Source organism: Leucoraja erinacea, chromosome 2 (assembly GCF_028641065.1).
Source record: "Leucoraja erinacea ecotype New England chromosome 2, Leri_hhj_1, whole genome shotgun sequence".
NCBI lineage: Eukaryota > Metazoa > Chordata > Chondrichthyes > Rajiformes > Rajidae > Leucoraja > Leucoraja erinaceus.
The window spans coordinates 133,345,842-133,634,199 of NC_073378.1; the positions used below are offsets into that span (position 1 = coordinate 133,345,842).

The 288,358-nt window shown below is 44.8% G+C and overlaps 4 protein-coding genes across 16 annotated transcripts in view; 2 read left to right on the plus strand and 2 right to left on the minus strand.

The window, feature by feature from the left end:
* The first annotated feature begins 10,009 nt into the window (after window positions 1-10,009).
* Window positions 10,010-35,129, plus strand: LOC129706104 (uncharacterized). The gene is made up of 7 exons (XM_055650093.1): window positions 10,010-10,127; window positions 13,024-13,356; window positions 25,820-25,876; window positions 25,974-26,048; window positions 28,524-28,559; window positions 31,636-31,665; window positions 35,071-35,129. Exons 1-7 carry the CDS (start codon window positions 10,037-10,039, stop codon window positions 35,127-35,129), a joined length of 681 nt encoding a protein of 226 aa, XP_055506068.1. The 5' UTR covers window positions 10,010-10,036.
* Window positions 35,130-38,021: 2,892 nt separating this feature from the next.
* LOC129715905 (uncharacterized) lies at window positions 38,022-139,650 on the plus strand. 2 transcript variants are annotated; one of them, XR_008726567.1, is made up of 21 exons: window positions 38,022-38,074; window positions 41,646-41,693; window positions 50,565-50,588; window positions 50,685-50,756; window positions 51,919-51,996; window positions 61,924-61,983; window positions 65,438-65,458; window positions 66,700-66,726; window positions 76,729-77,064; window positions 79,585-79,662; window positions 88,874-88,972; window positions 91,202-91,243; window positions 97,129-97,179; window positions 106,251-106,307; window positions 114,399-114,431; window positions 116,237-116,575; window positions 119,805-119,903; window positions 128,535-128,588; window positions 130,848-130,877; window positions 133,762-133,809; window positions 139,349-139,650. XR_008726567.1 is itself a non-coding variant. In XM_055665798.1 (20 exons), exons 1-19 carry the CDS (start codon window positions 38,071-38,073, stop codon window positions 130,865-130,867), a joined length of 1,542 nt encoding a protein of 513 aa, XP_055521773.1. In that variant the 5' UTR covers window positions 38,022-38,070; the 3' UTR covers window positions 130,868-130,877; window positions 139,349-139,650. The 2 variants fall into 2 exon arrangements, 1 of the variants encoding a protein (XP_055521773.1); XM_055665798.1 differs by lacking the exon at window positions 133,762-133,809.
* A 114-nt stretch (window positions 139,651-139,764) lies between these two features.
* Window positions 139,765-233,629, minus strand: LOC129715847 (uncharacterized). 9 transcript variants are annotated; one of them, XM_055665767.1, is made up of 32 exons: window positions 233,266-233,628; window positions 225,224-225,277; window positions 220,512-220,634; window positions 208,536-208,616; window positions 206,506-206,556; window positions 204,142-204,222; window positions 202,143-202,271; window positions 199,955-199,999; window positions 199,632-199,724; window positions 198,342-198,437; window positions 196,517-196,588; window positions 195,369-195,464; window positions 193,972-194,121; window positions 193,387-193,482; window positions 185,427-185,576; window positions 182,672-182,767; window positions 181,125-181,274; window positions 180,091-180,240; window positions 178,560-178,586; window positions 177,576-177,635; window positions 173,878-173,937; window positions 173,438-173,497; window positions 172,292-172,384; window positions 168,766-168,828; window positions 164,719-164,778; window positions 161,337-161,399; window positions 156,651-156,713; window positions 153,397-153,459; window positions 150,119-150,211; window positions 146,978-147,130; window positions 144,483-144,613; window positions 139,765-142,593 (listed from the first exon to the last, which is right to left on the minus strand). In XM_055665767.1, the coding sequence occupies exons 1-32, from the start codon at window positions 233,441-233,443 to the stop codon at window positions 142,285-142,287; spliced, it is 3,189 nt and encodes a 1,062-aa protein (XP_055521742.1). In that variant the 5' UTR covers window positions 233,444-233,628; the 3' UTR covers window positions 139,765-142,284. The 9 variants fall into 9 exon arrangements, with proteins under 9 accessions (XP_055521742.1, XP_055521736.1, XP_055521723.1 ...); XM_055665761.1 differs by having other exon boundaries at window positions 168,766-168,825; window positions 173,438-173,500; XM_055665748.1 differs by having other exon boundaries at window positions 161,337-161,396; window positions 173,438-173,500.
* Window positions 233,630-254,765: 21,136 nt separating this feature from the next.
* The window catches only part of LOC129715916 (uncharacterized), a 114,055-nt gene continuing 80,462 nt past the window's right edge, over window positions 254,766-288,358 (minus strand). For 2 of the 4 annotated variants that reach the window (XM_055665822.1, XM_055665809.1), the window contains exons 26-35: window positions 287,166-287,201; window positions 283,832-283,903; window positions 282,655-282,750; window positions 280,890-280,958; window positions 278,583-278,678; window positions 266,449-266,532; window positions 264,767-264,841; window positions 262,176-262,253; window positions 257,592-257,805; window positions 254,766-256,227 (exon numbers count right to left, since the gene is read on the minus strand). In XM_055665822.1, the coding sequence (XP_055521797.1) occupies window positions 257,735-257,805; window positions 262,176-262,253; window positions 264,767-264,841; window positions 266,449-266,532; window positions 278,583-278,678; window positions 280,890-280,958; window positions 282,655-282,750; window positions 283,832-283,903; window positions 287,166-287,201 (677 nt within the window). In that variant the 3' untranslated portion in view covers window positions 254,766-256,227; window positions 257,592-257,734. The remainder of the gene's footprint in view (window positions 256,228-257,591; window positions 257,806-262,175; window positions 262,254-264,766; window positions 264,842-266,448; window positions 266,533-278,582; window positions 278,679-280,889; window positions 280,959-282,654; window positions 282,751-283,831; window positions 283,904-287,165; window positions 287,202-288,358) is intronic. The other 2 variants (XM_055665814.1, XM_055665830.1) reach the window with 2 other exon arrangements.

The window sequence follows — 288,358 nt, forward strand, 5'->3', positions numbered from 1 at the left end:
GACTGGATAGACTTGGTTTATACTCTCTAGAATTTAGAAGATTGAGGGGGGATCTTATAGAAACTTACAAAATTCTTAAGGGGTTGGACAGGCTAGATGCAGGAAGATTGTTCCCGATGTTGGGGAAGTCCAGGACAAGGGGTCACAGCTTATGGATAAGGGGGAAATCCTTTAAAACCGAGATGAGGAGAACATTTTTCTCACAGAGAGTGGTGAATCTCTGGAACTCTCTGCCACAGAGGGTAGTTGAGGCCAGTTCATTAACTATATTTAAGAGGGAGTTAGATGTGGCCCTTGTGGCCAAGGGGATCAGAGGGTATGGAGAGAAGGCAGGTACGGGATACTGAGTTGGATGATCAGCCATGATCATATTGAATGGCGGTGCAGGCTCGAAGGGCCGAATGGCCTACTCCTGCACCTAATTTCTATGTTTCTATGTTGTGTATGCTACTTGGTATCACCTCGTTCCAGCTCTAGAAATCTTGTGACCTCGACCATTGCCTGTTTTTCGACCACTGTTTTTTGCCTGCTCCTAGATTGTACTGTTGCCTCTGTTTTGCTTACCTGTGTACCGACTTGGACCGATTAAACTCTGAAGACTGATCTGCCCTGTGTCTGAGCCTGCATTTGTGTACTCCTCCTCCCTATCAATTTGCCTTCCGCAAGAACAGGAGTATGGAGGATGCCATCTCAACGGCACTTCACTCCGCCCTCTCCCACCTCGACAACAGAGACACTTACGTAAGAATGCTGTTCCTCGATTACAGCTCAGCATTCAACACCATTATACCATCAAAACTGATCACCAAACTCGGTAACCTGGGCATCGACCCCTCCCTCTTCAACTGGATACTGGACTTTCTAACCAACAGACCCCAGTCTGTGATGTTAGACAAGCACACCTCTTCAACCCTCACCCTGAACACCGGCGTTCCACAGGGCTGTGCTGAGCCCCCTCCTCTACTCCCTCTTCACCTATGACTGCACACCTGTACATGGTACTAACACCATCATCAAGTATGCAGATGATACAACGGTGATTGGCCTCATCAGCAACAACGTTGAGCTGGCCTACAGGGAGGAGGTCCAGCACTTAGCAGCATGGTGCGCTGACAACAACCTGGCCCTTAACTCCAAGAAGACCAAGGAGCTCATTGTAGACTTCAGGAAGTCCAGAGCCTCTAGCTTCAGGTTCCTGGGAGTCAACATCTCCGATGACCTCTCTTGGACCCACAATACCTCTACTCTGATCAAGAAGGCTCATCAGCGTCTCTTCTTCCTGAGGAGACTGAAGAAGGTCCATCTGTCTCCTCAGATCCTGGTGAACTTCTACTGCTGCACCATCGAGAGCATCCTTACCAACTGCATCACAAAATGGTATGGCAACTGCTCCGCCTCCCAGACCGGAAGGCATTGCAGAGGGTGGTGAAAATTGCCCAACGCATCACCGGTTCCTCGCTCCCCTCCATTGAGTCTGTCCAAAGCAAGCGCTGTCTGCGGAGGGAGCTCAGCATCGCCAAGGACTGCTCTCACCCCAACCATGGACTGTTTACCCTCCTACCATCCGGGAGGCGCTACAGGTCTCTCCGTTGCCGAACCAGCAGGTCGAGGAACAGCTTCTTTCCGGTGGCTGTCACTCTACTCAACAACGTACCTCGGTGACTGCCAATCACCCCCCCCTCCGGACACTTATTATTATTTATTCAAATCGTTTGCTATGTTGCTCTTCCAGGGAGATGCTAAATGCATTTCGTTGTCTCTGTACTGTACACTGACAATGACAATTAAAATTGAATCTGAATCTGTTCAGTTCTGATATTACGAACTGGCCAACAATGGACTCGGCGGGCTCTGATCCTTTTTGTGCAGTGCTCCAGACGCAAGAGGAGCGCATCTCGCATTATGAGGGTCAACTCACTTCGATCGTCGCCGGGTTCCGGGACCTCGGCGAGCGTCAGCAGGGGTTCCAGGGGGACATCGGTTCACAGAGCGGAGAGAAAACACACCAGGGTCTGGCCAGAGGGAGCAGCCTCAGCACTGCAGGATTGCTTCCTGCACACTGACTGGGATGTGTTCAGGACAGCAGCATCCTATGATGACCTCATCAACATCGAGGAGTACGCAGAGACTGTAACCAGCTACATTGCCAAGTGCACTGAGGATGTCACCATCATGAAAACCTTCACTGCACGTGGAAATGAAAAGCCATGGATGACAGCAGAGGTGCGCTCGCTGCTGAGGGCTCGTGATGCAGCCTACAGAGCCGGTAACACAGCCGCTCTCCGATCCACCAGGACTGCACTGGGAAAAGGAATCGGGGCAACGAAACGTGCCTATGCAGGGAAAATCCAGGGACACCTCTGTGACACAGGAGACACCAGGATGTGGAAGGGAATCGAAACATTGACGGGGTACAAGGCAAGGCAGCAGGTAACTGACACCGACACTTCTCTCCCAGATAAACAGAACAACTTCTTTGCACGTTTTGATGCAGCAAACACCACACCCAAGAGGAGAGCCAGCCCCTGCCTACAAACCGATCAGCCAGTCCTGACCATAGACACAATGGACACACGGAGAATCCTGTCTAAGGTCAACCCCGTGGACCCGACAACATCCCAGGACGTGTGCTAAAGGAATGTGCTGAGGAGTTAGCAGATGTGCTAACAGACATCTTTAACATCTCCCTTAGTCAGGCCATTGTCCCCACATGCCTCAAAACTTCCACGATAATCCCCATAGCGAAGAAACCAGTGGTTGCCTGCCTAAATGACTACCGCCCTGTCGCCCTGACCCCAATAATAATGAAGTGTTTTGAACGCCTGGTGAAACCCCACATTACTGCCAGCCTCCCCTCATCGTTAGACCCCCTCCAGTTTGCCTATCGCCCCAACCGCTCTACAGAGGATGCCATCTCTACCACGCTGCACACAGTCATCGCGCATCTGGAACACAAGAACACATACGCCAGAATCCTGTACATTGACTTCAGCTCAGCGTTTAATACCATCATCCCACAGAGACTTGTGGAGAAACTAACCCTGCTGGGCCTCAACACCACCCTGTGTCACTGGATCTTGGACTTTCTGACAGAGAGACCGCAGTCAGTCCGTGTGGGCAAGAACACTTCGGGCTCGATCACGCTGAGCACCGCCTCCCCTCAAGGCTGTGTGCTCAGCCCGCTGTTGTTCACTCTGCTCACACATGACTGTGCTGCCAGATTCAGGGAAAATAAAATCATAAAATTCGCGGACGACACTACAGTGGTGGGACTCATCAGTGGAGATGACGAAACAATGTACAGGGAGGAAGTAGAACAACTGGTGGACTGGTGCGGCAAAAACAACCTAGAATTGAATGTCGACAAAACTAAGGAGATGGTTGTCGACTTCAGGAGGGCGCAGCCAAAGCATACACCGCTCAACATTAGTGGCACTGCAGTGGAGAGAGTGGAGAGCATAAAGTTCCTCGGTGTGCAAATAACGGACAGCCTCACCTGGTCCAGGAACACCACTGGGACCGTCAAACGGGCCCATCAGCGACTGCACTTCCTGAGGAAACTAAAACAGGCCTCACTCCCCACCAACATCCTCAGGACTTTCTACAGGGGCACGGTGGAGTCTGCACTCACGTACTGCATAAATACGTGGTACTCCACCTGCAACTGTTCGGACAGGAAGGCTCTGCAGAGGGTAGTGAGGGGAGCAGAAAGGATCATTGGCGTCTCCCTACCCTCGGTACAAGAACTGTTCCAGAGCCACTGTCTGAAGAAAGCACAGAGAATTGCCAAGGACAAACTGCACCCCCTCCACGCACACCTGGATCTCCTGCCATCAGGCAAGAGATATCGTAGCATCAAAGCCCGGACTACGAGGCTGCTAAACAGCTTCCTACCACAGGCTGTGAGGCTGCTAAACAGTCACTCTGCACCCACAGTCACTTGACTTGACTCTGCGGCTGGCACGGACACTTTAATACTGGCACTGGCCACTCGAATCAGCGGCCCCGGACATTTTTTATGATTGGTTTATTGAATTTTAACATTGTGGTTTTTTTTTACCTGCTTTTAACTATTTATACTGTTCCATCAGGGAATGGATTGTTTTTAGTGTTATTATGTGTGAAGTGTTTAAATTTTATGTGCGATGCTCCGCTATTCACTGGGAAACGTCTTTTCATTTTGCACTGTAACAACTGTTGCTTGCAAGATGACAATAAAGGTTGGTTGATTGATTGATTGATTGAGGTGAACACTTTTAAGTTCTCGGTTTGAACACCTGGTTACTCGGCTGAATTTTTTGTTTCCTGCTGCGGCTCCCGTGCCTGCCGAGTCTGTTTCCTTGTCTGTGTCTCCAGGAGCTCCGAGGGCCACGGCTGCTGCAGCATCTCCATTCGTCCACCTGGCAAGACCGGAACACTTTTTAGGGGAATTGAAGAAGTGTAGACCTTTTTTGATTCAGTGTGGACTGCATTTCAAACTTCAAGCGGCTTCCTTTCCATCAGAACGCTCAAGGGTAGCCTTTATCATCACGCACCTGTCGGGTAGGGCGGAGGCTTGGGCCACGGCGGAGTGGTCTCGGAATTCTCCTGTTTGCCAGACGTTGGTCCTGTTCATGGAAGCTCTGTCCCGCACGTTTGATCACTCCAATCCTGGCCGAGAGGCTTCACAGAACCTGGTCTCCATGAAACAAGGTAATCGCTCAGTTATGGATTTTGCTATTGACTTTCGAACTGTTGCTGCTAAGAGTGGATGGAATGAGGCTGCTTTGTTGGATGCTTTTCACAATGGATTGTCTGAAGCTATCAAAGATCAATTGGCTCCACTAACCCTGCCTTCCGACTTCGAGTCTATGATTTCCCTGGCTGTCCAGATTGACGCTAGGCTCAGAGAAAGAGAGCGAGAGAGGAGATCGGCAGCAGTTCGTTCCTCCTCCCAGCCGTGGCGGCAGCGTCGCCCTTCGCCTTCCGGTCGGGACTTGTTCCCTCTCGGCCGGTCCAGTCAGCCTACAATGCCACCTGTCTCTTCAGAGGAGCCCATGCAGGTGGGACGAGCCAAGCTCAGCCCGGAGGAACGGCAGCGCCGCCTAAGGGAGGGGTGGTGTTTTTACTGTGGTGAACTGGGACATTTGTTGAACAGCTGTTCAGTAAAAGACAAGGCTCACCAATGAAAGAGCCAATTGGTGAGTTGTACCACTCCTATGAGCCGTTCCTTTCGTCAATTGTCGACGGTACAATTGTTGGTGCATTCCCAGTGGCACTCCCTGTAGGTTTTGGTTGATTCTGGGGCAGATGCGAACTTCATGGACATTCGCTTGGCTGATGAATTGAAGCTGGAATGTAAACAGCTTCAAGATCCTCTGGAGGCTAGTGCACTGGATGGGCGCCTTCTGTACAGGGTAACTCACCGAACTCAACCTGTTCAACTCATCGTGGCAGGTAATCACCTTGAGACCATCAGTTTTCATCTCCTCGACTGTCCTCTTCATCCTCTGGTTTTGGGGCTCCCTTGGCTGTCTTACCATAATCCTCACATGAACTGGGGCACTGGGGAAGTAATTTCTTGGGGGAATAACTGTAAACTCATCTATCTGCATGATTCTTCTCCTGAGTCTATGAAGGATCCATCAAGGAGCAGTTTGCTGGGATCTTCCAGGACCACCCTCCAGCAGCCTCCCCGTTCAAGGGAGGAGGATTTTCCAGATATCACGAAGGTTCCCTCATGTTATCTAGACCTAAAGGAGGTGTTCAACAAGGCCAAGGCCACATCTCTTCCGCCGCATAGACCGTACGACTGCTGCATCGACCTTCTGCCAGGTACAGCGCCTCCTAAGGGTCGTCTCTACTCCTTGTCTTCACCTGAGCGGCTCGCCATGGAAAAATACATTGACGACGCCCTTGCTGCTGGGATCATCAGACCTTCCTCTTCACCTGCAGGAGCTGGATTCTTCTTTGTGGATAAGAAGGATGGTACACTTCGGCCCTGCATTGACTACAGAGGACTCAATGACATTACTGTTAAAAACAGATACCCTCTTCCTCTTATCTCCTCTGCATTTGAACTGTTAAAAGACGCTAAGGTATTCACGAAGTTAGATCTTAGAAATGCTTATCATCTGGTGAGGATAAGGGAGGGGGATGAATGGAAAACTGCGTTTAACACACCCAGTGGTCATTATGAATATCTGGTCATGCCGTTTGGTCTTACTAATGCTCCAGCAGTTTTTCAAGGAATGGTTAATGATGTATTATGGGACATGCTGAACAGATTTGTGTTTGTGTACCTTGATGACATTTTGATTTTTTTCTCCAGATGAGACTTCCCATGTGCAGCATGTACACCAGGTTCTGGAACGTTTGCTCCTGAATGATCTGTTTGTGAAAGCTGAGAAATGTGAATTTCATGTTAACACTGTTCAATTCCTTGGTTATGTTGTATCACCTGCTGGTATACAGATGGACCCGTGCAAGGTCAGTGCTGTGGCCACCTGGCCTACACCCTCCAGTCGTAAGCGACTTCAGGGGTTCCTTGGGTTTGCTAATTTTTATAGGAAGTTTATCCGGAACTTTAGTGTCACTGCTGCACCACTTCATGCTCTCACCTCACCCCACGTGCCTTTCTCTTGGTCCTCTCAAGCAGAAACTGCATTTAGGAGACTCAAGAGGTGCTTCTCCTCAGCCCCCATCCTGGTTCACCCTGACCCGTCACTCCAGTTTGTGGTTGAGGTGGACGCCTCTGGTGTGGGCATCGGGGCCATACTCTCCCAGAAATCCTCCACAGATGGTCGATTACATCCCTGCGCTTTCCTCTCAAAGAAACTTTCTCCTGCTGAGAGAAATTACGATATGGGTAACCGTGAACTGTTAGCGGTTAAAACAGCCTTGGAGGAATGGAGACACTGGTTGGAGGGCACAGAGCAGCCGTTTCTAGTTTGAACAGACCACAAGAACCTGGAATACATGAAGTCAGCCAAATGCCTTAACTCGCGCCAAGCTAGGTGGGCTCTCTTCTTTAATCAATTTGATTTTGTACTGTCTTACCGCCCTGGTGCCAAGAATGGCAAACCTGATGCTCTCTCCAGACAGTTTGATCCTGACCCGTCCCCTAAGGTTTTAACTCCCATTCTGCCTGCTTCCTGTTTTGTTGGGGCAGTTACTTGGGAGATTGAGAAGAAAGTTTCCGAGGCAACTGCTGGTGTTCAGTCTCCGCTAGGGTGTCCTTCTAATCGTCTGTTTGTTCCCGAGTCTCTTCGTTCACAGGTGATTCACTGGGCTCATACGTCTCGGATCTCCTGTCATCCTGGTGTCCGCCGAACCCTGTTTGTGGCTAAACAAAGGTTTTGGTGGCCTTCCATGGAGAGGGGGATTAAGGAGTACGTCGCCGCCTGCAGTATTTGTGCTCGGAACAAGACCTCACGTCGGGCCGCCTTTGGCCTCCTGAATCCGCTGCCTTTCCCCTCACGCCCCTGGTCAGACATCTCCATGGACTTTGTTACGGGCTTGCCCTCTTCTGAAGGTAACACCTCAGTCATGACTGTGGTGGACAGATTTTCTAAGATGGTCCATTTCATTCCGTTGCACAAGCTTCCCTCCGCCACGTAAACGGCAGAGGTCATGCCGTCTCATGTTTTTCGAATTCATGGATTTCCCAGAGACATTGTGTCTGACCGGGGGCCTCAGTTCGTGTCCAGGTTTTGGAAGGAGTTTTGTTCTCTGTTGGATGCCACGGTCAGCCTTACATCTGGTTATCACCCGGAATCCAATGGACAGACTGAACGCCTTAACCAGGAATTGGAGACGGGACTACGGTGCTTGGTGGCACAGAACCCTTCAACTTGGAGCAAACACCTTATTTGGGTGGAGTATGCACACAACACACTTCCTTGCTCCTCCTCTGGTCTCTCTCCATTCCAGTGTGCCTATGGTTATCAACCGCCATTGTTCCCTGCTGTGGAGAAGGAGTCCAGTGTGCCCTCCGCTCAGGCTCTCATCCGTCGCTGTCGCAAGGTTTGGAATGGGGCTCGTCAGATGCTGTTGCGCAGTTCTGCGCGTTACAAGAGGATGGCTGATCGTGGAAGAACGCCGGCTCTGGTATACTCGCCTGGCCAAAAGGTGTGGCTCTCCACTCGAGACTTACCTCTGAGGGTGGAATCCCGGAAGCTGGCTCCTCGTTTGGTTGGTCCTTTCCCCATATCGAAGGTCATCAATCCTGTGGCGGTTCGTCTCAAACTCCCCCGTGCCATGAGGGTCCACCCCACTTTCCATGTCTCCCGACTAAAGCCATTTAAGGAAAGTCCTCTGGTTTCCTGCGTCCATACCCCCTCCGCGCCCCCCCCCCCCGGTTCCTTGATGGGGGTCCGGTGTTTACGGTCAGCCGGTTGCTGGGGATGCGCCGTCGTGGTTGTCAGTATCTCGTGGATTGGGAGGGTTATGGACCTGAGGAGTGGTCTTGGGTGCCGGCTTGCAACATATGCGACCCGGAACTTATGGAATATTGGCCCCAACATCCTGAAGATCCTGGGCCGTCGGGAGCCGGCCGTGGAGGGGGGGGGTACTGTCAGGTCTCGTGTTTGATCTAGTTTCTGTTTCTTTTTGGTTTTTAGTATTAGAGTGTGCATTCTTGTTTTATTTTGGTGTCTCACATCTCCTCTTGTTTCAGGTCCCATTTCCTGTCAGGTCGTTTACCCTCATGTGATTGTTGGCCCTGCCCTGATGTGTTTCACCTGTGTCTCGTTATCCCCTGCTAGTCTGTATTTAAGCCCTTTGTGTTTTAGTTCTCATTGCCAGTTCGTCGTGTATGCTACTTGGTATCACCTCGTTCCAGCTCTAGAAATCTTGTGACCTCGACCATTGCCTGTTTTTCGACCTCTGTTTTTTGCCTGCTCCTAGATTGTACTGTTGCCTCTGTTTTGCTTACCTGTGTACCGACTTGGACCGATTAAACTCTGAAGACTGATCTGCCCTGTGTCTGAGCCTGCATTTGTGTCCTCCTCCTCGTTCAGTTCTGATAACCATGGGCCCACAAAACCAATTCAGTTTCCACATTGTTGCACTCCTTAATATTGCTATGAAAATAATGTAGTGCATGCAGAAGGTTAGGAGGATGAGAGGTTGAATATGATGACATTTTGAGTGGGAATTGTGGGCTTAGACACCACCCTCCCTGTAGCTCGATGCTGGTGGGCAGGAAAGCAGAAGGTCGATGAGAATAGTTAGAGAAAGGAGACCACAATTTATAGCCCTGTGCTTTCTACTAAATATTGTCAGCACATCAATCTGTTATCAATCACATGTTCTTGCATATGCCTTCACAGAATCACAATTGGTAGCCATGGAAAGTGGGATTTGTTCAAATAGCATATAGGACTGGGTCTTGAACCAGCATGAACCAGTTGGCCAGAAGGGTCTTTTTCCATGCTATATAATACTATGACTCCATTCAACTAATTTTCTCTGGCTGGTAGAGAAATCCTTTGTCTTCATCCCGTGCTCTTTCCCATACCAAGTGATTAACCATCTTCCTTAGAAAGCCCTGACCACTTCTATTTTTACTACCGCTATAATTCTATGAATCTGTGATTATTACAGGAGGTAGTGAGCTCCAAATCATAAATCCAATGTCCTTTGGAAAATCATCCCACATATTCTGGCCAGAATCTTAAATTCGTGTTTCCTTGTTCTTGAACTGTAGGATCATTTATCCTATTTTAGTCAAATACTGTAAATTCTTGGACATCTCAATCAAATCTGGTCTCAAACTTCTTTCTTCCAATGGAAGAAAATAGTAAACTTATCCAGTTTTTTACAGCTGAAATTCCTTATCCCTGGAATTATATCAGTGAAACTTTTCAGCATCAGTTTCTTCAAATTTAGGACCTTCAACTGAGTTAATTTAAATTTGATGAGATCATAAACAATGTGATGATGTCACTGATTTTCTTCCCATGTCATAAAGCTTTGAAGTTAACATGATGTTATCAGAGTTGGTTAGGACTTGTGATTAAGATTTGCAACGTGGACGCCAGAGGAGGAGGAAATTATGGACGAATATGGACCCAGGTTACGGAAACTTGAGGGCAAGAAAGCCCTACGTGCCATTGAAGGCCAACAGACCTGTGCATATGATCAACGTCAGTAGTTCATTTCTGTGTGGTGTTTATTGGCACAGATTTGGTTGGCTGAAGGGCCTATTCTTGTGCTGTACTATTCTGTGTGTTCTATGTTCAGTCATTCATAGATTTCTTCAATAGCATTTACCAGACCTTGTCCTTCATTGTATAGAAGTACGAAGGATTGGAACACTGCAACCTCCAAGTTATCTACTAGTATTTTTCCAGTCCATTATGGACATATTGCTGCACTTTGATTGTCACTATGCCAAGATTGTAGAACTCTCTAATATTATTATAGAAATACTATCACCAAAAAGAAATAGAGGTCAAGGATTGCTCAATGACCTCTCCAAAGTCAAGTTTGGATTTCCTAAATACTGGCATTGTCAGTGATGTCCGCATGCGATCAAAGAATTAAAAAAAAATTGTGGACTTGGACTGTTTTCTCAGGAGTGTTTGAGGCTGTCAGACGACTTGTTATAAGTATATATAATTATGAGAGGCACAGATGGACTAGAATCTTTTATCTAGGGTGGAAATGTCAAATATTGGAGGGCATAGGTTCAAACTGAGAATTTATTTAACAAGTGGCCCATCAAACAATCATGTCCATGAGAACATTAGCTATTTTTGGTGTCATTTTAGTTGAGCGATGAATTAGAACATCAGGGAGAACTCTTCTTTGAATGCCAAGATTGCTTAAAGATCATATCTGCTTTCACTACCTTCACTGGCAGCATCTTCCAGGCACTTCCCATTCTAGGTAGAAAACTTGCCTCACAGATCATTGTTAAACTTTCCCCCTCTCACTTTAAACCTCTGACCTCCAGTATTTGATATTTCCATCCTGGAAAATAAACTCAAGTCTATCTGTGCTTCGCATAATTTTGTATAGTTCTATCAAGTGGTCTTTCAGCCTCTAACACTCCTGAGAAAACAGTGCAAGTTTATCCAACCTCTGCTTACAGTTAATACTCAAATCCAAACACCTGTTGAACTTCTTCAGAACTCTCTCCAAAGCTTCCTTCCTAAAGTATGGCAACCAGCGCAGCATATACCACTCCAAATGTGGCCAAACTAAAGTTTTATAAGCTGCAACAATGTTCACATTGAACATAATGCCAGGTTAATCTAATCACCTCTGCCTGTGTGTAATCCGTATCTCTCCATTCCCTGTATAGCCATATGTCTATCTAAAAGGCTCTTAAATGCCACTATAGTATTTGCCTCCACCACCACCCCAGGCAGCACATTCCAGGCACCCACCACTTTCAGTGCAAAAAGCCTCCCCCATTTATGATCTTTAAAAGTTCTCCCTCTGGCCTTAAAGCTATGCCCTCTAGTCTTTGAAATTGTTACCCTGGGAAATGTAACTATTCACGAGAGATTGCGTTAGATATTTAAAAACTAAATAACAGAAAATACTCGATATATATGGAGCAGGTCAGTTAACATTTAGGGAAAGAAAAATTGAATTAAAAGGGTGGATTCTCTGGTATGCCGCCACCACGTGAACCAAGACATATCCCATGGAAATCCCTTTTCCAATGTTATGAGCCTAAGCAATGTGTGTTAAAGACTGCCTGTGCACTGTGAATTCCAACAGGGAAGAATGATCTTCAGCAGAATTTCCAATTCTCACTTTGCACAAAAAAAAATTCTGATCAATGGTCTTCCACTTGAGGCATTAACGGTTTTACCTTCCACAGATGCTGCCTGACTTTCTAAGTTTTTCCATAACTTTTATCATTTTTTCTCCAGCATGTGCAGATGTTTTATTGTCAGCGTGGAGTTCTTGCATTAAAGCCAATGGAGCCTGTCAGCCCTCCCATACTCCATAATTTGCCTTAATCATTGCTGCCCACTAAAGTTGCTTGATTTTTCATCAACTACTATATTTCAATGGCATGACTCTTCACGTTTTAGCCCTGTTCCATTCTTCATACTATATATTTTTTCTGTGTTTTGTTTCTTTCTGTTTCAGACTGTAAAGGTCCTTGGGCATCAGTTGCCAGATAAATGTGGATTTTCTTGTTGTTGTCCACTTCCTGAATTATTTTCCTAAGGCTCACATTTTTGAAACTGCTTTTTTGTTCAGCCTTTCCTGTACTTAAATATCTTGTATGGGTCTTGCATGAGTCCTTTTCAACAGAGGACCATAATCCAATTTTGTCCATACGTTGCAAAACACAGTGTCACTCGATATGGGACCCATACCTCCATGGTAACATAATGAATGGTGTTGATAAGGGTCAATTAACATGAAAATGTATTTCATGTCTTCCTTTGTTTATTTACGATAGAAAATCAGGATCCCTACAATCAATGGGTAGCTTTGACAAGCTTGAAGTATTAGTGACTGCAACATTCTTCAATGGAGTGTTATTCCACAAGTATCAATGGAAGCGAGGACGGACACACAATGCTGGAGTAACTTAGCGGGTCAGACAACATCCCTGGAGGATATGGATTGGTGACGTTTCAGGTCGGGACCCATCTAGTCCCAAGAAGGGTCCTGACCCTAAACGTCACTTATCCTTGTACTCCAGGGATATGCTGCCTGAGGGTCCAGATCCGAAACGTCACCCATCCATGTTCTATACTGCTGCTGCCTGACCTGCTGAACTACTCCAGAATTTTGTGTTTTTCCTTGGTAAACTGCATCTGCAGTTCCTTGTTTCTATTAATAGAAGCCTTGCTTGACAATTTCCAAAGCAACTCTTCTAAGTGTGAAACAGGCAGCCTAGGTTCTAAAGAGACAATGTTGTCGGATTCTTGTGAGGAGTTTACATGTAAATAGTTTTTATTTGTTCAATGGTTCCTGTTTCAATTGAATAACATTTATGAGAACTTGTTTATCTGGATAAGGTGTACATAAGTAGGATTTGTAACCAAGAGATCATTTTGTTCCTAGTGAAAAAAGATTTCAATATCCAAAGTGATGAAGAAGATGAGCCGCCATATTTACCATCGGCTAAAATATTCGCAGAAATGCTAGAAATGAGGAAAGTACAACGTCAGTATGCGGAAACAATTAAAGAGTTGGATAAGAAAGTTGCGGATCTTAGAAAGGACTTGGCATGTCGATTTATCTCGGGTGAAAGGCGGAAGGAACTGGGAGATGCATTGGAAGCACAGATTGCGCACCGCAAGGAAGCAAGGACCACATTGTTCGAGATAATGGCAAAACAGGTGGAAATGGCAGAGAGAAAAAAACAATTGGAAGCACAAGAAGCTGTAGAACTAGGTGAGTTATGAATGGACACATGCATGAATGAATTATACTTTTTTGTCACGTACTTATGATACCTGGGTACAGTGAAATGCTTTGTTTTGTGTACAACCTAGGCAGTATACAAGTGTTGGCCCTGAAAAGGTTACATAAGTACCAAACTCACACAGGATGAATGTTAAAACATGATTTAGAGACGTTTTTGCCAACCATAAACCATTCATTGGCATTAATCCTACATAAATCCAATTTTATTCCCATAAACTCACTCCAGATTCACCCACTCGCCTCTACATGGAGGGCTGTTTATAACAGCCAATTCACCCACCAAAATTAGCATTTTTGCCAATGTCAGTATTCAATTGGAGTTGCCAGTTTCCACAAATCCAAGAGGTCCAAGTTAATTGACATTGTTCTCTCTTCCACCATGATGAATCCTATTAATTGTCCTGTGCCACTCTGAACTTCAACACATATGCTTCAATGCTCCAGTGCAATCCAAGCACCCTTTCCATAGGCAGATTTTTTTTGTCCAAGTCCAACTCCCTGGTCTCCTTGGCTCTGGTTTCTTGTGGAATGGATGCCAATACAGCATGGTTGTTGCTGATCCACTTTGACAGCATGAATCCTCCCATTTGGCAGAGGGTAGTCAGGTGTGTTACCATTCGAGCTGCTTCCTGTTCCGAAGGCATGGACTTTAAACAATCATCTACAGAGAAGTTGTTCTTTACTGTGTTTGTCACGTCTGCTGATAAATGAACTTTGCTGTTTCCTCTCAGGGGACCATAGATGATCCACCCCAGTAAGGTCCTCATGGCATATGATCCATCCCCTTAGCTGTTAACCAGCTCCTAAAGTTCCAATACCTTTGGAGAATTTGTTCCATGAATAGGTCAATGCCAGAGTCTATTTTAGGAATTGTGATATCGTTCAAATAAGGCCATTGTATCAGGTCTTCCTGTCTGGGAATGTTTAACTGAGAAACAGGCAAGGTCTTATGTGTGAACACAGCAGATAGTTGTATAAAATCGTCTTTGACCAAACATTTCCAAACCTGAGATATGATGACTGATCACAGGCATCTCTTGATTCATGATGCGCAAGAGAATCTTAGTCTTTTATCCTGTAATGTTCAGCCTTCTCAACAAGCTTTCTGTGCAAAAGGTAGTTGAACTTCCATGATCCAAAAATGCATATGTTTGTAACACTGTGTCTCCCTTGTGGCTCTTTACCTATACTGGTATGATGGAGAGGATGCAGGTTTCATCACCGGCCCCAATATGCCCACACATCTGAGATGAGGAAACAGCATCACTCAGTTGGCTTCTCATTTTGTTCTGTACGCTCCAGCTTCTTCTCTGTGTTCTTTTGTTCAACATGAAGTATTTCAGGATGATCTTGGTTGCACACATCACAAGTCATGCAGACTGCTCATGTGTCCTTTCTTCAAACATCCAAAGCAGACTCCCTTCTCCTTTAATTGTAATTGTAATTGTAAATCTTTATTGTCATTTCCTGAGTATTGGCATACCCAGAGGAAACAAAAAAACATTGCTCAATCAGTTTGCATTAAAAAATAAATAGGAATTAAAATTAAAAAATACATGTCATGAACAAATTTAACACTCTACTAAACATTCAACAGCCGTTCCGACCGGCAGCGGCACAACAGTGGCTCTGCTGCAGTGTGGGGGTTTGTGCGCGATACTTGGCAGGGGGCAAAGTCCATTTAACAGTCTTATAGCCTTAAGTTACAGTCTTACAGTCTTAAGAAGTCTATCCTTTCACTGTGCCCCTTGGCACTGCCCCAATGTGTGCCCACTTCTTCTTGATCTCTTGGCCTCGAGTATACTGATCCATGCATTAACTGCTGCCAGCTCCGTCTCTAGTTCCAGCCATTCCATCTCTCTTTTCAACTGCTGCTGTTTTGCCTCAGTCTCTCTTCAAGCCGCAGGCGCAGCTTCAAGCCACAGTCAGCTTCAAGCCGCAGGCACGGTGCGGACTTGAACATCGCTATCCCTGTATATGCTTACAAGCTGGATAGAATTCAAAACAACTGAGCGGGAATTCAAAACAACAAATATCGTAGTGATTCTCAATGTCACTTCTCAAATCTCCACAGTAACAGCCATTTTCCAATACACCTTATCTTTAAGCAGCTGCTTTCCAACACAGCTTAAGGCAGTACATTCAGCTGAACGTTAGCCTTCCCAATAAAGCATAATGCAGTACGTACTCACTATTCCCTGCGTGTTGGCTTTGAAGTCTTCAATCTTCATTAGTTCGAATAGCGCAGGTGGCGAATAGCGCAGGTGTATTGTTTCAGAGCGGCGACGTCAGGCTTATAACCATATAACCATATAACAATTTACAGCACGGAAACAGGCCATCTCGACCCTTCTAGTCCGTGCCGAACACGTATTCTCCCCTAGTCCCATACACCTGCGTTCAGACCATAACCCTCCATTCCTTTCCCGTCCATATAACTATCCAATTTATTTTTAAATGATAGAAACAAACCTGCCTCCACCACCTTCACTGGAAGCTCATTCCACACAGCCACCACTCTCTGAGTAAAGAAGTTCCCCCTCATGTTACCCCTAAACTTCTGTCCCTTAATTCTCAAGTCATGTTCCCTTGTTTGAATCTTCCCTACTGTCAGTGGGAAAAGCTTATCCACGTCAACTCTGTCTATCTCTCTCATAATTTTAAAGACCTCTATCAAGTCCCCCCTTAACCTTCTGCGCTCCAAAGAATAAAGCCCTAACTTGTACAACCTTTCAAAAGGCTTGTGAAATAAAATAATCCTTTGTTCCCCGGGTTCACAAGCCCAGTTTTACTCATAAAGAAAAGTTCTTACTTTAATGTAATGGCAATTTCCAACTTTTCCAAAGTCCATCTTTCCATTGCCATTACTACACAGGCAGGCAGACAGGCAGGCAGGAGTGAACTTACACAGATTACGTAAAAAACTAATCTTCCAGTCATTATTTTCAGTTTAATTGATTCTTTATTGAAGTAGTTGTACAAACAAAGAAATGATTCCTACCAGGTACTCTTTCTTCTCATACAAGCTGTAACTTTCCATTCTTTCTCCTCTGATTTCACTCATCTGTTTTCTATCATCTGAAAAGAACTGTGTACTCTCTCCCCCTTGCCTGGTCTGATCTAGTCACTTCCTGTGGCTATGCTAAAGTCCTACCTAGCATCAAGAGCCCATCCCCAAGTGTTCAAACTAACACTGCTAGAAATATCTAGACAAAATAATATAATATGCCAACAGTAGTGAGCCTAAACCTAAATGGCTCCGAGGGACAGGCCACAGCCCCTAAAACTAAAAGAGAAGGCAGATAACATTGCAAAGATTAGTGGGAAGCCAGAGGATTTAGAGTATTTTGAAGAACAACAGAGGGTAACTAAAAGGGTAATACAGGGAGCAAAGATGAAATACGAAGTTTAACCTGCTAATAATATAAAAGAGGATAGCAAGAATTTCTTCAGTTATATAAAGAGTAAGGAAGAGGCAACAGTGGACGTTGGAGCGCTGGAAAATAATGCAGGAGAAATGATAATGGGGAATAAGGAAATGGCGGAGGAGTTGAATAAAGTTTGCATCAGTCTTCACTATGGAAGATACCAGCAATGTGCCTAAAATTCAAGAGAGTCGGGGGTGGAAGTTAGTGGAGTGGCTATTACTAAGGAAGCTGAAAGAAGGTGGATAAGTCACCTGCACCAGAAGGACTGCACCCTAGGGTCCTGAATTAGGTGGCTTTAGAGATTGTGGAGGCATTAATATTGCTGTTTCAAGAATCACTAGAGTCAGGAGTGGTTCCAGATGATTGGAAAATTGTCAATATTACCCCACTGCACAAGAAGGGGAGCAAAGCAAAATAGCGGGAACAATAGGCCGGTTAGCCTGACTTTGGTAGTTGGTAAGATTTTAGAATCCAGTATAATGCATTGACGTTACGGAGTACTTAGAAGTTCACGCTAAAATAGGCCAGTCAGCCTGGATTTATGAAGGATTGCCTGAGGAATCTGCTGGAATTCTTTGAAGAAGTAAATAGCAGGATAGACAAAGGTGAGTCGGAAGATGTTGTATACCTAGATTTACAAAAAACCTTTGACAATGTGCCACATGGGAGGCTGCTAAGGATTATGAAAGTCCATAGTATCAAAGGGCAGATACGAGCATGGACATCGGGTTGGTTGAATGGCAGAAGACAAAGAGTGGCAATAAAGGGGGCTATTTCTGGCTGGCTGCCAGTGACCAGCAGAGTTTTGCAGGGCTCGGTGCTGGGGCTGCTGATCTTCACATTGTATATTAATGATTTGGATGAAGGAACTGAAGGCTTTGTGGCCAAGTTTGCGGATGATACGAAAATAGGTTGAGGGGCAGGTAGTGCAGAGAAAGCAGGAACTCTGCAGAAGGAGTTGGTTAGGTTGGAAGAATGGGCAAAGAAGTGGCAGATGGACTATAGTGTAGCAAAGTGTGGAGTCATGCATGATGCAAAGGGACTTGGGAGTGCTGGTGCAGGATTCCCCAAAAGTTAATCTGCAAGTTGAATCGGTAGTGAAGAAAGAAAACTCAATGCTAGCAATTATTTCGGAGGGCTTGTATACAAAAACAGGGATGTAATGCTGAGGCTCTCTATAAGGCGCTGGTCAGGCCACATTTGGAATATTGTGAGCAATGTTGGGCACCATATCTGAGGAAGGATGTACTGGTACTGTAGAGGGTCCAGAGGAGGTTTACAATATGAGTAGGTTAACCTATGATGAGCGCTTGACGGCACTGGGCCTGCACTCGCTGGAATTTAGAAGAATGAGGGGGGTACGTCTTTGAAATGCACAGCACAGTGAAAGGCTTGGATAGAGTGGATATGGAGAGGATGTTTCCACTTGTTGGAGAATCTAGGACTAGAGGTCACATTCAGAATTAAAGGATGTTCTTTTAGGAAGGTGATGAGGAGGAATTTCTTTAATCAGCGGGTGGTGAATCTGTGGAATTCTTTGCCACATAAGGCTGTGGAGGTAAAGTCAATGGATATATTTAAGGCAGAGATAGATAGTGTAAAAGTTCGTTAGAAGACAATGAAACCATGATTCAATGGTGGAGTAGACTTGATGTGCCAAATGGCCTAATTCTGCTCCTACCACCAGAATTAGGCCATCTAGCACATCAAGTCTACTCCACCATTGAATCATGGCTGATCTATCTCTCCCTTCTGCCTTCTCCTGCCTTCTTCCCTTAACCCCTGACATCCATACAAATCAAGAATCTATTGTGAAGGAGAAATTTAAAACGCTTATCTTATAATTTTATGAAATCCAGGGCACAGGGAGAACATTCATACTCCATACAGGCAGCAGGCAAAATCAGAATTGAACCTAGGTCTCTAACTCTACCAGCTGCACCACTGTGCCACTCCACTTGTTTCAGATCTTTTCTATTGCATATGCTAAAAAAATATCCTTGAAACACATTGATAATCCTGTAATTTGAACAGATATATGGTTGGCTTGAGAGTTGAGGGGCTGTCCCACTTCGGCGACCTAATTGGCGAGTTTAGAAGAGTTTAGGAAAAAATGTTATGTTGAAGACCAGCTTCGATTAGTTACGGCTATCCACGACTAACTTCGGAAAAATTGGGCACCGAATAATGGAGAGTGAAGACGACCTCCTTCGACATCCCTTCGACTATGATGAAGACTATCTACGACTAGCTTTGACTACTCTCGATTACCTATGACTAACATGCCGACCTACTACGACCTAGTATGACTAAACCTACAAGTAAAAAAAAGTCTCGATTTTTTTCCATGGCGACTTTTTCTTACTCGCGGGCATTTTTTAACATATTGAAAAAAACGGCATGACCTAGCTGAGGTCTTGAGTACGCGGAGACCACTCTCGAGCATGAAGGAGAGTTACGAAGACCTCCTACGACCTCGTGTCGACCATGCTACGAGAATGAGTCAAGAGCAAACCCGCCAGAACTCGCGGATTAGGTCGCCTAAGTATGACAGGCCCTTTATGCACTTCAGTAAAGTTCCAAAGATCAGTGCTGTGATACTTGCATTTGCAATATATATCAATGATATATCAGATGGTGAAGATAAAAGTGAATTTCCCTGCAGTTGACCACTTCCTAAATTATTTCCATAAATTTATTCATCTCATTTATTATTGACACGTCATCTCTGTCCAGCCCCTTGCTTGTACTCACTTTTCTTTGTATGTAATTTTGCTGAAGTTGCTGTCTAGAAATACCATTCCTCGTAAACTGGCCACATTTTCATACTGCCAAATTGTGACATCTGTGCATCAAGAGATGATGCAAGTTGAAAAAGAAGTACATGTAAATTTGGGGTTTATTTATTTTACTATTTTTCACGTAAATTTCATACGGGTCAGGTTTCATTCTTCATAGGGTCATAGAGTCATACAGTGGAAACAGGCCCTTTGTGTAAAAATGTTCTCCCAGGTTGGTATCAAATCTTTCCCCCCTTACCTTAAACCTCTGTCCACTGTTATCAATTCCTTCTCTGGGGAAAAGACTTTGTGCATTTACTCGAACTATTCCACTCATGATTTTGTACAGCTCTATAAAATCACCTGTCATCTAACTGCAAACCAAGGAATAAATCCTTAGCCTGCTCAACCTCTCCTTATAGCTCAGGCCCTTGAGTCCTGGCGAAATCTTCGTAAATCTTCTCTGCATCCTTTTCAGCTTCACAATATTTTTCCTATAACATGGTAACCAAAGCTAAACACTATAGTCTAAATGTGCCCTCGCCAATCTTTTATATAACTGTAACATGCCCTCCTAACTTCTATACTCAATACTCAGATTAATGTAGGTGAATGCCAAAAACATTTTTGACCACCCTATCGACCTGCTACTCCATCTTCATGGAGCTATGTACCTGTACTCCTGGATCTCTGCCCTACAACACCCCCCCAGAGCCCGACCATTCACTGTGTAGGTCCAGTCCTTGTTAGACTTCCCAAAATGCAACACCTCATTTCTCTGTAAATTAATTCCATCAACCATTCCTCAGCCCACCTGCCCAACCGATCAAGATCCTGCTGCAATTTTTGACAAGCATCTTCACTGTCTACACTACCCCCATTTTAGTAACCTGCAAATTTGCTAATCATGTCTTGTACGTTTACTTCCAAATCATTGATACACAGTGCATTCAGAAAGTATTCAAACCCCTTCACTTTTTCCACATTTTGTTACATTAAAGCCTTATTCTAAAATAGATTACATTATTTTTTTTTAATCATCAATCTACACACAATACCCCATAATAAAAAAGCAAAATCAGATGTTTAGAAATTTTTGAAAAAGTAATTAAAAATAAATAACTAAAATATCACTTTTACTTAAGTATTCAGACCCTTTTCTATGACACTCAAAATTGAGCTTAGGTACATCCAGTTTCCATTGATTATCCTTGAGATGTTGCGCCCACCTACCCCCATCTACATATTAATCTGAAGATGGGTCTCGACCCGAAACATCACCTATTCCTTCGCTCCATAGATGCTGCCTGAGTTTCATCCAGAGCGAGTACATCTTGAAGTAGTTGAGCCATAAAATCTCGAACATTTTGACCATGTTCTTTGCCTGTGTTTGCCTAGATGCTGAGTTTCTCCAGCATTTTTGTCTACCTTTACTGAACATGATGTAAAGGTAAACTAATCTCTTCTACCTGCATGTGATCCATGTCCCTTAATTCCCCGCATATACTTGTGTCTACCTATAGACAGCTTAAAGACTATTCATTTCTGTTTCCATCTGCACACCTAGGGGCATATTCTAGGCACCTGTAATTTTCTGGCAATTCTCTACATGCTCTGCACACCTCTTGTAAACTTTCACACTCTGATGTACAGTGATGCAGCGGTAGAGATGCTGCCTTACAGCGCCTGCAGCGGCAGAGATTCCGGTTCGATCCCGATGGGTGCTGTCTGTACAGAGTTTGTACGTTCCCCTCGTGACCACGTGGGGTTTTTCTGAGATCCACGGTTTCCTCCCACACAGCAAAGACATCCAGGTATGTAGGTAAATTGGATTGGTAAATGTAAAAATCACCCTAGTGTGTGTAGGATAGTGTTAATATATGAGGGATCATTGGTCAGCGTGGACCCGGTGGGCCGAAGGGCCTGTATCCTTGCTGTATCTCTAAATTAAACTATACTAAACTACACTATGTCCTATAGACTGACATATCTGACCTTGGTGTAAGGTTCTGACCCTATCCATATTTCTCATAATTGTATGTACTTCCATCAAGGAAAACAATTCAAGTTAGTCCAATCTCGCCTCTAATTGTGGCAGCATTTTTGTAATTTTTCTTAATCCTCTCCAAAGCTCTACACCCTTTTCCTAAAGAGGTGACCAGAACTACACACAATACTTCAACTATGACCTGACCAAAGTTCGCTAAAGCTGTAGCATGTCTTCCTAACTCATATACTCAATGCACTGACTGATGAAGCCAGGCATCCCATATACTCCTTCAACACTATCTACTTGTGTTGTCTCTTTCAGGGTGTTAAGGACTTGGATTATAATATGTATATTAATGCTGTTAAGGGTTTTGCCTTTAATTGTATACTTTCCTCTTACATTCAACCTCCCAAAGTGCAACACCTCACACTTGTTCAGAGTAAATTCCATCTGCTGTTAGTCCACCCTTATAAAGTCATAGCACCAAACAGCACAGAAACAAGCCCTTCGGCCCAACTTGCCACCCAAGATGCCCCCTTCTACTCTCGGCCCCAGCATCTACGTTTGGTCTCTACCTTCTGAACCCTTCCTATCCATGTATACATCCTTCCGCTATTTGATTTTCCAAAATATATTACCTCACACTTAGTGGGATTAAATCAGTCTGCCATGAGTTTGACTTCCGGTGGCGCTGTGGAGGCTTAGGGCACGTGCTCATCACCTCCGTACCATCTAAATCCAAAACCTATAAATTTAAATCGGACAGATGTAAAAATACTTACCGGCAGACGCAGACACTCAGCAGACTGGTAAGCGACGTCATCAGTACGCGACTCCCGTACGTTTACAATGCCGGTTAAACGCTCGCCAAAACAGCGGAAGAAAACTCAATTCGAAGATATTGAAGGCCACGAAGAAGCCTCGACCTCGCCTAAGGCACAGCCCCGAGAGGAAGCAGCAAGGCAACCTCCGGGTTTAGAGGACATTCGTTCATTACTGTGTCAGGAACTTCTGGCTGTGAAGGCAGAAATCTATGACAAGATTGACGCTCGTATAGAAGAGGTAAATTCCGACCTGAAAGGGGAATTCCAAAGGCTTGAAACCGACATCAGCCACAAGTTGGAACCTATTCTTGTTACCTTGCAAAAACAAAGCGAGGCTATCCAGGAACTGGAAATTGCAGCGGCTTTAAATGCCGAGACAACACACAGGCTGACAGTTGAGTTTGAACGCATCTCCGGGTTATTAACGAAAGTAACAGAACAATGCCTAGATCTGGAAGGGCACTCGAAACATCAGAATCTAAGGATTGTTGGAGTGAAAGAAGGCAAAGAACATGGTCAAAATCTTTGAGATTTTGCGGCTCAACTACTTCAAGATATACTCGCTCTGGATGAAAAACCTAGATTTGACCGGGCTCACAGGGCTCTGAGAGCCCGGCCAGACGGCAGTGCCCCACCAAGACATCTGATCCTGAGGGTGCACCACTGCCATGTTCTGGAGGATATTCTGCAGAAAGTTGCCAGCAACAGAAATTTAACATTTCAAGGTGAAAACATGCAAATCTAGTCTTATTTTGAGAAACATGTTTCTCCTTCTTCCTATTGCAAATAATCCCTCGTTTAAACCGCCTACTTTAGATATGGTTTCTTCAATGGAAGAACCTAGGATTTAATACTGTGGGAGACCTCTATGAGAAGGGGACTGTCTTCTTTTCAAGAACTACAGGAGAAATATCACTTGAATGTCAACAATTTTTTTAGATACAGATACCTTCAAATCTGAGATTATGTGAAAACATATACACAAGACCATCCTCTTATGGGTCCAGATATATTAGACAATTGTTTGAATAGACATGATAATACAAGTAGGTTACACAAAAAAGCTGGAGAAACTCAGCGGGTGCAGCAGCATCTATGGAGCGAAGGAAATAGGCAACGTTTCGGCCCGAAACGTTGCCTATTTCCTTCGCTCCATAGATGCTGCTGCACCCGCTGAGTTTCTCCAGCTTTTTTGTGTAACCTTCGATTCTCCAGCATCTGCAGTTCCCTCTTAAACACTGATAATACAAGTAACTTGATATCTTACATTTATAACACTCTTCTAAATATTGACTCCACCTTCTCAGATTTATAGGTGTGCATGGGAGGACGAGCTGGGTTTATCCATTTCGAAAGATATATGGGATGAAAGCCTACAATACATACACTACTGTTCTTTAAATGCCAGCCACTGCCTGATACAATTTAAAGCATTGCATAGGTTATAGTACTCAAAAACCAAATTGAACAAGATCTTCCCAACTGTTTCTCCTCTTTGTGATAAATGCCACTTTCAAGAAGCCACCCTAACATATTTTTGTATCCTGTATAAAAATACAAAACGTATGGACGGAAATATTCAATATTATTTCTAAAACACTTCAAACTCAATTGGAGCCAGATCCACAAAACTAATACTATTAGGATTGTCAGAGAGCTGCCCTAACCTAACAATATTTCAAAGATGCTTCCTTGACAACGGTATAATAACTGCAAAAAAAACTTATACTTAAATTCTGGAAAAAGATAACAGTCCCCACAGTCAAGATGTGGATCACAGAAATGACTGAGACACTACATCTGGAAAAAATAAGGTTTGACTTGACTGACAAACCAGATCAATTTTCAAAAATATGGCCTCCTTTTATTGAATTTCTTCAACAACATAATGGTTGAATACAAACTCAAAACCGATGGTAGGGTCGGGTGAGCGGACGTATGGAAGGGTAGTTGGATATATCTCCGCTTCTTTTACACCTTTGCTAGTTTGGGGGGTTTTTTTCTTTACTTTTTTTCTTTTTCTTTTCTTCTTTCTTTCCACTTTTTTCCTTTTTCTTTTTTTCTATCTAGTTATTAGATTATAAAATGTTAAAACTGAAGCTGCATGAAAATTGTATAACTGTTATGTCGATTTTTTTTTGTACAATTGCTTCTAACAAAAAAATGTTTTAATTAAAAATTAAAAATTAAAGAAATCACTGTCATATCTAATCCACCTTGTTCCAGCCTTTGCACATTTTTTACGCGCAGATTCTCTGTAGTTGTAGCACTATATTCTACAATTTAGTTTAGTTTATGAAACAGGCCCTTCGACCCACCTAGTGAATGCAGTGAAATTATTTTCTTATAGTTCAGTAGAGTATTCCTTTACCATTCCTGATTAGCAAATACACAGAAATAGTCTACTGAGCCCATACAAGGGGCGCCATGTTTTGGTGCCGTTTGCCAAGTCCAGTCTACACTCCAGTTGTTATGAGCGTTGCCTGATTCAGGCAAGTCCCAGGCAAGTCCCAGGCTGCTTCGAGCCTCCATCCATTGCCTTCCTTGGTCGACCAGCAACCCAAGTCCTCTCCTCACCTGTGCTCCTCTGTGCCCCAGAGGCACCTCCCGCAGCCGATGAAGAAGGCATGGTAGGTCAGACCCTGGTTCCCTCTTCTCTCTTGCCAACCTTGATCATCGCTAGTCACATTCATCATCGCCGGCTCCATCCTCCCAGTCTTTGGTCTTTAGGGTACAAGCAGGGGTCTGCTTGGTGGGCTCCACCTTCTAAGCCGTGGTCCACCATGTCCTCCAAGCATAGGCCGGCTCGACGGCTAGTCCCTGCAGGTCACGGTCCATCAGCTCTTATGATCCCAATTATAATATTGTTGGGACCAATAATAATATTAAATCAGTAAACTCCACCTGCAACTGCTCATCCAGTCATTCCAACTCATCTGTATCCAGCTTCAGCTTTAGACACCTTCCATGCAATCCACAACAGCATTGATTTTTATGTGGTTGACAAACTTGCTAATGATTACTCCCACACTTACATCCACCCCTCTTTTGGGGTTAGAAATTCCTCTTCAGTTTCTTGTGTTTGAGGCTGCATCTGCACATGATCCTCCACCCTGACATTCAGTTCCATTGACTTCAGTAGAACCAAATTTCAGAAACAACCTATACCACACATCCACAATGTGTGCAGGGAAAACAGCTGAGGATGAATTTTGAACGCAACACAATGTTAATAACTAGCGATGAGGGCAGCTGCTAGCTAGCAAATTTCATTTGAATTCTTTCCTCCAGAGAGAACATCATGAATATTACCAAAAAAAAGCCATGTGTTTCAACCAAGCTTAGGTTTTGTTTCTGTTAAGTAATTGGTTTATTCAGATATCTAAATAACTTTGATTACTTATTTAGTGGAAAAACAAGAAAACTGGGGCGCACCGTTCATTGGACCATTAAACAGACCAGAACGTGAGTACTGAAATATTAGCCGCCTGTTTTGGTTGAACATAGTCTGTTAGATGATTGGTATATTCAGATATCTAAATAACTTTGATTATTTGTTTAGCGAATATCCTAGGACCGACGCGCCCTATGCTTCGTAAACGACCCGTACCACCAGTTGTACCCCCACCACAACCAGGTTAGTACTGAAATGTTTGTCCACCTGTTTTGGTTGATGGTGTGTGTACATACGCTGACTACAGAAGGTTGTGTGATACATATTTTGGCTCAGAACCTGAAATACAAATTTAGCAAATTATTCAATTTCCTCAGGCACCGTCCTCTCTAATAGTTATTAACCTGAGTTAATGATTAGCTGGTTCAGCTGGATTAAATTTCTACTGGCACTTCACAAAATACAAGGCAAAGAATCTAAATGAATTGATAAGACTCAGTATCACCTTCCAACAAGGCCATTTAGAACCAACAAGATTTTGTAGTGATTTTTGAATACCAATGTTGTTCTGGGCTTTAATGATCACATGTGTCCAGCTGTGGATGGTGTGTCACTTTGAGAGGGATATGGAAAAGATGATGTTCACTGCTGGTTGGCTTGTACAGGCAAAGGTTGGGGTACAATTCATGACAATTTCATGTCCCACCCCACAACGCCCCACACAGATGCTGCTAGACCCACTGAGTTCTGTTACTTCACTGTTCTGTCACACTACATTTGGAACAAATCTCCACACACCTTAGTTTTAAATAACTACCCCTATAGCTTGTAATTATGTGCTCTCATTTGAGACTCCACTGTCAATGGACATTTTCAATATCTAACCTGCAATGTCTCTTTGGATCATGTATGTTTCACATACGCATGACTTTACACACTCACGGCTTACACTGAAAACAAATCCTTGTGAGAAATTGACAGGGTGAATACACACAGGCCATATTTCCCAGGGTTGGGGGATCAAGAACAAGAGAACATGAGTTTAAGATGGGAGGGGACAGATTTAATCGTCACCTGAAAAGCTACTTTTTCACATTGAGGGTTTAGTTGTAGCATGGGGAATGAGTCATAGAATTTGAGCAACATAGTGAGGTACAGCTACTGCTAATACACCAAGACAAAGGAGATAGTGTTTGACTTCAGTAAGCAAAGTGGTACACATACACCAGTTTGTTCAAGCGCTTTTGATTGCAACATGCGCCTTAATTTAGTTCAACAAAGAAACTGACAAATGCTGAAGAAGAGATGGTTAAAAACTTCATACCTGAGATCCTTCATTATGAAAATTGAATAAAGAAGAGAAAAAAAGCTAAATTACCTCACAGCACTGAGTACTTTCACCACAGCAACTGCTGCAAATCAGGAGGATAATTCATCATAGTATTTTCTTTTTTTTTTAATCAAAATCTTTTTTATTTAGTTTTCAGGACATAACAAAGTGCAAAGTTGTCCATTTGTTACAGAGTGTGTATGAAAAGAATAAATAAAAAACAACTTATGCCAACATATAACAAGACAACAACAATAAAAGAAAAATGAGATACCAAAATAATCTCTCCCCAGTCACTGCCAGTGAGCATCAGCCTGTCTAAACAATAATCCACGATAAATGAACGGGTACACTATTAAGCTGTTAAGCTGTGCTTGATGACCAAGCATTTACAAAATCTGGAATGCATTTAAAAAAGGTCCCCATGCTTTCCGAAACCTTCCATTTGAATGTTGAAGTGAGTACCTGATTTAGTCAAGCTTTAGGCAGGACATAATATCTGTCAGCCATTGAGTATGACTGGGCGGGGTGGGATCCGTTCAACTGAGCAGGATTGTTCGCCGAGCCAGAAGGGAAGCAAATGATATAGTGCGCCGTTTATCTGCAGTTAATCTAACCTCCTCATCAGTGACACCAAAAAGAGCGATTAGAGGCTTTGGTTCCAATTTGATGTTTAACACCTGGGATAATGTATGAAATACCTTTAGCCAGAACTTGTTACGGCTGGGGTGTGACCAATATATATGGATAAGAGAGGCTTCAGAAATTGTACATTTAACACAGAATGGACTAACCTCAGGGTAAAAAGTAGATTATTTGGCTTTTGAGATATGAGCCCTATGTACCACTTTGAATTGAATCAGACAGTGACGAGCACATTGAGAGGTGGAATTAACCAGTTTAAGAATGGAACTGCATGTATCTTCAGAGAGAGAGGAGCCCAAGTCTTCCTCCCATGCTGCCTTGAGCTTGTCCATGGGGGGGGGGGGGTCGCCTTAGATCCAACATCCTGCCATATAAAGCTGAGACGAATCTATTCTGAGATGGGTTTAAAGAAAGAACTGTATCAACAAAGGTTGTGTCTGTTGGTATAGAAGACCTGTGCAGTTTATAGAACACATAATGTCTTGTTTGCAGGTATCGGAAAAAATCTGACTTTGGAAGATTGAATTTGTTGCTTAGTTGTTCAAATGATGGCACAGTGTTACCCATAAGCAGGTCCTTGAAGCGCACAATACCCTTCCTATGCCATTCTTTAAAGACAGGGTCCTGAATTTAAAAGGTGGTTTGATGCAATAGGGCGCAGTAGAGAAAAGTTATGCAACCCAAAACATTTCCTGAATTGAACCCATATCCTCAAAGAGTGTTTAACCACTGTTTTTTTACAGCTGGTGCGACTGGAGGTGTGGAACCAACTCCTCCAGGTATGGACATATTATCATCTGTGTGTAATTCCATAGCTACCCAGTCAGGGCAATCTGGCTGGCTGTGAAAGAAAGACAAAATGCAAGGCAGCGCAGGTTAGCAGCCCAATAATAAAAGCAACAATTTGGGAGAGCCAGGACACCAGCAGCCTTGTTTTTTTGAAGGTGGGCCTTATTAAGACCAGGCCTCTTAGCTCTCCATATATAGGAGGAAATAACTGAGTCAAGATGGTCACAGAAGGACGTGTGGATAAAAACCCGGTAAAGCCTGAAAAAGGTACAAACATTTGGGTAAAATGCTCATGTTGATTGAATTTAACCGGCCGACAAGTGACATTGACAAGGTCTGTTTGATCTGGTTAAACAGAATGATGAAATTCTCTTTGAAAAGATCCTTGTACTTCCTCGTAACTGAAATGCCCAAGTATGAGAGCTTGTTTTTTTCAATTTTGCATGGCAAGTTGGTAAGATCCGAGGGTTGTAAATGGGAAACTGTTTGCTTTTTCCAAGATTTATCTTATAACCTGAAAATTGTCCAAAATGATTGAGCAGTGACATAGCAGAATGCAGAGAGGTGCCTGGGTTTGAGACAAAAAGCAAAAGGTCGTCAGCATACAGTGAGACCTTATGCTGTGTACTGCCCCTCCAAATACCAGCTATGTCCTCACAGCTGTGAAAGGCCATGGCAAGTGGTTCAATGGCCAAGTCAAAAAACATGGGGCTCAGTGGACACCCCTGGCGGGTTCCACGATGCAGGTCGAACGACTTGGACAACTGGGAATTAGTCCGAACTGAGGCTCTGGGATGAGAGTATAGTAACCTGATCCATGAAATAAAGTTCGTTCCAAAACCAAATTTGTCCAGAACAGCCCATAGATAGACCCACTCAATGCGATCAAATCCTTTTTCTGCATCAATAGATACGACACACTAAGGGACATCCTCAGAAGCAGAGTAGACAATATCTAATAATCGATGTATGTTAAAGAAGGAATGTCTGCTTATAACAAAGCCGGTTTGGTCCTCAGATATAACAGTAGGGAGGGCATTCTCTCGTCTACGTGCTAGAACCTTAGCTAAAATGTTAGCACCGTGTTTAGAAGGGAGACGAGTCTGTAGGAGGTGCATTCAGTTGGATCTTTACCCTTTTTGGTGATAACATTAATACAGGCTTCGGCAAAGGATGGAGGAAGAGAACCTTGTCTGTAGGATTCAAATAGAACGGAACACAACTGTCGGGAAAGGAGTAGAGAGAACATTTTTTAAAACTCTGCCGGGAAGCCGTCAGTGCCCGGACATTTGCCTGATTGCATTCAGGAAATGGCTGAAGCTATTTCTGCCTGTGATATAGGTTCATCCAATCTTTCCCTAAAATCTAATGAGAGTTTGGGAATATTTAGACTACTCAGGAAGTCATGCATTACCTTATGATCCGGTTGAGATTCTGAAGTGTAAAGCTGGGAATAAAAGTCTCTGAAAGCGTCATTAATTTGCAAGTGATCTGAAGTGCACGGGCCATTAAGCATGCAAATTTTAGATATATTCTGTCTCGCTTTAGCAACTTTAAGTTGATTTGCAAGTAATTTGTCAGTTTTATCTCCATATGTATAAAACATGGCTTTTTTTTTTAAGTATGTGTTCAATTGAGTGAGTAGTGAGTAGGTTAAATTTGGTTTTGAGTTCTTATTGTCTTTTATAAAGAGTTAGATTTTGAGTTTGCGCATATTGCTTGTCAATTTCTCCAATTTGATGAGCAAGATCTAAACGCTCTTTATTGGATTTCCGCTTCATTTGAGCAGTGTAAGATATGATCTGCCCCCTAAAGGTAAGCCTTAAGGGCAAACCATACGATCAGGCTAGAGATTTCAGGGGATATATTAGTGGGAAAAAAAAAGTTATCTCTCTTTCCATAAACTCTCCAAACTTATCATCCGAGAGCCAGGTTGAATTGAATCGCCACTGCCTACTCTTTTGAGGGAGATCTGGAAGGGATAAGGCCAGAGCAATAGGGGCATGGTCAGAAATTACAATACTCTCATAGTCACAGGAATGAACCAGGGGTACAAGTTGGTTATCAAGAAAGAAATAGTCAATTCTAGAATTCACTCACACCCACACACACACACGCACACACACACACGCACACATACACACATACACAAACACATACACTCACACACACACTCACACTCACACACAATCCTTCCAAACACAGTCGGACCTAATAAAGCATTTATTCCTTCAAACATACACTCACACACACTCGTATTCACTTACACACTCTCTCACACACACACACACACACACACACACACACACACACACACACACACAACACACACAAACACACAAACACACAAAAACACTCACACACAGTCTCACACATATACTCACAAACACATACACTCCCACACACACACATACACTCACACTCACGAAATGAACAGGACTTTTGGACTATGCACAGTCGGACCTAACAAAGCATTTATTCCTTCAAAACACAGTTGGACCGAATAAAGCATTTATTCCTTCCAAACACAGTCGGACCTAATAAAGCATTGCAGTTTCAAGCACAGACAGAGCAGCAAGCCAAACAACTCATGCATTGTCATTTCATTTCAATTTATTTCCACGCACAGGCAGGGCAGCAGGCTAAACAACTAATGGCATTGTCATTAAGGGGTAACAAATCATTTATTGCAGGTACATTGCAGATTCACAGTTCAGTTGATTCACAGCTCAGAATGACAGTCGCGGCCTCTCCCTCGCGATCTTGCAGAGTGACTGAATCGCGTCCAGGCATCCAGGGTTTTATAGTCCTGCCCCCCCCCCCCCCCCCCATCAGATCGTGGTGATTGACAGGCGATACAGGGTAGCGTTTTTTCTAAAATCAATATACAGCGCAGACAGGAAGTGGTCAAGATAAGACTTTTAATTATATAGATGTGAGGGGCAATGTTTTCATACCGAGGGTGGGGTATATTGATCTACATAATGAGAAACAACTACTGCTGATACTCTAAATCAGCAGGACCTTTCATAATGTGGACATTGATACATTATGTTTTCATTTCAGTAAGTCCAAAACTTCATCCGTTCAGGATGCGTAAGTATAATTAATGTTAAATTTCAGATACAGAAATTTAGTTTTGATTTGATAAAAAAGCTGGAAAGACTTAACTGGGGAACCAATATTGAGAGACTAAAAGCATTGGTTTCTGCTGTCAGTTCAGCACATAATAAACCATACACCAGTTGCTGGAGCACAAAACAATAAACAAACTGCTGAAGGGACTCAATTGGCTGAGCTGCATCTGTGGGAGCATGACTGAAGAATAAAGGCTGCAGGGGAAATGCTGGGAACTATAGGGCCAGTAAGCTTAACATCTGTCGTTGGAAAGTTACTACAGTATTCTGAGGGATAGGATAAACAGGCATTTGGATGGACAAGGGCAGATTAGGGAAAGTCAGCATGGTTTTGTGTGTGGGAGGTTGTTTTTTGAAGATGCGACCAAAGAGTTCGATGAGGGCAGAACTGTAGATATTGTAAATACGGACCAACAAAGCATTCGACACGGTTCCACAGGGTAGGCTGCTCTGGATGGTTAGGTTGAATGAGATACAAGCTTAATTGAGAGGTAATTGAATGGATAGAAAATTAGCTTCATGAAAGGGAGCAGAGGGTGATAGAAACATAGAAATTAGGTGCAGGAGTAGGCCATTCGGCCCTTCGAGCCTGCACCGCCATTCAATATGATCATGGCTGATCATCCAACTCAGTATCCCGTACCTGCCTTCTCTCCATACCCTCTGATCCCCTTAGCCACAAGGGCCACATCTAACTTCCTCTTAAATATAGCCAATGAACTGGCCTCGACTACCCTCTGTGGCAGAGAATTCCAGAGATTCACCACTCTCTGTGTGAAAAAAGTTCTTCTCATCTCGGTTTTAAAGGATTTCCCCTTTATCCTTAAGCTGTGACCCCTTGTCCTGGACTTCCCCAACATCTGGAGCAATCTTCCTGCATCTAGCCTGTCCAACCCCTTAAGAATTTTGTAAGTTTCTATAAGATCGTGGAAGGTTGCTTCTTGGATTGGAGGTGTGTGACTAGTGGTGTGCCTCAGTATTCGGTGCTGGGCCCGTTACTGTTTGTCACCTATATCAATGATTTGAATGAGAACATACAGGGCAAGATTAGTAAGTTTGCAGATGATACAGAAGTGGGTGGTATTGCAGATAGTGAAGATGGTTGTGAAAAATTGCAGCAGGATCTTGATCGATTGGCCAGGTGGGCTGAGGAATGGTTCATGGAATTTAATACAGAGAAATGTGAGGTGTTGCATTTTGGGAAGTCTAACATGGGCAGAACCTATACAGTTCATGGTAAGGCTCTGGGTAGTGTTGTAGGGAGCATTGATCAGAGAAGCAACCAAGAGGCACATGGTAACTCTGGAGGAGCTGCAGAGATCCACAGCTCAGGTGGGAGAATCTGACCACAGGACAACTATTAGTCTCTGTGGAGAGCAGAAAGGGGTGGAGACTGGAAGATATTCTTAGTGGTGGGATCCCATTGGAGGCAACGAATATGTCAGAGGATGAAATGTATGTGACGATTGATTTGGTGAAAGTTGAGGACTCGGGTCTTCATAAGTTCATAAGTGATAGCAGCAGAATTAGGCCATTCGGCCCATCAAGTCTACACCATTCAATCGTGGCTGATCTATCTCTCCCTCCTAACCCCATTATCTTGTCTTCTCCCCATAACCCCTAACACCCGTACTAATCAAGAATCTGCCTTAAATATATCCACTACCTCTGCCTTAAATATATCCACTGACTTTGCCTCCACAACCTTCTGTGGCAAAGAATTCCACAGATTCACCACCCGCCGACTAAAGAAATTCCTCATCTCCTTCCTAAAGGAGCGTCCTTTAATTCTGAGGCTTTGACCTCTGGTCCTTGACTCTCCCACTAGTGGATACATCTTCTCCACAACCACTCTATCCAAGCCTTGCACTATTTGGTAAGTTTGAATGAGGGTCCCCCTCATCCTTCTAAACTCTGGCAAGTACAGGTCCAGTGCCATCAAATGCTCATCATATGTTAACCCACCCATCCTGGGATTGCTCACAATACTCCAAATGCGGCCTGGCCAGCATCTATTCGAGTCTTAGCATTACATCCCTGTTTTTGTATTCTAGCCCTCTTGAAATATATGCTAGCATTGTGTTTGCCTTTCTTACTGCCAATTCGATTTGCAAATTAAATTTTGGGGAATCCGGCACCACCATAAGTCTCTTTGCACCTTCAATTACTCTGAACTCTCTCCCCATTTAAAAAATAGTCTACACCTTTATTCCTACTACCAACATCCATGCTACACTATCTTCCATCTGCCACTCCCAACCTGTCCAAGTCCTTCAGCAGAGTCCCTGCTTTCTCTACACTACCTGCCCCTCCACCTATTTTCGTATAACCTGCAAACTTGGCCATAAACATTTCCATCCCCTCATCCAAATTATTAATATATAACGTGAACAGTACTGCGGAACTCCGCTAGTCACTGGCAGCCAACCAGAAAAAGCCCCCTTTATTGCCACTCTTTGCCTTCTGCTGTCCAGTCAACCCGCTATCCGTTAGTATATGCCCTTTGATACCATGGGCTCTCATCTTCCACAGCAGCCTCACGTGTGGCAACATCACTGACTCTCCTTTATCTGTCATACTATTTACGTCTGCAAAGAATTCCATCAGATTTACCAGGCAAGAATTCCCCCTTGCTGACTTCAGCCTATTTTATCATAAACTTCTAAGTTCTCCGTAACCTCATCCTTTATAATGAACTAAAATCTTACCAACCTCTGAAGTCAGACTAACCGGCCTATAGTTTCCACTTCTATCTTTGTTGCGACTGGGGGGAGGGAGAGAGCAAGAGTGGAACCACAAGATAGAGAGGGCCTCACTGTGAGGGTCTCACCTATGATAGAAGGGAGGAATCCATGTTCCCTAAAGCAAGGAACTGTAGTCCAGTTTGGAACACCGCGTCTTGGGAGCAGATACGTCAGAGACAAAGGAATTGGAAGTGGGAGATAGTCTTTACAAGAGGCAGAGTGGGAAGAACTGTAGTCCCTACAACTGTGGTAGTAGGTTTGTAGTAGATGGTGTAATAAAATGATGGGACCCTCTGCAGGAACTTTATTTTGATGTGTGGAATTTATGCTGACGACTTCACAAATGGAGACACAATAGACAGCAGTTGCTGGGATCTGGAGCAAAAAACAAACTGCTGCAGGAACTTGGAGAATGAACAATTTAAGAACATAGGCAACTTTTTACACAATGTATGATAGGTATATAGAAGAAGTTGCCAGATGAAGGTATTATAATTATGGAATGGAGAACGTCAGAGATATTCATCCACAGAATGAGACACAACTATTGCTAATGCACTGAATACACAGTACTCTTTCTTGCACCATGTGGATATTGACATAATCATCTTTTTTTACAGCAAGCTTAAAACGTTTAATGGAGCAAGGATATCTTCCAAAAGAACGTAAGTACAATTAACAATAAATTTCAAATTCAGAAATGTGTAACTAATGCACAATATTGAAAGACCAAAACACTGGTTTATGCTTGAATTTTAGCATTTGCTAAACTTTACACTTTAATTTCTGCATTAAAACCAGACAACCTGTTAGTAGAGAGAGGGACAGTATTGGTGTGTCGGGGGGGGGGGGGGGGGGGGGGGGGGGGGGGGGGGGTAGGGGGGTTAGGGTTTGGTTAGGCATAGATTATCAGCGGTTTTGAGGAGAATGCTTTTAGGGTGAAATTTCATTATTGGGGGAGGGGGCGAGCTCTAAAAGGATTTTCAGAGAAAAATTATTTCTGAGGAATGTCACCCCCATTCCACTGAGCAGCTGGGTAAAAGTGGCAACACATTTAAATTCAGTTCCATTGAAGACATATACGATGGACACAAAATGCTAGCCTAACTTAGGTGTAAACCAGCATCTACAGTTAATTCCTACATATCTATTAGATGGAGTTGTTCTGGGGGGAATGGGAGATTAAGACAAGAAAATAACCATAATGTGTGTCAGAGTGGTTGAATTTAGAACTTACATTCAGAAATTAGGGAAATGTATACCTGTGGTAGGGTTAGGATTGAGAATATTTCTGTTTGGGGACTGAAGACAGTGGTAGTAACCTAGATAGTTGCACCAACCTCCAGACAGCATGCTATCCACAGGAAATGTAATCCCTAACTTCCTGAGGGATTTTGATTCTCAGAGAAATCCAGTTTGGAGCATAGATCCCTGTAAAGACTGGTTGTGAGATGTTAAATGATGAAACCTTTGATGTATCTTGCATTTTCAAATACTGACCTACATAGTTTCATATATTTGCCAAAGCAAACTGTCTCAATGCCTTTGATCCATCTGCATGAGCTCCTACAAGTGAGGTGCAAGTGAGGTGAAGGTAAATCCTCAGTCGTAAACTAGTTTTTAAATGCTAAAAAGTTGTTGAAAATGCAAGAAGGATCAGGATGAAGCAGTATGTGGACGAGGCAATGTGATTCCTGTGTTAAGGAGCATCCTGAACATGGTGCGGTAAGAGCTTTTCAAACAGCAGGTTGTCAGGGAAATTTGATTGTTAGAACAGATTGCTCCATGAAAAATAACCTGTTATTTGATGTTCAGACCTGTAAGAGAAAAAATCACTGGAGATCAATATTAATTGGTACCATCCTTTGCAGGAGTTTTGTGTTGCTATGTGGAATCTATGCAGGCTAGAGTTCACAATCAGAAACCCAAGGGGTGAAACAAAACAGGAATAACTACATTTAAAAGGCATTTGAATTGGTACATGGACAGGAAATGTTCAGAAACAAGGAAGTGCAGATGCTTGTTAATACACAAAGAACACAAAGTGCTGAAGTAACTCCGCAGATCCAGCAGCACCTCTGGAGAACATGGATAGGTGACATTTTGGATTGAGTCCCTTCTTCAGTCTGAAGAAGTGTCCCGATCCGAAAAGTCACCTATCCAAAAAAGTTCCCCAGAAATGCTGCCTGACCTGAGTTACTCCAGCACTTTTGGATAGGAAATATTTGGAATGATATGGGTCACACCATTGCAAATTGGACTGGCATAGATAGGCATCTTGATTGGCATGGACAGGTTGAACTGATAGGCCTGCTTTTGTGCTGTATGACCCTATGACCCTGTCACTTGGGCACTAAAGACATCTCTGGGACTCCCTCACATTCGTCTTGATAGCTGCTAGAGCATTCCAGATGGCAACTGCTCTGTTGATGTACATTACATTTCATAGTTTGTTGATCACAAATTATGTGGCATCATTGAGTTTCTGTGCTGCACTTCATCTCCTTTTCCTACGGATAAAATGGATAAAAACTGCCAGAAATCAGTGCTTGTCTGCAATAGATTGAAAGCCTGCAGGTGGCAAACTCAATTCGCTGGCAGTTTGCCTTGTGGTACACTCCCACTAAGGTACAGAGAGGAAAGACATAATGCAGAATCCCCAAAGTGCAGACAAATAAGGCGTCTATTTTTTGGAAGCCATTCTAGGTGGTGGCTTACCAACTTCTTCAGAATCTTCTCCACCATCTTCTCGTGGTCATCTCGGGATAGCTAACTTTGTTACAACAGTCAATGAACCTTGCATGATTAAATAAACATTCAATACTCATTCAGCTGCATTGATCACTTGCCCAGTTGAGTGACCATGGAAACGAATGTGCTGTGTGGAAAAGCATTGCTTGAGGCTGCAGTTGCATTGCTGCATTAGTGAGTGGCAAGAACATAAATTTCTTGAATTTGACACAGTAGACTAAACAAATAATATATTTATATTCTGGGAAATAAAATGTAGCAAATTTGCTGCAATATGTGTCTTTGCCTAATGTTATTAAGCATTCTTTCAAAAGATGCTTCTTTAGGGAGGCATGGGAGCGCAGCAGTAGAGTTGCTGCCTTACAGCGCCAGAGACCTGGGTTCCATCCTGCTGACGGTGCTTTCCCGTACGGAGTTTGTACGTTCTTCCCGTGACCTGCGTGGGTCTTTTCCGAGATCTTCGATTTCCTCCCACACTTAAAAGACGTGCAGGTTTGTAGGTTAAATGGCTTGGTATAAATATAAATTATCCCTAGTGTGTGTAGGATAAGTGATAATGTGCGGGGATCACTGTTCGGCGCAAACTCGGTGGACCGAAGGGCCTGTTTCTGCATTGTATTTCTAAACTAAACTAAACTAAGCTAAAATAAAATTATAGAATTGAGAAATTACAGATATTGAGCAACATAACGACACACAACCACTGGTAATACACCAAAAACAAAAAGCTTTTTATTGTACGATATATGTGATAAAAACCAAAGTAAACTAAACTAACTAAAATCAAACTGAACACTATCTTGCATAATGTGGACATTGAGACATTATCTTTTCTTTTAGTGGCGCCCGAACCTGAGCCACCTGAACTAATGTGTAAGTATAATTAAGGATAGCATGGTTCTTCTTTCTTTTCAATTTAATTCTGACAGGATCGAGGGAGGAGCAGCATGAAAAAAGAATTTGAGGGGAGGGGAGAATATATCCAGGAACCATCCCCTGCTGCACTAAATTACTGGATAACAATAACAGCACATTGAAATTCAGTTCCATTGAAGTCATATACATATACATATACATACGCAGCAATACATAGAAGTACCTACTAGAGAAGGGGCGGTGCTGGACCTCCTGTTAGGAAATGAGACAGGTCAGGTGGCAGAAGTATGCGTTGGGGAACAGTTCGGGACCAGTGATCACAATACCATTAGTTTCAATATAATTATGGAGAGGGTCAGAACTGGACCTAGGGTTGAGATTTTTGATTGGAGAAAGGCTAACTTTGAGGAGATGCGAAAGGATTTAAAAGGAGTAAATTGGGACAGTTTGTTTTATGGGAAAGATGTGGAAGAGAAATGGAGGACATTTAAAGGTGAAATGTTAAGAGTACAGAATCTTTATGTCCCTGTTCGGTTGAAAGGAAATAGTAAAAATTGGAAAGAGCCATGGTTTTCAAGGGAAATTGGACACGGTTCGGAAAAAGAGAGAGATCTACAATAATTATAGGCAGCATGGAGTAAATGAGGTGCTTGAGGAGTATAAATAATGTAAAAAGAATCTTAAGAAAGAAATTAGAAAAGCTAAAAGAAGATATGAGGTTGCTTTGGCAAGTAAGGTGAAAGTAAATCCAAAGGGTTTCTACAGCTATATTAATAGCAAAAGGATAACGAGGGATAAAGTTGGTCCATTAGAGAGTCAGAGTGGACAGCTATCTGCAGAGTCAAAAGAGATGGGGGAGATATTGAACAATTTATTTTCTTCGGTATTCACCAAGGAGAAGGACATTGAATTATGTGAGGTAAGGGAAACAAGTAGAGTAGCTATGGAAACTATGAGATTCAAAGAAGAGGAAGTACTGACACTTTTGAGAAATATAAAAGTGGATAACTCTCCAGGTCCGGACAGGATATTCCCTAGGACATTGAGGGAAGTTAGTGTAGAAATAGCAGGGGCTATGACAGAAATATTTCAAATGTCATTTGAAACGGGAATAGTGCTGGTGTACTGCGCATGTTGTTCCATTGTTTAAAAAGGGTTTTAAGAGTAAACCTAGCAATTATAGACCTGTTAGTTTGACGTCAGTGGTGGGCAAATTAATGGAAAGGATACTTAGAGATAATATATAAGCATCTGGATAAACAGGGTCTGATTAGGAACAGTCAACATGGATTTGTGCCTGGAAGGTCATGTTTGACTAATCTTGAATTTTTTGAAGAGGTTACTCGGGAAGTTGATGAGGGTAAAGCAGTGGATGTTGTATATATGGACTTCAGTAAGGCCTTTGACAAGGTTCCTCATGGAAGGTTGGTTAAGAAGGTTCAATGGTTGGGTATTAATGGTGTAGTAGCAAGATGGATTCAACAGTGGCTGAATGGGAGATGCCAGAGAGTAATGGTGGATGGTTGTTTGTCAGGTTGGGTGCCACAGAGATCTGTGTGGGGTCCACTGTTGTTTGTCATGTACATCAATGATCTGGATGATGGTGTGGTAAATTGGATTAATGTATGCAGATGATACTAAGATAGGTGGGGTTGTGGATAATGAAGTAGATTTTCAAAGTCTACAGAGAGATTTATGCCAGTTGGAAGAGTGGACTGAAAGATGGCAGATGGAGTTTAATGCTGATAAGTGTGAGGTGCTACACCTTGGCAGGACAAATCAAAATAGGACGTACATGGTAAATGGTAGGGAATTGAAGAATACAGTTGAACAGAGGGATCTGGGAACAACCGTGCATAGTTCCTTGAAGGTGGAATCTCATATAGATAGGGGGGTAAAGAAAGCTTTTGGTATGCTAGCCTTTATAAATCAGAGCATTGAGTATAGAAGCTGGGATGTAATGTTAAAATTGTACAAGGCATTGGTGAGACCAAATCTGGAGTATGGTGTACAATTTTGGTCGCCCAATTATAGGAAGGATGTCAACAAAATAGAGAGAGTACAGAGGAGATTTACTAGAATGTTGCCTGGGTTTCAGCAACTAAGTTACAGAGAAAGGTTGAATAAGTTAGGTCTTTATTCTCTGGAGCGCAGAAGGTTAAGGGGGGACTTGATAGAGGTCTTTAAAATGATGAGGGGGATACAGAGTTGATGTGGACAAGCTTTTCCCTTTGAGAATAGGGAAGATTCAAACAATTCAAACAAGAGGACATGACTTCAGAATTAAGGGGCAGAAGTTTAGGGGTAACATGAGGGGGAACTTCTTTACTCAGAGAGTGGTAGCGGTGTGGAATGAGCTTCCAGTGGAAGTGGTGGAGGCAGGTTCGATGGTATCATTTAAAAATAAATTGGATAGGCATATGGATGAGAAGGGAATGGAGGGTTATGGTATGAGTGCAGGAAGGTGGGACTAAGGGAAAATAATTGTTCGGCACGGACTTGTAGGGCCGAGATGGCCTGTTTCCGTGCTGTAATTGTTATATGGTTATATCTATAAGATGGAATGGTTCCAGAGAGAATGGGAGATAAAAACAAGGAAATAAGTATTTGGTCTGTCAGAGGGGGGTTGATCATTTACATTTAGAACTTTAGAAATGTATACTGAGGTAGGGTTAAGAGTGAGACAATTTCTGTTTGGGTGGTCTTATCCTGGATAGTACTAAACTTGCACCCACCTTAAGACATTTTACAACAGGAAATGTAATCCCTGACTTTCTGAGGGACTTTCATTGTTCTTAGAGACATCTTCCAAAGCATACAGCAGAATGTTGATATAGTTGGAGAAATAGCACACAAAGTTTTATCCAAGCAAATGTGAGGAGTTCCACTTTGGGAGATCAAATATAAGGAGGAAGTATAAAGTTAATGGCAAGACCCTTAACTGCATTGACGTACAGTGGGGTCTTGTGTTCTAAGTCCTTAGGTCCCTGAAAGTGGCAGCACAAGTCCATGGGGAAGATGTAAGGTATGCTTGCCTTCATCTTGGTCTGCAGCTCTGGCCACTACATAACAGGAACGATGTGGAGGCTTTGGAGACGGTGTAGAAGAGGTAAATCAGAATGCGGTCAGGAGTAGAGGGGATTTACATGATCGGTTGGACAAACTTGGATTGCTTTCACTGGAGCATAGGAGTTTAAAGGGAGAATTTAATGGAGGTAAATAACATTATGAGAGGTATAGATAGGGTAGACAGTTAAACCTTCTTCCCAGGATGGAAATGTCAAATACTAGAGGGCATAGCTTTAAGGTGCGAGGGTCAAAATTTAAAGGTGATGCGCCGATGTGCAGAGCAATTTTTTTGGTTGGTTGATTAGAGATAATCATGGTTCTGCTTGGGTTAGCATGTTTCCCGAACATGTTCTGGTGGTTTAATATAATCTCCTTACTGTAGTTCTTTGAATTCCATGTCCATTATGAATTATCTTTTTTCAACCTACCCTGTCACTTCTGCAATTGTTTTGTTTGATCGGTGAAAACATAAAGGAATCTTTATCTTATTTATCAACAGTTACTGAAACACGAGCTCCAGTAGACGAGGAGGACATACCTGGTGGATGTAAGTCCTGTAATACTTTTTAACAGTAAAACAATTCAATGTGAAACGTATTAAGCCTTTATTTTCATACCCCCACCACTCCTTCGCTGAAACACACCACTACCACTCTATAATATTATGTATGGATCAAATGCCGCAGTGCATTATTGGGTCTTAATACATTCCACGTCCATCATCCAAAGCACAGAAAAAAAATGGTAAATTAACAAACTCATAAATTATGGCATTCACCTAGAATGTTCCAAAATCCAGGCATTTAAATATCAATCTGCAGAAAACCTCAGGGACATTTCAGGTACAAAAACATTGGAAAAGATGAAAAGTTAAAAGAACATGGCTCATCAGAGTTGGCAGCCTTTTTCATTAGATCACAAGCAGATTCTAATACTTGCACCACTATGGAATTCCGGGACCATTTTTGCAGGAAGTGCCTCCAACTATTTGATTTCCATCTCGAGAAGCACGTAGAGTCAATGTGACTGTGAGATCCTGGAAGAAAGATTTAGGGAGTTGGCCACCACACATTCAGGTTATAAATGGTTGACCATCTAGAAGGGTAGGAAGAGGCAAGAAATGCAGAACCTTAATCTGGTACTCAGCGTTAGAAAATGTTGGGAATGACGCTTTGAAGGTGTACTGTCTGGTACTGTATTGAGGGACAGCAATGCACACGCATGCAGTTGTTATGAGGAAGGACAGCGGATATTTCTGTAACTCATTGTGAGCCCTGCATGGTGTGGGAATGTGTTACGCCCCTACAGCCAGACATTCAGAAGTAAGGGAAAAGTTAGGACCTCAAAGGCAATAATCATTTGTTTAGATTAGCTTGTTGATAGATGTTTAAGAAGGAACTGCAAATGCTGGAATATCAAAGGTAGACAAAAGTGCTGGAGAAACTCAGCGGGTGCAGCAGCATCTGTGGAGTGAAGGAAATGGGCAACGTTTTGGGCCGAAACACTTCTTCAGACTGATGAAGGGTGGGGGGACTGCGGAGAAGAAAGGAGAAAGGAAGAGGAGGAGCTTGAGGGCTGAGGGAGAGCTGAGAAGGGGAGGAGACAGCAAGGGATAGTGAAAATTGTAGAATGTAGAATTGTAGAATGTTTATGCCGCTAGGGTGCAGACTGCCCAAGCGGAATATGAGGTGCTGCTCCTCCAATTTGCGGTGGTTCTCACTCTGGCCATGGAAGAGGCCCAGGACAGAAAAGTCGGATTCGTAATGGGAGGGAGCGTTGAAGTGCTGAGCCATCGGGGAGATCAGGTTGGTTAATGCAGACTGAGCTGAGGTGTTCGGCGAAACGATCGCCAAGCCGACACTTAGTCTCACCGATGTAATGTAGATCAGCTGACATTTAGAGCAGTGGATGCAATAGATGAGGTTGGAGGAGATGCAGATTGTTGGATGTACCGAAGTACAGTGAAAAGCTTTGTTGTTGCGTGTTATCCAGTCAGCAGAAAAACTATACATGATTACAAACAAGCCAGTGTACAAATACAGGATAAAGGAAATAATATTTAGTGCAAGATAAAGTACAGTAAAGACCGATTAAAGATAGTCTGTGGGTTTTGAATGAGGTAGATCGTAGACTATAGACAATAGACAATAGGTGCAGGAGTAGGCCATTCGGCCCTTCGAGCCAGCACCGTTTTTCTGTACAATGGGCTGTTTTTCACACAGAGAGTGGTGAATCTCTGGAACTCTCTGTCACAGAGGGTAGTTGAGGCCAGTTCATTGGCTATATTTAAGAGGGAGTTAGATGTGGCCCTTGTGGCCAAGGGGATCAGAGGGTATGGAGAGAAGGCAGGTACGGGATACTGTTGGATGATCAGCCATGATCATATTAAATGGCGGTGCAGGCTCGAAGGGCCGAATGGCCTACTCCTGCACCTAATTTCTATGTTTCTATGTTTCTACCTCCATTCAATGTGATCATGGCTGATCATCCCCAATCAGTACCCCGTTCCTGCCTTCTCCCCATATCTCCTGACTCTGCTATCTTGAAGAGCCCTATCTAGCTCTCTCTTGAAAGTACCGAGAACTGGCCTCCACTACCTTGTGAGGCAGAGAATTCCACAAACTCACACATCTCTGGGTGAAAAAATGTTTCCTCATCTCTGTTCTAAATGCTTTCCCCTTTATTATTAAACTGTGGCCCCTGGTTCTGGACTGCCCCAATATCGGGAACATGTTTCCTGCCTCTAGCCTGTCCAAACCCTTAATAATCTTATGTTTCAATAAGACCCCCTCTCATCCTTCTAAATTCCAGAGTATACAACCCCAACCGCTCCATTCTCTCAGCATATGACAGTCCCGCCATCCCGGGAATTAACCTTGTGAACCTACGCTGCACTCACTCAATAGCAAGAATGTCCTTCCTCAAATTTGGAGACCAAAACTGCACACAATACTCCAGATCTCAATAGGGCTCTGTACAACTGCAGAAGGACCTCTTTGCTCCTATACTCAACTCCTTTTGTTATGAAGGCCAACATACCATTCACTTTCACCACTGCCCGCTGTTACCTGCATGCTTACTTTCATTGACTGATGAACACGGACCCCCAGAGCCCATTGTACAGGGTACTTCCACTTTCCCCAACTTGACACCATTTAGATAATAATCTTCCTTCCTGTTTTTGCTACCAAAGTGGATAACCTCACATTTAACCACATTAAACTGCATCTGCCATGCATCTGCCCACTCACCCAACCAGTCCAAGTCAACCTGCATCATAGCATCCTCCTCACAGTTCACACCGCCACCCAGCTTTGTGTCATCTGCAAATTTGATAATGTTATTTGTAATGCCTTCATCTAAATGATTAATATATATTGTTCATAGCTGTGGCCCCAGCACTGAGCCTTGTGGTACCCCACTAGTCACTGCATGCCATTTCTGAAAGGGGCCCATTAATACCTACTCTTTGTTTCCTGTCTGACAACCAATTTTCTATCCATGTCAGCACTCTGACCCCAATACCATTGGCCCTAGTTTTACCCACTAATCTCCAATGTGGGACATTATCAAATGCTTTCTGAAAGTCCAGGTACACTACATCCACTGGCTCTCCCTTGTCTATTTTCCCAGTTACATCCTCAAATTCCAGAAGATTAGTCAAGCATGATTTCCCCTGTGTAAATCCATGCTGACTCGGACCAATCCTGTTACTGCTATCCAAATGTGCGGCTATTTCATCATTTATAATTGACTCCAGCATCTTCCCCACCACCAATGTCAGGCTAACTGGTCTATAATTCCCTGTTTTCTCTCTCCTGCCTTTCTTAAAAAGTGGAATAGCATTAGCTACCCTCCAATCCACAGGAAATGATCCTGAATATATAGAACATTGCAAAATAATCACCAATGCATCCATGATTTCTAGAGCCACTTCCTTAAGTACCCTGGGATGCAGACCATCGGGCCCTGGGGATTTATCAGCCTTCAGTCCCATCAGTCTAACCAACACCATTTCCTGCCTAATGTGGATTTCCTTCAGTTCCTCCGTCACCCCAGATCCTCTGGCCACTAGTACATCAGGGAGATTGTTTGTGTCATCCTTAGTGAAGACAGATCCAAAGTACCTGTTCAACTCATCTGCCATTTCCTTGTTCCCCATAATAAATTCACCTGTTTCAGTCTTCAAGGGTCCAACTTTGGTCTTAACTATTTTTTTCCTCCACATACCTAAAGAAGCGTTTACTATCCTCCTTTATATTCTTGGCTAGCTTACCTTCGTACCTCATCTTTTCTCCCCGTATTGCCTTGTTAGTTCTCTTCTGTTGCTCTTAAAATATTACCCAATCCTCTTGCTTCCCGCTCATCTTTGCTACGTCGTACTTCTCTTTTATTTTTGTACTGTCCCTGACTTCCTTTGTCAGCCACGGTCGCCCCTTACTCCCCTTGGAATCTTTCTTCCTCTTTGGAATGAACTGATCCTGCACCTTCTGTATTATTCCCAGAAATACCTGCCATTGTTGTTCCACTGTCATCCCTGCTAGGGTATCTTTCCAGTCAACTTTGGCCACAGACTGCAAGAACAGCACGTAATATTCCACTCGGATGGGCTACCACCCACTGCCATCACCATTGAATCCTCCAATTTCATGTAACCTTACCTTCCCATATCATCTACCCAGCTCCCCTCGTACTTCTCCATTCACCCCTTGATGCACCCTCCCCCCCACACACACACTCACACACTTCTGTCACCCACTTTCTTTCCCCTTTTCCACATGCTTATCATTCATTCTTCCCTATCCCAGATCTACCATATTTCTTCTTTCCCCTGGTCCCATTTACCAACCATCCCTTCCTCTGGTTCTACATTATACTCCCCATCTTCCTTCAAAGAATCCACCATTTGCATTATTTTGCCTTCTCCACGTATCACCTCCAGCCTTGGTTACTATCTCCACTCTTCCTTCCCACCTGCCAACCAAACCCCATTAACTGGAACTACCCATCACTCGCCAGCTCTTCTTCCCATCACTTCTTTCTACCAGCTATCTCCCTTCTCCGCAATCAGTCTGAAGAAGGCTCCCAACCCAAAACATTGTCTGTTCATTTCCTTTTGCTGAATTACGAGGATGGCGCCATCACTAAGACTTCATTCCTTTGAGTGTTGGAGCCTGCGAGGTGATCTTATAAAAATGCTATAATATAATAATAATAATAATAATAATCTTTATTGTCATTGTACAAGGCAACAACATTTTGTTGGAGCAGTCCTCCAGCTGCACAGGAATATGAGGATAAAATACGTTTAAAAAAGAACTATTAAAAAAATTAGACTATAAACATATAGGAGTATGGGCGGGTGTGTGAGAGAGAGGGGGGGATCAGTGTGGGAGGGGGATAGAGTTCAGTAGTGTCACAGCTCTATGGTAGAAGCTGTTTTTTTAGTCTTGTCGTGCGGGCGTTCAGTGTCCTGTATCGTCTTCCTGAGGGCAGGGGGGGTGAAGAGGCAGTGTCCAGGGTGTGTGCTGTCTCTAATGATGCCCTTGACCCTCCGGATGCAGCGGGGTCCGGTAGATGTCCTCCAGTCTGGGGAGCTGGGTGCCAGTGATCCTCTCAGCAGTCTTAATGACGCGTTGGAGAGCTTTCCTGTTCTCTGCGGTGCAGCCAGAGTACCATACTATGATGCAGTATGTGAGAACTGACTCGATGGCTGACCTGTAGAAGCTCACCAGCAGCTGTTGTGGGATATGTGCCCTCTTCAAGCACCTCAGGAAGTGAAGCCTTTGAAGTCCTTTCTTGGCCGTCGCCATGATGTTGACGGTCCAGGTCAGGTCGTGGCTGACGTTCAGATTCAGATTCAGATTCAATTTTAATTGTCATTGTCAGTGTACAGTACAGAGACAACAAATTGCATTTAGCATCTCCCTGCAAGAGCGACATAGCAAACGATTTGAATAAATAATAATAAGTGTCCGGGGGGGGTGGTGATTGACAGTCACCGAGGTACGTTGTTGACCCCGAGGTACCTGATGTTCTGCACAGCCTCCACTGTCTCGCCGTTAATGGTGATGGGCAGATGGACGAAGGTCTTCGGTCTCCTCCTGAAGTCCAGGATCATCTCCTTTGTTTTTGCTGCGTTGAGGATCAGGTTGTTCTCACGGCTCCAGCTCGCCAGGTTCTCTACCTCTGTCCTGTAGGCGGCCTCGTTGTTACACGTAATCCTGCCTACCACGATGGTGTCATCTGCAAATTTTAATATGGTGTTGGCCTCGTGGGTGGGTTTGCAGTCGAGAGTGTAGAGGGAGAAGAGGAAGGGGCTCAACACACAGCCCTGTGGTGCGCCGATGTTCAGGGTGATGCTGGAGGAGACCTGCCTCCCCATGCGCACAGTCTGTGGTCGGCCGGTGAGAAAGTCCAGGACCCAGCTGGTGGTCCAGCTTGGTGACTAGTTTATGGGGGGGGATGGTGTTAAAGGCGGAGCTATAATCTATGAATAGCATCCGCACATAACTGCCCCGCTGGTCAAGGTGTGTCAGGGTGAAGTGGAGGGCCAGTGACATTGCGTCCTCCGTCGACCTGTTTGCCCTATAGGCAAATTGGTGGTGGTCTAAGGAGGGGGGGATGCTGTTCTTCAAGTGTCCCAGTACCAGACGTTCGAAGCACTTCATCACCACCGGTGTCAGCGCCACTGGCCGATAATCGTTGAGGGACCTGATGGCTGATTGTTCTGGCACAGGGATGATTGTGGCTGTCTTGAGGCATGTTGGGACGGAGGCCTGCAGCAGGGAGGTATTAAACAGGTCCGTGAGCACCGCAGTCAGCTCCCCTGCGCAGTGCTTCAGAACCCGCCCTGGTACTCCGTCAGGTCCGGTGGCCTTGTTGGGGTTGATGTGCTGCAGGGTCCGTCTCGCGTCGTGGGGGCTCAGAGTCAGCACCGGTGGTGAGGGTCCCTGCTGTGAGTGGGGGCTCAGAGTCAGCGCCGGTGGTGAGGGAGGGTCCCTGCTGTGAGTGGGGGCTCAGAGTCAGCACCGGTGGTGAGGGTCCCTGCGGTGAGTGGGGGCTCAGAGTCAGCACCGGTGGTGAGGGAGGGTCCCTGCTGTGAGTGGGGGCTCAGAGTCAGCGCCGGTGGTGAGGGTCCCTGCTGTGAGTGGGGGCTCAGAGTCAGCGCCGGTGGTCAGAGTCAGCGCCGGTGGGAGGGTCCCTGCTGTGAGTGGGGGCTCAGAGTCAGCACCGGTGGTGAGGGTCCCTGCTGTGCCCATATGTGAGGGTCACTGCTGTCGGCGCAATCAAACCTGGCAAAAAAACAGTTCAGGTCGTCAGGGAGGGATGAGCTTTGTGCGTGTGTGGAGCTGTTGTAGCCGGTGATGGTTCTGATGCCCTGCCACATGCGTCGAGAGTCTGAGCTGTTAAAATGCTCCTCGATACGCTTCGTATAGCGGTGCTTTGCTTCCCCGATGCCCTTCCTCAAACTGGACCTTGCTGTTCTGTAGGCCTCTGCATCACCGGAGTGGAAAGCTGCATCCCAGGCCTTCAGCAGACCAGTTACAGCGCCATTCATCCATGGCTTATGGTTGGGGAGTGTCAGTATTGTCTCTGTGTGGTGACACTGTTTATACAGAAGGTGATGTAATCCAATACTGATGAGGTGTAGGTGTTGAGGTCTGTGTGGTTGTTGTGAGTGGCAGCCTGTTTAAAGATGTCCCAATCAGTGTACTCAAAGCAGTTCTGTAGCCTGTCCATGGCTCCTTCTGGCCAGACCATGATGGTGCGAACTGTTGGCTTTGTCCTTGCAATGAGGGGTCTGTATGCAGGTGTTAAGTACAGACTGATGTGATCGGATCGGCCAAGATGGGGGCAGGGGGACGCTTTGTAGCCCTTGGCAATGTTACAGTAGACCTGGTCCAAGATATTGTTTCCTCTGGTCGGAAAATCAATAAACTGGTGAAATGTTGGCATTACAGTCTTCAGCTTGGCGTGATTGAAGTCTCCTGCTATTAAAAACACTCCGTCTGGGTGGTTGTTTTTCAGCTGGTGGATAGCATCATGCAGACTAGCCAGTGTTACCTTAGCATTAGCTTGTGGTGGTATATAAACAGCAGTGAGGAACACCACTGTAAACTCCCTTGGCAGATAAAACGGTCTGCATTTCACTGTAATAAACTCCATGTCCGGGGAGCAAAAAGTCACAACAATGTCAGTGGCGGTGCACCATAAGTTACACACATATATGCACACACCACCGCCTTTATCCTTACCGGAGTCAGCTGTTCAGTCTGCTCGATAAACAGTCCGGCCTGCTAGCTCAATAGCAGCGTCAAGGATGTTCGGATTCAGCCAGGTTTCGGTGAAGAAGAAAGCACAGCTACTTATCTTGTTTGAGTGAAGCCTCAGTCTGAGGTCGTCGATCTTGTTGACAATGGACTGGGCGTTCGCTATAAACAGGCTGGGCAAAGCTGGTCGGTCCGGTGAGCTCCTCAGCCTATCGTGGATGCCGGCCCGCTTGCCCCGCTTTTGCTTCCTCTCCCGTCTCCGTCTCCGTCCCCGTCTGCCCTGCTTGCTGCTTCGGCTCGTTATCCAGGCAGGCACCGCCGTGCGGAGCAGCTCCTCCGATATAGCAGATGGAGGAGGTGGAATGTAGTTTGTACTCCAAATATTCAAGATGTGCAGTCGGTTATAAGTTATGTTCATTCCCATTTGAAGGGAAAGGCTCACAGTGCAGAAAGTAAACATTAAAAAAAACACGAAAAACACTAAAAACCGGCAACTAGAGGGAGAGCTCCGAGCCGCTGCGACTGTGCGCGCCGCCGTCTTAATATCAAATATATAGGATCTTTTACCAGGGTTGAGGAATCAAAAATTAGATGACATAGGATGAAAATTGGTTTGATGATCATTCCCTTCATGTTTTGATAGCCTTCAATTTATTTTAATCCCTGAAAAGCCCTTGGCCTCTTCAGATTAACTACTTCCTCACCTTCCAATGCATAATTGAAATCATCTCACTTGACCTCTATTCTTCTCATTCCTCAGGTGCGCTATGTCCTTTCTCTCACACTCACTCACTCCACCATTAAAGATATTGCTTAGACTAGAGTGTTTAAGAAGGAACTGCAGATGCTGGAAAATCGAAGGTAGGCAAAAATGCTGGAGAAACTCTGCGGGTGCAGCAGCATCTATGGAGCGAAGGAAATAGGCAACGTTTCGGGCCGAAACCCATAGATGCTGCTGCACCCGCTGAATTTCTCCAGCACTTTTCTGGACCTTCCTTAGGCCAGAACTGCTCTTAAACCTGAACAGGTTATTCCTCTCAGCTCCATTTCTCCTGAGGTGTTTGTATCTATTCACCTATCAATAGTTGATGTGCATGCAGCCTTTCCATATATTCACTTTTTTTTTTCTATTTATGTGTCTACAGTTGCAGCAGGAGAAGCGCGACCGTGTAAGTACAATGTGGTTCTGTGTTTATCCGTGTGAATTTGTTCCGTTTGGATTTTTTGACCAATAAGACTTTGAAAAAAACTTTTTTCGTGTTTAGCAATAGACCCCTTTTACGTAGAACCACTACTACCACCAGAACCAGAACCAGCACCATGTGTAAGGAGAAGAGGTAAGAAATATGGTTATTAGCAGAATACATTTAATTTCCTCCATTAATAATATGTTGGGTCAAATGTGACACAAAAGGCTCCATCCATCCTCCCTGCCATGAAAAAAGACGAGTTAGTTTACTGTCACCAACAATAAAACTTCAGCAGGTTAGGCAGCATCTGTACAAGCAAAGCAAAGTGAACACCTCTGGTCGATATCTAAGGTGATCAGGACATGGAAAGTGAGGAAGTATAAGTGTGTTTTAAGTTGGGGGGAAGAATGGATAGGACAGTGGGAGTATCTCTGATAGGGTCAAATTAGGGTTGTCTAGATGAATCCAAGCAAAGGCTCTCTGCGAAAGATAAAACAAAGGAGCATAAAAAGCTGTGATATTCACATGAGAACTGTTGGTGAATCCAAGTCCAAAAGAGATTCCTAACCAATCCAGCAGTCTCTGTGCAATGCAGACCTAGCTAGTTCTGTTTAGTTTAGTTAGAGAGACAATGCATGATTACAATCGAGCCATTTGCAGTGTACAGATACATGTTCAGGGAACAATGTTTAGTGCCAGGTAAAGACAGTAAAGCCCGATCAAAGATAGTGCAAGGGTCACCGATGAGTTAGATGGTCGTTTCGGGCTGATCTCGGGTTGCAGTAGGATGGTTTAATTGCCTGATAACAGCTGGGAAGAAACTGTCCCTGAATCTGGAGGTGTGCGTTTTCACACTTTTTGCCCAATGGGAGCGAGAAGAAGAGGGAGTGCCTGGGGTGAGTCTTGTGCATGATTATGCTGCTGGCCTTGCACCTGCTACTATGATAATAATGTCAATGAATTGCCTGAAATTCATCGTTGTGTAATCAATGTTGAAACCTGTTCAGTTGGAAGATGAGGTGCTGTTTCTCAAGCTTGCATTGAAGCTCATCACATCAGTGCAGCAGATCACAGACAGATCCGAGCGGAAGTGAGATAGAGAGGTAGAAGGGATTAGTTTTGATGGGCATCATGGTCGACACAGGGGCTGGTTCCTGTGCGATACTGTTGTATGTTCATCCATCTGTTGTTTTCTGACCACAATTGCTGCTCGACCCATTGAGTTCCTCCAACAAGTTTGTTATTGAATGCTGGGCAGTGAGCTGGTATGTTCTATTCTCACTCCTAATTCTAACATTTCCTTTTGCAGGAGAATTATCCGACAGCAGGATGTCTAAATATTTTAATGCGGCAAAGCGTCCTAGACCTAGACCAAGTGTTCCAGATGGTAAGCAAAATGAGTTTGAAAGATTTGATAAAAAGAATAGGGATTCAGATTATGATGCATGCAACTGGATTGCAGTTTTGTGTATGCACACGTAAACATTAGTTACTGAAGTTTGGGCAGAAGGAAATTAAGGAGATTTGGTACATTGCTTAATATGCTATCAAACTTCCACTAGTGTATTGCAGAGAGCTACTGACTGGTTGCAGCATGGCCCCATTTTGTAACTCAAATGTCCAGGAATGAAAGAGGCTAAACAGAGTGGTAGACACTGCCTGGTCTATTACAGATATCTGACCACCCCAGCATCAAAGGAGGCACTGTCTCAAAAAGGCAGCAAATATCATCAAAACCTTGTGCCACCCTGGCCAGCCTGTGTGCAATTTGGGTCTCCAAATCTGTGGATGGACATTCTGGCTACTGAGGGAGTGCAGCGTTGGTTCACGAGGTTAATTCCCGGGATGGCAGGATTGTCATATGTTGAAAGAATGGAGCGACTGGGCTTGTATACACTGGAATTTAGAAGGATGAGAGGGAATCGTTTTGAAACATATATGATTTTTAAGGGATTGGACACGCTAGAGGCAGGAAACATGTTCCCGAAGTTGGGGGAGTCCAGAACCAGGGGCCACAGTTTAAGAATAAGGGGTAAGACATTTAGAACGGAGATGAGGAAACACTTTATGACACAGAGAGTTATGAATCTGTGGAATTCTCTGCCTGAGAAGGCAGTGGAGGCCAATTCTCTAGATGCTTTCAAGCAAAACTTCGACAGAGCTCTTAAGGATGGCAGGATGGCAGTCAAGGGATTATGGGTAGAAAGCAGGAACGGGGTACTGATTGTGGATGATCAGCCTTGATCATAAAGAATGGCGGTACTGGAACGAAGGGCCAAATGGCCTACTCCTGCACCTATTGTCTATTATCTTTTTTTTATTGTCTCATTTTGCTGCTAAAATGGGGAAGACGATATAGGATCCTGAAAACTATGACCACCAGGTTCAAGAACCACATCTTCCCAGGAACCAGCTTGCTCTTGAAATCTGCACAATACAACTAGAACCCTACCTCAGGAACTTCATCCTTTTAAAATCCCTACCAGCTCCTAGCCAAAACTCAGCAACCTCCCAATTGTGGCCCTGATCACCAGTTAACACATCACCATAGATACTAGGCAATAGTGATCCAACATTAACTCATTGAACATTCGAAAATCACAACCTATATCAATGATTTGGCTGAAGCTATAGGTATATCAACTAATTGGTATGATTGTGATGATAGAATCATAGAATTATATTGCAAAGAAACAGGCCCTTCAACCGAACATATTGATTTGTACTAACTATTTGCCGAACTTTTAATTGTGATGCCAACCAAATTGCCTAGATGAGCTAGTCCCCATTGCCTGCACCCTGCCCTTTATCCTCCAAACCTTTCCTATCCATTAACCTCTCCCAATGTATTTTAAACAATAAGAAGACACAAGGAACTTCAGATGCAGGGATAAACCCCTGTCTAAAGGTGCGAGTTGACCCACGAGGTACCCCAAGTTTAAAACAAATTTAACTCGTGGTAACTACGTACAATTAACATAGCGGGATCGTCAGAACTCGTGGACACAACTTAGCGACTCGTGGCACTAACGGCAGGAATTTCGTGAAACATGTTAACTCTTGGAAAAATTCAAACATGTTTAAAGTTTTCCACGAGTAAAATGTACTGCTGAAGTTCAATATTGAAACATTTAAACTCGTTTTAAGAACGTAGTGGCCCGTGCGTTTACCTTAGTGTCTCGTGAGTCTACCGTGGGAACTCTTTAACTCAGCGGGCAGGCAGCATCTCTGGAGAGCAGGGATGGGTGACGGGATGACATTTCCAAATTTCTGCTGCGTCTTTGTGTAACTCCAGCACCGTGTGTTCACTTTTTGTCAACCAGCATCTGCCCTTGCTTGTGTATGACATTATTTGTATCCGTGGCAGTTGATTGTCATTTCCTTCAGTTTCCCAGGGGGTCGGGACAGGACTGGAGTTGGGAGGGAAAGGTTGGGGGGGGGGAGAGGGGTGGAGGAGAGAGGGTGGAGAGTGGTGGAGGGGAGGAGGGGGAGACAGATGGGGGTGTCTTCATTCACTGGCAGCGGGTGCCTGTCACTGAAACAGGCAGGTAGATTTCACATCCACCTTGTGTGTGTCTCTCTCCGTCCTTACCTCTCACACAGGCTGAGAGATTCTGCCTCTGTGAGTGTACATCTCTTTCTACCCCTCTCCCACACACAGCAAGACCGAGGTATTGTGCTCAGTCCATCTGTGTCTCCCACATACACAGTAAAACTCTGCTTTGTATGTGTTATATATGTCTCCCCCCCATTTCTCTCTTTTTCCCCCCCCCCCCCCCCCCCCCCCCCACCTCTCTCTCCCCCCCCACCTCGCTCTTTCTCCCCCCACTTGGAGAGAGCCCCCAAGCTCCTGCCCCGGGGTGACTGGCACTGACCTGCTGGCATTGCCGACGTGAAGACGGTGCGAAGCCCCCGTGCCCGGTGCAATGGGTGGGGAGTTGGAGAAGGGAGGGAAGGGGTCACACACGTGGCCGGGAAGCAGACGGGTGGGGGTGGGGGTGGCGACAGATGGGGCCAACAATGAGTGAAGAAAGACAGAAACGCTGACTTGCAAAGGAGACGTACAACAGTGCATGATCTCTCTCGCGTTATGGCAGGTGATTGACGGGGAGGGGGGTATTGTGCTGTTTGATCTGCTATCCCAGGACAGGGAGACACAGCGGCTTTTGAGACTGGTGGGCAATTACTACCAAAGTGTCTGCCCACACAGTCAGTACACCTCTCCGACACTGTCTCCCGCATTAAGATCATCCCGCAGAGAATGATCCCAGCCTAACCCAAGAGTCTTGTCACCCCCGACAGATTAATGACGCCCGCGCATCCCCCCCCCCCCCCCCCCCCCCCCCCCCCAACCTCCCTCCACCTCAACTCACACCTGGGCACCAAAGCAGCTCAGGAGGTGAACCCTGAGCTCCGTCTCACAACAATCTGATGTGCACATCCATCCACATTCAAAGATTTCATCTCCCGCCTCCCCGCAGTGTGTAGACATGGCAGTAAATTCAATTAAAACATATCAAACCTGTGTGTTTCAAACAAATCATAAGTATAACTGCTCTGGCACTGGACGATGCGCATTTTTCCTTTGTAGGTCACATCAATAGATGCGGCCGCGCTGAATTCTATCTTTAACTCAAAGCCGCAGGATGGAGGTGTCTTCTTTAACACTGTTGCTTATTAAAACAGACCTTCAATCAGGGTTGGCTCAAGAGTAACTCGGGAGAAGAACTTGGAACATCGCAGAAATGACAAGTAAACGGCAAACTTGTCATACCCATGGGAACTTGGTTAAGCTCTTAATCATACACTTGGAATCTCGTACACACCCACGAGACTTTCACTCGGGGTACCTCGTGGGTCAGTTCACACCGTGAGACAGGGCTATTACAAAAAAAGACATAAAATGCTGGAGTAACTTAACGTGTCAGGCAGCATCCCTAGAGAGAAGTAATGGATAACGTTTTGGGTTGAGACCCTTCTTCAATCTGATGTCAGGGGAGAGGGAGATACATAGATAAGGAAATGTAAGGTGTGAAAACAGGACAAAGGGAATGAAGCTCAAGGAAAATGTAGAATAGATCATTGTTGGCTGGGAGAAGGTAACAACAAAGCAAACAGATAAAATGTAGTCCGAGACAGGTCAGACTGGTCGGAGAACTGGGAAGGGGGAGGGATGGCAAGAGAGGGAAAGCAAGGGTTATTTGATGTTAGTGAAGTCAATGTTCATACCACTGGGGTGTAAGCTGCCCAAGCGAAATATGATGTACTGTTCCTCCAATTTGCGCTGGGCCTCACTCTGACAGTGGAGGAGGCCCAGGACAGAAAAGTCAGTGTAGGAATGGGAGGGGGTGTTAAAGTGTTCAACCATGAGATCAGGTAGGGCACCGCTGCCGCTGTTACAGACCTTCGCCACCTCCCTACTGACCAGGGCTACTGATGCTTCGTCTGCTGACCCATATTTTTACTCCAGCCCCCGGGGGCCTGCACCAGCGACTCCGCCAACCCTCACCTTTCCACCGCCCACCAGCGGGCCAGAGCCGTCACCTCACCTGAATTCCAGGCTCAGCCCCAGGCCCACAGCCTCCATGATGCACGTGGCTGACTCTCCGGTGTCCAACTGCTCCCCCTCCTACAGGGAACCTCAGTGGTGGGTCCACTGGGTCTTCCCTTCCCCCACTTTTAACTAGGTGGCCCCAGCACTGCCTGTGCACTGGTCCTCATTGCCCCCTCCTCTCTGAACACCCACCAGACCTCGCCTCAGCCACCCTCCACTCACCTGCCCTCCTCCGACCCCCACCCTTGTTGTCTTCACCATGCCCCCTGACTAAGGTTGCCAACTTTCTCTTGTTCCAGGGAGTACTCTAGCTCTGCAACATTGACAACTGCATCGGTGCTACCTCCTGCACACATGCAGAACTCACTGACTTTGTTAACCTTACTACTAATTTCATCCTGCACTCAAAGTCACTTGGACCATCTCCGACATCCCCCTACCATTTCTTGATCTCACTGTCTCCATCACAATAGACAGACTATCAACTGGCGTCTATTATAAACCCACTGACATCCACAGTTATCTAGACTACACTTCTTCCCACCCTGCTTCCTGTAAAGACTATCCTTTATTCCCAATTCCTCCGTCTGCGTTGCATCTGCGCCCAAGATGTGGTGATCGAAACCAGGGCATAGTCCTTATTCTTTAGGGAACGGGGGTTCCCCTCTTCTATCATAGATGAGGCCATCACTCGTGTCTCCTCGATATCCCGCAGCTCCGCTCTTGCTCCCCCTCCTCCCAGTTGTGACAGAGACGGAGTCTTCCAAGTCCGAACCTTCCACCCTATCAGCCGTCGCATACAGCACATAGTCCTCCGACAATTTTACCACCTCCAACGGGATCCCACCACTAGCTACATCTTCCCATCTCCACCTCTGTCTGCTTTCCACAGAGACCATTCCCTCAGTAACTCCCTGGTCAACTCATCCTTACCCACCCAAACCACGCTCTCCCCAGGTACTTTCCCCAGCAACTGCAGGAGATACAACACCCATTCCTTCTCTCCAAAGATGCTGCCTATCCCGCTGAGTTACTCCAGCGTTTTGTGTCTACCTACCAGTGGAACATTGTGTTCACACTACTGTAAGCAAACTTACCCACCCTGCAGTGTTGCACAGGGAATTAAGAACAAGGACTGCTACTCCAGAAGATGTAGTGAGCTTTACTGCTACTCCAGAAGATGTCGAAGTTGTTAGTGACACCTTGCCTGGTGGATCATGTTCAGTTTTGGTACCCTGCTACAGGAACGATGCCTATAAGCTGAAATGTGCAGAGAAGATTTATGAGGATGTTGCCAGGACTCTTGGAGCCTGTGCTACAGGGAGAGAGGTTGGGCAGGCTAGGATTTGCTTCACAGGAGCACAGGAGGCTGAGGATTGATCTTATGAAGCTGGAGAAAATCATGTGGGAAATAGATAGGGTGAATGCATAGTCATTTTCCTAAAGATCAAGAGGCCATAGGTTTAAGGTAAAAGGGGGAAGATTTAATAAGATAACTGAAGGCCAACTTCTTCACATAGAGGTTCTTGGGTATGTGGAATGAGATGCCAGAGGAAGTGGCTGAGGCAGACACAATAACAACATTTAGATAGGTACCTTATTTAGATAAGGTGTAGTGGGATATAGATCAAATACGGGCAAATTAGATTATCTTCAGGCATCTTGACCAGCATGGCCTAATTGGACCAAAGGGCCTGTTCCTGTGCTGTATTACCCTATGACACTCTCCACGTGAAAGACCTGACCCGCACATCTCCTTTAAAGATTCCCCCCTCATCTTTGGCCTTTAATATTTGGTATTTCTACCTGGGGGAAAGAAATCTGACTGTCTACTCCTTCTGTGCGTCTTGTGATTTATAACTTATTTGTGACATAACTTATTTCAGATCTTCCCACAGTTCAGGTCTTTGCTCCAGAGAATACAATCCATGTTTGTCTAACCTCTCCTTATACCTAATTCCTGTAGTCTAGACAGTGTTGTGGTAAAACTCTTCTATAGTGGGCGGGCGACCTACGTTGCAGCGGCCTCTGCAAGTCCGTCTGTCTTTTTTATTTTTCTTGTCCCGTTGAGTGTATAGTTGGTAGTGGTTTTTTAATTGTTTTTAACTGGGTATGTGTGGAGGGCGGTGGGGTAAACTTTTAAACCTCTTCCCTGTACGGGGGACCCGACCTTTTCCCTGTCGGGTCTCCGTTGTCGTTGGGGCCTCCAGCCGGAACGACCTGGGAGCTCTAGTCATGGAGCCTGTGGACCTACCATTCGTGGAGCTGGCCAGCTTCGGAGCGTGGAGAGCTGTGGTGGCGCGCGGGTGCGGCCCGACTTCGTAGCTTCGGAGGCTCCAGCCGCAGGCCCGGTGGACGACGACATCGGGAACTCGCGGATCCCTGGTGGGAGACCGCTTTTCGGAGCTCCCGCAACGGCAACTTTTCCAGCCCAAAATGCGGGGTTGAAAATGACCTGGAGTGGGAGTTTACAACGCCCGGCGTGGCTTTAAAGTCCGCTGGACTTGCCAGCGCCCGCCGGGGGCTTTGACATCGGGAGAAGAATGGAGAGCAGGGAAGAGACAATACTTTGCCTTCCAGCACAGTGAGGAGGAGATTCACTGTGATGGATGTCTGTGTTGCTGTGTGTCTTGGTTCTTTTCTTGTTGTAAGACTGCAGAAACTAAATTTTGTTTGAACTTCATTTGAGGTTCAAATTACAATAAACGGTATTGTATTGTATTATATTGTGCCTTCTCCAAAATCTCTACATCCTTCCCATAATGGGATGTGACCAGAACATGCAATACTCTGAATGTGACCTAACCCAGTGGCTCCCAACCTTTTTTAGTTCTTGGGCTCTTTAATTTTTTCTGTGGCCCCCCCTGACATTATTAGCTGAAGAAATGGCCCCTTCATTGAACCTGTGGCCCCCTAAATCCCCAATTTATTCTGTGGCCCCTGCTGAAATTTGCCATGGCCCCTTTATTCTATTCTACTTTACTTGTTTTGCTATTTTCAGCGAGCTAGGAACTTGGAACCCAAGGTTCTGTTGAGTGAGCTGTCTTTATTGTCCCAAAACCTGACACAAACCCAGATTAAACTCCATCTGCAAATTTCTCTACCCGTATCGAAACTGATCTACATACTACCATTATATCCTTTGACAACTTTCCTCATTGTTCCCAACTCTACCAATTTTGGTGTTGCAAAGAGTCACAGTCATAGTGATACAGCGTGGAAGGCACTTCTGCCCAACTTGCCCACACCGGCCCAACATGTCACAGCTAAATATTTCTATTCCTCTCATGATCTTATATACCTCTATAAGATCACCCCTCATCCTCCGGCACTCCAAGGAATAGAGACCCAGACTACTCAACCTCTGCCAAAAGCTCTGACCCTCTAGTCCCGACAACATCCTTGTAAATCTTCTCTGCACCTTTCCAGCTTGACAGCATCTTTCCTATAACACAGTATAACCATATAACAATTACAGCACGGAAACAGGCCATCTCGGCCCTACAAGTCCGTGCCGAACAACTTGTTTTCCCTTAGTCCCACCTGCCTGCACTCATACCATAACCCTCCATTCCCTTCTCATCCATATGCCTATCCAATTTATTTTTAAATTATACCAATGAACCTGCCTCCACCACTTCCACTGGGAGCTCATTCCACACCGCTACCACTCTCTGAGTAAAGAAGTTCCCCCTCATATTACCCCAAAACCTCTGTCCCTTAATTCTGAAGTCATGTCCTCTTGTTTGAATCTTCCCTATTCTCAAAGGGAAAATAGAACTGAACGCAATACTTTAAATATGGCCTCACTAACATCTTATACAACTGCCACATGACCTCCAAACTTCTATACTCAATATTCTGGCTGATGAAGGCCAATGTGCCAAAAACCTTTTTGACCACCCGATCTACCTGCGACTCCACCTTCAGAGAACTAGGCACCTGCACTCCTAGAGACTGCTCTGCAACACTACCCAGAGCCCGATCATTCACTGTGTAGGTCCCACTCATGTTAGACTTCCCAAAATACAACACTTCACATTTTTCTGCATTAAATTTCATCAATCATTCCTCTCAGCCCATTTGGCCAATGGATCAAGATCCTGCTGCAATTTTTCACAACCATCTTCACTATCTGCAAAACCACCCATTTTTGTATCATCTGCAAACTTGCTAATCTTGCCATGTATGTCCTCATCCAAATCATTGATGTAGATGACAAACAGTAACGGGCCCAGCACCAAACCCTGAGGCACACCACTAGTCACAGGCCTCCAGTCTTACTCCTCACCGTAAAACCAATGGCTGCTGATCCCAGATATTTCTGGAAAGAGGAAATGTTTTTTTACTATGCACCCCATCCATGCCACTTTAAATTTTGAATAGGGTTTTTTTGCAGAGGTGATTCATTTACTGAATTGTTGTGTATATTATATGTTATCTATGTGTACTGTGCTTAAAGGCCTGTTATACTGCTGCAAGTAAGAATTGCATTGTTCGTACCTACTGTATGGCAACTAAACACTCTTGAACTCTGTCAAGAACCTCTCCATTGCTCAAAGGAAAATATCTCTCATCATAACTAAAGAATTCCATCCCAGGTTACATGCTGGAGAATCTCCCTTTCACCCACACCAATGCAATCACGTCCTTTCTGTAGCATGGCATCTGCAACTACATATAGTATTCCAGTGTAGAACATAGAACAGTACAGTGCAGGAATTGTACAAACAGTGTTTGTACCAAACATGATGCCAAGTTAAGCTAATCTCATCTACCTATACACGATCCATATCCCTCTATGCCTTACACTTCCATGTGCCTATCTAAAAGCCTTTTAAAACACGGTTATCGCAGTGGGCAGGTGCACAGGAAGGTAGACACTCCCGCCCCCACGAGTCTTGGGCAGGTGGGGCTCGTCAGCCTGGGAAGGCAGTCCATCTAGGAGAGGGTAAACTCTGATTTAAAACCTCCACTGCCTTGTGGCCATATCCAGTCATGGAAAGGGCTCCAGGAGTAAATCTCAAGACAATCCGGAGTCGGAGCCCCTAAGGCAGTTTGTCGTTGTCTACAACCTCGCTCTGGCAGCTCCTGCAATAGCGCTGGTGCCAAACTGTAACGGCCCTGCTGTTCCTTTGGATCGATCAGTGATGTGGAGAGGGGGGACGTACTGCATGGGCAACAGCCTGTCCTCCATATGACATCGCCCAGGCTTGCATCCGACCAAACATCACCTGCAAACTAGGATGCATCACCCATGGTCAGTCATGACCGAGGGGGGGCCTACTAATCATATCTTCCTCCACCGTCACCCCCTGGCACTGCGCTACAGGCCTTCCCAACTCTCTGTAAATAAACTTGCCATGAAACTTTCCCCCTCTCACCTTATAGCTATTCCCTCTCACGTTGGACATTTCCATCTGAGGAAAAAGGTTATGACTGTCTACCCTACTATTTCCTCACAGCTCAACAAACATTTTATAAAGTTGCACCAAGACTTCCTGCTCTTATACTGTAAGCCCCAGCTAAAGAAAGAAAGCCTTCTTCACCATTCTATTAATCCGTGCCAGGGATCATTGGAGGTGTACACCATGATCCTCAACATGCCCTAAGGCTCTATCATTCATGATATATGCCCTAATAATAGACCTCCAAAATGTAACTGTGGTTTGATTAATAGTTTTCTGATCACAATGTATCTGTAAAATGATTTAGTAAGCTCTAATTTTGAGTGATATGTGTGATTTTATTTGTTTACAGATGAGGATGATGACCCTTTTGGGATTGCTCCCCCACCCCCACCACCTCAAGACCAAATGTGTAAGTTCAGAAAAAAATCACAAATTCCATTTGTCACCTTCACTACTTCCAACCTGGTCTGCAGTGTGGCTTCCTCTACATTGGTGAGACCAAGAATAGACATCTTGCACCTGCATTCTGTTACAATGGCCATTTAGAGTCTTTGACATTTCCATCCTGGGAAAAGTGTTCTGACAGTCTATGGATTTATGCCTCTCATAATTTGATATACTTCTGTGTGACTCCCTCAACCTCGGACACTCCAGAGAAAAGAATCCAAGTCAGTGAATCCAGAGCAGCAAACCTAGTTAATCCAGGAAATTGTACGGGATTGTATCAGTGGAAGAGAATCAATTGGAGATTATTCTTAGGGATAGGATTTACTCACATTTGGAAACAAATGGGATACTTAAGAAAGACAGCATAACTTTGTCTGGGGCAAGTCATGTCTTACAAACCTTACTAAGTGTTTTGAAAAGGTGACAGAGGTGATTGATGAGGGTAGAGCAGTGAATGTAGCCACATGGATTTTAGTAAGCAATTTGACAATGTTCCTCATGATAAGCTAATCCAGAAAATTAAGAAGCATAGAATCCATGGTAATTTGGTAGTTTAGATTCAGAATTGGTTTACCCATAGAAGAGAGAGTTATTCTGGCTGGAGATCTATGGCCAGAGGCATTCCACAAAGAGCTGTGCTGGGCCTTCTGTTGTTTGTGACATATATGAAGTGGACTTTAATGGCGATGGATTGGTTAATAAGTCTGCAGACGACACCAAAATTGGTGGAATTGCAGACAGCGAAGAAGGCTGTCAAAGAATACAGCAGGATAAAGGTCTGTTACAGTTACGGGTGGAGAAATGGCAGATCGAGTTTAATCCCGACACATGAGATCTTGCACTTTGGGAGGTCAAATGTAAGGAGAAAGTTTAATGGCTGGACACTTAACATAATTGATGACTCAGTGGGAACTTGGGGTCCACAGCCCATGAAAGTAGAAACATAAATAGAGTATGCTTGCCTTCTTCAGTCAGAGAATTGTGTGCAAGAGTCAGGAAGTCATGTTGCACCTTTATAAAACTTGGTTAGGTTACATTTGGGATATTTTGTGCAGTTCCAGTTGTCCAATTACAAGAAGGATGTGGAGGCTTTGGAAAGGATGCAGAGGAGGTTCACTACGATGCTACCTGGATTAGAGATTGTGAATGAATGACTGAAGGAATGAATTAATGAATTGAATTAATTAATAAGTTTATTGGCCAAGTACGTGCACATACAAGGAATTTGCCTTGGTGCTCCGCTCGCAAGTAACAACACGACATACAGTAAACAATTAAGAATAAAACATTAAACATTAATAATAAAACATTACAGTTTAAACATGTGAATGAAATAAAATACCAGAGCAAAATGAGGCTACAGACTTTTGGTTATTGAGTAGATCTATTACTCGTGGTAAAAAGCTGTTTTTATGTCTGACTGTGGCAGCTTTGACAGTCCAGAGTCACCTTCCAGAGGGTAGTGATTCAAAGAGTTTGTGGCCAGGGGGAGAGGGGTCAGAGATGATCTTGCCCGCTCGCTTCCTGGCCCTTGCAGTGTACAGTTCATCAATGGGGGGAAGGTTGCAGCCAATAACCTTCTCAGCTGATCGGACGATTCGCTGCAGCCTCCGGGTGTCGTGCTTGGTAGCTGAGCCAAACCAGACCATGATGGAGAAGGTGAGGACAGACTCTATGATATTAGAATTGTCGTGTAGAATTGGACCATCATTGCCTGTGGCGGATTGTGTTTCCTCAGCTGCCCCCCATTTAAGGTCCTTGGAGATGATGGTTCCAAGGAACTTAAATGTCTCAACAGGTGTTACTGCGGTGTTGCTGATGGTGAGTGGGGTGAGGGGAGGGGGAGCTCTCCTGAAGTCTACTATCAATTCCACTGTCTTAAGAGCATTGAGCTCCAGGTTGTTGCGATGGCACCAGGATGCCAGCTGTGTCACTCCCTGTCTGCAGGCAGATTCCTCCCCATTCTGGATCAGTCCAATCAGGATTGTGTCGTCCACAAACTTGAGAAGCTTGACAGAGGAGTCAGTGGAGGTGCAGCCATTGGTGTAGAGAGAGTAAAGGAGAGGGGAAAGTACACAGCCTTGCAGTGCTCCTATGCTGAGGGTCTGCGGGTCTGAGGTACTTTCCCAGCCTCACATGCTGCTTCCTGTCGGTCAGGAAGTTGGTGATGCACTGACAGGGGGGGTCAGGCATAGTCAACTTGGAGAGTTTGGACACAATGGTGTTGAATGCAGAGATAATATCAACAAACAAATTCCTGGCATAGGTCCCCTGGCTGCCTAGGTGTTGGAGGATGAAGTGCAGGCCTAGGTTGGCTGCGTCATCCACTACAGCTATAAAGCTATTAAGCTCTAAGGAGAGGTTGGGCAAATTTGTGTTGTTTTCTCTGGAAGCTGAGGGAAGACATTTCAAGTACTAAAGGGTATAACTTCAAAGTCAGAGGGGGGAATGTTTAAAAGACATTTGTGGTTGTTTGGAATGCACTAGCAGGAACAGTGGCTAAAGCAGATATGGTAGTGGTGTTGAAGAGGTTTTTAGATGGGCACATGAATACTTTTGGATGGAAGGATATAGATCACGTGCAGGAAGAAAGGATTACGTTTGGCACAGACTTTCTGTATTTTATGTTCTGAACTATGTTCTGAACTTCAGACAAGTTCTATGACAACCAGAACTGATTTGTTCGAGCAGTAGTGCATATAAACACGGGAATCAAGCTGGGATTTGAGTCAAAATTAGGAAAAAAAAACGAAAAGACAAAACTGAAGGCTTTTTATCTAAATGCATAGCGCATTTCCCCAGGTGCCATGGTGGGACCTGAACTCAAGTCTCTTGATCAATGGTTCAGAAGTGTAACAGCTAATGCGGTAATTTAACACTATGCTGCTGAACCTGAGAGGTTTAGGAAGTTCGGTGTGTACTTTGTGGAGTGGGTGCATATATATATATATATATATATAGATATATAGATATAGATATAGATAGATATAGATATAGATATAGATATATATAGATATATATGCACCCACATATATATATGTATATTTATATGTATATATCTTGGTAAATTAATTGAAAAGCTTAATTTTCTGAGCTAAAAACTGAGAAGCAAACAAGGGACTATAACTGGAGGGTCCACTCCGAGGTTGAGGGTCAGACTTTAAATCTTTAGAGATTAAAACAGTTTTGTATTCAAGTGGAATCAAGAGGTTGCAGATGTTAAAATGCAGACAAAGTGCAAGATCAGTAGGAATCCTTTTGAATGGTGAGTTGAGCCATACGATTCACTACAGTGCGGGTGCCTTATGCTCTTATCAATGTTTTCATTAATAGCATTTCAAACAGCTTTTACACAGACCATATTATTTTTGATGTACCCGTCTTTGCTAATTATTTACCATATTTTCTATTAACAGCAGTACGACGAAGGACACGACGTAAGTACTGATTAAGTACACTTTTGTAATTGTATTTTTTACCTGGATATTATAAATGCAATGACAATGCTCTCATTTCTTACGAGCTCTGTATTTCTTTGTCAAGTATATTTGCTGCTTGCAGTTCTGGTATTTTAGGTGTGGCAATGAAACAGGAACAGCCTCAGTTGCATCATGTTCAACAGTAAATTGTATAATCAATCAAATATATTGGGCTTAATACCAATAGGAAAGCGGCACCAATAGGGTCATCAATATACAACAAGGAAGGTGAGGGATGGGGCTCTTGTGCAAATGAAACATTCCAAGTATACAGTGAAAAGGCAGGCAGAGTTTGCTCCAGTGTAACTTCTACAGCATCACCTGTGGTTTGGAGGAAGTGAGTTAGTTCAATCATAGCATCAGACATACATTCATCACTGAAACAAACACTTAATACCATTATGTTTCATGCTGACCATCAAGTTCCAGTCCCATTTAGCCGTCACCATCTTCTCAGCAGTGCGGGTTGCACCACTCTCTGCCCCTCCTCATGCATGTAAGTGTTAAAAGCCTTGTTCACTGTCTGACACACTACTTTCAGGGAGCCATGCACTGTACTGCCAGATCCCTGTGATCTACAATACTCTAGGGGACTAGTATTTAATGCATGTTCTGCCCAGGGTTGACATACCAATGTGCAGCAACTCACATTTGTCAGTTAAATTCCATTTGTCACCTGCACCACTTCCAACCTGGTCTACAGTGTGGCTTCCTCTACAATGGTGAGGCCAAGAATAGACATCATGCACCTGCATTCTGTTGCAATGGCCATTTAGTGTTTCTGATTCCATATCATTTTAATTTTCTTATATATATATATATATATATATATATATATATAACGTGGTAAATTAATTGAAAAGCTTAATTTTCTGAGATAAATACTGAGAAGCCAACAAGAGACTCTATAACTGGAGGGTCCACTCCAAGGTTGAGGGTCAGGCTTTAAATCTTTAAAGATTAAAAGTTTTGTATTCAAGTGGAATCAAGAGGTTGCAGATGCTAAAATGCAGACAAAGTGCAAGATCAGTAAGAATCCTTTTGAATGGTGAGTTGAGCCATATGATTCACTACAGTGCGGGTGCCTTATGCTCTTATCAATGTTTTCATTAACAGCCTTTCAAACAGCTTTTACACAGACCATATTATTTTTGATGTACCCGTCTTTGCTAATTATTTACTGTATTTTCTATTAACAGCAGCACCTGTACAACCAGTCAACCAACGTAAGTACTGATTAAGTACACTTCTGTAATTGTATTTTTTACCTGGATATTATAAATGCAATGACAATGCTCTCATTTCTTAAGAGCTCTGTATTTCTTTGTAAAGGATGTTTGCTGCTTGCAGTTCTGGTATTTTAGGTGTGGCAATGAAACAGAAACAGCCTCAGTTGCATCATGTTCAACAGTAAATTGTATAATCAATCAAATATATTGGGCTTAATACCAATAGGAAAGCGGCACGGATAGGGTCATCAATATACAACAAGGAAGGTGAGGGATGGGGCTCTTGTGCAAATGAAACATTCCAAGTATACAGTGAAAAGGCAGGCAGAGCTTGCTCCAGTGTAACTTCTACAGCATCACCTGTGGTTTGGAGGAAGTGAGTTAGTTCAATCATAGCGTCAGACATACATTCATCACTGAAACAAACACTTAATACCATTATGTTTCATGCTGGTCATCAAGTTCCAGTCCCATTTAGCCGTCACCATCTTCTCAGCAGTGCGGGTTGCACCACTCTCTGCCCCTCCTCATGCATGTAAGTGTTAAAAGCCTTGTTCACTGTCTGACACACTACTTTCAGGGAGCCATGCACTGTACTGCCAGAACCCTGTGATCTACAATACTCTAGGGGACTAGTATTTTATGCATGTTCTGCCCAGGGTTGACATACCAACGTGCAGCAACTCACATTTGTCAGTTAAATTCCATTTGTCACCTGCACCACTTCCAACCTGGTCTACAGTGTGGCTTCCTCTACAATGGTGAGGCCAAGAATAGACATCTTGCACCTGCATTCTGTTGCAATGGCCATTTAGTGTTTCTGAATCCATATCATTTTAATTCTCCTTCCCACTCCCAAGCCAACCTCCCAGTCTTTAGCCTTTTCCATTGCTACTGAAGGGTTAAACGCGAATGAGAAGAACGCCATCTCATGTTCATGCCGAGAGCAGTTCAGCGCAGGAATAAGACCTTTGTCCCCCAATGTCTGCACTGCACATTATGCCAATATTCAACTAATCTCTTCAACTTACATGTAATTCATATAACTCCTTTCCCTACATATCCATGTGCTTGTCCAAGCACCTCTTAAAGATCACTATTGTATCTGCCTTCACCACCACCTGGTAGCGTGTTCCAAGGACCCACAACGCTCTGTGTAAAAACACTTGCCATGCACATCTTCTTTAAACTTTTCCCTTCCCACCTTAAAGCCACACCATCTAGCTTTTGGCATTTCCATCCTGGGAAAAGTGTTCTGACAGTCTATGGTATTTATTAGTCTCATCATTTTATATACTTCTGTGTGACTCGCTCAACCTCGAACGCTCCAGAGGAAACAATCCAAGTGAGAGGCATGATAAGGTCCTGAACCTTTTTCCCGTGTGGGAATGTTCAATACTAAAGGGCATGGCTATGAGGCCAGGAAGAAAATGTTTAACGGAGATGTGCAGAGCCAGTGTTTTACACAGAGTGAGTGGTGGACGCCTGGAACACACTGTTAGAGTTGGTGGTGGAAGCAGGTACGATAGTGGCATTTAAGAGGCTGTTGGAAAAGCAAAAAAGAGATCATGGATAGGTGACGATTTCAGTCGGGACCCTTCTTCAGATAGCCACATGGATATGCAGGGAATGGACCACATGCAAGCAGGTGGGATTGGTTTCATTTGGCATAAAGTTCGACACAGACATGTTGCGCCAAAGGGCCTGTTCCTGTCCTGAACTTTCTATGGTCGATATTTAAGATCCTCCCCCAGTGTCCTGCCATTATTTATAAGATATGCTCTGCCCTATAATGTAATCGTTGTTAAAGGACCCATGGATTACTCACAGTACACATGACTTACTTATTTTGCTATTTTAACTGATAACGGGTCTTATTTTTAAGCATCATGGTCAGATTGTTACCACTATACTGATAATACTGGCTTTACTGACATAGCTACTCATTACTTGAAAAGGGGAGGGAAGATAATATATGGGGGGAAAAAAACACTTGCAAATCTCTTTACACACATTCCTAGCTTGAAAATACCTGACTGTTCCTTCATTATTGCTGGATGAATATGATGAAACTCTTTTACTAACAAATGCTTTGCTGAAACCCATATATACAATGTCTATACTGTGTCTATATGTCTCTATACATTCTGACAGGCAGGTTTGCTAGTACTACATGGGTAAGTTGAAACTAAATAGTTGGGGGGTGAGGTCAACAATGTGGAAGCGTATGTGTGTTAACAGGAAAGAGTGCAGGAAAGGTCACGTTTAAACTAGCAGGGCAGGGGGATGAGGACCAATACAAGGAGACAGGGGCTGTAAAATGAGGACAGAAGCAAAAGGTAGGAGAAAATAAAAACAAACCTGAAAGCTTTGTGCCTTAATGCGAGGAGCATTCGTAATAAGGTGGATGATTTGTATGCGCAGTTAGTAGCTAAGGGATATGATATAGTTAGGATTACGGAGACATGGCTCCAGGATGCCCAAGGCTGGGTATTCAATATCAGGAAGGATAGACTGAAAGGAGATGGTGGTGGGTTGGCATTGCTGGTTAAAGAGGAAATTTATGCAATAGTAAATGGCCTGTCCCACTAACGCGACCTTTCAGCGACTGTCTTCGACCTTCAAGCTCGAGGGCACTCACCTGGAAAACCCCGAGCTGGATCGGCCGTCCGCAATGAAACCGCGAGCCGGATCAACCATCTGCACGCACGCACACGCACACGCACACACGCACGCACACACACGCACACACACACACACACGCACACGCACACACACACACACACAGACACACGCACATACACACACACACACACACGCGCGCACGCGCACACACACACACACACACACACACACACACACACACACACACACACACACATCGCAAAGGCGGGGGCCAGGGAAAGCGGGGGAGCGCTGTCTGAAATTCACACCCGCGATGAAGAGGAAGGTAAAAGACGGTACGTCCTTTATAGAGCGCGGAGAGGGGGGGAGAGGAGGGGGAGGGAGGGGAAGAGAGGGAGGAAGAAGAGAGAAGGGGGGAGAAGGGGAGGAGTGGAGACATTTTTAAGAAGCCAGACAACTTTTAATAAAGCTTAGCGGGCATTTAACATTACCGGTCAGTTTTCTTACCTTTTTTTCCTTTCGATTACCTATGATTGCTTTCGACTTCCCACGATAACATGCCGACCTACTACGACCTACCTCGACTAAACCTACGAATAAAAAAATATCGATTTTTTCCATGGTACCTTTTTTTGCTCGCGGTCATTTTTCAGCTTGCTGAAAAAAAACGCCGTAACCTAACTGAGGCCTCGAGAACGCGGGGACTACTCTCGAACATGAAGGAGAGTTACAAAGACCACCTAGGACCTCATGTCGACCATGCTTGCGAGTATGAGTTGAGAGCAAACTCTCCTAAACTCACTGTATAAAACTCCAACAAGCGTAGGTAGCCGCAGTGGGACAGGCCCTTTCGGAGAGACATTAGCTTGGATGCTGTAGAATCAGTATGGGTAGAACTGAGAAATAGGGTAGAAAACGCTTGTTGGAGTTGTATACAGATCACCAAACAGCAGTAGGGAGGATGGGGGTAGCATCAAGCAGGAAATTAGGGATGCGTGCAGCAAAGGTACAACAGTTATTATGGGTGTCTTTAATCTACATATAGATTGGGCCAACCAAATTGGTAACAGCGCTGAGGAGGAGGATTTCCTGGGATGTATACAGGATAGTTTTCTAAGGCAATATGTAGAGGAACCGACTAGAAGGCAAGCTATCCTAGACTGGGTATTGTGTAATGAAGATTAGTTGGCAATCTTGTGCAAAGCCCCTTGGGCAACAGTGACCATAATATGGTGGAAATCTGCATTAAGATGGAGTGTGACACGCTTAATTCAGAGACTAGGGTCCTGAACTTAAAGAAAGGAGACTTGATTGGTATGAGATGGGAATTGGCTAGGATAGACTGGCAAACTATACTTAAAGGGTTGACGGTGTAAATGCAATGGCAACGATTTAAAGATCGCATGGATGAACTCCAAAAATTGTTCACCCCTGTCTGGCGAAAAAAGAAAACAGGGAAGGCATGTTTTATTTTTATCAGCTCAACCGTGGCTGACGAGAGAAATTAAGGATAGCGTTAAATCCAAGGAAGAGGTATATAAATAGGCCAGAGGAAGCAGCAAACTGGAGGCTGGGAGAAATGTAGAGTTCAGCAGAGGAGGACAAAGGGGTTAATTAAGAGGGGGGGAGCATGAAAGAAAGCTTGTTGGGAATATAAACACTGACTGTAAAAGCTTCTTTAGATATGTGAAAAGGAAAATATTTAACTAATACAAATGTAGGTTCCTTGCAGTTAGAGACAGGTTAATTTACAAGGGGAAACAAAGAAATGCAGATTAGTTAAATGAGTACTTTGGTTCTGTCTTCACTAAAGAAGACACAAACAATCTCACAGAAATACAAGGGGACCGAGGATCTAAGTGGGAGGGTAGGAACGGAAGGGAAACCCCATTAGTCATGAAATGGTGTTAGGTAAACTGTTGGGACTGAAGGCAGATAAATCCCCCAGGCCTGATGATCTGCATACCAGAGTACTCAAGGAGGTGGCCCTAGAAATCAGAGATGCATTGGTAATCATTTTTCAATGTTCTACAGACTCTAGATCAGTTCCTATGGACTGGAGGGTAGCTAATGTAACACCACTTTTTAAGAAAGGAGGGAGAGAGAAAACGGGGAATTATAGACCAGTTAGCCTGACATCGGTAGTGGGGAAGATGCTTAAGCCGATTATTGTAATAGCGCATTTGGAAAGCAGTGACAGGATTGGTCAAAGTCAGCATAGATTTATGAAGAAGAAATCATGTTTGACTAATCATCTGGAATTTTTTGAGGATGTAACAAGTAGAATGGATGAGGGAGAGGCAGTGGATGTGATGTATCTGGACTTTCAAAAAGCTTTTGACAAGGTCCTACACAAGAGATTAGAGTGCAAAATTAGAGCACGTGGTATTGGGGATAGGGTATTGACATGGATAGAGAAATGGTTAGCAGACTGGAAGCAAAAAGTAAAAATTAATGGGTTATTTTCAGGACAGCAGGCAGTGACTAGTGGGGTGCCGCAAGGCTTAGTGCTGGGACCACAGTTATTTGTAATATATATTAACGATTTAGATGAGGGAATTAAATATAACATCTCCAATTTTGTGTATGACACAAAGCTGGGCAGCAGTGTGACCTGCGAGGAGGATGCTTTGAGGATGCAGGGTGGCTGGATAGGTTAGGTGAGTGGGCAGATGCAGTGTAATGTGGATAAATGTGAGGTTATCCACTTTGGTGGCAAGAACAGGAAGGCAGATTATTATCAGAATGGTGTCAAATTAGGAAAAAGGAGAGGTGCAATGAGACCTGGATTTCCTTGTATACCAGTCACTGAAAGTAAGCAGTGCTTTTGCACCCGCTGAGTTTCTCCAGCAATTTTGTGTACTGAAAGTAAGCATGTAGGTACAGCAGACAGTGAAGAAAGCTAATTGCATGTTGGCCTTCATTGTGAGAGGTTTTGACTTTAGGAGCAAGGAGGTCCTACTGCAGTTGTACAGGGCCCTGGTGAGACCAAACCTGGAGTATTGTGTGCAATTTTGGTCTCCTAATTTGAGGACGGACATTCTTGATATTGGGGGAGTGCAGCGTAGGTTCACCAGGTTAATTCCTGGGATGGTGGGACTGCGACATGATGAAAGAATGGGTCGACTGGGCTTGTATTCACTGGAATTTAGAAGGATAGAAACATAGAAACATAGAAATTAGGTGCAGGAGTAGGGCCATACGGCCCTTCGAGCCTGCACCGCCATTCAATATGATCATGGCTGATCATCCAACTCAGTATCCCGTACCTGCCTTCTCTCCATACCCTCTGATCCCCTTAGCCACAAGGGCCACATCTAACTCCCTCTTAAATATAGCCAATGAACTGGCCTCAACTACCCTCTGTAGCAGAGAGTTCCAGAGATTCACCACTCTCTGCGTGAAAAAAGTTCTTCTCATCTCGGTTTTAAAGGATTTCCCCTTTATCCTTAAGCTGTGACCCCTTGTCCTGGACTTCCCTAACATCGGGAACAATCTTCCTGCATCTAGCCTGTCCAACCCCTTAAGAATTTTGTAAGTTTCTATAAGATCCCCTCTCAATCTTCTAAATTCTAGAGAATATAAACCAAGTCTATCCAGTCTTTCTTCATAAGACAGTCCTGACATCCCAGGAATCAGTCTGGTGAACCGTCTCTGCACTCCCTCTATGGCAATAATGTCCTTCCTCAGATTTGGAGACCAAAACTGTACGCAATACTCCAGATGTGGTCTCACCAAGACCCTGTACAACTGCAGTAGAACCTCTCTGCTCCTATACTCAAATCCATCTGCCAAACATTTGCCCACTCACCCAGCCTATCCAAGTCACCCTGCAGTCTCCTAGCATCCTCCTCACAGCTAACACTGCCCCCCAGCTTAGTGTCATCCGCAAACTTGGAGATATTGCCTTCAATTCCCTCATCCAGATCATTAATATATATTGTAAATAGCTGGGGTCCCAGTACAGGTACTGAGCCTTGGGGTACCCCACTAGTCACTGCCTGCCATTGTGAAAAGGACCCGTTTACTCCTACTCTTTGCTTCCTGTTTGCCAGCCAGTTCTCTATCCACATCAATACTGAACCCCCAATGCCTTGTGCTTTAAGTTTGTATACTAATCTCTTATTTGGGACCTTGTCGAAAGCCTTCTGGAAGTCCAGATACACCACATCCACTGGTTCTCCCCTATCCACGCTACTAGTTACATCCTCGAAAAATTCTATAAGATTCGTCAGACATGATTTACCTTTCGTAAATCCATGCTGACTTTGTCCAATGATTTCACCACTTTCCAAATGTGCTGCTATCCCATCTTTAATAACTGACTCTAGCAGTTTCCCCACTACCGATGTTAGACTAACTGGTCTGTAATTCCCCATTTTCTCTCTCCCTCCCTTCTTAAAAAGTGGGGTTACGTTTGCTACCCGCCAATCTTCAAGAACTACTCCAGAATCTAAAGGGAGGGAATCTTGTAGAAACAGAAAATTCTTAAAGGATTAGACAGGGTAGATGCAGGTAAAATATTCACGATGTGCGGGATCCAGAACCAGCAGTCACAATTTAAGAATAAGGGGTAGGCCATTTAGGACTGGGATGAGGAAACACTTTTTCACCCAGAGAGTTGTAAATCTATGGAATTTTCTGCCACAGAAGGCAAGTGGAGGCCAATCCACTAGATGTTTTCAAGAGAGAATTAAGGGCCTGTCCCACTTGGGCATTATTTGTGTGTCACGCAAATGGCGGGCAAAGATTTTGTACATCCCAAAATCCTGGGGCGCCGCGCGCAACCGCGCGTCTCTGCCTACGTCACCACGCACCATGCGCACGTAATACGTATCGTGATGTGTAAATAATGTCGCGTAAATGACGTGCAAATGGCGCCCAAGTGGGACAGACCCTTTAGGTTTAGCTCTTACGGTTAAAGGAATCTAGGGATATGGGAAAAAAGCAGGAACGGGGTACTGATTTTGGATGATCAGCCATGATCATATTGAATGGTGGTGCTGGCTCGAAGGGCCGAATAGCCAACTCCTGCACCTATTCTCTATGTTACTATGTTTCTATACTTTGTCTATAATGTCTATACTAACAATGTATACAACTGCTGCTCGGCTCTCCAACATTTTTGGTCACATCATCAAAAAAACTCAATCAGATTTGTGAAACACGACCTCCCAAGTACAAAAACAATGCTGGCTATCCGTAATCAGCCCTTGTCCATCTAAATACATGTATAACCTATCCCTCAGAATACTCTAGAATACTCTCTCGTGACTGTCTGATCACCGATGTTAGGCTCACTAGCCTGTAGTTCCCAGGATTTTCCCTGCAGCCGTTCTTGAATAGAGGCACAACATTTGCCACCCTCCAGTCTTCTGGCATCTCACCAGTATTTAATGATGACTCATAAATCTCAGTCAAGGCACTTATAACTTTCCTCTAGCTTCCCGCAGTGTCCTCAGACCTGGAAGATTTATCTACTTTCAGATGTCGGCCTGACCAACTAAATTCCTCCAATAGTTTGTTGTGTGCTCTGGGTTCCAACATCTGCATTATATCATGGGGACTATGAAGGCATGAGAGGGGAGGTGGCCAAGGTAGACTGGAAAGGGATCCTAGCAGAAATGACGGTGGAACAGCAATGGCAAGAAGTTCTGGGCATAATCCGGAAGTTGCAGGATCATTTCATTCCTAAAAGGAAGAACGATTCTAAGGGGAGTAGGAGGCAACCGTGGCTGACAAGAGAGGTTAGGGATAGAATAAAACTAAAAGAAAAGATGTATAACACAGCAAAGAGTAGCCGGAAGCCAGAGGATTGGGAAACCTTCGTAGGACAACAGAAGGAAACAAAACGGGTAATTCGGGCTGAAAAGATGAAGTACGAAGGGAAGCTGGCCAGGAATATCAAGAAGGACAGTAAAAGCTTCTTTAGATATGTTAAGGGAAAAAGTGTAGCAAAGTCAAATGTGGGTCCCTTGAAGGCAGACACTGGTGAAATTATTATGGGCAACAAGGAAATGGCAGAAGAGTTCAATAGGTACTTCGGATCTGTCTTCACTAAGGAAGTCACAAACAATCTCCCAGATGTACTGGAGGACAGAGGATTTAAGGGGGTAGAGGAACTTAAATAAATTTTCATTAGGTGAGAAATAGTATTGGGTAGGCTAATGGGACTGAAGGATGATAAATCCCCTGTGCCTGATGGTTTGCATCCCAGGGTCCTCTGGGAGGTGGCTCTAGAAATAGTGGATGCACTGGTGATTATTTTCCAATGTTCAATAGATTCAGAATCAGTCCCTGTGGATTGGAGGATATCCCACTTTTCAAGAAAGGAGCGAGAGAGAAAATGGGGAATTACAGACCAGTTAGGCTGACCGGTGGTGGGAAAGATGCTGGAGTCAATTATTAAAGAGGTAATAATGGGGCATTTAGATAGCAGTAAAAGGATTAGTCCAAGTCAACATGGATTTATGAAATGTGCAGCGAGACCTGGGTGGCCTTGTACACCGGTCACTGAAAGTTGGCGTGCAGGTACAGCAGGCAGTGAAGAAAGCTAATGGAATGTTGGCCTTCATAACAAGAGGATTTCAGTATAGGAGTAGAGAGGTTCTTCTGCAGTTGTATAGGGCTCTGGTAAGACCACATCTGGAGTATTGTGTACAGTTTTGGTCTCCTAATTTGAGGAAGGACATCCCTGTGATTGAGGCAGTGCAGCGTAGGTTCACGAGATTGATCCCTGGGATGGTGGGACTGTCATATGAGGAAAGATTGAAAAGACTAGGCTTGTATTCACTGGAGTTTAGAAGGATGAGGGGGTTTCTTATAGAAACATATAAAATTATAAAAGGACTGGACAAGCTAGATGCAGGAAAAATGCTCCCAATGTTGGGCGAGTCTAGAACCAGGGGCCACAGTCTTAGAATAAAGGGGAGGTCATTTAAGACGGAGGTGAGAAAAAACTTTTTCTCCCAAAGAGTTGTGAATTCATGGAATTCCCTGCCACAGAGGGCAGTGGAGGCCGAATCACTGGGTGGATTTAAGAGAGAGTTAGATAGAGCTCTAGGGGCTAGTGGAGTCAAGGGATTTGGGAGAAGGCAGGCACGGGTTATTGATAGGGGACGATCAGCTGTGATCACAATGAATGGCGGTGCTGGCTCGAAGGGCCAAATGGCCTCCTCTTGCACCTATTTTCTATGTTTCTGTGTTTCTATGTCTTCTATTGATTGGGTTGCCGATTATTATGACAATGGTAGAGAGGAGTTAGCTAATGTGAATTTCCTGCAGCTTTCCACCTCTTGATTAATTAGTGTTGTTTGGCTGATATTTTATTTTTCATGCAGTTTTGCCAATACTGTTATTATTTTTTGTTAATAGCTCCACGCGTCAGGAAAACATCCGAAGAGATTGACGCGGAACAATTAGAAAAGGACAAAGCGGAATTGGCGGTCATGGATGAACAGATTTTTCAAGCGGACTTCAATTACAGAGAGATGTGCAGGGTTCAGTTTATGTCTAGCTATGAAATTGTAGAGTTAACAGCCAAGTTATCAAACACATTTCTGCTGGACGAAGAGAAAGAGGAAATTCGACAAGACATAGAAGCACTAAAGAGAAAAATAAGAGATGCACACAGGCAACAGGGGGAATTTCATAGACAAAAAGGAGAACTCAAGGCTGCGAGGAACCAATTAGAAGAAACTCAAGAAAACCGTAAGTTAAGAATGTTAAAATATGCTTTAGGTTCACTTGAACCTTCTTGTGTAAATGAGAATATTTCTTCTTGCTGACGACAAACAAAACCTGGGAAGTTCCAAACCAAACAAACCAGAGAAGTTAAGGGCCTTTCTCACTTATGTCCTTGGCACGCAAATTACACAACCTCGTGGTCGCGTTGAGCCGAGATGGTCTAGCGAAGGTCGGGCGTGATTTCATGCGTACGCACAGCCATCTGGAGCGCCTGACGTTATTTGAAGATGGACACAAACCTGGAGTAACTCAGCGGGACCGGCAGCATCTCTGGAGAAAAGGAATGGGTGATGTTTCGTGTCGAGACTCTTCTTCAGTCTGAAAAGAATGGTCTTGACCCGAAACGTCACCCATTGTTTCTCTCCAGAGATGCTGCCGGTCCCGCTGAGTTACTCCTGCATTTTGTGTCTTCAATTTTCTTGGCCCCGCTCTGGGATTTGAAGTGGGGGCGGATCCGGACCGCAACGGCCGTGAGCCCCGGGCCGAGTTCGGCGATCGCTTGCCTGCCTCTGCTGCTGTTGAAGGTGAGACGTTGGGTCGCGCCAGGGTTTTGGGCCCGTCCGACTTTGGCCGTCAGTTCCGCGACAGGCCGTTGGCACGTAAAAATTTCGTTCACTGCAAGAATTTCGGAGCCCCGCGCGATGACGGGACCGGCCCCGCACACTACATGCCCCTCCGTGCTTCTAAGTGGGACTGGCCCATGCAGCCATACGGTGCCCGTACGCCTCAAGCGACCTCCAGGTCGCATAATTTGCGAGCCAAGGACGCGTAAGTGGGACAGGCCCTTTAATTTATGTTCAGATGAGTCGGGTCAGCTTCACTACAGTGAAGCCCAGCAATTGACTTGCACTATTGCAGATACAGAAGAGGTTTACCAGTCTGAGGAAGGGTCGACCCGAAATGTCACCCATTCCTTCTCTCCAGAGATGCTGCCTGCCTGTCTGTCTGGCTGAATTACTGCAACATTTTGTCTTTATCAGGATGTTGACTGGAAATAGATATTGGACAAACTTAGAGTGTTTCTTCTGAAACATCAGAGGGTGAAGGGAGACCTGATAGTAGCTAAATAAAGTTAGATAGGATAGACAGTCTGAGCCTTTTTCCCAGGGTTGAAACTATCAAGACAGACTGAACGTCATAACTTTCAGATGAGAGGGGAGTTTTAAAGGAGATGTGGAGGGCAAGGTTTATACACAGAGTGGCGGGTGCCAGGCATGGGGATGGTAGTAAATACAACAGCATCATTTGAGAAGCTTTCAGATAGTCATGGATATGCAGGGAATTAAATGACTGGATCACATTCAGGCAAAGGAGAGTATTTTAATTAGACATCATGTTCGGCACAGACATCATGGGCCAAATGCCCTGTCCTGTGCTGTACCGTTATATGCTCTGTGAGTGATGGAGAATGAGAAAACTAAGAGTTAAAGAATACAATAGAACTGTCTGTTACTTTTTGGCATTTTTGTGATCCAGCTAATGTCATCAGACACATCGGGAATCTTCCACATGTTACCTATTGAGATTTTCCAAACTTTAGTTCTTCCAATGGCAGTTGGGAATGTATTAAGCCCCTGGTCCCACGATGCAAATTTACCCAAGAGCTCTCCCGAGTTAAAAAAAAAAATCAAACTCATAAGTACGTAGAATGTACGTAACGGGTAAGTCGGAGCTCGTGGATGTCTCGTAGCGGCTCGTAATGCTAACGGCAGGTACTCGGGAAACGCGTGAAGTTTTTTCAACAGTGTGAACATTTTCCAAGAGTAAATAAATACTTGTGATGAAGTACCACGAGTTTGATTTTTTTTTAAAACTCGGGAGAGCTCTTGGGTAAAGTCGCATCGTGGCACAGGGGCTTTAACGATAACTGTTTGAAATTTCAACTCATCTGTAATACCCTATGACAGACACAAAAAGGTGGAGTAGCTCAGTGGGACAGACAGCATCTCTGGAGAGAAGGAATGGGTGACATTTTGGGTCGAGACCCTTCTTCATCCAGAGATGAAGCCTGTCCCGTTGAGTTACTCCAGCTTTTTGTGTCTATGATCGGGATAAACCAGCATCTGCACTTCTTTCCTATGCAATACTCTATGACTACATTCTGAGCTGTAAGAGTGATTTGGGCAGAAATTGTTCCTCAAACTATTGCATGGGAAACTGAATCTGCACATTATCTTCCACCATGGCACCCAGCTCTATTGAATTCAATAGAAACAAAATTTCCGAAGCAGAGTAGACCATACTTCCACATCACGCGTGCTAATGCAGAGAAAATGGCTGTGGATCAATTTCAGCCTCAACACGATTAATAACTGAAGCTGTAGACAGCTTGCTGGTTATCAAAATATTAGATTTTTTTTGCAGGGTGCATGCCAATATTGATGTTAATAAAAAACGTTTCAACCTTGCTTATGTTTTTTGCTATTATTTGATGTTTAGTTTACTCTGATGTTCAAGTAACTTTCATTATCTATTTGTTGGCAGGCCGATACGAGAAGTCTTATAAGCGGCAAACACTGGGTATAATGGCTTCAGCCCAAGTAGAGTCAATTGAAGAGCAGAGTAAGTGTTTAATTGTCAGCCAACTTATTTCAGTTTGTAGTACACCTACTCTGAACCTTAAAGGTTGTGCAATCATCATCAGGAAATTTGGTTCAGAATCTCATGCCCAGATTGAGGATATTTTTTAAGCCACATCCTCTGTATCAGATATTCATCGGAAGTTTCAGTCTATTCCTATTGTACAGCTGGATTCAGTTTTGCATATCAATGGAATATTTAATATGAAATGCTTCACATCATAGAAACATAGAAAATAGGTGCAGGAGTAGGCCATTCGGCCCTTCGAGCCTGCACCGCCATTCAATATGATCATGGCTGATCATCCAACTCAGTATCCCGTACCTGCCTTCACTCCATATCCACTGATCCCTTTAGCCACAAGGGCCACATCTAACTACCTCTTAAATATAGCCAACGAACTGGCCTCAACTACCTTCTGTGGCAGAGAATTCCATAGATTCACCACTCTCTGTGTGAAAAATGTTTTCCTCATCTCAGTCCTAAAAGATTTCCCCCTTATCCTTAAACTGTAACCCCTTGTTCTGGACTTCCCCAACATCAGAAACAATCTTCCTGCATCTAGCCTGTCCAACCCCTTAAGAATTTTGAAAGTTTCTATAAGATTCCCCCTCAATCTTCTAAATTCTAGCGAGTACAAACTGAGTCTATCCAGTCTTTCTTCATATGAAAGTCCTGACATCCCAGGAATCAGTCTGGTGAACCTTCTCTGTACTCCCTCTATGGCAAGAATGTCCTTCCTCAGATTAGGATCCTTTCACCTCATCATCTATACCTCCTCCCTCACCTTTATCCAGTGATCCCTGCAGCCCCCCAGGTGAGACAGAGGTTAACGTGCACGCTACTAACCTCATCAACTGCACAGAACATAAAATATAGAACAAGACAGCATGGGAACTGGCCCGTCCACCCATAATGTTTGCGCTAAACATGATACTAAGTTAAAGTGATTTAATTTGCCTGTATTTGCCTGTAATTTGCCATATCCCTCCATTCCCGGCACGCTCACATGCCTATCTAAAAGCCTCTTAAAAGCTTCATATTCATATTCAATTCCTCACCTGTGAAGCCAAGTATTCCACACTTGTATACTATACTATACTACACTATACTATACTATATAAGTAGGGCTAGGATGTTTAGGCACTAAAACATTCTGAAATAGGCAAGCAAAAAGGCATAATAAAAATACAAAAAAAGACACAAAAAAGGCATTTATTGACAACAAAGTCAAAAAAAGGCATTTATTTCCACCACCAAACTATGGTTACAAATGATAATATAAAGGTATTCTACACTAAATGACCAAAGTTGCCTTGTTGCACATAATTACTAGCATTGTTTTTCAAATTATCTGGTGTTAAACTATGCCGTCTGTCAGACAGAATCTGCTTCAGTTGTGAAAAACATCTTTCTACCTCAGCTGAGGTCACTGGTGCATACCTGAAACAAGCTACAGACTCTATATTCATGCCAATATATTGTGCATTACAACTACCTTTGAGAACTTTAGCTATGTTTTATATTTCTTCAAGATCTTTGTTAGCTAAAATCACTCTCTCACATTTTCCTTGTATGTCTTTACCTACATCGCCAGTAACTTTACGAATATCGTCAGTTACTTTGTTGAATACATGCAAATTATTAATTGTTTCGCCACATTTCTCAAAGGAATGGATAGCTTGTAGGAAGTTTGCAAAATTAGCAATAAACACAAGACTTGTTCTGCATGATTTCACTGACGATCCTGACTGCAACAGATTCTTCTTCTTTAAAACAGTAGACGATTTATTTTATCTTTTCAAAATGTGCAACCTAGTAGAGTACAGCAGAGAGCCATGTACCCCACCTAGTCAACATGGGCTGCGGAGGTAGTGGAATCTCGGATGCCATTTACTTGAACAACTGCACATGTGACGGTGCTTTGAGGAAGATTTTCTTGACATTGGAAACTAGGCGATCAACATTTGGAAACATGCTACGTATGTGCTTGGCAATTCTATGAAGTCCTTGAGTTAAGCATGCCAAATGCAAATTTTTGGGGGATAAAACTTGAAGTCACAGAAGAACACTCTTGTGTTTTATACCTTCTGGCCAAAGTACAGCAAGTGAAGATGTAAACAACTGAGCAATAGTTGAGCTGTTTGACTTCTCCAGTAATTCCAATGTCAACAAATACTCCTTTGATGGTTGACCTGCGTCCAGTATACTGATGACCACATTGACAATATAACTCCCCACAACATTGGTTGTCCCATCTATTGAGATCCATATTTTGTTGCATGCGACTTCATCTCTAATTTTCTGCACAACAATGTTAAAGTTGCTGTCATACATCCTCTGTATTTCTCTAAAAAAACCTCTGAGAGGTTGTTTTCCAATTTCCACAGTGGAATTCCAGCATCAATGAATGTCTTGCACAGGTCACTCAAACTCAGATTTGCGACTGGAGCCAGCAGTAAAAGTAGTGAGGAGACAAGCTTGGATATTTTGCTTGGGTAGTCTACACCCCAGCAGTATGAACATTGACTTCTCTAATTTTAGATGGCCCTTCTCCCTGCTCCCCCTCCCCCTTCCAGTTCTACTTCTAGTCCTGTCTCCGCCTCTTCCTTCCTTTTTCCCGCCCCATCCCCCCACATCAGTCTGAAGAAGGGTCTCGACCCAAAAGGTCGCCTATTCCTTCTTTCCATAGATGCTGCCTCACCCGCTGAGTTTCTCCAGCATTTTTTGTCTTCATTCGATTTTTCCAGCATCTGCAGTTCTTTCTTAAATAGATCTTGGAGAAGACTGAACCAGCGGGCAGCGGCACGAACGAATGAACGACCAACGGTAGCGCCCCCGATTTCGCCCCAGTGGTGGAAGTTTTCTTGTAATGTTAACACATTAAAAATAACATTAATATTAATGTGTTAACATAGAAAACATAATTGTAATCATGGTACAACTAGAGAAAATAGCACGATCTTTTAGCAAAACGGCAAAAAAAAAGGCTGATTTAGGCACTCGATCATGAAAAAGGCATTATCCTGATGAAATCATCAAAAAAGGCAAATATGTTATTTTTGGCAAAATGCTGGCAAAATCCTATACTATACGACTCTTGTGTTACCACTTTCAAGGAGCTCTGGTTTTGGAACTATATCCTCTCTCCTCACATTCAACCTCTCAAAGTGCATCAACCCACACTTTCTCTGGTTGAACTCCATCTACATCTGGTGTTCCTGATGTGGCCTCCTGAACATAGGCCAAAGCAAGCAAAGACTCAGCATTCTTTTCAAGGACTAGTAGATCTCCCGGTTGCTAACCATTTGAACTTTTCCCATTCCCACACTGACCTTTCTGTCATGAGCCTCCTCCATTGCCAGAGTGAGGCCACACACAAACTGAAAGAACAGCAACTCATATTCCACTTGGGTGGCTTACACGCCAATGGTAAGAACAATTTTAGAGAACTAACCAACCCCTCCTCACCTTCTTGCCCCCTCCCATCACCCCCACCCCCCCCCCCCCCCCCCCCCCCCCGTTCCCTAGCTGGACACACTTATTTATCCCCTCCCTCTCCCCCTCCACCTCCAACCCTTTGTCTGGTTCGCAACTCTTCAATCATTATCTTACACCTTCTGCCTTTTCATCTCTGGCCTTTGTTATCTGCCTATCAAAAACCCCTCTCACCTGTGTCCACCTATTACTTGTCGTGATTTGTCTTACTTCTCCTCCCTTCCCGCTTTCTCCACCACCCCCACCCCCCACCACCAACCCAAACGTCACCTATCCATGTTCTCCAGAGTTGCTGCCTGACCCGCTAAGTTACTCCAGCACTTTGTGTCTTTTTTTGTAATCCAGCATCTGCAGTTATTGTTTCTGCTTCTTCCCATTGACTCCATCTATTCCATTCTGCCAAGCAAAAAGCAGCTAACATAATCAATGCTCCCATCAGGCAGCCAATACAAATACTTGAAAGCATGTACCGCCAGGTTTGGGAACAGCTTTTTTCCTGCTTCTTCTTCTTGCGTATGACGTGCACAGTCATACAGTTGTAGGACAACTTGTTCTATTTGATCTTATTTGATTGTGCACACCAGGTTGATTGCATTCGTCGAAACAGGGCGGACCACGTGAAGGTTACAATCTCCCACCTCTTTGAATGTAAGGAGAGAGTATATAGTTTGGGTTCCAAGACCAGAGCTCCTTGAAAGCTATTGGGTGTGGCCCTGATCTCTTAAACTACCACATTACATCCCCTGTACTTTACACTATAACATCATAGAACTTTATTCTGCACACTAGTTAGTTGTCTTTTTGAATTACTGTTGTGCTTGGCTATAACTTGATTGGACTCATATATCGGTATCATTTGACTGGATAGCATGCAAAATAAAGATCTTTACTTTCATTACACTAATAAGCCATTATCTGTACCATACCTCTCTGTTCTTCAATTGCATTGCTTGGTTTGTGAAGAATAGTATCCTGTCTGTTGACTGAGATATCTTAATCAACATATCAACATTCTAAGGTCCCTCTACATTTCTCTGTTTACTGTTTACATAGGGTGCAAGTTGAATCAGGAGTTAAAATTGGCATGTAGTAAATGGAATGCCGTGGTTGTAATGGGAGATTTCAACATGCAGGTAGACTGGGAAAATCAGGTTGGTACTGGACCCCAAGAAAGGGGCTTTGTTGAGTGCCTTTGTGATGGATTCTTAGAGCAGCTTGTATTGGAGCCTACCAGGGAGAATGCAATTCTGGATTTAGTGTAATGTAATGAACCGGATTTGATAAAGGACCTCGAGGTTAATGAGCCATTAGGAGGCAGTGACCATAACATGGTCAGGTTTAATCTACAATTGGAGAGGGAGAAGGGTAGATCGGAGGTGTCAATGTTGCAGTTGGATAAAGAGGACTATGGGGCCATGAGGGAGGAGCTGGTCAAAGTAGAGTGGAAAGATACATGAGCAGGGATGACAGTGGAACAACGATGGCAGGTATTTCCAGGAATAATACAGAAGGTGCAGGATCAGTTCATTCCTAGAAGGAAGAAAGATTCCAAGGGGAGTAAGGGGCGACCAGGGCTGACAAGGGACGTCAGGGACAGTATAAAAATTAAAGAGAAGAAGTACAACGTAGCAAAGATGAGCGGGAAGCAAGAGGATTGGGTAATGTTTAAAGAACAACAGAAGATAACCAAAAAGACAATACGGGGATAAAAGATGAGGTACGAAGGTAAGATAGCCAAGAAATAAAGGAGGATAGTAAAAGCAGGATAGGAAGAGGAAAAAAATTAGTTCAGACCGAAGTTGGACCCTTGAAGACCGAAAAAGGTGAATTTATTATGGGGAACAAGGAAATGGCAGATGAGTTGAACAGGTACTTTGGATCTGTCTTCACTAAGGAGGACACAAACAATCTCCCTGATATAGTAGTAGCCAGAGGATCTGGGGTGACGGAGGAACTGAAGGAAATCCACATTAGGCAGGAAATGATGTTGGATGGATTGATGGGACTGAAGGCTGATAAATCCCCAGGGCCTGATGGTCTGCATCCCAGGGTCTGCATCCCAGTTTGTTCTGTATTGAGAGTATTGACTACATGACTAGATAGCCGAACATTTGGATAGCAGTAACAGGATCAGTCCGAGTCAGCATGGATTTATGAAGGGGAAATCATGCTCGACTAATCTTGTGGAATGTTTTGAGGATGTAACTAGGAAAATGGACAAGGAGAACCAGTGGATGTAGTGTACCTGGACTTTCAGAAAGGACTTGATAAGGTCCCACATAGGAGATTAGAGGGAAAGATTAAGGCGCATGGTATTGGGGGTAGAGTGCTGACATGGATAGAGAAGTGATTGGCAGATAGGAAACAAAGAGTAGGGATTAGCGGGTCCCTTTCAGAATGGCAGTGAGTGACTAGTGGGGTACCGCAAGGCTCGGTGCTGGGACCGCAGCTATTTACAATATACATCAATGATTTGGATGAAGGGATTCAAAGTAACATTCGCAAATTTGCAGATGACACAAAGCTGGGTGATAATGTGAACTGTGAGGAGGATGCTATGAGAATGCTGGGTGACTTGGACAGGTTGGGTGAGTGGGCAGATGCATGGCAGATGAAGTTTAATGCGGATAAATGTGAAGTTATCAGTTTTGGTAGCAAAAACAGGAAGGCAGATTACTATCTAAATGGTGTCAAGTTGGGAAAGGGGAAGTAAAACGGGATCCGGGGTTCCTTGTACATCAGTCTATGAAAGTAACCATGCAGGTACAGCAGGCAGTGAAGAAAGCGAATGGCATGTTGGCCTTTATAACAAGAGGAATCAAATATAGGAGCAAAGTTGTACAGAGCCCTTGTGAGACCACACCTGGAGTATTGTGTGCAGTTTTGGTTCCCTCATTTGGGGAAGGACATTCTTGCTATTGAGGGAGTGCTGCGTAGGTTTATAAGGTTAATTCCCGGGATGGCGGGACTGTCATATGCTGAGAGAATGGAGCAGCTGGGCTTATATACTCTGGAGTTTAGAAGGTTGAGAGGATATCTCATTGAAACATGTAAGATTGTTAAGGGCATGGACACTCTAGAGGCAGGAAACATGTTCCCGATGTTGGGGGAGTCCAGAACCAGGGGCCACAGTTTAAGAATAAGGGGTAAGCCATTTAGAACGGAGATGAGGAAACACTTTTTCACAGAGAGTTGTGAGTCTGTGGAATTCTCTGCCTCAGAGGGTGGTGGAGGCAGGTTCTCTGGATGCTTTCAAGAGAGAGCTAGATAGGGCTCTTAAAAATAGCGGAGTCAGGGGATATGGGGAGAAGACAGGAACGGGGTACTGATTGGGGATGATCAGCTATGATCATATTGAATGGCGGTGCTGGCTCAAAGGGCTGAATGGCCTCCTCCTGCACCTATTGTCTATTGTCACTGTACTCTTGAGCATGTTGATACTAAGCTTCTACATTGGCTCACACATCTCCTGATGAACCCCAATTGCCAATTTTCTTTCTTTCTTTTAAAATCTATTTATTCGTTTTTTTTTCCAAAAAACAAAAACAAAACAAAAAAAAACAAAGCAAAAAGAATAATGATAAACATAATGATATTAATTCATAGGGATCAGGATTACATTAATAACAGGTATAACCTAAATATGAGTCCATTGTCAAAATTGAATATAGACCTCCCGGCCTCTATGTAAATATAGTTAAATGTTTAAAAGAAACCATATATGTAGAAAAAAAACAATTTTCTACCCAGGTGACCAACACATCCATAGCTTCCTCCAATGTATAAATTTATTTCTCAAAGTGAACCACATGAATCGTTATTTTACAATCTGCAAATCTAGTGAGTGGGTGATCGATGGTCAGTATGGGCTTTATAAGCCGACAGATCTGGTTCCATTTAATAAATTAACCAAAATACTTAAAATCCTGTCCCATGGTGCGAGTTCATTCCAAGAGCTCTCCCGAGTTTAAAAAAAAATCAAACTCGTGATAAGCATGGAGAATGAACGTAGCGGGTACGTCGGAGCTCGGAGACGTCTCTTACCAGCTTGTAACGCTAACAGCAGGTACTCGGGAAGACTCGCTAACGGCAGGTAAGCACGGGAAGACTTGTGAACACGTTGAAAAATGTCCACGAGAGCCCTGAGTACCGACGAGCGGCCATTACCGTAAATCTCTAAGTTCGAATCAGGGCAAACTCGGGTGAGCTCGTGGAATGAACTTGCACCATGGGACAGGGCTATTATCATGCTCCTGAAAGGACTGACCGTTCAGCTCTGTTAAACACAACTGGGAACAACTTTCCAATCAAATTAACAAATATTGTATTGTATTCTTGTATTGTATTCAAATTTGTATTCAATTTGAGACAACGAAATGAATTTCCCGTACAGGCAGTATCGTTAAAAAAAATCACAAGAAAAATAATAAAAATAGATAATAAATAAATAATAAAACATATTAAAAATAAAATTGAAATTGAATTAAAAATTTTAAAAAAGCACGAACACAGAAAGTCCACAACACAACATAACATAAATGGCACCCAGGTGAGGAAGGCACCATAGTCCAGCCAGCCTCCCCTCCGTGTTCATCCGTGGTCGGGGCCTTCCGAGCACCCGCAGTCGCCGCCCCGGGTGGCCCGATGTTCAGGCCCTCACGCCGGGCTGGTGGAATGCCGACGCCGAACCCCGACGGTGAGCAGCCTCCTCCTCAGCGGCCCGGACCTCCTGATCAGCCGCCTCCCGCAGCCGGAGTCTGCAGCTCCTGAGTCCACAGGTCGAGCCGGGCAGAGTCGCAGGACCCCGCGTTGTTAGTCAGCGCCGCCCGCGTTGGGAGCTCTGCAACCGCAGCTCCATGATGTCGGCAGCAGGTCCAGCACTCCGGGCTCCAGACGGCGACCCCCGGTAAGGCATCGCCAGCCCCGCGATGTTTCAGCGCTGTCCCGCCGGGGGGGGGGGGGAGGACGCGACTCGAATAATAGTCGCGTCCTCACCAGGAAGCGGCTGAAGGACGGTATCCCCCGCACCGTGCCCTCTTCCCCCACATAAAAACACCAAAAAACACAAAAAAATACACTTTAACATAACTAAATAAACAAAAAAAAAAAGATACCGGGCTGTAGGTGGAGGCTGCTGGCACCAGCACCACCGGAAGTACAATACAAATATTTTTTAATTCCTGCCACTGACCCACTTTTGCTCCTATTTGCCACTTTTTCAAATGTTATTAATATCCATGGAAATCAGTTATGCTTCATTAACAAACCCATCTTGTTATCTCCTCAAATAATTCTACTCATCAGGTGGCCCCAGTCCTGTTGATGTGCAAATAACTTGTCTGGAGGTGCCATTATGCCCAGATCTTCCCCTTGTTGACCCAATTTCACATCCATGTTCACTGTACGGTGCAGGTTACAGCTATGTATTGATTAACAAATAATTTTGATATGTGGACAATTAAATGTATTTATCTGAGTCATTCTCTTCTATCATCATCATGGTATCTTGTTGAAGTACAACCAGCTTTGCCCAGATGCCTCCCACTTTCTCTGGGGCCTGCTGAAGAGACTTCCAAGAGGTGGCACAAATTAATAGGATACTGTTGCTAGGAATAACCCAGGGACACTGTAATGATAAAATAAAGTGAACATATTTTTAAAATAGTTTTAAACATCTCTTTTTATTGTTTTCCAGATTATTTACGTTCGTTACGGCCTCTTGGTGAAGATTTCTTTCCAACCTATTATCCTCCTCCTGAACAACCAATCCATTATCCAGGATTGGAAGATAGAGGTAATTAGTAAAATAAATAAATGACACGGCAACTCACTGGATTATTAACAGGGAGGGGTCTGATGGACAAGTATCAGTTAATTATTTCATTTCAAAGACTGAATTGGTGAAATCTGGGATTTGAAAGTGTGAGCAAGCCATAATCCAAGGGATTGATGATTAACTGGCATGAAATCCAATCACTGGGACATCTTAGGTTGCACAAGTGGAAGAGCAAGAGCGGGTGGCTGAAATACGTAAGACAAAGATCTACATAGTACAACATTGTGGATCATGCGAATGAACTCATTTCTGTAGCATCAAAAGATGTGGTACGTGGGTTTTCTTTTTGAGGGACATCGGTGCCCATTCTGAAACACTAAGGACATTTATGGATTTGAATGGGTTCCGTTTGAACACCCAGCACGCAGTAAAACAGGCAGGAGGCATTGGCATTAATCTAAACAAGGGGGACTGGAGAGACGGTTCTATGAGAAATGTAAACGGCCTAGATTTAATGGAGGACATTGATGACAAGAGAATGAAAAGAGGTATAGAACTGGATAACAAAAACTGAACACAAAATAACAATTTGGAAGGCAAAGACAAACTATGGGATTAAATGTATTTCCAATCAGAAAGAATACAGTAGTAAAATATTTTTAAGTTACATCAAAAGAAAATGAAGGTCAGATGGGAATAAGGTCACTAACGAACAGTCAAGTCAAGAGTCAAGAGAGTTTATTGTCATGTGTCCCAGATAAGACAATGAAATTCTTGCTTTGCTTCAGCACAACAGAATATAGTAGGCATGAATACAAAACATATCAGTGTGTCCATATCTATATTATTAAAACTCTGTTCTTGACCGGTTTTGGCGATCTGTGCTGCGGTTTCCGAGAGTACGCCGCCACCTACGGCCGTCATTTTTGGCCACATCGCTCAGAGCCCCCCTCCGCCACATGTGTGCCGAGGATTTTTCCCGTCGAAGAAAATTGACAGAGATATTAATGTTTTTACAACATTCCCTATTCTCTCTGCTGCCCCTGCTGGAAGGAGGGGGAGGGACTATAAAACCAGGAAGTGGTGTGCCTCAATCAGTCTCAGCAAGTGGTGTGCCTCAATCAGAGCTTTGAATGACACTGACAAATGTGTACAGCACTGTGAGTACCCTTAATTTGGTTTGAAAATGAAAATATGGTTAGAGGTAAAAAAGCACTGCCTGCAAATAGTTGTTTGGGTTTGGGTTGAAGTAAAAAGGCACTCTCTCTCCCCCACCCCCCCCCTCTACCTCCCTCCCCCCCCCCCCTCCTCCTCCCTTCCCCCCCCCCCCCCCTCCCTCTCCTCCCCCCCCTCTCATCTCCTCCCCCTCCCTCTCCTCCGCCATTTTCTTCCCCTCCCTCTCCCCCCCCTCTCCCCCCTCTCCTCTTCTCCCCCCCCCTCCTCCCATCATCTCTCTCCCCCTCTCTCTCCACTCTCTTTCTTCCCCACACTCCCCAATCTCTCTTCTCCTCTCAAACTTTTCCCTCTCTCTTTCTCCCCGTCTCCATCTATCTCTATCTCCCTCTCCCCTCTCTCTTTCTATCTCTCCTCTCTCTCTCTCTCTCTCTCTCTCTCTCTCCCCTCCCCTCCTCCCCTCCATTAGCGTGAGTGCGGTTGTGGGGGGGGGGGGGGGGAGGGGTAGTTAGTGCGTGACGCTGCATGCTGCCTGCCTGCCCCCCCCCCCCCCCCACAACTGCACGTTCGGGGAACAGACCCAACGGGTCTGCACTTGGTCTAGTACCATAATATAAATATAGTTGAGTTTAATAGCCTGATGGCTGTGGGGAACGTTGCAGTCTTCAGGCTCCTGTATATTCTACCTGAAGGTAGCGGGGAGATGAGTGAGTGGCCAGGATGGTGTGCGTCCTTGATGGTGCTGCCAGCCTTTTTGAGGCAGCGACTATGATAGATCCAAACATTGAACGTACGGGAGACAGTGGAAATATGAAATGTTTCCATGATATGTATCAAGCAGATTGAAGCACATGTACATGACAGTAAATGGTGACTTGGAAGCCATGCCTTTAAAAGGAGGACATATCAGATAAAATATCTGTCACAGCCTATAGTTCTGCTGCATCACAGCTGTAACTACCCGTATTTGATTCCAACTTCCAATGTTGTCTGTATAATTTGACCAAGTGCGTTGTCTTGTATCATATAGCATTTTGTTTATGCTTATATTTTCAATTTTTGTTTCTTGAACAGCTCCACCATATATACCTTCTACGTGGAAAGTTCATACACCAAGTAAGTCATTGCATTACTTACTTACTTACTTTTTATTACAGACTCAAGGTCCAGATAAAAGACAAAACTTTACATGGAATAAATTGCTGCCAAAAACACAATAAATGACATACAAAAGCACAATACATGGTTTAAGATCAAAGAATTAATAAATCAGTGTCCGACAACAAGACAACTATACCAATGTCTCTACAGCTGGGATTGGTAGTGTGTAGTGTAATAGAAAGGTTGCTCTACCAAAAGAGGTTTAAACTTTATTTTGAAAAAAAGTAACATTTAGATTTAATCTCCCTGTTCTCTCCAAGGCCACTGAATTTATAAATGAGCGAGTTAATTTATGGCATGTTGCAGGCAGGTTATCCTAGAGTCCAATAGCTCCAAATAGTTATTTTACTGGGTGCACTGTCAGTTTAGGTGGACGGCCATGTCTTGGTAGGTTTGCAGTTGTGCCATACTCTTTCCATTTTCGGATGATGGATTGAACAGTGCTCCGTGAGATGTTCAAAGCTTGGGATTTTTTTTATAACCTAACCCTGCTTTAAACTTCTCCACAACTTTATCCCTGACCTGTCTGGTGTGTTCCTTGGGTGTCATGATGCTGTTTGTTCACTAATGTTCTCTAACAAACCTCCGAGGCCTTCACAGAACAGCTGTATTTATACTGAGATTAGATTACACACAAGTGGACTCTATTTACTAATTAGGTAACTTCTGAAGACAATTGGTTGCACTGGATTTTATTTAGGGGTATCAGAGTAAAGGGGGCTGAATACTTTTGCACGCCACACTTTTCAGTTTTTTATTTGTAAACAAATTTGAAAACCATGTATCATTTTCCTTTCACTTCACAATTATGCGCCACTTTGTGGTGGTCTATCACATAAAATCCCAACAAAATACATTTACGTTTGTGGTTGTAACGTGACAAAATGTGGAAAAGTTCAAGGGGTATGAATACTTTTTCAAGCTACAGTAAATAAGAATATTGTGCATTCAGATCTGTGGAGCAATGTGTAGAGTCCTGGCTGGTTTAGTAAAATGTCTAAAACCAGATGATGCCAACATTTTACCTGAAGCTCGCCTTAAAACTGTTTAAACAGTTTCTAATGATCACCTTTCCTTACCATCTATCTGTTCCAGTCACTGCTATTTCAAAGGAACTATTGATATTTATTAGACCAACAATACCGGCAGTGCCTGGGTACTAACATTTAATCACTCGCAAACAAGATTGAAGATTCGCAGAGTTCGAGCAAGGCTGCTGTTTCAGGGCTTGCTGTGTCCTTTATTCCACTGAAACGCACCTCACCCCTGACCCTACAACATAACACAAGGGTTTCTCCATTTATTGTATGGCCTCTACGGAATCTTCAGCAAGGGGAAAGATGGCGACATCTGATTTTTGATCAAGGCTTGAGACGATCTCAACTTAATACTGCTCCACTGTCCTAGTAAACCTGTCCATAAAATGTTATCCTTTTTATCTGTCAAGGGAATTCACCTCTACCATCTTATTGATGATCTAACCACCTAGCACCAAATCCAAGATGTAACACCCTCAAGACAACAAACCCTGATGTGCTGTTATTCATTGCTGACAACTTCTCCAAAACTAAATTTGGAAAAGTACTTCCAAAATTCCAACAACATGTCTCCTGCTCCATGTAGGTGTGAACACTCTTGATCACTGCTACACCACCAACAAATATGTCTATTGCTGCACCCAAGCCAAATCTGTCTATTGCTTCATCTTGGTCAGTCTAATCTTGTTACTTCGCTTGACGGCTTACAGACTGAGACTTAAAAGCGAGGCTCTAACAAAAAAAGTAATCTTCTTGCGTATGGCATACACAGCCTAAAGTTCTAGGTCAAGGGTAGACATCCAGGGTAGGACAGCATCAGTTACTGGGTGGATGGCTTTGATGTCCCCAGGGAAAAGCCGCGATGTGTGGGATGGTCTAGTCTGGATGTTCGCAGTCACAAGCAGGGCTGTCTGTCATCCCCCATTTATGCAGGTGATGGGCTGTTCTTACATGGAGGGTGTGGATTCTGTTCAGGTTTAGCCATTACTTGGGATGGAGGTCAAAACCCGATGGTTTCACTGTGGGGTCCGTGATGACATCTCCGTTGTTGGTGTTGGCATCTTTCCAAGCTCCGCGCCACTCAGCAATGGAGTCAAAGCCTTCCATGGATTTAACGGAAGACCAGAAGGGTTTGCAGGAGTTCAGGTGCATGCTGTGCAGATTGTTCAAGTCAGCATGGATGGAAAGGTCGGGGTTAGCCTCGATGGTGTACCAATCTTTCCACATCGTCTCCCTTCTGCGTATGCTGGGAGCGGCGATACGAGAGAGGACAGGGATTCACTGTAAAGGTGTTGACTTATGCATCCCTGTAGACAATAGACAATAGGTGCAGGAATAGGCCATTTGGCCCTTCGAGTCAGCACCGCCATTCAATGTGATAATGGCTGATCATCCCCAATCAGTACCCCGTTCCTGCCTTCTCCCCATATCCCCTGACTCTGCTATTTTTAAGAGCCCTATCTAGCTCTCTCTTGAAAGCATCCAGAGAACCTGCCTCCACCGCCCTCTGAGGCAGAGAATTCCACAGAGTTGCAGAGTTAAGGACAGTGTCAACTCGTTTGATGTGGCAGCTATTAGCCCAAGCTGTTGAGCAAAACTCGACTGTGGAGTGGACTTAGGGCTAAGCTGGTAGTACGGAGTGTGTGTGCATTGGATCCCCAGCTGTTGCATGCAAGTTTCCTGATGATGTTGACCCTTGCTTTCAGTTTATCAGACACCCTCTTCAGGTGTTCACGATAGGTGAGGGTGCGATCCAGGGTGACTCCGAGGTACTTGTGGAATTCTTCATTCTTCACCGGCTTACCACAAAAGGACACTCGGAGCTTTGCATTGGTGAGCCGATTGGTGAGGTGAAAGGCAGTGACAGTTGGCTTAGATGGGTTTGGGTGGTTGCCAGAAGGTGACATACTCCTCCATCCCCTTCAAGTCTTGGCTTAGCACTGCTGATATCCTTAAGAGCAGCTCCCTGTTAGGCAAGGACAAGGGCATCTGCATATGCAAAGTTCCTGGACGAGGTAGTTGGGGCATTTCACTCACATAAATGTTGAAGAGTAGGGGAGCTAGGACAGAGTCCTGGGGGCGACCATCATTCAGGATCCTGACAGAGCTGGTCTGGTTCCCAAGTGAGACCCTAATCTATGGTTGCTGAGGATGGATGAGAGGGCACGCATGTGGTTTGGCACTTCAAGATTCTGGAAGCTGTTAGCACCAGACCATGTCTCCACACGGTTATAAACTGATGACTGATTGATGAGAGCAACAAGTTGGAAGCCAACCTCTATATTGGCAGTGAGTGCAAGGACCAGATCTGGGCAGCTTCTACCTGGTCTAATGCCAGCTTGCTCACTGGGCAGAACAGGTTCTACCAATGGAGAAATCCTGGCAAGCAGGAGGTGCTCAAACAGCTTGTAGGATGTACACGAGAGGGAGATGGGTAGGTAACTAGCTGGATCATCAGCAGGTTTCCCAGGGTTGAGGATGGCGATGACTTTAGACTCTCTCCAGGCCTTAGGGATATTTCCACTACAATGGACATGGATGAAAAAAACAGCCAGCCAGTTGCGTCCAAGGTTCCGAAATTCCAGGTAGATTCCAATTACTTTCCTAGCTTTAGTAGAGGACAAGCCTTTGTCTACATCAACTGGAGTGTATGGATTAGAAAGTTGGCTTGAGGATGGTGAAGAAGAGATGGACTTTGTCAGGCTCCATCTCACTTCTTGTCGGGCTTCTTTGGAAGAGGCGACCTTCGAGTTTGCCAGCCAGCGAGAGGCTATAGCATTTGCTGACACCTTGGGTGGTTGTACTGGGCAGGAGAAGCTGAACCCAGATGACGAAGGAGAGCCCAAGCCTTCCTGCTTGAGTGTGTAAAGTTCAAATCATCTACAGTCTCTTGCCAGCACTGACGTCTTGCTGCATCCAGGGAATTTAGCAGTTCTGTGGCAGTATCTGGGTGACCTGTGGCCTCCTACTGCTTCAAGAGGTCTTCTGATTCAGGGAGCCAGCAAGGAGTGAAGTTTTTGCACAAGCCTCTAGGGACATAGTTCTTTGCTGCAGCCTTCAGGATTGTGCAGAAGGACGTAGTTCTTGAGGACAGGTTCAAGACATGATCTTTTCCTCAACTTCTTTTATTAAACCTGTCCAATCTGCTTTCCTGAATTTCCAGCATGGGAGAGGCTTGGATGAGATCACAGGAATCTGTCCATTGACGGATCAGAGCAGGATTATGTTGACTGTGAGGGAAATGCGAAAGGATCTTAAGTGACATATGGAGAGGGTGGCCAACATCAGTTTTCGATGTGAAGCAGAGGTATGGGTTGTTTGTAGTCTCTCCTCCATCTGCATGAGTGGATTGTGCCTGGTTGCTTGGCATCATGGAGGAGGTAGCAATCATTGTTGGATGCCCACATATCCAGTAATTCCCATTCTCATCGTTGGTTGAGTTAGCCCCTGCATGAATGATGACTGTTAAAGTCCCCTGCATGTACTGGGTGGAGGAAAGTGGGTATCATGAAGGCAGGCCACGTGGCTCTAAGGGGTTTATATACATTTGTGACAGTGATATCCCCAATCCTCAAAGTAGCAATGAAGATGTAATTCGAGCAAGATTCCTCAAGACCACAGAAATCATGTTGGCCCTAACTCAAGTAAGTAGCAATGCCGTATTCTTCATGGCATACACAGCAGCAACAAACTTGAAGCCATAGATACGGAGCATGGAAGCACATGAGATATCAGCGATGTGCCTCACTTGTAGGAGGAGGACATCAGCATTAGATTAGCAGATCTTTGCCCTGGACATTCCTTCCACATTTAGCTGGAGATTTCCCGATGCTGCGGAAGGTTTTTTGGGGGGGTTTTGTGTGCACAAACAAAAAAGGTGACGGAACATATTCAAGGCCACTTCATCTAGCCTGAATGAGTGCACCTCAGTAATCACTGGATTCATCAAGAAATACATTGATGACTGCATTCTGACAAAAGCAATAACGGTCTATCCTAACTAGAAACATTGCGTGATTAGGGAGATACTGTACATTCTTTCCTAAAGACCACACCCAAGGCTTTCGAAGAGGCTGATCGCATCGTGTATAAGGAGTCCAAGTGTGATCTCCACAAGGCTATCAGGGATGCCAAGAAAGTCTTCCGAAACAAGTTTTGAGGGTCAGTTGAATTAATTGGATGCCAGGTGACTGTGGCAGTGTCTGAACACCATTGCATCTAAAAGCTGAAATCAGGGGTGATCTTGGCAACAGCATATATCTGCCAATCAGCTCAATCACATGGCCGTTTTGAACAATCAAAGATGCACCTTGGTGTAAGTGCACGATCTACATGGCACAACATTGTGGATCATGAGAATAATCTAATTTCTGTAGCATCAAAAGATGTGAAACGCGGGTTTTCTTTTTGAGGGACATAGCTACCCATTCTGAAACACCAAGGACATTTTTGGATTTGAATGGTTCCGTCTGAGCACCCAGCATGAAGTAACAACGAGGCAGCAACAGGGAGACAGTGAAAATATTAAATGTTTCCATGATATCTATCAAGCAGATTAAAACACATATACATGACAGCAAATGGTGACTTGGAAGCCATGCCTTTAAAAGGAGGACATACCAGATAAAATATCTGTCGCAGCTAGTAGTGCTGCAGCTTCACAGATTTAACCGCCCGTGTTTGATCCTGACTTCCGATGCCGTCTGTATAGAATTTGTACATCTCTCTGTGTTCAATGCATTGTCTTGTATTTATACAGCATTTTGTTCATACTTATTTTTTCCAATTTTGTTTCTTGAACAGCTCCATACAGCCAGGAGGATCTTGCAGATATTCACGAGTATAATATGTCGAGTAAGTCCTTGTAATAGAAAAGTTGCTCTACCATAAGAGGATTAAGCTTTCTTTTGAAAATAAGTAACATATAGATTTAATCTCCCTGTTCTCTCCAAGGACACTAAACCTATAAACTAAATGGGCGAGTTAATTTATGACATGTTGCAGGCAGGTTATCCTGGAGTCCAATAGCTCCAAATAGTTGCAATTTGCTGGTTGCACTGTTTTTACAGTTCTAAATAAGAATATTGTGCATTCAGATCTGTGCAGCAACGTTGCAGAGTCCTGGCTGGTTTAGCAAAATGTCTACAACCAGATGGTGCCAGAGTGGTAACATTTTACCTGAAGCTCGCCTTAAAACTGTTTAAACAGTTGCTAATGATCACTTTTCCTTACTGTGAGATTCAAAAATCACAAATGCTCTTGAGACAAATTCAGACAAAGAAGTGTTTTTATTAATTTCATATTCTGCAGAATAGGTGCCTCTCCTCTGATGTCCCCTAGAGGCACACAGAAGATGGAGATGCTTTCTATCTTTATACCGTTCTTCACTATGGTCACTACCTCATGTCTCCCCATCGAGTTTCGTCCAATCATAACATAAAGCCCACATTCCCACGAGAATGTCCAGGAATGTCTCGGACCATCTCCTGACGTCAAAGGCTCCCAAGGCTTCTGCTGAAGTTTTTATCTTTGTTACTTTCTTTATCTAGAATTTCTCTCTGTTCTGTATATTGTTACTTTATTCTACCAGCAGTCTGGCTTCTGCTGATAAGCTCATTTCTTTCTAAGTTATATTTTTCAGAGTTCTGGTATAAATCAACCATCCCTATTAACCCTTTTCTCACAATCCACCATTTTTCTTTTTGCTACGCATCTTTTGATTTATACAATATCTTCCTTTTCTAGTGCTAGCAGCAGATTCTTCGCCTCCCTATCCTCCTCTCGCTAGTCATACTGTGTTCTGAAGGCCAGCGCAGGGAATGATACAACATCCGAATAGGCACAAAGTCAATGGTTCCTTCCCTTCACGCATAGTCTACGGGTTGATATTGTCCGGTGGGGCCTCCACAGGACCCTTAAATCGGTTTGCGTGTGTCCACCCTTTTTCTTTTGTTTGTACTGCTGTCTCGGTGATTAATAACACAAGGTAGGGTCCAGTCCACTTTGATTGCAGCTTTTCTTCCTTCCATGATTTTACAAGATCCCAGTTCTCTGCTTTCACAGAATGGATTGGCAAGTCGAGATGGGGACTCTGTGCCTTGGTTTTTAATTCTGTAATAGAATGAGATACTGCCAGTAAACAGTTCCTTAAGAAAACATCATTACCATGGTGGGTATTCCTTCTATCTTTCCCAAATAATAAACTAACTTGTTCAACCTTTCTCTGTATCTTAGTTGCTGAAACCCCGTCAACATTCTAATTGATCTCCTCTGTACTCTCTATTTTGTTAACCTTTTTCCTATAATTATGCCTACCAAAATTATGCACCATACTCCACAATTGACCTCACCAATACCTTGTACAATTTAACATTACAACCCAACTTCTATACACAATGCTCTGATTTATAAAGGCCAACACACCAACATTTTTCTTTACCATCCTTTCTACACGAGATTCCACCTTCAGGGAATTATACACAGTTGTTCCTAGATCCCTCTGTTCAACTTCATTCCTCAATTCACAATCATTTACCATGTAAGTCTAATTTGAATTTGTCCTGCCAAGTTGTATCACCTCACACTTATCAACATTAAACCCATCTGTCATGTTTCAACCCACTCTTCCAAATGACCTAAATCTCTCTACATTTTTTAAAAATCTACTTAATTATTCACACCACGTATCTTAGTATCATCTACATACTTCTTAATCTATCTTACCACACCAACATCCATATTATTGATTCACATGACAAACAACAGTGGTCCCAACACACATCCCTGAGGTACCCCTCTAGTCATTGACCTCCAACCTGATAAACATCCATCCACCATTACTCTCTGACATTTCCCAACAGTCACTTTTAATCCATCTTGCTATTCCTTACTAACCACTTCTTAACCAACCTTATTTCCTTTATTGAACTTTGTCAAAGGCCTTACTGAAGTTCACCACTTTAACCTCATCAATTTTCCTAATAACCTCTTTTAAGAAAAATCAAGATTAGTCAAATATCACAATCACAAATCCATGCTAATTCTTCCTAATCCTACCCTATTTGTCCAAATTCCTATAATATTGTCTTTAGTATCCTTTCCATTATTTCCCACCACTGATGTCAAACAAGTTCTTGTTAAAATTCTACTCTTCTTTGTCCTCCTGTTCAATTACCTCAGGGCTATTATCTATTCGTACCTGTGGGACAGCCCTCATGTAATTATTGAAATCGTACTAGGTATCTCAACCTTCTAAACGAACATCGGTCGGTGATTGAGAAAACTCATACATACACCTTGTCTTCAGGTTTAAAGGGTCCTTCTTCCTGGTCCATCTCCGACAACTTTTACTTTACCTGTTCATAAATAGACTTGTATATCATTATTAACTGTTTCATATACTTTTTAAATTCTATCTGTAACTGATCTAAACTCGGTCCCTTGTAGGAACTTCTCCATTGTGTCACCTGCTGGTTAGTTTGCATGCAACATTTCTTCAGTGCCAATGGCAGAGCATTACACAAATCTTATTTATTTTAACCTTCAATGTTCCATTTATTCTTTTCATCAAATGAAAACAATCCGTTGTCAAAGCTGATTTCTGTAGGTTTACCAAACCTCTTAATTACCTTATTCAGCATAAACGACACTACAGTGCTCATACCTAAATCGATTCAGACTTACCCTGGACATCTCTTCCAGATGCTGTTTCAGCTGCTTTGTCTGCATTTTAATTTAACTTCTTTGACATGTACTTTTTCCATTTCACCATACAATTTCAAAATTTCCAATCTAGTCTGAACTATATCCTGCCTTTCCCAAGGTCATCATCTGCTGTCTTATATTCTGAAGTATTTCTCTCTCTTCACTTGTGGAATAAACCAACAAATTGTCCACATCAGCAAATACTTTCTAAGGGTATACCATATAACCATATATCGAACCTGCCTCCACCACCTTCACTGGAAGCTCATTCCACACAGCTACCACTCTCTGAGTAAAGAAGTTCCCCCTCAACTTTCAACTCTGCCTTTCCCATCTAATTAAAAAACCTACCTCATCCTAGCCTTTCTTGACATCCTTCCTTAAATCCTTTTCTCTCTCTTGGGGACCCCAGTCCTGTTAGGGCTTATAATCTCCAGATTAATTTTCACTCCTGATAGGACTTTGAGGAAAGGTTCCCCAAGACATGTATTATTGGCATGTAATTCTCTGGCCCCGCTTGGTTCCCTCATAGGACTCACTTGTGTCAGTTCATCACATTTCAGTCTTTTCAACCAGGGGCTTTGTTCATTGACATTGACCGCAGAGACCAACTGTTTGCTGAATTGGGGGTTGGAAATAAATGACAATCCCACCACCTCCTTCAATTCTGCTTGACTTTAAGAAGAATGACTTCCACCACAATAGTTCATAATATAATGTTCACATGGTTGCCTTTTATTTCTTGTCCATTTTCAACTCTCCACCTTCTCATTCCCCTTTGTTCCTTGGGGTTCACCTTAAGTGGGTAACATTTGCTGAGGGGCCTGCATACCCTCGGTCATGATGGCATCCAACAAAAAGATGGCGCTGTAGCCGGTAAGTTTGTGAGCGGCGGCCATGTTTGTAGTCTTTTGTCGGCCCGGTTGTAACAATTTACATCATCTTTATCTGTCACTTAGTGGTTCCCACCACTTTTACCAATGGTGCCTTCAAATCTTTCATGGCCAATAATCGTCCCACATTCTCCTCCTCCAAAGCCCTAATCCATTTCCTTCCCCATCAGGGATATAGGGTGAGGTATTTTTATTTATTATTTATTTTAATTTTTTTTATTTTAATTTCTTTTTAGCCCTCTCAGTTTATGGGTGCCCCAAGGGATAATCTGTCATCCTGTCGTCTCCTACTTCTGTTTCTCTCTCTCTCTCTCTCTCTCTCTCTCTCTCTCTCTCTCTGTCTTTCCTCTCTCTGTCTGGCTCTCACTCTCTCTCTCTCTCTCTGTCTCTCTCTCTCTCTCTCTCTCTCTCTCTCTCTCTCTCTCTCTCTCTCTCTGTCTGTATCTCTCTGTCTGTCTCTCTCTCTCTCTCTGGCTGTATCTCTGTGTCTCTCTCTCTCTCTCTCTGGCTGTATCTCTGTGTCTGGCTCTCTCTCTCTCTGGCTGTATCTCTGTGTCTCTCTCTCTCTCTCTCTCTGTATCTCTGTGTCTGTCTCTCTCTCTCTCTCTCTCTCTCTCTCTCTGTCTGTATCTCTGTCTCTCTCTCTCTCTCTCTCTCTCTCTGTCTGTCTGTCTCTCTCTCTCTCTCTGTATCTCTGTGTCTCTCTCTCTCTCTCTCTCTCTCTGTATCTCTGTGTCTCTCTCTCTCTCTCTCTCTCTGTCTCTATCTCTGTGTCTGTCTCTCTCTCTCTCTCTCTCTCTGTCTCTCTGTGTCTCTCTCTCTCTCTCTCTCTGGCTGTATCTCTGTGTCTGTCTCTCTCTCTCTCTCTCTCTGGCTGTATCTCTGTGTCTGGCTCTCTCTCTCTCTGGCTGTATCTCTGTGTCTCTCTCTCTCTCTCTGGCTGTATCTCTGTGTCTCTGTGTCTCTCTGTCTCTGTCTCTCTCTGTGTCTGTCTCTCTCTCTCTCTGTGTTTCTGTGTTTCTGTATCTCTCTCTCTCTGTGTTTCTGTGTCTGTATCTCTCTCTCTCTGTTTCTCATCTTGAATGTCTACCATAAAACAACAAACCATAAAAGCTGGTCATGTTTCATCAATTACCTTATTTCCAATTATTTCAATCCAAATTAACTTTACTGACAAGAAATCTAAAAGAACATCAAGAAACGATTAAAAGAAAATCAAAAGCTCATTTTTACACCTTCCCTTTTTCGGGGGGGGGGGGGGGGGGGGGGGGGGGCGTCTGGGTTCAATTTTACAACTTGCTCATTCCAACCTTTCATCTTACAACCATTCGTTCCAAACCGGTTTTTACATACAAATCACATTTGTTCCGTTCTTACTTCAAATAGATTATTCATTTTATATTTTCTCCCTGTCCTGCACTCTTGTACCCGGCCTTTGCCGTCTTCTTATCTGCTACTTTCGGGAGTAACTCCCTCATCATCCTGTCTCTCTCTGTTCCTTATTTGCTGTTTTTCTGCTGCCTGCAACATAATCTTTACTACTTGTTTTTCACTTCTGTGAAAAGGAATATATCTAACTGTTCTTGTCAGACCTAAAGGATCTTCAAGGAGGCTATTTAACAAACCCCCTTCCCCCTCAGGGTCCTCTCCTAGGTACCTCCCTCAGGGGTCTAATTTCAACCGAACTTATCTTCCCCTTCTGCCCTTTGACTCCACGTCCTGTTGGCCGGGTGATCTTCGTCCACCCCGGCCCCTGTCTTCTCTTTCCTTTGGGTATTATGGCCCCCTCCGGCTCTGCATTTGTCCCAACGGACTATACCTTATCATTGTTGGCTTCTCCAACCCCTGGGTATTTCCTGCCCTCCAGGGTCCAGCATTTGCCCCAACGGACTATTGGGCAGAATGCGGGGATTTGGCCCACAGCCTTTTCCCCTCCCTTCTGGGTTTGCCTTGCAGCCCCCTGAATCCTTCAGAGCGTCAACCACAAGGTCTTTCCACAATCGCCCAGGAAGTACTTTATTAGTCATTGTTCCTACCTGGGTTCTGTGCACAGAAATTGCTCGATTGATTTTTCACGATTTCCAACTACTCCCACTTCTTTGCCGAGTCTCTGTGTGGTCCGGATACTACTGCTTAAACAGCTGATGGCAAGCAAGGAGTCTGAGACCGCTGAACTCAGCAGGGTGCACCTTCCCTTCGTCCGTCTACTCCCGTCAGCTGTCTAGAGTATTGGATCTCGGAACGAGCCCCCAAGTTGTGAGATTCAAAAATCACAAATGCTCTTGAGACAAATTCAGACAAAGAAGTGTTTTTATTAATTTCATATTCTGCAGAATAGGTGCCTCTCCTCTGATGTCCCCTAGAGGCACACAGAAGATGGAGATGCTTTCTATCTTTATACCGTTCTTCACTATGGTCACTACTACCTCATGTCTCCCCATCGAGTTTCGTCCAATCATAACATAAAGCCCACATTCCCACGAGAATGTCCAGGAATGTCTCGGACCATCTCCTGACGTCAAAGGCTCCCAAGGCTTCTGCTGAAGTTTCTATCTTTGTTACTTTCTTTATCTAGAATTTCTCTCTGTTCTGTATATTGTTACTTTATTCTACCAGCAGTCTGGCTTCTGCTGATAAGCTAATTTCTTTCTATGTTATATTTTTCAGAGTTCTGGTATAAATCAACCATCCCTATTAACCCTTTTCTCACATTACCATCTATCTGTTCCAGCGCCGAGAATGTCATTAGTTCCAGCACTGAAAGCCTCCTGTCAATCACTGCTATTTCAAAGGAACTATTGATATTTATTAGACCAACAATACCGGCAGTGCCTGGGTACTAACATTTAATCACTCGCAAACAAGATTGAAGATTCGCAGAGTTCGAGCAAGGCTGCTGTTTCAGGGCTTGCTGTGTCCTTTATTCCACTGAAACGCACCTCACCCCTGACCCTACAACATAACACAAGGGTTTCTCCATTTATTGTATGGCCTCTACGGAATCTTCAGCAAGGGGAAAGATGGCGGCATCTGATTTTTGATCAAGGCTTGAGACGATCTCAACTTAATACTGCTACTCTGTCCTAGTAAACCTGTCCATAAAATGTTATCCCTTTTATCTGTCAAGGGAATCCACCTCTACCATCTTATTGATGATCTAACCACCTAGCACCAAATGCAATGTGTAACTACCTCAAGATAACAAACCCTGATGTGCTGTTATTCATTGCTGACAAATTCAACAAAACTAAATTCAGAAAAGTACTCCCAAAATTCCACCAACCTCAAGAGAGAGAGAGTTTTATTGTCATGTGTCCCTGATAGGATAATGACATTCTTGTTTTGCTTTAGCACACCAGAACATAGTAGGCACGAATACAGAACAGATCAGTGTGTCCATATACCACTATACAAATATATACACACATGAATAAATAAACTAATAAAGTGCAAATAAACAGAAAATAGGTTATTAATGTTCAGTGTTTTGTCCGAGCCGAGTTTAATAGCCCGATGGCTGTGGGGAAGTAGCTATTCCTGAACCTGGTCATTGCAGTCTTCAGGTTCCTCTACCTTCTACCTGAAGGTAGTGGGGAGATGAGTGTATGGCCCAGATGGTGTGGGTCCTTGATGATGCTGCCAGCCTTTTTGAGGCAGCGACTGCGATAGATCCCCTCGATGGAAGGGATGTCAGAGCCGATGATTGACTGGGCAGTGTTTACTACCTTTTGTAGTCTTTTCCACTCCAGGGCGTTCAAGTTTCCGAAACAAGCCATATTGAATATTAAATATTTCCATGGTATGTATCAAGCGGATTGAAGCACATGGACATGACAGTAAATGGTGACTTGGAAGACATGCCTTTAAAAGGAGGACATACCAGATAAAATATCTGTCGCAGCCAGTAGTGCTGCTGCTTCACAGCTATATTTTTTATTTGTTTATTAAAAGCATTGTACATACATCTTAATCATGATATGCAACATAATACATTTTGTGTACAACTTCTTTTTTTTTGTTAAACTTTAAGCTGTAATAGAAAAAGAGAAAAGAGAAAGAAGAGAATAATGAGGATAGTAGTGAAACGTAGTCTGCAGTAATTGGCGTAAAATCAATGATGATGTTTAAGTAAACTGCGTGCTTGAGAATGTGAGAAAAAAAAAGGAAAGAAAAAAGAAAAGAAAACAGGCCGCAAAGAAAAGAGGGCCTTAGGAAGGGAAGGGAAATAAGTAAAAAATCAAAAGAAGGTCGAGCTGAACAAAATAGAAAGGGAATGTGCCTAATTCATAACGATTCACACCCATCACCTTGTTCTAAAACAAGAACTTTCTAGGGTTATGCTGCACCATATTATACTTGTAATACATCAATAAAAGGTGACCATATTCTTAAGAATTCTTCTTGTTTTCCTGCTAGAACGAGATGTAATATTTCTGACATATTTGTGATCTACATTTTAAACGTTGGGATAGGAGCATTTTTCCAGAATTTAAGTATAAGTTTTTTTGCCGATATCAAACCATAGTTTAGGAAACGTCTTTGAAATGTAGTTAGTTCAGAACGGGCTTCCATTGCTCTGAAAATAATCAATTCTGTATTTGGGTCCAGTCTTAATTTAAATATTTTTGAAAGGCTTTCAAATATTTCCTTCCAAAATTTTTGAAATTTTGCACAGGAAACAAATGAATGTGCTATTGTTGCCTCTTTAGTTAGGCACTTAACACAGATGGGAGAGACATTTGGAAATAATTTATTTAGTTTTGTTTTTGAGTAATGTAATCTGTATACAATTTTAAATTGGATCAGTGTGTATCTAAGGTTAATCAAATATTTGTGTACATATGACACATAATCTTCCCATCTGTCCTTGGGAATTTCTATATCCAATTCTTGTTCCCATTCTTTTCTTATATATCTATATTTAAAATAATATTATAAAAATATGATGTTAAATGATCCAATTCTACCTGTCTATTCATGCCTTGCTCTAGAAGGTCCATCTTCAGATTTTGATAATCTTGTATGTTTTTTCAGTCTCGGGTTTGTAAGTATCTAAAATATTGGCTATTTTCCAAATTGTATTTAAGCTGTAAGTCTTGGAATGGTAAAAATGTTCCCCCTTCATACAAATCTTCCCAAGTCTTAATTCCTTAATCGTTCCCAGAGGGTAAACGTTTTGTCTATAGTCGATAGCTTAAATGCCGGGTTTTAAGAGAGGATTTTATTTGTCTACAAATTCGTATTTGTGCTGTGAATCATCACATTTCTCATATATTGATTCTTGTATTTTATTTATGATTCTATTTTCCAATTTTGTTTCTTGAACAGATCGAGGCAATGTGCACAATATTCCAGCGGCACAGTTGGTGAAGCCATATTTGTCACGTAAGTCCTTGCAATGGAAAGGTTGCTCTACCAAAAGAGGATTCAACTTTCTTTTGAAAATAAGCAACATTTAGATTTAATCTCCCTGTTCTCTCCAAGGACACTGAACATAAATTAAATGAGCGAGTTAATTTATGGCATGTCCCAGGCAGGTTATCCTGGAGTCCGATAGCTCCAAATAGTTACCATTTGCTGTTTGCACTGTTTATACAGTTCCAAATAAGAATATTGTGCATTCAGATCTGTGGAACAATGTGTAGAGTCCTGGCTGTTTTTGCAAAATGTCTAAAACCAGTTGGTGCCAGTGAGTGGCAACATTTTATGTGAAGCTCGCTTTAAAACAGTTAAAACAGTTTCTAATGATCGCTTTTCCTCACCGTCTATCTGTTCCAGCACCGAGAATGTCATTAGTTCCAGTACTGAAAGTCTCCTGTCAATCACTGCTATATCAAAGGAACTATTGATATTTAATAAACGAACGATATCGGCAGTGCCTGGGTACTAACATTTAATCACTCAATCATACAAGATTGAAGATTTACAGTTAGAGCAAGGCTGCTGTTTCAGGGCTTGCTGCAGTGTTTCCACTTTGATGGAAATTACCTGAAATTCGGGAAATTCTGGTTGTCTGGGTAATTTTAGGGAAATTGAATAATTTCGGGAAATTTCCACGAAGGAGTGTAAAGGTAATACACAGAGCGTTCAAATGTTTAAACAGCACACTGTCAGTTTAACACATGGGAATTTAAACAAAGAGCTGTCGGCTGCAGCGCTATGGGCTTTAAACATAGCGCTACCCGCTGCAGCGCTATGGGTTCTAAATATAGCGCAACCCGCTGCAGCGCTATGGGCTTTAAACATAGCGCTACCCGCTGCAGCGCTATGGGCTTTAAACATAGCGCTACCCGCTGCAGCGCTATGGGTTCTAAATATAGCGCTACCTGCTGCAGCGCTATGGGTTCTTTAAATATAGCGCAACCCGCTGCAGCGCTATGGGCTTTAAACATAGCGCAATGGCCACAGCACTATGGGTTCTAAATATAGCGCTACCCGCTGCAGCGCTATGGGTTCTAAATATAGCGCTACCCGCTGCAGCGCTATGGGTTCTAAATATAGCGCTACCCGCTGCAGCGCTATGGGTTCTAAATATAGCGCTACCCGCTGCAGCGCTATGGGCTTTAAACATAGCGCAATGGCCACAGCACTATGGGTCACAGACTGTTCGAGAACATTCTCGTGTAACAATGAATCTTTGGGATTCTCTTTCTCAGTTGAAGTTGAGCCGTTGATTATTTTTCAGGCAGTGTGAAAAGTTACCAGTGGGCGATGAGATTGCAGTTACATTGGGATTGGCCTTGATCTTACAGAATGGTGGGTGGGCTCAAGGGGCCGAGAGGGAGAAAGGCAGGGGTGGAGGGGGAGAGAGGGTGGTGAGAGAGATACAGGGAGAGGAGGGAGTGGGAGAGTGGGAGGGAGGGAGGGATAAAGCAGAAGGAGGGGTGGATAGATGGACAAGGAGGGAGGCAGAGAGGGAGAGAGTGGGAGGGGAAGTGAGAGAGGGTGATAGGGAGGGAAGGAGGGAGAGAGAGAGGGGGAGTGAGGGAAGAAGAGAGGGGTGGAGAGAGGGAGAGAGAGAGGTAGGGAGGGAGGAGTGTAGGGAGGGATGTACGGAGGGAGGGAGGGGAGGGAGGGAGAGAGAACGGAGTCACATGAGAGCAGGTTGAAAAAACGAAGAAAATAAAAGCTGTTGGAGGCAACAAAAGCTGCCTTGTATAACACTGTACAAGTGAGTAAGAAGCAGGCAGATACAGTGCAGTTACATAGAACTGTTTGCCTTGTTCTTCTTTGTATTGCTAACGTGTGCCCACAAAAAACCCCAACAAATAGCATGCAGGAAGCATTTTTGAACATTTCAGGAAATACCATCAAATTCCAGGAAATTTGGGATTCAATTTAAGGAAAAAAAATGTTGAGGTTTGGAAGCACTGGCTTGCTGTGTCCTTTATTCCACTGAAACACACCTCACCCCTGACTCGTTTGACAACACAACACAAGGGTTTCTCCATTTATTGTATGTACTCTATGGAATCTTCAGCAAGGGGAAAGATGGCGACATCTGCTATTTGGTCAAGGCTTGAGACGATCTCAACTTAATTCTGCTCCTCTGGCCTGGCAAATCTGTCTATAAAATGGTGTCCTTTTTATCTGTCAAAGGAATTCACCTCTACCATCTTATTGATGATCTAACCACATAGCACCAAATCCAAGGTGTAACTACCTTAAGACAAAAAAAACGTGATGCTCTGTTCTTCATTGCTGGCAACTTCAACAAAACTAAATACAGGTGCACAACCTTTTATCCGACAGCCTTGGGACCAGACACTTTTCGTAATTCAGAATTTGTCGGTCTTCGGAATGGAATTTTTTTAGCGTAGATTTTAATGGCTGGCTCAGTGGTAGAGTACTCGGCTCATATCCGCAAGGTCGCGAGTTTGCGCCTTGATCCCGGCAGTTACTCGGTCGCGAGTTTGAGTCTTCAATGTCGTTCTTTTCATGCAGAATAAATGTTTGTATGAAAAATGCAGTGTAGGAGAGGTGTACTGACTGTGTGGGCAGAACTTTGGAAGTGATTGCCCACCAGTCTAAAACGCCGCTGTGTCTCCCTGTCCCTGGAATAGCAGGGGGCGATCAAACAGCACAATACCCCCCTCCCCCTCCAACTCCAGAGGAATCCGCTCCCCGATGGGCCACTACGGCGACAAGTGGCAGTTTGCCCACAGCCCGAGCTGCGCCACCCCAAGAACAAGACGTACCATCAGCACACCATCAGCTTCTGCCCCTATGTTTTCCTCTGGAGTTGGAGCGGGGCTGGGCTGGAGTTGCTGCTGGCTGTGGGTCTCTGGGATCTCCGTGCTTGCAGTGGGCCTGGGGGCCGCTGTCCCGTTGGTCCTGACGTCTCCGGCCACCCTCCTGGACTGGAGCTGAGACTGGGAACTGTACCGCCCTTGCCCCCTCCCTCTGCAACTGCAAACAACCCCACTCTCCTGCAAGGGCGGTACAGTTCCCGGAGGATAGCAGGTGGCCGGAGACGTCAGGACCAACAGGAACCGCTCCCCGATGGGCCCCTACGACGCCCCGAGCTGCGCCCCGTCATCCGCAACCCAGGTTCCTCTGTAGTTGGAGTGGGGCTGGGCTGGGCTGCTGCAGGCTGTGGGTCTCTTGGTTCTCCGTGCTTGCGGTGGGCCTGGTGGTCGACGTCCAATTGGTCCTGACGTCTCCGGTGACTGCACTGACCTGCTGGCTGCCATCGCCGATGTGAAGACAGTACAAAGCCCCCGCGCCGGTGCGATGAGCGGGGAGCTGGAGAGGGGAGGGATGGGGTCACACACATGGCCGGGAAGCAGAGGGGTGTAGGTGGGGTGAAGCTGAAGGGAGCGACAATCTGCTGCTGCCTGCACGCTGAGTTAGAAAGTTCCCACGCAAGACTCACGATACACTGTGTATCGTGAGTCTACCGTGGGAACTTTTTAACAGCGGGCAGGTAGCAGCATATTGTCAATTATTAACCCTCCCGCGCAATATACTCTCACCTTCTCTTTTATGGATGGGGATTTAGTTCCCCTTTCTTCGAGGACCGACCGGAGGTTCCGCTGTCACCTCTGCGGGCCGCCCTCGGTGAACGTCCTGTCTCCCTGTCCCTGGAATAGTAGGGGGCGATCAAACAGCACAATACCCCCCTCCCCCTCCAACTCCAGAGGAATCCGCTCCCCGATGAGCCGCTATGGCGACAAGTGGCAGTTCCCCCACAGCCCGAGCTGCGCCACCCCAAGAACAAGACGTACCCCTTGCACACCATCAGCTTCTGCCCATACGGGGAGCGTGTTCCTCTGGAGTTGGGACGGGGCTGGGCTGGAGTTGCTGATCTGGGATCTCCGTGCTTGCAGTGGGCCTGGGGGTCGGTGTTCCGTTGGTCCTGACGTCTCTGGTGACTGGCACTGTGCTGCTAACATCGCGACGTGAAGACCGTACAAAGCCCCCGCGCCGGTGCAATGAGCGGGGAGCTGGAGAGGGGAGGGAAGGGGTCACACACATGGCCGGGAAGCAGAGGGGTGTAGGTGGGGTGAAACTGAAGGGTTCCGCTGTCACCTCTGCGGGCCGCCCTCGGTGAACGTTTTCAAGGACCTTTCTTCAAGGACCGAAAAAATGTCGCTATTCGGAGGTTTTCGTTATTTGGATCTTCGGATAAAAGGTTGTGCACCTGTACAGAAAAGTACTCCCAAAATTCCAACAACATGTCTCCTGAGCGCTCCCAGGCTAGATGCAGGAAGATTGTTCCCGATGTTGGGGAAGTCCAGAACAAGGGGTCACAGTTTAAGGATAAGGGGAAAGTCTTTTAGGACCGAGATGAGAAAAACATTTTTTACACAGAGAGTGGTGAATCTGTGGAATTCTCTGCCACAGAAGGTAGTTGAGGCCAGTTAATTGGCTATATTTAAGAGGGAGTTAGATGCGGCCCTTGTGGCTAAATGGATCAGGGAGTATGGAGAGAAGGCAGGTACAAGATACTGAGTTGGATGATCAGCCATGATCATATTGAATGGCGGTGCAGGCTCGTAGGGCCGAATGGCCTACTCCTGCACCTATTTTCTATGTTTCTATGTAGGTATAAACACTCTTTATTACTGCTACACCACCAACAAATATGTCTATTGCTGCATCCTGGCCAAATTTGTCTATTGCTCCATCTCGACCCGAAACGTCGCCTATTTCCTTCACTCCATAGATACTGCCTCACCCGCTGAATTTCTCCAGCATTTTTGTCTACCATTGGTCCACCTTGATCAGTCCGATCTTATGTTAGTACTTCTCTTGACGGCTTACAGACAGAGACATAAAAGTGAGGCTTTAACAAAAAATGTAATGGAACATATTCAAGGCCACTTCATCTGATATAGGCAATAACGATCTATCCTTGCCAGAAACATTACATGAATAGGGAGAAACGGTACATTTTCTCCTAAAGACGAGACCCAAGGCTTTCAAAGAGGCTGATCTCATCGTGTATAAGGAGATCCAAGTGTGATCTCCACAAGGCTATACGGGATGCCAAGAAATTCTTCCGAAACAAGTTTGAGGGTCAGTTGAATTAATTGGATGCCAGGTGACTGTGGCAGTGTCTGAACACCATTGCATCTAAATGCTGAAATCAGGGGTGATCTTGGCAACAACATATATCTGCCAATCAACTCAATCACATGGTTATTTAGAACAGTCAAAGATCCACCTAGGTGTGCCCATTGCTAACTGGCTTTGTCCCATATATCTCGGTGGCAGAAGCTAAATTGGCTTTCATAGAACATAGGAACAGATCCTTCAGCCCACAATGACCCAAACATGATGCCGTTGAACTAATCTTCTCTGCCTCCTGTGATCCCTATCCCTCCATTCCCTGCATCTCCATGTGCCCATCTAAAAGCCTCAAACGCCATGATCACACCCCAGGTGCGTCCATGTACACTTATTCTTAACTTTATCTCATTCAGTTATACTGTTATTGTACTTTAATATTCTTTTGCACTGTTTGGATTTGCACAAGAATCTTGCACCATTCTGCTGCTTTGCTTGCATCATTGAGTTAATATCATACATATACTATTTATTCTGTGAGCTCTGTTCTCGTACTTTAGCTTAGTTTTCTTAAATATCAGATATGCCTGTCTAATAGCCCTGTCCCACGGTACGAGTTCATTGCAAGATCTCTCCCGATTTAAAAAAAAATCAAGCACTGAGAATGAACATAGCAGGTACGTCGGAGCTCGGGGACGTCTCTTAGCGCTAACGGCAGGTACTCGGGAAAACTCGTCAACGGCAGGTAAGCACGGGAAGACTCGTGAAGATTTTTCAACATGATGAAAAATGTCTACGATAGCCCCGAGTACCGACGAGTGGCCATTACTGTAAATCTCCGAGTTCGAATCAGGGCAAACTCGGGAGAGCTCTTGGAATGAACTCGTACCTTGGGACAGGGGTTTAACTTGTTTCCTCTGGCTGCCTCATGTCTGTTTCAACAAGATGCCAGTGGTCTTCCACACTCACACTCGATGTCAGGAAATCCTTCAGAGGGGTGAACCCCCGAAAAGCACCTGGTCCTGATCGTATACCCGGTCGTGTTCTAAAAACCTGTGCGGGCCAACTGGTGGGAGTTTTTACGGACATTTTCAACCTCTCACGTCTGAGGTCCCCACCTGCTTTAAAAGGGCATCAATTATACCGGTGCCCAAGAAGAGTAAGGTGACGTGCCTCAATGGCTATCGACTATCAACCAGTGGCACTAACGCCGGTGGTGATGAAGTGCTTTGAGAGGTTGATCAAAATCAACTCCTACCTCGACAAAAACCTGGACCCACTGCAGTTCGCGTACCGCCACAACAGATCAATGGTGGATGCGATCTCGCTGGCCCTCCACTCCGCACTGGACCACTTGGACAACAAAAACTCATATGTCAGGATGTTATTCATTGACTACAGCTCGGCATTTAATACAATCATCCCCTCCAAACTGGTTAGCAAACTCGCAGAACTGGGTCTCTGCGCATCCCTCTGCAATTGGATCCTCGACTTCCTCATTCACAGACCACAGTCTGTTCGTATTGGTGGAAATGTGTCAGCCTCGATAACAATCAGCACGGGAACACCTCAAGGCTGCGTGCTCAGCCCCCTGCTGTACTCACTCTATACCCATGACTGCGCAGCGAACCACAGTGCGAACTCCATCATCAAGTTCGCTGACGACACCACTATTGTGGGGCGTCTCACTGATGAGGATGAGTCAGAAGAGAGATCGAGCAACTGTCCATATGGTGCCTGCGCAATAACCTGGCCCTCAACACCAGCAAAACCAAGGAACTGATTGTGGACTTTGGAAGGAGTAGGAGGGGGACCCACAGCCCCATTTATATCAACGGGTCGATGGTTGAAAGGGTCAAGAACTTCAAATTCCTGGGCGTGCACATCTCTGAAGATCTTTCCTGGTCCGAGAACACTAACGCAATTATCAAAAAAAGCTCATCAGCGCCTCTACTTCCTGAGAACATTACGGAGAGTCGGATTGTCAAGGAAGACTCTCTCTAACTTCTACAGGTGCACAGTCGAGAGCATGCTGACCGGTTGCATTGTGGCTTGGTTCGGCAATTTGAGCGCCCTGGAGAGGAAAAGACTACAAAAAGTAGTAAACACTGCCCAGTCCATCATCGGCTCTGACCTCCCTTCCATCGAGGGGATTTATCGCAGTCGCTGCCAAAAAGGCTGGCAGTATCATCAAAGACCCACACCATCCTGGCCACACACTCATCTCCCTACTGCCTTCAGGTAGAAGGTACAGGAGCCTGAAGACTGCAACAACCAGGTTCAGGAATAGCTACTTCCCCACAGCCATCAGGCTATTAAACCTGGCTCGGACAAAACTCTGATTATTAATAACCACTTTCTGTTATTTGCACTTTACCAGTTTATTTATTCATGTGTGTATATATTTATTTCATTGTCCTATACAGGGACACATGACAATAAACTCACGAACACTTGAACACTCACTCACTCACCCACTCACTCACTCCACAATCAAACTGCACAAATCCGAGACACTAAAGTCATCGATTAACTTAAAAATTAAGTAATCAAGTGGCCTTGGTTCAACCTGAAATGTTACTTTGTTGAAATCTGATCATTAAAACTGTCAAAGACAGGTTCACTAATGTTCATTGAGATTTGTATATTTAATTAAGCTTTTCTTTTCATACAAGCAACCAATATGGAGCTTCTCACAACCTTTTTGTCACAATGTTGGAAATTATATTATCCATTTAAACTGACATTACAATTTATTCCTTCTATGGTCATGGATTCTGTTGGTTCTCATTTTCAAGGTTTATTCATGAAGAGGGTCCAATTGAATGGCATTGAAACTCACTAATCGCCCTAGATCTGTATGTAACATTGAATAGTGGAAGGGATGCAGAACATAATTAAGTACAATTATATGTAGAAACAATATCCTGTTTGCTTGACAGTTTTTTCCCATTCTATTTGCAGTTGCTGAAAGGGACAGCTATAATAAAAAGCTTGGTAAGTTCCAGAATAATGAGGGTTCAAAAGATGTAAAGGTAATGATAGAAAGGAAATCTAGTTAAAGAGACAATGGAGTTTCAAGGAGTACATCAATGAATAGACACATAGAACCAAAGAACAGGTCAAATATTTGATAAATGTCCTTAAATTGAAAAGTAATTGTGTAATTTATATGCATGAGTATAGTCTGGCATCTGATGCAGTTTTGAACAAATACAAATATTTCCCTTTAAAAGGATGGCCCAAAGAATTGTCTGCCTGTTCAGGTCAACTTATAAGATCAATTGATATGGTATGAAGTAGCAAGAAAGTTCCTTCTTGTATTATGACCAACATTTACCTCTCAGTTAATATCCTGAAAACATATAAAGAAAAAATTACACAAAATACATTGTGGTGGAAATTGTATTGGTTATTACTTCTTAATGGTTTTAAAATAGTAATGTCCCCTTAATGTCACCTTAATAATGAGCAAGTACTTCACAGTAAGAGTCACATAATAGACAATGGTGCAATGCATCTACTCCTGTTCATATACTGTCAGTATTTAGCCTAGCTGGTGAAATCTTTGCAGCCAACCCCAACAGGGGCCTCCTTTGCAGCAAGTAACATTTTTTCCAGTTAGAGTGGAGTGATGCTGCAAAGTGAATGGGTGCAGCAGGGATTCCTCTGCCATCAATGCACCAAGCCAAAGGATTAACAATATACATATAGTCTGGCTGAGCTTACAGTAGCTAGTATTCCTTATATGGGTAGTACTGTCAGCTACCCAGTCTTAAATCCTCTGCCTCAGTCAGTAGAAATCCTGTATTTTGCCGTAATGCTATCTTCCTCCTGTCTCCCAAAGGTCTTTGGACATGCACACTACAACCGTGCACTTCAATATCCTGCCATTTTTCATGCATTTCCCTGTTTTGTTTAGCCTACCAAACTTCACTATTTAACTATTTTCCATTTTAAATTTATTGTATTGTATTGTAATTGTACTGTAATGAAATAATTAGCCAAGTATGAAAAAAGCATACAAGGAATTTGGTTTGAATTTGAACTCATAAAAGCAAAAGACACAAAATTAACATAAACATCCACCACAGCGCACTGTGATGGAAGGCAATAACTTATTACCGTCTTCCCTCCTTTTCTCCTGCGGTCGAGGCAGTCGAACCATCTGCAGTCGGGGCGTACGAAGCTCCCGTAGCCAGCGACCGAAGCTCCTGCGATCGGGGAGATCGAAGCTCCCCACGATTGGAGCTCCCGAAGTTGATCTCTAACAAAGGGACCGCCAGCTCCACGATGTTAGGCCACAGTGCGGACGGAGATACAATACAGAATGTCACATCTCCATCGAAGAAAGAGATTAAAAAAGTTTCCCCTACCCCCCCACCTATGGTGCCACCTGGTGGTGATCACCAGCTGTTTGGTATCAAAGTAATGTTCTCCAGTTCAATATTCACTGACCCAGCAAGAACTGGGACTGAACCATCTGCACATTCTAATATATTGTTAAATTATTCTTCCTCTGATTTCTCCTGTAAATTGAAATTGCCACACATTAATTTACCCTACTAATATATTCGTTCAATTCTGATATTCCTCTAACTTCTCTCCTGGACTCCATTGCTTCCCATTGCAAACATAATGAAAAACACACTGCGTGGAGTTCATTGCCACAATATCACAAATGTTCCTATTTCCTGAATTATGTATATTATAAGATTTGTATGTTTTTGACATGTTTTCTTACACTTAATTTTCTATGGACACAATTTTGTTTAGAACTTCTTTCAACTTTTTGTTTACAGAGCAAACTCCCATTCGTTTTGATTTCTCTAACCCACAAGAGACCTGCCGGAGGTACGATGCAGCCGAAAGGGAAGCGGCGCGTAGGAACGTGTGTAGCTCTCAAATGGATAATGCGATGAAAGCGAAAAATGCGGTTGAAATGAAGATTGCGGCAGTCCAAAGGAAAATACAAGCAACAGACAATAAATTGCATTCCCCTGGTGTGCCGGCATCAATACGGCAAGAGTTGAAGGAACAAATACGGATGTTAGATTTGGACATTCAACGTCACAGAGAAGAGGAAGCCAAGATAGATGACGTAATATCAAGGCTACCAGGCCCAAGACCGCAAGATGCAGGTAAAAATAAATGTCAAAATATGCTTCAAGCCCAGTATTTCCCAAACCTAAGAGCTTGGAATTCATTGTTCTTTGCACTCTATAGAGTGAGCCATCATGAACCCCAGCAATTAGCCTGTGCCATCAAAGTAACTGTAGATACAATGCGGAGATAGATTCAGGGGTGACTGGGACTCTTAAGGACTGGTATTTCTATTTAAGACCATGTACACCTTGGAATGGAGGTGGAGTAGTTAGGAGGGTGGGCTTCAGATTTTGGGAACCATTTCTGGGGAACATCAGACTTGTGTAAGCTGGACAATTATACATGAACCTTTGCAAAGGGTTCAAACTAATTTGGCAGTGGACTGAGTAGATGTATAATTGGGACATGGTACAGTTGACAATAGAAAGAAAACTAGTTAGTAGAGCAGACATGGGCATCTTTAGGAAATAAAGAATAAGCCACATCTATTTGAATGCAATGGGTATGTCGAGTAAGGCAGATTAAGTTAACGTTTTCATCAGCACATAGGAATATGAGATAGTTGCTATTGCCAAGAAGGGCATAATTGGCAGTTTATCATTCCAGGGCACAGATATTTCAGGCTTGGGTGAGAATGGAAAAGAGGACATGGCAAAGAGTTAGAGATATTCACCACAGCTTGAGGGCTCTTAGCACACCGTGTTTATTTCAACCATCAAGAACCTATCCATACTAATTCCATTAGCTAGCGCTTGGCCCACAGCCCTCTATGTCTTGGCAATTCAGTTCAGCTCAGTTCAGTTTAGTTTATTGGCACGTGTACCGAGGTACAGTGAAAAGCTTTTGTTCCGTACTAACCAGTCAGCAGAAAGACAATACATGATTATAATCGATCCATTTACGGTGTATAGATACATGATGAGGAAATAATGTTTAATGCAAGGTAAAGCCAGCAAAGTTCGATCAAAGATAGTCCTTGGATCACCAATGAGGTAGATGGTAGATATTAGTTCAAAACTGTTCTCTAGTTGTGGTAGGATGATTCAGTTGCCTGATAACAACTGGGAAGAAACTGTCCCTGAATCTGGAGGTGTGCGTTTCCACACTTTTACACCTTTTGCCCAATGGGAGAAGGGAGAAAAGGGAGTGGCCGGGGTGCGACTCGTCCTTGATTGTGCTGCTGGCCTTGCGAAGCAGCGTGAAGCGTAAATAGAGTTAATGGAATGAAGGTTGGTTTGTGTGATGGTCTGGACTGCGTCCACAATTCGTTGCAATTTCTCACGGTCTTGGATGAGCGTTCCCAAACCAAGCTGTGATGCACGTGATAAAATTATTTTTATGACGCATCTGCCGAAATTGGTGAGAGTTGTTGGGGACATGCCGAACTTCCGAAACCCTAAGTCGAGACGTTGGTGTACTTTCATGGTCATTGCCTCAATATGGGTGGTTCAGGAGAAGTTGTTGGTGATATTGACTCTTAGAATTCAAGTGTCATCTAAACACTTCTTAAATGCTGTGAGACTCACAGCTCATCTTACCAACTCATTCTGTAGCGTGAATACCCATCTTACCGACAATAACAGTCTCAATTGTTGTATAATTTGTGAACTTATAATCATATTTCCTATTTTCACATTCAAGTCATGAATGTATATATACAGCAACAAAAACCTCTGCTTCCTATTACTCCATCAGATTTGGAACAACTTGCCTTGGATCCCATAACCTCTAACCCTTTGGACCAGTTTCCCATGTGAGATCTTGTGGGAGGCCTTAATGAAATCCATGTTGACTACATGGACTACAATGCCCTCATTTTGTTATTTCATATATTATTTGCCTCTTCAAGATTTCCCCATGACAACTCCATGTGATAATTTCTCTCTGCCTGTCCAAGTGTAAATTAATCTTGTCACGCAATTTAAAAAAAATAACTTCCCTATCACTTATATTCACTGGCCTAATTACTTGGCTTCTTCCTATTGTGCATTGTGCAAATATCTCGAAGCACCAATCTGGTCAATTATATGCATTTTTTTGTAATGAGAGATCCATTAACCATCTGTCAGACAATTGTAACCTGACACTCAATACCATGGAACATAAGAACATAAAACCGTTTAGACTATTGTGTATAATTCTGGTCCCTATATTATTGGAAGAAGGTAGTTGTCATGGAGAGCATGCAGAAGATATTCACCAGATTTTGCATCGAATGGATGGCTGTATTTATAAGGAGGGCTGGGTTTATTTTCACTTCAATATAGGAGACTGAGGGGGAGAAGTTTACAAAATAATGAGAGGCACAGATATGGTATCGTCAGATTCCTTTCCCCAGGGCAGGGGAAGAGAAGTAAGTGAGATAGTCATGGAGCAATGCAGCACTATACAGGCCCTTCGGCCCAACTTGTCCATGCCGACCAAGATGCTCATTTTCCCGAATTTACCCAATATCCCTCCAAACATTTCCTATCCATGTATTCGATCACATGACTTTTAAATGTTGTTATTGTATCTGAAATGTTGTGAGACTCGCAGCTCATCTTACCAACTCATCCTGTAGCCTGAATATCCATCTTTGGCAGCTTATTCCATCTACACATTACCCATTGTGTGAAGAAGTTTCTCCTCCTCAGTCCCTTTTAAATCGTTCCTCCCTCTCCCCAAACCTATGCCCTCTAAATTTTGATACCCTTAGCCTGGGTATGACCCTGTACCTTCACCTTATCAATAGACATCATCATCTAATACGCCACTATAGATCACCCCACGCTCCAAGGAATAAAGTCTTGGTTCATAACCGAGAGTGAGGTCACTTTCCATCCAGGTCCTAATTCATTGCCAGAGTGAGGCCCCCACATGCAAACTGGAGGAACAGCAATTCATGTCCCACTTGGGTAGCCCGATAGTCTGAACAGTATGAACATACAATTTTCTAACTGTTGGTAATTACAACCCCCTCCCACTCCCTCTATTTCCCCTCTCTTCCCCTCCCACACCCCTCCATTCATTTCCCAAGTGCCCCACCTGCACTTGCACCTATATTCCTTCCCCTCCACCTATACTCCTTCCTCAAGCTTCACAATTTGGCACTGTTCAAACTTTTTGTCTCACACCTTCTGTCTTTTTTTGTTCTCTAGGCAACTAAAATAAATCAATTTTTCCCTGCAGCAGGAATCCTAAAAATGATATTATATTTTTTATCTGTTGTTATTATTTGGTTTATTTTGATGTCCAGTTAACCTTTGATTATCTATTTAATAGCACATCTAAAATACGACACACGGCGGCCTACTGATGCGCAACCTCCTCCAGGCTTTGCCCTTCAAGCCCCACCAAAAAGAAAGAGACCTGCAAACATGGGTAAGTAGTGAAATGTTGATATGCTTGCTTCAGATATTCTTGCTCTGCTGCAGCTATATAAAGAGTAAGAAAAAGGCAAAAGTAGACATTAGACCGCTGGAGAATGATGCAGGAGAGGTGATAATGGGGAATAAAGAAATGGCAGAGGAATTGAATCACTTTTTTGCATCAGTCTTCACAGGTGGAAGACACCAGCAACTTGCCTGAAATCCAAGAGAGTCAGGGGGTGGAAGTTTGTGGAGTGGCGAGGTGATTGGGAAGCTGAAAGGGCTCAATGTGGATAAAGTCACCTGGGCCGGATGGACTACACCCTAAGGTTCTGAAAGAAATGGCTTTAGAGATTGTGGAGGCATCAATAGAGTTATTTCAAGAATCACTCGAGTCAGGAGTGGTTGCAGACGATTGGAAAATTGCCAATAGTACCCCGCTGCACAAGAAGGGAGCAAAGCAGTATGGTGGGAACTATTGGCCCGTTAGTCTGACGTCAGTGGTTGGGAAGATTTTAAACCCCATTATAAAGGATGAGGCTGTGAGTACATAGAGGTTCATAATAAAATAGGTCAAAGTCAGCATAGCTTTGTAAAAGGGAGATCTTGCCTGAAGAAGTAAATAGCAGGACAGACCAAGGAATGTCAGTGGATGTTGTATACCTACATTTTTAGAATGCTTGAGATAAGGTTCCACACATTTGGCTGCTGTGGAAGATGAGAGCCCATTGTATCAAAGGGGGCAGATGCTAGCATGGATATCAGGTTGGCTGGATGGCACAAGGCAGAAAGTGGCCATAAAGGGGGCTTTTTCTGGTTGGATGCCAGTGACTAGCAGAGTTCTGCAGGTGTTGGTGCTGGGGCCGCTGCTCTTCACATTGTATATTAATGATTTTGATTAAGGGGATTGAAGGCTTTGTGGACAAGTTTGCAGATGAGATACGAAAATAGGTGGAGGGGCAGGTAGTGTACAGAAAGCAGGGACTCTGCAGAAGGACTTCGATAGGTTGGGAGAATGGGCAGAGAGGTGGCAGATGGAATGTAGTGTAGCTAAGTGTGTAGTCATGCATTTTGGCAGTAGGAATAAAGGTGTAGACGTTTCTAAATGGGGAGAGAATCCAGAAATTATAAGTGCAAAGGGAACTGGGAGTGCTGGTGCAGGAATCTCAAAAAGTTAATTTGCAAGATGAATCATAGAAAAATAGGTGCAGGAGTAGGCCCTTCGGCCCTTTGAGCCAGCACCACTATTCAATATGATCATGGCTGATCATTTAAAATCAGTACTCCGTTCCAGCTTTCTCCTCATATCCCTTGATTCCGTTAGCCCAAAGAGCTAATGAGCCTGTCCCACTTAGGTGGCCTTTTAGGCGAGTGCAGGAGACTCTGCACTCGGCACATGGTCGCCACATGTTCGCTGGTGAGTCCTCCCTCATGGTCGCGAGGCGTTCCTGCATTCTGGGAACTAGTCACGGCCTCAGTATGGTCGCCGCATATTTTTCAACATGTTGAAAAATTTTTCTGCGACCATAAATTGGTTGCCATGGAGAAACTTGATAACCCTGTAGTCGTAGGTACAGTTGTATTGGGGTCGCCATGTAGTCATAGCTAGTCGAGGTAGTCGTGGGTAGTTTTAGTTAATTGCCTTTACTGATCGGTTATTTTCATTGGGGTAAATAAACATAAGCAGGAGTTTTCAGAACCAAGGATAACCGACTGGTAATGTTAAACTTCAGTGTATCTCTGGCTTATTGAAAGTTGCCTGGCTTCTTAAAAGTGTCTCCACCCTTTCTCCCCCCTTCTCTCTCCCCCCCCCCCCTGTACACCTCCCCCGTCTTTTAAAGGACTTACCGTTCACTGTGCTTTAGCTGTCTTAATTACAGCGCCAACCTTCCTGTTCATCGCAGTGTGTGTCGGTATCACCTTGGCTTTGCACCATGTGAATTTCAGACAGCGCTCTCCCCCGCTTGCCCTGGTCCCGCCTTTGCGATATGTTTGTTCCACTGTGACAGTCGCCGTTCCAGTTTCAAGTTTTTCAGGCGACTGCCGGCAACTTGACAGTCCATATAAGCATATAACCATATAACAATTACAGCACGGAAACAGGCCATCTCGGCCCTACAAGTCCGTGCCGAACAATTATTTTCCCTTAGTCCCACCTGCCTGCACTCATACCATAACCCTCCATTCCCTTCTCATCCATATGCCTATCCAATTTTTTTTTTTTTTAAATGATACCATCGAACCTGCCTCCACCACTTCCACTGGAAGCTCATTCCACACCGCTACCACTCTCTGAGTAAAGAAATTCCCCCTCATGTTACCCTTAAACTTCTGTCCCTTAATTCCGAAGTCATGTCCTCTTGTTTGAATCTTCCCTGTTCTCAAAGGGAAAACGTCCACATCAACTCTGTCTATCCCTCTCATCATTTTAAAGACCTCTATCAAGTCCCCCCTTAACCTTCTGCGCTCCAGAGAATAAAGACCTAACTTATTCAACCTTTCTCTGTAACTTAGTTGTTGAAACCCAGGCAACATTCTAGTAAATCTCCTCTGTACTCTCTCTATTTTGTTGACATCCTTCCTATAATTGGGTGACCAAAATTTTACACCATACTCCAGATTTGGTCTCACCAATGCCTTGTACAATTTTAACATTACATCCCAGCTTCTATGCTCAATGCTCTGATTTATAAAGGCTAGCATACCAAAAGCTTTCTTTACCACCCTATCTACATGAGATTCCACTTTCAGGGAACTGTGCAGTTATTCCCAGATCCCCCTGTTCAACTGCATTCTTCAATTCCCTACCATTTACCATGTACGTCCTATTTTGATTTGTCCTGCCAAGGTGTAGCACCTCACATTTATGAGCATTAAACTCCATCTGCCATCTTTCAGCCCATTCTTCCAAATGGCCTAAATCACTCTGTAGGGACTTTGGAAATCCTCTTCATTATCCACAACACCCCCTATCTTGGTATCATCTGCATACTTACCAATCCAATTTACCACACCTTCATCCAGATCATTGATGTACATGACAAACAACAAAGGACCCAACACAGATCCCTGAGGCACCCCACTAGTCACCTGCCTCCAACCCGACAAACAGCCATCCACCATTACCCTCTGGCGTCTCCCATTCAGCCACTGTTGAATCCATCTAGCTACTCCTGCATTTATACCCAACAGTTGAACCTTCTTAACCAACCTTCCATGAGGAACCTTGTTAAAGGCCTTACTAAAGTCCATATAGACAACATCCACTGCTTTACCTCGTCAATTTCCCTAGTAACCTCTTCAAAAAATTCAAGAAGATTAGTCAAACATGACCTTCCAGGCACAAATCCATGTTGACTGTTGCTAATCAGACCCTGTTTATCCAGATGCTTATATATATTATCTCTAAGTATCTTTTCCATTAATTTGCCCACCACTGAAGTCAAACTAACAGGCCTATAATTGCTAGGTTTACTCTTAGAACCCTTTTTAAACAATGGAACAACATGCGCAGTACGCCAATCCTCGGGGACAATTCCCGTTTCTAATGACATTTGAAATATTTCTGTCATAGCCCCGGCTATTTCTACACCAACTTCCCTCAATGTCCTAGGGAATATCCTGTCAGGACCTGGAGACTTATCCACTTTTATATTTTTCAAAAGTGTCAGTACTTCTTTTACTTTTAAACTCATAGTATCCATAGCTACTCTACTAGTTTCCCTTACCTCACATAATTCAATATCCTTCTCCTTGGTGAATACCGAAGAAAATAAATTGTTCAATATCTCCCCCATCTCTTTTGGCTCTGCAGATAGCTGTCCACTCTGTCTCTGCAATGGACCAATTATATCCCTCGTTATCCTTTTGCTGTTAATATAGCTGTAGAAACCCTTTGGATTTACTTTCACCTTACTTGCCAAAGCAACCTCGTATCTTCTTTTAGCTTTTCTAATTTATTTCTTAAGATTCTTTTTACATTCCTTATACTCCTCAAGCACCTCATTTACTTCATGCTGCCTATAATTATTGTAGATCTCCCTCTTTTTCCGAACAAGATGTCCAATTTCCCTTGAAAACTAGGGCTCTTTCCAATTTTTACTGTTTCCTTTCAACCAAACAGGAACATAAAGATTTTGTACTCTTAAAATTTCCCCTTTAAATGTCCTCCATTTCTCTTCTACATCTTTCCCATAAAACAAAATGTCCCAGTTCACTCCTTTTAAATCATCTCGCATCGCATCAAAGTTAGCCTTTCTCCAATCAAAAATCTCAACCCTAGGTCCAGTTCTAATCCTCTCCATAATTATATTGAAACTAATGGCATTGTGATCACTGGACCCGAAGTGCTCCCCAACGCATACCTCAGCCACCTGTCCCGTCTCATTTCCTAACAGGAGGTCCAGCACTGCCCCTCCTCTAGTAGGCATCTCCATGTATTGCTGCAAAAAACTATCCTGCACACATTTTACAAACTCCAAACCATCCAGCCCATTTACAGAATGTGTTTCCCAGTCTAAGTGTGGAAAGTTGAAATCTCCCACAATCACTACCTTGTGCTTACTACTAATATCTGCTATCTCCTTACATATTTGCTCTTCCAATTCTCGCTCCCCATTTGGCGGTCTATAATACACCCCTATAAGTGTTACTACACCTTTCCCACTTCTCAGTTCCACCCAAATAGCCTCCCTAGATGAGCCCTCCAATCTATCCTGCCAAAGCACTGCTGTAATATCTTCCCTGACAAGCAATGCAACACCTCCACCTCTTGCCCCTCCAATTCTATCACACCTGAAGCAACGAAATCCGGGAATATTTGGTTTCCAATCACAGCCCTCCTGCAACCATGTTTCACTGATCGCCACAACATCATACTTCCAGGTGTCTATCCAGACTCTAAGCTCATCCACCTTTCTTACAATGCTCCTAGCATTAAAATATGCACATTTAAGAAACCCCCCGCCTCTTATTCTCTGTTTATTTCCTTTTTCTTCTTTCTCCTCTTGTGTCCGAGTGCTTCCCTTTTCTGCTTCCTGCCTCCCATTCTGTCTACTAGCTTTCTCTATTTGAGTCCCTCGCCCCAACCATTCTAGTTTAAAGTCTCCCCAGTAGCCTTTGCAAATTCCCCCGCCAGGATATTGGTCCCCCTCGGGTTCAAGTGCAACCCGTCCTTTCTGTACAGGTCCCACCTTCCCCAAAAGAAGTCCCAATGATCCAGAAACTTGAATCCCTGCCCTCTGCACCAGTCTTTCAGCCACGCATTTATCCTCCACCTCGCTCCATTCCTACTCTCACTGTCGCGTGGCACGGGCAGTAATCCTGAGATTGTTACCTTTTTGGTCCTTTTCCTTAACTCTCCTCCCAACTCCCTAAATCCTCCCTTCAGGACCTCTTCCCTTTTTTTACCTATGTCGTTGGTACCTATATGTACCACGACCTCAGGCTCCTCTCCCTCTGATTTCAGGATATCTTGGATGCGTTGAGACACGTCCAAGACCTTGGCACCAGGGAGGCAGACCACCATCCTGGTCTCCCGACTGCGTCCACAGAATCGCCTATCCGACCCCCTAACAATAGAGTCCCCAATTACTATTGCCCTCTTTTTTTCCCTACCTTTCGGAGCAACAGGGCCGGTCTCTGTGCTGGAGGCCCGTCCGCTGTCACTACCCCCGGGTAGGCTGTCACCCCCATCCGTACTCAAACAGGAGTACTTATTTGCAAGGTGTACCGACATTGGAGTACTCACTCGTTCCTGCCTCTGCCCCTTGCCCTTCCTTAGCGTGACCCACATGTCTGTCTCCCGTGGTTTTGGAGTGACCACCTCCCTATAACTCCCCTCTATGACCTCCTCACTCTCCCTGACCAGACGGAGGTCATCGAGCTGCTGCTCCAGGATCCTAATACGGTCCCTTAGGAGCCCCATCTCGATGCACCTGGCGCAGATGTGGATGTCTGGAGGGCTATCCGACACCATCACCTCCCACATCTGACATCCAGAACAGTAAACTGCCTTGGCCCGCATTCTCCTGCCTTACCCTGGATACAATACAATTACAATACGATAGAAACTGCTGGGAGAAATCAGCAGGTATCTGACTCACAACAGCTGCTCCCTCTTGACCTTTAAACTGTACCTTTATTATATAAACAAAAAGCACTGTACCTTTACTAAAGCACTGTACCCTTAGCTCACTGTACCTTTACTAAAGCACTGTACCTTTAGCCCACTGTACCCTTGGCTCACTGTACCTTTACTAAAGCACTGTACCTTTAGCTCACTGTACCTTTACTAAAGCACTGTACCCTTGGCTCACTGTACCTTTACTAGCCCACTGTACCCTTAGCTCACTGTACCTTTACTAAAGCACTGTACCTTTAGCCCACTGTACCCTTAGCTCACTGTACCTTTACTAAAGCACTGTACCTTTAGCCCACTGTACCCTTGTCTCACTGTACCTTTACTAAAGCACTGTACCTTTAACCAGAAAGCAGAAATGCGAACCTGAGGTTGCACCCAATCAGTTGCTTCCACCAATCAGCGGCTTCCACCAAAACCCTCCCTATGGAGTGTGGAACGTTACAGATTTTGGTAAAAGCCCCGACCCTCCTCCACTCGCTCCAACGGTTCCTGGGGCCTCTGTGAAAGAAAGCCCCGCGCTTGATTTAAATACTCACAGCCCCGACCCTCCTCCACTCGCTCCAACGGTTCCCGGGCCTCTCCGTCAGTCACCGGCAGTCCGCTGAACAATCGCCTAAGTGGGACAGGCCTAGAAATCTAACTCCCTCTTGAAAACATCCAGTGAATCGGCCTCCACTGCCTTCTGTGGCAGAGAATTCCACAGATTCACAACTCTCTGGGTGAAAACGTTTTTCCTCGTGTCAGTCCTATATGGCCGACCCATTATTCTTAAATTGAGACCCCTGGTTTTGGACCATTTTTCCTCCAATCAGAATCAGAATCAGAATCACACTTTATTCGCCAAGTATGTTTTGCAACATACGAGGAATTTCATTGGCCAGGTCAGTCATACAATTAAAAGCAACAGATCACTCAAAAACACATTTTAACATGAACATCCACCACAGTGACTCCTACACATTCCTCACTGTGATGGAAGGCGAAATAAAGTTCAAGTCCTTCCCTTAGTTCTTCCTCGGTCGGGGGCCTCGAGCCCCCGTTGACGGGATGATCTTGACTCCCGTGGCCGGCGGCGTTTGGGCCCTCCGTGTCGAGGCGATCAGCTCCTGCATTGGGGGGGGGATGTCAGCTCCCCCGCACCGGGAGATCAAACCTCGCGTCGGGGCTGGTCGAACCTTCCACGGTGTTGGAGCTCCCGACTCGGCCTCTCCCGAGACTGCGAGCCCTTGATGTTGATTCCACGGTGGTCGCGGTGGGAGCGATCCCAGGCAAGGGACCCGCTCCAATGTTGAGTCCGCGCCCCGCGGCAGGGCTCATGACAGTCCAAGGAGGCCTCCAGCTCCAGCGATGGTAGGCTGCAGAGCCCGGAGAATGTGATCCGAAAAATTGATCACATCTCCGGGAAGGTTAGAACCTGAAAAAAAGTTTCCCCCAATCCCCACATAAAACAAACCGAAGAACATTAAAACAAAACTTTTAACAAACTAAAAAATAACAAAAAGAGAGAAAAGACGAACAGACTTGCCGGCAGGGCAGGTGCTCCTGGTGACGGGATGTAATGTTGAGGCTCTATCAGGCGCTGGTCAGGCTGCATTTGGATTATTGTGAGCAAATTTGGGCACCACATCTGCGGGAAGGATGAGCTGGCCCTGAAGAGGGTCCAGAGGAGGTTTACAAGAATGATCCCAGGAATGAGTGGGTTAACATATGATGAGCGTTTGACGGCACTGGGCCTGCACTCGCTGGAGTTTAGAAGGATGAGGGGAAACCTCATTAAAACATATAGAATAGTGAAGGGTTTGGAGAGAGTGGATGTCAAGATGTTTCCACTAGTGGGAGAGTTTAGGGCTAAAAGTCATAGCATCAGAATTAAAGGGATGTTCCTTTAGGAAGGAGATGAGGAGGAATTTCTTTAGTCACAAGGTTGGGAATCTGTGGAATTCTTTGCCAAAAAGGCTGTGGAAGGCAAGTCAATGGATATTTTTAAAGCATAGATAGATAGATAGATCGTTGATTAGTGCGGGTGTCAGGGGTTGTGGGACGAGGAGGCAGGAGAATGCTGTGAGGGAGAGATAGATCAGTCATGATTGAATGATGGAATAGACTTGATGGGCCGAATAGCCTAATTCTGCTCCTATCACCTGATCTTATGATATTATGACCTTGGAGTAAGGTCACAGACAACTGTGGGATTTACATCAGATTTCTGCATGTTTTTTCCCATCAACGCCTCCCGACTTAAGATCATGGAATCATATAATGAAAACAGGCCATTCAGCATAACTCCCCGTCCATGTTGAGTTTTTCCACTTTATTTTATTTTTCCAGCATACACATTGCATTGTCCTTATCTCCTTTCTTCTGTGCTATCCCATTCCTCCACTTCTATTTAAAAAGCTTTATAGCACATCACACTCTTGCTTGGATCATTAAAGCGAGAAAAATATTAAGCAGTTATTTTAATGAAGGAATGTATTTTTACTTTTGTCTTATTGCCAACAGCTGGACCGAGCTCACAACCAACACAATCTGGCGTCTGTCCACTACCATATGCAGGTATGGCATGATTAAATTACATCATTGTAATCTCTACAGAGAATGATAGAAATACATAAAGACAGTTACCTCAATTTGAAAAGGATACAATAGGGCAAATCTGGCACAATGATTAGCTGGACAATCCAGTTGTTACAATTTGTGGAATGTCTATATTGAGTGACTGAATCCAAGAACATGGTTTACAGCATTTATTAACTGGGAATAGATTGTGAGACAATAGACATCAGGTGCAGGAGTAGGCCATTCGGCCCTTCAAGACAGCACCACCATTCAATGTGACCACGGCTGATCATTCACAATCAGTACCCCGTTCCTGCCTTCTCATCTCCCATATCCCCTGACTCCACTATCTTTAAGAGCTCTATCAAACTCTCTCTTGAAAGCATCCAGAGAACCGGCCTCAAATGCCCTCTGAGGCAGAGAATTCCACACTCTGTATGAAAAAGTATTTCCTCATCTCCGTTCTACATGGCTTACCCCTTATTCTTAAACTGTGGCCCTTGGTTCTGCACTCCCCCAACATCGGGAACATGTTTTCTGCCTCTAGTGTGTCCAAACCCTTAATAATCTTATATGTTTCAATAAGATCCCCTCTCAACCTTCTAAATTTCAGAGTATACAAGCCCAGCTGCTCCATTCTATTAAAATATGACAGTCCCACCATCCCGGCAATTAACCTTGTGAACCTACGCTGCACTCCCTCAATAGCAAGAATGAGCTTCGACAAACTTTGAGACCAAAACTGCACACAATACTCCAGGGGTGGTCTCAATAGGGCCCTGTACAACTGCTGAAGGACCTCTTTGCTCCTATAGCCAACTCCTCTTGTTATGAAGGCCAACATACTATTCGCTTTCTTCACTGCCTGCCATTGACTGATGAACAAGGACCCCAGATCACGTTGTACTTCCCCTTTTCCCAACTTGACACCATTTAGATAATAATCTGTCTTCCTGATTTTGCCACCAAAGTGGATAACCTCACACGTATCCACATTAAACTGCATTTGCCCACTCACCCAACCTGTCCAAGTCACCCTGCATTCTCATAGCATCCTCCTCACAGTTCACACTGCCACCCAGCTTTGCGTCATCTGCAAATTTGCTAATGTTACTTGTAATCCCTTCATCTAAATCATTAATAAGAGAGTAAGAAGATTTTGGTGCAACCATGTAAAGCATTATTTAAGCCACAGCTGGAGTAGTGTGCACAACTCTTCATGTTATAGGAAGGATGTGCTGCATTTCTAATGATATGCAGAGAAGATTATTCTGCCGTGATTGAATGGAGGAATAGATTTGATGGAGGGGGGGGGGCTTTCTGAAGCACTAGCATGTTGTTGTGGGCCAAAGGGTCTGGCTTCCATTGTGGACCGAATGGATTCTTGGACTGTGGCAGTTCAGTCACTGAGACCACTCACACGCACGCACTCAATCACTCACTGACTCGCAAACACACACACACACACACACACACACACACACACACACACACACACACACACACACACACACACACACACACACACACACACACACACACACACACACACACACACACACACACACACACACACACACACACACACACACACACACACACACACACACACACACACACACACACACACACACACACACACAGGTTTTTTTAAACACTCATAACTTTTTTATTTTTCATCGATGGGAAAAATCCTCGAGGCCTGCTCAGTGGAGGAGCTATATGAGTAAGATGCCCAAACATCACAGCGATATATGGTAGCGTCTTTTCTAAAATCAATATACAGCGCAGACAAGAAGTGGTCAAGATGAGACTTTTAATTATATAGTTGTCATAGTTTTTGTAAAGCATTTTGTTTTTGGGAATGGTTCAGAAGCAAATAGGACTGAAATAAATAAAAAATGAGTGAAGATCTGCAATTTTTGATTGTGTTATATTATTGTTTAGAAATCTGCTTATTGATAATTCGGGTGAGCATTTGGGGTGATTGATCAAAGCTGATGGTCCTTTGACCAGTGTATCAGTATTCCAATAAAAGAGGTGCATGTCACACTAACAATAGAGGAGATAAGTATTGTTAATGTTTCAGATCAATAAACCTTCATTAAAGTTTCAGCATTTGCAATTATTTTTTATTTTCAAATAATATTTCAATGAAAGTTGATGTTTGCCGCATTGCCATTCTCATCTCCAGAAAAGCATTTGGGATTATCATGCCTTAGCATTTAGAATAACTTTCTTATGTTTTATTGTTAGGTCGGCCAGGGGGACCATAATGACCAGAATGTGAGTAGGAAAATAAGTAATGTTTGACATGATATGTACAAGTAATTAAGTCTGTGTTCAAGCTACCGTACAATAGCTTTTGAAAGGTTTTCTGTGGTATAGGGTTGTGATGCTTTGGTTATAGAGTGATGATAATCTGATATGGGGTGGCCAGTGTGAGGCCCACCATAAATTGGAGGAGCAGCACATCATATTTCGCTTGGGCAGTTTACACCCCAGCGGTATGAACATTGACTTCTCCAATTTCAGGTAGTCCCTGCTTTCTCCTCCGCTTCCCAGCTCTCCCTCTGCCCACTGTCTCCGCCTCGTCCTTTCTTCTTCCCACCCACCACCCTGACACCAGTCTGAAGAAGGGTCACGACCCGAAACGTTGCATATTTCCTTCGCTCCATAGTTGTTGCCTCACCCGCTGAGTTTCTCCAGCATTTTTGTCTACCTTTGATTTTCCAGCATCTGCAGTTCCTTCTTAAACATGGTATAGGGCAGTGATGCTTTGCAGAGTTGTTAAATGAGGATTCAGTGTCCCGAATCATCAGGCTTTTGAGCCCCCTATCTCAGCACCGAACTACAATCGATTTTGCATAAGATTGTATAAGATTGCACTCTGTAATATGGCTTGCACTATTCTGATCTGGTTGAATGAATGAATAAGTTCATAAGTACAACTTTCCTGTTGTAGGAAAGATGTGGTCAAGCTGGAAAGAGTGCAGCGAAGATTTATGAGGATGTTGCCGGGAATTGAGGCCTGAGCTATAGGGAGAGGTTGGCAGGCTAGAACCTTTGGAGTTTAGGGGGATGAGGGGTGATCTTAGAGAGGTGATCTTATGAAGGGAATACTAAGAGTAGATGCACAGTCTTTTACCCAGAGTAGGGGAATCGATAACCAGAAGACATAGGTTTAAGGCGAGAGGGGAAGGATTTATGGGAATTTGAGGGGCAACTTTTTCATGCAGGGTGGGTGTATGGAATAAGCTACCAGAGGAGGTAGTTGCCAGTGGATAGTTGAGGTGGGTATATGAAATGAGCTGCAGATGAGGTCGTTGAGGCAGATATTTTACCAACATTTAAAATACTTGGACAAGTACATGGACATAGAAACATAGAAAATAGGTGCAGGAGTAGGCCATTCGGCCCTTCGAGCCATGTTTTGTATCAGCAGCAAATTTTGAAATGATGACTTTTATCTCATCCAGGTCAATAATGTGGATCAATGAATGAATGAATAAGTTTATTGACCAAGTATTCATATACAAGGAATTTGCCTTGGTGCTCCGCACACAAACATAGAAACATAAAAATTAGGTGTAGGAGTAGGCCATTCGGCCCTTCGAGCCTGCACCGCCATTCAATATGATCATGGCTGATCATCCAAGTCAGTATCCCATACCTGCCTTCTCTCCATACCCCCTGATCCCCTTAGCCACATCTAAATCCCTCTTAAATATAGCCAATGAACTGGCCTCAACTACCCTCTGTGGCAGATAGTTCCAGAGATTCACCACTCTCTGTGTGAAAAAAGTTCTTCTCATCTCGGTTTTAAAGGATTTCCCCCTTATCCTTAAGCTGTGACCCCTTGTCCTGGACTTCCCCAACATCGGGAACAATCTTCCTGCATTTAGCCTGTCCAACCCCTTAAGAATTTTGTAAGTTTCTATAAGATCCCCTCTCAATCTCCTAAATTCTAGAGAGTATAAACCGTCTATCCAGTCTTTTTTCATAAGACAGTCCTGACATCCCAGGAATCAGTCTGGTGAACCGTCTCTGCACTCCCTCTATGGCAATAATGTCCTTCCTCAGATTTGGAGACCAACACTGTACGCAATACTCCAGGTGTGGTCTCACCAAGACCCTGTAAAACTGCAGTAGAACCTCCCTATTCCTATACTCAAATCATTTTGCAATGAAAGCTAACATACCATTCGCTTTCTTTACTGCCTGCTGCACCTGCATGCCTACTTTCAATGACTGGTGTACCATGACACCCAGGTCTCGCTGCATCTCCCCCTTTCCCAATCGGCCACCATCACAAGTGGCAACATGACATACAGTGACAGATTAATGACACATAAAACATTAATAATAAAACATTATCATTTAAACATGTGAATTAAATAAAATACCAGAGCAAAACAAGTTTAGTTATTGAGTAGAGCTACTAGTCGTGGAAAAAAAGCTGTTTTTATGTCTGGCTGTGGCAGCTTTGACAGTCCGGAGTCGCCTTCCAGAGGGAAGTACAAAGAACATTGATCACTAAGAATGCCAGCACTTACCATCTTCCATTCGCATGCACAATCATTTGCCACCACCCTCTGCTGTTTGCTACTGAGCCAGTTTTGCATCCATTGTATCAATGATCCTCTCTTTTACTTTGCAGAGAAAGCTCTCATGTGGCATCTTTTCAAGAACCACACTGTACACCACATTTGACAGCATTAGCCACATTCAAAAATTCTATCAAACATAATTGAGTTCCAGCCCACAACGTTGCCAGTCCATTCCCTCCTCAAATGCTCCCTGACCCACTGCGTTCCTCCGGCACTCGGTGTTTTGCACAGGATTTATCCTCAACAGGTAGACAAAAGTCCTGGAGAAACTCAGCGGGTGCAGCAGCATCTATGGAGCGAAGGAAATAGGCAACGTTTCGGGCCGAAACAAGTCTGTCTGTGCTGGTTTGCCTTAATTAACCCAGATGACTATTAATCCTGTCCCAATTTTTTTCCAGTACCAAGGCTAATCGGTCTGGCCTGTACTTGCTGGCTTTTCCTTACTCCTTTTATTGGAAAATGAACTAACATTTGCCACTTTCAAGCACATCACAATTCAAAAGAGCATTGCCGATTATGGTTAGTGCCCTCAATATTTTCTCCTGTATTTCCCGTTGCAGTTGAAAAAAGAGAATGGAAGAGAAAGGCCGTAGTGTTCAGTCATCGAGGTAAGATTAGGGTGGTGGAGGTTATTTCAAGAAATGAATACTTGTCAGAAAATAATTGTTCCTGATGGTTTTCCAGCAGTGTAGGTCTTCATGCTTTTGTACCCTTTGCCTGATTACAGCAGCAAATAAAGGGTGATGTGATGGTGGGGACCCTTAATAGATGCCGCTTTAGGTGCTCTTGATGGTGGCGAGGGACATGCTGAGTCTATCACTCTCTGCAGCTTCTTGCATTCCTGTGCATTAGAATTCCCGTATCAGGTCATGATGCAACCAGCGAGCATAGTTTCTACGGTAGTCAGCAGAAGGGTCTCGACGCGAAACGTCACCCATTCCTTCTCTCCAGAGATGCTACCTGTCCCACTGACTTACTCCAGCATTTTGTGCCTCATTTCTACGGTACATGTGCAGAAATGTGTTAGAATACTTAGAGACTGAGTCACAGAGTGATACAGTGTGGAAATAGGCTCTTCAGCCCAAATTGACCAAGATGCTCCATCTACATTAGTCACACCTGCCTGTGTTGGGCCCATATGCCTCTAAACCTATCCTATCCATACATAGAGGGCACCTGTCTAAATGTATCTTAATTCTTGCAATAGTATCTGTCTCAACTACCTCCACTGGAAGCTTGTTCAATACACCAACCACCCTTTGGGTAAAAAAGTTACCTCTCAGGTTCCTATTAAATCGTTTCCCCTCACCTTAAAACCTATCTCTCCAGGTTCCCGATTCCCCTCTTCTGGGCAAAAGTCTGTGCATTTACTAAATTTATTCCTCTTATGATTTTCTACACCACTGTAAGATCTTCCCTCATCCTCCTGCACTCCAAGGAATAAAGTCCTAGCCTGCCCAACCTCTCCCTATAGCTCAGAGTCCTGGCAGCATCCGCATCAATCTTCTTTGCACCCTTTCCAGCTTACCAACATCGTTCCTATAACATGGTGCCCAAAACCAATAACCGTTGCCTCACTACATCTTATATACAATGCATTGAGAAAGTATTCAGACCCCTTCACTTTTTGTTACGTTACAGCCTTATTCTAAAATGGATTAAATTCATTTTTTTATCAGCAATCTACACACAATAGCCCACAATAAAAAAGTGAAAACAGGTGTTTAGAAATTTTTGCAAAATAATTAAAAATAAATAACTGAAATATCACATTTACATAAGTATTCAGACCCTTTACTCAGTACTTTATTAAGGCACCTTTGGCAGTGATTACAACCTCAAGTCTCGCAAGTCTACAAGCTTGGCACACCTGTATTTGGGCAATATATCCCATTCTTCTCTGCAGTTCCTCTCAAGCTCTCTCAGGTTGGATGGGGAGCATCGATGCACAGCTATTTTCAGGTCCCTCCAGAGATGTTCGATCGGGTTCAAGTCCGGGCTCTGGCCGGGCCACTTACGGACATTCACAGACTTGTCACAAAGCCACTCCTGCGTTGTCTAGGACGTGAGCTTTAGGTCGTTGTCCTGTTGGAAGGTGAGCCTCCACCCCAGTCCGAGGTCCTGAACTCTCTGGAGCAGGTTTTCATCAAGGATCTCTCTATACTTTGCTCTGTTCATCTTTACCTCGATCCTGACTGGTCTCCCAGTTCCTACCGCTGAAAAACATCCCTACAGCATGATGCTGCTACCACCATGCTTCACCGTAGATATGCTATTGGCCAGGTGATGAGCGGTGCCTGGTTTCCTCCAAACGTGACACTTGGCATTCAGGCCAAAGAGTTCAATCTTGGTTTCATCAGGCCAGGGAATCTTGTTTAGGTGCCTTTTGGCAAACTCCAAGCGGGCTGTCATGTGCCTTTTACTGAGGAGTGGCTTCTGTCTGGCCACTCTACAATAAAGGCCTGATTGGTGGAATGCTGCAGATATAGTTGTCCTTCTGGAATTTTGTCCCATCTCCACAGAGGAACTCTGGAGCTCTGTCAGAGTGACGATCGGGTTCTTGGTCACCTCCCTGAATATGTTAGTAAGTCTCTATCCTAAGGTCCTTCTCCCCCGATTGCTTAGTTTGGCCAGGCTCTATGAAGAGTCCTGGTGGTTTCAAAGTTCTATTCATGAATGACGGAGGCCACTGTGCTCTTCGGGACCTGCAATGCTCCAAAAAATGTTTTATACCCTTTCCCAGATCTGTGTCTCAACACAATCCTGTCTCGGAGGTCTACAGACAATTCTTTTGTCTTCATGGCTTGTTTTATGCTCTGACATTCACTGTCAACTGTGGGACCTTATATAGACAGGTGTGTGCCTTTCCAAACCATGTCCAATCAATTTAATTTACCACTGGAGGACTCCCATCAAGTTGTAGAAACATCTCAAGGATAATCAATGGAAACACGATGCACCAAAGCTCAATTTTGAGTCGCAGCAAAGGCTCTGAATACTTACGTAAATCAGTTATTTATTTTTAGTTATTTTGCAATAATTACTAAACACCTGTTTTCGCTTTTATATTATGAGGTATTGTGCGTAGATTGATGATTAAAAAAAATGACTAACCAATTTTAGAATAAGGCTGTAAGGTAACAAAATGTGGAAAAAGTGAAGGGGTCTGAATACTTTCTCAATGCACTGTAACTGCAACATAACCTCCCCAACATCTGTACTCAATATTCTAGGTATACTCAGGGTCTGAAGAAGGGTTTCGGCCCGAAACGTTGCCCATTTCCTTCGCTCCATAGATGCTGCTGCACCCGCTGAGTTTCTCCAGCACTTTTGTCTACCTTCGATTTTCCAGCATCTGCAGTTCTTCCTTAAACATAATTTACTCAATATTCTGACTGATGAAGGCCAATGTGCTGAAAGGCCTTTTGACCACCCTATCTACCTGTGACGCCACTTTCAAGGAATTATGTAGCTGCACTCCTAGATCCCTCTGCTCCACATGTCGAAGAGTCCTACCATTCTGATCCTGGCCTTGACAGACCTCCTAAAATGAAAACCTCACATTTCTCTATATTAAGCCATCACTCAGTCCACCTGCCCAACCAACCAATTTTTCAGATCAGTCTTCACTATCTACTTCACCACCCACTTCAGTATCATCTGCAAACGTACTAATCATGCCTTGTTGATATAGTGACATAGAAAATAGGTGCAGGAGTAGGCCATTCGGCCTGCACCGCCATTCAATATGATCATGGCTGATCATCCAACTCAGTATCCTGTACCTGCCTTCTCTCCATACCCCCTGATCCCTTTAGCCACAAAGGCCACATCTAACTACCTCTTAAATATAGCCAATGAACTGGCCTCAACTACCTTCTGTGGCAGAGAATTCCAGAGATTCACCACTCTCTGTGTGAAATTTGTTTTTCTCATCTCGGTCCTAAAGGATTTCCCCCCTTATCCTTAAACTGTGACCCCTTGTCCTGGACTTCCCCAACATCGGGAACAATCTTCCTGCATCTAGCCTGTCCAACCCCTTAGAATTTTGTAAGTTTCTATAAGATCCCCCCCCCCCCCCCCCCCTTCAATCTTCTAAATTCTAGCGAGTACAAGCCAAGTCTATCCAGTCTTTCTTCATATGAAAGTCCTGACATCCCAGGAATCGGTCTGGTGAAACTTCTCTGTACTCCCTCTATGGCAAGAATGTCTTTCCTCAGATTTGGAGACCAAATACTCCAGGTGTGGTCTCACCAATACCCTGTACAACTGCAGTAGAACCTCCCTGCTCCTATACTCAAATCCTTTTGCTATGATTGCTAACATACCATTCATGGTCTCAGACTTGCCATTTCTCAAGTCAGTAGCAGTGTTCTCAGATATATCTGATCAAACCTCTGAGATTTATCGAGCCTAATGTCCAGCACCTCTTTTCCAGTAATGCAGACTATCCCCAAAACATCCTCATTCACTTTCCTGAGTTCCCTAGTCTTTATATATCTTTCTCCATGGTAGAAATAAAATATAAATATTCATTGAGGACCTCACACATCTCCTGCGGCTCCACTCATAGGTGTGCTATTTGGTCTTTGAGGGCCCTATTCGCTTTTTCTGTGAGTATATTTAGAATGTTTCTTTAGTTCTCCTTCATCTTCTCTGCCAAAGCTATCTCATGCCCTCTTATTATCTCCTGATTTCTTTCTTTGGTACTTTCATTTCACTGCACATCTCGTATGTGTATGTGACGAATAAACTTGACTTGACTTGCCCGCATACCCAATACTCCTCCATGGATTCACTTTATCCAAGATGCCTACACCTGACCCATGCTTCCTTTTTGTGCTTGGTGCTTCGAACTCTTTCAAGCACTTCCCTCTGAAAGGCAACTCTGGACTGTCAAAGCCATCATAAAAACACTTTTTTTCCACGAGCAGTAGCCCTACTCAATAACCAAAAGTCTGTAGCCTCCTTTTGCTCTGGTAATTTAATTAATTCACATGTTTAAACTATAATGTTTTATTCTTAACTGTTTACTGGATGTTGTGTTGTTACTTGCGAGTGAGCAGAGCACCAAGGCAAATTCCTTGTATGTGTACATATTTGGCCAATAGACTTATTCATTCTTCTTCTTCTTTCGTGACAACTTGTTCTATTTGATCTTCCATTTGTGCATATCGAGTTGATTGCATTAGTCGAAACAGGGCGGACCACGTGAAGGTTGCAATCTTCCACCCCGACATTAATTCATTCATTTTTATTGTCCTTCACCTTTGAGACACCTTCATCAAAAGTTCAAGAAAATGGGTACCAAACACATTCTGAAAGGGTCAACACAATGGCACAGCAGTAGAGTTGCTGCCTCACAACGTCAGTGTCCCGGGTGCAGTCATGCCTACACAGAGTTTGTACGTTCTCTCTGTGTGTTTAATCCGGGTGCTCTGGTTTCCTACCACATTCCAAAGATGTGCAGGTTTGTAGGTTAATTGGTTTCTGTAAATTTCCCCAGTGTGCAGGATAGAACTCGTGCACAGTGGATCAATGGACAGCGGGGACTCGGTGAGCCGAAGGACCCGTTTCCACACTGTGTTTCTGAACTAAATTAAATGGCTAAAGCAAAAATTAAAGAGTAAAGTAAAATTAAAGATCTTCAGCAATAGAAGAGTAAATTAATAACTTATTTCAGGTTCCTGTTTCCTCACCAAAATCATCCACTCTTGCTGGTGATGATATGCTGTGACAAGAATGGAAAGTTATCTTAATTAAAATATTAATTGATACCAGAAAGGAAGATTTCTAAATTGAAGTGAAATTGTGTATTTTAAGAGCGTGGAGCAAATATTTTAAGAATGTAGAGCAAATCACCATTGAGGCTTGTCTTCCACCACTGAGTGCCGTAGGTATATAGATAATAACAACCACAAAAACAGACTATCTACATCTTCACGTAAAGGCACACAGCAAATATAATAGATTTAATTTAATAAGATGGCCAACTGGCAAAATATTCCAACATTTTTATGTTTGAATACAGCAGAGTGATACACATATAATTTTACATATATAGTTGTTGTGTGTGTTTCTAAAACTTAAAGCTATTAAACAAAAATGAAACCATGAAGCTAATTTTAAATCTGTCCCATCTTACAGTGGGTTATGGGGCTATGTGACCATTCCCAGCCAGCCACTTTGATTTGCCTGGGTTCAGCATTGAGAAGACCTCCTCTACCACTGTAGCAGCCAGACCGAACTGCATTATTACATTCTGATGAGCGAGACAACAGAGCTGATGACAGTGGGAATCCTGGACTCAAGAAACAAATAAAACACGTTGCAAAAGTCAAACGCTCTTCTTGTCATTACCCTGGGATGCTCAGGGCCTTTTTTTGATTTATTCCTATCCCATACTAACAAATTACCAGTAGATGCCCTCAACCACACTTTGTTCGTAACTATTTTAAAACATAAAAAAAGAACAGCACAGAAACAGGGCCTTTGGTCCACAATGTCGGTGCTGAACATGATATCGCTCAACTACTTTCCGGTGTCTGCACATGAAGCATATCCCTCCATTATCTGCATAGTCATGTATCTGTCAATTACTACTATTGTATTAGCTTCTATCGCCATCCTAGCAGCACATTCCAGGCATCTACCATCCTCTGTGCATCTCCTTTGAACTTTAACTATTTATTTGTCTATTAACCTGTCTATTCTACATCTGCTCTACTTTTAATTCCTGGCTTTTCCATGGCAACGCATGGAATTAATCTTTAGTGTCCACTGAAAACACAGATAAATTTCTAACATGTAACAATATTAGGACAGTTATAGTTTTGATGCCCATGATGTGACTGGGATTATGGTCTATCTACAAAGAATGCAGAATTCCAACACAGCTTCAGGAAAAGTTTATAACCAAGACCCAACAAGACTGACAAGAATTGAAGCCACAAACAGATGCGATTTTGGATTCAGTTTTGGAACATTAAATTGTGGTATTTTATGGTAGTCACCACTATTCCGTTAGATTGAGCGGAGTTATGAAAGAAGATAACGGTGAAATAGAGGTAAAGCACTGAAAATACAGTAGGTAACCAATGTTACTCATCCAAATGCAATTGAACAAAAATACACTGGAAAAAATGAAGGGAAATCAGGTTCAGAGCAATCCAGAAGCATTTAAAATGGAGATTCAAAAGGTTTAAGTTAAACATGCCCACAAAAAAAACAGGTGGGATTGCCACATCTAGAACATGATTAAGGTTCACTCAGGACAGGATAATACAAAAAAAAACAACTCATGCTGAACAGCAAGTTTGTACAAGAGGCACACCTAGAAGAGTTTAAAAACTGTAGGGCGAAATTCAAATGTAATCGCAGAAAATAAAGGGAGGTCTGACATCAACGTAGCTGGTGAGGACACGAGGAACCATATTCTTACTCTGATTGGGGCGGGAATGAACAAGCAGAAATGCAGGAAGTGAGATTGATATGGTAGAGAGCTCTACCAACTGTGGAAGGGAAACCTTGGTTAACGCATGACAAAGACATTTGGGAATAGGGTGATTTCACGAAAGGTCATTGGAGCGTAGATCCGCACCCACGTGACTGAAAATTTGAAGTGGAGTACATGCTATACATCCGGTACATGTTAGTGAATGGGAAAACACGCACTTTCACACCCGTTAAAAACATCGAAAACAGCCAGTTTTTGAGCAGCAATTTACTGTTCCAGTTGGGGTGACCGTGAGGCACAGCTACCTAAATTTACAGTCCAAAAAAAAGATAGAAACTAAGGTAAATTCAAGAGGGAGCTGAAGGTGCAAATCCAGCGGAAATGACCAGCGGACATTTGCCGTGGAGATTTAAAGATCCAAAATATCGGGAATTATCGCGTTTGCTCGCTGCATTTTTATCAAAAGTAAGGCATTATTGACTTTTTTATCTTTATTCATTTGTTATATGAAAAGTTTTAAAAGTGAAAAATCCCTCAGTAAAATTGCAAAATCTCCCATGGTTCTCAGGTGGGTTTTAACATGCAAAATGAAAACGCTTCTGAAGCTACATTTACCATTTAAATAATCGTAAACTATCAATGCGTTTTGAAATGAAACAGGCTTTTTTTTCGGGAGTGACAGAGGGTGGAAGGTCAGCTTTAAAGTGCAACAGAAATACAAGACTTCCATTCAACACACAGTGGGAAGAGGTGCATGAGCTTGGAAGTCAGACGACTCTCCACATCAGATTTACATAGTTGGAGGTGAGAAGGTGCGTGTTAGAAACATAGAAACTAGGTGCAGGAGTAGGCCATTCGGCCCTTCGAGCCTGCACCGCCATTCAATATGATCATGGCTGATCATCCAACTCAGTATCCTGTACCTGCCTTCTCTCCATACCTCCTGATCCCTTTAGCCACAAGGGCCACATCTAACTCCCTTGAGTGAAGATGATGGCTACTTGTCAGGCAGACAGCCCCTTCTTTCTCCCATCTTTTCCAGGAATGACAACAGGATTCCCCGTGCCGAATGCCCTTCCATTGGGGTGATATCGCCTCATTGTATTTCTTAAGAGCTGACAAATTGGCCACTCCTGGTGGCCATTCCATTGCCTTGCATGTTGCAGAATGCAATATAGAATGTTACCGGCCCACTGAACAGGAGGTAGTGGGAAAGGTGGGCAAGTGGAGGCAAAGACTGCACACCCATGAGTCAACGGAGGGGCACTTCATAGGAAACAGGGAAGGGGTTATTTGCCACAACGGTTGGGGTTCACTATGTCATAGACGCATTCAGCACAAAAACAGGCCCTTCCGCGCAACTTGCCCATGTCAACCTAGATGTCCACCTATACTTGTCCCACCTGCCCTTATTTGGCCCATATCCCTCTAAACCTTTCCTATCTTATCATCAGGTCAATTCCCAATAACAAACATCAACCAAAAATAACTTTGGTTGAGGATAAAACTGAACATGATAACTTTCAAGTTTGATTACAGATTAGCATGTGCCAGTTTTATTGACTTTACAATGTGTGGTTGTGATTTGTTTGCTCTGTCTGCCACTTGTTATCTTGCACTATAGTTTCTACCAAATGAACAGTGGTTTCCCATCTTTCCTTGACATGTCCGCCAAGCAATTAAGTAGCACCATGAGGTCAAGCACCAAATTGTGTGGAGCGTTCTCATGAATGATTTTCTGCAGATACTGTACATCATTGTAGGTGGTTAATAAAGTCGGGCACAGAGGCTTCTCCTTCAGGAATCCAAAGGTGTTGACAATATCCTCTGCAAATCTGGCGTGCTTTTGGATGCTATAGCCAAAGTTTCCCAGGTTCTGTATTAGTTCTCGGTAGCGATGGTTCATTGCATCCTGCTCCGCAGGATGTTTACACTTCTAAAGAGGAAACACTCCAATCAGACTACAATTTATCACACGCAAGCTTTCGCTCAAAAATCTGCCTTCACTATACACATGCCTTCTACACACTAAGGTTCCTTACCCCAAAAGAAAACAATATGATAGCATTGAAGGTGGTCCAAAGGCTATTCGCCAGGCTAGCTCCTGGGAGGAGAAGGTTGTCGTGCAAGACAGTGTTGGTATATGGATAGGAAGGGTTTGTAGGGATATGGGCAAATGGGATTAGCCCAGAATGCCAATTGAGTTGGCGTAGACAGGCCCAAACTGAAGGGGCCCGTTTCAGTACTGTACAGCCCTATGAATTTCTTTCAGTTTAGATGAATGAGAGGTGACTTCATGCGGACAGGATAGGTTGAGACACAAGAACTGTAGATGCTGGAATCTGGAGCACAAAGTGCTGGGGGTACTCAATGTGTCAGGCAGCATCTGTGGACAGAATAGACAATGTCACAGATTGGGACTCTTCAGACTCTTTAGGGTATATGTTGAGATACTTTCACCAATGGAAGAGTTTCAAATAGGAGACAGCAGCAAAATAAGGGGCCAGTTACTTAAAAGTGAGGTGTTCTCTCAGAGAGCAGTGCATTTCTGGAATTCCGTGCCATGCAGGGTGGTGGAGGCTGGAACATTAGATATATTTAAATGGCAACAATAATATTGAAAAGATCAAGGTTTATATCCCTCCGATCGCAGCATACCCATGTGTCTAACTAAAAGCCTCAAACACCACTATTGTATCTGCCTCCACCACCACCCCTTGCAGTGTGTACAAGGCATCCACCACTCTGTAAAAAAAAACATCCCGCACATCTCCTTTAAACTTTCCTCCTCACCTTAAAGCTATGTTATCTCGTATTTAACATTTCTACACAGGGAAAATGGTTCTGACTGTCTATCCTGCCACAATGGTCGTACTCTTGGGTTGAAGCTATCCAAGCAGAATATAAGGTGCTGTTCTTCCAGTTTGCATGTGGTCTCACTCTGGCAATGGGGAAGGCCCAGGAAAGAAAGCCCAGTATGGGAATGGGAAAAAGGCTTAAATTGGTTAGCAACCGGGAGATGCAGCAGGCTTGAGCAGACCGAGCGCTGGTGCTTAGCGAAACAGTCACTGAGCCTAAGCTTGATCTCACCGATATACGGGAACACCAGATGAAGTCAGGATGGCTACTCCGGGATTGACCTAGATGATCCCCTGCACAGATTCCTACTTTTGTGCTCAATTCCATGGTGTATGTGTCAACAAGCTGAGTCGTGTAATGTGTAATAGTGTTGGGTCATCATACATGTGGCCTGAGCACTTGTTTAAGTTGTGGTAGTTCGGCAATTAACTGTCCAGCCTGAGAATCATAGAGCTATAGAGAAAGGAAAAAAAGCCCTTTGGCCCACCTAACCCATGCCAACCAAGTTGGTGTTTTGGGCTTCACCCATTTGGCCCATTTCCTCTACATTTGGCCCATGGTCCTCTAAACCATTCCTATTCATATATCTGTCCAAATGTATTTAAAATTTGTTATTTGTATCTGTTTCCTCCTTGTATATGTTCCTCTGGCAGCTTATTCCTGACACAGACTATGCTCCGAGTGAAAAAATTGCCCCTGAGATCCCTCTCAATTCTTTCCACTCTCACCTTAATCCTAGAGTGATAGGTTTTAATCCTCTACCCTGGTAAAAGGACTGCGAACGTTCACTTTATCCATGGTCGTCATGATTTTGTAACTCCTCTACCTCTTACTCTCCAAAGAGAAAACTCCCAGCCTTTGTGGCATCTTTGCATAATTCTGCTTTTGTTGGAGATTAGTTGAACACTGTCCCTTTCAGACTCCGTCCCTGAGGATGGAGAGATGCAACGTATTAAACGTACAGACCTGAGTGATCTGGGAGATGTTCAGCACTCTGTATCCATACATCCGGATTCCTGTGTGGAAGACATACAACAGGATCCTACGATCTAGCTGGAAGGCAATTTCTCCAATAACTCGTAGTGAGGTGTCGTCTTCTGAAAAATAAATGTCACATTTCAGTTGACCTCCGGGAACTGACCTCTTCCAGGGTACTGATAACCCGCTGCTCTGGTTAAGGATATCTTTCAAGTTGATGTCAGCTTTGCAAACCACACTCACTATCACCAACACATTTGATGCAGGAGCCACACACCAAGCGAGAAGGGCCAGCCTGCCTGAGTTCCTCAGCTCCACTTGATTCCATTCGACTATGCACCCTGCTATATGAAGAGCAAATTGATTGATTGAAAACAGCATGGAAACAGGTCTTTCGGACCACCAAGTCCACGCCAGCCATCGATCACCTGTTCACACTAGTTCTATGTTATGCCATTTAAGCATCCACTGCCTGGGCAATTTACAAAGGGCAATTAATCTACAAATCCACACACCTTTGGGATGTGGGAGGAAACCGGAGCACCCAGAAGAAACTCATTTTGTTGCAGAAAGAACATGCAAACTCCACGCAGACAGCACTAGAGGTCAGTATTGAAACCTGGTTTTTGGTAACTAAAGTCATTAAGCCATACAGGATAGAAACAAGTCCCTTCAACCCAGCAGATCTATGCCAACCAAGTTACCCACTCAGTTCCATTTGTCTGTGTTTGCCACATATCCCTATTCATGTCCTGGTCTAAATGTCAGAGTCATCGAGTGATACCATGTGGAAACAGGCCCTTCGGCCCAACTTGCCCACACAGGCCAACATGTCCCAGCTACCCTCGTCTCACCTGCCTGCGCTTGGTCCATATCCCTCCAAACCAGTCCTATCCATGTACCTGTCGAACTGTTTCTTAAACGTTGGGATAGTCCCAGCCTCAACTACCTCCTCTGGAAGCTTATCATTTAAACATTGTAATTGTAGCCACCCTACAGCTTCCTCTGGTAGCTCGTTCCACATACTCATCACCTTCTTCCCCCTGAGGTCCGATTTAAATCTCTCCCCTCTCACCTTACACCTACTATGCCCTCTTGTTTTTGACTTCCCCACCAGGGGTAAAAGACTGTGACCATTTATCTTATCAATGGCCCTGTAATTGTATACAACTCTCTATAAGGTCACCTCTCAGCCTCCTAAACTCCAGGGAAAAAAGTCCAGCCCATCCACGCTTATAGCCCAAAGCCCAGTTTCTTCTGCACCCTTTCCAGTTTACATGCTTAGCTCGGTGGCCAGAACACTGCACACCAAGTGAAATAATAGTGTATATACCTATCCTAATACTGGAAGTTTTCATAATACTAGAAACCGACAACAGTTTCCTCCTCTCTACTCCACCGCTACCAGTGCTAAAGCAAAGGCAAGTGAGATTAGTGGCAGACACTCACCCCCTCTGCCTCCCTTATCCACCTTGATGACCATGCCTCAGACAGGATGGTGGTTGTCAGGAATCCTTGTTATAAACCACAAGGGCAGCACAGTGGAGCAGCGGTAGAGTTGCTGCCTTATTGCGCTTGAGACTCGGGTTCCATCCTGACTAGGGGTGCTGTCTGTACAGAGTATGTACGTTCTGTTCTCCACATGACCTGCGTGGGGAGCTTTTCCCCGCGAGCTCCGGTTTCCTCCTACACTCCAAAGACGTAGATTAATTGGCTTGGTAAAATTGTAAATTGGCTCTAGTGTATGTAGGATAGTGTTAGTGTGCGGGGATCGCTGGTCGCTGCTGACTCGGTGGGCCGAAGGGTCTGTTTCCGCGCTGTATCACTAAACTAAACAAAGGTTAAAAACAAGTGGATGTGTGCTAACTGCACGATGGCAACCAACCACACAAAGGGGAGTGGGGGGGGGCAGTCGCTCAACCCAATACACGCAGAGCAACAAAATAGCAAGACGTATTAATGATGTTTCCTCAGGAAAACCTTCCCGGCTTTTTGATGAATCACAAAAAAACCTGGCAAAAGCTGCAAGAATGCTCAAGAACATAGTCGCCCCCTTCTCCCCGCTCCCGTTCTCAGACGATACAGAAGCTTGAAAGCCTTCACCACCAGACTCAGGATGCTGCTATTCAGCTTCTGAATGGTACTGCTATACGTTAGGGTACTGTTCACTTCACCTCTACCCCATTGTTGGACTTTATCTCTGGAGCTGATGCACTACAATGATGAGAACTATATTCTGCACTCTATCTTTCCTTTTACTTTACCTATTGTCCTTGAGTTTAACTTGATTGGATTTGTCTACAGTATCAAATCTGATTGGATAGCATGCAAAACAAAACCTTTCACAATACCTCAGTTGACATAACAATAATAAACCTAAACATTGAAGTCAGGCGGAAACCAGGAGAGGAGCTCAACCCAACGTGTGGTGCCATGGACCCCCATTCCCAACATCCCGAGCAGCTGGGAAGAGAATATGATACCAGAAGCCGCCTTCGTTTTGGAGCCGCCTTCGTTTGGGAGAGTGGGCCTATCAACCGTACTGGTCCGGCATTCCGGTCTTGACACACGAATTCCTGGTAGTTGTAGCATCGATGATCCTCTTCTCTTGAGGTTGCGTCTTCTGGCTCTTTGTCCTGAAGCAATCAAGAAAGAAGAGAGAACGACAAAGATTCAGGGTATCCACCTACCAAAAACAACTGAATATCACCATCCAGAGTCAATATCGCTCCAATTATACTTTGTGTGGCAGCTTACAAGGAATTGGTGAGGCCAAACGTGAAGTATTGTGTTCAGTTCTGGTCACCCTGTTATGGGAAGAATGTAATTGAGCTGGAAAGAGTGCAGAGAAAATTTACAAGGCTGTCAGGATTCAAGGGCCTAGACTGTAGTGAGAAGTTGGGCAGGCTATGACTTTATTCCTTGAAGTGCAAGAGGATGAGGTGTGATCATATACTGGTGTGTCAAATCATGAGGAGAATAGATAGGGTGAATGCACAGAGTCTTTTTCCCCAGGGTAGGGGAATCAAGAACCAGAGGCCATGGGTTTAGGAATCTAAGGGGCAATCTTTTACACAGAGGGTGGTGGGTATATGGAACGAGCTGCCAGAGGAGGTATTTGAGGCAAGTACAATAACAACATTTAGAAACATAGACATAGAAACATAGAAAATAGATGCAGGATGAGGCCATTCGGCCCTTCGAGCCAGCACCGCGCCATTCATTGTGAGCATGGCTGATCGTCCCCAATCAATAACCCGTGCCTGCCCTCCCCCCATATCCCTTGATTCCACTAGCCCCTAGAGCTCTATCTAACTCTCTCTTAAATCCATCCAGTGAGTTGGCCTCCACTGCCCTCTGTGGCAGGGAATTCCACAAATTCACAACTCTCTGGGTGAAAAAGTTTTTTCTCACCTCAGTCTTAAATGGCTTCCCCTTTATTCTAAGACTGTGGCTCCTGGTTCTGGACTCGCCCAACATTGGGAACAATTTTCCTGCATCTAGCTTGCCTAGTCCTTGTATAATTTTATATGTTTCTATAAGAGCCCCCTCATTCTTCTAAACTCCAGTGAATACAAGCCTAGTCTTTTCAATCTTTCCTCATATGACAGTCTCGCCATCCCAGGGATCAATCTCGTGAACCTACGCTGCACTGCCTCAATCACAAGGATGTCCTTCCTCAAATTCGGAGACCAAAACTGGACACAATACTCCAGATGTGGTCTCACTAGAACCCTATACAACTGCAGAAGAACCTCTCTACTCCTATACTGAAATCCTCTAGTTATGAAGGCCAACATTCCATTAGCTTTCTTCACTGCCTGCTGTACCTGCACGCCAACTTTCAGTGACTGGTGTACAAGGATGCCCAGGTCTCGCTGCCCCTCCCCCTTGCCTAACCTAACCCCATTGAGATAATAATCTGCCCCCTTATTTTTGCCGTCAAAGTGGATAACCTCACATTTATCTATATCATACTGCATCTGCCACACATCTGCCCACTCACTCAACCTGTCCAGGTCACCCTGCAACCTCCTAACATCCTCTTCATAGTTCACACTGCCACCCAGCTTTGTGTCATCTGCAAACTTGCTAGTGTTGCTCCTAATTCCCTCTTCCAAATCATTAATATATATGGTAAACAATTGCGGCCCCAACATTGAGCCTTGCGGCACTCCACTCGCCACTGCCTGCCATTCTGAAAAGGACCCGTTCACTCCTACACTTTGCTTCTTGTCTGCCAACCAATTTTCTATCCATGTCAACACCCTACCCCCAATACCATGTGCTCTAAATTTAGTTACCAGTCTCCCATGCGGGACCTTATCAAAGGCTTTCTGAAATGTACACTACATCTACTGGCACCCCTTCGTCCATTTTACTTGTCACATCCTCAAAAAATTCCAGAAGATTAGTCAAGCATGATTTCCCTTTCATAAATCCATGTTGACTTGGACTAATCCTTTTACTGCTATCTAAATGCCCCATTATTACCTCTTTAATAATTGACTCCAGCATCTTTCCCACCACCGGTCAGCCTAACTGGTCTGTAATTCCCCATTTTCTCTCTCGCTCCTTTCTTGTAAAGTGGGATTACATTAGCTATCCTCCAATCCACAGGAACTGATCCTGAATCGATCGAACATTGGAAAATAATCACCAATGCGTCCACTATTTCTAGAGCCACCTCCCTGAGGACCCTGAGATGCAGACCATCAGGCCCAGTAAATTTATCATCCTTCAGTCCCATTAGCCTACCCATTACTATTTCTCGCCTAATGAAAATTTCTTTAGGTTCCACTACCCCCTTAGATCCTCTGTTCTCCAGAAAAACTGGGAGATTGTTTGTGTCTTCCTAAGTGAAGACAGATCCGAAGTACCTGTTCAACTCTTCTGCCATTTCCTTGTTACCCATAATAATTTCACCCGTGTCTGCCTTCAAGGGACCCACATTTGACTTTGCTACTCTTTTTCCCATAACATATCTAAAAAGTAGTAATAGTACCTGCCTCAAGCACCTCCTCTGGCATACTCACTACCCTACGTGTAAAACATTGCCCCTCCAGGTAAAAACATGGCAAAAGCTGCAGGAATGCTCAAGAGCAGTCGCCCCTTCTCGCCGCTCCTGTTCTCAGACGATACAGAAGATTGAAAGCCTTCATCACCAGGCACAGGAACAGCTTGTGCCTTGCTGCTATTCAGCTTCTGAATGGTACTGCTATACGTTAGGGTACTGTTCACTTCACCTCTAACCCATCGTGGACGTTGGACTTTATCTCTGGAGCTGATGCACTACAATGATGAGAACTATATTCTGCACTCTGTATCTTTCCTTTTACTCTACCTATTGTCCTTGAGTTTAACTTGATTGGATTTATCTACAGTATCAAATCTGATTGGATAGCATGCAAAACAAAACCTTTCACAATACCTCAGTTGACATAACAATAATAAACCTAAACATTGAAGTCAGGCGGAAACCAGGAGAGGAGCTCAACCCAACGTGTGGTGCCATGGACCCCCATTCCCAACATCCCGAGCAGCTGGGAAGAGAATATGATACCAGAAGCCGCCTTCGTTTTGGAGCCACAAGCTAAGAGGGAGAGTGGGTCTAACAACCGTACCGGTCCGGCATTCCGTTCTTGACACACGAATTCCTGGATGTTGTAGCACCGATGATCCTCTTCTCTTGAGGTTGCGTCTTCTGGCTCTTTGTCCTGAAGCAATCAAGAAAGAAGAGAATGAGAAAGGTTCACGGTATCCACCTACCAAAAACAACTGAATATCGCCACCCGGAGTCAATATCGCTCCAATTATACTTTGTGTGGCAGCTTACAAGGAATTGGTGAGGCCGAACTTGAGGTATTGTGTTGAGTTCTGGTCACCCTGTTATAGTGCACTTACTGGCACATGTTCAAGCAGGCAGCAACCACCGGAGGCACCACTGACTTGGAGGAGTACACGGCATCAGTGACTGGTTACATCAGTAAGTGTATTGATGACGTTACTGTCACCATGCTCATCACCACACGCCCTAACCGTAAGCCATGGATGACTGCAGAGGTACGTACGCTGCTGAGAGCCCGAGACATGCCCTTCACTGCAGGCGATAAGGAGGCCCTGAGGACAGCGAGGGCCAAACTGTCCCAGGCCATCAGGGAAGCAAAGCGAGCGCATGCCCGGTAAATCCACAGCCACTTCAGTGAAAGCAGGGACACACGGCAGTTGTGGCAAGGCATCCAAGCCATCACCAACTACAGGAAATCAACACCAGCCTGTGACAGCGATGCCTCTTTGCCTGATGTGCTGAACGTGTTCTACGACTGATTTGAAGCACAGAACAACGTGGTGGTGAGGAAGACCACCCCCCCCCTCCCGACAACCAGGTGCTATGCCTGACCACAGCTGATGTGAAAAAAATCACTGCGCAGAGTCAACCTAAGGCTGTTGGCCCAGACAATATCCCCGGTAGAGTGCTCAAAGGGTGTGCAGACCAGCTGGCAGATGTTCTCACACACATCTTCAATATCTCCCTGAGCATCCAACGTGCTTCAAAACCACCACCATTGTTCCTGTGCCCAAGAAGTCACCTGTGTCCTGCCACACGACTACCGCCCCTTCGCACTCACCCCCACCATCAAGACGTGCTTCGAGAGGCTGGTCTTGAGGCACATAAAGACCCTCCTACCCCCCACCCTGAGCCCCCTGCAGTTTGCGTATCAACCCAACCGCTCCACTGGTAACGCCATCACCACCGCCCTTCACCTAGCACTCACCCACCTGGACAAAAAGGACACATACGTCCGAATGCTGTTCATAGACTTCAGTTCAGCATTCAATACTATCATTCCCCAGCACCTGACCAGGAAGCTGAGACTGTTGGGCCTGAACAGCTCCCTCTGCAACTGGATCCTGGACTTCCTGACGGGGAGACCCCAGACAGTCCGGATCGGGAGCAACACATCCAGCACCACCACACTGAGCACAGGGGCTCCCCAGGGCTGTGTGCTCAGTCCACTGCTGACTCACGACTGCACAGCACTGCACAGCTCAAATCACATCAAGTTCGCCGATGACACGACTGTGGTGGGTCTCATCAACAAGAACAACGAGGCAGCATGCAGAGGGGAGGTGAAACAACTGACAACTTGGTGAAAAGTCAACAACTTCTCTGAACGTAGACAAAACCAGGATGGTTGTTGACTTTAGGAGAGCACAGAGGGACCATGCACCACTGGACATCGATGGCTCCCCAGTGGAGATTGTGAAGAACACTAAATTCCTTGGTGTCCACCTGGCGGAGAACTTCACCTGGTCCCTCCACACCGGCTCCACTGTGAAGAAAGCCCAGCAGCGTCTCCACTTCCTGAGGAAGCTGAGGAAAGCCAACCTCCCGGCCCCCCCCCATCCTCACCACATTCCAGAGGGACTATAGAGGGCATACTGAGTAGCTGCACCACTGCTTGGTTTGGAAACTGCACCAGCATGGACCGCAAGAACCTGCAGCGAGTAGTGAGGACAGCCAAAAAGATCATCGGAGTCTCTCTCCCCCCCATCTCAGACATCTACACCACACGCTGCACCCGCAAAGCAACCACCGATGCAGAGGACCCCGCACACCCCTCACATAAACTCTTCTCCCCCCCTCCCATCTGGCAGAAGGTACCAAAGCATTTGGTCCCTCACATCCAGACTATGCAACGGCTTCTTCCCGCAGGCCATCCGACACAACGCTCGGGGACTGATCTGAATACACCTCCCTGGGTGATTACACCTCCCGACCACTCCCCCCCCATCTCTGTTGCTACATAAACTCTACACTGCACCCTTGGTCTGATGCACTGTTGTCTACTGTCCTGCATTGCTGTTTTGTAGTTTTTCTATTTACTTTGTTGCACTTTAGTGTAGTATATCTATATATGTAGCATATTGTCCAATTGTGTTCTATGTAGCACCGAGGTTCTAGGGAAACGCTATCTCATTGCACTGTGTACTGTGTACATGGCTGTAATGACAATAAACCCTCTTGAATCTTGAATAGGAAGGATGTGATTGAGCTGGAAAGAGTGCAGGGAAACTTTACAAGGCTGTCAGGATTCAAGGGCCTAGACTGTAGGGAGAAGTTGGGCAGGCTAGGACTTTATTCCTTGAAGTGCAAGAGGATGAGGTGTGACCATATAGTTGTGTATAAAATCATGAGGGGAATAGATAGGGTGAATGCACAGAGTCTTTTTCCCAGGGTAGGGGAATCAAGAACCACAGGGCATAGGTTTAAGACGAGATTTTAAAAGAATCTAAGGGGCAATCGTTTCTGTGGTGGGTATATGGAACAAGCTGCCAAAGGATGTATTTGAGACACGTACAATAATAACATTTAAAAGGCAGATACATGGATAGCAGATGTTTAGAGGCATATGTTCAAACACGGGCAGGTGGGACTAGCTTATTTGGGGATCTTGGTCGGCCTGGGTGGATTGGACTGAAGGGCCTGTTTCCATGCTGTATGACTCCATGACTCTGTGCAAGTGATCATGAATTGTTTGGAATGTCTAGTTGAGTCCTGGGATGGTGGGAAGAGAAGAGGTGAAAGGACAGACGGGGCATTACCTGCATTTGCTCTAAGGGGGATGGTTACGAGGATAGTGGAATGGACCACGGTGTGAGGAAGGCAACTTCCTCTTTGAAATATTATTTTCAAATCCTTTCCTGTCCATTTACCCGTCCAAATGTATTTTAAATGTTGTAATAGTACCTGCCGCAAGCACCTCCTCTGACATCTCATTCCATATACTCACTACCCTACATGTAAAACATTGGCCCTCCGGTTCCTGGTATTGGGATGTCGTGCCCGTTGTCACCCCCTCCTCCCACCCCGGCCCCGTCAGGGCAAGGAGCCACTCACCTGCACGACGTCTCATAGAAGACTTCTGATGTCTAGAAAACGGGATTGCCGCTGATGTACCTGCTGGGAAGAGCAAGAACAGAAGGAGGTTGAAGCTGAGGTAACTCCAACAACATCGAATTGTGGCTGACATCCCAAACCCCAAGAGGCTCACTGCACCGTCTGGCTCCATCTCACCACTGAGGCTTTGTCACCCACCCAAAGTAGCAGATGGAGGTGGGGTGGGGGGTGGCACTGAGGATCAGTGCAAAGTGAGCACAACAGACCTACTACCCAAAACATGGCAGCTATCCCAGAAAACCCTTTAACAACTCCAAGAATTTCCCTTAAAAGTTTAGATATCTCGTAGTTTACGTGACGAGAAAACACTCCTCTCTATTTAAAACAAATTTCCCATCATTAATTACTAAACTATATGCCTACATTCAATTTTGGAAAACACTTCCTATCTCCCTTATAGGTAGAGTAAATGCCATAAAGATGATCTTCCTTCCACAACTCCTATATTTATTTCAATCAATACCGATATATCTCCCCAAAAGTTTAAAAAAAATTGATTCAACTATCACTAACTTTATTTGGGACAACAAAACGTATAGAATACATAAAAGACATTTGTGCAAATCCAAAGAAAACGGAGGATTAGCTCTTCCTAACTTTATTTTCTACTACTGGGTGACTAACATTAAAAATATAATCTTCTGGTTGGACGATACATGTCAACAGGTAAATTGGTTAAAAATGGAGGGGGAAGATTGTTTGCCTTTTAACATAGGCTCGATTCTTCTATCTCCAATACATCTGAATAAGTCAACGTATGAGCAAAATCCGATAATACACAGTACCCTACGTATCTGGAAACAGTTGAAATTAAGTCTTAAACTGAGAAATTTGTCTCTCCTTCTGCCTGTTGATAACAATCCCTCGTTTAAACTGTCTACTTTAGGTTTAAGAAGGAACTGCAGATGCTGGAGAATCGAAGGTTACACAAAAAAGCTGGAGAAACTCAGTGGGTGCAGCAGCATCTATGGAGCGAAGGAAATAGGCAACGTTTCGGGCCGAAACCCTTCTTCAGACTGATCGGGGGCGGGGGTGGGCGGGGACAAGAAAGGAAAAAGGAGGAGGAGCCCGAAGGCTGGGAGGAGACAGCAGGGGGACTGAGGAAGGAGAGGAGACAGCAAGGACTAACAAAATTGGGAGAATTCGATGTTCATGCCCCCAGGATGCAGACTCCTGGGGGCATGAACATCGAATTCTCCCAATTTTGTTAGTCCTTGCTGTCTCCTCCCCTTCCTCAGTCCCCCTGCTGTTTCCTCCCATCCCCCAGCCTTCGGGCTCCTCCTCCTTTTTCCTTTCTTGTCCCCGCCCACCCCCGCCCCCGATCAGTCTGAAGAAGGGTTTTGGCCCGAAACGTTGCCTATTTCATTCGCTCCATAGATGCTGCTGCACCCGCTGAGTTTCTCCAGCTTTTTTGTGTAACCTACTTTAGATAGGGTGTTTGTTCAATGGAAAAACCTAGGAATTAATACTGTGGGAGACCTCTATAAGAAGGGGACTTTCTTTTCTTTTCAAGAACTACAGGAGCAATGTCACTTGAACGCAAACAATCGTTTTAGATACCTTCAAATCCGAGATTATGTACACACATACACACGTTTGTCCTTTTATGGGTACAGATATATTGATATATTGCATATGTTATACTATTCAAAGACCAGATTGAATAAGATCTTCCCAACTGTCTCCCCTATCTGTGATAAATGTCACCTCGAAGAAGCTACCTTAACTTATTCGTTCGCATCCTGTATAAAAACACAAAATTTCTGGATGGGAATATTCCATATCATCTCTAAAACACTTAAAATTCAACTTGAGTCAGATGCAAAACGAATAATTTTAGGAATGTCAGAGGGCTGTTCTAATTTAACGACATTCCATATAACCATATAACAATTACATATAACCATATAACAATATAACCATATAACAACTTTTTTTCCCCTTAGTCCCACCTGCCTGCACTCATACCATAACCCTCCATTCCCTTCTCATCCATATGTCTATCCAATTTATTTTTAAATGATACCAACGAACCTGCCTCCACCACTTCCACTGGAAGCTCATTCCACACCGCTACCACTCTCTGCGTAAAGAAGTTCCCCCTCATGTTACCCCTAAACTTCTGTCGCTTAATTCTGAAGTCATGTCCTCTTGTTTGAATCTTCCCTCTTCTCAAAGGGAAAAGCTTGTCCACATCAACTCTGTCTATCCCTCTCATCATTTTAAAGACCTCTAACGTCCCCCCTTAACCTTCTGCGCTCCAGAGAATAAAGACCTAACTTATTCAACCTATCTCTGTAACTTAGTTGTTGAAACCCAGGCAACATTCTAGTAAATCTCCTCTGTACTCTCTCTATTTTGTTGACATCCTTCCTATAATTGGGCGACCAAAATTGTACACCATACTCCAAAATTGGTCTCACCAATGCCTTGTACAATTTTAACATTACATCCCAGCTTCTATACTCAATGCTCTGATTTATAAAGGCTAGCATACCAAAAGCTTTCTTTACCACCCTATCTATATGAGATTCCACCTTCAAGGAACTATGCACGGTTATTCCCAGATCCCTCCGAGTCGTTTCCTTCACTACGGTTTAATAACTGTGAATAAACTTATACTCAAATTCTGGAAAAAGATAACAGTCCCCACAGTGAAGATGTGGATCACAGAAATGACCGAGACACTACATCTAGAAAAAATTAGGCTTGTTCTGGCTGATAAATCAGACCAATTCTTCAAAACATGGTCCCTTTCACTGAATTTCTTCAACAATAGAATGGTTGAACACAAATTTAAACCAATGCTTGGGATGGGTAAGCAGGGGGGGTGGAGGGGGAAAGGGGAAGACATATCTCCGTTTTTTTTTCTTTTCTCTTTTTTTTCTTCTCGCACTTCTTTGGCAGATCAGGGGTCTTTTTTTCTCTCTTTTTTCTATCTTTCTTCTTTTTCTTCATTCTTTTCTTTTTATTTTTTTTCCGATTCGTGTATCAATTTATAAAATGTTAAGAATGAAGCTGTACGAAAATTGTATAATTGCTATGCCGATTGCTTTATTCTTGTACAATTGCTTCTAATAAAATAAACATTATATAAAAAACACATTGGCCCTCCGGTTCCTGTTGTCGGGATGTCGTGCCCGTTGTCACCCCCTCCTCCCACCCCGGTCCCGTCAGGGCAAGGAGCCTCTCACCTGCAGGACGTCTCAGAGAAGACTTCTGCTGTCCAGAAAACAGGATTGACGCTGATCTACCTGCTGGGAAGAGCGTGAACAGAAGGAGGTTGAAGCTGAGATAACTCCAACGACATCGAGCTGTGGCTGACATCCCAAACCCCAAGAGGCTCACTGCACCGTCTGGCTCCGTCTCACCACTGAGGCTTCGTCACCCACCCAAAGTAGCAGATGGAGGTGGGGTGGGGGGAGGCACTGAGGATCAGTGCAAAGTGAGCACAGCCCACCTACTACCCAAAACATGGCAGCTATCCCAGAAAACCCTTTCCCAACTACAAAAATTTCCCTTCGGAATTGTTACCGAAAAGTTTAGATATCTCGGAGTTTACGTGACTAGAAAACACTCCTCCTATTTAAAACAAATTTCCCACCTTTAATCTATATTACTAAAAGTCTGATCTTGACCACTTTTGGCTCGCTGTGCTGTGATGTCCGAGGGAACGCCGCCACCTACGGCTCTCATTTTTGGCCACCTCGCTCAGATCCCCCCCCCCCATCCGCCTCTGCATGGTTGTTTGGGTTGCAGTCTGCAAATGGTTGTTTGGGTTGAAGTAAAAATGCACTGCAAATGGTTGTTTGGGTTGAAGTAAAAATGCACTGCAAATGGTTGTTTGGGTTGAAGTAAAAATGCACTGCAAATGGTTGTTTGGGTTGAAGTTAAAATGCACTGCAAATGGTTGTTGTTTGGGTTGAAGTAAAAATGCACTGCAAATGGTTTTTTGGGTTGAAGTAAAAATGCACTGCAAATGGTTTGTTTGGGTTGAAGTAAAAATGCACTGCAAATGGTTGTTTGGGTTTTTTGGGTTGAAGTAAAAATGCACTGCAAATGGTTGGTTTGGGGATTTTTGGGTTGAAGATAAAATGCACTGCAAATGGTTGTTTGGGTTGGTTGAAGTAAAAATGCACTGCAAATGGTTGTTTGGGTTGAAGTAAAATGCGCTGCAAATGGTTGTTTGGGTTGAAGTAAAAATGCACTGCAAATGGTTGTTTGGGTTGAAGTAAAAATGCACTGCAAATGATTGTTTGGGTTGAAGTAAAAATGCACTGCAAATGGTTGTTTGGGTTGAAGTAAAAATGCACTGCAAATGGTGTTTGGTGAGTTTTTGGGTTGAAGTAAAAATGCATTGCAAATGGTTGTTTGGGTTGAAGTATAAATTGACTGCAAATGGTTGTTTCGGTTGAAGTAAAAATGCGCTGCAAATGGTTGTTTGGGGGTTTTGTAGTTGAAGTAAAAATGCACTGCAATTGGTTGTTTGGGGGGTTTTTGGGTTGAAGTAAAAATGCACTGCAAAGGGTTGTTTGTGAGGGGGAGGGGGTTGGGTTGAAGTGAAAAGGCACTGCAAATGTTTGTTTGTGGGGGGGGGGGTTGGGTTGAAGTGAAATGGCACTGCAAAGGGTTGATGGGGATTTTGTGTTGAAGTGAAAAGGCACTGCAAAGGGTTGTTGGGGGGGGTTGGGTTGAAGTGAAAAGGCAATTCAAAGGGTTGTTTGTGGGGGGGGGGGGGGGGGTTGAAGTGAAAAGACACTGCAAAGGGTTGTTTGGTGGGGGTTTGGGTTGAAGTGGAAAGGCACTGCAAAGGGTTCTTGGGGGGGGGGTTTGGGTTGAAGTGAAATGGCACTGCAAATGTTTGTTTGTGGGGGTGCTGGGAGGGTTGAAGTGAAAAGGCACTGCAAAGGGTAGTTAGGGGGATTTTGTGTTGAAATGAAAAGGGAATGCAAAGGGTTGTTTGGGCCGGTTTTGGGTTGAAGTGAAAAGGCAATGCAAAGGGTTGTTTGCGGTTTTTTTGGTTGAAGTGAAAAGGCACTGCAAATGGTTGTTTGGGTTGAAGTAAAATGCACTGCAAATATTTGTTTGGGTTGAAGTAAAAATGCACTGCAAATGGTTGTTTGGGTTGAAGTAAAAATGCACTGCAAATGGTTGTTTGGGTTGAAGTAAAAATGCACTGCAAATGGTTGTTTGGGTTGAAGTAAAATGCGCTGCAAATGGTTGTTTGGGTTGAAGTAAAAATGCACTGCAAATGGTTGTTTGGGTTGAAGTAAAAATGCACTGCAAATGGTTGTTTGGGTTGAAGTAAAAATGCACTGCAAATGGTTGTTTGGGTTGAAGTAAAAATGCACTGCAAATGGTTGTTTGGGTTGAAGTAAAAATGCGCTGCAAATGGTTGTTTGGGGGGGGGGGGTTGTGTTGAATTGAAGTGAAAAGGCACTGCAAAGGGCTGTTTGGGATTAGGGGGGGTTGGGGTTGAAGTGAGATGGCACTGCAAAGGTTTGTTTGTGGGCGGGGGGGGGGGGTGGGTTGAAGTGAAAAGGCACCGCAAAGGGTTGTTAGGTGGGGTTTGGGTTTAAGTGGAAAGGCACTGCAAAGGGTTGTTTGGGGTGGGTGGGTTGAAGTGAAAAGGCAACAGAAAAGGCTCTGCCTGAGCTGTTAATCAACTGAACACACTGCATGTCTACTGAACTGTCAGTATGATATTTTGTGTGGTTTTATGGAGGTTTTATGGTGGTTTCCCTTGCTTGAAATGGTAAGAAACTGCATTTGAATGTGGTAGCCTTGCACCATGCATGAAATGGTATGAAACTGCATTTGAATGTGGTATCGTTGCACCCTGTATGAAATGGTATGAAACTGCATTTGAATTTAGTGGCCTTGCACCCTGCTTGAAGTGGTATGAAACTGCACCTGAATTTGGTGGCTTGAAGTGGTATGAAACTTGCACCCTGCTCGAAGAGGTAATAAACTGTACAAATTTGGTGGCCTTGCACCCTGCTTGAAATGGTAGGAAAATTGATTTGAATTTGGTGGCCTTGCACTTTGCTTGAAATGGAATTTCAAGAAATAGCCATGATTCAACTGCCAGCCCACCAGCCGTGAGTGAGCTGCCAGCACATCAGGCTTGAGGTGCCACCCCAAGAATCCATGTGGCCCACAATGTCCATACTAGTCCTCTGGAGATCAGCAGTCCCTGCAGCCAACAACACCCATACCAGCGCTCCAGAAAGCACCCCCCCCCCACTGGCCACCAATATTGGAATTGGTGGAGAGGTGGAATATTGCGTCGGCGGACCAGCCCTCCCGTGTGAACATGGGATCCAACGGGTCCCAATTAGTCTAGTTACTAAGCTATATGCCTACATTCAATTTTGGAAAACACTTCCTATCTCCCTTATAGGTAGAGTAAATGCCATAAAGATGATCTTCCTTCCACAACTCCTATATTTATTTCAATCAATACCGATATATCTCCCCAAAAGTTTAAATAAAATAATTGATTCTACTATCACTAACTATATCTGGGACTACAAAACCAATGGAATATATAAAAGACATTTGTGCAAATCCAAAGAAAACGGAGGATTAGCTCTTCCTAACTTTCTTTTCTACTACTGGGTGACTAACATTAAAAATATAATCTTCTGGTTGGACGATACATGTCAACAGGTAAATTGGTTCAAAATGGAGAGGGAAGATTGTTTGCCTTTTAACATACGCTCGATTCTTCTATCGTCAATACATCTGAATAAGTCAACGTATGAGCAAAATCTGATAATACAAAGTACCTTACGTATCTGGAAACAGTTGAAATTGTCATAAATCGAAAAATTTGTCTCTCCTTCTGCCTATTGGTAACGATCCCTCGTTTAAACCCTTGTTTAAACCTTCAAATCCGAGATTATGTACACACATACACACGATTGTCCTTTTATGGGTACAGATATATTGGACGATTGTTTGAATAGACATGCCGACACAAGTAAGTTGATATCTTACATTTATAATACTCTCTCAAATGTTGATACCCCACCTTCTGAGATTTATAGGTGAGCATGGGAAGACGAGTTGGGTTTATCTATTTGAAAAGATATATGGGAGGAAAGCCTACTATACATACATTACTGTTCTTTAAATGTCAGGCATTGCCTGCTACAATTCAAAATATTGCATATGTTATACTATTCAAAGACAAAATTGAATAAAATCTTCCCAACTGTCTCCCCTATCTGTGATAAATGTCACCTGCAAGAAGCTACCTTAACGATTCCTTCGCATCCTGTATAAAAATACAACATTTATGGATGGGAATATTTGATATCATCTCTAAAACACTTAGAATTCAACTTGAGTCAGATGCAAAATGAATAATTTTAGGAATGTCAGAGGACTGTTTTAAGTTAACGACATTCCAAAGAAGTTTCCTTGACTACGGCTTAATAACTGAAAAAACTTATACTCAAATTCTGGAAAAAGATAACAGTCCCTACAGTGAAGATATGGATCACAGAAATGACCGAGACATTACATTTAGAAAAAATTAGGCTTGTTCTGGCTGATAAATTAGACCAATTCTCCAAAACATGGTCTCCTTTCACTGAATTTCTTCAACAACAGAATGGTTGAACACAAATTTAAAACCATTTTGCATTTGAAGATTGACGCGCATGCAGACTGGCGTGGCTACTTCACGTAATCGCTCATCGTAACTCCTCATAAAATAAAGATCAAACTTCAAACTGGTAAGTTCTCGTTTAATCTTACTATTAAACATTATATAAAAAAACATTGCCCCTCCGGGTCCTGTTATCGGGATGTCGTGCCCGTTGTCACCCCCTCCTCCTACCCCGGCCCCGTCAGGGCAAGGAGCCACTCACCTGCAGGAAGATTCAGAGAAGACTTCTGCTGTCCAGAAAACGGGATTGCCGCTGATCTACCTGCTGGAAAGAGCGAGAACAGAAGGAGGTTGAAGCTGAGGTAACTCCAACGACATCGAGCTGTGGCTGACATCCCAAATCCCAAGAGGCTCACTGCACCGTCTGGCTCCGTCTCACCACTGAGGCTTCGTCACCCACCCAAAGTAGCAGATGGAGGTGGGGTGGAGGGAGGCACTGAGGATCAGTGCAAAGTGAGCACAGCACACCTACTACCCAAAACATGGCAGCTATCCCAGAAAACCCTTTCTCAACTCAAAAGATTTCCATTCAGAATTGTTACCGAAAAGTTTAGATATCTCGGCGTTTACGTGACTAGAAAACCTCCTCTCTATTTAAAACAAATTTCCCCCCATTAATCGCAGCTCGCTGTGCTGTGATTTCAGAGAGAACAGCGCCACCTACGGCCCTCATTTTTGGCCGACCACGCTCAGATCCCCTTCCGCCTTCCAGGGCTGGAGAAATTTTCCCATCAATGAAAAATCAGAGAGATATTAATGTTTTGTTTTTTAAATTGCCATTCTCCCTGCTGCCCCCGCTGGTGGGAGGAGGGAGGGACTATAAATCCCGGAAGTGGTGTCCCTCACTCAGTCTCTGCAAAATGGAGGAAGCCAGAGGGTCAAGTCTCTCTGAGCTCTGAATAACACTGAACACATGTCTGCTAAACTGTGAGTGCCCTTAATGTGGTTTGAAAATGAAAATATGGTTGGGTTGAAGTAAAAATGCATTGCAAATGGTTGTTTGGGTTGAAGTAAAAATGCACTGCAAATGGTTGTTTGGGTTGATGTAAAAATGCACTGCAAATGATTGTTTGGGTTGAAGTAAAATGCACTGCAAATGTTTGTTTGTTTGGGTTGAAGTAAAAATGCACTGCAAATGGTTGTTTGGGTTGAAGTAAAAATGCACTTTGGGTTGAAGTAAAAATGCACTGCAAATGGTTGTTTGGGTTGAAGTAAAAATGCACTGCAAATGGTTGTTTGGGTTGTTTGGGTTGAAGTAAAAATGCACTGCAGATGGTTGTTTGGGTTGAAGTAAAAATTCACTGCAAATGGTTGGTTGTTTGGGTTGAAGTAAAAATGCACTGCAAATGGTTGTTTGGGTTGAAGTAAAAATGCACTGCAAATGGTTGGGTTGAAGTAAAAATGCACTGCAAATGGTTGTTTGCGGGGATTTGGGTTGAAGTAAAAATCCACTGCAAAGGGTTGTTTGGGGTGGGGTTGGGTTGAAATGAAAAGGCACTGCAAAGGTTTGTTTGTGAGGGGGTGGGGGGTGGGGTTGGGTTGAAGTGAAAAGGCAATACAAAGGGTTGTTTGGGGGGGGTTTGGGTTGGAGTGAAAAGGCAATGCAACGGGTTGTTTGTCTAAACTTGACAACTTCCTGTTTGCACTATATTGACTTTAGGTAAAATGCTACCATTTACAGCTGTGATTTTTGCCCATCTCACTGTCCCCCTCCGCTGATCAGGTGCAGAGGATTCTTCCCATTAGTGAAAAATAAAAATATTATTAGTGTTTAAAAAATGTTGAGAATCTCTCTCCTGTCAATCACACCATGAAGGCCACACCTTTTCCGGTGGAAGGGGAAGGGATTATAAAACCTGGAAGTGTAGGTGTGGCTCAGTCACTGCATGATGGGGGAGGGAGAGGTCACAACTCTGTGAGCTGTGAATCAACTGAACACACTGAATGTCTACTGAACTGTGAATGTGGTGTTTTGTGTGGTTTTATAGTGGTTTTATGGTGGTTTCCCCTTGCTTGAAATGGTATTAAACTGCATTTGAATGTGGTGTCGTTGCACCCTGCTTGAAGTGGTATGAAACTGCACTTGAATTTGGTGGCCTTGCACCCTGCTTGAAGTGGTAGGAAACTGAACCTGAATTTGGTGGCCTTGCACTCTGCTTGAAGTGGTATGAAACTGCACTTGAATTTTGTGGCCTTGCACCCTGCTTGAAATGGTAGGAAAATGGATTTGAATTTGGTGGCCTTGCACTCTGCTTGAAATGGAATTTCAAGAAAAAGACGCGTCAACTCCCAGCCCACCAGCCATGAGTGAGCTGCCAGCACATCAGGCTTGAGGGAGTGAACTGCCACCCCAAAAATCCTTTTGGCCCACTAGTCCTCTGGAGATCAGTAGTCCCTGCAGCCAACAACACCCATACCAGCGCTCAAGAAAGCCCCCCCCCCCCCCACTGGCCACCAATATTGGAATTGGTGGAGGGGTGGAATATTGCGTCGTCGGACCAGCCCGTCTAATTTAGATAGGGTGTTTGCTCAATGGAAAAAACCTAGGAATTAATACTATGGGAGACCTCTATGAGAGGGGGACTTTCTTTTCCTTTCAGGAACCACAGGAGAAATGTCACTTGAAGGCAAACAATCTTTTTAGATACCTTCAAATCCGAGATTATGTACACACATACACACAATTGTCCTTTTATGGGTACAGATATATTGGACGATTGTTTGAATAGACATGCCGACACAAGTAAGTTGATATCTTACATTTATAATACTCTCTCAAATGTTGATACTCCACCTTCTGAGATTTATAGGTGAGCATGGGAAGACGAGTTGGGTTTATCCATTTCAAAAGATATATGGGAGGAAAGCCTACTATACATACATTACTGTTATTTCAATGTCAGGCATTGCCTGTTACAATTCAAAATATTGCATATGTTATACTATTCAAAGACAAAATTGAATAAGATCTTCCCAACTGTCTCCCCTATCTGTGATAAATGTCACCTCCAAGAAACTACCTTAAACCCATTCCTTCGCATCCTGTATAAACATACAACATTTCTGGATGGGAATCTTCGATATCATCTCTAAAACACTTAAAATTCAACTTGAGTCAGATGCAAAACGAATAATTTTAGGAATGTCAGAGGGCTGTTCTAAGTTAACGACTTTCCAAAGACGTTTCCTTGACTGCGGCTTAATAACTGAAAAAACTTATACTCAAATTCTGGAAAAAGATAACAGTCCCTACAATGAAGATATGGATCACAGAAATGACCGGACATTACATTTAAAAAAAATTAGGCTTGTTCTGGCTGATAAATTAGACCAATTCTCCAAAACATGGTCTCCTTTCATTGAATTTCTTCAACAACAGAATGGTTGAACACAAATTTAAAACCATTTTGCATTTGAAGATTGACATGCAAAACCATTTTGCATTTGAAGATTGACACGCATTAATCTTACTATTAAACATTATATAAAAAAACATTGCCCCTCAGGGTCCTGTTATCGGGATGTCGTGCCCGTTGTCACCCCCTCCTCCTACCCCGGCCCCGTCAGGGCAAGGAGCCACTCACCTGCAGGAAGATTCAGAGAAGACTTCTGCTGTCCAGAAAACGGGATTGGCGCTGATTTACCTGCCGGGAAGAGCGAGAACAGAAGGAGGTTGAAGCTGACGTAACTCCAACGGCATTGAGCTGTGGCTGACATCCCAAATCCCAAGATGTACTGCACCGCACTGTACTGTACTCACTGCACCGTCTCACCACTGAGGCTTTGTCACCCACCCAAAGTAGCAGATGGAGGTGGGGTGGAGGGAGGCACTGAGGATCAGTGCAAAGTGAGCACAGCACACCTACCTACCCAAAACATGGCAGCTATCCCAGAAAACCCTTTCTCAATTCCAAAAGGTTCCCTTCAGAATTGTTACCAAAAAGTTTAGATATCTCGGAGTTTGCGTGACTAGAAAACCTCCTCTCTATTTAAATCAAATTTCCCACCATTAATCTATATTACTAAAAGTCTGATCTTGACCACTTTTGGCTCGCTATAATGCACAGCAAATGGTTGTTTGGACTGCAAATGGTTGTTTGGGTTGAAGTAAAAATGCACTGCAAATGGTTGTTTGGGTTGAAGTAAAAATGCACTGCAAATGGTTGTTTGGGTTGAAGTAAAAATGCACTGCAAATGATTGTTTGGGTTGAAGTAAAAATTGCACTGCAAATGGTTGTTTGGGTTGAAGTAAAAATGCACTGCAAATGGTTGTTTGGGTTGAAGTAAAAATGCACTGCAAATGGTTGTTTGGGTTGAAGTAAAAATGCACTGCAAATGGTTGTTTGGGTTGAAGTAAAAATGCACTGCAAATGGTTGTTTGGGTTGAAGTAAAAATGCACTGAAAATGGTTGTTTGGGGGGTTTTCGGTTGAAGTAAAAATGCACAGCAAATGGTTGTTTAGGTTGAAGTAAAAATGCACTGCCAAATGGGGTTTGGGTTGAGTAAAAATGCACTGCAAATGGTTGTTTGGGTTGAAGTAAAAAGGCACTGCAAATGGTTATTTGGGTTGAAGTAAAAATGCACTGCAAATGGTTGTTGTGGGTTGAAGTAAAAATGCACTGCAAATGGTTGTTTGGGTTGAAGTAAAAATGCACTGCAAATGGTTGTTTTGGGTTAAAGTACAAATGCACTGCAAATGGTTGTTTGGGTTGATGAGGTAAAAATGCACTGAAAAATGGTTGTTTTGGGGGGGGGGGTGAAGTAAAAATGCACTGCAATGGGTTGTGTGGGGTTGGGTTGAAGTGAAAAGGCACTGCAAGGGTTTGTTTGTGGGAGAAGGGGTTGGGTTGAAGTGGAAAAGGCACTGCAAAGGGTTGTTTGTGGGGGTTGGGGTGAATTAAAATGCACTGCAAATGGTTGTTTGGGGGGGGGGTTTGGGTTGAAGTAAAAATGCACTGCAAATGGTTGTTTGGGAAGTTTTTGGGTTTGAAGTAAAAATGCACTGCAGATGGTTGTTTGGTGGGGTTTCGGGTTGAAGTGAAAAGGCAATGCAAAGGGTTGTTTGGGGGAAGGTTTGGGTTGAAGTGAAAAGGCAATGCAAAGGGTTGTTTGTCTAAACTTGACAACTTCCTGTTTGCACTATATTGACTTTAGGTAAAATGCTACCATTTACGGCTGTGAGTTTTGCCCATCTTACTCAGTCCCCCTCCGCTGATCAGGTGCAGAGGATTCTTCCCATCAATAAAAAATAAAAATATTATTAGTGTTTAAAAAATGTTGAGAATCTCCCTCCTGTCAATCACGCCATGAAGGCCACACCTTTTCCGGTGGAGGGATCATAAAACCCGTAAGTGTGGGTGTGGCTCAGTCTCTCCATGATGGGGGAGGGAGAGATCACAACTCTGTCTGAGCTGTGAATCAACTGACCACACTGAATGTCTACTGAACTGTGAGTGTGGTGCTTTGTGTAGTTTTATGGTGGTTTCCCCTTGCTTGAAATGGTAAGAAACTGCATTTGAATGTGGTGGCCTTGCACCCTGCTTGAAATGGTAAGAAACTGAACTTGAATTTTGTGGCCTTGCACCCTGCTTGAAATGGTAGGAAAATGGATTTGAATTTGGTGGCCTTGCACTCTGCTTGAAATGGAATTTCAAGAAATAGCCATGATTCAACTGCCAGCCCACCAGCCGTGAGTGAGCTGCCAGCACATCAGGCTCGAGGGACTGAGCTGCCACCCCAAGAATCCATCTGGCCCACAATGTCCATACTAGTCCTCTGGAGATCAGTAGTCCCTGCAGCCAACAACACCCATACCCCATACCAGCGCTCCAGAAAGCACCCCCCCCCCCACTAATATTGGTGGAGAGGTGGAATATTGCGTCGGCGGACCAGCCCTCCTGTGTGAACATGGGATCCAACGGGTCCCACTTAGTCTAGTTACTAAACTATATGCCTACATTCAATATTGGAAAACACTTCCTATCTCCCTTATAGGTAGAGTAAATGTCATAAAGATGATCTTCCTTCCACAACTCCTATATTTATTTCAATCAATACCGATATACCTCCCCAAAAGTTTAAAAAAAAAAATTGATTCAACTATCACTAACTTTATTTGGGACTACAAAACCTATAGAATACATAAAAGACATTTGTGCAAATCCAAAGAAATCGGATTTCTTTGCATTTAACCTTCTTTTCTACTACTGGGCGACTAATATTAAAAATATAATCTTCTGGTTGAACGATACATGTCAACAGGGAAAATTGTTTGCCTTTTAACATAGGCTCGATTCTTCTAACTTCAATACATCCGAATAAGTCATCGTATGAGCAAAATCCGATAATACACAGTACCCTACGTATCTGGAAACAGTTGAAATGAAGTCTTAAACTGAGAAATTTGTCTCTCCTTCTGCCTATTGCTAACAATCCCTCGTTTAAACCGTCTAATTTAGATAGGGTGTTGGAAAAAACCTAGGAATTAATACTGTGGGAGACCTCTATGAGAAGGGGACTTTCTTTTCTTTTCAAGAACTACAGGAGAAATGTCACGAACGCAAACAATCTTTTTAGTTACCTTCAAATCCGAGATTATGTGAAAACATACACACGATCGTCCTTTTAGGGGCACAGATATATTGGACGATTGTTTGAATAGACATGCCGATACAAGTAAGTTGATATCTTACATTTATAATACTCTCTCAAATGTTGATACCCCACCTTCTGAGATTTATAGGTGAGCATGGGAAGACAAGTTGGGTTTATCTATTTCAAAAGATATATGGGAGGAAAGCCTACTATACATACATTACTGTTCTTTAAATGTCAGGGATTGCCTGATACAATTCAAAATATTGCACATTATACTATTCAAAGACCAAATTGAATAAGATCTTCCCAATATTCAATATCATCTCTAAAACACTTAAAATTCAACTTGAGTCAGATGCAAAAAGAATAATTTTAGGAATGTCTGAGGGCTGTTCTAAGGGCGAACGACATTCCAAAGACGTTTCCTTGACTACGGCTTAATAACTGAAAAAACTTATACTCAAATTCTGGACAAAGATAACAGTCCCTACAGTGAAGATGTGGATCACAGAACTACATTTAGAAAAAATTAGACATGTTCTGGCTGATAAATCAGACCAATTGTCCAAAATATGGTCTCCTTTCACCGAATTTCTTCAACAGAATTGTTGAACACAGATTTAAAACCGATGCTTGAGATGGGTAAACGGGGGGGGGGGGGGGGGGGGGGGGCGGTGGAAAGGAAGGATAGTGGAACATAATGCCGTTTTTTTTTCTTTTCTCTTTTTTTTCTTCTCGCACTTCTTTGGCAGTTCAGGGGTCTTTTCTTCTCTCTTTTTTCTATCTTTCTTCTAGTTCTTCATTTGTTTTTTACTTTTTTTCCGATTCATGTATCAATTTATAAAATGTTAAAATCGAAGCTATATGAAAATTGTGTAATTGCTATGCCGTTTGCTTTATGCTTGTACAATTGCTTCTAATAAATTAAACATTAAAAAAAACCCATTGGCCCTCCGGTTCCTGTTATCGGGATGTCGTGCCCGTCGTCACCCCCTCCTCCCGCCCCGGCCCCGTCACGGCACGGAGTCACTCACCTGCAGGACGTCTCAGAGAAGACTTCTGCTGTCTAGAAAACTGGATGGGTGCTGATCTACCTGCTGGGAAGAGCGAGAACAGAAGGAGGTTGAAGCTGAGGTACCTCCAACAACATCGAGCTGTGGCTGACATCCCAAATCCCAAGAGGCTCACTGCACCGTCTGGCTCCGTCTCATCACTGAGGCTTCGTCACCCACCCAAAGTAGCAGATGGAGGTGGGGTGAGGGGAGGCACTGAGGATCAGTGCAAAGTGAGCACAGCACACCTACTACCCAAAACATGGCAGCTATCCCAGAAAACCCTTTCCAATCCTGCATAGTGTACATTTGGAATAGACGGGCCCACTGTAAGTCATCCACCAGGTTAAGGTAATTATTAGTTTGGTTTACATTGCTGAGGGCGCAACCTGGAAAAGCTGCAAGAATGCTCGAGCAGAGTCGCCCCTTCTCCCCGCTCCTGTTCTCAGACGATACAGAAGATTGAAAGCCTTCATCACCAGGCACAGGAACAGCTTGTGCCTTGCTGCTATTCAGCTTCTGAATGGTACTGCTATACGTTAGGGTACTGTTCACTTCACCTCTAACCCATCGTGGACGTTGGACTTTATCTCTGGAGCTGATGCACTACAATGATGAGAACTGTATTCTGCACTCTGTATCTTTCCTTTTACTCTACCTATTGTCCTTGAGTTTAACTTGATTGGATTTGTCTACAGTATCAAATCTGATTGGATAGCATGCAAAACAAAACCTTTCACAATACCTCAGTTGACATAATTCCCCTGACCTCGAGTACATGTCTGTAAGATGCCGGCCTTTTTTTCTACCGAGAGAACTAACAGTCGTGATTGTCACGGCTGTGTATATTCCACCTGACGCCAATGTAAACAAGGCGCTCTCTCTCCTGCTGAACACCATTAACGAACAGCAGCGGGACCACCCCGAAGGTGTTCACATAATCGCAGGGGACTTTAATAAGGCCAACTTGAAGACTGTACTGCCGAAATTCTACCAACATGTCAAGTGTTCTACTAGAGGGGTGAACACGCTGGATCATGTTTACACCAATATCAAGCACGCGTATAGAGCCATCCCCCTCCCCCAACTCGGCCAGTCAGATCATCTCTCCCTCCTGCTCTCTCCAGCCTACACCCCCCTCAGACGCAGTGCCAGGCCCACCATAAAATCTGTTACAACCTGGCCTGAAAATGCACTCTCCAATCTACAGGACTGCTTTACCCAGACAAACTGGGACATATTCGAACACCAGGACCTGGAAACTCTCACAGAATCGGTGCTGGACTATATCAAGTTCTGCATCGGAAATGTGACTGTAGACAAAAACATACGGGTTTTCCCAAACCAGAAACCCTGGATGTCCAGCCAGGTCCGCACACTCCTCAGAGCCCGCGATGCTGCCTTCAGGTCAGGTGACAGAGCTCTGTACAGGGCTGCTCGAGCCGACCTGAAAAGTGGTATTAAAAAGGCCAAGGTGGACCACAAGAGGAGCATAGAGTCCCACTTGTCCGGCAATAATACACGGGAGGTATGGCGGGGCATACAAGACATTACCAACTACAGAGGCTGTGCCACAAAGTCAGAAGACCTGAGTGCGCCGCTGGCAGAAAAGCTAAATTGCTTCTTCTCCCGCTTTGAAACATCACAACAGCAGCACTCACCTGCTACAGCCCTGTTCCCACCCTCACCTGGCTCCTGTACTACCCCACTCACTGTCGGGGAACACGATGTCAGACGGGTGCTCCTGGCAGTGAACCCCAAGAAGGCTACCGGCCCAGATGGAGTCCCTGGTAAGGTGCTCAAAGCGTGCGCCCACCAGCTCACTGCCATCTTCACCAGAATTTTCAATCTCTCCCTGGCCCAGGCAGTTATTCCGTCCTGCCTAAAATCAGCCACAATCGTCCCTGTGCCGAAGAAGTCTCCCATCACCAGCCTTAATGACTACCGTCCTGTTGCCCTCACTCCGGTAATCACGAAGTGCTTCGAGAGATTGGTCCTCCAGCACATCAAGGACTATCTACCACCAGACTTCGACCCCCACCAATTCGCTTATCGCCAAAACAGATCCACAGAAGACGCCATCACCGTAGCTCTCCACTCTGTGCTGAGCCATCTGGAGCAGGGGCAGAGCTACGTCCGGATGCTCTTTGTGGATTTTAGTTCAGCCTTTAATACAATCATCCCGGACATCCTCATTGGTAAACTGGTCACTCTCGGCCTCCCCACTGTCACATGTGCCTGGATTAAGGATTTCCTCACAAACCGGCCCCAGACTGTGAGACTCGGCCCCCACCTCTCCTCCACTCGCAGGTTGAGTACCGGTTCCCCACAGGGCTGTGTGCTAAGCCCCCTCTTATACTGTCTCTACACCTACGACTGTAGTCCGGCCCACAACAACAACCACATCGTCAAATTTGCTGACGACACTACTGTGGTCGGACTTATTTCAAAGGGAGACGAGGCAGCCTACAGAGAGGAAGTCCTGAAGTTGACAACCTGGTGCTCAGAAAACAATCTGGCTCTGAACACCAGGAAAACAAAAGAGCTCATTGTCGACTTCAGGAGGCACAGCACCGACTTAGTCCCCCTACACATTAACGGCGAGTGTGTGGAGAGGGTCAACACCTTCCGGTTTCTCGGCATCCATATCGCTGCTGATATCTCCTGGACGGACAACACGACGGCGGTCATCAAGAAGGCTCAGCAGCGGCTGCACTTCCTGAGGGTCCTCAGGAAGCACAACCTGGACTCTAACCTGCTGCTGACCTTCTACCGCTCGTCCATCGAGAGCCTGCTGACATACTGCATTACAGCATGGTATGGCAGCTGCACCATGGCAGACAGGGAGAGGCTTCAGAGGGTAACCAGGACAGCGCAGAGGATCATTGGTTGCCCTCTCCCCTCCCTGATGGACATCTACACCTCCCGCTGCCTTAGCAGGGCAAAGAAGATCACCAAAGACAGCTCCCATCCTGCGTTTGGACTGTTTGACCTGCTGCCCTCTGGAAGGCGCTATAGGTGCATCAAATCCAGGACAAACAGACTCAGGAATAGCTGCTTCCCGAGAATTATATCTACCATAAATTCAAATCCACACATGCACTGACTACACCGCCCAACACGGACTTCCATCTGTATATATGTATATATGTATGTAGCGCCGTAGAATTTGTGCACCTATTCCCCCCCCCCCCATCTCCCTTCTGTTTTGTTTTTCTGTTTCTTGTTTTTTGTGTAAAATTGTATGTATGCACTGAGTACGAGCAGCTTTCAGTTTCACTGTACATGTATAGTGACAATAAATGGCATATCATCATATCATATCATAACAATAATAAACCTAAACATTGAAGTCAGGCGGAAACCAGGAGAGGAGCTCAACCCAACGTGTGGTGCCATGGACCCCCATTCCCAACATCCCGAGCAGCTGGGAAGAGAATATGATACCAGAAGCCGCCTTCGTTTTGGAGCCACAAGCTAAGAGGGAGAGTGGGTCTAACAACCGTACCGGTCCGGCATTCCGGTCTTGACACACGAATTCCTGGTAGTTGTATCATCGATGATCCTCTTCTCTTGAGGTTGCGTCTTCTGGCTCTTTGTCCTGAAGCAATCAAGAAAGAAGAGAGAACGACAAAGATTCAGGGTATCCACCTACCAAAAACAACTGAATATCACCATCCAGAGTCAATATCGCTCCAATTATACTTTGTGTGGCAGCTTACAAGGAATTGGTGAGGCCAAACGTGAAGTATTGTGTTGAGTTCTGGTCACCCTGTTATGGGAAGAATGTAATTGAGCTGGAAAGAGTGCAGAGAAAATTTACAAGGCTGTCAGGATTCAAGGGCCTAGACTGTAGTGAGAAGTTGGGCAGGCTATGACTTTATTCCTTGAAGTGCAAGAGGATGAGGTGTGATCATATACTGGTGTGTCAAATCATGAGGGGAATAGATAGGGTGAATGCACAGAGTCTTTTTCCCAGGGTAGGGGAATCAAGAACCAGAGGCCATGGGTTTAGATGAGATTTAAAAGGAATCTAAGGGGCATTTTTTTCCACAGGGTGGTGGGTATATGGAACGAGCTGCCAGAGGAGGTATTTGAGGCAAGTACAATAATAACATTTTAAAGATTTGTACAGGTACATGGATAGCAGATGTTTAGAGGCATATGTGCCAAACGCGGGCAGGTGGGACTAGCTTATTTGGGGATCTTGGTCGGCCTGGGTGGATTGGACTGAAGGGCCTGTTTCCATGCTGTATGACTCCATGACTCTGTGCAAGTGAATCATGAATTGTTTGGAATGTCTAGTTGAGTCCTGGGATGGTGGGAAGAGAAGAGGTGAAAGGACAGACGGGGCATTACCTGCATTTGCTCTAAGGGGGATGGTTACGAGGATAGTGGAATGGACCACGGTGTGAGGAAGGCAATTTCCTCTTTGAAATATTATTTTCAAATCCTTTCCTGTCCATTTACCCGTCCAAATGTATTTTAAATGTTGTAATAGTACCTGCCGCAAGCACCTCCCCTGGCATCTCATTCCATATACTCACTACCCTACATGTAAAACATTGGCCCTCCGGTTCCTGGTATTGGGATGTCGTGCCCGTTGTCACCCCCTCCTCCCACCCCGGTCCCGTCAGGGCACGGAGCCACTCACCTGCAGGACGTCTCATAGAAGACTTCTGATGTCTAGAAAACGGGATTGCCGCTGATCTACCTGCTGGGAAGAGCAAGAACAGAAGGAGGTTGAAGCTGAGGTAACTCCAACAACATCGAGCTGTGGCTGACATCCCAAACCCCAAGAGGCTCACTGCACCGTCTGGCTCCGTCTCACCACTGAGGCTTCGTCACCCACCCAAAGTAGCAGATGGAGGTGGGGTGGGGGGTGGCACTGAGGATCAGTGCAAAGTGAGCACAGCACACCTACTACCCAAAACATGGCAGCTATCCCAGAAAACCCTTTCCAATCCTGTATAGTGTACATTTGGAATAGACGGGGCCACTGTAAGTCATCACCTGGCTAAGGCAATTATTAGTTTGGTTTACATTGCTGAGGGCGCAACCTGGCCAAGGCTCAAAGGGCAAGGAGCCACTCACCTGCAGGACGTCTCAGAGAAGACTTCCGCTGTCCGGAAAACGGTCTTGGTGCTAGTACACCTGCGGGGAAGAGCGAGAACAAAAGGAGGTTGGAGCTGCCATAGACATCGAGCTGCGGCTGACCTCCTAATCCCCGAGAGGGTCACCGCACTGTCTGGCTCAGTCTCACCAGCGAGGCTTCGACACCGAGTGCCCGCTGCCCACCCAATGTAGCAGATTGGAGGTGGGGTGGGGGGAGGACACACAGAGGCTCAACACACCTACTCATCCAAAACATGGCAGCTATCCCAGAAAACCTATCCAATCCTGTACAATGTACATTTGGAATAGACGGGGCCCACTGTACGTCATTCACCAGGTTAAGTCAATTAAGTCTGAAGAAGGGTTTCGGCCCGAAACGTTGCCTATTTCCTTCGCTCCATAGATGCTGCTGCACCCGCTGAGTTTCTCCAGCTTTTTTGTGTAACCTAAGTCAATTATTATGTTGGTTTACATTGCTGAGGGCGCACTCGGAATATTGCATTCAGATTTGGTTACTTGCTACAGGAAAGATGTCATTAAGTTGGAAAGAGAAGATTTACATGGATTTGGCCAGGATTCAGGGCCAGAGCTACAGGGAGCAGGTGGGCAGGCTAGGACTTTATTACCTTTGAGCACAGGAGGATGAGAGGTGAGATTATTGGGGTGCATCAAATCACGAGGGGGAACAGATAGATTAAATGCATAGTCATTTTCGCAGGATATGGGAATCAAGAACTAAACATATTAGATTTAGGATGAGAAGGAAAAGATTTGATGGAAACCTGAGGGGCAATTTTTTCACACAGAGGTTGGTGAGTACATGGAACGAGCTACCAGAGGATGTGGTTGAGGAAGTTACAATAAAAATATTTAAAAGACATTTAGTCAGGTACATTCATAGGAAAGGTTCAAAGGGATATGGTGGCTTTAGAGAGGTTGTAGAAGAGATTTACCAGGATGCTGCCTGAATTAGAGGCTATTAGCTAGAAGAAGACGTTGGATAAACCTGGATTGTCTTATCTGGAGTGTCGTAAGCTGAGAGAATACTTGATAGAAGTGTATAAATTAACTGGACTAAGTGGGACCCGTTGGTTCCCAGTCACACCGGGGGCCTGGTCCCCCAATGCAACCCATTCCCCAACGCAATATTACACCACTCACCCGTTCCCCCAACGCAACCTGTTCCCCCACCACAATATTCCACCACTCACCCATAACCCTTAAGGGGGGGGTGGGGGGGCGTGGATGCGGGGGTGTGGGCAAAGTGGAATGTGGGGGGAGGGGGTGTATGGGCGGGGGGGGGGGGGGGGGATGTGGGGGGAGGGGTGTGTGCGGGCAGGGGGGGGGGGCTGTGTGTGGGCGGGAGGGTTATGGGGGGAGGGGGGTGTGGGCAGGGGAGGTGGGGGGAAGAGAGCTTGGAGAAAAGATGGGGGGGTGGGGGGGGGATCCATGGGGGAGATGGTGGTATCACAGGGTGGGCGGGGCGGGGAGGGTGGGGTACGGGGGGGGGGGGGGGGGGGGGGGGGGGGGGGGGGGGGGGGGGCAGGAGCCAGAAAGTAGGACGTTTGGCGACATCTCCAACGCCGGGCCGGGCTGCTTCCCAAAATTGTGTCCGGTTGGAGACCACCGCCGGCCACCCACAGCTCCAGTAAAGATGGAATGGTGCAGGAAGGGGTGGACCGTCCCGGGGAATGACAGAAGAGACTGATCCACGTGGCGCTGACTGGCAGGAGCGGAGGTCGATCTGCGTACGCGTGGTTTTTAAGATTTTTAAACCTCACTAACTTTTACAAAATGCCACCTTGGTGCACTCGCAGCACAGCAGAAAGGTGAGTGAGCTGGCGAAAAATCGTAGTGCTATCACATACTGTTTTTGCGCAAATAGAAAAACCACACAATACAGATAACAAGATCAGTTTGAGAGAGAGAGAGAGAGATAGAGACAGACAGACAGATAAATGGGGTAGACCTGACAGTCTTTACCCAGGGTGGAAATGTCAAAGACCGATGAGCATAGATTTAAGGTGAGAGCGAAAATGTTTAAAAAAGATCTTGAGGCAAGTTTTATTAATGAATGGTGGGTGAGTGGAATGCGCTGCCAGGAATGGTGGTGGAAGCAGATAAAATCATGGCATCTAAGAGATTCAGATTCGAAATGCATTTAGCATCTCCCTGGAAGAGCGACATAGCAAACGATTTGAATAAAGAATAATAAGTGTCCAGGGGGGGGTGGTGATTGGCAGTCACCAAGGTACGTTGTTGAGTAGAGTGACAGCCGCCGGAAAGTAGCTGTTCCTCGACCTGCTGGTCCGGAAACGGAGAGACCTGTAGCGCCTCCCGGATGGTAGGAGGGTAAACAGTCCATGGTTGGGGTGAGAGCAGTCCTTGGCGATGCTGAGCGCCCTCCGCAGACAGCGCTTGCTTTGGACAGACTCAATAGAGGGGAGCAAGGAACCGGTGATGCGTTGGGCAATTTTCACCACCCTCTGCAATGCCTTCCGGTCGCAGACAGAGCAGTTGCCATACCATACTGTGATGCAGTTGGTAAGGATGCTCTCGATGGTGCAGCGGTAGAAGTTCACCAGGATCTGAGGAGACAGATGGACCTTCTTCAGTCTCCTCAGGAAGAAGAGACGCTGATGAGCCTTCTTGATCAGAGTAGAGGTATTGTGGGTCCAAGAGAGGTCATCGGAGATGTTGACTCCCAGGAACCTGAAGCTAGAAACACGTTCCACCTCCGTCCCGTTAATGTGGATGGGGGTGTGCGTGCCGCCTCTGGAGCTCCTTGGTCTTCTTGGAGTTAAGGGCCAGGTTGTTGTCAGCGCACCATGCTGCTAAGTGCTGGACCTCCTCCCTGTAGGTCAAACACCGTTGTATCATCTGCATACTTGATGATGGTGTTAGTACCATGTACAGGTGTGCAGTCATAGGTGAAGAGGGAGTAGAGGAGGGGGCTCAGCACACAGCCCTGTGGAACGCCGGTGTTCAGGGTGAGGGTTGAAGAGGTGTGCTTGTCTAACCTCACAGACTGGGGTCTGTTGGTTAGAAAGTCCAGTATCCAGTTGCAGAGGGAGGGGTCGATGCCCAGGTTACTGAGTTTGGTGATCAGTTTTGATGGTATAATGGTGTTGAATGCTAAGCTGTAATCAATGAACAGCATTCATTGTTTAGATGTTTAGATAGTCACACGGACTTGCAGGGAATGGAGGGATATGGATCACTTGTAGGAAGAGGTTAGTGTGTGGCGTAGACATGAAGAACCTGTTTTTGTGCCATACCATGTTGCATGATGTTCTGAAAACCTCATTTAAGAAATACAACACTACCACCAATTCTGTGAATCTCTGGTCTCCATCATTCACTTATTCTCATCCCCTTGTGCTTTGGTATCGGAGGTTTAGAATACGTGACATCTGCGATAGACCTTACCCTAATGTTGTACAGAGCTTTTGTTGTATGTAATCATCAGAGTTTCAGGTGCTCCCTATTGACCACACTGACCAGGCAGGTGAGGCCACAACAAAAGCTGCTGACCTGGTCTTGCTAACCTGCTGTTGCTGCTCTTTGTTGCACAGTGCGAGGGTCGCAGTGTGGTCTGGGTACAGCAGAGAGAGATAGAGATGCCGGTTGCCCGAGGAGTCTGTCAAGGACTGAAGCTCACCTGTCTGCTCACTCACCTGCACATTGAGACAGCTGGGCCTGATGTGGCGTGATCCTCACGTGCAGAGGTGGAGCAGCTGCCAAGGAGACAGAGAGTGGAAATCAGCAACAACTCACGGCAATTCATCAAATAGATGTTGGCGAGCAGGAAAGTGGCGTTACTGTGGGCTAGGGGGACTGTAGATTGGGAAGTGGATGGAAGCGGACACTATATGGGGTGTATTGTGTGAGGGCCGGATGGGGGAAACTGTTGATGGGGATAGACTTTTTATCCCTCTCCTGGCTCCAAGCTAATTATGCTCAATCTCATTATCCTTCTCAGATGTTCCGTTGCCACATCTTTTATTTTTGACCCCAGTATCATCCCTCTTTACTCTCTCTCTCTCTCCCCATTTCTTTGTTAATGGTGTGGTCACATCTCCAATCCACAGGAACCACCCAGGTCCACGGGAGATGATGACCAGACCTCTCACTATCTCTCAAACCACCTCCCGCACCACTCGCCCACAGGGGATAGGGAAAGTCAAGTGTGAATGGAGGGAGGCAATGTTGAGAAAGTCTCTCAGCTCCCGTGAGAGAGAGAGGGGAGTGATACCTGCGATAATCCACGGGCTAGAAGCAAGGAGCTGGAACCAAGGCCAATCCAAATAGCCCACAGACCCAGCATTGACCCGTCCTATAAGTAGACAAAAGTGCTGAAGAAACTCAGCGGGTGCGGCTGCATCTATGGAGCGAAGGAAATAGGCAACGTTTTTCGGGCCGAAATCCTTCTTCCCGGAACATTGCCTATTTCCTTCGCTGAATAGATGCTGCCGCACCCGCTGAGTTTCTCCAGCATTTTTGTCTACCTTCGATTTTCCAGCATTTGCAGTTCCTTCTTAAACACTGACCCGTCCTGGTTTCCCATAACAAGCTAGATTATTTGAAGGGACTTATGAAACCCACGTGCCAACACGGACTCACAATCTGACTAAAACCAGGCTGCCTTTGTCACCACTCACCTGACCCCAGACTCTGAAGACTATCATCTGTGTAGACAGAGAATTGAATTCAGTTTATCTATGGCAATCAATAAAAGAGTGATCTACATGCATAGTGTATGGTCCATTATGTAATTTAATACATCATCATATATAATAAAATACAACATAATCTAATATGCCATGGAATCAAATGCAACAGTGTGGATTGGCTGGGAGAGGCAGCAGAGGACTTGGTTGATTTTTACCCAAGTTTAATTTAGAGATACAGCATGGAAACAGGCCCTTCTGCCCACCAAGCCCACGCTGACCATCGATCACCCGTTCACACTAGTTTTATGATATCCCACTTTTGCATGCACTCCCTACGCACTAGGAGGGCAATTTACAGAGGCCAAATAACCTACAAACCCACAGGTCTTTGGGATATGGGTGGAAACCAGAGCACCTGGAGAAAACCCACGCGATCACATGCAACCACAGACGGTACCGGAGATCAGATCAATCTCGGGACCCTGACGCTGGGAGGCAGTGGGTCCACCAGCTCTGCCACTATGCCATCCTAATTATTCCAGCCGACCGCCTGCTCTCTGTATGGCTAAGCATAGCTCCAATGCCATCTACAAATCACCACCACTGCTGCCAGCTAAATCACGGATGGTGAAGAGTCAAGGGCCTGTCCCACTTGGCCGTCATTTGCGCGCCCTCCAAATATGTGGTCGTCACGTTGTGACGCACGGTTAGTGTGTGGGTAGCGCGGGACGGGCGCATGGAGAGGCGTGGAGGAGTATGGAGTTGCGCGCGGCGATCCATGATCTCGTGCTGCACAAAATCCTCACACGCCACCTGTGTGACGTATCGCGTACACAAGCTGATGCATTGGGTACGCACGCTGGCGTCCCGACGTCTCACGTGTATCGCGTGGAGACGCATGGTTACTTAACCATGCGTCGCCACGTGCCGCAGAGTATTCTAATGACGTCACGTGCAGCAGACGGCATGATGGTACGTGATTTGCGCGCAACGTCGAGCGTAACGACGCGTCGACCTATTTTACAAATGAGGCATAAATGAGGCGCGAATGACGGCCAAGTGGGACAGGCCCTATAGCCTGCACCTAGATGAGTGGTGCTTCAATAACACCCTCTCACTCAAGGTCAACAAGACCATTTTGGTCAGCATGGATGTGTTCAGCCAAAGGGCCTGTTTCCATGCTGTATGATTCTACACAAGACGCTGTCCACATGAGGGTTTGTTGAATGGTTCGAGCTTTGGCTGGGTGGACCTCTAGTTACGTTCTGGCCCGAAGCATTGATTCTGCTCCTCCCCACACGCTAGTGCTGGACCTGATGAGAGTTTGCCCCCTTTCTCTGGGGACTTTGGCTTCCCACCATCCCCAGTGCGGACCTCTCCGGAACTCTTCCACAAGTTTCCCCTCCTCCCTTCCCCCCCCCCCCCCCCCCCCCCCCTCATCCTCCCTGCTCCCTCCACTCTTCTCCCTCCTCGCTCTACGCTTCAGTTCGACCTGGGCATAATTGCTTGGGTGAGTCACCTGCACTGCATAGCTGGTCAGTACTGCTGCCAATTTCACTTGGACTAGTTCGTGCTGCCAGAGAAGGCGTGTGGAGACAGAACGGCAGGTCGGACGCTGACGAAACATTCGGCACATTTGTAATAGGCTGCCGCATTGCTGGTCTTGGAGCTGCCAAGAAGTAAAAACAAATTCCAGCATTAAAGTGTAGAAAGAGGGAACTGCAGAGTCTGGTTTGCAAAAATAAACAGTAAAAGTTGCTGGAGTAACTCAAAGCGTCAGATGACTGGTACTGATGGAGAGCAGTCAGAGAGGGTCTCACAGAACTCCCATCAGAGAGTGGAGGAGAACTTCTTCAAGAGTCAGAGAATGGTGGACTCAGTCCAACCACAGCAACTATGATTTATGGACTGTGTCTTTGGTTGCACTATGGTCTTCGGTTTTGCACTATTATGGTTATCTGGTATAATAATCATAAGAATATAAGATAGGGGAGCAAAATCAGGCCATTCTGCCCAATTAGTCTACTCCACCATCCAATCATGGCCGTTCTACTTTTCTCTCTCAACCCCATTCTCCTGCCTCCTCATCGTAATCTTTGACACACTTTTGTCAGGTATTAATTTGTTATATATTTGATAAGCACCGGCTTAGATGGGGCATTTTGGTCAGCATGGATGAGTTCAGACAAAGGGCCTGTTTCCATGCTGTATGATTCTACACAAGACGCTGCATACATGAGGATTTGTTGAATGGTTCGAGCTTTGGCTCTGGATCAATGGTGTGGACCTCTAGTTACGTTCTGGCCCGAAGCATTGAATCTGCTCCTCCCCACCCGCTACTGTTGGACTTGGTGACAGTTTGCCCCCTTTCTCTGGTGACCTCTCCGGGATTCCCTGCTTCCACAAGTTACATCTCCTCCCTTTCCCCCCCCCCCCCCCCCCCCCCCCCTCGTCCCCCCCCCCACCCTCCACCCGATCCACCCTGTTTCCACACTTCTCCCTCCTCACTCTACGCTTCAGTTCGACCTAGGCACAGTTGCTTGGGTGAGTCACCTGCACTGCATAGCTGGTCAGTACTGCTGCCAATATCAGTTAGACACGTTCCTGCCGCCGGAGAAGGCTTGTGAAGATAATTCGGCACGGCGAGTGCAGACGAAACATTCGGCACATTTGTAATAGGCTGACACATTGCTGGTCTTGGAGCTGCCAAGAAGTAAAAACAAACCCCAGCATTAAAGTGTAGAAAGAGGGAACTGCAGAGTTTGGTTTGCAAAAAAAACAGTAAAAGTTGCTGGATGAACTCAACAGGTCAGATGACTGGCACTAATGGAGAGCAGTCAGAGAGGGTCTCACAGAACTCCCATCGGAGAGTGGAGAAGAACTTCTTCAAGAGTCAAAAGTCAGAGAATGGTGGACTCGGTCCGATCCATCACGGGACCAGCCCTCCCCATCACAGAAAGCATTGGAAGGGGAATACATAGGGTGAATGCACGTGGTCTTTTACCCAGGGTAGGGGAATCAGGAACTATAGGATTTAGGTTTAAGGTGAGAGGAAACATTTTTTACAGGAACATGAGGGGCAACTTTTTGTTGTGAGTCCAGGAGTCACTGTCTCAAAATAGCAGCCAACAGCATCGAAGTCCCAAACCACCCTGGCCACGATCTAATCTTACTGCTACCATCAGGAAGAAGGTACAACAGCCAAAGATCCATGACCTTCAGGTTCAAGAACAGCTTCTTCCCACAACCATCAGGTTCGTGAACCACTGAGCAAAACAACAACTATGATCAATGGACTGTGTCTTTGGTTGCACTATGGTCTTCCGTTTTGCACTATTATCTAGTATAATAATCATAAGAATTTAAGACATAGGAGAAAATGAGGCCGTTCTGCCCAATGAGTCTACTCCATTCAATCATGGCCGTTCTACTTTTCTCTCTCAACCCCATTCACCTGCCTTCTCATCGTAATCTTTGACACCCTTTTGCCAGATATTAATTTGTTATATATTTGATTATTATATATTTATCTGTGAGTTATTGTGTTAATGTGCGTTAAGCTGCAGCAAGTTAAAAACAATAATTGTTTAGAGACTTTAGAGATGTAGTGCAGAAACAGACCCTTCTGCCCACTGGGTCTGTGCCGACCAGTGTCCACCACGTACACTAACACTATCCTAGACACAAGGGACAATTTATAGAAGCCCGAATAACCTACAAACCTTCGTCTTTGGAGTGTGGGAGGAAATCGGAGCACCCAGAGAAAAACTCACACGGTCACAGGGAGAACATACAAATCCGGCACAGACAGCAGCCATAGTCAGGATGGAACCCAGGTTTCCAGTGCTGTAAGGCAGCAACTCTACCGCTGCACCACTGTGCCGCACGTTCTGTTGCCGTGACATATGACCACAAAACACTCTTGTCCCCTGACTTGCCTGTAGGTGGATGCCTGCTCTCTGTATGGCTAAGCATAGCTCCAATGCCATCTACAAATCACCACCACTGCTGCCAGCTGAATCAAGGGTGGTGAAGAGTCAAGGGCCTGTCCCACTTGGCCTACATTTCTCTTCTCAATGTGTTGATGTTACCTGACATACCTGGACATTCGACGCCTGACATCAACCTCTCTCTCATTGGCGCTGTGTTCTTGTTGACAGTGAGCTTATGCACTTTTCTCTGTCTGCTTGATGCGCCTGTTCGAGAGATATTCAAAGTCAATCTGATGTCAAAACACCAATTAAACCCTTCCTTCCTTGTATAGATACATAGAAAATAGGTGCAGGAGTAGGCCATTCGACCCATCGAGCCTGCACCGCCATTCAATATGATCATGGCTGATCATCCAACTCAGTATCCCGTACCTGCCTTCTCTCCATACCCCCTGATCCCCTTAGCCACAAGGGCCACATCTAACTCCCTCTTAAATATAGCCAATGAACTGACCTCAACTACCTTCTGGGGCAGAGAGTTCCAGAGATTCACCACTCTCTGTGTGAAAAATGTTTTTCTTATCTCGGTCTTAAAGGATTTCCCCCTTATCCTTAAGCTGTGACCCCTTGTTCTGGACTTCCCCAACATCGGGAACAATCTTCCTGCATCTAGCCTGTCCAACCCCTTAAGAATTTTGTAAGTTTCTATAAGATCCCCCCTCAATCTCCTATATTCTAGCGAGTATAAGCCGAGTCTATCCAGTCTTTCATCATATGAAAGTCCTGACATCCCAGGAATCAGTCTGGTGAACCTTCTCTGCACTCACTCTATGGCAATAATGTCCTTCCTCAGATTTGGAGGCAAAAACTGTATGCAATACTCCAGGTGTGGTCTCACCAAGACCCTGTACAACTGCAGTAGAACCTCCCTGCTCCTATACTCAAATCCTTTTGCTATGAAAGCTAACATACCATTTGCTTTCTTCACTGCCTGCTGCACCTGCATGCCTACTTTCAATGACTGGTGTACCATGACACCCAGGTCTCGTTGCATCTCCCCTTTTCCTAATCGGCTACCATTTAGATAATAGTCTGCTTTCTTGTTTTTGCCACCAAAGTGGATAACCTCACATTTATCCACATTATACTGCATCTGCCAAACATTTGCCCACTCACCCAGCCTATCCAAGTCACCTTGTAGTCTCCTAGCATCCTCCTAACAGCTAACACTGCCCCCAGCTTAGTGTCATCCGCAAACTTGGAGATGTTGCCTTCAATTCCCTCATGCAGATAATTAATATATATTGTAAATAGCTGGGGTCCCAGCACTGAGCCTTGCGGTACCTCACAAGTCACTGCCTGCCATTGTGAAAAGGACCCGTTTACTCCTACTCTTTGCTTCCTGTTTGCCAGCCAGTATAGGATTGCACGACTCTGGGCTGGAATACTGAGTCTGTAAAAAAATACTATGGTCATGAAGAAATTTACAGTGTACATATAATATCCATTTTATGTATGGTTTGTGGGCTTGAATTAAAGAAAGAGGTTGGATACGCTAGGTCTTTGGTCTTTCGAGTGTTAGAGGCTGAGGTGTGCAGAGGATGAGGAGCATGAAAGTGAATGCTGACAGCTTTTTCCCCAGGGTAGAGGATTCTAAAACTATAGGGCATAGGCTCAAAGTGAGGGAGGAGAGATTTAAGAAGGACTTTTTCCACTCATCGGGTACTCTGTATCTGGAATAACCCGCTGAGTTACTCCAGCACTTTGTTTTGCAGAAGTGATGAGTAGATTCGTGTGAGAAGAGGTGAATGGCAGTCATAAGGAACTGCAGATGCTGGTTTACAAAAAAAAGACACAAAGTTCTGGAGTAACTCGGCGGGTCAGGCAGTTATTCCAGCAGACCGCCTGCTCTCTGTATGGCTAAGCATAGCTCCAATGCCATCTACAAAGCACCACCACTGCTGCCAGCTGAATCAAGGGTGGTGAAGAGTCAAGGGCCTGTCCCACTTGGCAGTCATTTGCACGCCATTTACATGACCTCCAAATATGTGGTCGTAGCGTGTGGGTAGCGAGGGACGGGCACATGGAGAGGCGTGGAGGAGTATCGAGTTGTGCGCGGTATCGCGCGACGCTACAAATGTACAGTAGAAACCATCCTGACTGGTTGTATCAGGACCTGGTACATCAACTCTAATGCACATTAACGTAAGAGGCTGCAGGGAGTGGTGGATTTAGCCCAGTTCAACACGGGCACAGCCCACTCCACCATCGCAAGAATCAAAAGGGGAATGGACAGGATGAATGCACAAGGTCTTTTACCCAGTGTAGGGAAATCACAAACCAGGGGGCAGATGTTTCATGTGGGAGGGGACCATTTTTATAGCAACCTGAAGGATAACCTTTTGTGGTGGGTATGGAACAAGCTGTCAGAGTAGGTAGTTGAGGCAGGGATTATAACAGCATTTAAAAAACACTTGCAAAGGTAGGGAGGATTTAGCGGGATACGAGCCAAACGTGAGCAAATGGCACTGGCTTGGATGGGGCATTTTGGTCAGCATGGATGTGTTCAGCCAAAGGGCCTGTTTCCATGCTGTATGATTCTACACAAGACGCTGCCTACACGAGGATTTGTTGAATGATTCGAGCTTTGGCTCTGGATCAATGGGGTGGACCTCTAGGTACGTTCTGGCCCCACGCATTGATTTTGTTCCTCCCCACCCGCTACTGCTGGACTTGGTGAGAGTTTGCCCCCTTTCTCTGGGGAATTTGGCTTCCCACCATCGCCAGAAGGGACCTCTCCTGGAATCCATGCTTCCACAATTTTCACCTCTCCCCAACCCCCCCCCCCCTCCCTGCTTCCACTCTTCTCCCTCCTCGCTCTACGCTTCAGTTCAACCTGGGCACAGTTGCTTGGGTGAGTCACCTGCACTGCATGGCTGGTAAGTACTGCTGCCAATATCAGTTGGACACGTTCCTGCCGCTGGAGGAGGCTTGTGGAGACAGAACGGCACGACGAACACAGACGAAACATTCGGCACATTTGTAATAGGCTGCCGCATTGCTGGTCTTGGAGCTGCCAAGAAGTAAAAACAAATTCCAGCATTAAAAGTGCACAAAGAGAGGGAACTGCAGAGTCTGGTTTGCAAACAAAAAGGTAAAAATTGCTGGTGTAACTCAACGGGTCAGATGACTGGTACTGATGGAGAGCAGTCAGAGAGGGTCTCACAGAACTCCCATCAGAGTGGAGGAGAACTTCTTCAAGAGTCAAGAGTCAGAGAATGGTGGACTCGGTCCCATCCATCACGGGAACAGCCCTCCCCATCACAGAAAGCATTGGAAGGGGAATACATAGGGTGAATTAGGCCGTTCTGCCCAATGAGCCTACACCAATCATTCATGGCCGTTCTACTTTTCTCTCTCAATCCCATTCTCCTGCCTTCTCATCGTAATCTTTGACACCCTTTTGTCAGTTATTAATTTGTTATATATTTGATTATTATATATTTATCTGAGTTAGGAAGACTTCCGGTTGCGCCATGCTACGCTAGCAGTCGCAACTTTTAGCTCCGCTCTGGTGGAAATGCGACTTTCCGCGTTAAAATTGTGTTTGGAAGTCGGGACCGATTCAAAAATTCACCGGAGCCCCGGGACGTCGCGCTGATGACGTCATCAGTAAGCGCAGCAATTTAAAACGAAGGATTTTTAATAAAAAAATACAGAAAACTGAAGAACAGACCTCTGAAGTGGATTCTGGAATGGCTACAAGATCCAAGACTGAGATGGCTACTAAGGAGAAAAATGAAATGGAGGACATAAAGAACTCGGTAAGAGATCTGAGACAGGATATTGAGGCTGGAAACTTAAAAATGTTGGAAAGTATGGAAAATATGACTGTTAAATCAATGGAAAATATGGCAGGCATTAATGCTGGTAATCAAAAAATTATTGACTGCATTGGCATTATACAAAAACGAATTGAGGATGTGCATGAAGAGCTAGTGGTGAGAATTAAGAAAGGCGAAGAAGAAACTGAGAAGAAGTTTGAGGCTGTGAACGTAATTGTTTCTTCACATGGAACCAAAATAAAAGACATGGAAACAGCGGTTGAACAAATGGCTGAAGATATGCAGGGAATGAAGCTAGACGTGGACAGCCTCAAGAGTCAACTGGCGAAAGTTTCAGATAAATGCCTTGACCTTGAAGCTCGCTCACGACGCCAAAACCTACGAATACTGGGAGTAACAGAAGGGGCAGAAGGGGAACAACGCTCGTGGGTTCACTGCCAACCTAATTAAACAGGTACTCAATCTACCTGTGGAACCGGAAATTGAAGTGGCACATCGAGTACCGAGATTTAAGCCAAGAGCACAAGCAGATCCAGCCCACCCACGACAGATCATAGTTAAACTTCGGGACATTTCAGCACTTGAGGACCTGATGAAAAAAATCAAATATGGAGTGAAGATGATCTTTGGACAAGACACTATCAAACTCCTGCGGGATTATCCCTTTGAGATCGTTCAAAAGAGAAAAAAGTTTGAACAGACAAGACAGATTCTCTATGGAGTCAAAGATGTTAGATGTGGCGTTTTTTATCCGGCCAGAATGCGCATTAGTTACAAGGGAAAAGAGAAAACCTTCACTAACTCGGATGCATCTTATAAATATGCCGAAGAGATTGTAGCAAAGGCAGAAACAGAAGATTAACCACACCACCGGGAGGATATGGACATTTTCTTGCCTTTTATTATCCCACAGAGAACACCCGAAGACAAGGGAAGAAACAATACTCTCAAAGGTTTAAAATGGAACTTAATTTCCACGTGCGTTTGTCTAGACATCTTATCTACTTTGGACGCTCTGGAATTTAACTCAAGGACATCCTTTGTTCAGAATGAATGAAAGACTGATGAGCTGACCAAAGATGAACACCAGAGCCGAATGTGGAAAACACCCCAAGGTCGAATGGCGAATCAAGATTTTTAAACACTTTTACAAAATATAGAGAATTACTAATAACTAACAAATACTAACATAGAATTTATATAGAAATATAAATGAAAACTAACTTGAATTATATAATGGGTAAAATGTAATAATCTGCTTATAAAATAGCCTAGTTCATATATAGAGATGACTAATTTTAGAATTAAAGTAGATAACATTGAAATGATAAGGGATACGTAGTTTGTGTGAAGAAAGGAGAAGACTCAGGCTCCTGGCAAAATTCCAGGAGCCTGTTTCTGGTTAACCCTTACAGCTAACAGCTTACTTTTATCAAAGATATAACTAACTACTAATAAATAGTAGATGCCAGCGTTAGATAAATAGATTCTACAGTAGCTGAACATAGATCGGATATTGGCTAATGAAATATATATAAATATATAGATATAGATAAGGTAATGGGTGCAATTTAGCTGAATTGGAAACGGCACCTCCTTCTTAGGGACAGAATAATAAAAAGAGCGGAGCTAACAGTACAACATTAATTCGGAAGTTGAATAAATGTCGGACCCCACAGACGTGTGGGACACGCACTACAGTGTCGAACACTTCAGACACTAATTTTATCTGTCAATTTTTTTTTTTAATCACAATATGTCACTATTATCTGTTTTTTTTTCAAGGAAATTCGCAAAAGGGATCTACCAAGGAAGTTAATAACATAAATGCCCCCCAACTATCCAGAGTCCTGAGCTACGGATGCACCGTAATAAATAAAGGTATTAAAATCAGAGAAAATGCAAGATGACAAACAAAAGAAAATGGGAGGAATCACACTGTGTAGCTGGAATATAAAGGGTATTAATGAACCAATTAAAAGGGGCAAAATACTAGCTCAGTTGAAATCATATAACACGGACATTTCGTTTCTTCAAGAAACGCACCTTAAACATCAAGACCAGAGGAGATTGAGGGCGAAATGGATAGGCCAAACATTTCACTCCTCATACACATCGAAATCTAGAGGCACCGCAATTATTATTCGCAAAGGAATACCATTCAAATCAAAGAATATTATATCAGATAAGGAAGGGAGATACCTTATAGTCACAGGAGAGATTTATGCTACGCCAATCACCTTGGTAAACATATATGCGCCCAATTTTGATAATCGTCAATTTTTTAATAAAATTCTGAATAAAATTGCAGAATCTAACTACCAAAATGTTATAATTGGAGGAGACTTCAACTGTGCTTTAGATCCGTATTTAGATAAATCGATGCAAAAACAAAGAGGTAATGAGAAATCTAAAACTAGTGAACTCTTAAATACATATATAAAAAATACAAATATAGCAGATGTTTGGAGGATCGCGAACCCGACTGGAAGGGAATACTCGTTTTATTCAATGGTGCATAAAACATACTCACGCATAGACTATTTCCTAGTGGATTCAAAACTAATCCCTTATACTCTTAACCCTAAATACCACACTAATACGATTTCAGATCATTCCCCGCTATCTTTTGTTTTAAAACTGGAAGGAATCTCTATGAACACATCGTTCTGGAGGTTTAACTTGCAAATTTCGAAAGACCCACAAGGGAGTATATATCTAAAAAAAACAAATGGATCTATTTTTTGAGATAAATGATACACCAGATATTTCGCCTACTTTATTATGGGAATCCTTCAAAGCATTTATTAGAGGAGTCATTATCTCGTATCAAGCTTTTCAAAACAAAAAGAATAAAAATGAACAAAGAATAATATAATCTATGTAATGTTTTAAATTGGATGAGCGTATGTCGTACGTTGATCGAGCATTTATGCACCTGTAGTAAATGATTATCCCAGGTCTCTTTTGAGATTTTTATTATTCAAAAACTAAATTAAATAAAATCTTCCCTAATGTTTCACCAATCTGTGATAAATGCCTGTGTCAAGAAGCTACCATAGCGCACTCTTTTGTTTTTTGTACAAAAATCCAAAAATTCTGGTATGAAATATTTGATATTTTTTCAAAATTGATCAAAATAAAACTGGTACCAAAACCAGAATGGATTATCTTCGGAATATCGGAAGATAACCCTGAATTAAACGTGTTTCAGAGGAATTTATTTAATTACGGGCTAATAATGGGAAAAAAGCTTATACTTAAATTCTGGAAAAATGCGCCGACACCAACAATAAAAATGTGGATATCAAATATGTTTGAAACATTACATCTGGAAGAGATGAGATTCCTCCTAGCAGGTAAAGCAGACCAATTCCAAAAGACGTGGTCTATGTTTCTGGACCTATTACAAGTATGAGGTGCAATAGTAATCTAAAAAAAACAAATATATAAATAAGTGGTATCAGGACCTGGTAACGGGAGGTAAAATAACAAAAACAGACTTGATTGGTAGTCCCCTTTCTGCGGAGTTTAATGTTATAATAGAGCGATTGTTTCTATTTTCTCTTTCTTTCTTTTCTAGGGTCTATTTTCTCACTTTACTTCCTTCTCTAACTTCTTTCCTAAGGGGCTTTCTTTTCCCAACACTCTTGCACTGCACGACTCTCTTGCACTTTCTTTACTTTCCTTACTTCTACCTTTTTCTTAAAGCTCAAAAAAAAAAAAAAATGAAGCGGTACAAAAAATGTATTAAGATATATGTGCTGTGTAGGATTGTAATTTACCGTACTTCTAATAAAAATTAAATTAAAAAAAAATGAAAAAAAAAATGAACAAAGACAATTAGAAGAACAAATCAGACAACTAGATACAGATAATGCTAAAGATCCAACTATGGATAAACATAATAAAATTTTAATTTTGAAATTTAAGCTAAATAAATTACTATCAGAGAAGATTATAAGATTATTCCAAATTACCAAACAAGAATGTTTTGAATTTGGGGATAAACCCCATAAACATTTCGCACGCCAATTAAAAAAACGGGAAAAAGATCATGCAATTTTAAAGATTAAATCAGATAGAGGGGAATTATTAACACTACCTCAGGATATCAATAAAAGATTTGCTCAATATTATAAGAACTTATATACATCGAAAACGCTAATAGACAATAACAAAGCTTTAGAATTTTTGACCGATTGTAACCTTCCAAAATTAGAATTGAAAGAACAAGAGGAACTGGGAGCACAAATTACAGCTAAGGAAATAGAGGACACAATAAACACACTTAAAAATGGAAAAACACCAGGACCAGACGGATTCAGTAATTAATTTTATAAATGTTTTTACGATACAGTGACCCCACGTCTACAGAAAATGTATACATTTGTTTTAAAGAACAAATCCTACCTGAAACACTAGCTGAATCAACGATCACACTAACACTTAAAAAAGATAAAGATATAGAAGAACCAGGATCATATAGAGCTATTGCATTGTTAAATACTGATCAAAAAATATTAGCGAAAATACTAGCTAGAAGACTAAGTCAATATGTCAGTAAATTAATAAATAAGGATCAGACGGGATTTATACATAAGAGGCACTCATTTAATAACCTGAGACGTCTGCTTAACATAATGCACTCTCACAAAACTCAAGAACAAGAGTTATCTATCATTTCATTGGACGCAGAAAATGCGTTTGATCAAGTAGAATGGGATTATATGTTTAAAGTATTGCAAAAATTTCAAATGGGAGAGAGCTTCATCGCATGGATAAAATTATTATATAACAAACCCACGGCTAGAATATTAACTAATAATATACTATCTACGAAATTTCAATTAACAAGGGGTAATAGACAAGGGTGTTCATTATCACCGCTACTATTCGCTCTAGTAATTGAACCCTTAGCTGAAAAAATTAGAACACATCCTGACATCTATGGGTATAATACAAAACATTCAAATAACAAAATATCCTTATACGCAGACGATGTATTACTATATATCACAAAACCCCAAATCAGTATACCAAACATATTAAACCTAATCGAGGATTTCGGATCTTTCTCAGGATACAGAATAAACTGGAACAAAAGTGAAATTATGTCAATAAAACCGAAAGACTCAACACATCTATTGAAATTCCCCTTTAAAATAGCTACAGAAAAATTTAAATATTTAGGAATTGAAATCACTAGAAATTACCACGGTATGTTTAATGCTAATTAAAGCCCCTTACTTAAGAAATTAAACAATCTAATTAAATTCTGGAAAACGCTGCCGATGTCTTTAATAGGTCGAATAAATGCTATAAAAATGATTTTACCACAAATCCTATATTTATTTCAATCAATTCCAATATATCTTCAAAATTTTTTTTCAAAAAATTAGACTCAGACATCACAAACTTTATATGGGATTATAAATCCCACAGAATACAAAGAGCACACCTCAGTAAACCAAAAGAGATGGGTGGTCTAGCGCTCCCTAACTTCATGTACTATAATTGGGCGGTAAATATTAAAAATATGATACACCTGCTGGACAACTCTGCCCAGCAGGTGGACTGGATTATAATGGAGAGAGAGGACTGCACCCCTGGTAATACAGGCGCGACTCGCCTCTCACCAACGAATTTGAATAACAAATATTATAATAAAAATCCAATGATACATAGTACAAACAGAACTTGGAAACAAATAAAACAGAACTTAAAATTAAGAAATCTATCTCTGCTAATGCCAATAGCCAATAACCCTTCGTTTAAACCGTCAATTATAGATAAATCATTTACACAATGGGAAAGAACGGGAATCAAAACGCTCTGAGACCTGTATGAATCAGGGAAATTATTACCATTTCAACAATTACAACTGAAATATAACTTGAAAAATAATCAATATTTTAAATATCTTCAAATCCGTGATTATTTGAAAAAATATACAAAAGACTATTATAATATGCCCCCAGACTTATTAGATGAAGCCATGAAGATAAAGGCTGAATCAGCAAATCTAATATCATACATATAATATTATATTGAATAGAGAAATACCTACAACAGATAATATTAGAAGAGATTGGGAACAAGAATTAGCTATAAAAATTTCAAAAGAGAGCTGGGATAAACACTTAATATATGTGCATAAATGCTCGATCAACGTACGACATACTCTAATCCAATATAAAACATTACACAGACTATATTATTCAAAAACTAAAATAAATAAACTCTTCCCCAATGTCTCACCCATTTGTGATAAATGTCAGGTACAAGAACCTAACATAGCGCACTCTTTTGTTTTCTGTATAAAAATTCAAAAATTCTGGAACAAAATATTTGAAATCTTTACAAAATTATTTAAAACAAAACTTCTACCCAGAGTAGAAGGGATCATTTTTGGAATATCGGAAGGTAACCCTGAATTAAATATGTTTCAAAAGAACTTACTTAATTATGGGCTAATAATCGGAAAAAAAGCTTATACTTAAATTTTGGAAAAATGCTCCAATACCAACAACAAAAATGTGGATTTCAAACATTACACTTGGAAGAGATGAGACTCCTCCTAGCAGGTAAAGCAGATCACTTCCAAAAGACGTGGTCTGCATTAAAATAATTGTTTAGAGACTTTAGAGATGTAGTGCAGAAACAGACCCTTCTGCCCAATCGGTGTCCACCACGTACATTAACACTATCCTAGACACAAGGGACAATTTATAGATGCCCGAATAACCTACAAACCTACGTCTTTGGAGTGTGGGAGGAAATCGGAGCACCCAGAGACAAACTCACACGGTCACAGGGAGAACGTACAAATTCGGCACAGACAGTAACCGTAGTCAGGATGGAACCCGGGTTTCCAGTGCTGTAAGGCAGCAACTCTACCGCTGCACCACTGTGCCGCACGTTCTGTTGCCGTGACATATGACCACGAAACACTCTTGTCCCCTGACTTGCCTGTAGGTGGTCTCAGAAAGGCAAATCACATTTCTCTTCTCAATGTGTTGATGTTACCTGACGTACCTGGACTTTGGACGCCTGACATCAACCTTCTTCTCATTGGCGCTGTGTTCTTGCTGACATTGAGCTCACACACTTTTCTCTGCCTGCATGATGCATCTGTTCCAGAAATAATCAAAGTCAATCTGATGTCAAAACAACAATTAAACCTTTGCTTCCTTGTATAGGATTGTAAGTCTCTGGGCTGGGATACTGAGTCCTGTAAAAACATACTATGGACATGAAGAAATGTACAGTGTGTATATAATATCCATTTTATGCATGGTTTGTGGGCATGAATTAAAGAAAGAGGTTGGATACGCTGGGTCTTTGGTCTTTCAAGTGTAGGAGGCTGAGATGTGCAGAGGATGATGAGCATGAAATAGTGAGTATTGACAGCTTTTTCCCCAGGGTAGAGGATTCTAAAACTATAATGCATAGGCTCAAAGTGAGGGAGGAGAGACTTAAGGACTTTTTCCCCCCAGAGGGGACCTCTCCGGGAATCTCTGCTTCCACAAGTCCCCCCCCCCCCCCCCCCCCATCCACCCTGCTCCCACTTCTCCCTCCTCGCTTCAGTTCGACCTGGGCACAGTTGCTTGGGTGAGTCACCTGCACTGCATGGCTGGTCAGTGCTGCTGCCAATATCACTTGGACACGTTACTGCCGCCGGAGAAGGCGTGTTTAGACAGAACGGCAGGTCGGGCGCAGACGAAACATTCGGCACATTTGTAATAGGCTGCTGCATTGCTGGTCTTGGAGCTGCCAAGAAGTAAAAACAAATTCCAGCATTAAAGTGTAGAAAGAGGGAACTGCAGAGTCTGGTTTGCAAAAAAACTGTAGAAATTGCTGGAGTAACTCAACGCGTCAGATGACTGGGACTGATGGAGAGCAGTCAGAGAGGGTCTCACAGAACTCCCATCGGAGAGTGGAGGAGAACTTCTTCAAGTCAAAAGTCAGAGAATGGTGGACTCGGTCCGATCCATCACGGGAACAGCCCTCCCCATCACAGAAAGCATTGGAAGGGGAATACATAGGGTGAATGGACGTGGTCTTTTACCCAGGAACTTGAGGAGCAACTTTTTGTTGTGAGTCCAGGAGTCACTGTCTCAAAATAACAGCCAACAGCATCGAAGTCCCAAACCACCCTGGCCACGATCTAATCTCACTGCGACCATCAGGAAGAAGGTACAACAGCCAAAGATCCATGACCTTCAAGTTCAAGAACAGCTTCTTCCCACAACCATCAGGTTCGTGAACCACTGAGCAAAACAGCTACTATGATCAATGGACTGTGTCTTTGGTTGCACTATGGTCTTCCGTTTTGCACTATTATGGTTATCTAATATAATAATCATAAGAACGTAAGATATAGGAACAAAATTAGGCCGTTCTGCCCAATGAGCCTCCTACACCATTCAATCATGGCCGTTCTACTTTTCCCTCTCAACCCAATTCTCCTGCCTTCTCATCGTAATCTTTGACACCCTTTTGTCAGTTATTAATTTGTTATATATTTGATTATTATATATTTATCTGAGTTATTGTGTTAATGTGCCAGTTAAGCTGCAGCAAGTTTAAAAAAAAGAATTGTTTAGAGACTTTAGAGATGTAGTACAGAAACAGACCCTTCTGCCCACTGGGTCTGTGCCGACCAGTGTCCACCACGTACACTAACACTATCCTAGACACAAGGGACAATTGATAAAAGCCCGAATAACCTACAAACCTACGTCTTTGGAGTGTGGGAGGAAATCGGAGCATCCAGAGAAAAACCCACGCGGTCACAGGGAGAACGTACAAATTCGGCACAGACAACAGCCGTAGTCAGGATGGAACCCGGGTTTCCAGTGCTGTAAGGCAGCAACTCTACCGCTGCACCACTGTGCCGCACGTTCTGTTGCCGTGACATATGACCACAAAACACTTGTCCCCTGACTTGCCTGTAGGTGGTCTCAGAAAGGCAAATCACATTTCTCTTCTCAATGTGTTGATGTTACCCGACATACCTGGACTTTGGACGCCTGACATCAACCTCCTTCCCATTGCCGCTGTGTTCTTGCTGACATTGAGCTTATGCACTTTTCTCTGTTTGCATGATGCATCTGTTCGAGAAAAAATCAAAGTCAATCTGATGTCAAAACAACAATTAAACCCTTCCCTCCTTGTATAGGATTGTAAGTCTCTGGGCTGTAATACTGAGTCCTGTAAAAACATACTATGGACATGAAGACATGTACAGTGTGTATATAATATCCATTTTATGTATGGTTTGTGGGCTTGAATTAAAGAAAGAGGTTGGATACGCTAGGTCTTTGGTCTTTCGAGTGTTGGAGGCTGAGGTGTGCAGAGGATGATGAGCATGAAAGAGTGAATGCTGGCAGCTTTTTCCCCAGGGTAGAGGATTCTAAAACTATAGGGCATAGGCTCAAAGTGAGGGAGGAGAGATTTAAGAATGACTTTTTCACTCATAGGGTACTCTGAATCTAGAATAACCCGCTGAGTTACTCAAGCACTTCGTATTTTGCAGAAGTGATGAGTGGATTCGCGTGAGAAGAGGTGAATGGCAGTCATAAGGAACTGCAGATGCTGGTTTACAAAGAAAAGACACAAAATTCTGGAGTAACTCGGCGGGTCAGGCCAGTTATTCCAGCCAACTGCCTGCTCTCTGTATGGCTAAGCAGAGCTCCAATGCCATCTACAAATCATCACCACTGCTGCCAGCTGAATCAAGGGTGGTGAAGAGTCAAGGGCCTGTCCCACTTAGGCATTTTGGTCAGCATGGATGTGTTCAGCCAAAGGGCCTGTTTCCATGCTGTGTGATTCTACACAATACGCTGCCCACATGAGGATTTGTTGAATGGTTCGAGCTTTGGCTCTGGATCAATGGTGTGGACCTCTAGTTACGTTCTGGCCCGAAGCATTGATTCTGCTCCTCCCCACCCGCTACTGCTGGACCTGGTGAGAGTTTGCCCCCTTTATCTGGGGACTTTGGCTTCCCACCATCACCAGAGGGTACCTCTCCGGGAATCCCTGCTTCCACAAGTTTCACCTCCTCCCTTTAACCCCCCCCCCCCCCCCCCCCCCCCCCCCCAGCCCCACCCCCATCCTCCCTGCTCCCACTCTTCTCCCTCCTCGCTCTGCGCTTCAGTTCGACCTGGGCCCAGTTGCTTGGGTGAGTCACCATTCGCCACATTTGGAATAGGCTTCCGCATTGCTGGTCTTGGAGCTGCCAAGAAGTAAAAACAAACAGCATTAAAGTGTAGAAAGAGGAAACTGCAGAGTCTGGTTTACAAAAAAAACAGTAAAAATTGCTGGAGTAACTCAATGCGTCAGATGACTGGGACTGACGGAAAGCAGTCAGAGAGGGTCTCACAGAACTCCCATCAGAGAGTGGAGGAGAACTTCTTCAAGAGTCAAGAGTCAGAGAATGGTGGATTCGGTCCGATCCATCACCGGACCAGCCCTCCCCATCACAGAAAGCATTGGAAGGGGAATACATAGGGTGAATGGACGTGGTCTTTTACCCAGCGTAGGGGAATCAAGAACTATAGGATTTAGGTTTAAGGTGAGAGGAAACATTTTTTACAGGAACTTGAGGAGCAGCTGTTTGTTGTGAGTCCAGGAGTCACTGTCTCAAAATAGCAGCCACTGTCTGAAAAAAGCTCACAGAATTGCTAAGGACAAACTGCACCCCCTACACATACACCTGGATCTCCTGCCATCAGGCAAGAGACATCGCAGCATCAAAGCCCAGATTACAAGACTGCTAAACAGCTTCCTGCCACAGGCTGTGAGGCTGCTAAACAGTCACTCTGTGCTCACAGTCACCTGATTCTGCGGCTGGCACGGACACTTTAATAACTGGCACTGGCCACTTTAATAACTGGCACTGGCCACTCAAATCAGCTGCCCCGGACATTTTTATAATTGGTTTTACTGTATTTTAACGTTGTTGTTTAACCTGCTTTTAACTATTTATACTGTTCCATCAGGGACTGGATTGTTTTTAGTGTTATTATGTGTGAAATGTTTTAAATTTCATGTGCGATGCTCCGGTATTCCCTGGGAAACGTCTTTTCATTTTGCACTGTACAACTGTTGCTTGCAAGATGACAATAAAGGTTGGTTGATTGATTGATTGATCAAAGTCCCAAACCATCCTGGCCATGCTCTAATCTCACTGCTACCATCAGGAAGAAGGTACAACAGCCAAAGATCCATGACCTTCAGGTTCAAGAACAGCTTCTTCCCACAACCATCAGGTTTGTGAACCACTGAGCAAAACAGCTACTATGATCTATGGACTGTGTCTTTGGTTGCACTATGGTCTTCGGTTTTGAACTATTATCTAGTATAATAATCATAAGAATTTAAGACATAGGAGCAAAATTAGGCCGTTCTGCCCAATGAGGCTACTCCACCATTCAATCATGGCCGTTCTACTTTTCCCTCTCAACTCCATTCTCCTGCCTTCTCATCTTAATCTTTGACACACTTTTGTGAGATATTAATTTGTTATATATTTGATTATTATATATTTATCTGAGTTATTGTGTTAATGTGCCTGTTAAGCTGCAGCAAGTTAAAAACAATAATTGTTTAGAGACTTTAGAGATGTAGTGCAGAAACAGACCCTTCTGCCCACTGGGTCTGTGCCGACCAGTGTCCACCACGTACACTAACACTATCCTAGACACACAATTTATAAAAGCCCGAATAACCTACAAACCTACGTCTTTGGAGTGTGGGAGGTCACAGGGAGAACGTACAAATCCGGCACAGACAGCAGCCGTAGTCAGGATGGAACCCGGGTTTCCAGTGCTGTAAGGCAGCAACTCTACCGCTGCACCACTGTGCCGCACGTTCTGTTGCCGTGACATATGACCACGAAACACTCTTGTCCCCTGACTTGCCTGTAGGTGGTCTCAGAAAGGCAAATCACATTTGTCTTCTCAATGTGTTGATGTTACCTGACATACCTGGACTTTGGACGTCTGACATCGACCTCCTTCCCATTGGCCCTGTTTTCTTGCTGACAGTGGGCTTATGCTCTTTTTCCATTTTGCATGATGCGCCTGTTCGAGAAATAATTAAAGTCAATCTGATGTCAAAACAACAATTAAACCTTTGCTTCCTTGTATAGGATTGCAAGTCTCTGGGCTGGGATACTGAGCTGTAAAAACATACTATGGGCATGAAGACATTTACTGTGTGTATATAATATCCATTTAATGTATGGTTTGTGGGCTTGAATTACAGAAAGAGGTTGGATAGGCTAGGTCTTTGGTCTTTCGAGGGTAGGAGGCTGACGTGTGCAGAGGATGATGAGCATCAAAGAGTGAATACTGACAGCTTTTTCCCCAGGGTAGAGGATTCTAAAACTATAAGGCATAGGCTCAAAGTGAGGGAGGAGAGATTTAAGAAGGACTGTTTCACTCATAGGGTACTCTGTATCTGAAATAACCCGCTGAGTTACTCCAGCACTTTGTGTTTTGCAGAAGTGATATGTGGATTCGCGTGAGAAGAGGTGAATGGCAGTCATAAGGAACTGCAGATGCTGGTTTACAAAAAAATGACACAACATTCTGGAGTAACTCGGCGGGCCAGGCGGCAGCGTCGGAGACCATGGATAGGCACCAATTTGAGTCAGAACCGCTCCCCAGAACCAGGGGTGCTTGGCAGATGGGTGGATGGTGACAATGGCTAGAGATGAAAAGGAGAGACAAAAGGTTGTCAGAGAAGGAGAGGAGAGGAGGGGAAGAATGAAATGTAAAGACGAATTATGTGTGGAAGGTGACGGGTGGGGGGTGTTTAAAGAAGCGGTGATGAAAGGGAAATGGGGATTCGGAGGTGGAAAGATAGGAGATTAACATAAGGAGGAGGGAGCAAGGTGGCGAGGTGGCAGGGGAAAATATAGGCAGTATGTGGTAAATAGCTGTAAGAAATTGCTGTTCAGTTGGTTTTCATGGACTTGGTGGGTCGAAGGGCCTGTTTCCATGTTGTATCTCTTTACTAAAACTAAACCTGAATAATGATGGATGGAGATGGAATGGATGATAGGAAACTCTTCCTCTTGGGGAGAGGTGCATAATATAGAGGACAAACGGTCCAAGGTACGATATGATAGGTGTAGAGAGGGTCTGAGGCATTCTTCTTTCAGCATCCGGCGGAAACTCACAGTCACTCGGAGAACATACAAACTCCATACAGACAGCACCCGAGGTCAGGAGTTACTCCAGCATTGTATGTTTTTTTCAGCTCAGACTCACCCCCAACGGTCTTGAGATTCAGGATGTTAGGGAAAACCTGAACGCCCGAGGTCTCAGGAACAAACCGTACTTGGGCATGCTTGACAGAAGGACCTTTTGTAGAAGACAAGGGAGAAAATAAATTAAACGACAATATTTTCAGGTAGCGAATCAAATACAGAACAGAATTCTCAAACAACCACACGTACATTTACAAGAAGTCAGATTTGAGATAAACACATGGATATGCAGGGAATGTAGGATGTGAATCACATGCAGCCAGAAGGGGTACATTTAACTTGGCATCATGTTTGACACAGACAAAGTGAGCTAAATAGCCTGACCTGTGACGTACTGTTCTATGTCCTGAGCCGTAGTACGACGTGAACCTAAATGAGATAAAGCAGATGGGCATTGTTGAGGTAGGCTGAAGGGCCCATTGATATCGTATAAAACTCTAATACTTTAAAAGACCTTTAGGCAGGTACGTGAATAGGAACGTTTTAGATATGGGCCAAACACAGGAAAATAGAGGCTTAGATGGGGCATTGAGGACCATAGAAACATAGAAATTAGGTGCAGGAGTAGGCCATTCGGCCCTTCGAGCCTGCACCGCCATTCAATATGATCATGGCTGATCATCCAACTCAGTATCCCATACCTGCCTTCTCTCCATACCCTCTGATCCCCTTGGCCACAAGGGCCACATCTAACTCCCTCTTAAATATAGCCAATGAACTGGCCTCAACTACCCTCTGTGGCAGAGAGTTCCAGAGATTCACCACTCTCTGTGTGAAAAAAGTTCTCCTCATCTCGGTTTTAAAGGATTTCCCCCTTATCCTTAAGCTGTGACCCCTTGTCCTGGACTTCCCCAACATCGGGAACAATCTTCCTGCATCTAGCCTGTCCAACCCCTTAAGAATTTTGGAAGTTTCTATAAGATCCCCTCTCAATCTCCTAAATTCTAGAGAGTATAAACCAAGTCTATCCAGTCTTTCTTCATAAGACAGTCCTGACATCCCAGGAATCAGTCTGGTGAACCTTCTCTGCACTCCCTCTATGGCAATAATGTCCTTCCTCAGATTTGGAGACCAAAACTGCACGCAATACTCCAGGTGTGGTCTCACCAAGACCCTGTACAACTGCAGTAGAACCTCCCTGCTCCTATACTCAAATCCTCTTGCTATGAAAGCCAACATACCATTCGCTTTTCTCCACATCTTGGATGGACACATTGGGCTGAATGGCCTGTTTCCGTGCTGTGTGACTGTTATGGAGTACGAGACACTAGTTGTTCTGGTCGTTCCACGTTCTCTTCCACTGATGTAAGTCTACCCACCATTTGAATGTCGGTATAGAGCAGGCCTGAAGAAGGGTCTTGACCCAAAATGGCACCCATTCCTTCTCTCCAGAGATGCTGTCTGACCCGCGGAGTTACTCCACCATTTTGTGTCTATCTTCGTCGTACACCAGAATCTGCAGTTCCTACACAGGCCTGTTTTTCTTGCATATTTCAAGCTTTGCATTGAGCCATTGATATGTTTTAGTTTCTCAATTAATCGTGTGGTGCAATTTAAATGAAAGACACTAAATATCTTCTTATAGTTAGTTCCACACTTCCCAGTCTAAATGTGCTGTGATATCACATTCTCCCAGGCTGCTCAAATATCACTCACACGCTGCCTCATACAACACAGAAACAGGTCCTTCGGCCTAACTTGTCCATGCCGACCAAGATACCTTGCCTTTTTTGGGGTGTCCCCACCAGACTCTGCCCCTCAATGTTCCACCGCAGAAGGAACCATCTGAGCTACTCCAAATTTGACTCATACCCCTCGAAACCTTTCCTATCCACGTACCTGCTCAAATATCTACATAGAAACATAGAACACAGAAAATAGGTGCAGGAGGCCATTTGGCCCTTCGAGCCAGCACCACCATTCACTGTGATCATGGCTGATCGTCCCCAATCAATACCCCATGGCTGCCTTCTCCCCATATCTCTTGACTCCACTAGCCCCGAGAGGTCTATCTAACTCTCTGTTAAATCCATCCAGTGATTTGGTCACCACTGCCGTTTTAAGAAAGAACTGCAGAATCGAAGGTAGACAAAAATGCTGGAGAAACTCAGCGGGTGGGGCAGCATCAACGGAGTGAATGAATTGGTGACGTTTCGGGTTGAGACCTTTCTTCAGACTGATGAAGGGTCTCAACCAGAAACGTCACCTATTCCTTCGCCCCATAGATGCTGCCTCACCCGCTGAGTTTCTCCATCATTTTTGTCTACCTGTCCGATTTCCTGCTGTGGCCCTTGTGTTAATGTTATTTGAGTACCAATTAAGGAAGGAACTTACCCCCTGGATGGCGGACCCTGTAATCTTTTTGCAAGGTCTTCCCATTGATGAAAGATTATTGAGCTGAAATGTTCCCCTTGCTTTCTATCTCTGGGGGTACTGTCTGATCCAGTGAATAATCCCAGTACTTCCCTCCAAGCCAACCCCCTTCATCATTTTGCCCTGTCTGGTCTCTTACCTGAGAAAGTGGGTATTCGGGATTTCGCACTCGGCAGGGAAGCGCGTCTCCTTGCCTTTGTTCTGACCCGTCTGCGATACGTTGGAGGTGGAATAAAGTTCAGCGAGTCTTGGCTTAGGAGAAATTCCTCTTTGCAGAGAGATTACAGAATTTAAACAATGAAAACTGGTCATCTCTATTCTAATTCGATGTAATAAGTTATTCTTCTTCTCACTCCTGTTCGAGCTTGTACAGACACAGAGTTGGACATTGGAAATTTGCTTTTTGTTCTTTTCATTGCTTGTAAATATTGATTGTAATGTCCAATTGTTTGATAATTTCGATTTTGTTACTATTAATGTATTTACTTGTTCGGAATAAATAAAATAATCCCAGCCACCATTCCCAAACTGTGTGGCCTGAGTGTTGGCTTCAGACAACAAAGCCCTATACCCAAGGTGAATTAACAGGGAGACACACTTTTCTTGTGGCAGGTGGGTTTTGATCAGAACTATCCCCCCCCTCCCCCCCCCCCGCATCCTATGGATGTCAGTGCCAAAGATCTTATAGCAAAGCAAGATAGGCTACTCCTGCTAAATGCAATGGACTGACGTGTAGTACGCTATGGAGGGGATCATGGGCATTTTTCCACGCCCTTTTTAGCAACCTGAGCCTACCTAACCCGACCCGACTCGCACTGTAATCAATATTGCGGGGCAACAGTTTGTGTGGGTCAGATTCATAAATCTGTCAGTTCAAACTTCTTGTCAAGAATAAAATTTGATTCTGGTAATTGTCTTTTTTAATGTTTTTTAAATCATTCCTTTTTAAATGGCTAACAAACAGTGTTTGAGTTGATTTTGTAGTAACAGGAACCGACCCGACTCTCAGGGTGATTGACAGGGGGGGACTTTTTGTGCGTGATATAGGGTTAGATTCATAATTCTGTTAGTTCATAATTCTGTTGATTCTTGTTAAGGAATAAAATGTTTATAAACACACATGCATGAAAATTATATAAATGTATATAACACACACAATTATATTTCTTCTAATCCAATAATGAACTTTATTTCAGACTAGACAAGGGACATTAAATAAGAAACATTGTCTTGGGGCACTCTCTCTCCCCGCTGCCCCGGGCCCCGCACTCTCTCTCCCCGCTGCCCCGGACTCTCTCTCCCCGCTGCCCCGGGCCCCGCACTCCTTCTCCCCGCTGCGGATCCAATCTTTGGCCGGAAGCAAGAAGGCGGGAGCAAGAAAGCGGAACAAGATGGCGGAACAAGATGGCGGAGTCAGGTTGCTAAAATGTGTCCTATAATCACCCATGAATCCGCCCATGAGCGTACCTCACGTTTGCGTGAGAGTAATCCATCTTGCTTCGCTATAAGATCTTTGGTCAGTGCAGTGAAACATTCTTCAGCAGGAGAACCACAATATGTGGCACAGGGTTATGAATTTTGCGGTGATGCAAAGATAAGGCTCCAAGTTACTGTGTTGCATCACAACCTGGTTTGGCAACTTTGGTTTGGAGATGCAACCAACTTAATCAAGGTTGGCTAGGTTGTAAACTGTTCCCACTGTGTAGGTGTGTGGTAGAATCTGTGGAGAAACCGATGAGAAAGTGGAAGCAATACTGCACTGAAATAGGCTCTTCGGCCCAACTGATGTATGTCGACTAAGATGCCTCCATTTTCCCGCAAATCCCCCTAAACCGTTCCTATCCACAAACCCGTTCAAGTGTCTTTGAAATGCTGTTATTGCACCCACCTCAACCATCTTTTCTAGTGACTCGTTCCATATACCCAGGGTCCAACATGTGTGAAAATTTGTCCCTTTGGTCCCCTTTAAATCTTCCTCCTCTCACCTTAAACCTGTGCCTTATTCAAGAATTGCTGACACAAACAAGGGCAGGACAACAATGCCAGAGAAGAGAAGCAAGCACACACAGCACCTCTTCGGCCAATCTTTGACAGAATGATAAACATTATTGTATTTGTCGACTCAGGAAAAGACATACCTGACATGTCCTGGCTAAGATCAGAATCATCCACATTGGAGTCTTGCAACCTCGACCTCTGATTACTTGTATCGGACTTCACTGTAGAAGTAAAAGACAATACAACCTCTCCTTTAATGCCTGCACATCAAGACCCTGGAAATACTGTCACCAGCCAAGTAATGGGTAGGAACAGATGCTTAAAAGTGTTCAAAATCAACATTCCTCTCATAATTGGCTAAACATCTATCAGGTTGATGCTCCAAAAAAAACCATCCAAGTTTGTTTAAGCTCTCCTTGTACCGAATACTCTCTAATCCAGGCACCATTCTGGTTATCCACTTTGGTAGCAAAAACAGGAAGGCAGATCACTATCTAAATGGCGTCAAGTAGGGAAATGGGGAAACACAACGGGATCTGGGGGTCCTGGTACATCAGCCAATGAAAGTAAGCATGCAGTTACAGCAGGCAGTGAAGAAAGGGAATGGCATGTTGGCCTTTATAACATGAGGAATCGAATATAGGAGCAAAGAGGTCCTTCTGCAGTTATACAGAGCCCTAGTGAGACCACACCTGGAGTGTTGTGTGCAGTTTTGGTCCCCTAATTTGAGGAAGGACATTCTTGCTATTGAGGGAGTGCAGCATAGGTTTACAAGGTTAATTCCAGGGATGGCGGGATTGTCATATGCTGAGAGAATTGAGCAGCTGGGCTTGTATAGAAGTTTAGAAGGATGAGAGGGTATCTCATTGAAACATATAAGATTGTTAAGGGTTTGGACACGGTAGAGGCATGAAACATGTTCCCGATGTTGGGGGAGTCCAGAACCAGAGGCCACAGAGAGTGGTGAGTCTGTGGAATTCTCTGCCTCAGAGGACGGTGCTTTCAAGAGAGAGCTAGATAGGGCTCTTAAAAATAGCAAGGGGATATGGGGAGAAGGCAGAACGGGGTACTGATTTGGGTTGATCAGCCATGATCACATTGAATGGCGGTGCTGGATAGAAGGGCTGAATGGCCTACTCCTGCACCTTTTGTCTATTCTGGCAAAACTCCTCTGCACCCTCTCCAAAGCCACCACATTCCTTCCTGTAAAGGGGGAACAAAACAGCACACAATATTCCATCGGGGATTAACCAAAATACTATAAAACTGCAACATAATTTCCTGACTCCTGTACGCAATGCGTGGCATATGAGGTTAGGCATACCATAGGCCTTATTTACCACACTTGTGTTGCCATTTTCATGGAGCTCTGGACTTGGGGCCCTGAGATCCCACTGTACAATCAGTCTGAAGAAGGGTCTCGATTGGAAACGTCACCTATTCCTTCGCTCCATGGATGCTGATTCCCCGCTGAGTTTCTCCAGCATTTTTGTCTACCTTTCACTGTACAATAATACTGTTTAGGGTTTTGCCATTAATTGTACACTTTCCCCTTTTATTCGACTTCCCAAAGTGCACACTCACTCAAATTAAACACCATCTGCTATTTCTCCGCCCATTTCTGTAGCTGGTCTCCATCCCGTGGTTAACTTTGATAATCTGTCTCACAGATCCCTGCGGATCCTCTGCTGGTCACAGGCTTCCAGCCAGAATAATACCCTTCCTCCACTGTCGTCTATGGATCAACTAGTTCTGAATCTGGAAGGCCAAGTCACTGTTAATCCTGTACATCTTAAGCCTACCATGGAGGACTAAAAAATGCCTTACTAAAGTCATGATGACAACATCCACTCCCCGACCCTCATCTATCACTTCCGATCCCTCCTCAAAAACGCAATCAAGAGTCGAGAGTATTTTATTTTCATGTCCCAGATAGAACAATGACATTGTTACTTGCTGCAGCACAACAGAATATGTAAATATATTGCACTGTAAACAATATGATAGGGAGGGAAAAAAAGTTACAAGTACACAAGTACAAACTCACAAGTACACACACACACACATATATATATACAATATATATACACACACCCACACATATATATATATATATACACACACACACACATATATACATACACACACACATACTCAAACAAACAATGATAGTTAAACAATTAATAAGGCACGACCTGCCGCATACAAAGCCATGCTGACCCTCTAACTATCCCATTCTCTTCCAAATGGTTAGTAAATACTATCCCAAAGAATCTTCTCCAATAGCTTCTCAACCACTGATGCGAGACTCACCAAGCTATAATTTCCTGGATTATCTCTACTTTCTTTCTTAAACAAAGGAACAATGACTATTATTCAGTCCTCCAGGAGCTTGCCGATGGCTTGAGCGTATGCACAGATCTGCGTCAAGACCCTGCACTCTCTTGCCTCACTGATGGATCCCATCAGGCAGATGCTACTAAAGGCAAGATCTACAAGCCTACCTGAATTGTCCAATTGAGGTACAATTGAGGTACCATCTTCTTCTTCTGGCACTGCAAACACAGAGGGAGATCCAATTCAACATTTATACAGTCGTACATCAAAAACCTGAACCTTGGTCAAGCCCAATTATTTCTGGAGCCACCAAATGTGGTTCTCAGGTCACTCAAAAATGAGACACAAAGTGCTGGAGAAACTCAGGTCAGGCAGCATCTCTGGAAGACATGGATAGGTGACTTTTTCGGCCGAAACCCTTTCTCAAAGTGGTGGATGAGGGACAAACCTTGGCAAATGATAGGTAGATGCAGGTGAGGGAGGTTTTTATTTGGAGATGGGTGGACAGAGATGAAGAGGAGACGATGTATGCAAGATAAGGCGAGAAGAGGAGCGAAATGCGAAGCCAGAGGGAGGGATATAGATGGAAGGGGTTGTGCACCAGGGTGGGGCACATGGAAGAGTGGGGGGAGGGAAGGAGATATGGAGGTGAAAGATGGGTTGTTGCCTAAAATTGGTGAATTCAACATTGATACTTTTGGATTGTAAGCTATCCATGCAGAATATTGAGGTGCTGGTCCTTCAGCTTACATGTGGTCTCACTATAGCAATGGTGGAGGAGTAAATAGTGAAGCCAGAGGAAGGGGTATAGATAAAAGGACACAGAATGTGTGAGGAACTCGGCAGGACAGGTAGCATCGCTGGATAATGTGGATAGGTGACCTTTCAAGTTGGTACTCTTCTTCAGACTGCAGGCCCAAAGTTACTTATCCATGTTTTCCAGAGACCCTACCTGGCCTGCTGAGTTACTCCAGCACTGTGTGGCCTTGTGTGTATTAACAGGTGATTAGTACGGGTGTCAAGGGTTATGGGGAGATGGTGGGAGAATGGGGTTGAGAGAGTCAGATAAATCATCCATGATTAAATGGAGGAGTAGACTTGATGGGCCAAATGGCCTAATTCTACCCCTATCACTTATTGACCTATCAACCAGCACCTGCGGTTCCTTTGTTTCCTCGAAGGGATATCGATGGAAGGTGATGGGGGAGGGGAAAGGGGGATGGGATAGTGGGAGAAATGGGTGCGCGATCAGGTGGGCCACAGGTAAAAGCAGGGGGGAGAGGGGGAGTTGGGGGAGAGTGGGGGTTGCATCCTAAAATTGGAGAATTCAATGTTTATACTATTTGTACCGTTGGAGGTAAAAAGCTCCCTCACCTCTCTCCACCTATCATTTGCCAAGCTTTGTCTGACCCTCATCTCTCTTCCAGCTTCACCCCTCCCCCCCACCCCCAACCACAGTCAGGATTGAACTAACTGTGTCTCTAACGCTGTGAATTAGCAGCTCTACCTGCTGCACCACTGGGTCACCCCCATCATTCAAGGTTGAATGAAAGTAACTGCAAGGGTCAAAGCTTTACCCCACGTTTCCATCCCAAAGCACAGTTGGCTGTGTAATGCATCAGTTAATTTGATCCCAATGCTGAAAAGTTCATATTACCAGACTCATAGAGTGATACAGCGTCGAAACACCCCTTTGGCCCAACTTGCCCACACCGGCCAGCATGTCCCAGCTACACTAGTCCCACCTGCCTGCGTTTGGTCCATATCTCTCCAAACCTGACCTATCTAAATACTGTCTTCCTGTTTCTTAAATGTTGGGATAGTCCCAGCCTCAACTATGTCCTCTGGCAGCTTGTTCCATACATCCACCACCTTTGTATCACAAAGTTACCCCTTAGATTCCTATTAAATCTTTTCCCTTTCACCTTAAACCTATGTTCTCTGATCCTCGATTCTCCTACTCTACCCAAGAGACTCTGTGCATCTACACGATCAATTCCTCTCATGATTTTATACACCTCTATAAAATCACCCCCCATTCTCCATTGTGCTCCAAGGAATAGAGTCCCAGCCTACTCAACCTCTTCCTACAGATCAGACACCCCAGTCCTGGCAACATCCTCGTAAATCTTCTTTGTACCCGTTCCAGCTTGACAACATAAAGTTCTGCTGAAGGCTAGAAGTGTTGTGGACTCACTGGGGCAGATTGCAGTCTCGCTGCCACTAGTGGAACACACTTCATCAGAATCCAGCACTGGCATCATTGTATCGAATCGTTCTGCGAAAATACAAACAAAATGGATCAATAAATAGTGTCAATAAATCAAGCAACTCTACACTGTGTATCAGTAGAATAGTGGCATTTAGAAGTGTATAAAATTATGAGGGGCATAATGTCATGAGAGACGGCCAGAACCTTTCTCTCACAGTGAAAATGTCAAAAACAAGAGGGCACAGCATTAAGGTGAGAGGCACAAAGTGTAGGACATGTTTTTTTACACAGGCCGTGGTGGGTGCCTGGAACGATCTGACTTAGCTTCTTGATGGAGGAACTAATTTACTGAGCCTGAACCTCCATGTAGGTCAAGTAACAGTGCATAACACAGAGAGCAGTGCAGCACAGGGTCTATACTGAATATGATGCTATGTTAAATTAATCTCTGCCTGCACACAATCAATATCCCTCCATCCTCTGCATATCCATGTGCCTATGTAAAAGCCTCTTCAATGTCATGAGCGTGTCTGCTTCCAACACGCCTTTGGAAGTGCATTCCAGGCACCCATCACCCTCTGGGTATTAAAACTTTCCCAGCACATCTCCTTTTAAATGTTTCCTCCCCTGACCTTAAAGCTACGCCCTCTGGTGCTCTAGGGCAGCGATAGGACATGCCTTGGTCAGTCCTGCTGGCCATTTCCCCACCCACCAATCATCCACCTGGCAAGACAATGCAACCTCTCATTGGCGCAGGGATTGCAGGGTGGTCCGTGCCCCTGGTGGTGCAGTCAGTGTGTGAGAGAGAGCTGCACATCTGGAATGTTAAATAAAGAACCCAAACCAAAAAGCCTAAGCAAGGTGACGGCTAAACCCATTGCTATAGCAATCACAGATTAATCTGGGTGCTACTGCACTTGCAGCTGGGATTTACGTTGAGAGTTGTTTGCAAAACATGATTGATTAGTATTGGTATTAATAATTTGGAATGGCTGTAGAAGAGATTCACCAGGATGTAACCTGGATTTGCAGGCTTGAGTTATGGGGAGAAATTGGATAGGCTAGGAATTTATCTCTTTAGAGCATAGGGGTGACCTTATTGAGGTGTACACGAAAATTGGATGAAGTAAATTTTCACAGTCTTTTTCCAAAGCTATTCTAAAACTAGAGGGCACATGCTTAAGATGAGAGGGCAGAGATTTCAGAGGGATCTCAAGCGGCAAGGATGGAGCAGAGAATTGTCAGTGTCTTTGTAATGGGATCATTCTGCCCAGCTGATAGAATCGATTATACAGCTGCGAACAGACCCCTCGGCCCAACTTACCCCTACCAACTAAAATGCCCCATCTACGCTAGTCCTATTTGCCCAGTTGTTGATTAAAGATGGAAACTGAATGTTTCAGGCCATGTATGAGTGTTCAATTGACCACTTGGCCCTGGTGTAGGTGAGTGATAGACTGCAGGACATCTGATGGGAAGGTGAGCGGAAAAGAGTGAGTTAGCAGGCCCGTACGGCTTTTCAAAAAGGGGGGTGGCATGCCAGGATTACAAAAAATGTATGTAGCGCATATCACAAACATGAAGCTCAGAGACTCTTGCGGCCGGGGTCCAGGGCCCGTTTAAGGGCCCTGGGAGCTCTGGGGTTTTAGATGCTCCCTGGTGCATTCGGAGCCTTATTTTGGAGCATTTTTGCACCAAATTTATGACCAATATTTCAGAAATAAGTTTGGCTGCGTCAAGAGTAATGAGTGGTTGGAATGGGATGATTTGGGGTCATTGATGATTGGGCCATACATTTTTTTAAATCAAGAATTGAAGCTGTCCTTGTTTTAATAATCAATTTAGGGCCAACCAATAAATGTCAACTGGGTTGGCATGGGCAAGATCGAGTGGGGAGAGGGAGAGAGAAATTACGAAGCATTCACCTTCGCGACAGTACAGTGCTCCCTCTGTCCTGGCTCTCTCTCTCCTTCTCCTCCCTCTCTCTAGTTTCTCCTTCTCCCCCGCCCTCTACTGGGTGGCTCAGCAGCCGAGTTCTTATCTCACAGCACCAGAGACCCGCGTTTGATCCTGACTATGGGTGCTGCCTGTATGGAGTTTGCACGTTCTCCCCGTGAACTGCGTTGGTTTTCTCCGGGTGTTCCGGTTTCCTCCCGCACTCCAAAGACGTGTGGGTTTGTCGGTTATTTGGCTTCGGTAAAGATTGTAAATTGTCCCTCGTGTGTGTAGGATAGTGTTAGTGTGCGGGGATCGCTAGTGGACACGGACTCAGTGGGCCAAACGGCCTGTTTCCGCGCTGTATCTCTAAACTAAGATGGAGATACAGCGGGGGGAGATAGGGAAGGGAAGGGGGGGGGAGATAGGGAAGGGGGGGGGGGGGGAGAGATAGGAAGGGGGGGGGAGATAGGGAAGGGGGGGGGGGGAGATAGGGAAGGGGGGGAGATAGGGAAGGGGGGGAGATAGGAGGGGGGGGAGATAGGAGGGGGGGGAGATAGGAGGGGGGAGATATAGAGGGGGGGGGAGATAGGGAGGGGGGAGATAAAGAGAGAGGGAATGAGTGTGGGGGAGTTTTGGAAAGGGGGGGGAGGGAGGGGGGGAGGGGGGGGGGGGGGGGGAGAGGGGGAGGGGGGGAATAAAGAGAGAGAGAGGGAGAGAGAGAGGGACGGAGGGGGGGAAGGGGGAGAGAGAGAGGGACGAAGGGGGGAAAGGGGTGAAAGAGATGCCTATCTTTATTTACCCTCTTTCCTGGTCCTCGGTTTCGAAGGAAAGTTTGGAATGTGTATTAGTACCTGTTCTCTAACACTCTTCCCCCTCTCCCCCCCCTCTCTTCCCTCTTTCCTGCCCATATCTCTCTATTTCCCTCCCCCCCAACTCTCCCCCCCCCCCCTCTCTCCTTCCCCTCTCTCCTCCTCTCTTCCCTTCTAACCTTATGCGGACCAAGTCCAAGGCAAAGGGAGATTTGGTCACTTGGAGACTCAACTATATCTACAAGTGTCTAAAAAAAGAGGGGGAGAGAGTCAGTGGGGGGTCCAGTGGAGGTGGCGGGGCCCAGCGGGATGGGGGGGCGGGGAGATGGCTTGTGGCCCCAGGGGGGGCAGCAGGTCAGTGGGGTGCCGTGGGGAGATGGCTTGTAGCCCCAGCGGGATGGGGGGGGGGGGGGGGGGGAGGTGAAGGTGGCGGGGGTCCAGTGGGGGGAAGATGGCTTGTGGCCCCAGCGGGGAGGGGCAGGTCAGTGTCCTGGTCGCCAGGCGACGGGAGAACGAGAGCGGTGCCCTAGTCGCCAGGCTGGCCGGTGCCGGCAGCGCCGCCATATTCTACTGACCTGGAGCAGACGACACGAGGCAATGGCGGTCTGATCCCGCCCGGGCCCACTGCGCACGCGCGGAGAGGCGGCGTCATATTGCGTCACTCCCCCAACTGCGCAGGCGCGGGTGGCCGGGCGCATTTTTCTTTCTCCGGTTTTTAAACTTTTTTCTCTAACTCTGGGGTAAAAGATGGCGGCGCGGACGGCCTGGACTCGTGCAAAGTGGGATCTTCACATTCTCTGGACACTCGTTGAGCTGTCGGGCCGGCCTGTTACTGGTGTGTATTTACCTATGACTTGGTGTAAAGTATTAAAACTGGCAGTAGGGAGGTTTCACGGCCCGTACTGTTGCTAGGCTACTCCAAGTGGAGTACATGCAATGAACTACAGGTAGGCACTGACCATTGTTTCCAGCGTAGCGGGCCCGTTAAAACCCGCTGAAATTGTCCATTTTTACGCTGTAAATAATTATGGAAATCGGGATAAGCGTGAGAGACATTTAGCCTACTTCACAATTCCAAATGCGAGGAGAAATGACGGTGGATAGAAATAGGGGGGGGGGGGGGGGGGGGGGAGGGATATAGGGGATGGGGGGGGGGGGGAGATAGGGGGGGGGGGGGGGAGGGGGGAGATAGGGAGGGGGGGAGATAACGAGAGAGGGAATGAGTGTGGGGGAGTTTTGGAAAGGGGAGAGAGGGACGGAGGGGAGAGAGGGAGGGGAGGGGTGAAGAGATGCCTGTCTTTATTTACCCTCATTCCTGGTTTCTGGTACTACTCGGTTTCGAAGGTAAGGTTGGAATGTGTATTAGTACCTGCTCTCTAACACTCTTCCCCCTCTCACCCCCTACTCCCTCTCCCCCCCCCCCCCCTCCCCCCTTCCCTCCCCCCCCCTCCCTCCCCCCCCCCCCCCCACCCCCTCTCTCCCCCCCCCCCCCCCCTCTCTCTCCCCCCACCCCCCCCTCTCTCTCCCCCCCCCTCTCTCTCTTCCCCCCCTCCTCCTCTTTCCCTTCTAACCTAATGCGGACCAAGCCCAGGACAAAGGGAGATTTGGTCGCTTGGAGACTCAACTATATCTACGAGTGTCTAAAAAAAGAGGGGGAGAGAGTCAGCGGGGGTCAGCGCGGGGGGGGCCCAGCGGGATGGGTGGGGGGGGGCCCAGCTTGGGCCCCAGCGGGGGGGGGGGGGAGAGGTGAAGGTGGCGGGGGTCCAGTGGGGGGGAAGATGGCTTGTGGCCCCGGCGGCGGCGACGGGAGGGGAGCGGGCCCATCCGCAGCGGCGACTGGTGTTGGGGTTACAGCCGCTGGGTTAAGATTCAGCCATTCCCGCCAGGCGACGGGAGACGGGAGAGCGAGAGCGGTGCCCTAGTCGCCAGGCTGGCCGGTGCCGGCAGCGCCGCCATATTCTACTGACCTGGAGCAGACGACACGAGGCAATGACGGTCTGATCCCGCCCGGGCCCACTGCGCACGCGCGGAGAGGCGGCGTCATATTGCGTCACTTCCCCAACTGCGCAGGCGCGGGTGGCCGGCCGCATTTTTCTTTCTCCGATTTTTAAACTTTTTTCTCTAACTCTGGGGTAAAAGATGGCGGCGCGGGCGGCCTGGACTCGTGCAAAGTGGGATCTTCACATTCTCTGGACACTCGTTGAGCTGTCGGGCCGGCCTGTTACTGGTGTGTATTTACCTATGACTTGGTGTAAAGTATTAAAACTGGCAATAGGGAGGTTTCACGGACCCGTACTGTTGCTAGGCTACTCCAAGTGGAGTACACGCGATGAACTGCAGGTAGGCACTGATCATTGTTTCCAGCGTAGCGGGCCCGTTAAAACCCCACCGCTGAAATTGTCCATTTTTACGCTGTAAATAATGATGGAAATCGGGATAAGCGTGAGAGACATTTAGCCTACTTCACAATTCCAAATGTGAGGAGAAATGACGGTGGATAGAAACAAGAGCTGAAGGGACAACAACAGCCAGAGTGCTTGGCGAACATTGGCCTTTTGCTCACTGCATTTCATCAACAGTAAGGCATTATTTGTGTTTTTTCTTGATTCCTTTGGCATCTAAAAAGTTTCAGAAGTGATAAATCTGGCTGTAAATTTTTTTAAATCGCCCATGGTTCCCAAGTGGGTTTTTACATACAAAATGAAAGCGCATCTGAAGAAAGATTTACAGCCAGATTTACCACTTCTGAGACTTTTTAGATACCAAAGGAATCAAGAAAAAACACAAACAATGCCTTACTTGATGAAATGCAGTGAGCAAACCGGATAAATTCCCAATATTTTCAATTCTGATATCTGCACAGCCAACGTTTACCAAGGACTTTAGCTGCTGTTGCCCCTTCAGTTCTCGCTTCTCTTGACCTTCATTTTGCTTCTCTTTTAGAATTCTGAAGTTGGGTACATGTCTCTCACACTTAATACTTTCCACAATTTTTTTCAGCGCAAAAATTCAACATTTTGGCGTTTTTTAACAGGTAGGAAAGTACGCGTTTCTAGCACTAATAACATATACCGGAAGTTATGTATATCCTCCAGATGGATTGAGCGGCTCCGTGCGTCAAGCCCTATGACCCAGTGACCTTGCGTGCAACCCCCCCCCCATAGACACAAATGCTGGAGAAACTCAGCAGGACAGGCAGCGTCTCTGGAGAGAAGGAATGGGTGGTGTTTGGGGCGAGACCCTTCTTCAGTCCAGAGTCTGGGCAAAGGGAAACCCGAGATATAGACGGTGTAGCAGGGAGATTTGGAACAAATGATGGAGAGAGTGGGAATGTAGGGGTTACTTGAAGTTAGAGAAATCAATATTAATATATCTGGGCTGTAAGCTGCCCAAGCGAAATATGAGATGCTGTTCCTCCAATTTGTGTTTAGCCTCACTCTGACAATGGAGGAGACCGAGGACAGAAAGGTCAGTGTAGGAATCGGAAGGGAAATTAAAGTGTGGCAACCGGGAGATTTTTGCTTGATCAGCTTACGACCGAGGGGAGCAATTTTGATTTCTCTAACTGTAGACTAGTGCATGTTCCTTTAACATAGTGACCTCACCACTACTAACCACTCGCCATATCACCAGTATAATTGTAACCTCCCCACCTCTAGATCGCTCTCTAGCTCCGATGACAGACCACGGACAGCTAGGGCAGTAATGTGTATGAGTAGTGTGATTAGTAATAAAACAGTAGTGAAGACATAGTGCATTTTGACTCGTCTTTACATGGTGTCATAGTAGTACCTTGCGCCTCCTGTTTTTCGGATTTTATTTATTTTTCGCCCAGTTCCCTACCCTTGAGTGTTTCTCTCCCGTGTCCCTTCCATGGCCAACTCTTGTCGCAAGCCTGATATGCTGGTCTTCGACTCCGACATTGCCCATCGGTGGGCTGTCTTCCGACGCAATTTTGAGCACTACATTGCTATTGCCCATCCTAATGCCACCCCTGCAACGCAGTCGCACCTGCTCCTAAACTTGGCTGGCCCGGAGGCCCTGGAACGATCGGAGTCGTTTGAATACGTCGATGGTGAGGATGCTCGGTACCCGGTATGTCTTTTGGCTAAGTTCACCGGTCTGAGCGACATTCCCACCAACTGCATTCTAGAGCGATTTAAGTTTTTCACCAGGCGCCAGAACCCCGGTGAGCACATTGACACCTACATTGCCGCGCTATGGCATCTGGCACGGCGTTGCCGCCTGGACGCGCTGACCCCCGATCAAATGACCCGGGACGTCCTGGTGTTCGGTCTCCAGGACGAGAAACTGCGGGCTGAACTTCTAAGGAAGCCCGATCTGACTTTGACAGAGGCTCTGCACGCCTCTCGCATGGCGGCGGCTGTCGCCTCCGTGGCATCGCCTGCTGCTCAGGACCTTAACATTGCCATTGTTGCTGGCCGCCGGCGGATCGATGGCCCACCGTGCCAGCGTGGTTCCCCTGCCCCCTCGAGGGGCAGCCCGCGTCGTTGCCCCAACTGCAACTTTGCATCCCATCAGTTTAATGTTTGCCCAGCACTGGGGAAGACTTGTAATTTCTGCAAAAAGTTGAATCATTTTTCGGCCGCATGTCGGTCCCGTGGGAATCCGGCTATTGCTCCCAGGAGAATGCTAAACAACCTTGCGGAGGCTGATAGCGCGCTCGGTTCACAGTACCATTCGGATGAACTCCCCGATTCTGATACCAGTTCCTCCCATGATGAATCAAACATTTTTTCTCTATTGCGTGCACCTGCGCTGATTACGGATCCCTCGGTGCGTGTTACTGTGAATGGGTCGATCTTCCCAGCGAAACCTGACACGGGTGCGGTTGCCAATGTTATGTCGGTGAGATAAGGTCTGGTGAGAAGGTCACTCCCGACAACTCCCATCTACATGCCTATGGGGGCGGTGTGCTCGTACCAGTCGGAACGGCAACCCTTATCTGCAAGGTTTTGAAGGCCTGTCGGCCCCTCACTTTTTATCTGCTGGACACTGAGAACACCACACTGTTGGGCGCCCGTGCGTGCCAGGACCTCGGTTTGGTCTCCTTTCACCGCGATATCCACCAGGTGCGGACCCTCCTGGACCCCATGAGTGAGTACCCTGATCGTTTCGACGACGAGCTGAGCAGGCTGCCCTGCAATTACAAGATCGGTGTCGACCCAGGTGTCGAGCCTGTGGTCCAACCGCCACACCGCGTCTCCTTTGCCATGAAGGACAAGGTAGAGTCGACTCTGCGCCACATGGTGGCCGTGGGCATCCTCAAGGAGGTGAGTGATCCCACCCGGTGGGTCTCCACCATGGTTGTTGCTGCAAAGAAGGATAAGAGTGAGCTTCGCATTTGTATAAACCCCAAGGACCTGAACCTTGCCATCAAGCACCCGCACTACCCCATGCGGACGGTGGAGGACGTCGCTGCACAGGTTGGCCCGGCCACTGTCTTCTCGGTCCTCGATGCCAAGAGCTCTTTCTGGCAGATACTGCTGGATGAACGTTCCTCACACCTGACTACCTTCAGCACACCCTTCGCAGGTTCCGTTTCCTTTGCATGCCATTCGGGATCAATTCTGCCAATGAGGTCTTCCAGCGCACCATGGAGCAGCTGTTTGCCGGTCTGCCGTGTGCTATCATAGTCAACGACATCCTGGTATACGGGAAGGACGTCACTGAGCACAACCTCCACCTCCGCCAAGTCCTGGACAGGGCTCGTGAGATCAACCTTAAGCTTAACCCTAAGAAGTGCCGTTTCCGCGTCCCGGAGGTCACGTACGTGGGCCACGTCTTCACAGCTGAGGGGCTGATGCCTGACCCGCAGAAGACGGCTGTGGTCTCTGGGATGTCTGCACCCGCCGACGTGCCCAGCCTGCAGCGCTTTCTGGGCATGGTGAACTACCTGGGGAAGTTCATTCCCGACCTCAGTGAGCTGAGTGCGACCCTGAGGGAGCTGATCAAAAAGGACACTGCCTGGGCTTGGTCCCCGAAGCACCAGATGGTGTTTGACATCCTGAAGTCCAGGCTGGTTAGTACCCCCACTCTCAAGTTCTTCGACTTGCAGCGTCCTATTGTCCTCACCTGCGACGCCTCGAAATTCGGTCTCTCCCCACCAGCAGCTCTACGACGGCCTGCAGCTGCCTGTCTCCTACGCTTCTCGCACCATGACCCCTGCCGAGCAGCAATATGCCCAGATCGAGAAAGAGCTCCTCGCCGTGGTGTTTGCCTGCTCGAAGTTTAAGGATTACATCCTGGGCAACACCGTCACTATCGAAACCGACCACCAGCCGCTGGTCACGATCCTGAATAAACCGATCCACGCCGCCTCATCCCGCTTGCAGCGCATGATGCTGCAGCTCCAGCGCTTCACGTTTCGGGTCGTATACCGCAAGGACATGTTCGTGGCCGACACGCTGTCCCGTGCACCGCTGACGTCCACAACCCGTCACCCGTACGAATCGTCTGACCTGATGGTGTTAAACGTTAATATTGTGCCTTCACAGCAGATGCAGTCCCTGGTCCAGCACACTGCCAACGATCCTGCCTTGCAGCAGCTTGCCGACGTCATCCGGCGTGGTTGGCCTGACCGTCGCTCATCTTTGCCGGCCGGTGCCGTGCCCTACTTCCTGGTCCGGGATGAGCTTGTGCTGCATGACGGAGTGGTGGTGAAGGGCCACAAGGCTGTGGTGCCTGCTGCGCTGCAGGACCACTACTTTCACACCGCCCACAGCGGCCACCCCGGGGCCGAGGCCACTCTGTCCCAGGCACAGAGCCAGTTCTATTGGCCCGGCATGGGCCTGGACATCCGGGAGAGGGTCTCCGCCTGCTCCACCTGCTCCACCTGCAATAGTCTCTCCCCACCAGCAACGGCAGCCGCTTCTGCAACAGCCTGTCCCCGATCTGCCATGGATGGCAGTCGCCACTGACATCTTCGAGTGGCGTGGCAAGCACTTCCTGGTCCTTGTGGATTCCTACTCCAGCTGGTTCGAGGTGGACCAGCTGACCTCCCTCACATCTGCTGCTGTCATTGGGAAGCTGCGCTGCCACTTCGCAACCTTTGGCCCCCCTGCGAGTTTGCAGTCGGACAACGGTAGCCAGTTTTCAAGTGCGGAGTTCCGCGATTTCGCTGCCACCTGGAACTTTCGTCACTTCACCAGCAGCACCGAATACCCGCAGAGCAACGGCCTTGCTGAGCGTGCCGTCCGCAGTGCCAAGGAACTGCTGGAGCATTGTAGACTTTCCTGGTCGGATTTTCACCTGGCCCTCCTCAACCTCCGCAACATTTCCCGAGACCCTGCCCTGTGCTCGCCTGCTCAGCGACTCATGTCCCGCACCACGCGCCCACCTATCCCTGTGTCCCAGCGGTCCTTGGTGCCTTCTGTCCTCCGCCCTGCTGCAGTCCAGGAGCGCATTGCCCAAAAGCAAGAGATACAGAAACGCTCCCACGACAAGTCCTGCCGTCCCCTTCCGCGTCTGTTCCCTGGTCAGGTCGTCCGGATGCAGTCCCCCTCCGGACACTACCGACTGGTGTTAGTCGTCGGCTCTGCCGGCTCGCCGCGTCGACCATGAGGGTACCATCTATCGCCGCTCCCGCCAGCATCTGCGGCTTGTCAATGAGCCGACTCCAACCCCTGGTGCCCCTTTTTCCCCCCCAATTTCTTCCTCTCTGCCTACTGCTCCTCACATGCCCAGAACTCTGCCCTCTCAGCTCCTTGTGCCCCACTCCCCTGCTGCCAGTCCGTCATCGCCTATTCGTTTGCCCGCCTCTGTGCCGGTTTCCCCTCCCCGGGCTCCGCTCCATTCCTCTCCTGTCCGATCTCCGGCCCGTTCGCCCACTCCCGCTCCTGCTCCTGTTCCTGTTGTTCCTGCGGAGGAGGGGGAGGGCGAGTTGCGCACTCACTCCGGGCGGTTGGTCAAGCCGCCTGTACGTTACGGGGAATTTGTTTAACTGTTGCCTGACTGTGTGTGCGGTTAACTGCTTGTAGCATATGAGTCGTGGTCGCCCTGTCACTGCCGTCCTGCTTTGTTTCCAAGGGAAAGGATGTAGACTAGTGCATGTTCCTTTAACATAGTGACCTCACCACTACTAACCATTCCCCATATCACCAGTATAATTGTAACCTCCCCACCTCTAGATCGCTCTCTAGCTCCCGTGACAGGCCACGGACAGCTAGGGCAGTAATGTGTATGAGTAGTGTGATTAGTAATAAAACAGTAGTGAAGACATAGTGCGTTTTGACTCGTCTTTACACTAACCAAGTAAACCCTACAACCCCTCTCTCTCCATCCATCCCCCATCCAAGTCGCACCAGATTCTCGTTCTCACCAAGCAAACAGCTAACAATGGCCTGTTTTCTTTATCATTGTTACTTTTTTACATATCTTTCATTAATTTGTTCTACGTTTATCTCTCTACTTCACCGTCTATATCTCTCGTTTCCCCTGAATCTAGTCTGAAGAAAGGCCTCGACTCGAAACATCACCCATTCCTTCTCTCCAGAGATGCTGCCTGTCCCGCAGAGTTACTCCAGCATTTTGTATCTATCTTCGGTTTAAACCAGCATCTGAAGTTCCATCCTACGCATTAAAACTGGTATCAGCTTTATACCTCAGAATAAATTATATTTGCAACCAGCAAATCTCTCTGTCCAAAAGAGATTTATGAAGTAATTTCTGTGAGTATTGCCCTATCGCAAGTTGTTACAGAAATTGGACCTTTAGAGTTCAGGATGAGGAGTGATCTTTTTGAAGGGTATAAGATCCCAGCCATGGCACAACAGGATGGGTGTCGACTGGATGGTTTCCACCAGTGGGGTTCTTGGACAAGGGAACACAACTACAAGATAAGGGGATGGTCATTTCCAGCTAAAGTCCTTCGGAATTTCCCCTCGCCGAGATCAATGGTTCTCTGGAGTTCTTTACCCCAACGCCAAGTCACAAGGTGTATTTAAAAGACAGGCAGGGGTAGGATCGATTGATGACAATGTGGAACATGTGTTGAGGAGGAACTGAAACCTGAGACAGATCAGCTGTGATTGTACTGAAGCACATGGAGTACACACTTTGGAGGCAGTACTTGCTCCAAAGTGACCTCAGATCACTCACTATTTGTTGGATGGTTTTCCCAACTGTAAGGAACCATAGTAGGAGGAGGTTGTTTCGGCCCTATGGCTGCTCTGCTATCTCAGTCTATACTTACCCAGTGGGTGTTTTTTGATCTGAGATACACTGTGACAGACATTTGATGGGGTATCAGAATCATCCGAGTCGGACTGAGCCACCAAGGGTAACATCTCATCATCTTCATTACAGTCATGTGATTCTGTGAATACAAGGGTAGACATCTTGGTCAATACTTAACTTACACGGTAAATACATGCCCATTCTAAATGCACACACACTGCCACCCTGCAGGGGCTGACATTGAGGTGGTGCAGACATATAAATACCTGTCAACTCTGCCACCCTCTACAAAAAAGGCCAGAGCAGACTCTTTCCTCAGAAGGCTCAAATCCTTCAATGTGCGTAGTGATATGCTGTATATGTTTTACAATACTGTGGTTGCAAGTGTCATTTCCTTCTACCGCTGCACCACAGAGAGCATATTAACGTATATGGCATCTCTGTGTGGTATCTCAGCTGCACGGAGGCGGAGAGGAGAGCTCTTTAGCACGTCGTCCACAGAGCGCAGAGGATTATTGGGACACAGTTACCAGCCTTGGATAGCACCTACCACACACGGTGCCTCAGGAAGACCGTCAGCATCCATAAAGACTCCTCACACCCTTGTAACGGGCTGTTCGAACTACTTCCCTCCGGCAGACGTTACAAGGCCTTCTACGCCCGAACCTCCAGACTCAGAAACAGCTTTATTCCCAGACCTATAGCGGCTCTGAACCGGCCCTGCTGAGTGCCCCCCATCCCCATGGACTGTCCCCCTCAGATGGTCACGCCGCATAGTTTATTTATTTATTTTATTTTTTTTGACATAGGTTGGAAGCTGCATACTAAATCTCGTTGCACTGATGTGCAATGACAATAAAATAAAATTATTATTATTATTATTATTCTACGCTGTTGTCTGCTGGGGAAAAAGCATCAGTGCGAAAAACAACAAGAAGCTGGACAAACCGGTTAAACGAGCTCGCTCAGTGCTGGAGGGGAGAGTAGACTCTGGGATGGATGTACTTGAGAGGCGTATGAGGCGCAAGGTGCAGGGCATCCTGGAAAACCCAGGCATCCCCTCCATGAAATTTGGGAGAGTCAAAAGAGCACTCTGAACAACAACCGGCTCCTCTCCCTGCGCTGTAGAACGGGGCGGTTCAGGAGATCCTTCACCCCTGCAGCCATTAGATTTTATAATACAGGCTGTAGGGGATGCGTTTTTGCATTTTTATTTATTGTTAATTATTGGTCTTTTTAAGTATTTATTGCTCTCAGGTTGTATTTTATGTATTTTTCTGTCTGCTTTCATTTTGAATGTGTGGGCTTGTTGGTTGGGGGCTTCTGGACATCTGAATTTCCCTGAGGGGATCAATAAAGCATTTATTATTATTATTACCCATAGGAAAGGGTTTTGATGAATATGGCCTAAATGCAGGCAAATGGGACTAGTCCAGGATGCCAACTAGGTCAGCATGGACAAGGTGTGCTGAACCACCTGTTTCCGTGCTGTACAGCTCTGTGACTTGATATCTCTATCATGGAGCCAGCATACACTTTCATGCTGAAAATCTTCACCGGCCTTCCAGCTGAGACAGGGAGACCAGATCTGTCCACCATATTCCACAAATGGTCTCACCAGAGCTCCATGTAACTGGAGCAAGGACTCAAATCATATAAATAGGAGCGGCACAGTGGTGCAGTGGTAGAGTTGCTGCCTTACAGCGCTTGCAGCATGAGAAACCTGGGTTCGATTCCGACTACAGCTGCTTATCTGTACGGAGTTTGTACATTCTCCCCATGACCGTGGGTTTTCTCTGCGATCTTTGGTTTCCACCCACACTCCTAAGACGTACAGGTTTGTAGGTTAATTGGCTTGGTGTATGTGTAAATTGTCCTTAGTGCATGTAGATAGTGTTAATGTGCGGGGATCGTTGGTCGGTGGGCTGAAGGGCCTGTTTCCTCGATGTATCGCTAAACTAAACTAAAGTTGCACACAACGGAAACAGACCATGCGGCCCGCTGCATCCACACTGATGAGTGGGCACCTATCCTTATACAGAGTTATAAGGCCACCTTGACCATACCAAACAAATTGTCATTCCAGGCTAGTCCCATTGGCCCGAGACATGAAGTCAGAGAATTCTCTTACGTAGAGAGATATAGAATAGTTGTATGGATATGGATATGAATATAAAATTATCCACTATAGAAATAGATTGACCTGTCCTGGGATGTAATCATGAAGAAGGTATGCCAGCGCTTCTACTTTCTTAGAAGTTTAAAGAGATTTGGTTTGTGACTGAATGCTCTAACAAACATTTACAGATAAACAGTAGAAAGTGTCCCAACTGCTTGCATCGTGTCCTGGTACAGCAATTACAACACACAAGCACGCAAGATGCTGTAAAGTGTGGTGGACTCAGCCCAGTCCATCACGGGCACATCCCTCCCTGCCTCCCTCCCTCCACGCAATGCGGGTGTTAACACTATAACACTGCAACGATGTACTTGGGTACGAGTTGGTTGTACTCATGTGCGCAAAACAAAAGCTTTTCACTGTATCTCAGTACATGTGATAATAATAAACCAATACCAATTTTTCAATGTATACTTACTTCAAGAGCCATGGGTACAATTTATTGATGATTTGTCTACTTGTAAAGTTGTTTAATGCCTTAATATGCCCATCTCCCTGTGTTTATCATTTCTCCAGTGCTCACATTCCCATACTACTTAGCAGAAGCCTAGTCCCGTCTGAAACATCACGATGTACATATTTTTCTTTGTTGACTCACAGGGTCAAATTCCAGAATTCTCAGAAGAATCTGAACCATCCAAATCTTGATCAGGCACCAGTGGTAACATTATGTTGCTCGAATGTAAACTATTTTGGCTTGTGGAAGGAGGAACAATTAAACTTCTCATTCACTATTTGCACATTGCTAAACACACACACACACACACAAATCCAACAAAACACACACACACACACACACACACACACACACACACACACACACACACACACACAGCAACAGAACTTTTTAAAATGTTTAAAGTGTATTTTTTTTTAGCTTTATCCAATTCTTCCCCATTCCAATCCCTCTTGAGAAGCGGCTAGCACCTGTCCTTGTTAAACATTATTTCTCTGGAACGTCGGGTGTTGAGGGGAGACCTGTATATAAAATTATGAAGTATATAAAATTATGAGACTCATTGATAAGGCAGACAGTGAACTCCCCCCCCCCCCCCCCAAGGTGGAAATGTCCAACACTCGAGGGGAAGAGTCTTGTGGCGCTGTGCTAGACATGTTTTTAACATGGAAAGTAATGGGGGTCTGGTGGTGATGGAGGCAGATACAATAGTGCCATTTAAGAGGCTTTGAGATAGGCACTGGAAGTGCCGGGAATAGAAGAATATGGATCAACTACAAGTGGATGAGATCCATTTCATTGGGCATCATGTTCAACATTGACAATGTCAGCCAAAGTGCCTGTTCCTTTGCTGTAATGTTCTATATCTTCATTTCTTCTGGTGGAGATGCCCCATCTCACCTTAATCCTACACCTTCTAGTTCTTGACTCCCCAACCCTGGGAAATAGACTCTGTGCATTCAACCCAATCAATGCCCCTCATGATTTTACACACCTTTAGAAGATCACCTATCACCCTGCTGCCATCCAAGGAATAACCTCCAGCCTGCCTACCTGTAGCTCAGTCCCACGAGTCCTGGCAAGTAAATGGTGCTATAATGTGATGGAGCTCACTGCACATTCTGGATCATCCAATTTAAAAATCAGCGTAGTTTGAGACTCACTGGGCCAGGCATTAGAGCCAAACAGATTATCAAGACGCAATGGAGAGTCCAAATTATCTTCTGAACCTTCTGAATTTTGTAGTCGGCAGGGCAGTGCTCTGCATATTGCCAACTTGGACAATATAACATTTTACCAAGCCAATTCACCTACAAACCTGTACGTCTTTGGAGTGTGGGAGGGAACAGAAGATCTCGGAGAAAACCCACGCAGATCACGGGGAGAACGTACAAACTCCATACAGACAGCACCCGTAGTCGGGATCGAACCCGGGTCTCTGGCGCTGCATTTTGCTGTAAGGCAGCAACTCTACCGCTGCGCTGCTCCATCCCTTGTCAGTCAACCTCGGGGAGTTCATAAATCCAATAAATGAAAAGCTGTCCATTACACAATTGCAGTAACATTGCCCAATGTCCCAATATTACCAAGTGCAATATTGAATAAAATTATTAAAGGATCCAAAAGGTTTGCATCACAGGCAGAGCCCTCTCCACCATCGAAAGCGTCTACATGAGATGCCCCCACAGAAGGCGGCATCAATCATCACGGATGCCCACCATCGCGCCGTGCCCTCTACTCACTGCTACTGCAGGCAGCAGGTTCAGATGCCTGAAGTCCCGCACCACCAGGTGCAGCAACACCTACTGAACTAAAACCATCAGGTTCTTGAACAGGCCCGCACAAACCTAATCCCACCTCAACAACGGAACACCTCTTGAACTTCCATGGACTTTCTAATTGTTTTGCAAAAATGCCTTGTTTTTATTTTGCAGTCTTTTTCTTTTCACTCTTGTGGAACTTCTAAGTAATTTATGTCTAAGTTATGTTTCTGTGCCTTGTCGGAGTCTGCGATGCTGCTGCAAGATTCATTCCTATGTATGTACACAGTTGCCTGATCTGGAACGTACAAACATTGTTGATGTGGACTCACCATCAGTTAATCGTGATCTGCTGCTGCTTCTGGAAACGTAAAGGCATGTGACTCCTGAAAAACAAAAAGCTTGCATTTACATGGCATTTTTTCATCACTCCAAAACATTTTTACAGCAAACACATTATCTTAAGGGCCTGTCTCACCAGCATGCGTTTGCATGCGTCTAGCGCGACCGAACGTGGTTGCTTGAGGCATACGGTATCGCGGGGCCGGTCCCACTTCGATCGACAGAGGCGCATGGAGTTGTGCGGGGCTGGTGTCGACATCGCGCGGGGCTCCAAATATCTTGCACTGTCCGAAAATCCCACGCGACAACGGTCTGTCGGCCTGCAGCCACATTGAGGCCATACGTAATATCTCGACGGACGTATGCAGCGTCTCGACGCCGTACGCAGCATCTTGACGTCGTACGCAACGTCTTGATGGCGTACGCCTAGCACGTGGCATTGCGCGATGATGTCACCACCCGGCGTGCTGTTGCGCGATGACATCACCGCCCGACGCTGTGCGACGTCCAATTCAGTCGGCCTGCCTCCTGCCCAGCTGATTGGTGAATTTGATGTAAATTACGTCACACGCGAACTTTGCGCATACTTACCGCGAACTCCGCTTCCGTTTTGGTCGCGCTAGACGAATGCAATCGCATGCTGGTGGGACAGGCCCTTTAGGAAGTGTGGTCACTACTTCAATGCAGAAACCAGTCCAGCCAATTTGCACACATCAGGTTCCCATACATAATAACAAGACCCACAATAACAAGTCTATTGATATTTTGAAGACAGAAATTGACAGATTTTTGATTAGTATGGGTGTCAGGGGTATTGGGGGCAAGACAGGAGAAAGGGGTTAGGAGAGAAATATAGATCAGTCATGATTAAATGGCAAAGGGGACATGATGCCTGAACGGCCTAGTTTTGCTCCAATAACTTATGAACTTCTTGGTGAGCAAGTTATTGGCCAGCGAACCAAGTCACTTCAACTGCTGTTCCCCAGGCCATGGGATCTCTGCACACACACGATCAATGTAATGTTGCAGGAACACCTGCAGGTGTACGGTGGAGAGCACACAGACTGGTTGCATCATGGTACGCTTCAGTAACTCGAACGCCCAGGAAACTGCGGATAATCCATCTCAGGTACTGAGCTCCCCACCATCACAGGGATCTACAGGAAGCGTTGCCTCAAAAAGGCAGTCAATTTTATCAAAACCTGTACACCACCCTGGCCATACTCTTATCTTAGGAAGAAGGTACAGGAGACTGAGAACCATGATCTCCAGGTACAAGAACAGCTTTTTCCCCATCAAATGAGGCTCTTGAACCACCCTGGCACAACCCTAAAACCAACCCTGCCTCAGCACCTAACTAGTATGGACTTTGTTTAAGTTGCAATACGTAACTCGGCTTGTACGATTGTGGCTTGGTCAGCCAGCATAACTGATAATTTATTGCATTATTGATTATTGTATATTTATTTGCTATGTTGTTGCATTAAAGCTGGAGCAAATGAGAATTTATTTGTTCCATTCCTGGTGCATATGACCAATAAACTCCTTTGAGTCGACCCATGAGGTCCACCATGGGTGCTCCCGTCAGACCTCTCCAGTATGACTTTGACTCCACTTCAGGAGATCTGACCTTCCCACTGCTTCTAGGTCACAGTGTGGTGCCTGAACTATGCTGAACCGAGGGGGCAGATGAACCACACATCCGGCCCTTAAACTGGACGTCAGGTTTGGATGTTGTACTGCAACAATGTTGCTACTGGCCTTATAAAAATAGGTAGTAGGGTCAAGGATGTGGTATAATATTCCTGATTTCAGTTTATATTGATGCTATTAATTAGTTTGCTGCAGTTTTACATCGTTTTTGTTGCACGTATATATTTATTTAATTATTAATGAATGTCAGTGATATTAAAAACATGAGAATACCTTTGTCGGTGAGGAGCTCGGAACAAGGATTCTGGTTTCACCGAATGAGGCCATCACGCTGCGCACTGTGCTGCGAATTGGTGCCACCCCACACCCAGGACCGCAGCAGATAGGCACAGTCACGGGATTAGTGCGATGGGTTGGGTGGGGGGGGCGTCGGATGATCTGATCCTCACCGTTTCACCAGCAGGGAGAAGCTCTGGAGAGAGTTGGACTACATGCCTGAAGAACACTCTGTAACGGGGGCCGAGGTATTGATTGATTGAATTACAGCTTAGCCTTCCGAGTCCACTCTGACCACTCAAACTAGTTCTATGTTATCCCACTTTCTCATCCACTCGCTACACACCGACAGACCCACACGTCTTTGGGATGTGGGAGGAAACCGGAGCACCCGAAAAAACCCCACGTAATCACAAGGAAATCGTACAAACTCCAAAGACAGCACCATAGGTCAAAATCAAATCCGGGTCTCTATCACCATAAGGCAGCAGCTCCACTGTGCCACCATTTAATACTCCTTTCCAAGTATAAAAACTCAAATTCTAATGGAATTTTGGCCTCAGGTTCCTGAGTGTTGGAATGCGAAAGTAGACAAATTTATCTGAAGGTGCTGGAATCGAGCAAAACACAAAGTGCTGGAGGAACTCAGTAGGTTAGGCAGCAAATGCGGAGGGAATGGACAGGCGATGTTTCGGGTGCAGGGCATTCTTCAGAGTGACAGAGTGGGGGAGAAAGCTGGAAATGATATCTGCCTGATCTGCCGAGTCAACTTTGCATTCAAATCCAGACACTCTGACATGTTAGAATATAGAAAAGGGGATTGTACAACATAGACCCTTTGGCCCACAATGTCTGTGCCGAAAATTGATGCCAAGACCAACTGCACATAATCCATACCCCTCCATTTCCTGCATATCCATCCACAAGCCTATCCAAAAGTCTCTGAAATGTTTTTGAGGGATGGATTGAATCTTGGAAGGTAGCAAGCCAGTTCATTAAAAATTTTAATTGATGAAGCTGATTTATCAATGTGCCTCGACACAAAATGCTGGAGTAACTCAGCGGGGCAGGCAGCATCTCTGGAGAGAAGGAATGGGTGACGTTTCGGGTCGAGACCCTTCTTCAGACTGCCTTGTATTGTCCGAGAGATGAACCGTGAACCACTGGCCCAACCTTGGTATGGTTGAGGAAGAGGATTGAAATAAATAGAGGCAACACAGTGAGATTGGTTCTGTGGGATGCCAAGTTTTAATGGGTATAACAATGCGTTTAGAACAAAGGTCAGACTGAACAACATCTTATTTGCAAAATGATCCTCCGGCCCATCTCACGAGTTCTTAAGTGCACCTGGAAAATATGAGAAGAAAAATGCGTCAGTTATATATTTGTCATGTGATCGACCTGTCCCTCTCCCCACCCATTCATCTAAATTGTAGGGAATGCAGAATGTCATAGCTATTGAAAATACTACAGAAACTTCCAATAAAAAGCAACTTTTGGTCAATTGTGTCTTTCATTACCAGACTCAATTAGCTGAGCAGGGAAGATTTTCCAATGATCGTTCCATCCACATTATTCTGCTGGAAACCAGCTTATTCAGTTACATGTTAAAACACAAGGGAGGAACTCATTGGGTCAGGCAGCATCTTGGAAAGGAATGGACAGGTGATGTTTTGGGTCAGAACTCTTCGTCAATTAATGATTCTTTCAAGAGAGAGCTCTTAAAAATAGCGGAGTCACGGGATATGGGGAGAAGGCAGGAACGGGGTACTGATTGGGGATGATCACATTGAATGGCGGTGCTGGCTAGAAGGGCCGAATGGCCTACTCCTGCACCTATTGTCTATTGTCAACTGAAGATTTTCTTGCACCCTAGTAATTACTTCTTCCATCTGAAGAAAAATCCAGAACAAAATGTCAACTGTCCATTCTCACCCCAAATGCTGCCTGACCCAATGAGTTCCACCAGCATTTTGCCTTTTGTTCACAAATCCAGCATCCACAGTCTCTTGCGCCTCCATTACAGGTTATATGTTGGTCAAATTCTTTAAGTCCCCAATCTTGACTGAATTATTGCAACAAATCCAAGTGGTGCTGTGACATAATTGGACAGGTAAATGGAATAAAAAGGTTGTGAGAGATATGGGCCAAACACAGACAAATGGGACTAGGTAGACACAAAATGCCGGAGTACCTCAGCAGGACAGGCAGCAGCATTTCTGGAGGAAAAAAATGGGTCGAGACCCTTCTTCAGATGGGACTAGCTCAGGTAGGCATGGACGAGTTAGCCGAGGGACCGTTTCCATGCTCAATAATTTGTTTAGTTTAGGTAACAAGCCCTTCGGCCCACCAGGTCCTCACCAACCAACGATCCTAGTTCTATTTTTCGCATCCACTCCCTACACACCAAGGCCAGTATTACCAAAGCCAATTAATCCACAAAGAAAGTCTGAAGAAAGGTCCAGACCCGAAACGTTGTCTATCCATGTTCTCCAAAGATGATGCCTGACCAGCACTTTGTGTCCATGTTTTTAACCTACAAACCCACACGTCTTTGGAATGTGGGAGGGAACCGGAGCACCTGGAGGAAACCTAGGCAGGCATAGGGAAACGTGCAAACACCACACAGACAGCACCCGAGGCCAGGATTGAACCTGGGTCTCTGGCGCCGTGAGGTGGTGGCTCTACTAGCTATGCCACTGTGCCACCCTTACCCACAAGGATCATCAGTAGTAATAACTTAATAGCTAAAGTGTTTTTGTGCAGGTAAAATTGTCATTTACCTGTTCTACTGAAGACACTGTTGTGTAAAAACTTATTTGCCATCATGTGTTGCGGTTCTTTTCACCCGATGCTGCAAAACAGGTTATGGTTATGTTTCAAAATGTTTTCTCAGTACTGCGTGGGGTTTGTTGCACGGTGCTCTTGTGTCCTGATCTCTCTGGACCATGCTGACATCCTCTGGTTCTTCCTTTCCTTCATTTAGAAGGTTGCTTGATTCTATAGATTATACAGCAATGCAAACTTGGTCGGCAAGACTAGATGGGCCGAAGAGCCTGTTTCCGTGCTGTACAGTTATATGACTCCATGACTCTCAATTCCAAAATAAAGCTTGAAAGCACGTTCTCCCAAAGTCAGCAACAGCTTCTTCCCTGCTGTTATTAGACTACCGAACAGTGCTCCCTTAACTGGGGTGTAGTCCCTTTTTTCCAACTTACCTTATTGCAGACTTTTTCACTGGAACCCGTAAAGCTACAACGCTGTAAACTATATTCTGCACTCTGGTATTTTTTTCTTTGTGCCCCCTGATGTACTAACATGTGGTTTGATTGTACTCAGGTATAAAGTGATCTGATTTAATTGGATAGCACGCAAATTTTTCACTAATACCGAAAACCACAGTCAGATAGAAATAGAAACATAGAAAATAAGTGCAGGAGTAGGCCATTCGGCCCTTCGAGTCTGCACCGCCATTCAATATGATCATGGCTGATCATCCAACTCAGTATCCTGTACCTGCCTTCTCTCCATACCCTCTAATCCCTTTAGCCACAAGGGCCACATCTAACTCCCTCTTAAATATAGCCAATGAACTGGCCTCAACTACCCTGTGTCATTGCTTGGACCCATCCCCAAGTGTACATTCTTTACACAGCAATGCATGTGATCAGGATCAGAACCACTTGCTTGCATGGAAAATAAGGAATGTTTCCTTATACACTCAACATTACTTAATTACCATTCTATCATAAGATAATCAGCAAAATGCCATAAAAGTTTTATGAGCAAAATATATGTAATAACTCATCTGCAATTATATATTTCCATTGTGAAATAGCAGGTATTAAGTGCAATCTAAAGAATGCATGTAGTCTTAATACATCAAAAAGTCACACATGACTATGAGAACGATAATAATATGGAAGGCTCATTAGAAAGTTCCCACACTCTATTATTAGAATGGTAGATAACTGCATCCATCAGTGAGAATTGTCTTCAGATACATCAATGATCTGGATGATGGTGTGATAAATTGGATTAGTAAGTATGCAGATGATGCTAAGATAGGTGGGGTTGTGGATAATGAAGTAGATTTTCAAAGTCTACAGAGAGATTTATGCCAGTTGGAAGAGTGGGCTGAAAGATGGCAGATGGAGTTTAATGCTGATAAGTGTGAGGTGCTATATCTTGGCAGGACAAATCAAAATAGGACGTACATGGTAAATGGTAGGGAATTGAAGAATGCAGGTGAACAGAGGAATCTGGGAATAACTGTGCACAGTTCCCTGAAAATGGAATCACATGTAGATAGGGTGGTAAAGAAAGCTTTTGGTGTGCTGGCCTTTATAAATCAGAGCATTGAGTATAGAAGTTGGGATGTAATGTTAAAATTGTACAAGGCATTGGTGAGGCCAATTTTGGAGTATGGTGTACAATTTTGGTCGCCTAATTATAGGAAGGATGTCAACAAAATAGAGAGAGTACAGAGGAGATTTACTAGAATGTTGCCTGGGTTTCAGCAACTAAGTTACAGAGAAAGGTTGAACAAGTTAGGGCTTTATTCTTTGGAGAGCAGAAGGTTAAGGGGGGACTTGATAGAGGTCTTTAAAATGATGAGAGGGATAGACAGAGTTGACGTGGATAAGCTTTTCCCACTGAGAGTAGGGAAGATTCAAACAAGGGGACACGACTTGAGAATTAAGGGACAGAAGTTTAGGGGTAACATGAGGGGGAACTTCTTTACTCAGAGAGTGGTGGCTGTGTGGAATGAGCTTCCAGTGAAGGTGGTGGAGGCAGGTTCGTTTTTATCATTTAAAAATAAATTGGATAGTTATATGGACGGGAAAGGTATGGAGGGTTATGGTCTGAACGCAGGTGTATGGGACTAGGGGAGAAAACGTGTTCGGCACGGACTAGAAGGGTCGAGATGGCCTGTTTCCGTGCTGTAATTATATGGTTATACAGTCACTGATGTGTAACAACGGAACACTTCTTTCAAAAAAGGATATAACCCAAATATGTCCAAGAAATCGATGTTGCCAGGACCCGAGGGCCTGAGCTATGGGAGATTAGGCAGGCTTGGACTTAACGGAATACTAGAGGCTGAGGGGTGATCTTATCGATGTGTTCAAAATCATGAGGGAAATAGATAGAGTGAATGCAGAGTTTTTTTCCCCAGGGTTAGGGAATCAAGAACCAGAGGACATAATAGGTTTAAGGTTTGAGGGGAAAATGTTACAGGAACCCGAGGGACATAATGTGGTCAGTATATGGAATGAGCTGCCATAGGAGATGGTTCAGGCAGGTCCAATAACAACATTTAAAAGATATTTGAGCAGGTACATGGATAGGAAAGGTTTAGAGGGACGTGGGCCATTCATGGACAAAGGGGACTAGCTTAGATGGGCATCTTGGTTGGCATGGATGAGTTGGTTCAAAGGGTCTGTTTCCATGCTTGTATGGCATTTGGATAGTTTATATAGATAGGAAAGAATTCGAGGGATATGGGTCAAACGCAGGTAAATGAGACTAGTTTAGATGGGGCATTTTGGTCGGCATGGAGGAGTGGGCTAAAGAGTTTTCTATGACTCCTTGTCCTAAGAGATTGTCATTCTCTCTGGACAACAAAGCAATTCATCACTTAAGGGAGTGAGCATTAAATAAACAAGTGAGGCCCTGGTATCTTGTAGATAAAAATTCTGGAGAAACTCAGCATCTATGGAGCGAAGGAAAAGGTGACGTTTCGGGTCGAGACCCTTCCTGGTACCCTGTGGTCATTACTTCCAAAGAGTCCACCATGGACTATACTGGAAGGTGGACAATTTGTACATTTTATCAAGCCAATTAACCCACAAATATGTACGTCTTTGGAGTGTGGGAGGCAATGTTTGCTGGTACAGGGGTGTCCATTCCTGACCCGAATTGGTGCCTTGGGAGAGAGTTGGTGGCTATTAAGGGCCTGTCCCACTTGGCTAGCATTTGCGTGCGACTAACTTAAGCCACTCTTGTCAGTCAGTTTCATCTTGACCCCCCTCCCCCTCCGCGACAGTCAACACACTGACAAGTGCCCCAACCCAAGGTAAAGTATTAGCTGTGTACTAACCACCGGAGGCCGAGGACGCCCCAGGGTAGGGGCAGGTCCCGTCTGGGGATGTGCTGGAATCACATACAGCAGCACTGCCAGGACTCAACCTGGGCTGGTGTCTGGGGCCAGGGGTCTGGTTGCCGGCCATGTGGGGGATGTTAGGGGCGCTGCCGCCCGTCTTCTCGTTGTTGTCCATAGTTCTTCCTCCTCCCCTGTTTCCCCTTGACCGGGCTGCTGGTGTCAGATGGAGTGAGGCGACAAGCCTTTCATCTCCCCCTAGCCCGGCTCTGTGACGTGCGCTGAGAGGGCGAGTGAGAGAACAATGCAGACACCGAGAGTGGCCTCAAACCTCAGCCCAATGCAGCAGCAGCAGCAGCGGCAGCGCTGTCCCTGTCCCTGTCCCTGTCCCTGTCCCTGGCCCGCCCTACAATCACCTCGGTGTGACCACCCACCCACCCACCTACCTACCCACTCCCCCACCTACTCCCCCCTACCCACCCACCTGAGCTGACGAGTCCACATACCGCCAGGTGAGTATTTAACTGGCGTACAACACACAGTGCTGGAGTAACTCAGCGTGCCTGGCAGCCGCTCCGGAGGACATGGATAGGCGAAGTGTAGAGGGGGAGGAGAGGAGAGATCCTTCTTCAGACCTGCAACCGCGGTTCCTTGTGTCGCGAGTATTGTAGTCACATTGAGCAGCCACACTGAAACTCCATGAGGACCACGACGCCCCTTCCAAGCAAGTCATTTACCCACAAAAAAAAAAGACAAAGTGCTGGAGTAACTCAGCGGGCAGGGCAATATCTCTGGACTTTTTTAAAACCAGCATCTGTAGTTCCTCCTGTATGCCATTTGCCCCATATCTTTTCTAGGGGGGGAAAAAATCCAACCAAAGCCCCAAAGAAATCAGTCCTAGCCTCTCCAACTTCCCTCTAACTCAAGTCCGCAAGTCCAAGTAACATCCTGGACAAAAATTATCCTGAGATTCCTTTTAAATCTTTTTCCTCTCGCCTTATTCACCAGAAACCTCCATCAAGTTATAATAATAATAATAATAATAATAATAATAATACATTTTATTTATGGGCGCCTTTCAAGAGTCTCAAGGACACCTTACAAAAATTTAGCAGGTAGAGAAAAAACATGTAAGGGGAATTAAATAAATAGTAGAGACATGACTAGTAAACAAAGTAAAGACAGAATTCAATACAAAACACAATATGAGGCAATTAATGCACAGATGAAAAGGGAGGGGGACGTGGGGCTAAGGATAGGCAGAGGTGAAGAGATGGATCTTGAGGCGGGACTGGAAGATGGTGAGGGACACGGAATTGCGGATCAGTTGGGGGAGGAAGTTCCAGAGCCTGGGAGCTGCCCTGGAGAAGGCTCTGTCCGCAAAACTGCGGAGGTTGGACTTGTGGATGGAGAGGAGACCGGCTGATGTGGATCTGAGGGACCGTGAGGGTTGGTAGGGGGAGAGGAAGTCAGTGAGATATGGGGGGGCCAGATGGTGGAGGGTTTTGTAGGTGAGGACCAGGATTTTGTAGTTGATCCGGTGGGAGATGAGAAGCCAGTGAAGTTGTTTGAGGACTGGAGTGATGTGATGCCAGGATTTAGTGTGGGTGATGAGTCGGGCGGCTGCGTTCTGGACCAGTTGGAGTCAGTTGATGTAGGTGGAGCTGTTGCCAAGGAGAAGTGAGTTGATGTAGTCCAGTCGGGAGGAGATGAAGGCATGGATGAGTCTTTTTTAGTTAGTTTTTTAGTTTTTAGTTAGTTCGAGTCAACTTATCATTGGCTTAAAAAAAAAGGATAGAAAGCGATGGAGTAATTCAGCGGGTCAGGCAGCATCTCTGGAGAACATGGATAGGTTACGTTTCTGGCCATGATCCTTCTTCAGACCGGTTTACCATTTGCAAACATATTTTAGCTCCCAATAATCGATTCATGTTTGTCCAAGTAACTACAAATCCTATCCATGCCATTGTTTCTGCGACTGACAATAGACATTAGGTGCAGGAGTTGGCCATTCGGCTCTTAGAGCCAGCATCGCCATTCACTGTGATCATGGCTGATCATCCGCAATCAGTACCCCGTTCCTGCCTCCCTATATCCCTTGACTCCGCTATCCTTAAGAGCTCCATCTAACTCACTCTTGAAAGTATCCAGAAAATTGGCCTCCACTGCCTTCTGAGGCACAGAATTCCACAGATTCACAACTGTCTGGGTGAAAAAGTTTTTCCTCATCTCCATTCTAAATGAACTACCCCTTATACTTATACTGTGGCCCCTGGTTCTGGACTCCCCCAACATCGGGATCATGTTTCCTGCCTCTAGTGGGTCTAATCCCTTAATAATCTTATATGTTTCAATAAGATTCCCTCTCATCCTTCTAAATTCCAGTGTATACAAGCCCAGTCGCTCCATTCGCTCAACATTTGATAGTCCGGCCATCCCAGGAATTAACCTCGTGCACTCCCTCAATAGCAAGAATTAAGCTGCACTCCCTCAATAGCAAGAATGTTCTTCCACAGATTTGGAGACTAGAATTGCATACAATACTCCAGGTGTGGTCTCACTCGGGCCCTGTACAACTGCAGAAGGACCTCTTTGCTCCTAAACTCCTCTTGTTATGAAGGCCAACATGCCATTAGCATTCTTCACCCTGCATTCTCATAGCATCCACCTCACAGTTCACACTGCCTCCCAGCTTTGTGTCATCTGCAATTTTGCTAATGTTACTTTTAATCTCTTCATCTAAATCATTAATGTATATTGTAAACAGCTGCAGTCCCAGCACCGAGCCTTGCGGTACCCCACTAGTCACTGCCTGCCATTCTGAAAGGGACGCGTTAATCCCTACTCTTTGTTTCCTGTCTGCCAACCAATTTTCTATCCATGTCAGCACTCTACCCCCAATACCATGTGCACTAATTTTGCCCATTAATCTCCTATGTGAGACCTTATCAAAGGCTTTCTGGAAGTCCAGGTACACTACATCCACTGGCTCTCCCTTGTCCATTTTCCTAGTTACATCCTCAAAAAATTCCAAAGATTAGTCAAGCATGATTTCCCCTTCGTAAATTCATGCTGACTTGGATCAATCCTGTTGCTGCCATCCAAATGTGCGGCTATTTCATCTTTTATAATTGACTCCAGCATCTTCCCCACCTCCGATGTCACGCTAACTGGTCTATAATTCCCCGTTTTCTCTCCCGCCTTTCTTATAAAGTGGGATAACATTAGCTACCCTCCAATCCACAGGAACTGATCCTGAATCTATAGAACATTGGTAAATGATCACCAATGTGTCCACGATTTCTAGAGCCACCTCCTTAAGTACCCTGAGATACGGCCCGGGGGATCTATCAGCCTTCAGTCCCATCAGTCTACCCAACAACATTTCCTGCCTAATGTGGATTTCCTTCAGTTCCTCCGTCACCACAGATCATCTGGCCACTAGTACATCAGGAAGATTGTTTGTGTCCTCATTAGTGAAGACGGATCCAAAGGACCTGTTCAACTCATCTGCCATTTCCTTGTTCCCCATAATAAATTCACCTGTTTCTGTCTTCAAGGGTCCAACTTTGGTCTTAACTAATTTTTTCCTCTTCACATACCTAAAGAAGCTTTTACTATCCTCCTTTATATTCTTGGCTAGCTTACCTTCGTACCTCATCTTTTCTCCCCGTATTGCCTTTTTAGTTATCTTCTGTTGTTCTTTAAACATTACCCAATCCTCTGGCTTCCCACTCATCTTTGCTACGTTGTACTTCTTCTCTTTTAATTTTATACTGTCCCTGACGTCCCTTGTCAGCCCTGGTCGCCCTTTATTCCCCTTGGAATCTTTCTTCCTCTTTGGAATGAACTGATCCTGCACCTTCTGAATTATTCCCAGAAATACCTGCCATTATTGTCCCACTGTCATCCCTGCTAGGGTATCTTTCCAGTCACCTTTGGCCAGTTCCTCCCTCATGGCTCCATAGTCCCCTTTGTTGAACTGAAATACTGACACCTCAGATTTACCCTTCTCCCTCTCAAATTGTAGATTAAAACTTATCATATTATGGTCACTACCTCCTAATGGCTCCTTTAACCTGAGTTCCCTTTATCAAATCCGGTTCATTGTTCAGCACGGACTTGTAGGGCCGAGATGGCCTGTTTCCGTGCTGTAATTGTGATATGGTTATATGGTTATAACACTAAATCCAGAATTGCCTTCTCCCTGGTTGGCTCCAATACAAGCTGTTCTTAGAATCCATCATGGAGGCTTTCCACAAACTCCCTTTCTTGGGGTCCAGTACCAACCTGATTTTCCCAGTCTAACCTGCATGTTGAAATCTCCCATAACAACCATAGCATTACCTTTGCGACATGCCAATTTTAACTCCTGATTCAACTTGCACCCTATATTTAGGCTACTGTTCGGTGGCCTGTGGATAAGTCCCATTAGGGTCTTTTTATCCTTACAATTCCTCAGTTCTATCCATACTGACTCTACATCTTCTGATTCTATGTCACCCCTCGCAAGGGACTTAATTTAATTCCTCACTAACAGAGCTACCCCACCCCCTCTGCCCACCTGTCTGTCTTATAGGACGTATACCTTGAATATTCAGTTCCCAGCACTGGCCCTCTTGCAGCCATGTCTCTGTAATTCCCACAACATCATACTTGCCAATTTCTAACTGAGTCTCAAGCTCGGCCACTTTATTCCTTATATCGTGCATTCATATATAATACTTTTAATCCATTACTCCCCTCACCCTTCACATGGATCCCTAATTCACTTGCCCATACTCTCCTTTCCCTTCTTGAGCATTCTGGTGTCTTTCTTAACTTTTCTTATATTCTGTTTCCCTTTAACTCCATCCTTATTTTTCCAGTTTGTCTCCCCCCCCCACTATTTAGTTTAAACCCAACCCCGTGTAGCAGTGGCAAACCTGCCCGCATGAATGGTGTTTAAAGTCTGTGGTTATGACTTTAAATCCTTCTTTGAACAAACACTTAACATCTGCAACTTTCCAGTTTTTAGGCACCACCTATGTCAGGAAGATTATGATTCGGGCTCTTGTAGTTTCCTCCCTTCCCTCAGCAACTTGGGATGCATCCTGTCTGCTCCTGGTAATTTATCCCATTTGAGTGCAGTTCATTTTTCTAGCACCTCCTCACTATCAACTTTAACCAATTTAAAAATCTCAGCATATCTTCCTGCAACATATTCTAACCCAGAGAATACTGAAGTCTTCATTAAGTACCTCAGCCATGCCCGGTACCTCCTAGTAAACCTCCATCTGCTCTTTAATCAGCTTCACGCCTCCTCTCAGAAACCCATTTCTGTTCTCAAGCCTATAGAATGCTTATGGGGCTTTTTAGTTTTAGTTTACTTTATAGTCACGTGTACCGAGGTACAGCGAAAAGCATTTTCGATTGTGTGCTATCCAGGGGGAGGGGAGAAATAGGTGCGAGTCCAGATGTGGTACCGGGGAGGGGGAAGAGGGGAAAGAAAGGGGGGCATGTGGGGGAGAAAGGGGAGAGGGTGGTGTATTGAACTTTAGAAACACAGCATGGAAACAGGTCCTTCGGCCCACCGAGTCCACGCCAACCAAGAGTCAAGAGTCAAGAGAGTCAAGAGTCAATTTAATTGTCATTTGGACCCCTGGAGGTCCAAACGAACCAGTGATTACCCCATTACACTAACACTATCCTACACACTATGGACAAGTTATCACTTTACCAAAGCCTAATTAACCTGCAAACCCGTACATCTTTGGGATTTGGGAGTAAACTGGAACACCCGGAAAAAACCCACGCAGCTACGTGAGAGGCAGAATGTATAAACTCCATACAGACAGCACCCGTAGTCAGTATCAAACACAGATCTCTGGCACTGTAAGGCAGCAACTCCACTACTGTGCCACCGTGACAGCCGCAGTCTTTTGACTGATAGATCTTGCAAAGATTAAAAATATTAAAAATAAGCACAATACTTATACAGACCATGAAAAGATAAATCTATTTTCATACTTATATTAAACCATTGATATGATCGTGTTTGCTAGATGCTTCCCCACATGGCCTGGCTCATGATCCAGCACAAAATCCCCTGATGCCACAGTGTTACTGGGCCAGAGAGGTACTGACCAAGAATTATCTCCTGAAAAAAATCCCAGAACATACTTCAGCCCCCACACACCAATGGTGTACCACAGAGATTGATGCTGGGTCCACTACTGTTTATTATCTGCATTAACAATTTGGATGACAATGTAGTTAACATTGATAGTAAATTTGCAGCAGACACCAAAATCAATGATATAGTGGACAGCGGGCATTGAGGGTCCCGAGTAGCAACCTTTTCACTCATAGGGTAGCCCATGTTGTAGCAATGTTACAAAATTTTGAGATTTAAAAAATCAAGTCTGCAATTTATCCCATCAGATAAAGCATAAAAAGAAGTTTAATTTGACACCTAAAACACTTTCATATCTCAAGTAATAAAAAAGTTATGGCCATTTTCATACTCGGAAATTAGCATCTTGTTCCCTATTGATTTTCTATGGACATAACAAAAAAGCTGTGATCATGGACAATCAAAAGCCCATAACCTTCTTAAAAATTAAGGGAACTGAATGAAATTTTCAGTTATCGTAGATTGAACCATTCTGAAACAAATATAAAATAATCTTACTTGGATGACCTGAAATTAAAGCATATAATTAGTTAGTTACCCAATTGTAGCTAATTTCAAACTTCAATTACTAAATCTAAACATCTATCCATTTCTTAATAAATGATTAACATTTTTAAATAGCCTAAGTGTCCAAATAATATTCACAAATAATTCACAATAAAACATGATTTTTAAATCTCATTTACATCAATTTATAGGCCAAATGGAAGGAATTTAGTGTTCAATTGCTGTGAATTAAAGTCCATTTTAAATCAGCTTTCTAGTGGGTTCCTGTGAACGCGCTGGTTTAGAACGTTCACATTGCGCTGGATTTGTGCCTCAAATGCCCAGAAAAATACTGCGGGATATAAAGAGCCCAAAATGAACTACTCGCTATAGAAAACTTTGTATAAAGGGGTCTTAAGAAGCCCCTTTTAATGTAAAAATAAGGTACATACCTTTAATTGTTTGCTTTATAAAACCCTGGGGCTGCGAGAGGTCGTGGGTTGAGAGAGTGATTTTAAAACTATTATAACTATTATTTGAGGCCTATAAAACTAATAATACCTTTTGCGACGGGGTCTTTCAGCGATTTTTCGTTAATGATTTACTAGGCTGAACATCTTCGATTGGAACAGCCTGGTAAAAATCATGTTTTAAACCCGCCCCCTCTAAACAGCGCCAAAATCGCGCACACGGGCTGGGGCAGATTCTCAGCGACGATTCAGGTAGGTTTTGCAACATACCTACATGTTGGGGATGAAGCAGGAGAAGTGGATACAAAAGACCTTGGGGCATACAGTATATATAGATGGGAAGAGTTTGCCTTCAAAGCAGGCAAATGGGAGTAGCCCAGTTGGGCCGAAGGGCCTGTTGCCATGTTGTATAGCTCTGTGGCTCTCAATTATGATGGATGGATGGATGATTGATTGATTGAAAGATACAGCATAGAAATAGGCCCTTCATCCCACTGAGTTCACGCTGCCCATCAATCACCCATTCACACTACTTGTCTTATCCCACGTTCACATTCACCCTCACACACTACCGGCAATTTTACATTGCAGAAGCCTGAATAAGTAGCAATGTTACAACATTTTGAGATTAAAAAAATCAAGTCTGTAATTTATCCCATCAGATAAAGCATAAAAATAAGTTTTATTTGACACCTGATTCACTTTCATATCTTCAGTATTAAAAACGTTATGGCCATTTTCATACTCAGAAATTAGCACATTGCTTTTCCATTGACTTAACCCAAAAGCTGTGATCGAGGACAGTTAAAAGCCCATAACTTTCTTAAAAATTAAGAGAACTGAAATAAAATTTCAGTTATTATAGATTGAAGCAATCTGAAACAAATATGAAACAATCTTACTTAGATTACTTGAAATTAAAGCATATAATTAACCTAATTGTAGCTAATTACAAAATTCAATTACTAGATCTAAACATCTATCAATTTCTTAAGAATAGATTAACATTTTTAAATGGCCTAAGTGTCCAAATAACATTCACACAAGAATTCACAATATAACACAATTTTTAAATCTCCTTGTCATGGATTTATAGGCCAAATGGAAGGAATTTAATGTTTAATACCTGTATTAATACCTGTATTTAAATGGCCATTTAAATCATCTTGCGAGTGGGTTTTTCTGGAACGCGATCATTTGGAACGTTGTGGTTGCTGTGAATTTAAACCCGTATCGGCATGAAAAGTACTGCCGGTTCGTATGGGGGGATAAAATCACCGTTTCGCAACTTAAAATGTGAATTAAAGGCGTCTTAAGGAGCACTTTTATACATAAAATAAACAGCTTTCGTTTACCTGTCCCGTACCTGAAATCCATCCCCGTTGTCGGCGTTGACGGCTTTAGAAGCTGATTTAAAAATTACTCCAGCGCTGAACTTGTCGGGCGATTAAAAAAAAAAATACACAGAACGCCCATCGGAACGATTCTTCAGCAAAAGCTTGCACTCCAACAATATATAATCCAGGACAAGGTTGGAAAAAACGCGTTTTAACCCCACCGCCCCCCCTCAAAGGCGCCAAAATCGCGCACACGGCCAGTGGCAGAATTGCAACGCCGCTGAAGGTAAGTATTGTAACATACCTAGAATAAGGTCCCGACGCAAAATGCCACCCATCCATGTTCTCCACAGATGCTGCCTGCGACCTTTTTTAAAACCCACATCTGCAGTTCCTTATTTCAGCATCTGTAGATCTTTGACCTTTTGGGAGAGATATCGGTGGTTTGGGACGAGGGAGAGGGGAAAGGGAGGGCGCGATAGTGGAACAAATGGGTGTGCACTGTGAGTCTTGTCAGTGAGGCAGGTGAACTTTAAGCGTTGGTGAGAATAAGAAAACAGTACATTCCTACTCACCTGGTTGAAAGACGGGCAGAACTGGAAACAGCATCCCAGGATCTTCCTGGGTGACAAGGAGATGGGTAGAAAAGATAGCGGCATGAGATTTACAACTCAGAAACGGGCCCTAAGGCCCAACTTGTCCATGGTGATCTGTGCAGGTCCCATTTGTCTGCATTTGACTCATATCCCACTAAACGTTTTCTTTGCATATTCATGTTCATAAATTATAGGAGCAGAATTAGGTCATTTGGCCCATCAAGTCTACTCCACCATTCAATCACGGCTAATCTATCTTTCCCTCTCAACCCCATTCTCCTGCCTTCTCCCTGTAACCCTTGACCTGTTCTAATCAAGAATATATCAATCTCCGCTTTAAAAATATCCATTGATGGCCTCCACAGCCTTCTGTGGCACTAAATTCCACAGGTTCTCCACCCTCGGACTACAGAAATTCCTCATCTCCTTTCTAAAGGCACGTCCTTTTATACTATGGCCTCTGATCTTACTCTCCCACTAGTGGAAACATCCACTCCACATCCAGAAGGGTCTCGACCCAAACGTCACCTATTCCTTCTCTCCAGAGTTACTCCAGCATTTTGTGTCTACCTTTGATTGAAACCAGCATCTGCAGTTCTTTCTTATACTCTCCACATCCACTCCCTCCAGGACTCTCACTATTCGGTCTCAATGAGCTCCCCTCTTGTTCTTCTGAGCTCCAGCGAGTACAGGCCCAGTGATGTCAAATGCTCATATGTTAACCCAATCATAAGATCATACATGATACAGGCTCAGTGCTGGGACCCCAGCTATTTACAATATATATTAATGATCTGCATGAGGGAATTGAAGGCAATATCTCCAAGTTTGCGATGACACTAAGCTGGGGGGCAGTGTTAGCTGTGAGGAGGATGCTAGGAGACTGCAAGGTGACTTGGATAGGTTGGGTGAGTGGGCAAATGTTTGGCAGATGCAGTATAATGTGGATAAATGTGAGGTTATCCATTTTGGTGGCAAAAACAGGAAAGCAGACTATTATCTAAATGGTGGCCGACTAGGAAAAGGGGAGATGCAGCGAGACCTGGGTGTCATGGTACACCAGTCATTGAAAGTAGGCATGCAGGTGCAGCAGGCAGTGAAGAAAGCGAATGGTATGTTAGCTTTCATAGCAAAAGGATTTGAGTATAGGAGCAGGGAGGTTCTACTGCAGTTGTACAGGGTCTTGGTGAGACCACACCTGGAGTATTGCGTACAGTTTTGGTCTCCAAATCTGAGGAAGGACATTATTGCCATAGAGGGAGTGCAGAGAAGGTTCACCAGACTGATTCCTGGGATGTCAGGACTGTCTTATGAAGAAAGACTGGATAGACTTGGTTTATACTCTCTAGAATTTAGGAGATTGAGAGGGGATCTTATAGAAACTTACAAAATTCTTAAGGGGTTGGACAGGCTAGATGCAGGAAGATTGCTCCCGATGTTGGGGAAGTCCAGGACAAGGGGTCACAGCTTAAAGATAAGGGGGAAATCCTTTAAAACCAAGATGAGAAGAATTTTTTCACACAGAGAGTGGTGAATCTCTGGAACTCTCTGCCACAGAGGGTAGTCGAGGCCAGTTCATTGGCTATATTTAAAAGGCAGTTAGATGTGGCCCTTGTGGCTAAAGGGATCAGAGGTTATGGAGAGAAGGCAGGTACGGGATACTGAGTTGGATGATCAGCCATGATCATATCGAATGGCGGTGCAGGCTTGAAGGGCCGAATGGCCTACTCCTGCACCTAATTTCTATATTTCTATGTTTCTATGAGGAGTAGAATTAGGCCATTTGGCCCATCAAGCCTACTCCGTCATTCAATCATGGCTGATCTATCTCTTCCTCTTAACCCCATTCTCCTGCCTTCTCCCCGTAATCTCTGACACCTGTACTAATCAATAATCTATCTGCCTTAAAACATATCCACTGACTTTGCCTCTACAGCCCTCTGTGGCAAAGAATTCCACAGATTCACCACCCTCTGCCTAAAGACATTTCTCCTAATCTCCTTCCTAAAAGAACATCCTTTAATTCTGAGGCTCTGACCTCTAGTCCCAGACTCTGCCACTGGTGGAAACATCCTCTCCACATCCACTCTATCCAAACCTTTCACTACTCTATATGTTTCAATGAGATCCCTCCTCATTCTTCTAAACTCCACCGAGTACAGGCCCAGTGCCGTCAAACACTCATCATAGGTTAACCTACTAATTCCTGGGATCATTCTTGTAAACCCCCTTTGAACCTTCTCCAGAGCCAGCACATCCTTCCTCAAATATGGTGCCCAAAATTCCTTACAATATTCCAAATGCGGTATGACCAGCGCTTTATAGAGCCTCAGCATTACATCCCTGTTTTTGTACACAAGCCCTCTTGAAATAAATGCTAGCATTGAGTTTGCTTTCTTTACTACCTATCCGACTTGCAGATTAACTTTTTGGGAATCCTGTACTAGCATTCCCAAGTCCCTTTGCACCTCTGATTTCTGGATTCTCTCCCCATTTAGAAAATAGTCTACGCCTTTATTCCTACTACCAAAATGCATGACCCCACACTTTGCTAGATTATATTCCACCTGCCACTTCTCTGCCCACTCTCCCAACCTGTCAAAGTTCTTCTGCAGAGTCCCTGCTTTCTCTACACTACCTGCCCCTCCATCTATTTTCGTATCATCCGCAAACCAGGCCACAAAACCTTCAATCCCCTCGTCCAAATCATTAATATACAATGTGAAGAGTAGCGGCCCCAGCACCGACCCTTGTGGAACTCCACTAGTCACCGGCAGTCAACCAGAAAAATCAATCAATCAATCAATCAATCAACCTTTATTGTCATCTTGCAAGCAACAAGTACAGTGCAAAATGAAAAGACGTTTCCCAGTGAATAGCGGAGCCTCGCACATGAAATTTAAAACACTTCTCACATAATAACACTAAAAAAAAAACAATCCAGTCCCTGATGGAACAGAATAAATAGTTAAAATCAGGTAAAAAACACAATGTTAAAAACAGTAAACCAATCACAAAAAAATGTCCGGGGCCGCTGATTTGAGTGGCCAGTGCCAGTTATTAAAGTGTCCGTGCCAGCCGCAGAGTCAAGTCAAGTGACTGTGAGTGCAGAGTGACTGTTTAGCAGCCTCACAGCCTGTGGTAGGAAGCTGTTTAGCAGCCTCGTAGTCCGGGCTTTGATGCTTCGATATCTCTTGCCTGATGGCAAGAGATCCAGGTGTGTGTGGAGGGGGTGCAGTTTGTCCTTGGCAATTCTCTGTGCTTTCTTCAGACAGCGGCTCTGGAACAGTTCTTGTACCGAGGGTAGGGAGACGCCAATAATCCTCTCTGCTCCCCTCACTACCCTCTGCAGAGCTTTCCTGTCCGAGCAGTTGCAGGTGCAGTACCACGTATTGATGCAGTACGTGAGTACAGACTCCACCGTGCCCCTGTAGAAAGTCCTGAGGATGTTGGTGGGGAGTGAGGCCTGTTTTAGTTTCCTCAGGAAGTGCAGTCGCTGATGGGCCCGTTTGACGGTCCCAGTGGTGTTCCTGGACCAGGTGAGGTTGTCCGTTATCTGCACACCGAGGAACTTTATGCTCTCCACTCTCTCCACTGCAGTGCCATTAATGTTGAGCGGTGTATGCTCTGGCTGCGCCCTCCTGAAGTCGACAACCATCTCCTTAGTTTTTTCGACATTCAATTCCAGGTTATTTACTCTATATGTTTCACCAGTCCACCAGTTGTTCTACTTCCTCCCTGTACCTTGTTTCGTCATCTCCACTGATGAGTCCCACCACTGTAGTGTCGTCCGCGAACTTTATGATTTTATTGTCCCTGAATCTGGCAGCACAGTCATGTGTGAGCAGTGTGAACAACATGAGCGGGCTGAGCACACAGCCTTGAGGGGAGCCGGTGCTCAGCGTGATCGAGCCCGAAGTGTTCTTGCCAACACGGACTGACTGCGGTCTCTCTGTGAGAAAGTCCAAGATCCAGTGACACAGGGTGGTGTTGAGGCCCAGCAGGGTTAGTTTCTCCACAAGTCTCTGTGGGATGATGGTATTAAACGCTGAGCTAAAGTCAATGTACAGGATTCTGGCGTATGTGTTCTTGTGTTCCAGATGCGCGATTACTGTGTGCAGCGTGGTGGAGATGGCATCCTCTGTAGAGCGGTTGGGGCGATAGGCAAACTGTAGGGGGTCTAACGATGAGGGGAGGCTGGCAGTAATGTGGGGTTTCACCAGGCGTTCAAAACACTTCATTATTATTGGGGTCAAGGCGACAGGGCGGTAGTCATTTAGGCAGGCAACCACTGGTTTCTTCGCTATGGGGATTATCGTGGAAGTTTTGAGGCATGTGGGGACAATGGCCTGAAAAAGCCCCTTTTATTGCCACTCTGTCTTCTGCCATCCAGCCAAACTGCTATCCATGCTAGTATCTGCCCTTTGATACAATAGGCTCGCATTTTCTTAAGCATGCGGCACCTTAACAAATGCCTTCTGCAAATCCAGGACATATACCTGTCTGAAGGTATTTTATACTTTGTATCCACCTCTAACATTTCATCTGGAAGTTGGTTCCATATACCCACTTATGTTATCCTCTCTCAAGACCCCTTTCAATCTATCCTCTCTCACCCTGCCATTTAGTGACTCCCCTGGTTTAACTTCACACTTGTATGTGTTAAATTCCATCTACCATTATTGGTCCACTTACCCAGTCGATCTAGACACTGTTGTAAACTTAGATACATTTCTTCACTGTCCACCATTCCATCGATGTTGGTGTCAACCACAAACTAACCATGTCCACTTGTTTATAATCCAAAATTGGTAATATCGATGTCAATGGACAACAACAGCGTACCCAGTACTAGAGGCACAAAGAACTGCAGATGCTGGGTTACAAAAAAAAGACAAAAAAGTGCTGGAGTAACTCAACGAGTCAGTCAGGCAGCATGGGTAGAAAACATGGATAGGTGATGTTTTGGGTCGGGACCCTTCTTCAGGGTACTCTGCACTGATTGCTGTGGTACACCACTGGTCACATGCTGTCAGTCTAAAAATAATCCTCATTACAGCCCTCAGAGCCTGCCATAGACATCTTATTAAAGATTTTGGTAAAGTTCAATGTCCACCACCCTACTCTTGTTATCACATGCTGACTGGTCTGTATTTCTCTGCATGTTTCATCCAGCTCATCTTACATAAAGGCCCAATGTTAGCCACCCTCCAGCCTACCAGTACTCACCTGTGGCTAAAGTAGATCCAAACTGGGCAATACAGTGGCGCAGAGCTGCTGCCTCACAGCGTTTGCCCTCGGGTGCTGTCGGTGTGGAGTTTGCACGTTCTCTTGTGACTGCATGGGTTTCCTCCTGGTGGCCCAATTTCCTTCCACATCCCATGATGTGCAGGCTTGCAAGTTAATTATCCTCTGAAAATCACCCCTGGTGTGCAGGGATTGGATGCAAAAGTGGGATGCCATAGAATTAGTGTGAACGGCCAGTGCGGACTGTGAGCCAAAAGGCCTTTTTCTCTAAAGAAAAATATTTCTGCCAGGATGTAGCAATTTCTTCTCTGGTTCCCACAATGTCCTGGATACACTTAGTCAGGTTCCCAGGGATTTAACCACCTTTATGTGCTTTCAAATCACTAGCACCCCCTCCCTCCCCCATCAGTATATTTACTTTCTTAAGGGTCTGTGAAGATTTGAGGATTCTCTTGAACTTCTACTGATGCATTTAACTCATTATTCTGCTGGAATGCATCCCAGCCTGATATGTCAACTGCTATGATCCAGTCCATCACAGGATCATCTTCACGGTGTGTTGCATCAGGAAGGCTGGAGATATCATCAAGGATGCCCGTCGCCTTTGCCATTTCCTTTTCTCTCGTTCCTTTTCTACCTTCTGGGAAAAGGCACAGGAGCTTGAAGTCTCGGAGCTCCATATTAAGAACAGCTTATTTTCCATTGCCATCCAACTCTGAGTCAATCACACCTCATTGCCTGAAGTGTTGCCACATACGTTTAACTTTCCTCGTGAGTTATTCTGTTATCAAATTCTTTTGCACTATTCGATTTTTGCAGCACAATCTTACACATTCTGCCCTTTTGCACTCTTCATTCAATGCATTGTTGCATTTATCATATGATGCTTACTTTAGGGGCTGTCCCACGGGCGACCTAACCCGCGAGATCAGGCGAGTTTGCCCTCATACTCGCAGCATGGTCGACACGAGGTCCTAGGAGGTCTTTGTAACTCTCCTTCTTACTCGAGACTAGTCCTCACGCACTCGATGCCTCAGCTAGGTAACGGCGTATTTTTGTTAAAAAATGCCCGTGAGTAAAAAAAGGTCGCCATCAATACTTTTTATCCTTGTAGGTTTAGTCGAAGTAGGTCATAGTAGGCCGGCATGTTATTCGTAGGTAATCGAGGGTAGTTGAAGGTAGTCGTAGATAGTCTTCAACATAGTCGAAGGGAGGTCAAAGGAGATCGAAGAAGGTAGTCTTCACTCTCCACTATTCGGTGGCCAATTTTCCCAAAGATAGTCGAAGCTAGTCTTCCACAGTCGAAGGAGGTCTTCAACATCCAGGACAAGGGGTCACAGCTTAAGGATAGAGGGAAAATCCTTTAGGACCGAGATGAGAAAAACATTTTTCACACAGAGAGTGGTGAATCTCTGGAACTCTCTGCCACAGAGGGTAGTTGAGGCCAGTTAATTGGCTATATTTAAGAGGGAGTTAGATGTGGCCCTTGTGGCTAAAGGGATCGGGGTATGGAGAGAAGGCAGGTACGGGATACTGAGTTGGATGATCAGCCATGATCATATTGAATGGCAGTGCAGGCTCGAAGGGCCGAATGGCCTACTCCTGCACCTATTTTCTACGTTTCTATGTAACATGACATTTTTTCAAACTCTCCTAAACCCTTCTAAACTCGCCAATTAGGTCGCCACAGTGGGACGGCCCCCTTTGTGAGCATCATGTGAACAAGAAATGTAATTGCACCCTGATTACATATGACAATAAACTAACCTGTATGATCAGTAATTTGTGACGTGGATATGTTCTCTATATTCAATTGAGAAATATTCATGAAAGAATATCTCCTTTGGCTCCACACAAAGGCAAACACACTGATCCTGAAGAGCCCCTAGTCTCCCCCTGGGTACCATTTTCAATGAATATAGGATCTCTATATGACCTTGATGAGGAGGCAATAAAGCATGATGAGCCAGGGATTGGAGGCAAGGTCACCAGCTGGGAGATCTGGATGCAGTTGCGGTCGCTACAGTAGAGGAAGGAAGCACACAAGAGACAGCAGATGCTGGAATCAACAAACAATCTGTGAGAGGGACGGACTCAGCGAGGCGAGTAGTATCTGTGCTGGGGCGAAGAAATTGTGGGTCATCTTTTCCATGGGTCACCTGAAGTGTCGACAGTTTGTTTGTCCTGAACCCTGCAGATTGCTCATTACATAGGAAGGGTTACACCATTCAACACAGGGGATGTACCATTCAGTTCAGAGGAGAGACTGCATTTGTTTAGGTGGCACGGTGGAGCAGCGGTAGAGTTGCCGCCTCACAGCGCCAGAGACCTGGGTTCCATCCAGACTACGGGTGCTGTCCGTGTATGGAGTTTGTACGTTGTTTGCGAGACCGAATGGGCTTTCCTCCAGTTTCCTTCAACATTACAAAGACGTGCAGGTTTGTAGGTTAATTGACTTCTGTAAATTGCTCCAAGTGCATGGGATGCAAAGGTGGGATAATGACGGTGAACGGGTGATCAATGGTTGGTGCCGAAAGGCCTGTTTCCATGCTGTATCTCTTAAAAAAAACCATGTAGGAGCCCAATGAGTGGGGTACATGGCAGATTTAGACCCTCCCCAAGAGCTCAAGACCAGAGAACCAGAGATCTTAGATATACGATGAGGAGTAAAATGTTCAGAGGAGATTTGAGAAATAGATTTTAGTTTAGTTTATTGTCACGTGCACCGAGGTACAGTCAAAAGCCTTTGTTGTATTGTATTGTATTGTATTATTGTATTCAAATTTATTGTCATTGTCTCAATTTGAGACAACAAAATGAATTTCCCTTACAGGCAGTATCATAAAAAAAAACTAAAAAAAAAATAGATAGATAAATAATAAATAAATAATAAAACATTAAATAAAAATTGAAATTGAATTTAAAAAAAAAAAAAAAAATCGAAGGTAGACAAAAGTGCTGGAGAAACTCAGCGGGTGAGGCGGCATCTATGGAGCGAAGGAAATAGGCAACGTTTCGGGTCGAAACCCTTCTTCAGACTCTTTTGTCTACCATACTATCCAGTCAGCAGAAAGTCAATCCATTTTCGCCCACTGACACCAGGAACACACTGAAGTCCTCTACCTACACTTCTTCATCTCCTGATTCCCCACGATGGTGTCGCTGAGATGGGTAGGTGGGGCTGAGTTCCCCAATGTTGGTGGGTGGAAGCCGCCCCCTTGACAACGCAGGCTGCTAACTGCCCAATAGACACAAACCACAATATCTCTGATTGGAATAATGAGTTGAACAATAGATGCATGGTCCCTTTAAGGGGGTGGGTGGGAACATTGAACCCAGAGGCACCAATAGTGGACAATTGAAACCAGACCTATTCAGGTGCTGGAACACCATCAAGTCGGTGAAAGACACTCTTTGGTTTGCCCGAAAGTTGGTCTCCCAGTACAGCGAGATGTCCTTCATGGAACGTTGCCTACTGGCCCGCTCCTGACTGCAGGAGTACATGCTAAGGGAAGCACTGAAGCTCGGTGCAGCCAATGCCAAGGTTCTGACTGGGAGGACCACAGTCTGGGGTACTTCCGCTGCTGAACATTGAGGGGCAGAGTATGATGGGGACACCCCTCAAACAAGGCCAGGGATATCAACCCACAAGGCCACCTGAGTGGCAATAATGCGATACATAAAACATAGAACAATACAGTGTTCAAGAAGGAACTGCAGATGCTGGAAAATCGAAGGTAGACAAAAGTGCTGGAGAAACTCAGCGGGTGAGGCGGCATCTATGGAGTGAAGGAAATAGGCAACGTTTCGAGTCGAAACCCTTCTTCAGACTCTTTTGTCTACCATTGAAACAATACAGCACAAGAATAGACCAATTGGCCCACATTGTTTGTGTTAAACATAGTGCAAAGATCAACTCTTTTCTGCCGATCCTTAACCATGTGTCTTTCCAAATATCTCTTAAAATGCCACTATTATACTAACCCCGAGATAAATGTCTTTGTGATTCTTCTTTTTATTTTGGATGTTATATTTGCAGATTTTCTTCTTTAGTCCTACCGAAGGCTTTCGTGCAGAGGAAAAGGGAAGCACTAACACGGCAGTGTAAAATGGTGGGGCGGTGCCAGAAACACAGATTCGATCGGACCCTGGGTGCTGTGTGCGCGGAGTTTACATGTTTCCCTGTGACCGCATGGATTTCCTCTGGATGCTCCAGTTTCCTCCTAAATCCCAAGGACATTGGTTAATTGGCCTCTGGAAATAGCCTCAAATGTGTAGGGAAAGTGGGATAACACAGAACTATGTGAATGAGTGATCAATGGAGTCAGTGCGCTGAAGTTAACATTTTAATGGGGTCTCCAAACTAAAAAAAACTAAAATCCTAACAAGGAAAGACACGAAATGCTGGAATAAGTTAGCGGGTCAGGCAGCATCCCTGGAGAACGGATAGGCGACATTTCGGATCGCCACCTTTCAGTCTGATGGCAAGGACCCCTGCAAATACTCTGAAGAATTGTCCCAACCCGAAACGTCACCTATCCATGTTCCCCAGGGATGCTGCCTGACCTGCTAAGTTACTCCAGTACTTTGCATCTTTCCTAAAACAATACCATTAAATGTATAAACATTAATGTATTAGGAGATTTTGCATGTTTTTTGTGTATGTATTAAAAAATTCTGAATAAAGTTGATCTCTGAAATAAAAAAGTCCATCCGAATGCCGTGGGAATCTATGAGGCGGTGGGAGGTGGGGTGGAGCGGAGGGGCAGACTCTGGGCCTGTGGCTGATCGGGTCAGCCATAGAGTGCGGGTTAAACAATGCTGGTACAAAGGGCGGGAGGAGAGTCTGCTGCATCACTCACCTGGGTCACTGGGCTTGTTGCAATGGATGGGCTGTGGGCCCTGGGTTTGGTCTTTGTCATGGTTTATTAAGCACAGCTGCCCTCTTCCTCTTTCCCTACCAAAAATGGCTGGCTGCAACCCCAGTGCCACAAAGAATGTGGGTTTGCGGGGATTTCTGGCCAGGAAATTTCCTTTGAGATTTCTGTGCAGAGAGGCTGTTGCTCTGATGTGGGGAGTGCAGATGTGTCGCAGTGAAGGGGCTGTCCCACTGCGGCGACCTAATTTGCGAGTTTAGGAGAGTTTGAAAAAATGGCATGTTGAAAACCTCCTTCGACTATGTTGAAGACTAGCTTCAACTATAGCTTTGGGAAAATTGGACACCAAATAGTGGAGAGTGAAGACAACCTCCTTCAACCTCCCCTCGATCTCTTTCGACCTATCTATGACTACCCTCGATTACCTACGAATAACGTGCTGACCTACTATGACCTACTTCGACTAAACCTACGAGTAAAAAAAGTATCTATTTTTTCCATGGCGACCTTTTTTTACTCGCGGGCATTTTGAATATATTGAAACATGTTGAAAAATATGCCGCGACCTAGCTGAGGCCTCCAGTACGCGGGGGCTACTCTCGAGCATTAAGGAGAGTTACAAAGACCTCCGAGGACCTCGTGTCGACCTTGCAGTGAGTATGAGTCGAGGGCAAACTCGACAGAACTCGCGGATTAAGTCGCCGCAGTGGGACAGCCCCTTGAGTCTGCAGAGTCTGCATGTGTGCAGTAAGATACAGGTACAATGAAATATTTCCTTGCAGCAGTATTACAGGCATATTGACTCAGACGACACACAAAATTATGAATTATGCCAAACTGTGAAAAGAAAAACATTGGTGCAAAAATACACAATTAGAAAAACAAGTCAATAGCAATACAAGAGGTGGTCCATAGTGTTCATTGTCAAGTTAGGATTAGGGTTGTTGCAGGTCGGTTCACAAACCTGATGGTTGTAGGAAAGCAGCTGTTGCTGAACCTGGGGGTGTGGGACTTAAGGCTTGTGTACCTCCTGCCCAACAGTAGCAGCGAAAAGAGGGCATGGCCCAGATAATGGGGATTCTGGATACAAATGACCCAACCAAGTTCTTACTAGCAGCATGGTTTTGATAAATGTTTTCATCCAAACCATCTGACCAATGATGATCTCAAAATGCTGAAGGCATCTTGGTAATGGCGTCGGAACTGAAAGTTAATAGTCGTGGAGTCATAGAACCACACTGTATGCAAACAGGCCTTGGGAAAATTGAAAGGACACAAGGCAGGGCAATATTTTTTACACAGAGAGTGATGAGTGCCTGGAACACACTGCTAGGGGTGGTGGAGGAAGTAGATACGACCATGGTATTTAAAAGGCTTTTAGATAGGCACATGGATATATAGGGAATAAAGAATGTAGATCACGAGCAGGCAGAGATCGGTTTAACCTGGCATCATGTGTGCCACTGACATTGTAAGATTAGATTAGATATAATTTATTGCCACACAACCAGGGTCGGTGGAAATTTGGGTTGTCAGCAGCGATACAATAATAAAGAACACACAACCACAATAAAACTGTAACACAAACATCCACCACAGCATTCATCACTGTGGTGGAAGGCACAAAATTTGGCCAGTCCTCCTCCATTTCCCCCCCGTGGACAGGACCAGAGTCCAGAGTCAGTCCAGGATCGGCTCTTCCTCACCGGAGACCGCGGCTTTAAGATGGTGTAGGCCGATCGGTCGAGATTTAAAGACTCCGCCGCAGCCAGAAGCACCGTAGACTGCAAGGCCGGCGGTCGAAGCTCCCCTCCAGGGGTGATGGTGAGTCCATGCCGGACCCACGGTAGAAGTTGGCCGCGGGCCGGCAGTGATGGCTTCTTCTTCCCCCGGGTCCCCCACGAGGGATCCCGGGCTGTAGACGCCGCGCCAGCTGGAACTCTGCAGACCGCGGCTTCAGGCTGCCGGCAGCCCCGGGCCAGCGAAACGGAGCGCTCCCCTCCAGCGAGCCCCAGCGAGGGCTCACCCGCTCCACAACGAGAGTCCTCGCTGCGCCCGCCGCTGAAGCGTGTCTCCGGGAAAGGCCGCGCCGATCCTTGATGTTAAGGCCACGGGGGAGGCGACCTGAAAAAACTCGCCTCTCCATGGAGGAGGCGACCAAAGCGGTTTCCCCCTCACCCCCCCACACAAAACACACAAAGGAACATTAAATACATACTTTAAAACATACTAAAAAATAAAAAAAGGTTGAGAAAAAAAAAAAAGTGGGACAAATCCTGTGCTGCACTGTTCTATATTTGATGAAGTGTAATGACTGAATCCCAAGGATTGTTTTATCGTTTTATTAAATGTTTTTTTGTGCTACAGTGCGGAAACAGGTCCTTCGGCTCACTGAGTCCGCACCGGCCAATGATCCCCGCACACTAACAATATCCTGAAGACACAATTTTTACATTTACACCAAACCAATTAACCTATGTCTTTGGGGTGTGGGATGAAACCGAAGATCTTGGAGAAAACCCACGCAGGTCATAGGGAGAACGTACAAACTCTGTACAAACAGCATCCGTAGTTGGGATTGAATCTGGGTCTGGTGTTGCAAGCGCTGTAAGGAAGCAATTCTACCGCTGCGCCACCGTGCCTCCTTGTTCTGTTCTGCTAACTGATGCAGTAAGGCGAATTGTGTGATGCTGACGTTCGCAGGCACCTGGGTACCCCCATGCACGAGTTACTGAAAGTCAACATGCAGGTGCCAACATCGATTAAGAGGGGAAATTGTATACTGTCCTTTAATATGAAAGAATTGGAATACAGGAAGTTCTGCCATAATATGGGTTACTATAATGCAAAATAGATTTAAAGCCATTAGAGCATTACAAAGTCGTATGTTATGCAGCCCAAATAGGTTATAGCATGATTTTGATTGGGGAACTAGCGACTCAATTAAAAACTAAAGTGGAAGTTGACCAGCAGAAAAAAAACAGTGTTGGATTTAAATAGTATTGGGGAAAAAAAATGTTTTTTTAACGAAATCTCGCGTTAATTAGACATCGTAGTCTCTTAAGGACACAGCAAAGCTTTTCATCATCGAGTAGAAAATGGGAAGTGGAAGCAAAAAGCACAAAATGTCTGTGAAAAGCATGAGAGATTAAACATCAAGAAGGAACCATAATGCTTGGTGAAAGATGGCAATGATGCGTGTTCCCTCTTATTTCCTTTTTCTGCCTTTATGTCCTGTCACGGACCTTCCTTTTCGTTCCCACCACCCCACATCCCATTTCTTTGTCCATCTTTAACTTCTCCCAGTGCTCGAGAGAGAGACCATGAAGCATGAGCAGTATTCCTCTCTGCATAGATGCCGCCCGACCTGCTGAATCTTTTCAGCATCTTCTCTCTCGCGTAATCATTTGGTTTGGAGATGCCATTATTATAATTCTACCTAAAAGGATGTACACCGGTTTTTATCTTTTAGCTGGCATAGTTTTATTGACTCAGTGTTGTTCGGTGAAAACCCTTCATGTCGATTATCCAATGACAGCTATGGATGTCTGTGGCTTCCACAGGAATTTCTCAAATCGATGTACCTCATGAATTGAACCTTCAGTCTGCTGAATGAAACAGAATCATACTCCGCAGGAGACTTGGATCTTTGAAGTTCACTACCCTCACTGCACTAGGCGAATACTTTGTACAGGTGCTTCATAGATTCGGAATGGGCATTTCCCATGCCTAACTCTTGGTTCAATCAATATGATTTTGTCCATTTTCCCGTATCTGGGGAATAATTTTTATAATTTTATGTTAATATCAGGAAATGGAAAGACAAAGATACCCAGTTCTGCTCATGTTTTTTTGATGCTGGCTTCTATCTAAACCATAGGTGGGGAAGAAGGATAACTAGAGTCATAAAGTCAGCATGGAAACAGGACTTTCAGTCCAACTCGTTCATGTTGAACAAGATGCCATATCCAAACTGGTTCCATCTGCACGCCTGCCTCATCGCCCTCTAAATCTCTCCTTTCTATGTACCTGTTCAAATGTCTGTTAAATGCTGTAATAGTACCTGCCTCAACTATCTCCTCTGGCAGCTCATTCCATATACTTACCACATACTTACCTCTGTGTGGAAAAAGGTTTTGCTCAGATTCCCATTGTCGTTTCCCTCTCACCTTAAACTTATGTCCTCTAGTTCTTGATTCCCCTACTCTGGGATAAAAACGGTGTGCACTCACCCTATCCATGCCCTTTGTGATTCGATACACAAGACCCTCCCTTAGTCTTCTACGCTCCAAGGAATAAAGTCCCAGTCTGGCCAACCTCTCCCTCGAGTCCTGGCAACATCTTTGTAAACAATGAAGTTTCTTGTTCTGAGATTAGACGGCTGAAGGAAATTACCTTGGGAAATGATTGACTTCCCAGTTTAACTAAATCCCTCTAACCCGCCTCTTTAGACAAAGAACAATAAGCAAGACAACGGATTGCACCATCCGTACAAGTAATTTGTTTCTTTAAGTTTACTAGAATGTTGCCTGGGTTTCAACAACTAAGTTACAGAGATAGGGTGAATAAGTTAGGTCTTTACTCTCTGGAGCGCAGAAGGTTAAGGGGGGACTTGACAGAGGTCTTTAAAATGATGAGAGGGATAGACAGAGTTGATGTGGACAAGCTTTTCCCTTTGAGAATAGGGAAGATTCAAACAAGAGGACATGACTTCAGAATTAAGGGACAGAAGTTTAAGGGTAACATGAGGGGGAACTTCTTTACTCAGAGAGTGGTAGCGGTGTGGAATGACCTTCCAGTGGAAGTGGTGGAGACAGGTTCGTTGGTATCATTTAAAAATAAATTGGATAGGCATATGGATGCGAAGGGAATGGAGGGTTATGGTATGACTGCAGGCAGGTGGGACTAAGGAAAAAAAAGTTGTTCGGCACGGACTTGTAGGGCCGAGATGGCCTGTTTCCGTGCTGTAATTGTTATATGGTTATAAGTTCTTTTATACAATTCATTTCTCCTGGAATTTACATAAGAAAACCCAATGTATGTTCCATTAACTCAAGCCATGGCTTGGGGCAGTGTGGATGAGGTGGGGGAAGGAAAGATTGAGCAAAATAACTCACCTGTATTTTTTAATAGCATACCTTAAAAATAATACCTTTGTGTGGTTGTTGACACGTTGCCATGTAATGCAATAGGTTGTATCGTCATCGCATTAACCTTAACGTCATTCTTGTTTGCAAAGCCCTCTGAATTGTCATTGGATCTTTTTTCAGTACTTGTAAGATTAAGGTCTTTTTCGTTGAGGCAGTTTGCTAGGTTTTGGGTCTGGATTTCTTCTTTCACTGCGCGATGTATCTACAAATAAGAGAACAAGAAGGTACTTCAATTCTTAGACTAAACAACTTAAATTAATTTTGAGCCATAATTCTTCATTGTTTAATTGTTTCACATTCCATAGGCCAAAGATGCAAAGAGCATTGTTTGTTTAATTAATGTGCAAAGGACTATCAAGTCACTCGGGAGAAAACATCGCAATAGCCATCTCCACATTACTACATGGAAGTTTGAGGAGATCTGGCATGTCGCCGAATACTCTCTCAAACTTCTACAGGTGTACGTTGGAAAGCATACTGACTGCTTGCTTCATGGAATGAATGGTTCAGTAACTCGCATGATCCAGAACAAAGGAGACTACAGAAAGTGATGGACATTGCCTGGTCCATCATTAGTACTGACCTTCCCACCATCGAAGGGATCTACAGGAAGCACTGCAAGAAGGCAGCAATTATCATGATATCACTATCACCACCCCCAAAATATTTGGAATATGGTGAGCAGTTCTGGTCGCCCCATTACAGGAAGAATGTGGAGCCTTTGGAGGGTGCAGAGGAGGTTTAGCATGATACTGCCCAGATACTGTTCAGAGTGAGGAAACATCTCCTAATCCGTTTTTACACAGCCATCATCCAAAGCATGCTCACTTCATTTATAACAGTTTGGTACAGCAGTTTAGACATTCACTCCCGTAATAAACTACAGCGCATTGTCAACAAAGCATCCAAAATCACCAGCACCCCCCTCCCATCAACAGAATCACTCAATCGCAAACGGTCCGTGTCAAGGGTGAAGAAAATCATTTCTGATCCCTCCCACCCAGCTCACCACATCTTCCACCTGCTGCCCTCAGGGAGGCGCTACAGCTCACTGCCCGCCAAAACATCACGATTCAAAAACAGTTTCTACCCACATGCAATTCGAACTCTGAACACCCTATGACAACATCACATAGCCACCTCGTGCATGTACTGTATACTGTTTGTTGTTGTGTTTTTATGTTTTTATGTTATGTTTGACGGGAATCAGCCTACTGTATAACACCCTGGACTGAACCTGAATTCCACCAGTTTGACTGTGTGGTCATTAAAATAATCTAATCTAATCTAATTAGGGGATATTAGCTATAAGGAGAGTTTGGACTAATTTGGATTGTTTTCTCTGAAGCGTCAGAGGTTGAGTGGACCTGGTAGAAACATACAAAATTATGAGAGGTAGGGTAGTAAGATTTTTATTGTAATGGTACCTCGTGGAATGTACATTTGACAATGAACTTGGCTCAAACTCCTCCTAGATTCTACCATTCACCTACACATTGGGAGCAATTTAAAGTGCACAATTAACCTACCAACCGCATCACTTTTGGAACATGGGTGGAAACCAAAACACCCGGACGAAACCCACGCAGTCACAGGGACGGTGTTAGCACAGTGTAATCTATGTTTCCAGCCGACTCGAGCCGGAAACATGGATTCCTCTTGTTATAAAGGCCAACATGCCATTTGCTTTCTTCACTGCCTGCTGTACCTGCATGCTTACTTTCATAGACTGATGTACAAGGACCCCCAGATCCCGTTGTACTTCCCCTTTTCCCAACTTGACGCCATTTAGATAGTTATCTGCCTTCCTGTTTTTGCTACCAAAGTGGATAACCTCACATTTATCTGCATTAAACGTCATCTGCCATGCATCTGCCCACTCCCCCAACCTGTCCAAGTTACCCTGCATTCTCATAGCATCCTCCTCAGAGTTCACACTGCCACCCAGCTTTGTGTCACCTGCAAATTTGCTAATGTTACTTTGAATCCCATTTCCCATGGCAGCACCCATTTCTCCCACAATCTTGCCTCTCCTACCTCCACCCTCTGTACCCCCTTCCACCTATATCTCTCCCTCTGCCTTCAAAAGTCACTCCTCTCCTCTCCTTATCTGACACCTTTTTTCATCTTGTGCTTGTGTCCATCCATCTAACAATCAACTCCCCTTGCCTGTATCCATCTTAAACTTCAATACCCTCAATAACTTCACGTTCGACTCCTCCCATTTCCTCCAAATACAAGGCGTAGCTATGGGCACACGCATGGGCCCCAGCTATGCCTGCCTATTTGTAGGTTACGTCGAGCAATCCCTGTTCAATACATACCAGGGCCCCATCCCCGACCTCTACCTCCGCTACATCGACGACTGCTTTGGTGCCACCTCCTGCACCCGCACACAACTGACTGACTTCATCCACTTCACCACTAACTTCCATCCGACACTCAAATACACCTGGACCATTTCCGACACTTCCCTACCATTCCTTGACCTCACTATCTCCATTGCAGGTGATAGACTTCTGACCGACATACACTATAAACCCACTGACTCCCATGGCTATCTGGACTACACTTCTTCCCACCCTGCTTCCTGTAAGGACTCCATCCCCTACTCCCAATTCCTCCGTCTACGCCGCATCTGCTCCACGGATGAGGCGTTCCACACCAGGACATCTGAAATGTCCTCATTATTCAGGGAACGGGGGTTCCCCTCCTCCACCATAAATGAGGCTCGCACCAGGGTCTCTTCCATACCCCGCAACACTGCTCTCTCTCCCCATCCCCGCACTCGCAACAAGGTCCGAGTCCCCCTAGTCCTCATCTTTCACCCCACCAGCCGTCACATACAAAAAGTAATCCTCCGTCAGTTTCGCCACGTCCAACGTGACCCCACCACTCGCCACATCTTCCCATCTCCCCCCATATCTGCCTTCCGCAAAGACCGCTCCCTCCATAACTCCCTTGTCAATTCTTCCCTTCCCTCTCGGTCCACCCCCTCCCCGGGCACTTTCCCTTGCAACTGCAAGAGATGCAACACTTGTCCCTTTACCTCCCCCCTCGACTCCGATCAAGGACCCAAGCAATCGTTCCAGGTGCGACAGAGGCTTACCTGCATCTCTTCCAACCTCATCTATTGCGTCCGCTGCTCTAGATGTCAGCAGATCTATATCGGTGAGACCAAGCGGAGGTTGGGCGATCGTTTCGCCGAACACCTCCGCTCGGTCCGCAATAACCAAGCTGACCTCCCGGTGGCTCAGCACTTCAACTCCCCCTCCCACTCCGTCTCCGACCTCTCTGTCCTGGGTCTCCTCCATGGCCACAGCGAGCAGCACCGGAAATTGGAGGAACAGCACCTCATATTCCGTTTGGGGAGTCTGCACCCCGGGGGCATGAACATCGAATTCTCCCAATTTTGTTAGTCCTTGCTGTCTCCTCCCCTTCCTCAGCCCCCCTGCTGTCTCCTCCCATCCCCCAGCCTTCGGGCTCCTCCTCCTTTTCCCTTTCTTGTCCCCACCCACCCCCGCCCCCGATCAGTCTGAAGAAGGGTTTCGGCCCGAAACGTTGCCTATTTCCTTCGCTCCATAGATGCTGCTGCACCCGCTGAGTTTCTCCAGCTTTTTTTGTGTAACCCTCCATCTTGAACTTGTCAGGCTTTGCCCTGCTCCATCTCTCTTTTCCAGCTTTCCCACCCCAACTACTATCAGTCTGAAGAAGGGTCCTGAACCAAAATGTTGCCAGTTCATTCCCTCCCCAGATGCTGCCTGGTCCGCTGAGTTCCTTCAGCGTTTTGTGTTCTTCTCAAGATTCCAGCATCTGCAGTCCCTTGTGCTCTGAAGGAACTTGCTGTTGGCTGCCAAAGCAGTCAACAAGAGAAGTTGGTGGGTTTGGAAGCCATATAATCCAAAGCCCTGATGACGTTCATCTCAGACTTTGAATGAACTGGCTTTCACAATACTGGATGCCGTTGTTATTGTCTTCCATGATTCAGAATTAGTGTCATAGAGTCATATATGTACAAAGCAGTGGCCCAATTTGTCCAGGCCGATCAAATTGCCTCGTGAAACTAGTCCCACTTGTATGCCCTTGGCTCATATCCGTCCAAACCTCTCCTATCCACATATGTACCTCCATCACCCTATGTGTAATAAACCTGCCCAACACATCCCTAAACTATCCCCCGATGCCATAAAGACCATAAGGCATAGAAGCAGATTTAGGTAATTCAGCCCATCAATTCTGCTCTGCCATTCAGTCATGATGATCTATTTTCCCCTCACAATCCCATTCTCCTGACCTCTCCCCATAACCTTTGAAACCCTTCCTAATCATGAATATACCCTGTAGTCTTTGATATTTTTTACCCTGGCAAACAAAAAGGTTCTGACTTGTTGCCCTTGCTTTTCACTAACAGCTTAGCTTTCTGGCAATATTTTAGCCCAGAAATCGAAGTCATTTCACATTTCAATGCAAATACTTCCAACCATTTTAGGTAAAAGTGCCAACACAGCCTTGTGTGTTAACCGTTAACACGCCACAGTTCTCTATGTTCAAGGCGTTCCATATTGTACTTACCCAGACCAGTTGGCCGCCGCGCTGGTGTTGGTATTGATCTTGGTCTCGCACCACCCGTATAAGATCTGGGCTGGGCCACTGTTATCAACACAGAATATAGTATTAAATGTGAGCCCTGTACACATGCAAAAATATTTCCAATGTGCACACACCTCAATGCGTGCGGTGTACTTAAATTAGGAAATAAAGGGGCTGTCTGTCCCACTTCGGCAACCTAATTCGCGAGTTTAGAAGAGTTTAGGAGAGTTTGATAAAATGTCACGTTGAAGACCTCTTTCGACTCTCTAGAAGGCCTCCTTCGACCTCTATTGACTATGTTGAAGACTAGCTTCAACTAGTTTCGACTAGCTTCAGGAAGATTGGACACCGAATAGTGGAGAGTGAAGGCGACCTCCTTCGATCTCCTTCGACCTCCCTTCAACTAATGTTGAAGACTATCTACGACTATCTTTGACTACCTTCGATTACCTTCGACTACCCTCGATTACCTACGAATAACATGCCGGCCTACTACGACCTACCTCGACTAAACCTACGAGTAAAAAAGGTATCGATTTTTTCCATGGCGAACTCGAGGCCTCGAGTACGCGGGGACTACCCTCGAGCATGAAGGAGAGTTACAAAGAGCTCCTAGGACCTCGTGTCGACCATGCTGCGAGTACGAGTCGATGGCAAACTCGCCAGAACTCGCGGATTAGGTCGCCGCAGTGGGACAGCCCCTTTAAGGTTCTCTTGGTACAATAAAATGGTATTAACCTTCAGCCAGTCTTGGATAATAATAATAATAATAATAATAATAATAATATCTTTTATTATCATTGCACATAAGCGCAACGAGATTTGGTTTGCAGCTTCCAACCTATGTCATAACATAAATAACTAATAAAATTTGGATTTAGATATCCCGAGAACATGGATTGTAAAAAGAACAGTAAAATTGTCAAAACAGTTCAACAGACTAAAGTGCAGATGTGTCTGTGCGACATGACCGAGGGAGACAGTCCAGGGGGGATGGAGGACACTCAGCAGGGCCGGTTCAGAGCCGCTATAGCTCTGGGAATAAAGCTGTTCCTGAGTCTGGAGGTTCGGGCGTAGAAGGCCTTGTAACGTCTGCCGGAGGGAAGTAGTTCGAACAGTCCATTACAAGGGTGTGAGGAGTCTTTATGGATGCTGACGGCCTTCCTGAGGCACCGTGTGTGGTAGATGCCATCCAAGGCTGGTAGCTGTGTCCCAATAATCTTTTGCACTCTGTGGACGACGCGCTGAAGAGCTCTCCTCTCTGCCTCCGTGCAGCTGAGATACCACACAGAGATGCCATACGTTAATATGCTCTCTGTGGTGCAGCGGTAGAAGGTTGTCAGCAGCTGTTGGGGCAGACCAGTCTTTTTTAATGTCCTCAGGAAGAACAGTTGTTGCTGTGCCTTCTTGACCAGCGCAGCGGTGTTGGTGGACCATGTGAGGTCCTCAGAAATGTGAGTGCCCAGAAACTTAAAGCTGGACACTCTCTCCACACTGTCCCCATAGATGGAGATTGGGGCGTATTCTCCATTATGGGACCTCCTGAAGTCAATAATCAGCTGGGATCTCTTCCCAGTAAAACTTAAAATCATTCACCTCCTTCAATACCCATTGTGGTGGTGGGGAAATGGAACGATCTGCCAGAAAGTAGCTGAGGCATGTACAATAATATCAAAAGGCATTTGGACAGGTACACAGATAGGAAAGGCTTGGAAGAATATGGGCCAACCTGCAGGCAAAGGGGACTAGCATAGATGGGGAATCTTGGTCAGCATGGACGAGTTGGGCTGAATGACCTGCTTCCATGATGAATGACTCTATTCAACATTAAAGACTGATCAAGGACTGTGAGTGAAAGGGTCACAAGCAGGAAGTTATTATCAACCAGGTGAATGAGAGGAGAGGAGAAGAGCAAATGGAATGGGAGAGTCAATGCAGCACTGCCTATGTTTGCCCGGCCAGGTTGCCTTCATTGAGAAGGGCATTGAGTACAAATGTTGGTACATCATGGCGTACAAGTGGTTGGTGAGACCACACTTGGAATACTGTGTGTAGTAGCGGTTGCCCCATTATAGGAAGAATGTTATTAAGTTGGAGAGGGTGCAGAAGAGATTCACCAGGATGTTATGTGCGCTTGCGGGTTTGAGTTACAGGTAGAGGTGGATTGGCTGGGACTTTTTTACTTTGGAGCATTGGGGCTAAGGGGTGACTACAAAACTGTGAGGAGCGGGGATAAAGGGAACGCTCACAGCCTTTTTCCCCCAAAGTAGAGGATTCTATTACTAGAGGGTATTCTGTATTTGACACAATCTGTCAGAGGAAGCTGTAGAAGCAGACACAATTGCGACTTTCAGAAGATAATTGGACAAATATATAGAAAAGAAGTGTTTATAGGAAGATTGGCCGAATACAGGCAAATGGGACTAACCCGGTATACCAACTAGGACAGGATTCAAAAGGCACTGTTTCTATGCTGTGCACCTCAGTGTCTCCATAAATCGTAAAATACAGAATTGCTAAAAAATAACAGGTAGTGCTTTCTGTTCAGGGGTTTCCACTCTTCTTGTACTTACATTGGCTGGGTTGTTGCCACGATGGGATTGGGGATCCTCTCATAGGGCAAACGCCTGGCGTATCCGTGGCAGGTGCTGTTTGCACAGAATAAAATGTTCAGTGTGAGCGTTTGTACACAAATCAAATTGACTTTGCAGCTGCCTTGCAGAAATATAATGCACATTTAGTGAATAATTACATTTGCTCTTGCTACAGTCAAATGGTACTTAATTATTGCCAGTTTTAGTCTCCAGAAACAAAACACAAAGCACTGGAGCTACGCAGTATCTGTAGTGGGAATGGATAACCAACCTCTCTCCCCCACTACCATCAGTCTGAAGAAGGGTCCCAACCCAAAATGTTGCCTATCCATTCCCTCCACAGATGCTGCCTGACCCACTGTGTTATTCCAGCACTTTGTGTTTTGTTCAGAATTCCAGCTTCTGCAGCTCCTCGTGTCTCTTGGTCACCGGAAATCTCTGCCAAATAAACACTGCTTAGTGCAAGTTATATTTATCTCCTGCGACATCTGAATGCAGTTAATTTTAATGATTGATAAAGGACTGAGAGATATAGAAACTGATGGCCAGTTGATGCGAGAAAGTTATTGAACATTTTTATCCGAGACAAAATAAGAAAAACATAGGCAAAGAAAGCCAGCATGGATTTACTGAGGATCAATGAATACTGACTGTAATGATCAAGGTATACTGACTGTAATAATGGCGCATTTGGATAGCAGTAAAAGGATTGGTCCAAGTCAGCATAGATTTATGAAGGGGAAATCCTGCTTGACTAATCTTCTGGAACGTTTTGAGGATGTGACAAGTAAAATGGATGAAGGAGAGCCAGTGGATGTAGTGTATCTGGACGTTCAGAAAGCCTTTGATAAGATCCCGCACAGGAGATTAGTGGGTAAAATTAGAGCACATGGTTTTGGGGGTAGGGTATTGACATGGATATAGAATTGGTTGGCAGATAGGAAACAAAGAGTAGGAATAAATGGGTCCCTGTCAGAATGGCAGGCAGTGGCAAGTGGAGTGCCGCAAGGCTCGGTTCTGGGGCAGCAACTATTTACAATATATATTAATGATTTAGAATATGGAATAAAAAACAACACTAGCAAATTTGCAGATGACACAAAACTGGGTGGCAGTGTGAACTGTGAAGAGGATGCTAGGGGGTTGCAGGGTGACTTGGACAGGTTGGGTGAGTGGGCAGATGTATGGCAGATGTAGTATAATGTGGATAAATGTGAGGATGTGCACTGGCAGCAAGAACAAGGAGGCATATTATTATCTCAAAGGTATCATATAAGGAAAAAGGGAAGTGCAATAAGACCTGGGTGTACTTGTACACCAGCCACTGAAAGTAAACATGCAGGTACAGCAGGCAGTGAAGAAAGCTAATGGCATGTTGGCCTTCATAACAAATGGATTTGAGTAAAGGAGTAAAGAGGTCCTTCTGCAGTTGTACAGGTTAGACCACATCTGGAGTATTGTGTGCCGTTTTGGTCTCCTAATTTGAGGCCTTCACTAGGAAGCAAAGAACAGTATTGTTAAGAGTATGGATATTACAGAATTTGAGAAAATACAAGAACTCAACACAAAATACAATGTCGCCATCAATCGTAAACTACAGAATTGCTGCAAATAACAGGCAGTGCTTTCTATTCAAGGGTTTCCGTTCTTCTTGTACTTACTTTGGCTGCGTTGTGGTTGTTGCCGCCTTGGGATTGTGGGGGAAGTTCTCGGAGGGCCAGCAGTCGGCCTAGCCACGCTAGCAGCTGTTTGCAAAGAATAAAATGTTCAGTGTGACCTTTTGTGCACAAATCTAATTGACTTTGCAGCTGCCGTACAGAGATATAATGCACATTTAGTGAATAATTAAGTTTGCTCTTGCTGCAGTCAAATGTTACTTAATTATTGCCAGTTTTAGTCTCCAGAAACAAAACACAAAGCACTGGAGCAACACAGTATCTGTAGTGGGAATGGATAACCAACCTCTCTTTTCCAGCTTTCTCTCCCCCACTACCATCAGTCTGAAGAAGGGTCCCAACCCAAAATGTCGCCTATCCATTCCCTCCACAGATGCTGCCTGACCCACTGTGTTAAGGGCCTGTCCCACATAGGCGACTGTATTTGCAAGTTCAGGAGACTCAGTGCTCGCCACAAGCTCGCCACATGTTCGTAGGTGGTCTCTGGTGAGTCTCCTTCATGGTCCAGAGGAGTTCCCGAATGGTGGTAATCATTCACGGCCTCAGTATGGTCGCGCAAATATTTTCAGAATGTAAAATTTTTTTCCGCAATTGGTCGCCATGGAGAGAATCAATGAAGTGGTAGTGCAGTGGTAGTCGGGTCACCATGTCGTTGTAGGTAGTCGTGGTAGCCGAAGGTAATCTCTTTTGCTGACCGGGCATTTTTATTGGCTCATTTGGGGGAAAAAAACGTATTTTCAGAACCAAGGAAAACCGACCGGTAATGTTCAATGCCCGCTAAACTTCACAGCTGTGTATCACTGGCTTCTTAAAAGTTGTCTGGCTTCTTAAAAGTGTCTACACTGTGCTAGCCGTCTTTAACCTTCCTGTTCATCGCAGGTATCACCTTGGCTTTGCACCGTGTGAATTTCAGACAGCGCTCCCCCGCTTTCCCTGGGGGCCCCCGCCTTTGCGATGTGTTTGTGTGTGTGTGTGTGTGTGTGTGTGTGTGTGTGTGTGTGTGCGCTGACGGTCGATCCAGCTCGCGGTTTTTCAGGCGAGTGCCCCCGAGCTTGAAGATCGCAGACAGTCCGCTGAAAAGTCACGTAAGTGGGACAGGCCCTTTACTCCAGCGCTTTGTGTTTTGCTCAAATTTCCAGCTTCTGCAGCTCCTCGTGTCTCTTAGTCCCCAGAAATCTCTCCCAAACTGCTTCATGCAAATTATCTTTATCTCCTGCGACATTAATGTTAACAATGATTGATAAAGACTGAGAGAGAAAGAAAACGATGGCCAGTTGATGCGAGACAGTTATTGAACATTTTTATCTGAGATAAAATAAGAAAAACGTAGGTTAATCAAAGAAAGCCAGCATGGATTTACTGAGGATCAATGAACAAATGTTGATCAAGGCATACTGACTGTAATAATGGCACATTTGGATAGCAGTAAAATGAATGGTCCAAGTCAGCATGGATTTATGAAGGGGAAATCCTGCTTGACTAATCTTCTGGAACTTTTTGAGGATGTGACAAGTACAATGGATTAAGGAGAGCCAGTGGATGTAGTGTAACTGGACTTTCATTGTTAAAAAAGTTACGAATGTTTAAAAAATCTTGAGATCAGCTGATTGGTCCTCTCGCCTGTCAATCCCCATGATGAAGGTAACGCCCCTTCTGGGGGGGCCAGGAGTATAAAGCCCAAATGGTATGGATTTGCATTTGATTTTGGTGGCCTGCACTCTGCTTGAAATGGTATTTAATTGCATTTGAATTTGGTGGCCTGCACTCTGCTGCATTTGAATTTGGTGGCCTGCACTCTGCTTGAAATGGTATGAAATTGCATTTGGATTTGGTGGCCTGCACTCTGCTTGAAATTGTATGAAATTGCATTTGGATTTGGTGGCCTGCACTCTGCTTGAAATGGCATGAAATTGCATTTGAATCTGGTGCCTGCACTCCGCTTGAAATTGTATGAAATTGCATTTGGATTTGGTGGCCTGCACTCTGCTTGAAATGGAATTTCAAGGAATAGCCGTGAGTGAACTGCCAGCCCGCCAGCCCACCAGCCCTGAGTGACTGAGCTGCAGCCCAAGAATCTATTTGTCCCATAATGTCCAGACTAGCCCTCTATAAACCAGTCCCTTCAGCCCACAACACCCATACTAGCAGTCCAGAAAGAAAGTCCCCCCCCCCCCCCCCCCCCCCCCCCCTCTGGCCATCAATATTAGAATTAGTGGAGAGGTGGAATATTGTGTTGGGGGACCAGCCCTCCTGTGTGAACATGGGCCCACTTAGTCTAGTAGTAATGATTTAGATGATGGAATAAAAAGTAACACTAGCAAATTTGCAAATGACAAAAAGCTGGGTTGTAGTGTGAACTGCGAAGAGGATGCTAGGAGATTGCAGGGTGATTTAAACAGGTTGAGTGAGTGGGCAGAAGCATGGCAGATGCAGTATAATGTAGATAAATGTGAGGATATCCACTTAGGTGGCAAGAACAAGGAGGCAGATTATTATCTCGATGGTGTCAGATTACGAAAAAGCTATGTGCAATGAGACCTGGGTTTTCTTGTACACCAGTCACTGAAAGTAAACATGCAGGTACCGCAGGCATTGAAGAAAGCTAATGGCATGTTGGAGTTCATAATGGGAGGATTTGAGTGCAGGAGTAAAGAGGTCCTACTGCAGTTATACAGGGTGCTGGTGAGACCATATCTGGAATATTGTGTGCAGTTTCGGTCTCCTAATTTGAGGAAGGACATCCTTGCTATTGAGGCAGTACAGCAGGTTAATTCTCAGAATGGCAGGACCGTCATATGAGGAAAGATTGGAAAGACTGGGCTTGTATTCACTTAAATTTAAAAGAATGAAAGGAGATCTTATAAAAGGACTGGACAAGCTAGATGCAGGAAAAATGCTCCCAATGTTGGGGGAGTCCAGGACCAGGGGCCACAGTCTAAAAATAAAGGGGACGCCATTTAGAAACATAGAAACATAGAAATTAGGTGCAGGAGTAGGCCATTCGGCCCTTCGAGCCTGCACCGCCATTCAATATGATCATGGCTGATCATCCAACTCAGTATCCCGTACCTGCCTTCTCTCCATACCCTCTGATCCCCTTAGCCACAAGGGCCACATCTAACTCCCTCTTAAATATAGCTAATGAACTGGCCTCTACTACCCTCTGTGGCAGAGAGTTCCAGAGATTCACCACTCTCTGTGTGAAAAAAGTGCTTCTCATCTCGGTTTTAAAGGATTTCCCCCTTATCCTTAAGCTGTGACCCCTTGTCCTGGACTTCCCCAACATCGGGAACAATCTTCCTGCATCTAGCCTGTCCAACCCCTTAAGAATGTTGTATTTAAAACTAAGATGAGAAAATACCTCTTCCGAGAGTTGTGAATTTGTGGAATTCTCTGCCACGCGAGGCAGTGGAGGCCAATTCATTGGATGAATTTAAAAGAGAGTAAGTTAGTGCTCTCGGGGGTAGCAGAATCAAGGGATAAGGGGAGATGGCAGGCACGGGTTACTGATTGTGGATGATCAGCCATGATCACAATGAATGGCGGTGCTGGCTTGAAGGGTCAAATGGCCTCCTCCTGCACCCATTTTCAATGTTTCTATGACTGGTTGAGCCATGCATTGTTTGCAAACTCAAATGTCGAAGAAAGAAGGAGAGCGTGGAGAGTCTATCAGAGGTATTGACCTCCTCGCCATTGAAGGGATCTACAGGAGGCACTGCCCCAAAAAGGCAGACATTGTCATCAAAGACCCACACCATCTTGGCCATGCTCTCATCTCACTGCTACTATCAGGAAGAAGGTACAGGAGCCTGAGAACCATGACCTCCAGGTTCAAACAACAGTGCCTTTCCAGCTACCATCAGGCTCTTTAACACTGCATAACACTGACCCCAGCACCTCTGCTTTCTATGGACTGTGTCTTTGATTGCAATGTGATGTTTGCTTTAATACAGTTATGGTTACCTCGTATTATGATTATTAATTGATTGTATTATTGGTTATCCAATATTTAACTGTGTGATTGAATTAACAGGTCTGTAAGGTTGCAGCAAGTAAGAATTTCAATTGTTCGTGGCGGGATATATGACAATTGTCTTGAGGAATTAGTTTCGGGAAGAGTTGAATATCTGGTCTTGAAGAGGGGATAAAAAGCAAAGTGTGGAAGGTTGCTGGATGGAAACATTCGGTGGTGGTGTTCCTCAACAGGCCATTTTAGCCCATTGATCTACAAACATAGAAAATAGGTGCAGGAGGAGGCCATTCGGCCTTTCGAGCCAGCACCGCCATTCATTGTGATCATGGCTGATCGTCCCCAATCAATAACCTGTGCCTGCCTTCTCCGCATATCCCTTGATTTCACTATCCCCAAGAGCTCTATCTAACTCTCTCTTAAATCCATCCAGTGATTTGGCCTCCACTGCCCTCTGTGGCAGAGAATTACACAAGTTCACACTCTCTGGGTGAAAACGTTTTTTTCTCACCTCAGGCTTAAATGGCTTCCCCTTTATTCTAAGACTGTGGCTCCTGGTTCTGGACTCGCCCAACATTGGAACCATTTTTTTCCTGCATTTAGCTTGTCCAGCCCTTTTATAATTTTATATGTTTCTATAAGATGCCCCCTCATCCTTCTAAACTCCAGTGAATACAAGCCTAGTCTTTTCAATCTTTCCTCATATGACAGTCCCGCCATCCCAGGGATCAATCTCGTGAACCTACGCTGCACTGCCTCAATCACAAGGATGTCCTTCCTCAAATTAGGAGATCAAAACTGTACACAATACTCCAGATGTGGTCTCACCAGAGCCCTATACAACTGCAGAAGAACCTCTTTACTCCTATACTGAAATCCTCTTGTTATGAAGTCCAACATTCCATTAGCTTTCTTCACTGCCTGCTGTACCTGCACGCCAACTTTCAGTGACCGGTGTACAAGGACACCCAGGTCTCGCTGTACCTCCCCCTTACCTAACCTAACCCCATTGAGATAATAATCTGCCCCCTTGTTTTTGCCGCCAAAGTGGATAACCTCACATTTATCTATATTATACTGCATCTGCCATGCATCTGCCCACTCACTCAACCTGTCCAGGTCACCCTGCAACCTCCTAACATCCTCTTCACAGCTCACACTGCCACCCAGCTTTGTGTCATCCACAAACTTGCTAGTGTTTCTCCTAATTCCCCCTTCCAAATCATTAATATATATGGTAAACAGCTGCAGCCCCAACACCAAGCCTTGCGGCACTCCACTCGCCACTGCCTGCCATTCTGAAAAGGACCCGTTCACTCCTACTCTTTGCTTCTTGTCAGCCAACCAATTTCCCATCCATGTCAACACCCTGCCCCCAATACCATGTGCTCTAATTTTGGTCACCAGTCTCCCGTGCAGGACCTTATCAAAGGCTTTCTGAAAGTCTAGACACACTACATTCACTGGCTCCCCTTCATCCATTTTACTTGTCACATCCTCAAATAATTCCAGAAGATTAGTCAAGCATGATTTCCCTTTCATAAATCCATGTTGACTTGGACTAATCCTTTTACTGTTATCCAAATGCCCCATTATTACCTCTTTAATAATTGACTCCAGCATCTTTCCCACCACCGAAGTCAGGCTAACTGGTCTGTAATTCCCCGTTTTCTCTCGCGCTCCTTTCTTGAAAAGTGGGATAACATTAGCTATCCTCCAATCCACAGGGACTGATCCTGAATCTATTGAACATTAGAAAATGATCACCAATGCGTCCACTATTTCTAGAGCCACCTCCCTGAGGACCCTGAGATGCAGCCCATCAGGCCCAGGGGATTTATCATCCTTCAGTCCCATTAGTCTACCCAATACTATTTCTTGCCTAATGAAAATTTATTTCAGTTCCTCTACTCCCTTAGATCCTCTGTCCTCCAGTACATCTGGGAGATTGTTTGTGTCTTCCTTAGTGAAAACAGATCCGAAGTACCTGTTCAACTCTTCTATCATTTCCTTGTTCCCCATAATAATTTCACCTGTGTCTGCCTTCAAGGGACCCACGTTTGACTTTGCTACTCTTTTTCCCTTAACATATCTAAAGGAACTTTTACTGTCCTTCCTTATATTCCTGGCCGTACTTCATCTTTTCAGCCCGTATTGTTTCCTTCTGTTGTCCTATGAAAGTTTCCCAATCCTCTGGCTTCCGGCTACTCTTTGCTGTGTTATACATCTTTTCTTTTAGTTTTATTCTATCCCTAACTTCTCTTGTCAGCCACGGTTGCCTCCTACTCCCCTTAGAATCTTTCTTCCTTTTTGGAATGAAATGATCCTGCGACTTCCGGATTATGGCCAAAAGTTCCTGCCATTGCTGTTCCACCGTCATTCCTGCTCGAATCCCTTTCCAGTCTACCTTGGCCAGCTCCTCTCTCATGCCTTCATAGTCCCCTTTGTTCAACTGCATCACTGACACTTCTGATTTAACCTTCTCCTTCTCAAATTGCAGATTAAAACTAATCATATTATGATCACTACCTCCAAGCAGTTCCTTTACATCGAGTTCTCTTATCAAATCTGGTTCATTGGACAACACTAAATCCAGAATTGCCTTTTGTCGGGTCGGCTCCATTACAAGCTGCTCTAAGAATCCATCTCGGAGGCACTCTACAAACTCTCTTCCTTGGGGTCCTGAACCAACCTGATTTTCCCAGTCTACCTGCATATTGAAATCCCCCATCACCACAGTGGCATTACCTTTGTTACATGCCAGTTTTAACTCCTGCTGCAACTTACACCCTACATCCGGGCTACTATTTGGGGGTCTGTAGATAACACCAATTAGTGTCTTCTTGCCTTTACAATTCCTCAACTCAATCCACAGTGACTCTACCTCGTCAGTCCCTAAGTCTTCCCTTGCAAGGGACTGAATTCCATCCCTCACCAGCAGAGCTACCCCCCTCCACCTCTGCCCACCTGCCTGTCCTTTCTATAGGATGTATAACCCTGAATATTAAGTTCCCAGGCCCGATCCTCCTGCAGCCACGTCTCAGTAATCCCCACAATGTCATATCTACCAACCTCTAACTGAGCCTCAAGCTCATCTACTTTACTTCTTATACTTCGCGCAGTCATATACAATACTTTTAATTCCTTACGCATCTCACCTTTCACATCGATCCCTATTACACTTGGCCATACTCTCCTATCCCTTTGTGAGCTTCCTTTCCTGTTCATTTTTGAGTCATTAACAATCCCTTTACTCTCTTTCTCTTTAACTACATCCTTGACTATCCCATTTGACAACCCCCCCTTATCTTTGCAACAATTATTAACGGCCTTCACTAGGAAGCAAAGATCAGTGTTGTTACGTGTACAGATGTTACAGAATTGGGGGATTAGTTATAACCTTCAGGATGGCACCGACCAAATGGTAAAACAAGAAGAAATGCCACAGGCGGATTTTAATAAGGAAAGGTTGAAAAGATGAATTTTAAGAGGATTAAATGACAATTTTGCAAAGTATCAAAAAACTCTATTCTAACGTTGTATTCTCCCGCACATTCCCTTAAACTACCTCCCAGATTCCACCACGCACTGACAATGTGGGGGCAATTCACAGCAGTCAGTTAACCCAACAAATCGCATGGCTTTGGCATGTGGGAGAGCATGTAAATGGAAGTGGTCATAGGGAGAGCATGTAAATTCCACACAGTTCAGGATCGTACCTGTTCCAGAGTTACAGAGATAGGTTGAATAAGTTAGGTCTTTATTCTCTGGAGCACAGAAGGTTAAGGGGGGACTTGATAGAGGTCTTTAAAATGATGAGAGGGATAGACAGAGTTGATGTGGACAAGCTTTTCCCATTGAGAATAGGGAAGATTCAAACAAGAGGACATGACTTCAGAATTAAGGGTCAGAAAGTTTAGGGGTAATATGAGGGGGAACTTCTTTACGCAGAGAGTGGTAGCGGTGTGGAATGAGCTTCCAGTGGAATTGGTGGAGGCAGGTTCATTGGTATCATTTAAAAATAAATTGGATAGGCATATGGGTGAGAAGGGAATGGAGGGTTATGGTATGAGTGCAGGCAGGTGGGACTAAGGGGAAAAAATTTGTTCGGCACGGACTTGTAGGGCCGAGATGGCCTGTTTCCGTGCTGTAATTGTTATATGGTTATATATGGTACCTGGGTCACTGGAGTTCTAAGGCAGTGGCTCTGCTCACTGAACCAGTTCTGCAACTTCCTAATTGTTTATTTCTTCAATTAATGTGAAAATGAGTTATCATGACCAATCCATATTCTCCACGGATACTGCCTGACCTGCTGAGTTACTCCAGCACTTTGTATCCAAGATCCCAAATTTCAGCATGGCACTGAAATGGGAAAATGGATCCCAGTGCTTCTCCTGTGCATTGAACCTTAACCTGCAACATTGCTGAAAATACAGTAACATGGCTCAGTTCAAGGTCCTCGTTTTCTACTTACACTGTCTGAGATATAGGGTTATAGGGTTATAGAGTCATAAGGTTATAGAATGATACAGCGTGAAAACAGGCCCTTCGGCCCAACCTGCCAACATGTACCAACTGGCCTGCGTTTTGCCCATGTCTCTCCAAAACTGTCTTATCCGTCCACCTGTCTAACTGTTTCTTAAACTTTGGAATAGTCCCTTCCTCAACTACCTCCTCTGGCAGCTTGTTCCATACATCCACCACCCTTTGTGTGAAAAAGTTACCCCTCAGATTCCTATTAAAATCTTTTCCTTTTCACCCTAAACCTATGTCCTCTGGTCCTCGATTCACCTACTCTGGTCAAGAGACTCTGCATCTACCCGATCTATTCCTCTCATGATTTTATACACTTCTATAAGATCACCCCTCACCCTCCTGCACTCCAAGGAGTCCCAGCCTACTCTACCTCTCCAGATAGCTCAGTCCTCAGACCCTCTAGCCCAGGCAACATCCTTGCAAATCCTCTCTGTACCCTTTCCAGCTTGATAACATCTTTCCTATGACATGGTGCCCAGAACTGAACATAATACTCTAAATGCGGTTTCACTACGTTTTATACAACTGCAACATGACCTCCTAACGTCTATACCCTATAAGCCAATTTTCTATCCATTCAGCTATCTCTCCTCAGATCCCAAGCGATCTAACCTTCCAGAGCAGCCCACCATGCAGAACCTTGTCGAATGCTTTGCTGAAGTCCATAAATACAAGATCTATACCTCTGCCCACATCAACCTTTTTGATCACGTCTTCAAAAAAACTCAATCAGATTTGTGAGACATGACCTGCCACGTACAAAGCCATGCTGACTACCCCTAATCAGATATAGATAGATATGCCATTTATTGTCACTATACATGTACAGTGAAACTGAAAGCTGCTCGTACTCAGTGCATACATACAATTTAGCACAAAAAACAAGAAACAGAAAAAACAAAAAACAGAAGGGAGATGGGGGGGGGGGAATAGGTGCACCAATTCTGCGGCGCTACATACATATATACATATATACAGATGGAAGTCCGTGTTGGGCGGTGTAGTCAGTGCATGTGTGAATTTGAATTTATAGTAGATATAATTCTCGGAAAGCAACTATTCCCGAGTCTGTTTGTCCTGGATTTGATGCACCTATAGCGCCTTCCAGAGGGCAGCAGGTCGAACAGTCCAAACGCAGGATGGGAGCTGTCTTTGATGATCTTCTTTGCCCTGCTAAGGCAGCGGGAGGTGTAGATGTCCATCAGGGAGGGGAGAGGGCAGCCAATGATCCTCTGCGCTGTCCTGGTTACCCTCTGAAGCCTCTCCCTGTCTGCCATGGTGCAGCTGCCATACCATGCTGTAATGCAGTATGTCAGCAGGCTCTCGATGGACGAGCAGTAGAAGGTCAGCAGCAGGTTAGAGTCCAGGTTGTGCTTCCTGAGGACCCTCAGGAAGTGCAGCCGCTGCTGAGCCTTCTTGATGACCGCTGTCGTGTTGTCCGTCCAGGAGATGTCAGCAGCGATATGGACGCCGAGAAACCGGAAGGTGTTGACCCTCTCCACACACTCGCCGTTGATGTGTAGGGGGGCTAAGTCGGTGCTGTGCCTCCTGAAGTCGACAATGTGCTCTTTTGTTTTCCTGGTGTTCAGAGCCAGATTGTTTTCTGAGCACCAGGTTGTCAACTTCAGGACTTCCTCTCTGTAGGCTGCCTCGTCTCCCTTCGAAATAAGTCCGACCACAGTAGTGTTGTCAGCAAATTTGACGATGCGGTTGTTGTTGTGGGCCGGACTACAGTCGTAGGTGTAGAGACAGTATAAGAGGGGGCTTAGCACACAGCCCTGTGGGGAACCGGTACTCAACCTGCGAGTGGAGGAGAGGTGGGGGCCGAGTCTCACAGTCTGGGGCCGGTTGGTGAGGAAATCCTTTATCCAGGCACATGTGACAGTGGGGAGGCCGAGAGTGACCAGTTTACCAATGAGAATGTCCGGAATGATTGTATTAAAGGCTGAACTAAAATCCACAAAGAGCATCCGGACGTAGCTCTGCCCCTGCTCCAGATGGCTCAGCACAGAGTGGAGAGCTACGGTAATGGCGTCTTCTGTGGATCTGACTTGTCCATCTGAATGCCTGTATATCCGATCCATCAGAATACTCTCTAGTAACTGTCTAACCACAGATGTTAGGCTCACTGGCCTATAGTTACCCTGCAGCATTTCCCCTGCAGCCCTCCTTGAATAGAGGCACAACATTTGTCACCCTCCTGTCCTCCGGCACCTCTCCTGTATTTAAAGACGACTTGTAAATTTCAACCAGGGCTCCCGCAATTTCCTCTCTAGTTTCCCCACACTGTCCTCGAAGTTGCTGCCTTTCTGGTCCAAAGATTTTGGTTCCTCTCAGACCGCTTTCATCGAGTGAAGACGGCCTTGCCAAGGCAGGTCACCCTCACTTTTATGTATATAAAATTAAAATATTGCAAAATATTGTTTTGTGTATAAAATCATTTTAAATATGTAACTAGATGAGCCTAAAAGCATCAATGGATGCAATTGATAGTCAAATGGACAATTAAGGATTGCCTTGCTGCAGTGAAATGTTGTTCGATGTCAGCAAGTTTTAGTCATTGAGATCTCTCTCCAACAGAGCACCACTTACTAGAACATAGAACAGTACAGGAACAGGCCCCTCAGCTTATGTCTGTGCTGAATACGATTCCAGGTTAAACGTATCTCCTCTGCCTGCACGTGATCTATATCCCTCCACTCCCCACATATCCATGTGCCTATTTAAAAGCCTCTTAAACTCCACTTTAGTCACAGGTTGAGGATAGATCTGATAGAAGTTCATAAAATTATGAGGCATAGATAGGCAGACGGTCAAAATCTTCTTCCCAGGGTGGAAATGTCAAAGATAGAGGGCATAGCTTTAAGGTCAGTGGTAAAGATTAAATGAGATGTGTGGGCAAGTTTTTCCTGGTGGATGTCCGGAACAGTAGTGGCTGTGTGGAATGAGCTTCCAGTGAAGGTGGTGGAGGCAGGTTCGTTTTTATCATTTAAAAATAAATTGGATAGTTATATGGATGGGAAGGGAATGGAGGGTTATGGTCTGAGCGCAGGTATATGGGACTAGAGGAGATTATGTGTTCGGCACGGACTCGAAGGGTCGAGATGGCCTGTTTCCGTGCTGTAATTGTTATATGGTTATAACAGGGGAGGCAGATATGATAGGGGTGTCTAATATGCCTTAAAATAGGTATGTGGATATGCAAGGAATGGAGGGATGAGGATTATGTGCAGGCAAAGGGAGTTAGTTTAATTTGACATCATGTTCAGCATGGACATTACGGGCCAAAGGGCCTGTTCTTCTGCTGTAGTGTTTTCTATTCTATGCAATCTCAGTGGGACAAGAATATGCTCAGACTGCACCAATGGACTGACCAGCATTACTAATTCTTCTACAATTCCATCAATGCTTCTTGAACATGAATGGGAAAATGTTGTGCTCTGTCTAACATGAACGTGAAAATTAGGCATGTTAAGTAAAAAAACTCCACGATCCCAAATTACAGCACGGCACTGAAAGAGAAAATGGACCTCACAGCATTGAATCTTAACGTGTAGAAAACAACACCCGGCCTCCCAGTTTAAGGACCCCTTGACTGTGACTGACTTACGCCGACTAGGTTGCGGTCGTTTTATTTTCGGGATGGCTCCTGTTCTCACACTGGGCTCAGCGACTGTAGGGGGAGGTGCCAATCCTGCTAGGAATGCTGCCAATCACAGAATAACATATTGCATTTGAGTTTTGTGAACAAAATCATTTAAAATATGAAAAGACACAGAAATGTCGCAACACGCATAGACAACTAGGGGTCGTAGCGAATATAGCACGAAGACAGGCCCTGCGGTCCAACTTGTCCATACCAACGAAAATATCCTATCTATGCTGGTCCCATTTCCCCATATTTAGCCATATCTCCCCAAACCTTTCCTATTCATGTGCCTGTCCAAATTTACTTTGCTGTTTTGTTGCAGTAACATTTTATTTAACCAGTGGTTATTTTTAGTCACCAGAACTCTCTTCCCAATGCTTATTGCAAAATTACATTGGGGTTGGTTGGGCAATGGCCTGTGTCTGTGCCGTATGACTGTGTGATTCCATAACCTACATAATGGCGTGTTACCACCTGAGGTAAGAAAAATAACTGCTGTTTTGAAAGGTTATGGATGGTTTGACACATCTATCACCCCAGATAACGAGGTTGTTTTAGAAAAAGATATCCTTTTGAAAGACATACTTAATCATGAATAACATTTGCTGATTTTTCTTACAAACTATGAACCTCAAGGCTTGGTGCTGGGACCGCAGCTATTTACAATATACATAAATGATTTAGATGAAGGGATTCAAAGTAACATTAGCAAATTTGCAGATGACACAAAGCTGCGTGGTAGTGTGAATTTTGAGGAGGATGCTATGAGAATGCAGGGTGACTTGGACAGGTTGGGTGAGTGGGCAGATGCATGGCAGATGCAGTTTAATGTGGATAAATGTGATGGTTATCCACTTTGGTAGCAAAAACAGTTTTGGTCCCCTAATTTGAGGAAGGACATTCTTGCTATTGAGGGAGTGCAGCGTAGGTTTACAAGGTTAATTCCCAGGATGGCGGAACTGTCATATGCTGAGAGAATGGTGCGCCTGAGCTTGTATACTCTGGAATTTAGAAGGATGAGAGGGAATCTTATTGAAACATATAAGATTATTAAGGGTTTGGTCACGCTAGAGGCAGGAAACATGTTCCCGATGTTGCGGGAGTCCAGAACCAGGAGCCACAGTTTAAGAATAAGGGGCAAGCCATTTAGAACGGAGATGAGGAAACACTTTTTCACACAGAAAGTTGTGAGTCTGTGGAACTCTCTGCCTCAGAGAGCAGTGGAGGCAGGTTGTCTGGATACTTTCAAGAGAGACCTAAATAGGACTCTTAAAGATAGCGGGAGTCAGGGGATATGGGGAGAAGGCAGAAACGGGGTACTGATTGGGGATGATCAGCCATGATCACATGAATGCCGGTGCTGGCTCGAAGGACCGAATGGCCTACTCCTGCACCTATTGTCTATTTAAGAGAGAGAGAGAGGTGTAATTGCAGCCAGCATATTGTTTTTTTTTTTGCATTTCTATTTTATCAGATGGTTTATGGCTATTTTGCTGCTCTTAATTGTTACTTCATTAATAAACTGATCTGAGATTTAGTTTCAGACTTCATATCCTTGTTGCTTGCCTTTTACTGAGAGATTTAATGTATACTATGGGATCATTAAGTAGCATCTGGGCACACTTAACAGCAAGAACGATTCATTGTTTGTCCAAAGCTTATTATTCATGGATATTTCATATATGTGAAATTATGAGAGGTGTGGACAGCCAGAATTTTTTTCCCAGGATGGAAAAATCAAACACCAGAAGGCATAGCTTTATAGTGAGAGAGGCAAAGTCTAAAGGGGATGAGCGGAGCAAGTTGCTTACACGGAGGGTGGTGAGTGCCTGGAACGTGCCGCCTGTGTTGGCGATGGAGGCAGATACAATAGTTGCATTTAAGAAGCTTTTGGATATGCGCATGGATACATAGGCAGTAAGGGATTATGTGTAGGTAAATGAAAGGAGATCTTGGCGTCATGTTCAGCACAGATATTGTGGGTCGAAGGGCCTGTGCTTGTGCTGTACTGTTCTGTGTTAAATACAATATTGGTTCAGAATGATCACATGACCTGCTGTGATCTTGGGGAACAGATGGAAAACATGGAAAATACTGTAGGTGCGGGAGTAGGCCATGCGGCCTTTTGATATCCCTTGATCCCATTAGCCCTAAGAGCGGTATCTAGCTTTGGACGAGCTTTGGACCAGCAATGATACACACCACAATGAACCGTCCTTAAAGCAACTATGGCTGTAAAATCTCGTACATGTCCTTGTCTCTGCTTACCTGACTTGGGCGGGCGACTGCATGTGGAAACTGTTTGGTGAGTGTCCATCCATCCTGGTATGCGGCCAGCTGTTTAGGAGGCATAAAAGGCAAGTGGTCAGTAAACTCTGGTGCATCACTTCATATCTCTGAGCAAGGGGTTCTGGGTCCCATTAGACTGCATTAACATTCAGCCGGGCATCATTCCATCGTGTGAATTTGAACTGGAATTTAATGATCTTCGTGGAACTTGAGTTTAAGTCTAAACTGATACTTCAACATACTGGGAAAGCGTTTTGGCCTTGAAACAAGGAATGTCAAATCATCAGGCCTAACTGTGCAGTGCCGAGGAATGTCACATTGCAATAGGTGCACGCCTCAGATAGATTGGAACATTTTATATATTACATTTGGATCATAGCAGTGTTTAGACCACGTTCCACAAAATGGATTGATCAAGAAAATGAAAACCCATGGAATCCGAGGAAAAATAGTGTTGGATTAAGAATATATTCAACGAAGGCAATGGCTAATGAGAATCCTAGGTACTGTTTAAGCAGTGGGATTTGCAGGACTCAACTGAAGCCCCTGTACTTCTTGGAGGTACATGATGCTGGAATCTACAACAAAGAAAGCAGACCAACTGGAGGAATTCAATGGGTCAGGCAGCATCTGTGGAGGAAAATGGAGATTACAGTGGGGGGGGGGGGGGGGAGGGGAGAGGGGGGAGTACATGGGAGGAGGAGAGGGGGAGGAGAGGAGGAGAGGGGGAGGAGGAGGATAGGGGGGAGGAGGAAGAGGAGAGGGGAAGAGAGGAGGGGGAGGGGAGGGAGGAGGAGGAGAGGGGGAAGGAGGAGGAGGAGGGGGGGAAGGAGGAGGAGGAGGGGGGGGAGGAGGGAGAGGAGGGGGGGGAGGGGAGAGGGGAGGAGGAGGAGAGGGGGAAGGGAGGAGGAGAGGAGGGGAGAAGGAGGAAGAGAGGGGGAAGGAGGAGGGGAGGGGGGAGGAGGGGGGGGGGGGGGAGAGGGGGAAGGAGGAGGAGGGGGGGGAGGAGGGGGAGGGGAGGGGGAGGGAGGAGAGGGGGAGAGGAGGAGAGGGGGAGAGGGGGGGGAGAGGAGGAGGAGGGGGGGGAGGAGAGGAGAGGGGGGGGAGAGGGGGAGAGGAGGAGAGAGGGGGGGGGGGGGGGGGAGGAGGAGAGGAGGGGGGGAGGGGGGGAGAGGAGGAGGGGGATGGGGGGGGGGGGGGGGGGGGGGGGGGGGGGGGGGTGAGCGGAGGGGGGAGGGGGGGGGGGAGGGGGGGGGGGGGGGGAGAGAGAGTGCCTTTTTTACTTTAACCCAAACCCAAACAACCATTTGCAGGCAGTGCTTTTTTTACCTCTAACCATATTTTCATTTTCAAACCAAATTAAGGGTACTCCCAGTGCTGTAGACATTTGTCAGTGTCATTCAGAGCTCTGATTGAGGCACACCACTTGTAGGGACTGATTGGGGCACACCACTTCCTGGTTTTATAGTCCCTCCCCCCTGCTGCCCCCTGCTGCCAGCGGGAGCAGCAGAGAGAATGGAGAATTTTGTAAAATCATTAATATCTCTGTCACATTTCGTCAACGGGAAAAATCCATATGGCGGAGGGGGGCTCTGAGCGAGGTGGCCAAAAATGACGGCCGTAGGTGGCGGCGTTCTCTCGGAAATCGCAGCACAGATCGCCAAAACCGGTCAAGAACAGAGTTTTAGTAATATATATATATATATATATATATATGCATTTGACGTCTTTGTTCAGTACTCACTTGGCCGAAGTCTTCGTTTCATCGGACAGGGCTTGGCCACTCCTGGCGGCAAGGCAGCGGCACCTGCAGCAGCACCTGCAGTGGCACCTGCAGCAGCTGCGTGAGCAAAGGGAATTGAAACAGTTAACATGTGAACCGGACCAACCGTGGGCCAGGGATGCTCGGCTACCTGCACAGTGCTGGGTGCAGTCACACAGTGTCCGCCATCGAGTACACAAGTCACCACTTAAAGAAGTGGAGTTGAGGACCCAGACCAGGACTTGCCCACGTCATCAAGCTTGTAGCGCCAATCATGAGGCAATTCCGTATTGCTGTGCTTGCCACCACAGTGAAACCCGTTTGCCTTAACGTTAAAGAGAAGCTAGGATTTCCTCCCATCGCCCTGGCAAACAAATTTCCTGCAAACAAGCTCCATCACAGTACGTTTGCCGACAATGTACCTGTAGGATTTGTACGCATGAACAAGCTGCACCACTTTCAACTGAAAGCTCAGAGGGACGTGGGTCCAAGTCTTGCTCCAGGAACTCGACCACCTCAACCAGTTTTGGGTGAGGTGGTCGAGTTTCGATGGGTGGATCCTTTACGAAGGGAGCACTGTTTTTTGGTTAGATACCAAACTGAGTTAACCTTTCTTGTGTGAACAGTCTCACAGCAGAGGTGTGTCTGCCAGTATTTATTCCTCAACCAACGTCACAAAAATAGATTACCTAGTCATTAGTGTTTGCTTTCGTGATCATGCCATGAATAAACGAGTTTGTTACATTTCATATACTATGATATTTCAGACGTATTGCATTGACTATGAAGCTCATTCACACTCTGGGGTCTTTAAGGTATTACCTAGTCATTATTGTTTGCATCTGTTGATCTCTTTTCCCATTGTGGTTGTGGGACAAGTTACCACATTTCCCCATAATTCAACAGTAATTACACTTCAAAAATCTTTCATTGCCATCAAAGAGTTTTTAAAGACACTTAATAAATGATCAGTCTTTCATCCAGACCACCGTGTAAATATGCGTTTCCGTTTACCATTGATTCATCCACAAATGTGTCTTCGACAAACTTAGAAATATTCATGTACACAAACAACAAAAGCTCCAAACGTTACATCTATTGGCTAAAGTATTTTCCAATCCACGGCAGAATGGTTATCTATGAATCCATTACTTTCTACCTTCCATGGCTGTCTCTGTTGGTGGTAGTAGGATCCGGCAGGTGCCTTTTCGATCTCTGCCTTTCTGCATCTCTAATCCACAAAAACAGTTAAGATGTTAAAAGGCAAGTCGTGGAAACAGCAGGTGCATAACATCAGTAATTAATTGTCAACATAACTTTGCTGGAGACACAAATACATATTTTCACCCATTGATAATTCATTCATATTGTTTTAGATTAGTTTAGAGATACAGGGTGGAAACAGGCCCTTCAGCCCAGCAAGACCACGCTGACCATCGATCACACTAGTTCTCTGCCCTACACACTAGGGGCAATTTACTGAAGCCAATAAACCTACAAACCCCGCACGTCTTTGGGATGTCAGAGGAAACTTGAGCACCCAGAGGAAACCCATGCAGTCACAGGGAGAACGTACAAATTCCACACGCAGACAGCACCCAGGATTGATCCTGGGTCTCTTGTGCTTTTAAGGAGTAGCTCTACTGCTGCGCCACTGTGCCACCTTGTAGTTATGGACAAGGATAAGACAGGTTCTTGGGTCAAATGCTAACTGGGGGAAAGCCAATTACAACAGTACAGGTGATCTACAACCATAGGAAAAGGAGATTCACCCTGACTGGATTCACGAATGACAACTCAGACATTTGAGATGCAGTACAACATTCGCTCTCATGGAATTTAAGTGAAACGACAGTAAACGAACAAGCACAAATTAATTTTTCAGTTAGCATTTCTTGATGAAAGCACAGATGATGTAGCTTTGTGTTATGATAAATAATGCTACAAGCCTTTCTTTAACCATGCCCCTAGAATTGAGGGTAGCCTGAATTAGGCAGGAACTGGTGGGGAGAGGTGATTGAGAGCAGCTGTTTGAAGGATCTCCCAGTTGCTAATCATTTTAACTCCCCTTCCCATTCCCAGCCATCTCTCTGTGCTCGGACTCTTCCACTGCCAGAGTGAGGCCACACTCAAACAGGAGGAACAGCACCTCACATTCTACTTGGGTAGTTTACAACCTAACAGTATGAACTTTGAATTCTACAATTTCAGGTAAACCATCCTTTCTCTCTCCTTTAGATCCACCCAGATGCTCTCATGTACACCTTTCTTTTCACTATCCCCTCACCCAGTTCCTAACCCTTCCTCTAGCTCCTCCTTCTGCTTATCACCCAACATCACACCCCCTACATGTCCCCTATCCACCCCATTCCTTCCACACACCAGCCCTCACTCACGTTCCACATATCAATCCCTACTGAAACACCCCCATATGAGACTCCACCATCTGCACCCTTTTATCATCTTCACTTTATTACCTCCAGCCTCAGTTACTATCTCCACCTTTAGCGCCCTCGCCTGGCTCATTTGCCAATCAATCCCTCCATATCTGCATCCACTTGCCAATTCTTGGCCCAACTCTTCCCCTTAACTCTTTCTACCAGCTATCTCCCCATTACTTCATCAGTCTGAAGAAGGGTCCCAAGCTAAAATGTCAAATCAAATATAGAATTGTCCAGCACAGGAACACACCCTCCAGACTACAATGTCCACACTGAACATGGTACCAAGTTAAACTAATCTCCTCTGCTTGCATCATCCATATCCTTCCATTCCTTGTGCCTATCTAAGAACCTCTTAAATTCCTTCACCATCAACCCTGTCAGGCTGATCCTTACACATCTACTTTAAACTATCCCCCTCTCTCCTTTAAGCTATGACTTCAAGTCTTTGACATTTTTAATCTGGGCAAAAGGTTCTGAATGTTTACCCTATCTATGCCTCTCACAATTTTATATATTTCTATCAGGTCTTCTAACGCTCCAGAGAAAACACAAACGAAAACTTGCTGCCTGTTAGGTGGCTTGTCTACTAGTAAAATTCATGGAAGAATTGGATAGATACTTGATTGGAAAAAGTTCACAGTTACAGATAGAAGGCCGAGACCAATTGGATCATTGCATTAAAATGTCCCAACCAGCCCAATGACACAATGCCCTCTTTCACTGCCACGCTGTTTTTTGATTCTTTGCGAATGTCATTTGATAAAATCATTCATAAATGTGTGACTAAGATTTATTTGTTTGCTATCGTTCATGACTTTTGAAATTAAAAACTGCTTAACTTTCAAAAAGTACTACGGTGCCTTTTTCCTCACTTTGGTGCAAGTGCCTATCATAGAGTTATACAGGCCCTTCATTCTAACTTGACCATGCCAACCCCATCTAAGCTAGTCCCATTTGCCTGTGCCTGGTCCATATCCCTCAAAATCTTTCCTATTCATGTACCTGTCCAAATTATAACTATGCCTGCTTCAGCTACTTCCTGTGACAGACAATAGACAATAGGTGCACGAGTAGGCCATTCGGCCCTTCGAGCCAGCACAGCCATTCAATGTGATCATGGCTGATCATCTCCAATCAGTACCCCGTTCCTGCCTTCTCCCCATATCCCCTGACTCCGCTATCTTTAAGAGCCATATCTAGCTCTCTCTTGAAAGCATCCAGAGAACCGGCCTCCACTGCCCTCCGAGGCAGAGAATTCCACAGACTCACCACTCTCCGTGAGAAAAAGTTTCCTCGTCTCCGTTTTAAATGGCTTACCCCTTATTCTTAAACTGTGGCCCCTGGTTCTGGACTCCCCCAACATCGGGAACATGTTTCCTGCCTCTAATGTGTTCAAGCCCTTAACAATCTTGTTAGCTCAGCTCATTAGACAGCTCATTCCATTTTTCCCCACCCCACGAGTGAAAAAGTCTGCCCTCACGTTCCCTTTAAATCTTTCTCCTCTCACCTTAAATCTATGCTCTGTACTTCTTGATAACCTTTTCATGGGGAAAAAAACTATGTCCCTTATCTATGTCCTTCATGATTTTATACACCTCTGTAAGATACCCCTCCAGCCTCCTGGATCCCAGTGCATCATGTCCTAGTCTGTCCAATCTCTTCCTCTGGTTTAGGCCCTCGAGTCCTGGCAATATCCTTTTTAAATCTGCTCTGCACTCTTTCCAACGTAATGGCATATTTCCTATTATACACAATTCCTGGTGAATTTATGGGATTAACCCAATGGATGAAGTGGTATTCCTCAATTACTTTTCTAAATTAGGCAGGAAAAATATTCATTTATTTTGTTCCTTGGAGAAATGCCTTCAAAAAACGAACACCTTAGGCACTTGTGTTTTCTCACCAACATACTTGTCTCAAACATTTAAATTGAATATGTTGCCCAAATCTTAGGTGATTAAAAGGAAATTAAATATGAAACTTACATTCTGCAAATCATTATATTTCCCAGAATAAATTGTTTTAAATAAACCCTCACAAATATCTTACCTTCCTTCAGCAAACGTTCTTCCTCCAACAACCTCTCTGTTAACAGAGAACAAACAGTCAAATATGCAATATTAAAATGCCACCAATTCCGCAAGTGTAAATGATGGTGCAATTTTCAATAATCCTAATGCACCCGGTGACAAATTAGCTAAAATAGCTCAAATTGACCATTTAAAGATGGAATTTTACTAATGCCATTTAAAGCTACGAAATGCCCTATTGGGTGGAGCTGGGTTAGCGAGTACAGGAGATCCAATTTGTTTTGCAGATTTCCTTTGTTCAGTGGTCAAGTTATTGAACAGGCAGCCACAGACCAGGTGCACACATTTAACTCCCATCATGGTAGTAAGGATTAACTTTAATAAACAGTACAAATATGGAAATTATACAACATTCCAATAACATTTAAAAGGCATTTAGACAGGTTCATGGATAGAAATGGTTTGGAGGGATATTGGTTAATTAGATGGCGCATTTAGTCTGATACACTCATAGAATCATTCAGCACAGAAACAGGCCCTTCGGCCCAACTACTCCAGGCTAATCCAGATGGCCATCTAAGTTAATTGCGTTTCCCCACGTTTGACTCTAAACCTTTTCTATTTAAGTACCAAATGTTTTAAATGTTGTCATTGTACCTGGTTTAACCCCACTTCCTATGGTGGCTCGAGGTCAGATATGGTTTCAGCACTTAGAGCATTTTGGTCGGCATGAATGAGTCCATTATAAAGGATGAGGTTCCAGAGTACTTGGCGTTCACAATAAAATAGGCCAAAGTCAGCATGGCTTTGTGAAGGAGAGATCTTGCTTGACAAATTTGCTGGAATTCTTTGAAGAAGTAAATAGCAGGACAGACAAAGGAGAGTCAGTAGATGTAGTTTACTTAGATTTTTAGAAAGCCGTTGAGAAGGTGCCACACATGAGGCCGCTAAGCAAGATGAGAGCCCCCGGCATCAAAGGGCAGATACTAGCATGGACAACAGGTTGGCTGGATGGCAGAAGACAAAGAGTGGCAATATGAACTGGCTTTTTCTGGTTAACTGCCAGTGACTAGCGGAGTTTTGCAGGGGTCGGTGCTGGGGCCGCTGCTCTTCACACTGTATATTAATGATTTGGACGAGGAGATTGAAGGCTTTGTGGCTAGGTTTGCGGATGAAACAAAAATAGGTGAAAAGGAAGATAATGTAGAGTAT

Coding starts and splice junctions, on each gene's coding strand:
- LOC129715847 (XM_055665734.1), bottom strand. CDS start 233,443: ATGGACAACAACGAGAAGACGGGCGGCAGCGCCCCTAACATCCCCCAC. Junction 194,122..195,368: donor GTCAGGCGTCCAAAGTCCAG/GTATGTCGGGTA, acceptor ACTTCTTGGCAG/CTCCAAGACCAGCAATGCAG. Junction 147,131..150,118: donor AAGAACGGAATGCCGGACCG/GTACGGTTGTTA, acceptor TGATTGCTTCAG/GACAAAGAGCCAGAAGACGC.
- LOC129706104 (XM_055650093.1), top strand. CDS start 10,037: ATGGACGAATATGGACCCAGGTTACGGAAACTTGAGGGCAAGAAAGCC. Junction 13,357..25,819: donor ACAAGAAGCTGTAGAACTAG/GTGAGTTATGAA, acceptor TTACTTATTTAG/TGGAAAAACAAGAAAACTGG. Junction 31,666..35,070: donor ACTTCATCCGTTCAGGATGC/GTAAGTATAATT, acceptor CTTTTTTTACAG/CAAGCTTAAAACGTTTAATG.
- LOC129715905 (XM_055665798.1), top strand. Junction 61,984..65,437: donor ACCACCTCAAGACCAAATGT/GTAAGTTCAGAA, acceptor TTCTATTAACAG/CAGTACGACGAAGGACACGA. Junction 97,180..106,250: donor TCACGAGTATAATATGTCGA/GTAAGTCCTTGT, acceptor TTTCTTGAACAG/ATCGAGGCAATGTGCACAAT.